Below are 288,358 nucleotides of genomic sequence, written 5' to 3'. Positions count from 1 at the left end.
CAGCAAAAAGAGTATGAAAAAAAAAGAGTAAAAACGTGCAAACGGCCGTGACACGAGTGACCACAACTGGACTGCCAAACTGTATACGGGTCCCTTTCTTACAGAGAGAGGGCAGAAACAAACAAACGCGAGAACGCAACATTTCCTTCCTCCCCGTGTCGTCCACGCGTCGACACCGCATCTGGTCACCTCAGCGCCACGGTTGTCAACGCTAATTTGGAGTTGCCGTTTCGATGCATTCGGATATCGCTTACTTCTTGGCGCCATACTCTGCAATAAATGGCCGTCGCATTGGCCCTCCAATTCTTTATAGTGTACTAAATTCTCCCAAAATCTGCACCTTCCGTGACTTTTGCCTTTGCGAGAGTATTATTTCTGCTGGAACGACACGCAACGGCCCCTGCAAGATCTCTCTTTTGACAATACATGGGCATTGTCGTCCATACCTCGACTCACCCTCCTCGTTTCGCGCGCCTACACCTACCGGGGATCAATGATCTCACCCAAGCGGCATCGCATTAATGCGATGGTCTTTCCTAGCACATTACCCCTGTTTGCATGAATGCGATGCGATAGGAACCGGGTACGATGCGACGCGATGCGATGCGCTAGCCATCGCATTCATGTAAACACGGCTAGACCGGTTGTGCTTCGCCTCTCGATACCAAGCTTTTCGACGTGCACCTACCTCACCCACTAGGGACAGTAGCCGTGTTTACATGAATGCGACAACTACCGCATCGCATCGTACCCGGTTCCTAGCTCATCGCATTTATGTAAACAGGGGTAATGCGCTAGGAAAGCGCATCGCATTAATGCGCCAGGCAGGGCTGGATTAAGAGGGGTAAGTCGACTATCCCAGTGCATGTAAACCCGGTCGCATCGCATTAGGAATTATGGGAAGAGAGTTTTCCCGGGCGTCCGTCTGGTGGCGCGCTCGCAGAGCTTCGAGACAGAAGGTATCGGTTATGAGATAATAGAGTTCCTGCAGGAAATATACCGGGATAACAAAGTAGAAATTACGTGGGAAGGGATAAGAAGTACGGAGCATGTCAAAGTATGCAAAGGATTAAGAAAAGGCTGTCCTCTATCACCGGTGCTGTTCATGCTTTATATGATAAACCTGGAACGGAAGATACAAGACAGTAACCTAGGTTTTAACCTGTCATATAGATTAGGTGGAAAGGCGGTAGAGCAGCGCCTCCCCGGTTTGATGTATGCAGACGATATTGTGCTGCTAGCTGAGAGTCTGGAAGAATTGCAAACTCTAGTTAAGTATTTCGGAGACGAAGGGGACGCTCTAGGTTTCAGTTTCAGCGCAGTTAAGTCGGGTCTGATGATTTTCAACGGCTCAACTGATCAGGGTCTTAAAATACAAGGCCATGAAATACCTAGAGTAGCAGAATATAAATATCTGGGGGTATGGGTAAACGAAGGTTGGCATACATTGGAAAGCATGAGCAATCACTTAAGGCCAAAGGGCGAAGGAATGCCGGGATAATGAAGCATAAGGCATTGTGGGGATACAATAGGTATGAGGTTTTGAGGGGTATTTGGAAATGAATTATGGTGCCCGGACTTACTTTCGGAAATGCGGTTTTGTGCCTAAAATCAGAGGTACAGTCGACATTAGAAATATATCAGAGATCCGTTGGACGATTAGCACTAGGTGCCCACGGCAAAACTACAAATGAGGCGGTACAGGGAGATATGGGCTGGGCATCTTTCGAAGTACGGGAAGCTCAGAGTAAAATATTATATGAGGAACGCCTGAGGAAATTGGACAGTAACAGATGGGCAGCTAAAGTATTTAAATACCTGTACTTAAAAAGCGTTGACTCACAATGGAGGAAAAGAACGAGGAAACTAACTAGTAAGTATGCTAGTCACAAAGACGGAGAAATAAAAAGCTTTAAGCAACAGGTGAAGAACACAGAAGGTAAAAATTGGATAAATTCGATGGAAAAGAAACAGAGTGTGGAATTATACCGAAAGTGGAAAACGCAGATGAGGAAGGAAGATTTCTTTGATAACTCAAGAGGCAGTGCCCTACTTTTTGAAGATCAGGGTGCCTTAGAACACGCAGCTACAAAAAGAAATTTAACAATGGAGATGACGCATGTGCTGTATGTGGAAACTCCAGTGAAACAATTGACCATATTATACTCGAATGTAATGGTATCCATCCGGTAGTTGATGCAGGCGCAATCACTGTTCCTGAAGCTCTGGGGTTTAGAGATAACAGTGGCCGGGTGAATAAACCGGCGGTGGAAACTAGCAAAAAAACGACTGGAAGATTGGTGGCTTAAAAGCAGAGAAGTGACATAATGTTAGTAATGTAGGAACAAAAATTTAATAAATAGAATGATGGTTTAGTTAACCAATCTAAATCAATAATTAAGATATAGGGAGCTACTGCTACCACCCCGTTTCAAATTGGACGCTCCTATATTCCATCCATCCATCTGAGACAAAACGGCGACAATGGCAACGCGGTTGCCGCCGCGATGCCCGCTCAGCGAGTATATTTTTCGCCAGAGGAAACTAGCGGATTTCTGGCTATTATTAGTGAAATGAGGAGTAGTGAAATGCTTGACTCTCGTCGTCAGCGGAACCAATTGTTCACTTCGTGCGGGTACAAGAAGAAATGAATCGCCTCGGATACGCATGGACATGGCAGCAGCTACGCACCCACTGGAAAATTTTGAAAGGCAAATACAACAATGTATGTCAAGAATTTTATTTCTACTTTACTCAATCATTCGAACTCGAAAACTATTATGCACGCTCCAAACTCGTGATTATACTGTTATTTTGTGTTATACTAGGAAAGAGAGCTGCAGAAGCTCAGTGGCGCGGCGCCGTCAAAGTGGACGGCAATTTTGGCCCATCGGCCTGTGGTGGAAGCACAAGACTACGGCTCGGACAGCGACACAGCTGTCGGAGCTGACTACAGCCGCACAGGAAAGAGCTGTTTTGTTCGCGTTGACTGTGGTGCTTTTCAGTGAAATGTAACCATTTTTGTTTTCGATCAACGCAGCGCCTATCTCCGTCCTCACACCGTCAATGAGAGCACCCGATCATATAGGGACTATAGCTACGCTTTTGGTAGGCCTTTTGCGAACTGCCTTTCTTTATAAACAGTTGCAGTGCTGGCTTGTTGTGCTCTACCAAAGTGAAAAAAGCGCACGTGGTCTCCGTCCCGCCTTGCTTCATCTCAGCTGCGAAACGTACGGTGAGAGGTTGTCGCGCACAATAGGCGTGCGTGCGAAGAGCATCTGCCTGGAAAACCATCTCCAGTACACTTTTTTTCTGATTCACAGACGCCTCAAGTAATGTTCATTGTTCAGGGAAGCTGATGTGCGGTCGTGGTTTGCAGAACGACACCGGCTCCAAAGGCCGGTGCAATAAATAACTTTGTTTTTTATTTATTGCAGCTACATAATTCTGCCCATCATATGATTTGCTAAGGTAGACTTCACTGCATGCAAACAGCGTGTGTCATTGTCTTGCTAACACAAATTTATGGTATTTTATGCGGAACGAAGTGATGATGAAGACGGGTAGCGTGATTCCAGAGACAGGACCGAGTCAGTGGACGACAGCGCGGAGCTGCCGGAATGCAGCTCAGACAAGGCAGCTCAACTTGTAAGCGGCATGTCATTCTTTTGGCTTACATGTTGCACAGTTGTTTTTGGTGTCGTGAATATTGTTTCTTATATAATTTAGTTGTTGCCCATCCTGCATGGAGCAGATGAGGTCTGCAGTATAATGTAAATAAAAAAAATCATAACTTAAAATTTACATGCAACGTCGGGCATCGACAGCCGCAACCAATCCATTGGTTGAAAACAAAGTTAAATTTCTTGTGTTTGCCTTCTTTTCTTTATTTTGTTATTGCTACTGGCGAATATATGCAGAACCGTTTTCTTCCGAAGCATTTCTTATTGGTGTGAAGAGCTGTGTCATACTGAAGAGCTCTGTACTTTTTTTTTTTTTTTTTTTTTCTAAGCAGCAAGCAGTGCCGCTGGTTCTGCGCCGCCAGCAAAGCGGCCGAGACGAGGCAAGTTCGCCGATCTTGCCGAGCTGAATGAGGGACAACATAGGAGGAATACTAAGATGCCGGGGAACCACTCCAAATTAATTCTCGAGCAGCAAAAATAGCTGATATTCATCTTTTAAAGAAATTATGAATGGCATCACTGCGTCGTTTCGGCAAGGAACACAGGCAATGATATCGCAGTTAATGAGCCAGACCCCCCAGAATTTCGGCCTTCACCATACGTATTCCCATCTTTCGTGGATATTTGACAAGCAAGCAACGACTATATGTGATAAAGCATTCGTTTTATTTGTTTCATTGAAAAAAAAAAATTGCTTGGATACGCACTGATGAGCATAATACGAATGCTCACTATGTTGAAAAACGTTGTGCTAAATAATCGCACAAGAAATCTCGCACCCCGCAACCAGGTCTTGTGTTAACAGGTCTCATTGGTGGCTGTTTAAGTAAATCTTGCTCTCAGTCTCTAACATCTGCCATCCACATATCAGTTACTGTTTCGCCACTCTTTTCTCAAAAGTTGTGCAGTATGCAAGCAGCAAGAATCACTTTCGGCATAAATTTATAGTTGGTGTCGGCTTGCTTGAAGATAATACGCTGTCGGCCTTTTAAACGTCCGAAAGCATGCTCCACAACATGTCTTCCACTGCTGTGGTATACATTAAACAACTCTTGCTCCCTAGAGAGTTTACCCTGCAAGAGTTTGCCAAGTCAAGGCAAGATATGCCGGATCTCTCAGCAACATGAACAGAATCGCTCGGCCAAGGAATATTTTTTCTTCCTGAGGCAGGAGTTGACCGCTTCTCTGGTGCACAGAGGACAGCCTAAGTACAGTGGCGTCAGCCGCACTTCCGGGGACGTTTCATGTTACACTGCGAAATCTGGGAAATAGAATTTCATTAAATGAGATTTTTATTGTGCTTCTAGACATTCTAAACCTTTGAAAACAGTCTTGGGGCCAGTTTTACATTCATTTTATCTGCACTGCTACAAAGCAAGACGTCCGCAAGACGTACCCAAAGAGATTTATATATTATGAGATTAGAAGGTCTCAAAGCCTTTGAAGTCCTGCTAAATGTTTCTTACCGGCCTCGATCGTCCACTATGGCTTTGCATGTTGTACGAGGTCCACATCTTTCTGTTCACGAAGTCGCGATATCCCTTCTTAGGTGCAAAGTTGTCGCTGATTTTGCAACGTTTCCACGTGAAAGCATTAGCTACTGCACTGAACGCTCACTCAGTGTGAGTGCTAGAGGAAGGACAGTGTTATACCGTACAGACGTGGCCAACCCGCTCTATATACAGTTGCGCAATGCTTTGATGCCAGTTTCTACGTTTCTACGAAGCGCCGCCCTTCGTTGTTGGCTCTGTGAAAAGGCCCTGCAGGTATAGGCCATTTAAAAAGCTTGGAAACACTTCCGTAGGTGTTTTCTTGGAAACATCACGGGCGGCTTCTGGTGTGATAAGGTCGGTTCACTTCTTGGATAGTGAAGGTGACTTTTACCTTCTACAGTTGGATGCGGCTCAAGGAAAAATCGCCGGTCGCCCGATTTTCATGCCGCTGCGGATAAGCCACGGTGAACACTTTTTCATCCACCGCAACCTACGTTGTGCCGCTAGCAGGTGTATGGGGTTTCCCACAAAGTCGTGAGAATCGGTGAATGTCACTGGCATGCACGGGGATTCTCTGAGATTCAAAAGCCGATTTTTTTTTAGTTGTATTATATCTGACTATAACAAGGCCACCTACATCACTGTCATTCCAGCGGGCATTCGTGAGGAAATTCTACAGGTTTCGCACAATGAACCAACCAGTGGCCCCCTCGGTTTTTATACTTACACCGCCGCATTGAGACGAATATTACTTACCCCGCCTCTGCGCTGACGTCGCCTACGTTAAGAGTTGTCGTGACTTCTAACGCCACAAAATGCCACAAACTTAAACTGCAGGGTCGTAGACAATTCGACCACAAAGAGACCTTTTCAATACATCATCATCGACTTGCTTTTCTCCTTCCACACGTCGGCATCCGGCAACATGTGGGTATTAGCGGCGGCGACGACTTGACCTGCTACGCCACAACAAGAGCCCCGCCAAGTGGTACTGTTGTGACTGGGGCTCCGGCCGAAGTTTGGAGCAGATTCTCCAGCATCTGAAGACAGAGACGGGTCTAGCGGACGCCTGCGTGTGACCGCTGCCGAATGCGTTGAAGCGGCGGCGACGGCAGGGGAGTGACCCTTTCTCTACTGCGGCGGCGGCCAATCCTCCCCGGCTCCCTCCCTTCGGGACAGAGACGGGCTGCCTTTCGGGCCTTAATACCCCTTGGCGTCCACGTCGGCGACAGCAGGGAACCTGTCCTTGTGTTGAATGGACCAGAGGCGCGTCACCGGGCAGCATTGACCCTGCTCGCCGAATTCTCGAAGTAGGCGGGTGATCTTGGAATTATGCGGGGGAAAATGACGACCGCGAGCGGGCAACTTCGCAAGCTGTTTCGCCTTGGGGCAGGATCTGCATCACCAGCGCAAGATCGTCATCGACTTTGGAGAAGTTTGCCCTCGCCACCGAAAGATGTGAGAGGAGGTTCGAGCACCACCCTCGGCAGTGGGCGGCATACCGAGTGATCTCTTGTGGCCCACTGACTGGACTGCACAAATTTAACTTTGTTTCTCCAGCTAGGGAAGTGGGGATAACCAACAGTATTTAAGCGGTGAAAATTGTCTCCACGGAGAGCTCCGATTTCTTCCTCCTACTTGAAAATATCTATCATGTAAAAAGTTGTATAAAACGCTTTTCTTTGCGTCTCCTCCCTGGCTGCTTCTGCTTCGTCATCCCAACTCCTTATGGTTCGACTGCGGTGAAGCCTAAGGCCCGAACCCCAACCACTTCAGTACATATTTAGGGCTATCCGGGTTTTGCCGGGGCCGCTCCTCTGTCAACAATCTGGCTGACCTCATAACGTCTGTGCAACATCAAAATGGTTTGAAAAGATTGGCAGTCGCATTGTTTTGGTCATCAAGGGCGCCTATGACAACGTAACCCATCAGGCTATTTTGGACGTCCTGGTAGCTGCTGAGATCGGAAGCCGCTTGCTCAGCTGGATATGCCGCTAACTGTTCCACGGAGTGCAATCTTCTAAAATCTCCATCTATGCAGATGATATTTGCATTTGGGCATCCACTGTGACTTGTCCCCAAATTCGTGCGAGGCTTCAAAAGTCGTCAACAATATTGACGTCGTACCTTCGTCTGCAGGGCCTAAATATTTAGACAGAGAAGTGTTCCTTTGTGGCATTCACACGTAAAACAATGTCGCGTTACCCCATATGCATCAATGGCAAATTCCTTCCCTATGGGAAAGCCATCGCTTCCTTGGAGTTGTCATTGACAGAAATCTTTCGTGGAGTTTCCATCTCAGAGGAATGAGAAGCAGACTTGTAGCGATCGTCCAAGTTCTCTCCTTCCTCGGGAAAAAACCCTGAGGCGCACCGGTGCACTCGATGTTCTAACTGTACCGGTCACTGTTTCTGTGCTACATGCGATACAGCTACCTCGTATTTAGTAACATTAGAAAAACGACCCTCAGGACCCTTCAAAGCCTGCAAGCTCAAGCTCTTCGTATATGCCTTGGACGCCCTAAATGCGCCTCAACAGCGGCGACTGTACTTGTCACCCGGGCACATCCTGTTACAACACATATTGCCGCTGACACAGTGAGAACACAGATTCGGCACCTAACAAGGGTCTCTAGTCATCATCTAGCAACCCTTCCGGTAATTAGGCTTAGTATTGCATTCACCCATATTATAGAAGCTCATCGTATCTATATCCCTTCTCAGTTCACTCCTGCCGTAAGACCATTCTCCCCCATATGGAGTCTACATGAACCTCGGACACAGATTTATATTCCTGGAATTACGAAGAAAGCCGGAATGTCATCACTTGCTCTAAAACAAACGACGTTGGATTATCTGCATTTCAAACATCAAGTTAGGTTAACATCAACCGCCAAGTTAATTTTGATAAAAGTTAAGACGTAATATCTTACTTCTACTGATGCTTAACTAGCTGCCATACGCGCTGCAATTGAATTCATTTTCCAAGAACATCCACGTGACTGGACTGTGTTCACAGATTCAAAAGCACAAGGCCTGCAAGCTCCACTACGCTGCGGGACACCTGCCAACTAACGCCTATTAAAGCCACGCCTGTGATTTTTCGCCCATAACGCCGACGCTGAAAAAGCGCAATGACAAATTTTCTGCATAAAGCGGCGTTTAACGCTATGGCGTCAGAGGAGTATAGGCAGGTAATTTTTGCCTGCGAGTTTTATCTTATATATATATATATATATATATATATATATATATATATATATATATATATATATATATATATATATATATATATATATATATATATTGCCGCGAAAGTTTCAAAACTGTATTTGTTGTTTTTTAGCAGCCGCCGGCATGCGGCCTTATCACTGTGATTCTGGCACACATATCAATTCTGTATTCCTTGTTAATGATCGATGTCACGAGACGCACATTTATCAGTTTCTTTGTCGCGCAAGATGCGCCGAGATCTGTCTCGAAGATTACGGCCACTCGCGTATGTTTCTGCAATGTTCCAGGTTGGGCTAGTAAGAGTTTGCGACATTATCTAGATGGTTCTGAGCCGCCTTTAAATTGAGCGTTGACGTGTGCTACAGGCATTCTTTGTTCGACGATCGACGAGCACGTTTGTTGCTATCGCCGCCGCCGAGTGGCTTAGTTCTTTTGCGGGCGCAAGTCAGCCCAATAAACAGTTAATTTCAGTAATATCAAGCCTGTGTCTTCTTTTGGTATCTGCGGCCTTGTCACCACTACGTGACATCTGGCGAAGGTGCTAAATCTCGACACCGTGGCGGACCCCAAAGATGACATCCGTCGAGCAGAAAGCTTTCTTGGTTTTCTTCCAAACCCGTGAGCCCCCCATGCTTCCAAGGACGACCGGACTAGGATGCGGAAGACTGGCTCGACCTGTTCGAACGCGTGGCAACGTTCAACACCTGGAACGACGAAGCGAAACTGAGGCAAGTATATTTTGCTCTACATGGTTTGGTTTGAAAATCACCATGCAGTTTTGAAAGGTTGGGACATTTTCAAGACTGAATTTTGGACGGCCTTTGCAAGTGTCATCCGTAGAAACGAGCCCATGCCCTACTTCATTCAAGACTTCAACTCCTAAATGAGCATGTCCTAGTTTACGTTGAAGAGATGAAGTGCCTCTTTCGCCGCGCCGACCCTAACGTGACCGAAAGTGAGAGTGAAAATTTTAATGTGAGGGGTAAAAGAATCTCTTTTTGCAGGGCTTGTCAGGAATCCGCCAAAAACCATGGCGGAGTTTGAAATCGAAGCGTCAACCATCGAGAAGACGTTGGACACCCGGATGCGCCACTACGAACGACCACTCGAACCGGTCTACGCAAGCCCTTACAGCAGCGCTCCTGCGAGCGGACAGAGCCTTCGGGACCTCATCCGGGAGATCGTGCGAGAGGAGCTCCGCCGATTGCTGCCATCATCCCAACAACCCCAGGTGGCGACGCTCGCGGACGTCGTCCGTCAAGCAGGCACCGGGTGTTCCTCATGCAACGGCTCCGACTGCTCTAGTGCAAGAAGCAGCAACCATGAACTATGCTGCTGCGTTACGTCTTCCTGCACCCCGACGTGACCTTCAGACCCTCTACGGTACCGTCCTGTTCCTAAGCCGCTCCTTGGCCCCCACCCGCCAAGCCGACCAACGACCTCCAAGCCCCAGAAAGTGCGCAGCCTAGAGTACTGCGAACAACCGCCCATTATGCTTCCACTGCGGTGAGGCCGGCCACATTCTGCGCCACTGCCCGTACCGACGAATCGGTCTCCGCGGATTTGCAGTCGACGCTGCACGACCGCGCCCAGGTGAATTACAGCAAGAAACCGACAACTATCTGCGTAGCGGTCAGATGGCGCCCCCAAGCCGTCGGTTCCGGTCCCCATCGCCGTACAGGGCCCGCTTTGCGTCGCCAGGCCGTAACTACGATGACAGTGTGCGTGGAAGGTCCCCAAGCGCTCGCAGGGGAAACTAAATAGAGCAGCCTTTGGAGGTGAGGTTGCTTCACGGAGAAAACACGAATATCCCCGCCGCCGACGACGGGTGACGACGACGGAGCCAATAAATCGCGGCTCCACAAGACGACAACGTCGAGGAAATCACGACCAGACTTCAAGTTGACATTGCCGCCGAGCGAAGTGACTACGGTGTGCCCCGGCCGCGACCTCAGCACGAGACAAAGCAGAAATCGAACACCGAAGTCAACGTGCAATTAGAGGACACGAACAAGCCACCTTGAGGTTGCTGTCGACGGTCGCACAGTCACTAGACACCGGAGCTGACTATATTCAGTCATCAATGGACCGTTTGCCTCCTAGCTCAGAAAAGTAACAACCGCTTGGGATGGCCCGCTAATCCGCACCGCTGGTGGTAATCTTATTACGCCGTCCCGCAAGAGTGACAGTGAATGGACGCATTTACCCTACGAGCTTTGTGGTCTTGCAACAGGGCTCCCATTTGGATATGGACTTTCTGAGTGAGCATCAATCAGGCGATCATCGACCTCCGCTCAAATCTCATCAAGCTCTCCACGGACAAAGCAATACCTTCCACGACGCTACGACGCAACACTTCGCTCTAAACGTCCTCGACGAAGTATTAAGTATACCGCCCCGATCAAGCATCGTCGTCTCCGTGGTTACCAGCACTTTCGAAACTGCTGAAGGTGTCGCCGAAGGAAACACTCAGTTGCTTTTGGAGCGCGGACTAGGAGTCGCAAGAGGCGTCGCCCGTTTCCGTCATGGACAAGCTCAAGTGCTCGTCACGAACTTCGCCGAAGAATACCGGCACCTGAATAAGGGTATGACGATTGCTTTGCTTGACGAGCTAGCGGACGCCCGAGGAGTCTTCCTCCTCCCAGCCAACTTGAAGACGATGCAGCCAACCGAGCCAAGCAGCCCAATTTCGACATCAGCCCAGCGCTCCCCCGAGGCAGACAAGACCGGATTCGCACTCTTCTTGAAAGCTACAGCGAGTGCTTTTCTTCGGCGTCGAAAGTGCGGCAAACCCCGTTGGCAAAGCATCGCATCATCACGGACGAACACGCTCGACCGCTACGTCAAAGCCCTTACCGTGTATCGCAGCGAAAGCGCCAGGCCATACGCGATCAAGTTGAGGAAATGCTGCGCGATGACGTGATCCAGTCATCCAACAGCCCCTGGGCGGCACCAGTTGCTTTGGTGAAGACGGAACACTTCGATTCTGCGTTGATTACCGCCGCTTGAATAGCATAACGAAGGATGTCATCCCGCTTCCCCGCATAGAAGACACACTGGACCGGCGCTAAGTATTCTCGTCGATGGGCTTGAAGAGCGGGTACTGGCAAATTGAGGTCCACGAAAGAGACCGCGAGAAGACGGCGTTTATAACACCAGACGACTGCTTCGAGTTCAAGGTAATGTCATATGGCTTGTGCTCCGCACCAGCTACGTTTCAACGGGTAATGGACACTGTCCTCAGGTTTAACGTTGAAAGCCGAAAAGTGTCACTTCGCCTACGAAGAGATGTTGTTTCTGGGTCATATCTTCAGCAAGGAAGGAGTTCGCTCCGACCCACAGAAAACAGCTGCGATTACACAGTTTCCACAGCCCGGTGACAAAAAGCTGTGCGCCGATTCTCGCACTGTGCGCGTATTACCGACGATTCAAGAACTTTTCGCGCCTCGCCGAACATTTGACGCAGCTTGCAAAGGCAGACGTGCCATTTCAATGGGAAGCACCGCAAGCAGAAGCCTTCGAGGAACTTAAACGACGCCTACAGTTCCCTCCTGTACTAGGCCACTTCGATGAGAACGTCGAGACCGAGATACATATATACTGACGCGAGCAGTCTGGGCCTAGGCGCCGTTCTCATTCCGAAGAATTTCGGACAGGAGAAAGTAATCGCCTACGCTAGCAGTTCTCTCTCGAAAGCCGAAGCCAATTACACGACGACCGAGACGGAGTGCCTTGCGATCATCTGGGCCACTTCAAAGTTCCGTCCGTACCTATGCGGCCGACCATTCAAGGTGGTAAACGATCACCACGCGCTCTGTTCGCTGGCAAATTTGAAAGAACCCCCCGGTCGCCTTGCCCGATGGAGCCTACGTCTTCAAGAATTCAACATCACAGCCGTCTACAAGTCAGGCCGCAAGCACTCTGTTAAGTTGCTGGGCTGTTGTGGAGGAGGGGAACAAGGCCAGCCGGCTCACTTCTTCTGTTTGTCTTTTATTTCTGATTGTTAACTTTGTTATCAGGGGTTTTTTATGAGTCCGCGTCCGGGCGCCCGTTGAACTTGAAATACGCGAGGAAAGGTTATTTGACTGGGAGTTCGGGGCTGAGACCTTGGAAGGTTTTGGTCGGACCGTGAGACAGAATAGGCATCTCGGCGCCAAACGCGAGAATTATGACCGTCGAGGAAAACAACCTGCGCCGCATCTGCCGCTCGTACCACTTAAGGGGCCTGCAAATGTGCACGCTACAGTGACCTTTGGCCTGTGCGACCGGAAGAGTGTGCTGGTTGCTGTTGCAGCCGCGTGGGAAACCCAGGGTCGTCTTACGAGTAGCACACGTTGTTTCAGTTTCAAAAACAGATCCGTACAAGTCAGGCGTGCCGGCGACGCGGAGTCTGCGGAGAGCGAACCGCGTCGTCGTTTAACCTGTCAGCTCAGACCAATAACGGGCGAAGGTTTATGACTTCCCTTCTCAGCGCATTACCGATGGGACGGCACCGACGCAACCGTAAGCGGTCAAAACACAACACGAAAAAGGACGGTCGCTCGGGAGGCGCGCCGTTTACACACAAGCGGTCTCGTGTTTCTGGCTGCGCGGCGCGAGCCGGGGGTGCCGTTTCCAATGGCTTCGTAGAATTCGAGCGGAAAGGCGCGCACCGCGCCGTCGAACTGTCAACTCTCGCGTGAACATAAATATCCCCGCGGCGCTCTCGCCCAGCCGGCCAAGACGCGGGAGAGCAGGAGGGCACATCCGGTGCTGTCGGTTGACGGAACATCGCCGCAGCAAACGGCGCCCGTGTTGATGAGGTGGTAGCAATAAATTCTCTTCTTTTTCCCGCTCTTCTTACGGTCAGCTGCTGCCCTGTGTGTCCTTGCACGTGTATGCATGGCTGGTGAAAGTGAAAGTGGCGTTCACGTGTCTTTGCTAATTTGTTTTGCCTCGCCCCTGATTTTGAGAATCAGTGTATCGTCTCCACAGGGGGAAAGGGCGAAGCCCTGTGTGCCCTCTCACGTGTATGCATTGCTGGTGAAAGTGAAAGTGGACGCGTCTTTGCTAATTTGTTTGGTCCCGCCCCTGATTTTGAGAGTATCTGTGCATCGTCTCCACAGGGGGAAAGGGCGAAAGATTGGTGGGAGGCACGCGGGGCTCGCGAAGGGCCAATCTCGGAGGTGCCGATGTTGCATTGGCTATTTAAAATGTAGCTTTGTCATTCTGATTGGCTCGAAGAAGCTCTTTTCCTCCGATTGGCCACGAAGTCGGTAACCAGGATGTTGAAAATGTATATTTAATACGGGTGTTTGGGGAGAAAAGAAAAATACGGAGACAGACGGGGAGACAGACTGACTGCCGACTTACAACTGGTGGCAGGAGGTCGCGAACTGTGTTCGCAAAATCAAAATGTGTTTTTGACCCGTTCAATAAAGTGCCCGTAGCGCTCGAAAAGTTGTCCCGTCCGTTTCCTGCAACGTGTCCCCGGATCAACGGACCATCTGCCACACCACATCATCTATACATATATATATAAGAGAAAGTTAACTCACTCCTATGCAGACTGCTTGTCACGAGCCCCCATTGATGCACCGGCGAAAGAAGACGACGAAGACGCCTTTTTGGGACCAGCAAGCGCCAACAGTTTCGCAGAACAATCGCGATCAGACCCTGAGCTGAAAGCGCTAGCCGATTACTTAGAAGGAAGGACCGCTTCCCCTCCTGGTGTGTTCAGGCGACATTTATCATCGTTCTCGTTAAGCAATGGCCTCCTCGTGAAGAAATTCGCACCAAACAGGACCGCGCAACTTCTTGTAGTGCCTGAAAACCTCATGCAGGAAATTCTGCAGGCGTTGCATGATGAGCCCACAGCAGACCATCTCGGGTTTGCGCGCACATTGCGGCAAATCCAGGATAAGTACTGCTGGCCGCGACTGCCTGCCAAAGTTGTCCACTACGTGAAGACGTGTCGTGAGTGCCAACGACGCAAGACGCCGTCGATCAGACCAGCGGGACTACTGAACCCGATTCCGTACCCAACCCTTCCTTTCAACAAATTGGGATGGATCTCCTCGGCCCCATTCCATCTTCATCTATGGGTAACAAGTAGATCATCATGGCAACTAACTACCTTACCCGGTAAGCCGAAGCAAAAGCACTACCCAGTGGTACCGCAACAGAAGTCGCCAAATTTTGTGTCGAACAAATTCTGTTGTGACACGGCGCCGCAGGAGGGCTCATCACGAACAGGGGAACGGCGTAGCTATCCTGGAATAGTCATACAAGCCATCGACGAACTTCGTACCATCCCCAGACCAATGGACTTACGGAGCGACTGAACAAAATGATCGCGGACATGATCGCCATGTACGTCGACGCTGAACACAAGACCTGGGACGCCATCCTTCGAACGTGATCTTCGCGTACAACACGGCAGTCCAGGAGACGACCAGAGCGACCCCGTTCAAGCTTGTGTACGGCAGGGAGCCCACGACGACGCTCGACGCAATGCTGCCGCACGTAACAAACGAGGACAACTTTGATGTCGCCAGTTACCTGCAGCGTGCACAGGAAACCCGACTACTCGCACGGCTGCGTACTAAAAACCAACAGCGCACCGACACCCGACGATACAACTTACGACGACGCCACGCAGAGTACAATCCAGGAGACCACGTGTGAGTTTGGACTCCAATTCGCCGCCGCGGACTAAGTGAAAAGTTACTGCGTCGATACTTTAAGCCATAAAAAATCCTTCGCCGCGTCAGAGAACTCGACTACGAAGTCATTGCCGACGGTACGACAGCATCACAACGGCAACGCGCGCACTCAGAAATCGTTCATGTTGTTCATCTGAAACCTTATTACGCCTGTGGTAATGTGTATGTTAAGTTGCTTTGTTTATTTTGGAACATCGAAGCGATGTTTTTAAAGGGGGGGGGGGGGGTAATGCCGCGAAACCTTCAAAACAGTATTTGTTTTTTTTTTTTTAACAGCCACCGGCATGCGGCCTTATCACTGTGATTCTGGCACGCATATCAATTCTGTATTCTTTGTTTGTCAATGCTCGATGTCGCGAGACGCACATTTATCAGTTTCTTTGTCGCGCAAGATGCGCCGAGATCTTTCTCGAAGATTACTGCCACTCGCGTATGTTTCTACAATGTTCCAGGTTGTGCTAGTTACAGTTTGCGACGTTATTTAGAGGTTTCTGAGCCGCCTTTAAATTGAGCGTTGTGTTCGACAGGCATTTTTAGTTCGACGATAGACGAGCACGCTTGTTCCTTCTGCTGTCGCTATGGGGCTACCGCCTGCCCGTCAGCCAGCTTGCCCTGGTCCCGTGCCGTTCGCCGTCGGGTGTCGGGAGCGGCCAGCGATGGGCACTCGAACCCCCCCCCCCCCCCCCCCCCCCCCCACCGATGCCTCACAATGCGCACTTTTTCTTCATAGTGGCTCCGGAAGGAGCTTCGAGTCACGACGTCGTCATTGACGCCGTCGAGGAAGTAACTGGTGCTGACGGCATGCTGTATCTGCAGCACCTCGGCGCCTTCAGGTGCCTTGTGTGCGTGCGGTCCTCAGCGCACGCCACGAAGCTGTCTGCGTCTGGAGCTGTACACCTCGAGAATAAACGTGTGCCGGTAGAACCTGTGGGCCCACTGGCTGTCTTCGTCACAGTCTATCGACTGCACCCTTACGTGTCCGACGATGTCCTGCTTGCAGCTCTTGCACCGTGCGGAAAACCCCGTGGTGTTCAACATATGCATTTTAAGGACAACCCAAGCAAGTTCACGGGCACAAGGGTGGTCCGGTTGGAAATGCTCACTCCGGTACCGAACTTCATCCCTATCCAAGGCCACAAAGTTATGCTCGAGTACCGTGGTATGAAGCGGGTTTGTGTGATGTGCAACTTGGCTGGCCACATGGCGACGGCTTGCAAGACAACGTGGACAGCGCTATTCCAACGATGCGGTGGGCGATATGCTACCGTCGACTGCACCCGACGCAAGACATATTTAGCGGCGGTACAAGAACTCCGAGCGGTTCGTGACGAACGCACCATTATAAATGAGCCCAGCAGCGTTTAGCAAGCTGACGCAACCTTGGTACTGCAGAGAGCCGAAACACCCAGTATCACTTGCTACAACCCACGAGTGGTTCCAGAAATCAACGAACCGACTGAGGAATCATTCCCAGAAGAGCTGGCGGCAGCGGCAGTCCCCGAGCACGCATCAGAAGCCGAAGCAAAAGATCAGCGACAAGAAAAGTCATTGGAAGTGTTGCCGGCGCGAATGGGCGAGGGAAGCACCAATAAAACATCGCAACTATCCGCTGCAACGATCCAATAAAGGGTGAAATAACTGATAACGTTTCACACTCTTCAGATGTCATGGTTGCTCCGCTGGCTGAGTCTGCAGCTGTGGAAAACGGGGCAGCGAGTCCTGCGAGCATACCGACTCCGCGAAGGTGGGAGGATCAGGTGGACAGCGAAGACTCTTGTCCAAACTCACCAAGCAGCGCGTCCTACGACACAGCACAGGGTCTCCCGAGACGGTCAGTTCATCCTCCTCTGTGTTCACGGACAGCCAGCCTACTTATTGCCAATGCCAGCGGCTACACCACTCATCAGCAAGCGATAATTATGCGTCTGTGACATTTCGGACTCCAAAAAAGCTCGAGTAAACTCGCTCGAGCGGGTCACTGCGGAGGGTAAGTTCTCCGACGAGATGTATGTTTAAATTTCCGAGGGGCAAGATGGCTACTACGCTCATCCTCCTTCAATTCACGTTACTAAACATCCTCACGCTGAACGTTCAAGGTTTCCGGAATCCGGACAAGCAGCGTGAGGGTGTTCACTTTGCACGGTCCCAGAAGATTGACTTACTTTTGGAGTGTAATTTGCATAACCAGAGTGAAGTGCACAAGTTTAATGACCGATGTTTTGTTAAGTGTTTCCTTTCATTTAGTTATTCCCAATGTCATGGTGTGGGGTGGTCATTTTTAGACGCAGTCTACTGCATGGTAGTCATTGTGTCTTCGATACAGAGGGCAGAGTCTTCGCGTTTCATTTTTTCTACTTCCAGCGGAAGATTCGTGCCATTAACCTGTACGCACTTACAGACCACTAACAGTCAAACGACTTCTATGTATCTCTTTCACCTTTTCTTCTGGAGAGTCACCCATTCTTGCTTATCGGAGATTTTGTGTTCTGAACCTGGACAGAGACATACACTCACTAAGAAAAGTCCGACAGACTGTGACGCACACTGTAGAGTTGCAGCGCATTTTATCGCAGTTTGACTTGCATGACGCGTGGGGACATTTACATGGAGATTGTTTTGGCTTTACTCGGAGAGGCAGGCTAAGTTGCAGCAGACTTGATCGGGTCTATGTTCCTGGCGAGCTTTTGACTACAGTGGTCCAATGTCGCGTACTAGACATTCCAGCAGATCCGGTTACGTTTCAGATCCCCGCCCAGTTTCTATGGCGCTTTGTGGAGAACGTAGCAATTACTACTCATTACTCAATGCTTTAATCATTCTAATCAATTGTATTCTTTGCAACTTGTCATTAGACAAATGGTTCATTGCAAGTCATTATTAATGCGTAAGCATTGTATGGCTATGTAGGCGGGTTTTGAATGGGCGTGACCTTGTTGGAGCTGTAAAACAGAAAATAGTTTGTATGTCGGAAAGAAAATGGTGCCATCAAATTGGGAATCAAGCAAAGGTGTCCAAGTTGCAAAATGATTGATGTGGTTGAGCTCCATAAAACCTCGGCCCTCAGTCACCAGCGGCCGCGGAACAACTGACCACGGCGACTGTCTGACCTGTGACGCAGCGGGGGGGGGGGGGGGGGGGGGCTAAGAATTTCTGGCTCCGCTGGACAGGCCGCCATTGAAAACTGACCCTGGCAACGTTTAACGCTAGAACAATAACTAGTGAAGCTAGTTTAGCAGTGCTGTTAGAGGAACCAGAGGGTATGAATTGGGATGTCATAGGGCTTAGTGAGGTTAGGAGGACGAATGGGGCATATACTGTACTGAAGGATGGGCATGTATACTGTGTTATCGAGGTTTACCGGAGAGACGAGAACAAGGACTAGGTTTCCTTGTCAATAAGTATATAGCGGGTAATATAGATGAATTCTATAGTATTAATGAGAGGGTGGCAGGTATCGTTCAGTTCAGTTCAGTCGTGTCCGACTCTTCGTGACCCTATGGACCATATCAAACCACGCTTTCCGGTCTCTCACTATCTTCCTAACATCACAGCGCCTCGAGGATGCCATCTAACCATCGCGTTCGCTGCCTACCCCTTCTCCGGTGACTCTCAACCTTTCCCAATATCAAATCTTTCTCCAGCGATTCCTCTCTTCTCATCAGATGACCAAAGTAGCTGAGCTTTAACTTAAGAATTTGACCCTCCAATGAGCAGTCAGGGTTTATGGTCGACAATATCGACTGATTTGATCTTCTGGCCGTCCAAGGAACTCTCAATAGTCTCCGCCAGCACCACAATTTAAACGCGTCAATTCTTCAGCGGTCAGCCTTCTTCACAGTCCAACTCTCGCATCCATACATCACAACTGGAAAGACCATAGCACCAGTTATACGGATCTTGGTTGGCAGTGTAATGTTTCTGCTCTTTACTAGGCGGTCAAGGCTAGCCATGGCTCTCTTTCCCAGAAGCAGGCGTCTCCTAATTTCATGGCTGCAGTCTCCTTCCGGGGTAATCTTGGAGCCTAAGAAGAGAAAATTTGTCACAGCTTCCACTTCTTGTCCCTTGATGCTCCAGGACTTGATAGGGCAAGACGCCATGATCTTTGTCTTTTTAATGTTCTGTTTAAGCCCAAACTTCTCACTCTCTTCTTGTACACGCATCAGAAGTCTCTTGAGTTCCACTCCACTTTCTGCCAATAAAGTGGTATCATCCGCATATCTAAGGTTGTTGATACGTTTCCCAGCAATTTTCACTCCAGCTGAAGACTCGTCCAGACTGGCCTTCCTCATGATGCACTCGGCATATAGGTTAAATAGGCAGGGCGACAGTATGCAGCATTGTCTCCCTCCTTTCTCAATCGGAAACCAATCAGTAAGATCATGCCTAGTTCTGACTGTGACCTCTTGCCCTTCATACAGGTTCCTGAGGAGACAGACGAGGTGAATTGAAACTCCCATCTCTTGGAGAGCTTGCCACAATCTGCTGTGATCTACGGAGTCAAACGCTTTTGCATAATCAATAAAGTAGAAGTAGATGGGTTTCTGGAACTCTCTTGCTTTTTCCATGATCCAGCGAAGGTTGGCAATCTGGTCTCTAGTTCCTCTGCTCTTGTGAAACCCAGCTTGCACATCCGGAAGCTCGCGATCCACATACTGCTGCAGCCTACCTTGGAGGATTTTCAACATCAATCAACTTGCTGGCATGCGAAATATGCGCGATCGTGCGGTAGTTGGAACAATTTTTGGCACTGCCTCTTTTTGGAATGGGGATGTAAACTGACCTCCTCCAATCCTGTGGCCACTGCAGGGTTGTCCAAATTTGCTGACATAATGTATACAGAACGTTAACAGCGTCGTCATGGTTGAGGTTTTGAAGCAACTCAGCTGGAATGCCATCAATTCCGCCAGCTTTGTTCTTAGCAAGGCTGGCTAAGGCCCATTCAACTTCACTCTTCAGGATTCCCGGCTCGAGATCAGTAATCACAACCGTCTTATGTTGGGTTTGCACATCCGCGTCCTTCTTGTACAGTTTTGTGTATTCCTGCCACCTCTTCTTTATCTCTTAGGCTTCAGTGAGGTCCCTGCCTTGTTTGTCCTTTATTACGCCTATAGCTTAGCACATAAGCTTTCTTTGATATCTTTAATTGTCTTATACAGAGCTCTTGTGTTCCTCAATTGGCTGTTGTCCTCAACTGCTTGGCACTGTATGTTCAGGAAGGCATTCTTATCTCTTCTTGCTATTTTCTGAAAATAGCAAGGAAAGCATTGGGGATTGTAATTTGTCTTCTTTTTTCATTTTTTACTTCGATAATCACATAAATTAGTAATGTAATCTGTTCAGGGGAAAGATATATGAACGCAAAGTAGAAGAAAAAACCACGTGCCGATGGTGGGAACCGAACCCACGATCCCAATGTTTTCCTTGACCTCGCCGACTGTTGGATTCTTTCTTTCGTGTATTATAACGAGCACCCTCATTTCCCCTTCATTTATCCTCTTGTAGCTTTCGGGAGTCTCGGTTCTGGCAGTCTTGAAGCCATAGGTAGCGTAAGAGGGTTCCAGTATGTGGGATTTTGAGGGGGACGGTCTTCCGCCCCGCTCCTACTCCGCAGGTGCTGCGTCCTCGCTAGCGACCCGCGGAGGAAACAAAGGAGACAAAGGACGAGGACGACACATCGTTAATACTCCAATGCTATTTATTGCACTTGAAAATAATACAGAGCGTGCCGGCTAGCTATACATCAACAAGGTTTTCCTTGGAAGGGCAAGGCTACGTAAGAAGGGCTTTTGACTCACCGGCTGGGGAATGGGGGTGCGATTTCGCGGCGGACATTTGCACGCGCCGTGAATATGGCGGCCGGGATCTCCCGTACGTGCCGCATTCTTCGGACAAAGCCATACCCCGGCGTTTGCCGCGGGAGGCGGCGAGAGCGTGCGGTATTGACCGGTCGCTTCGCCGTTAGGAACCAGAAGATGGGCGGTCGTGCACGACGGGTCCTCCCGTGTGTGCTGCGTACTCCGTGCCCGCTATTCCCCGGCATTTGCCGGGAGAGGCGGCGGGAGACGACCGCTCTCGTTGCCGGCTGGATCCAGAAGCTCTATCTCTTCATCTCGCGGGAACCCGCGTAGACGTCTTGGTGGCGCATCCATCGTTGATTCTCCTTCCCCCAAGAGGAGGTATTTACCTCCTCTCCCAGCCGGCGCTGCCACGACGCTCGGCAGAGTGGTGGTGCCGGTCGCGGCGAAGGGGGAGGAAACTGGTTTTCCACAAGCACAGCTTTCGCCCTCGCTTTTGATCCCGTTCTACGTGACGCTGGCGGTAACATAGGACGTTCCACATCCGCCGCTTTGGTTGAGGGTGGCGCTGGTGAACACTCTCAAGGTTCGTATACATACAGCATTAATACCCAAGAAACTAGCAGGGGGGGGGGGGGGACAGCGGCCGATGTAGCTCAGTTGGAAGAGCACCGGACGCGATATTCGGAGGTCGTGGGTTCGGTTCCCACCATCGGCACGTTGTTTTTTCTTCTACTTTGCGTTTAATTATCTTTCCCCTGAACAGATTACGTTACTAATTTATGTGATTATCGAAGTAAAAAATAAAAAAAAAAGACAAAATACAATCCCCAATGCTTTCCTTGGCCTCGCCGACTGTTCGCTTCTTTCCTTCATGTATTATAACGAGCACGCTCATTTCCCCTATACATACATACACACACACACATATATATATATATATATATATATATATATATATATATATATATATATATATATATATATATATATTGTACGGTAACGCGAAGGTCGGACTTGGGGGATCAGGCTTTATTGCAGACCTGAAGCCTTGGTCGCACACTGCAGCCAAACACACTCCGCGATGACAATGGGTATCTACAAGAGGGAGCAGGATGAAGATGAAGCAGCACGTTCAGCCGTGTGGAAGATGAAGCGCCACACAGTGCTCACACTATTTCGCCCGCGCAGTTGAAGCGGCCAGCCTGGCCGCAGCTAGTTCGCAGGATTGCGCCGAATAAAAGGTTTCATACGTGAAACGTGGACAACTTCAGTGCCACGGTAACGACTGTCCGGAGGAGGGGAGACGCGATAGTTGACCGGGGAGGTTTTTGCAAGAACTGTATAAGGACCAATGTAACGGTGCTGTAACTTGTCACAAAGGCCAGGAGTGCGTAATGGGGTCCAAAGTAACACCTTGTCGCCGGGACGGAACGAAACTTGGCGATGGGTTGCATCATAGCGGCACTTGCGTTCTTCCTGGCTGGCTTCCGTGTTGACGCGAGCAAGCCGGCGAGATTTGGCCACTCGGGAAAGGAACTGGTCAGGAAGAGAGGATGAGGAACTGGCATGTGTAGAAAGGAAAGAGGCGTCAAGAAAGGTAGCGGGAGAACGGCCGTAAACGAGGAAAAACGGGGTGTAACCTGTGGTCCGCTGTACAGCCGTATTGTAGGCGAACGTAACAAAAGGAAGTATTACGTCCCAGTTTCGGTAGTCCTGGTCGACGTACATAGACAACATGTCAGAAAGCGTGCGGTGGAACCGCTCAGTCAACCCATTGGTCTGCGGATGATAGCTGGAGGTCAATTTGTGATGTGTGGTTGAGGCCTCAATAACTTCGGCTACAATCGTCGACAGAAATGTCCGACCACGATTGCTGAGAAGCACTTGAGGGGCCCCATGGCGCAGTACGAGCGATTCCAAAAAGAAGGTCGCGACCTCATGTGCTGAGCCATTAGGCAGGGCAGCGGTCTCAGCGTAGCGTGTTAGGTGGTCGACGGCGGTGACGATCCAGCGATTACCTCGTGCGGACAATGGAAGTGGCCCGTATAAGTCTATGCCAACAACGGCAAAAGGAGTAGCAGGGCAAGGTAGCGGCTGTAGTAGGCCAGCAGGAGGAGAAGTGGGCCGTTTGCTGCGCTGACATGGCAGACAAGAGGCGACGTATTTTGCCACACTTGAGGCGAGGCCTGGCCAGAAGAAACGGGTTTTCACGCGGTGGCAAGTTTTATGAAAGCCCAAGTGACCGGCTGTAGCATCATCGTGGAAAGCCGCCAGGATATGGGTGCGAAGCGCTCTCGGAATAACGGGGACCCAACGGGTGCCTTCAGAGCAATAAATATAACGGGAGAGCACGCCGTTGTCAAGTTTAAACTTTTGGAGTTGCCTGCGCATCCTAGCGGTAGGAGGGTGAGAAGCACCGGTGAGAAGGTTGATTAGGGAAAGACAGTAGGGATCGGCTCGCTGGTGTGACATAATGGCGTAGCGATCTGGAACAGCGGCAGGAGTAGCATAAGTGATGTTTGGAGCTATGGACGACATTGGGACGCCAAGGGTGCACGCAGGAAGGCGCGAAGAAGCACTAGGTGGTGATTCTGGGAGCGGGCAGCGGGAAAGAGCATCGGCATCTCGATGTTTGCGACCCGACTTGAATATGACATCAAAGTGGTATTCCTGCAAACGCAGAATCCAACGGCCCAGGCGTCCAGTCAAATTTTTGAGGGTTGATAACCAGCACAGAGCGTGGTGATCGGTAACGATCGTGAAATGGCTGCCGTAGAGGTAGGGGCGGAATTTCTGAACTGCTCAAACGACGGCGAGGCACTCTTGCTCAGTGATGGTGTAGTTGCGTTCCGCTGGTGTTAGAGTTCGACTGGCAAACGCAATTACCTTTTCCCGAGAAGCGGTATCACGTCGCAGAAGTACGGCGCCTATACCGAGGCTGCTGGCATCGGTGTGGAGAATGGTGGCAGCAGTGTCGTCGAAGTGAGCGAGAACGGGGTCCGAAGTGAGGAAATTCTTTATGGTTTGGAAAGCTTTTTCGCATTATTCGGGCCAATTGAAAGTAGTACGGTCGGTAAGGAGGCGGTGGAGCGGTGCAGCAATGGTAGCGAAATTGCGAATGAAACGGCGAAAGTACGAAGACAGACCAAGGAAACTGCGTAGTTCCTTAGTCCGCTGAGGGCGTGCAAAGTTCAAAACTGCAGCAAACTTGTCAGGGTCGGGTCGAATGCCATCGCGGCTGACGACGTGGCCCAGGATCTTGATTTCTTTCTTGGCGAAATTACACTTCTTTGTGTTCAGCTGGAGACCAGCGGATGCCAGGCACGTTAATACTTGATCAAGGCGGCATAAATGATCAGAAAAAGTCGCAGAGAAGATAACTATGTCGTCCAGGTAGCACAAGCATGTTTTCCACTTAAGTCCTCTAAGAACAGTGTCAATCATGCGCTCAAACGTAGCGGGGGGATTACAAAGTCCAAAAGGCATGACATTGAATTCGTAAAGCCCATCGGGAGTAGCGAATGCGGTTTTTTCCTTGTCGGCTTCGTGCATCGGTATCTGCCAGTAACCGGAACGCAAATCCAAAGTGGAGAAATATTCGGCGCCCTGAAGACAGTCGAGGGAGTCGTCAATTCGTGGCATAGGGTAAGCATCTTTGCGAGTGACTTTGTTAAGTGCGCGGTAATCAACGCAAAGACGCACGGACCCATCCTTTTTTTTACCAAGACAACCAAAGATGACCAGGGGCTAGCTGAGGGCCGAATAATGTCTCGTCGGAGCATATCATTCACATTATCTTCTATGATTTTACGTTCTATAAGGAAACACAGTAAGGGCGGCGGCTAACAATAGAAGTACCTTCTGTAATAATGCGGTGCTGTGCAGAAGACGTTCGGCCCAAGGTCGGAGAAGTGACATCAAAGGAGGCTTGGTGTTTTCGAAGTAATTCCTGCAAAGCTTGGCGGTGAGTCGCAGGAAGGTCAGGATTGATGGTGCAAAGAGAACACAGAGAGAAGCATCGGAAGAAGCTGCTGGTGAGGAAGAGGGGGCGGTAAGGGTGGTGAGGGATACCGGGTGAATGTCCAGGGCACAATGAAAACATGTCCCTTTAGTCAGCACAATGGGCTCTGGAGAACTGTTCGAAGCAGCGACAAGCGCTGTGCCATGCTCAAACCGAACAAGACTTGGTGGTAGCGCGATTCCACGGGTCAGATGGCGATCAGAAGGCACGATTAGCACATCTCCGTTATCAATGTCAGTAGAAGTAAGCGCGATAAGTTGTTCGCATCCAGGGGGCAACACTGAGTTAGTAGCGGCAAGCAGGCGATGACGGGGCAAGGGAGGTTCAGAAGACGGATCGCTCTCGTTCATGTAAATGACCCTGTCGCGACACGAAATGCTGGCTGATGCGGCAGACAGAAAATCCCAGCCTAAAATAATTAGGTGAGCGCACGGTGACATCACGGCAAATTGTACATGGTGGCGGACACCATCAACAAAAACTCGCACAGTACACTTAGCAAAAGGCCGAATTATTGCACCATTAGCTCCACGGAGTTTAGGTCCATCATAAGGCGTTTTCACTTTTCGCAAGCGGGAGCACAAGACAGTGTGTATCACAGAAACAGCGGCGCCCGTGTCAACCAAAGCCTCAACAGATAAACCTTCAACCCACACTAAAATAATATTCCAGGGACGTTCCGGGGGATTTTTGGGATGGCCGAAGAGTGCAGTTTTCCCTCCTAAAACTGCAGTGGTCAGTTTTCCGATAGGCGGGGGGTCGTCAGAGAAGCTTGACGGAGAGGCGAGGTTGAGCGGCGAAAAGGCGAAGGAGAACGGCGTCTTGAAGGCCTGTAACCAGCAGGCGGAGCGGGGCTTTCTGGCGGGGGTGATGAACGTCGGGGATAATCAGGGAATGAACGGTGGTTAGAGCCGGAAAAGCGAGGAGGGTAGTCTGCTTCAAATGAGTCGTAGCCGCGGCGTTCATTCTGGAGCCTGCGACGGCAGAAGCGGGAAATATGGCCTCGGTACCCGCAGTAACAACAAGCAGGGCGGGCTGGGCGCCAGTTGGGGTAGTATGTCGGCGCCGCGGCAGATGGTGCCATGCAGCGACATGAGCAGTGGTAGGCGCCGGTGGCGTAGGCGCTCTAACTGCAGGCGGCAAGGACGTGACCTGGGTGTACGTTGACACCTGACAGATGGTAGGAGCGCCCCGACCGATTTTGGGGGGGAATAGGTCATTGAGGCCAGCTCTTCTTTGACAATGCTACGCAGGCCGGCACTTGAAGAATGTGGCTCAGATGCAGGGCGGCACAAATTACCTTGAGCCGAGAGCTCTTCACGAATTAATTCGCGAATAAGCGCACGGAGGTCAGCGTCGGCAGTGAAACCAAATGAAGTGGGATCAGGCTGCAGGCGTATTGACTAGTTCGTCAAGGCGTTGACAAGTCGATATGATGGCGTCGATTGTGGTAGGGTTCTGCACGGCCAGGGCGTTGTAGGCCAGTGGCCCAAATACCTTTAAGGACGTTCCGAACCCGCTCGGCCTCTGACATGGTGTCATTTATGCGCCGACAGAGTGCAAGTACATCTTCTATATAAGAGGTATAGGTCTCATTGGACCGCTGAAGTTGGGCTTCTAGCTTCTTCTTGGCGGACTCCGTCCGAACAGTAGGAGCGCAGAAAATCTGCTGTAACTTTTGTTTAAAGGTAGCCCAGTCCGGAATCGTAGATTCATGATTTAGGAACCACGTTTTGGACACATCCGTCAAATAAAAGGACGCATTAATTAGTTTAAGAGAATCGTCCCAACGGTTTCAAAGCACTGACCCGGTCGTAGCTGTCGAGCCAGTCATCAGCGTCGTCGCCGCGGAGACCGGCGAACATCTGCGGGTCGCGCTGACGGCTGCTGACAGTCCAAGTGGCAAGGGGAGCTGGATTCGAGTTGGTAGAAGCCCAAGTAGCGGAGTGGCCCTCTTGAGTCATGACGATGGTGGTCGGGGTCAAACGGCGGCCAGAACGAAGCTCCAGGTGGATGCAGGTGACGAAGCAGCGGGGAAATCAAGGCGCACCTCCACCACGTGCAAGGTAACGCGAAGGTCGGACTTGGGGGATCAGGCTTTATTGCAGACCTGAAGCCTTGGTCGCACACTGCAGCCAAACACACTCCGCGATGACGATGGGTATCTACAAGAGGGAGCAGGATGAAGATGAAGCAGCACGTTCAGCCGTGTGGAAGATGAAGCGCCACACAGTGCTCACAATATATATATATATATATATATATATATATATATATATATATATGAAAAATTAAAAAAAAAAAACAAAAGCAAAGTACAATCCCCAATGCTTTCCTTGGCCTCGCCGACTGTTGGCTATATATATATATATATATATATACCATACGTCCTTTACAAATAGCTCTCAGCACCTGATACCGGTCGTATCCCCACAATGCCCTATGCTTCATTAACCCGGCATCTATTTGCCCTTTTGCTTTAAGTGATTGCTCATGCTTTCAATGTATGCCAATTTTTCGTTTACCCATACCACAAAGTATTTATATTCTGCCACATCTGGATATTTAATGGCCTTGTATTTTAAGATCCTGATCAGTTTAACCGTTGAAAATCATCATACCTGACTTAACTGCGCTAAAACCGAAGCCTACAGCGTTCCCTTCGTCTCCGCAATACTTAACTAGAGTTTGCAAGTCTTCCTGGCTATCTGCTAACAGCACAATATCGTCTGCATACATTATATATATATATATATATATATATATATATATATATATATATATATATATATATATATATATATATATATATTGTCGCGTAGTGGTGACAAGGCCACAGACACCAAAAGAAGACGTGGGCTTGATGGTACTGAAATGAACTCTTTATTGGGCTGACTTGCGCCCCGCAAAAAAAAAGACTAAGCAACTCGGCGGTGGTGAAAGCAACAAAAGAAAAAATTATATATACACATATATTTTGAGCTTGAAGACCAAGCTTTAATGGCACTACCAACAATGGGGTCGAGGAACGAACTCGCAGCACATTGATGATGATGATTCACAAAAGAGGATGAAGTTCCATGACACGAAGGGTGATGATGAGTAATCACAGATGAGAATGAAGTTCACGATAAGTGCTCACACTCCTCCTCCCCCACCCCCTCGACGAAAGCGGCCTCGACGAAAGCGGCCATCCTACGCAGGAATTAAAGGGAAGAAGGACAACGGGCGAATGTCGAGATACATGCACAATCTCCGTTCCACAACAGCGACGGTCATTAACAGGAGACGCGGGGGCTACGCGATAGTTCACTGGTGAAATTTTGCTGCTATAGCTACACTACGCCAGCCACTTCGCCTCTTCGCCGTGTTCGCACTTTCGTCGTGGTCGCACCTTGGCAGGGGTCGCACTGACCTTGAGCCGTTTCCTAGGAACCGCCACAGATGGCTGCGCCCTAAGGCCGGTCTCCTCATCAAAAAAGTCTCCACCATGAATGGAACCTCCAACACACTGATCCCCAACCGAGAGCTTTACCAACTGCGCCACGGCCAGGATCGTGGATACCGCATCTTAATTCTCCTTCTCTAGCGTGAGGATGATAGCAGCTGGCTGCGCCGCAGTACTAACTAATGACTAACTAGTACTAATTAGTCATTAGTAATGACTAAATAGTCATCAATGATTGGTTATGACATCATCACATGGTGATGTAATCGACTGTGACTTCATGACCAGATTTGACGTCATCGTGAGGTCTGGTCATATCTAATAGCCAGAAGTGACAGTATAATGACGTCACATTCGGTCATGACGTCACGACTGGTGATGACATCACCAGAAGAAGTTCACCGGTTTACCCCGCCGGGCGTTCGATCCAGGCGTCCGAGCGGCGCCATTCATTTGGCGCTTCCACGAATGCCGCACCACACAGCATATAGAAGCAGACTCAGTGCAGCAGATATCAGTGGCTTTTAAAGTTGCTTTACAGGAAAGAAAAGGCGAAGTATCTGTCACAGGGGCTTTATCTGTAACAAAATTCTCCGCGGACGCCATAATCGAGTCGTAAGAAAAAGGAAGAAAGTAGGAATAAAAATAGAGAGAAAGAGGTGCCGGGGAGGGTTTAAGACCACCGCGCCACAGACGCTTTCGCCTTATCGCACTTTAGTGGTCAAAAGTTCCCTCTATGGCACCTGACCTGACCGAAGACCCGACATTTTTTCAAGCCACAGAAGAGCGATTTCAACTGGAGTTGAGCACTCTAACCGACTACCATCACGCAATGGGGAAACAGTCTAGACTTAATGCTTCAGCGAAACTGCTGATTCAAACCATGCTATCGACAAAATGGAAACAAAGTCTCACTATTTTACTGACCACCGGAACGTCTTCATTGGTATTATGAGGTCCCACTACGCATAGCGGTCGGGGAAAGCGAGCTCCCGTGCCAGTTACACGCAGGCATTGCTCGTACGCGACACGTGTCCCTAACCCGTAGCGCAGAGTCACGGCCACGGAAGATCCGAACGAAATAGGAAACGACTGAGCACGCTAGGTAACAGTTTATTTACTCTAACGTAAGGCAAAACACACACTACGGAAGAGTTTGGGTGGCTCACCGGGTCGTCGTAGTCGTCGGTCGGCAGGGAAGATCAAGGTGGTGCGTCGAGAGTCTCCGGATGCAGGCGAGGCAAGAGAGACCTTCCCGTCGCGAGCTCCCCGATTTTATTTATGGTGGTGAAACCTTTGAGCCCTAAAGCAGGGGACTAGTCAAAGGACCGGTTGCGCTGGCTTAGAGGAGGTCGGTGGGGATCCCTTGGGATGTCGCGGCCTCCACCGCGCTCTGGATAAGCCGGCGTTGGTCTGCTGGCTCGGAGGTACGCATGAGGGACTCCCACGTCTCTGGGGTGTTTGAGTTGTCTGTGATGTAGTGTGTACAACTCCACGCCATGCGTATGAGAGTGGCCGGAGTTCAACAGTGTTTGCACATGGGGGCTATCCGTTCCGGAAAGACCCTGGTGTATAAGAGGGGGTGCGGGGGTGCCAGTTTGTAGTTTGCGCCATTGGATGGCCTCGCGTCTTGTTAGATCGCGGTGTGCAGGAGGATATGAGCATCTTTCGAGTCGGCAGTGCTGGAGTATGTCTGTGTAAGTAGTGAGTAGACAAGCGCGTATATTAGTCTCAGGGCAAGCGGGGTGGCTGATCATACTCTCGACTCGGCAGCTGAGATCTCGAGCGAGAGTGTGCGCCTGGGCGTTTCCGCTAAGCGACTCGTGGACTGGAGCCCAAAGAAGTAAGCGAGATGTGGAAGAGGATGCAGTCGAAATTAGAATGTGTAACGCCTGGCAAGATATACGGCCAGCATCGTAGTTGCGGATAGCCTGTTGAGAATCACTAATTACAATTTTGGTATTAGGGTCGGCTAGCGCTAGCGCAATGGCTACCTTCTCAGCTGCGGTGACTGTTTCTGCATTGCGAATGCTGCAGGCTGTGTACCAGCTGGGTGAGGGGCGAGAGCTACCGCCACCATCGCTGGCCTCGATGGATGGTAAGAGGCGTCCTTATACGTGACGTCCGAACGTCCGCTGAAGCGTTTCTCGAATTGACGAGCCCGGTCGGCCCGCCTCTCGGCGTGGCGTTTCGGGTGCATCCGTTTGGGAATGGGAGGGATGCGAAGATTTAGGCGATATTCCAGTGTAAGTTCAACATAACTTGGGGCCGCTCTCGGCGGGGAGATCCAAACTTGTTGCAATACCGCTCGGCCAGCGTATGTGAGTCAGAGCCGCTCATACTGGGCGGTGAGGGTTGGTTCGATCAGTTCGCTCACGGTATTGGAGATTCCGAGAGCCATGAGCTTATGGGTAGCTGTGAACATGGAAAGACCCAGGGCCGTCTTGTACGCTTTTCGAAGTGACGCCTCTAGCCGTTTGCTTTCGGCACGAGTGAGACGTAGGTAGGGTGCAGAGTAGGGGATGCGGAAGCAGATGAAGGCTTGAACGAGGTGCAGGCGGTTGGACTCTCGCATGCCATGATGCTTTTTGGAGACTCGCTTAAGGAGGTGTCCGATCTTTACCACCAACTGGTCGATGTGTTGGAGCGTGGTGTCGTTGCTGCCGTTGGCCTATAGATATAAACCCAAGATCCTGATGGGATCTGTACGAGGAATCGGGTTGCCTTGCACCTGGAGATTGATGTCAGGAAGTATCATTGGAGAGCGTTGTCCTGGGGACGGGATGATATACGCTGACTTTGCCGCCGAGCAGGTGAGGTCAACTGTACTGGGATAATCTCCGATCCATTCGATGGTGGTCTGGAGAGTCTCTTCAATCTGGACGTCACTGCTGCGCATGATCCAAATTGTGAGGCCGTCAGCATAAATACTGGTATGGAGGGGGGGGGATGTCGGCGAGTAGCTTGGGCAGGCCTATGAGTGCCAACGTTAAAAAGCATCGGCAAAAGTACGGAGACTTGTGGTGGTGCCACAGTTTCCCGGAGAGATGGTGGAAGGATCTCCCATGCCGGCTTTAAGTTGTACTCGGTGATCGGTGAGGAAGTCTCGGATGTATGCATACGTGCGATGTCCGACACCGAGCCTGAAGTTATTGAAGAATCGCTTCATGGAGGGCATTGTCAAATGCCTTGGCAACATCGAGGCCAACGATGACTTTCATGTCTAGTGTGCGTCTCATGACTGCCTGATGATGGAGACGAAGCCGCATGTCCGGGGCTCCGGGGCTGCTAAATGAGGGTGGAAGCCGAACATTGTGTCCGGTAGAAGATGGTTGTCTTCGAGGTATCATAAGAGTGGTCTGAACCATCAGCTTCCTAACATAGGCGTGAGAGAGATGGGACTGAGGTTTGCCAAGGTTGGTGGTTTGCCCGGCTTGGGGATGAGAACTAGATTGTAGCATTTCCACTCCTGAGGGATGGTACTGCTGGCCCAACATTCTTGAAAATAGTCGGTAAGAGCGTGAATGAATGCATCGTCTAGATTCCTAAGCATTTTATTTTAAATGCGGTCGGGGCCGGCCGCCGAAGTCGTCTTGAGGCAATTGATTCCTGCTCGGACCTCCACAAAGTGATTGGAGCGTCTAGGCCGGGATTGTCCGCGCCCTGTAGAAAGGGAGGTTGGTTGCTGGTTCGGGGCGGATGTAAGTATTTATAATCTCTTGTTTGAGCTCGTCTGACGTGCCAGAATACTGGTGGAAGATTCGCTCGAGCTGTTAGCGTGTTTGGAGTTTGCCTCCAACTGTGTCGAGCAAATGTCGAAGGAGGCTCCACGTGTTACGAGCGTTTGGAGTCCTGTTTATCTGGTCAAAGATGTTGTGCCAGCTCTGTCGAGTGAGTTCGATTGCATAGTTCTTGATATTCGTATGTGCGCGCGCCAGTCTACGTCGGATATCGCGGTCCCATTTCCGAGTGGCGAGTAGAGCTTCGAGCGACTTCTTGCGCTCCCACAGACGGGCGTAGCAGCGGTCGCAGTGTGGGACACTGTCCTCTAACTCGACGGTTTGTGTGGCGTCGGCCACTTGTCTGACAATTTCGGTTGTCGACGCCTTGATGTCAATAATTAGCGGGAGGTTTGTCATGCTGTTTCCTGTGCGTCCGGAAGGAGTCCCAATCAATCACTTGAGCCAGCCGCGTACATTGCCTGGTGGGCTCGTGTATCACGATTTCGAGCACGAACTGATCACTCCCAAAGTTTTCGTGAGTGTGAGACCAAGTCGCTTTAACTCCAGAGGTCATAAAGGCAAGCTCCGGCGTTGTATCACGGTGTAGGTCTGTACTGTGTCTAGTGGTGTAGGACGTACATACACGTCCGTGATAACGATCAGCTGGTGCGTATGCCAGTCATTCCAAAGGCGTCGGCCTTTAGCATAGTCGTAGTGGTAGCCCCAAGCGCGGTGATACGCATTGAAGTCACCGAAGATGAGGAGGGGTTGCCCCTGCGCTAGCTGCTGGTCTTTGAGGAAAAGCGGACCGAAAATATCCTTATGGGCTCGGGGAGGGCTGTAGACATTAATTATAAACAGACTAGTGCGACGTTCACGCGAGGGTCGAGGTAATATTTCTGAGAAGATGTGTTCGGGGAAAATTGGATATAAATTGCGTTGGAGGACAGTGAGATTACGTTTGAAGAGAGTGGCTATTCGAGGTTTTACTCGTTCCGATAGGTATGTACTCTAACCGGCAAGTTGCGCGTTCTTGTCGCATTCCTGGGGAGCTATTCGGGGCGATCACTCGCGGTGAGGAACTGCTGGAGGACCGGACGCTTACGCGCGAACCCACGACAGTTCCACTGCCAGATAGTGGTGTTACCCGAGCTGCTCGCCATGATTAGGCTGGGGAAATTGTGGGGTTGGAACGGGTGTCGGCGCAGGGGCCGCGGGTACCACGGCAGCGAAGAGTTTGCCCTGTGCTTTTAAGCTTTGCTCAGAATCTTAAATTGTTGTGACTTGTGAGCTGATTGTGTGGAGTGATCGTTCGATGTGTGCGCTTCTAAAGCCTTGGTGCGAGTTCGACTGAAGCTGCAGCTTTCCTCAACTTTAGCAAAACGCGCCGGCCAACCCTCCGCGGGTGAGTCGGTGTCGGACGTTGCTTTACGTTTTTGTGCGGATCGGTTGGGAGGAGCGATATCCGTAGGTACTGACTCAAGTGATCCCTGCGGATACGGGGGAGACGGAGTGAGTGTGGCCGTTGGCTTTTCTAGAGCCTCTACTCTGAGTATCAGTTGTTGGAAGATTGCTGTCTGTTCCATAATCGATTTGTGTGAGTCTAGAGTAGTGGGAGTCCCTTCATGCGTACTCACCGGTTCTTGAAGTTCTCGTAGATCGGGTACAGATGGTGGTGGTCCAGGTGGCTGCTGCAGAGGATGAGGAGAGGCCCGTGTCTGCTGGACGACTGCAGGTGGCCCGGGTCTGGTCCGGGGGGTCTCCTGAGACCCCATCCGTGGAGCGGGAGACTTGAGCGGTGGAAAAGAGCTCGAGCGGTCTCGGGGCTGCCGCTGCTGGCTATCGGAGCGTTGCCGGTCCCATCGGCTGGTGCGCTGGAACATAATCCGCTTGGCGGTCTCTTGGGTCTTGAGTTTATCTCCCGCAGTATTTCGAATTTTCTCGTCATCGGTTGCTTCTCGAGGCCAGACAATCAGAAGCAAGTAGTTCCTCCTCGCGTTTGGAATGCGCCCTTCCCTAAGTGATCAGCGCGATGCTGTGACGTCGCAGCATATTATGGAGAGTGAGGGAAGCGCTAAGTGCCTTCTCTGACATCCTCTCCTGGCGAGCGCGCGTCGTCTCGTGACTCAGCCGCGCTCGTCGCTGGTTAGAAAGGAGAGTGGAATATGCGTTTATCTCCACAGTAATAACAATAACGTTCAAGCCGTTGCGTAAACCGTGTGTCTTACTTTCAAGCGAAACCTAAGCATAGTCAGGGTATCTAGCTCTCGCTACTAAAAGCTAAACCACGGCGATTTTTTTTTTCGAGCACCATGTATGGGCCGATGAAGCGGCTTAGAAGTTTGTCAGGCAAGCCTGGTGTGCGTGTAGGCGTCGAGAGCAAGACTTCGTCCCCGGGACTGAATGACAATTCACGGTGAGAAGAGTCGCAGCTGCTTTTCCGCGCAGTTTGGGCGGCTTCTGTGTTGAGTCTGGCAAGTTGACGACAGTGGGCAATGCGTGAAGTGCACTTTTCATAAGAGGGTGTGTTAGAGAGAGGAGGTGCAGAGAAGAAAGATGCTTCCCAGCAGAATTGATAGGAACCGACCATAGACCACGAAAAATGGAGAGTAGCGGGTCGTGCACTGAACGGCAGTGTTGTATGTGAAGGTGACAAAAGGAAGCTAGGAATCCCAGTTACTGTGATGAGTGTCGATGTATGTGGATAACATATCCGACAGAGTGTGATGGAAGCGTGAGACTCTTCGTTTGCGAGTAGTAGGCGGATGTCGTTTTGTGAACAATGTTTGCAGCATGAAGAACTTCGGCCATGATTGTACTAAGGAAAGACTTGCCGCAGTCGAACAGGAGAGCACGAGGAGCTCCGTGTCACATTATAAAGTATCACAGGAAAAGGCTTGCTATTTCCGCAGCGGAACCAAACGGTATAGCTGCAGTTTCGGCATATCGAGTGAGGTGATCCACAGCTGTTACGATCCAACAATTTCCCGCCACGGACGGTCAACGGTAGAGGGCCGTATAGGTCAATGCCTAAAACTTCGAAAAGATGTGAAAGGGCAGGGAAGGGGTTGAAGTAGGCCTGCTGGGGGTGACGTCGACGATTTACGGCGCTAACATGACACTCAAGAGGCAACGTACTTGGCAGCACTCGTTGAGAGAGTGGGACAGAACAGAAAAGGCGGCTCTTGATTCTAAGAGCCATTAAGATCCAAGGTAACCAGCGGTGGGATCGCCATGGAAGGCGTGCAAGACCTGACGGCGAAGATAACTGGGAACAAGGGTCACCCACGGTTTGCCGAAAGGGTTGTGATTATGCCAGTAAAGCAGCCCACCCTGCATCTTAAAGTTGGCAAGTTGATGGCGCAGCCGAGAATTCGGGGATAGCAAAGTACCATTGAGCCGATCGATTATAGCGTGCCAGATGTATGGGAGACAAGGAGGCAACGTGAGAGGGCTTCGGCATCAAAGAGCTTCTTGCCAGATTTGTAAGTTATTTTTAACTGAAATTCTCGAAATCGGAGAATCCAGCGCTCTAGCTGCCCTGTTAAATTTTTCAGAGATGAGAGCCAGCACAAAGCGTGGTGGTCAGTGACTACCATGAAATGCCGACCGTAAAGGCAAGGATGAAATTTTTTAACAACCCATGCAACTGAAAGACACTCTTGTTCGGTGATAGGGTAGTTCTACACAGCCAGAGTTAGGGAGCGGCTGGCCTAAGAGACAACATTTTCGATGATAATACTAAAAACAGACCATAGCTGAACCACTGAAACTGGAATTCCTGCTGATGGTTGAATTTCATGCATCGATACCATTTCTTCATTCATATCTGAACGTCGTCGGCAGAGCTCGGAAAGATCCCAAGTTTTCCCTAACTTGAGGCAGTCTGCATATCTTTACCGCCCTCGTTGTTATCGCCCGCTGAAGGATGGCCGGCCGACCAGCCAGCGCATGCATGCGCGAGCCTGCACGTGCTCACGTGCCATCCACGTGCCTCCGATCGATGCTGGCCGTGATATTTATTCACGATTTTTTGTGTAAAATGCTACGAACGCCGGCTACGGCGAGACCACTCTATCGGGAGTAAAACCAGCGCTGTAAAACCACAGCACGTCACCAGTGGGGCAGGAAGCGTGCACACGCGGTGCGCATCAAGGACATACACACATAAATACAGTGAGAGGTGTTTATTGAGACAACGCGACCGCTCACCATCCAGAAAAAAAGGGGCTCCGCACCTTCACGCTTGCATACATTTCCCAGAACTATCGAAGGGGACGGTCATCTTCACCCGTGTTGGATTCACTCGGATTTGCGAGCCCTGTTCTGACGTCTCGGAGTGGTACGTCGTAACCTTCATCAGAGTTCGACGCCACCCATTCATTTGAGGTCTTTTCCAAAACACCACCGGGCAATCCCTCATCAGCACGTGCGCTGGCGTTGACGTGGACGCTGGCTGCCATCGATGAGATGGCGGCCGTTGACATCGCCCTACTGGTCGAAACTCCGTTTGGGATCTCATGGCCACCGGCTGTGCTTTCCACTTGAAGGCCAACGGCTTCCTCTGCTGCTGCGGCAGAATGCCTGGTGATGTTGGAGGTGTAAACTGGCGAGGTGTAGGAAGGAACACGTCGTCTCCATGGAACCGACCAGTCCTGGATGGCCTGCGCCGAATGTCCTTGCGGCGACGTCGCCGGGGGCATCGCATACAGGCTCACGATGCTGGGAGTGGCCGCCTGGCATTCGGTTGGCCTGCATCCTGAGCTTTTGGATGAGAGTGTTGTCGAACGTGAGCCTCGGAGATTCCTCACTCTGGGGCAAGCCGCTGTGCGAATGAGCCTGGGTCCGCGCTGTGCGTGGTAGGGCGCCCGAGAGCAAAGGCGCGTGGGAGCTACTGGAGCGTCGCCGAAAGCCGGCAAAGAATTCAAGCCACCTGCCTCGGCGAGCAACATACCTACGAGAAACAAGCTCGACGTTCGAGATCTCTGGCTAGGAAGCCATCCCTATTGAAAAATCTGAAACAGTTATACTTAAACTGGCACGAAAAACTGTACCTGATGCAGCTAGCCCATATGGCTTGGCTCCGTATTACTTGCCTGGGAAATGAAAACAAAGAAGTCGGAAAGTTCAGAGCTATAAAATAACACGGATGCAAAAAGCAATTAAGACGCTTGAGCTTCGTCCGAAGAGTAGACCTCAAACACCGCCTTTTCATTCCGCGTTTTTTCCTCGTTCGTTCGGTTCCTGGAGAAATTAAGGCGCAGTATCTGTCTCACTTCTCGGTGGGCACCTATACTTACAATTAACAGCACAAAATTGGAGGTACGTATGCTGTCAATTCGAATCCCTATTGCAAAGTAGGCTCCAACTTGAGATGCAGACGTCGCCTAAATCGGAAGCGAAATGGAATACCACTCTGAACGCAGCACGAAAAGTGGTTGCTTCTCAAGTTTCTTGCGAAATCACGTGCGTATTTTTCTGACCCTTTTTTTTTTTTTTTGTCATTCTGGGTTAAGGCGGCGGCGACGCCTTTCGACCGAAAAAACTGTGTAGGATTCGCGTAAACGTCTGCGTACACTTAATCTGCGAATTTCTGGTGTGGCGTGACAACATTAATGGCTCCTGCCTTTCGGCTCCCCTTGTGGGTCCTCGTACGCGTGCTTTGGTACTCGACTAATCAATAATCCTTTAGTTATTGCCTCTAATATTGGTTGGTTTGTAGGGTTTAATGTCCCAAAGCAACTCTCGGGCTATGAGAGACGCCGTAGTGGAGGACTCTGGAAATTTCTACCACCGGAATTCTTTAACGTGCACTGACATCGCACAGCACACGGGCGCCTTTCTTTTCGCCTCCATCGAAAAGCAGCCGCTGAGGCCGGGATTCGATCCCGCATCTTTGGAAACAATAGTCGAGCGCCATAACCACTGCGCCACCCCGGCGGATCTATTGCCTCTAATATCTGGTGCATTGAATTAGCATACAGTCGCAAGCTACCACATTACACAAAACACCACCTTAGCTAGATATAACGCCTCTCTTTATTAACCGTCCCGTGCAACAGGCCTGCATGGTTTGTTTGTTTGTGTATGCTGACTTTCATTAAAACAATAAACTACGGCAACTGGTCCGGTGGAATTTTTTTCTAAATATCCTTGGTAACTAGTAAGATAACGAATGTTTTTTTTTCATAACATTTATTCAACGCGTCGGGGAAAGGCGTCCAGCCAACGTTCCTTCATTTTTGCAACGGTCATGCGGTGTCTACAGCCGTCGCAGCAAACACTGTGCCATGATCGAGGCATACGCAACGACGGGCGAGCGGCCAGTGACAATGAACGCGTTGGCGCGAGAGACAACGTGGCCATGTCAGGAAGTAGAAAACCTGTATCGTGAGAACTTGTAGCAAACGGACATGACGTCAAAAACATTCTCAGACGATCAATGAGATTCATGCGGCATTTACGAGTGAGCGCTGCTTTTCTATTGCATGCTACGCGACTATGTTATCGGTTATGTAAGTAAATGAGAAAGACAATAATTCTTATTTGTAAATCATTTATTCCACTGTAACAATTTCCTTCGGGTGACTTATGCCACATGGGAAATTCCAGCCTGCACTTGCTCACGCCATGCAAGACAGCTGGCCACCTAAAGCGCGTTCCTCCTATCGTAGCTGCCAGTGATCTTTGTTGGCTACTCTCTTTTTCGATGCCACGTTCTGCGGACGCCGGCTATGTTCTCGGGAGTGGAAGCGTTAACAAACTGGCGCTTTAAAATCACAGTACGCCACAAGCGGGACAGAAGCATCACATACAAAGGCAGTAAGAGGTGTTTATTGATATAGTCCGACCGTTCACCATTCAGAAACAAGGGGCCTTGTGCGTGCACGCTTGCTTCTGAGAATTTCCCTAACTGCCGACGGAGTTGGTCGTGCTCTTCATCCGTGTCTGAATCACTTGGACTTGCTAGCACTCTTTTGAGGTCTCGGAGGACTGCGTCGTACTCTTTATCGGAATACCGCACTCAATTTCCTTTAAAGGGACAGAACACTGGAATTTAGGCCTCGATTTTTTTTTCGCCGCAGGGGAAAGATTGATGTCTAAAAAGTTGGGTTCCATAACGGTTTTGTTAGAAACGCTGTAGAAAAGTTTTACCGGGAATTTTTCGATCAATGCGTGCGCCCGTTTTTTATGTAGTCCGATGCTGGAAACCATGAGCAGCGACCGCGATGACGACTAGTGGTCGACAAAAAAGACGTATCGAAAACAAATATAATTTTCACTCGCCAGACAGTCATTAGACATTTTTTGTGTAGAGTAACTTCATTTTCACTTTCACACTCAATGCTGTTACGGCACAATAACGCACGCCCTCGTCGACGAAAGTTTTAGCGGGCACTGTCATTGCTTCATTCACGAAATCGCAAACACTGTGGCGCCATCTAGTGGCGAAACCTAAAAGCATACCTCTCGCGGCGCGAAAGCTGGGGTGGTTTTTATTTAAGGACGCACTGGAGAGAGCGCAAAATATAATAAATTATGGCAAGCACTCCTAGACGAAAAATGAACAATATGCAGTTACGAAAATCAGCGATATTTTGCTGACAAGTAGTCACGTGGGGGGCTACACTGAAAGTTCTAGGGTTTCTCCGCTAGATAGCGCCTCTGTTGTTTCTATGCGATTTTCAATGGCAAATTAAAATTGTAAAGCCTCTTTTCGTTGATATTGTAGTGCTCGATCTGTACTATATGAGGCAAGATCTTTTCATCTCCACCATAATCTCATGACATATTTTGGCCAGTGTTCTGTCCCGTTAGAAGTCTCTGACATAGCACCACCAGGCATTTCCTCCTCGGCTCTTGTTATAGCGTTGTTCTGGGCATTGTCAGCCGTCGATGCAGAGGCGGCCAAGGAAGGTGCCCCGTCGCTCGAAGTTCCGCTACGGATACCACGGCCACTGGCTGTGCGTTTCACTCGGCGACCGAAAGTTTCCTCCGTTGTGGCGGCCAAATTCCTGGTAACGTTGGTAGTATAAATTATAGAGGTGGAGGCTCACTATCCGGGCACTGCCCGTCTCGAATTCGGTTGGCCTGCATCCGAGAGCTTTTGGAAACGTTTTCGAGCTCGAACCTTGGATATTATGCACTCTGGAGGAAAACGTCGCAGTTGTGTTCGAATGCGTGTTTTCTTGTCCACGTCCCTTGGTGGAAGCCGCGTGGGAGCTACCGCCGAAAGCCCACGAAGAAAGCAGTTACGCTTCTCGGTGAGGAACACGCCTACGAGAAACAAGCTCGACACTCTAAGTTTTCGGCCATAAAGTCTTCCCTATTATATACACGATTTTAGTTTCGATACCTGGGCGCCGCCATGTTGTCATAGCTTTGCCTGCTTTAGCGCCGCCTAGCGTCGGCGCCATCTTGGACTGATAAAGTTGCCTTCTGAGACATACCTGAAAGCTGCTTGCGGTGTTTTCTGTGGTTTCGCGTTGCGGCTTCCCATTCCTGTCTTGTTCCGAGGTGGAAACATTTAATATCGGGATCCGCTCTGCTTATATCTGCGTGTATGCATGGCGTTAGGGGCCACAAGCACCCGCTGCAATCGACCGGGAGAAGGCGAGCAGCAGGCATCGACGGAGCCTACGATCAACATCGGTGAGTGGTTTCCATAAATAAAGATCACGATGCGTTGAAAATAAAAAACGGCAGTCGTTCTTCTAGATATCCCCCCCCCCCTTTCTTTTTTTTTTGCATTCGTTCCAGTCGCTGTAATATGCACGTTTAAACTGATTGGCTGAGTTCGATCACTTGTGCAGCGCGCGTCGGGCTACAAGTGCGAATACGAGCCAATTTATTGATAGCTGTTTGCCTTCGAATCTGCTTAGCTGGCATTAACACCACTCATTTCGCACATGCTGAAGTTCTTGAGTAATACCCACCGAGAGATTGGTTCCACAGGGGAGCGTTATTCCGTTTACGAAAGCACCTGTTGTCTGTTGCGCGTTCGTATCTGTTGTGCAAATGCGCTCGTATCATCGGTTCCTTTGACATGCGCGACTGCAACACAGTGCTGTTTTTTTTAATATGAAATACTTTTAGCTTTCGTTGTCGAAGCGATATGGTGGCCCTGAACCAGAATGAGAAAACTGTGACGAGCCGACGGGAAAACGCGGAGGCCAACCTAAACAAGCTTTGACGAACCTAGCGTCTCCAGAATGGGCAGCACAGCCAGCCGCTGCGTCGGGTTGGCAAATTACGTTCGCCTAAGCGATTACTGAAGCAATCTATACCTCCCATCCGCTGCAACAACAGCGAAAATTGACTGGTTAGCTGCGTGCAGTAACCATGTTCTGACCGAGTGCTTACTGCAAGAAGATACTCTACCCCGCTGTCACCGTCATCCAGTTCCTGGGTGGTACAGCAGCAGGGAGCTTGCCTATGCATTTTCCCTCTACAGTAAGGAACTAAACAACACTGTTTGTAATTGAAAAAGACAAAGCACTGCATGTAATCTTTGCTTTTTTGCATGCAGCGCCCTATCTTTGGCAGTTTAGAAATGTAAAACGAACTAGTCCAGAAACATAGGTTGCTAAACAACAAGCCCGTTGCAGAGCACTGGCTCTAATCATGTACGTAGTAAAGAGCAACATGAAAGCAGAGAAATGCAAAGGCACCGTACACTTAGTGCCAGTCAGCTACCAGTTGTTATTGTGGTTTGCTTATCATTCATTAGTTCATAGTGTTCAGAGAAAAATTTGAGAGAAAGGGTAATAAGGGGGACTCTCACTTCTCGGTGGTCACCTCAGCTGTGCAGTGAGAAAAGATATGTGCCAAAGCAGAAATGAGATGCTCTTGAAATTGGTAGGCCTTCCCTTTAATCCATTTTATGCTTACACCTACTCTCAGCGAGGAGGTCAACTTTTTTTTTTTTTAGTTGCCTCTGATCGGCCTTCAGCCAAAGCAAGGTTGCAGTGATTGACATAATTTTTCGTTTTGACCATGTCTGACGTCATTTTGGTACTGATGCCACATGTTTCCTTCATTTTCATCTAAGCCAAATGTTCATGGTGCCAGTTCCATTCATGTAGTACTGTGTTTTTGCCTCCTCTTCTGTTTTCTGCATTCTGCTTTTTTTTTAGGTGGCTGAACCTACACCCACCCAAGCCTTGAAGACAAATGGTATGATGACACGAAGTTATGGCCAAATCTGACTAGTGGGCACATTGTTACCTCATCAAAACTAAAGCCTGCCTGTGACCTCAGGGAGGCTAAAGCATTCCAGAGCCTTGACCTTGACTTATAATTACATGCAGAGTGGCAAGTGCTCTGCTACCAAATGAGCGAAGACATTGTGTGCCTCAAGGCAGAAGTGCGGCCATCCCAGGCGATTAACAAAAAGCCATGGCTATCCTTGGCCTGCGTCACAACAGAGGGGCAGGTCTTGACTGGCTGTCGGCTGCAATTGCATGGCAGGGAAGGCATGTGTGTTCAACCATATTGGTTCGCTGTTATGAAAAGTTGACATACTTTGCAACATGGCATCACTGGACACACATGCACAGATGTCGCAGCAGCATGGAACCGAGGCACAAAAAGAAATGTCGAACCAGCTTTGGTTAATGTTAGACATGCATCTGGTGTATTTATAAAGAATTACATGAACAAAATTCATGTTTGTTGTCAGAAAGCTCTGCAACCTAATAATAACAAAATTGTCAATGCTACAGTTGTAGAAAAAATTCACCGATCAGATGCCTTCACTTTGTTGCCTTACGAAATGCTTTTTACGTTTGTATGCTCAGGTTACCTGCCTCATTCTAAGAGACTGGCTGCAAAATAATTGTTAGTCTACATGGCTGAAAAAAATTTGTAGAACCGTACTTTGTTACACTGCTGTGGTCACTGACTGCACTTCGACATAAAAATTCAAAACATAACATCGGACAGTCTTCTGAAACCTTCGGGCTGCAGCTGCCTCTTGGCAAGTCGTGCTTTTCACGGAACGCAGAAGAAACTTCAATAATTCAGTTACAAGCAGGCTCAGTCTTTGTCCCTTTCTCGTTTTTTGGCGCAATTAAAATGGACCATTTATTTTCTAGTCACAGAAAAGGGGTTATTCACAAGTTTTCTTTTTCTTGTTTAGGTGGCCACAAAAGCAGCTGGTGCCAGGAATAATGCAGAACAGGTAGCTGGATTCGAGATAATGCTGGACAGGCCCCCTTGCCATCTCAACCTGGGCAGTGTGATTGCAGCTGGCCAAGAAAGTCAGCACAATGTGCTACAACAGCTGAGAATTAGTTGCGCATCCATGGATACCGAAGCAGGAACAAAAGAACAAAGACAGTGTAATGCATGGTTTCTCCATTTGCATGTGGGCAAAGGAGGTATGTTGCTTTGTGTGCAGAAAGAGGATGGATTTATGGACACACATGTAGACTCTAGAGAGCCTTTTTGAAAAAGTAGTGCTTCCCAGACTGTAACAGCAGCTTGATCAGTGATGCAGCAGTCATTTTAATAAGCTGAGTTCCTTGTGCCAGTTTGCAAATTAACATCACTGTACAGTGTCTTATAAATGTGTTCCATATTAGTATGTTATGTATATGTTTGGCTTCAAATGTGACTCTGACTACTGGGATACGGGTGTGCACGTCTGTTTTATTCATTTTTTTTAATTAAGCGACCCTTCATGTTGCAGAGCCCGGCGCACACAAAAACAATTCTGTTTATATGCTTCCTGGACTTAATTGCGAGAGCATGCTTGAAGATTCGATAAGTTTTTATCCTATTTATCGCTCTTTCCACGTGTATTCGCACTGATGCGATCCTCCTTGTGCTTGTTACTTCCTCTTCGGAAAGTTGGGTCTTTCCTGAAAGTAAAGATAAAACCCCTTTGAGTTTGGGAAAAAAGAAAGTAATGTGTTCTTTTGTAAACTTGAAACACTCACCTCTAGTGAAGGCTGGTGTGTTCATGTTGATGCCTTGTGCTGCAAGGTGAGGCTCGAGCTTAAAGCCTCTGTCGGCCATAATGTGGTCCCCTGGAAGGAGGTAATCTTCGACGCCGCATGTTCTGACAATATGCTTGTCCGAGGCTCTTCCGCCGTACACATCTGACACAAACATAATAAGGCCATTGGGTGCTATAACAGTAAGAAATTTCACTGTGTTGGAGCCTTTGTACGAGCTATAGCTCTGCGCTCTAGCGAGCAACTTCCTGGGCCTTTGGAGCAGCACCTCTGTACAATCAAAGATGGAAGTGGTACGACTATAACCACTTTTAATGAAGCTCTGCGGCATGCTGTCATAAATAGCTGCTCTTGGAAGCCAAACCACTACATCTTCCATTATCTAATTCTCCAAGTGGTGCAGCATATTTGCAAACATTTTTGACACACTTGCCACAGAAACCTCAAATCTTCTTGCGAGGTCTGCACAGAGCAGACCAAGCCTAAGCCTCATGAGTGTCAGGAGCAGCTGCTCTTTGAGACTTAATGTCTTCGAAACTTTAGCGTCCATCGCTTGCAGTTTCACAGCAAGTTTGTCAAATACTGCTATTGAAACTCCTGTGTAGAAGAGTATGTCCTGTGGTGTCAGGTATTGGGAACGAATACCTTTAATGGCAAAGGAAATGCTTAAACAGTGATTCGTTGATGCATATGTGTGGTCAGTTGATGTTGTCTCCCATTGTGTCGAGTTTTCTTTTGTTTCGACCTGCAATGAAAAATTTAGTCTAGTCACATTTGAGTTATTTTTGAGGCCACATTTGAAGTTAAGAAAACAGGAGTACCTTTCTTGTTTGTTTATCTGGCACGTTTCTTTGGTTGGCCGCCACCTGTTAACACACAAAATACACCCATTTAGCATCTGCTGCATGTCGAGATGATGTATGAAAAGACCTGCATGCCCACTCACGTCTTCGTCATTCGAAAGCAGCATACCAGCTGACACAGCATCCACCTTTCAGAAAAGGGAACCAATAGTGATTTTTGTCTCATTTGCAGCCAGGTTGAGAAACTTGGAAATCACGTGAGCTTACATTTAGTTCACTGCTGCATGAACTGCTTGAAATAGTCTGATGAACAGGACCACCATCCTGAGGAAAAATATATTAGTGAATATGTGCCTAGAATCCTCCGCATGCTTCTAGGCTCAGTGCCTGCGCGCATACTTACAGTTACTGTATTTCTGATGGGCAGGCCGTGCCAGGTATAGTCAGTGGCAAATGGCAGAACCTATTAACACATTCATACAACGTTAATGAGTTTGGTTTAAGCCTTTCATCAGTACATACTTACATTTCGGTGATTGTTCGTTGAAATGGTAACCTGTCAACACACGAAAAAGGAACTGGGAGCTTTTTGTTCGCACTGTACTATCATGAGCAATATGAGCAAGAACACACGAGCGCGAGGCAGATAGCCTCGAAACCCACTTGGGGCGATACGGTGCGGCCACTGTGGGAAACGAAAGGGAAAGGGCGCAGTTAACGGAACCACGGCTCCATTTCCACTTTGTTTCCCACAGCGGCCGCACCGTATCGCCCCAAGTGGGTTTCGAGGCTATCTGCCACGCGCTCGTGTGTTCTTGCTCATATTGCTTATGATAGTACTGTTTCAAGCCTATGCAGCTACGTGAATTTTCTTACATTGTTCTCCGAGGTTGGAAGCAGATCTGCAGTGTCCTCAGTGTTGGAAGACACCTGTAGAGAGCAGTGCAAAAATGAGTTGGTATGATATGATAAATGTATGTAAACACAGAAACCACACCACCACATTTATATTCCAACTGTTCGAGATGCAGTAGAAGCTACAGCCCGGAAATAAAAACAAGGCACACTAATTGTGCCTGTGGGGCAATTCAGTTCACATTCGCAACTGCATGCATGTTTACATTACTCTCGAAGGTTGGGAGAAGATCTGCAGCGTCCTCAGTGTCGGAAAGCACCTGTAGAGAGGAGAGTGCAAGAATGAGTTGTTACAATATGGTAAATGTTCTATGTGAACACAGAAACCACACCATCACATTTACATTCCAACTGTTCGAGATGCAGTAGAAGCTACAGCCCGGAAATAAAAACAAGGCACACTAATTGTGCCTGTGGGGCAATTCAGTTCACATTCGCAACTGCATGCATGCTTACATTACTCTCGAAGGTTGGGAGAAGATCTGCAGCGTCCTCAGTGTCGGAAGGCACCTGTAGAGAGGAGAGTGCAAGAATGAGTTGTTACAATATGATAAATGTTCTATCTGTTCTATGTGAACACAGAAACCACACCACTCCATTTGCATTCCTACTAGAAGCTAAGTCGGCTGTTCCAGATGCAGTACAAGCAGTGGCCTAAAAATACGAATAATAAGGCATGCTAATTGTGCCTGTGCGACAGAGTTAATGTGTGCAGCTGCATGCATGCGTGCATTGTTGTTTGGGAGCTGATGTGTCGCCATGTATTCACTGTTAGGAGGCAGCTGTCAAGACAGCAAATAATCCATGCACAAGTAATTCATTTCCTAATAAGGGTTATACAATGCAAAGAGCAGTCTGAAGGTGAAAATTTGTTACTCAGTTGGCAACTGAATGGCTCTAAGTGGTTGAAAAGTGAGTGCAAGGTGGAAAGCAGCAGATGCTAATGTTTCAAATGTAAGAACAGGCAGCTTACAACATTCATAATTTTGGCAAATCTAGCTGCGGGCACATACACATGCAGAACTGCACTAATCAGTGCTCATGAGCAAAAAAAAAAAAAGTGGCCATGCATTTGCAAGCTGAGCTTGTCCATTAGGTAGCTAAGCCCTGGTAGTGCTAAGCTACCTTGTTTCACAAGGAACATGAATAGTGAAATGTTTTATGCTACGATATTTAGATCATTCCTAGCTTTTTTTTTTTTAAGGTGCTCTTTTTACTGTTTCTGGCAGAAGAAAAGAAATAGAGGTTCTTACATTTTGTGTAGGCACTTGTGTGTCGCATGTTTCAACTAGTGCATTACTGTCCTTGTCTTGTTTCTGAAATGAAAATAAAATTTACTTGTGTCACAAAACCTTTATGCTTACACTTTATATGCTCACCTTTCGTTTCGCTGCCGGCGGGATGCAGTCGTCGCGCATCAGGCGCCTGCGGCCGTGGATCACCTGAACGCAAAGAAATGTCACTCGTAATCGACCCATAAAGGCACCACTTCTGTCAGCAAGCGTCGGTAGAGTCGTGCAGTCACGGGTGTCCATCATCTACTGACCCTTAGTTACAAAAATAAAAATAAAGACTGATTAGCGAAAAAAACTTCTAAAACGGCTGATGGTGTGAGATGAGCAGTTCCTTAGGACGGGTTTTCGCTCAGACTTGCTGCGTGCTGTTTAAAGTGGGTTGAACCGTCATTTTCACAGTACACGAGCTAATATTCTGACTGTGCATCAGCTTTAACGCCAACGACTTTGATCATAGCGCGGAAGAAAATCGCCAGTCGGTGACATACGTATGTACTTACCTTTCGTTCGTATCCCAGATCCAGCATCGGCAATGGGTTAATTTCCGTGCGCTTTCCATCCACGAAGTGCAGTGAACATACACGTGAGCTCTGTGATGGTACGAAGTTTTTCCTATTAATCAACGCCACCCACTGTCGATTCAACTCCGGATTGGCAGGAAAACGATGCAACAAAAACATGTCGCAGCCGCACTCCGACTTCCGAGTACCATGGCGTGCGCACGAACTAGCGGCAATATTTTTCCGCTTTCGCTGGGTACTGCCGCATCCCACGACCACGCAGTGCTGTCCAGATGACGTTGGAATTGCGTACAGCATTGCACCATTCATTACACCAAGGCAAATATGTACTTAACACGGGCTACTGTAGCGAACGCACGTGCGCACATCACTCCGTGTGCCGGGTTATCAGTCCAAAGAGAGATGGCAACCACGGAAAGGCGGAAACGGAAGTGGGGTCGCTCGTAGTGCATGGTGTTAGAGAGTATCTTGCTTTTTTTTCGGAAAATGGTGTATAGAAGATCCTGTTAGAAAAGTTGTAGAAGCAGCTTACTTAATCTGGTACGAAAAAATTGTTCGGATTTAACCATGGCTTGAACCTAAGGGTACGAGCGAAATCTGTGACAGTAGCCGCGATATGCCCATGAATATACCGCCTGACAATCCGCGTTTTTTTATATATTTTATAAATGCAGGAATGGAAAGCCGCACTGTCACACTTCTTCTGTGGGCACCTTAATCGCGCTGTAAGAGAAGGGAGGAAGGTGGGAGTGAAAGTGGAGAAAGAGAAAGAGGTGCCATAATGGAGGACTGAGTAATTTTGACCACCTGGGAATATTTAACGTGCACTGACATCGCACAGTACACGAATGCTTCTCCGTTGCGCTTTCATCGAAACGCAGCCACCAACTGTCGAGTTCGAGCCTGGGTACTTCGGAACACCACTCCGGAACTACTGCGCCACCGCGGCGAGCCAACACCACCTGACTGGCGAGCCACATATTTTTTTTTTCTTTAAGCTAGGTTTTGGGAAAAGGAATGCGCTGTATAATTTTGGTTGGACACTTACACTTCACCAGGTGAAAGTCACACCACCTTTCTGAAGGTCAAGCGGCCGGAGGATTTGGAAAAAAGAGGGGCCAGTTATTTATAGCCATACTGTGTGCCACTGGCGTCAATGTGCAATATAGTTGAAGAAGACTCATCAAAATGATGTATACCTGGATCTGATGTCAGAAGTTGCTTCAGCTTCTCAAAGACAGTCTCGCTGTTGGGAGTCCAATCGAAAAGTACGCCGGTTTGAAGCAGGCGATGTAGAGGGGATGCAACTGAAGCAAAATTACGGATAAACCGGCGAAAATAAGACGCTAGTCCGAGGAAGCTAGATTTTTTATGCAGGCCGGAGGGTCGTGAAAAACGCACCAGCAGCAACTTTTTCTGGATCAAGCCTAATGTCATCCTTGCTGATAATATGCCCAAGGATTTCGGTAGATTTTGAGGCAAACCGACATTTCTTCGTATTGAGGTGAAGGCCGATGCCAGAGATCGCAATTAAAACTTTTTCGAGACGTTTTAGGTGTTCTGAAAACGTTCGAGAAAATATCACTATGTCGTCCAGGTAGCATAGATATGTCTTCCATTTAAGGTCTCGCAAAACTGTGTCGATCATACGCTCGAACATTGCCGGAGCATTGCATAGGCCAAAGGGCATCACGTCAAACTCGTTGCCCATCAGGCGGTCTTTTCTTTGTCTTCCTCGTGCATAGGTACAGTCGTTTTCAAAAATACACGGCCCACGGCTTCAGTCCGCGGAGCGGCTGTCGGGCCGCACCGCGGCGCTTCTATCTCTACCCGGCGCTCGGTACGAGGGTGCCCTATGTGACGACAGCTTTTTCACTCCCTCTCGAGCTGTTAAGTAACACGCCTTCGGAACTGTATGTGCGGCATTCGTCCGTTTCGCCTTTCTTCCTCATGGTTTCGCCGCTGCCGCTCGCTACGAAAGAGGGCGTCTGGACTCTGGATATTTGCATCACCGGTCTCGGCGCGCGTTTGCAAATACTGGCGGCCTGCTACCATCCTCCAACATACGTTCATCGCCGTACGTGCATCGAGACGCGAAAAACGAGTGTCGTGCCTCTCTCTCGCCGCGCTGTTATCGGACCTATGTCCACGGAGCGTTCAGTTGCCGCGCTCTGCAGTGGCGAGACCTTGCTACTCAGTCCGCTTCTCTTGTGCAGTTGTGGCGAAACTCAGTATGACGTTTTTAGAAAAGTCTGCTCTCCTCAATGCAAACTCTTCGAAAGAAGAAATACCAAGTTTAATGGGAACAAATGTTCTACCATGGGCCATTTTGTCTAGTATAGTTGCACTTGACAAATCGGAGACCTTAAACGTCTACTGTGGATTATGTCAGTGGGAATAAATTTGAACATTATGCTGCATTTAATGATATATCACTGGGTAGCTTGTCATGTATGATAACACTGTACTAATTGTGGGTATTAATGAGCTGTCAACTAATTTTTAATTTGCGAATAAATATATCGCTATACCTTCAAGTCATAAATTGTAGGATAGCTATGCATAGTATAATTGCGCTGGACTAGCTAACTGTACTTTTCAATTATTCATAGCTCTTTTGTTAATTGCAACTAAGTATGAAATATGCTACACCATGAAGTCATGCATGGTTGGAAAACTTGTATGAAATATTATAGCAAATAATGATTGGTAGGCGCTAAACTATTATCGCTAATTTGTTAATTGCGAATAAATATATATATGTTGCACTACTAACTGAAGTTACGTATCATTAAATAGCTTATATCGAGTATTATTGCACAGAACTAATAATAGGCGTTAATTATTTAGTGCTAATTTGGTAATTGCGAATAAATATATATGTTACACTAAAACCTCAAAATACGTATCATTGGGTAGCTTACGTCGTGTATTATTGCACAGAACTAATAATATGGGTTTATTATTTATCACTAATTTGTTAATTGCGATTAAATATATAATACACTACAGCCTCAGCTTATATATAACTTGATAGCATATGTTGAGTATCGTTGCACAGATCTACTAGTAGGTGCTAATTAATTATTGCTTATTTGTTAATTGCGATTAAATATATATGTTACGCTCCAACCTGAATTTATATATAATTGGATAGCTTATGCCAAGTATTATTGCACAAAACTGATAATGGTTGTTACTTAATTATCCCCAAATTGTTAATTGCAATTAAACACTGAGTACCATGCTAAATGTTCAAGTTATATATATTTGAATAGCCTATGTTGTGTATAATTGCACCCCACTTTCAAGAAACATCAGTAAGGATTACAGTATCTTGCTCTGAATTAGGCTAAATCTGGTGTATTGTGGCGAACTATGTCTATGGCGATAACAAATTAGCGATAAATAATCAACCCATATTATTATTTGTGTGCAATAAACTCGACATAAGCTATCCAATGATATGTAACTTGAGGTTGTAGTGTAATATATATGTATTTATTCGCAATTACCAAATTAGTAATAATTAGTTAACACCTCCTATTATTTACATGATATAATACTTTATACAAGTTTTCCAACCATGCATATTGCATATTTAGTTACAATTAAAAAGAGGGCGATAATTATTTCAAAAGTACTATTAGCTAGTCCAGCGCAATTACTATCCAACAATTTATGACTTGAAGGTGTAGCAAAATATTTATTCGCAATTTACAAACTAGTGACAACTCATTAGTACCAACAGTTAGTACAGTGTAATCGTACTTGACGTAAGCTATCTAGTGATATATCGTTAAATGTAGCATATTGTTCAAATGTATTCACACTGAGATAATTCACAGTAGATGTTTAAGATCTACGATTTGTCCAGTGCAAGTATACTAAGGGTAGAACACTTGTTCCCATTAAACTTGGTATTTCTTCTTTCGAAGAGATTGCACTGAGGAGAGCAATCTTTTCTAGAAAAGTCATACTGAGTTTCGCCACAACTGCACAAGAGAAGCGGACTGAAAAGCAAGATCTCGCCACTGCAGAGCACAGCATCTCAGCGTTTCGTGGACATAGGTCCGCATAACGGCGCGGCGAGAGAGCCACGGAACTCGTTTTTCGCGTCTCGATGCACGCCCCCCTATGAACGCATGTTGGAGCAAAGTAGCAGGGCGCCAGTATTTGCAAACGCGCGCCAATCGCCCACATGGTGAGCGCCGAGACCGGCGACGCTAACATCCCCAGTGAGTGAGTGAGTGAAAAACTTTATTGAGTAGAGATAAGGGAGGGGGATGTGTAGGGGGGGGGGTCCCTAGTCCAGGACTTAAGCGGCTGCCGCTGCTATCCGCGCCCGCGTCACAAGGGCTCGTTGGGCCTCTAGTCCAAAGCTGGATAGGGCAGCCTCCCACCCCTCAATTGTTGGCACTGTATTTGTGTCATCTGGAGGCCCCAAATGCAAATATTGCGGGGAGGAGACAGACCTGCCCCATATGGTGTGGGCCTGCCCACACAATCCTCCAGATGACCCGAACATCCTACGAACATCCAGTGTCCATGACGCCCTCTTTCGTAGCGAGCGGCAGCGGCGAAACAGACGAACGCCGCACTAAGTGTTCAGAAGGCGTTTTACTTGACAGCGCGAGAGGGAGGGAGATAGCTATCGTCACATATGGCACCCTCGCGCCGAGCAAAGATAGCAGCGCCGTGGTGCGGCCCGGCAGCCGCTCCGCGTACCGAAGCCGTGGGCCGTGTATTTTTGAAAACCACTGTACCTGCCCCTCCGCGGTGGTGCAGTGGGTGCAGTGGTTATGATGCCCGACTACATTCGGATACAGGTCAACAAAAAGCGGCATCCAGCTATCTAAGGACCTCCCTCCAACTAATAGCTGAAGGTGCATCCACACGACGGACCACGGACTGGGCCGCGGACCGGTCACGTGGGTTGGACCGCGGATGATCTGATCCGCGACGACATCCACACGGCGGGCCCAGAGAGCAGACGACAGCGCGGACCTGGAGGGGTACTCTCCACCCCGCGTCTCGCCGATCTCCTTGTAGCGCACTGCTTTTGAGAGTACTCGTCAAAATGGAGGCCGAGTGGAATCGGCAGCTGGCTGCGTTCGCTCTAGCGATAGCTATTGACGACGAAGACGACTTGCGTGCTTGCAAACGGCGATGCTGGCAGAAAGACTGGATATACCGAAAGAATCTCGGTGTTCAGAACCAGCTCTACAAAGAGCTGCTGTTTTCAGACCCAGGCGAGTACCGGCGACTTCTCCGCGTCACTCCGGAGCAGTTTACGCAGCTGTTGTCGCGCGTCGGACCCAGGATTGCGCGACAGGAGACTGTGATGCGCTCACCGATTTCACCGACGACAAGACTGCAAGTCACTCTTCGCTACCTTGCGTCTGGTTAGTAACGTTTACTCTGAATTATTATTCCATGGCTGTGCCGCTAGGTCTGCAAAGCTTCGCATCCTATGGCACACACGCAGGAAGCTTAACGCTAATATATTTGTAACGCTAAAAACAAACTTGTCATCTCCATGCGCTTACACTAGTTACACCTGCAGCCAGCTATAAAGTACACTTAGAATGTAATTCAGCAGAATGGAAAGTTGGGTAGTTGAAGGCTGTTCATGATAAATAAGTGGGCGCGAACGGAACGTAGGCACAAAAGGAGGCAACAATCTTCTAGACTCTGTAAAGTCCTCGGAGTGGTTTTCGGGATATCTGACTTGGAACGACGCCATTGAATATCTTGTTTCAGCACATACTCACACACAGTCATTGCTAACAGGAAATTAAAAAAAAAAAAAGGTGAGAACAATCCAGTGACAACTAGGAGCAGTCTTGTTTCTTTGTTTTTTTTTTAGCTGAGTGTTATACGTAACTTTAGATTGAGGTTCCACATTTTCTAACAAATGCCTGTTCATTTTCTAGGAGAGAGCCACTACTCGCTGAGCCGACAGTTCCGGTTGGGACATTCAACAGTTAACGAGATTGTCCCAGAAACCTGTGACGCAATTTACCAAGAGCTCAAAGGAGACTACCTGAAGACCCCCAAAACAGAAGGAGCCTGGCAAGAGGTGATGAAAGGGTTCAGGGAGAAGTGGCAATTTCCAAACTGCCTAGGTGCCATGGATGGGAAGCATGTTGTTATTCAGAAGCCACCACGATCGGGGTCCATATATTTCAACTACAAAAAATCATTCAGTATAGTTCTGTTTGCTGTGGTGGACGCAGCGTACAAATTTATATATCTTGACGTGGGAGCTCCAGGGTCGCAAGGCGATGCTGGTGTTTGGCAGACAACACCACTCCAACAAGCTATGAAGGACAAGAGGGCCAATTTGCCTGAATTGGTCAAAATGGCAGCTACACCAGATATATGTCTGCCACCTGTCTTCGTAGGTGATGATGCCTTTCCTATAGGAAAGAACCTCATGAAGCCATATGGAGGCATCCTCTTGTCAGCTGACCAGAGAGTCTTCAATTACAGGTAAGCTCCGAGGTACATGCTATGAATTTTTGAGAGTGCCAGTGTATTCCAAGCTGGAGACTAAAATAGCTAAAGCATAAACCTTGGCATTTTCGCAGTGCCACAAATTGTCAAAATACCTGGCAAACAGGACTCTCAGACACAATCTTGACAGCCACAATCAATCAGTAGGTACTGTACATAATGCACACACTAACGAAATAAACATACCACTTAATAGATTACCGTGTGTTTCACTGTGAAACCATTAATGTAAGGGTGAAAATATTTATTGCATTGTGCTTCTTGTGTCAAAGAAGGTGTAGTAGCATGCATGAGTGCCCGAAAGGACACCTCTCTCGCCTTTAACCATTTACTATGAAAAGCTGAATGCTGTCATGTATTTCATCATTTGCATTTTGATTTATAGAGTAAAAGGGTACGTTCTTGGCCAGAGTAATATGCAGCACTCTGATTCTAACTCGAGCATTACATAGGATAGGAATGCTTCTTCCATGTTCATGGTATACCAGCAGTCATCGTCATATATGTATGTAATACCCCCTGCAGAGGGTTTCAAGGAAATGAAACGACTGAAATGCCATTGAATTTTCTCTAATGCGAGACAGCTATGACTGCCTGTGCATGCCGTGGATTACAATGGTTGTGATTACTCTTCCTGTGGTGTCGTTTCCATTTCTTTCACTTACCCTGCCCTAGCCGGGTAGTCCAGTCTTTTATCAAAATGAACCAAATAGCCCACAAGGCTGTTCTACGACGAGTGCATGACCTTTCTTTTTTAAGTTGTCAACCTTCATTTTGATTTATGGCATAATTTGTGTTTTACAGGCTGTCCAGAGCTCGGAGGGTCGCCGAAAACGCCTTTGGGATTTTGGCAAATCGCTTTCGGTGCCTGCACACAGTAATTGAAGCAAGACCGGACAGAGTTGTACCTGTCGTCTTTGCAGCTTGCGCCCTGCACAATTTTCTCAGCCATGAGATGCAAGCTCCACTGAAACAGTGTGTGGAAGATGCTAATGGCCACGACCACACATTTTTTGGCTTGCAACAGGCAACACGTGGACGACCCAATGCATTTGGGGCTGCTGTGCGTGAGCAGCTGTGCTCATACTTTAAGGACAGAGGTGCAGTGCCGTGGCAGCAAGACTCTGCTCACCTCAACAGCCACCTCACAGATAGAGTCTGCTGAAAAAAAAAAAAATCCAGCCGGATGACATTTTTTAATCAGCAACATCAAGGCGTGCAGTGCCATGGTAGTAAGGCCACTGATATTGGCCGCTGCAGCACATAGTGTTTTAAATAAATAAATAAACATTCAGCATCTTCATTCACCTGCATTCAAGTGCCTCTCGATGACTTCTAGAATTTCCCTTTGACATTTCACTTGTCTGGTGGTGCTCATTTGCTTCATTAGTGCACCAGCATAATTAGCAAAATGTGTTGTTGCATCAGGGACAGGTGGCTTTTGTAATGCATTGGCCAGGGTCTCGAGAGCCGTCTGCCTTCTACTAAAAATTGCATTTGATGCAGCATTTCCTCTACCATGCCTCGATTGTTTTGCTGGTGGAGTGGGTGCTCTATGTCCACTGTGCTGTGGTATAGCTGCATCTGTGCCGCTTGAACCTGGCTGTAACTGCAGAGGCTCCATGTCATTTTCTGCATCACGCTCGTCTGGCATCTGGCATGCGGCAGGGCTTGATGTTGCCAGAAGATACTCTTCAGGCTATAATACAAGCACATAGCATCAAGGTTACTTGCCAAACAGCCGTGAATACAAAAATAGATCATTTCTATGCAGGAAAACTTTGCGGCTTTCGGAATGGTAACTTGCTAAATGAAAAAGAAGCATTGCGCACATAAAAAAAAAAAAAAAAAGTGAACGCATGCATGAGCAGAAGCTCTAAATCCTCAATACAAACCAAGTGATAAAGGGTTGGGGGTAAGCGTCAGGGCTCAAGTTAATAACAAAAAGCAGTTTTTCTCTGATAAAAAATGTAAAATGCTGAGCCGTTTTAATGAATGAATAGCTGGTAGACTGCACAGAAACGTTTGAGAACTTTTCACGCTATTATAAAAAAAAAAAAAAAAATGTGCAGTAAGTCTTGTTTGAACATGTGCAGAACATGTAAATTTCAGCAAGTGTTTTCTGCACAGTAATTTAGTGTCGGTGCTATAATATTAGGAAATGTACTTGCCATTTCTGCCGCTTCTGAAAATGCTTCAGTGGCATACCGGTGTCCTGGGCGTGGCACAGCATCAAGAAATTTTAAGCAACGAAAGAATTTCCATTTCACGCTATAACTGTCCCCTCGTGCTTGGCCACTTTCCTTTTCATCAACTTTATTCTTTTCTTTACGGTATGTCCGCCGCTTGTTCGCGAAGACTGTTTTTAGCCCTTCTGTAATGAAAAAAAAAGTATATATATATAGTTGCACTCCGTGAATAGGATTTTTCGTCGATGTGGCACGTAAACACAATAAGCGAGGCGATCTGTGCACGGTATGCGGAAACTGGACACAATTCACGAGCTAAGCTTGCTCTACGTATTTATGACGCTGTATTTATAGAGCTGTAGTCGCGTAAGAAGAAATATTTTCAGCGCACTAAACAACACGCGTGAAAAACAACGAAAATGGTCATACTTGCACCAACTAACACCATCCGTCATCCTTCTGAGCAAGAAGCCTAACCGTACACAAAGAGGTACAAAACACGTTTTACTTACCCACACTGTATGGCCCGTACGCAGGGTATTCAGATGACATCTGCTTGCAAATGTTTATCCACAAGAGTTCTTTCTTCGGACAGCTCATGAAGTCGTCGCGGCTGCTGTCCCACAAAGTAGGAAATTGTTGCACGAGCGCCAAAAAGTAAAATGTGGCGTCATCCGACCAGGATGCCATGGTTGCAGCAGCACGTGAAAAACAGCTGATCGCCCGCGCTATACCCGCGCCTGCTTCGAATGAGGCGATGCTAGCGATGGCGATTCAGCTACCGAGCGAGAGAGGCCAGCGCTGTACCGTTGCCAGACCCAATGAGTGCAAATCCTCCAAAAAGTCCGAGGGCCGCCGCTAGAAAAAATGCTGCCGGATTTATCGCCCGCTCCGGTCCGCGGACCTGACGCGGACTTGTCAGACCGGAAGTGGTACGTCACAACGGACCAAGTCCGCGGGCCAAAACAGGTCCGTGGTCCGTCGTGTGGATGCACCTTAGTAACGCTTGGAACGCGGTTTCTTCGAGTGAGTCTGTGCTGGTAAATAGTTCCTAAATGCTGCGCGAGTTTCATCAAAAATACATCTGCAGCACTGCGAAAGGCGGAGGAGCCCTTGCAATTGTGTTCCTCTCACCCCTGCGCACTATAATAGAGAATTGTAGTCCTACTGTCACTCCCGCCAATTTTTTTTTTTTTTGGGGGGGGGGAGGGGGGGAGGCGCGTAGCAGCCCAATTGCCTATTATTGCAGTGCGCGTGATCCTGATTGGAGCGGAGTGCCTCTGCCTTTCGCAGTGCTACAAACATATTGTGAGACCAAGTATAATCGTTTTCTCATCATGCAGAATACAAGGGGTAAAACGACGAATTGGGATGGTGAATTTCAGCACTGTCGAGTTTTCACGAAACCGCTTCGTTGTTCTGCGCTTCACTGCATCTCTTTTCCGCCTTGGAGCTATACGTACGAGGTGACAGGTGACACCGCTGGCATAAGGGAGCTTTAGAATAAGGGGACCCAACCGGTTAGGGAAATAAGGTAATAGTGCGGGCGACAATGCGTACGTACGCGCTTATACGGCGGCGATGAATAGGTGAGGGTTGCGGTTACTCTGGGCATGCGCGCTAGCAACCCGCAATTACCCTGTCTATTCATCGCAGCCCTCCTTGCGTGCGCGTTGTCGACATGCTATTACCCTATTCCCCTAACCGGTTCGGTTCCCTTATTCTAAAGCTTGCGAGACCGTGAACGCGGAAGAACACGTTTTCCTGTTTGTTTTGAAGCGAGAAGCTTCACTAGGCTAGTCAACTCCGAGTCTCGCGTGTGCTCCGTCGTTAGAAACTCATATAAAGTCCCCCTTTAACCAAGCCGTATGAACGTAACGTAAATGCAAGGGTCCTGGCAGGCTGAGTCTGACATAACCGTCCCATCTGAAACGAGAGACTCAAGTTGGCAGCTGGTGGTGGTAGTGGTTGATTTTTTTTTTTTTAATAATCAAAAAGAAGGAAAAGAGTATTGCCGGCCGCGGCAACTGCTATCTAAAAAACTGAAGCACTTGAGCTGCGGCCGGCGGGAAGGAAAAGGGGATAGGGAGAGGATAGCGAGGGGAAGTAGAGAGGGGAGCGATAAGAAGAAAGGACAGGGGGAGCTTTGTACATTATTTACAAAGTAAAGACGGTCAACGAGTTCGCATCGCTCGCGCGCAAGTGTCCGAGCACTGTCCACAAATGCCTGCGCGCGAGCGGCCCCTGCAATTGTTTACAAAATATATACACATATATATGTAATACCATTAATGTATATACATAGTCGCGCGCACGTAGCGTCCTGTCGCAGACAGATCGCGCGCGCGACACAATGCACCAGCTGCCGGGGTGGGGCGCCCGGCAGCATACGTCCAAGGTAGCACACACGGAGCGTTCAGGTCACGCACGCACTACCTGGCGAAGAGCAAGCGAGGCTTCAAGCCCGCCCGCTCGATGAACGCACAGAGGCTCACCATTACCCTGTCACGGGTGCGCGCACTGCCTCGCGGCCACAGGAGCGTCTCGATGCTGTCCGGGATGATTCCGAGCGCCCTATAAGCCGCGAGCATCTCGCGACGTGGCTCTGCGGATGCGGTACAGCGAAGCAGCATGTGCTCCAATGTCTCCACTGCACCGCAATCACCACACACGTCGCTCGACGATAGTCCGTGGCGCACCCGTCTTACCCCGGGCCACACGCAGCCGACGCGCACTCGGATGAGGATTGCACGCTGTAGGCGCGACAATGAGCGCGCGCCGACAGCAGGGATGCGCTCTCCTCGCGCGATGCGTGGGGGTCCGGGTGTTGCTGACGGAGGTGGTCATAGATTACCGCGCGCACGTCCTCCAAAGCGAGAAGTTCGTCGATGGGAGGGAGTTGATGTGCGGCGGTGGCGAGTTCATCGGCTTGCTCATTGCCGTGTATGCCGCAGTGGCCGGGCACCCACTGCGCGCGAATGCTGCACTTTCGCTCTGCGAGGTGCTCGAGGCGCTCGCGTATCGCGCACAGCAGCGGTGTGCCACGGCCGGGAGTCTGCAGGCGGCTGAGGGCGGCGCGGGAGTCACACAGCAGTGCACACCTGGGTGGTGGCGGAGCAATGGTGAGCAATAGGTCCAGGCCCAGGCGAAGGCCCAGTAGTTCCGCCGTGGTCGAAGAGCCCAGGTGTGTCACTCTTTGCTGCCGGTGCAACTGCAGGGCAGGGATGGTGGCCGCTGCGGCGAGCGAGCAGCTTTCGCCACGGAGCCGTCAGTGAAAAGAAGCAGGTGTTCGCTTAGTTGCTCGTGTATGACGGCTCTGGCTAGCTGTTGCACCGCACAGAGTGGTGAGCTGCGTTTTCCCGCGATGCCGATGATCTCGCGCTGTACCTCCGTCGTGAGGGGCAAGGGGGAGCAGAGGCCGTAAGGGGGCGTGGCACGCGTCAGCTGGTCATACTCCTGCAGCGCCGCACCCATTCTAGAGCGTGGGAAATTCCGAAGGCGCTGCAGGAGTTCGCCGCCGTCTGGTGCGCGGTGAAGGCGGTCGATGTGGTGCAGCGCTCGCTGTGTGGCCTGTAGCTGCAGTGGCCACGCGCCTGCCTCAGCGAGTGTCGCTTCGCATTGAGAGTTACTCGGCAGGCCAAGGCAGGTTCGCAGCGCTTTGCGATGCTGCACCTCCAGTGCTCTCCACGATGGTTTGCGCACCGTCACGAGTGGCAGTGCGTAGAGAATCGCCCCCACGGCTGCTGCGTTGTAGAGGCGCAGCGCAGCCTTCTGGGAAATCCCCTGGCCCCGGGCGGTGAGCTTGTGCACGGCGGCGGTGGTCCTCTTCATCTGCTGGCATGCCCTGGTCGCCGCGGGACGGAAGGAAAGGCGCTGGTCGATATCTAGGCCCAGGTACCGCACGGAACTTTTCCACGGCAGCGGCATCCCAGCCAACGTTAGCGGTGAAAGGCGGGCGCCCCTGCGAGCACCGCAGGCCACGGCCGCGGACTTGCCCGGGCAGAGCGCCAGACCGAGATCCCGCAACCGGGCGTCTATCGCGCAAAGGGCCCCCTGAAGGCACTCTCTGACGCGGGGAGCCTCGCCCGGCGGCCCCAGGCACCACAGTGCGATGTCGTCCGCGTACATGGAGATGTACACACGGTGCCGGTTGACTGCGGGCAGACAGCCCGGCACCGCCGACATCGCCACATTGAATAGAAATGGCGACAACACCGATCCTTGCGGAACGCCTAGATCCACCGGACGGGGTCGCGAGAGAGCCTCTCCTACACGCACGCGAATAGTGCGCGCGTTGAGGAAGCGTGTAGGAGAGCCCCTCCTACACGCACATAGCGCAACAAGCGCCCGTTCACGCCTGCCTCTTCCAGCCTCGCGAGGATCACCGCACGGCGGACGTTGTCAAACGCACTCGACACGTCGAGCAGCAACAGCAGTGCGACCTGCCGCGCCGCTACGGCGTGCTCGAGCGCAGAAACCACGTCTGCGATTGAGTCCGCCGTGCAGCGCATCCCTCGAAAGCCTGTCTGAAACTCATCGAACAAGTCCGCCTCCGTGGCCCGCGTGTGTAACCGCTGAAGCGCCATATGCTCCATCACCTTACAGACCGCCGACGTCAGCACCACAGGGCGCTATCCGCTGAGCTCCGTGGGTGAGCGACCTGGCTTCGGTAGCGGGCAGACGACCGCTGTGTGCCACTCCTCCGGTAGCTCCCCGCGTTCCCACACCAGGTTCAGTTGCCGCAGAAGGACTTGACGTGGCTCCGCGTCCAGGTTGCGCAGCATCTGGTAGGTCACCCCGTCGGGCCCGGGCGCTGAGCGGCGGGTGCAGCGGCGCAGGGCGTCATTCAGTTCCACCGCTGTGAAGAGCGCGTTGCACGGGCCGTCGTCCGGGGCGGAGGAAAGGACATTGGCATCGGGGCTCGGGCTCGGTGTATTCGCTGCGATGGCAGCGGTGCTCGCGGGGCGTTGCGGCGCAAACCGGTCAGCGAACCGCTCAGCTAGTTGTTGGGTTGTTTGGCCGCTTGAGATGGCGAGAGCGGCGAGGGGCTGAGGGTTCGCCTGAGGTGTACTGATGCGCCGCAGGGTGGTGAAGAGCCGCCGGGAGCTGCGATCCTTCTCCATCGTATTGCACAGAGAAGCCCACTGCCGGCGGTAGAGCTTGTTAGCGTGCCGCCTTGCTGCCGCGTCCAGCCGATTGTAAACCGTCCAGTCTTCCGGTCTGTCCGTCCGTAGCGCCCTGCGTTCTGCCATGTCTTTCTTGTCACGCAGATCGAACAGCTTCTTGTCGGGTGTTGGCTGACCAGCTCGCACTTCTGCGTGACGCGTGGCTGCAAGAGCGCTCCGGACGAGACTGGTGAAGAAATCGGCACCGGATGCAGCGGCGGCGTCTACCTCACGGCGAAAGTGGCCCCAATCTACTATTGAGTAGGTACGCATGGGACGCGCTTCTTTAGCAGTGGGCTCTATGGTGATGGAGAAGTGGTCCGAGCCCCAGAGAGATGGTGCACGATGCCAGGTCGCCTCGATGCCGCTGGACGCGAACGCTATGTCGATGCAGGAGCCGGGCGAACCGCGTCGTCGGAAGGTGGGCTGGCCAGTGTTGAGGGCGGCGAGTCCCAGCTGTGTTGCCGTGTTGTGCAAGTCGTCACCGCGCCGATCATTGCGCGCACTTCCCCACGCACAATGATGAGCATTGAAGTCCCCAACGATTAGTCGGCGTGGGGCACAACACGATGATACTGCACGGAAACACAACACGTTCCAGGCTACAGCTGGGCGCACATAAACACTTGCCACTGATGTGTCAACACCTCCGACGCGCACTGTCACTGCCACGCACTCCTGGGCGTTGCTCGTCGCCACCGCCGTGTCGACGAGAGCATGCTGAACGTCGCGCTGCACATACATAGAGGCCCGAGATTTCCCAGGTCGGTGGTTCGGGTCGCCGCAGGGGATTGCCATACATGACACCTCCTCACAATTTGTTGGTGAATGGTAGCCAACGTATCCGGGCAGCCGCATTTGGGGCTCCCCTTCCCAGAGGCGGACGTACGTCTCCTGTAGCGCGATTACCTCTGGTTGCTCTGATGAGCTCGGGATATCGCGCCGCGAGGGAACGCACGTTCCACTGCAGGACTGAGGGAATGCGAGGGGCTGCCCGGCGACTAGCCATGGTGTTGGCTGTTTAGTGTAGGAGGGCCTGTCGCTTCATCGCAGATGCGGCGACCCTCAGAGACCTCCGGTAGCAGCACGCTGAGTGCGCGCAGCGCGGCCTGTAGGCGCGCAATTAGGGCATCACGCGCATCCGGAGGGCCGCCAACGGAGGTGGTGGAAGCGGGCCTTGCGTGGGTAAGGGGCTGCTGCTGTTGCTGCTGCTGCGGCTGCTGCTGCGGCTGCCGGGACTGTCGCCTCTAGGACTGCTGCTGTTGGGACTGCTGCTACTGGGACTGCTGCTGGGGCCGCCGTCGCTGCTGCTGCTGCAGCTGCTGGTGCTGGAGCTGCCGCGGTTGCGGCTGTTTGCTGAGGCTCGCAACATGCGCGTAGCTGCGCTTGCTTCCTTGTTGTTGCAGGGATGGCGAGACCGTTTCTTCCAGAACAACAGCGCGCACGGCCCGCCGCGAGAGAGGCACTTTTGACGTAGCCAATATAGTAGCGACATGCCTCTCTCGCTGCCAGTGAGGACATGCCGGGTCTGTGGCCGCATGCCGGCCGCCGCAGTTTGAGCAGCGTGGTTTCCTACTAGTGCACGCGTCGATGTCGTGTGGTCCACCGCAGCGGGTACAGAGCGCGGCAGCTCTGCAGGCCTCGGTGGCATGTCCCAGGCTGGAGCAGCGGCAACACTGCAGTGGCCGCGGGCGGCAGGACCGGACGGGGAGACGCCGCCTGTATATTGATACATGTGACGGCGGCGTCGGCGCCGCAAACCGGAGAAGCAGCATGCTTCCCGACAGCGACGCCGACGTCACAGCCACTGCCGACTCCGTAGCGGCAAGCAGCTGATCTGCCGAGCGACGCGCGTCAACGCCGAATACGAGTCCGGTGGACTGATTACGAGGGGCTGGTTCCTTAGCGCGCACTGCCAGGCCACGGATCACAGTTGTGGCGAGCAGCGAGCCGAAGGTGATCTCACACGCAACGTCCACCGCTACCACGCTCCGGCGTGTGTTAACGCGAACCGCCAGCACACCCGGGCGTGGGCTCAGCTCCTCAGCAATCTCCCATCCCTGTTCCTTTGTAATGGCAGCGCCGCGGTCTTCCGGCCGGAACAGAACTGTCCAGTGCAGCCCCTCGTGAGATGGCACAGTAGCAGCAGCTTTCTGGAGTCGCAGCCCTGCGTCTCCGTTGGACTCGGGTTGAGACCTGGCTCCAGGGAATCAGGCCGGTGGCCTCCTGTGAGCACGCGGGTGCCATGGGGGGTGGCTCTCTTCACTGTCAAGCGGGCGTACGAACGGACGGCCGTTGGTCTGGTCCCGCGTCGGGCTCAGGCTGGCTGCAGCATGCTCACGGGTGGTGTCCGTTGGCGCCTGCTGCTCCTCCTCAGCCTGCGTCCTCGCCAACAGCTGATCATCCGTAGTGCTGGTTCCCCTTCCTTCGAGAGCGGAGGGAAGACGGCCGGCAGATGTGAGAGGGGAGGCAGAAGGGGTGACGCATAGCGCTTCGCGCTTAGCAGCAGATTCCTCCCCACTGCTGCCATTGTCCTCCTCTATCTCCCCTGAGTTGGTGGAACGACGCCTCTTGCGATGGGTCGTCTCATCCATGGCATTGTCCGCATTGTTGAGGGCCTCCTGAACAATAGCTGCCCCTGCTGCAGGAATGTGGTCCCCGCCGGCTGGTGGCTGCAGGCGCTGCGCTGAGCTGGCAATGGCGGCTTCCTCGTGCTCACCCGCTTGCGCCGCCATCTCTGCAACACGTGGTGGAAGGGCCATGGTTCGCAGCGTCTCCTTCGCCGTCTCCGGGGTTAGGGCAGCGCGCTGAGCTGCACGCTGCACGCACTCAATCCATCTCCCCAAAAGCGGTGATGCATCGAAAGACCCGTCGCGGCGGGCGCTGTGCGAGCGAAATCCACCTTGGTGTATTTTCGCCTGCTTTCGCAGCCCGCGGCGGCGGGTTTCTTGGGAGGGCTCCATGGCCGGGGCCCCCGGGAGGTGATTATCCCAGGTCCAGGCCAGGGGCGTGCGAGACGATCGGGCGCGAGGTGGAGGCCCAACACGAGGTGCCGAAGCGCGCGACCAGTCCAGTCCGAAGTCGAGGGAGCATGAAAAACACGTCCTGCTCCGTCGGAGGTCGGCGAGAGAGTCCAAGTTGGCAGCTCCTGCCAGGGGACCACGGTCATGGACACGGCACACAGCGACGAGCTGTTAGACCTGGCGTAGTATCTGCAGTATCTGCAGGAAGGAAGGCACGGTATCTGTCAAGGTTACTTGAAGGTCAAACTGAGGCTTGCGCGATGACTGCTTTACATAACGCAGAAAAGCTTTCCCTTCTATGTTTTTCTAACTTGCGTGCATTCGAACGAGGCTTCCGGCCAATGTGTCTTCCCTGCTGCGGTCAAGTTTCGCTAGTCTGGAGCACCCGTCGCGGACGCTCGGCTACTGATTCGGAGTACCCGTGTGCGAACCTGACCGCGACGGCCGCGTTTCGGTGGGAACGAAACGCAAAGGCGTCCGCGTACTGTGCGATGTCAGTGCAAGATCCCCACATGGACGAAATTATTTCAGAGCCTTCCACTACAGCCCGTCTTTCTCTTCTTTCACTCCTACCTTCCTCCTTGCCCTTGCGGCACGGTTCAGGTGCCTACGGAGAAGTGTTGCATTACTGCGCCTTTCATACAAACTAATTCACATTTTTGTACCACTTAGAACACTTTGGACTGCTTCGAATCTTCACCTCGAGACAGCCATGCAGCCATGCCGATGAAAACGATGAGACTAGTCGGCTCGGGCTTGGCTATAGTGCTTTAGAATATTCTAGATATAGTACAGCGTTCTTGAAGGCAACGGGCAATCGCTAGGAGCCGCCGCGATCGCCTAGCCAGACAGCGCCACCCTGCGAGCAACGGGGATAGTATTGCAGGATCACTTCGGCGCAGCCGGCATAGGTTAGGCATAGGAGGTTGGGTCGTTGGGTACGTAGCGAGAAACCGAAGGCATCGCAAATGAAAGCGGGCGGCGAAATTTCTATTCCGGCGACTATTTATGGCTTAGATGTTTTAATTATCACTTCTTTAATTTTGCAGACGCAATTTAAATGTCAGGCACACTGTTCCGAAGCCGAACGCTTATAAAATGCGAATGAGGTGATGTTTGGCTCCTCTGGAAATTAACAGCAAACTGCACGCTTCCAAGGATCAGCGCGCTGCCACACTTTCTCTTAAAAACACCTGTATTAAATGGGCTCACAGTTCTGGGTGTTTTTAAAGTTTTCGCATGGCAAGTACGGCCGGCGCCTTAACGCGTACGTTAGTTGCTATCGTTTGGCATAATTTCGATGTCTCAACGGTGCGGTACCCGAACTTCCTATATGTCACCTGTAAACATTTTAAGCACTGATTTCGATAAAAAATTATACGAATGAAACTTAAACTGTGTCTCTGCTAAATCGTAAACTCTGGGATCGTTCCAGTGAGAAAACGAAATAATGCTGCGCAGCGTACTTGGCCGCAAAAGCCATCATGCCATAGTTTTTAGAATATTTATAGCACGAGAATTCTGTGATTTGTGAGGACACCACAGTACTCCCAACATCCTGAGGCTGTGTGCAGGACAGCACAACAAAATGTTGCGATTTTAACGTAGGTAAACTGATTTCGTGGCACGAGAGAAAGCTTTTCGGCATAGATGTAAGTTGATGTCGACGACGACGTGCAATGAACAGCGCGAGAGTATGTTGCACTCTGCATGCGGGGGGGGGGGGGGGGTCGGCTGCGGTACGGGACTTCGTATCAGCCAAGTATCAGCTTCCCACGAGAAATTATTACTGGGTTCGAATCCACTAATTTCCGACAGCTTTTTCTCTGTGTTCTCTGTGCCGCTAATTCCAGCCGACCTCTAGGTTCTTTGCACCGTACCGATGTCAGTTCACAACGAATTAAAAAAACTCGGCGCACGGAATCGAGAGTTATTCGGTTTATAAAGTTCTAAATACAAGAAAAAAAGAACAGCGCGTCTGAGCATGGTGTGAGAGGGAGCCCCTCTCCTATTTCGCTCGCCCAGTGCCCGACTTGGGCGGAACCTACGAGAAACGCAGCTTTCTACTGACATGTCGGAAGCTATCCACCATGGTTGCCTGTCCAACTCAACCTGTAGCCGCGCTTTTTTGCATGACTGCTGAGGTGTCGGGTCTCGCATTCCAGCCCTTGTTTACGCTGACGATTTCGCCATTATGGCGGAACTCGCCGGAACGCCGTTTTGGCGTTCCTCCGGCGTTTATCGCTGGTGCTGCGATGGATGGATGGATGGATGGATGGATGGATGGATGGATGGATGGATGGATGGATGGATGGATGGATGGATGGATGGATGGATGGATGGATGGATGGATGGATGGATGGATGGATGGATGGATGGATGGATGGATGGATGGATGGATGGATGGATGGATGGATGGATGGATGGATGGATGGATGGATGGATGGATGGATGGATGGATGGATGGATGGATGGATGGATGGATGGATGGAATATAGGAGCGTCCCCTTTGAAACGGGGTGGTAGCAGTAGCTATCATGCTCATTTTTCTCCCTATATCTTAATTATTGATTTAGAATTGTTAACTAAACCATCATTCTATTTATTAAATTTTTGTTCCTACATTACTAACATTATGTCACTTCTCTGCTTTTGAGCCACCAATCTTCCAGTCGTTTTTTGCTAGTTTCCACCGCCGGTTTATTCACCCGGCCACTGTTATCTCTAAACCCCAGAGCTTCAGGAACAGTGATTGCACCTGCATTTCCGGATGGATACCATTACATTCGAGTATAATATGGTCAATTGTTTCACTGGAGTTTCCACATACAGCACATGCGTCATCTCCATTGTTAAATTTCTTTTTGTAGCTGCGTGTTCTAAGGCACCCTGATCTTCAAAAAGTAGGGCTTTGCCTCTTGAGTTATCGAAGAAATCTTCCTTCCTGATCTGCGTTTTCCACTTTCGGTATAATTCCACACTCTGTTTCTTTTCCATCAAATTTATCCAATTTTTACCTTCTGTGTTTTTCACCGGTTGCTTAATGCTCTTTATTTCTCCGTCCTTGTGACTAGCATCTGCGAAACTGCCGTGGATCACTCGAGCGCTACCTATGTGACAGTTCGAGAACGAGCGAAGGCGGAGATGGAGGAGTGGCGTACAGGAGCTAAGGCGAAGCCTATCACGTACCGTCTTTGCCAAAAGTAACCAGGCTGCGGGTTTCGCTTCTCAGTCGTGTAGTAGAAAATTCGTACCTCTTCTGAAGCTGTAAATAGTATGTGCAAAGTAAAGGCGAGATCCTGTTCGCACTTATTAACAAGTTGTGATCCTTTGGAATGTCATGCCGGCTTTAGAATACAAGCGAGAAGCGAAACATGCAGCCTGGTTACTTTTGGCAAAAGTAACCAGGCTGCAGGGCCAGTACAGGGCCAGCAACGAGGTCATCTGCCGGGAACGACTATATGACAACTTTCTGGGCAGTGGGCTGCTGGCGGAGGCCCGCTGTGTAGTGCTGCGGACTCGGCTGTGGCGAGCGCGCTTCACGAGCGATCTCGATACAACTTGCGCCATCTGTGGAGCGTCGGCAGAAACGATCAGCCACGTGATTTTCGACTGTCCAGCGATTTTGCCTACCTCCGAGATCCGAACGTTGCCCGCTGCCTTGGGATTTGAGAAGCTCGCGGGAGTGAAGCTATCTTTACAAGCACTTCAAGAACATACGCGGAACTAAAACACCTTTTATTTATTTTCTACACAGTAAATTGAAGAACACTCGATTGTAAAATCTAATGTGCGTGCTCGACCAATCAGTGAAGCAGCGCCCGAGCGGCCCAAGCGAAAAGGAAACGTCATTAACGAACTTCGCCGTCGTGTGTCGCTTACATCGGTGCCAAAACACTGATTATAAAACCGGATTAAAATATTACGCGCCATGATTTCGCCGTTATGATTAGGCTTTGGGGCATCGGGAAGGTGTAAAGAACCTATACGTCAGCTGGAATTTAGCCGTCTGGCGAATGTCACGGCCCCCTTTAAGTCTAGTCTAGTGCACTAAAATATGTGAACATGGTGCAGCTGTTGCGCTACTTATTCCAGACACGAAATTTCGATCACGAACCAGCCAAGTCTGGCGTGTTTACGCAGGTAAAGAAAATGTTCATCGCAGGGATTGTTCGACATATAATGAGAATAGCTTGCAAATGAAAAAAAAAATCAGCTGCTAATTCAAACCTGGCTAAGTTGAAATAAAATATTCCAAGTTGGTACACAGCTGATTCCAGCTGAACTAAGACTGTAATAACTTTACTTCACACATTTCCACCACTGAAGATATTTACACCTTGGAGGAGACGGGTGATAATCCTTTGGGACGACCTAAACAAGGAATAAGCATGGAAAAACTTCGTAAACGATTTTTTTTTCGCATTTGTCCCGGACTAGGGATCCGATCAGCCTTTCCTTAATCTAAGCCAATGTGGCTTTTGTTACGACCGTGCATCCGCATTTGCGCGCTCTATTGTTCGCCTGTGGGCATGAATAAGTGCTGTGGATATGTGGTGATGGTCCAATGGCTCTAAGTGAGCCTGTTTCCAGGAATCCTGTTTTGTAAGCCTGTTTTGCTTTGTGGACACCCTGCAAATGCCAAATTGACCCTGTCAAGAGAACGTCTGGAAAAACACAAAGAAACGTCCCCCTGCGGGAAATGCAGGAAGTGCTTTCTTTCTTTTGTTCACCCTTCCAGTCGAGAAGCCCTATCGTCCAGTGAGGAATGCCTACTTTCCAAAGGAGACGACAGAGTGACATGTCCGCTGACGTGCAGGACAAGAAAGGAGCATGACGCATACAGCCATTAAGTGATTTCCCAGGAATGCAGGAAAGATTTGCAATTGTCGAAAACGGACAATGCTGGGAGCGTATGCGGCGCCCACGTGCACTTGGGTTTCTGAGAAGTAAACCCACTTGTCAGAACCAGCCTGTGGTTTCTTTGCTGAAGAATAGAAATGTACCTCCTCTCCTCGCCGTTCCCAAGCTTTTCCCGCCAACAAGTGATCACGCCCAACGAATTAATGCCGGACCAGTCAGTGCTTCAGACCATCAGTGCAGTGATGTGTTCGATTGGATGCCGATATCTGAGGGGCGTGCCCTGGATTTGGTTGGTCAGCATCTTCAGAGAGGGGCTGGACATAGGGGGTTTTAAGGACGCTGCAGAGCACGAAATGTCGCTCTGAGCCCTGGGTAAACGGCTCATCCAGTCGCTTCTCGCTATGAACTCTTAACACTTGCCATTTTGCTGATGTACCCTTCTTTTTCGTGTAAATAATCTTGTAAATAAGCTTCTCAAAGTGCCATTAAACCTGCTTGTACATATTTCACCAACTTCGAAGATTCAATCCTTCTTCAACCCGGAGTCTCTGCACGCTACCAAGTGAAGGCCGGGTCGACGTAGCCCCAGCGTCACGACAACTGGTGACCAGCGTTGGGATCTGAATCTACAAGCCACAACATCTGATGACTGGAGGTGGGATCTGAATCTACAAGCCACAACATCTGATGACTGGAGGTGGGATCTGGATCTACAAGCTACATCTGGTGATTCGAGGTGGATCAGAATCTACAAGCCACAACATCTGGTGATCGGAGGTGGCATCTCAAGCAACAAGCAGGCGCAACAATCGGCCAACAAGAGAGCAGCTCGGAACATCGATCGCATGTGTGGGTGAGTGCTTGGCTTTTCTTCTGATGTGGACCAGGTTCTAGAACAGGGTTAGATTTTAGAACTGGTAAAAAGTGTTGAAACGCCTTTAGGTTTGGTAGTTTGCACTGTTGTTTTGGAAGTAGCCGACACTCGGAGCGATCATGGACCTACAAAAGCTGCAGAAACCGGAACTGTTGCAATTGTGTGAGGAATTGGGAATTGATACAAGTGGTTTGGCACGAAAACCTTTGATTATAAAGGCAATCACAGATTTGGGAGCCGATGATGAGGAGCTCAGTGAAGCATGGAACCTCATCGGTCAAAAAAAAGGAACAGCTCAGACAGCAGAAAGAGCGGGAAAAAGAGGAAAAGGAGCGGGAAAAAGAGGAAAAGAAGCGTGAAATTGAAAGAGAAGCAAAAAAGCTGGACCAAGAAATTGAGCTCCGGAAATTAGAACTAGAGTTGAGCAAGAGGTCGGGCAATTGTCCCCAGCTAGCGGTACCTCTTCTCAACAAGGAGGCAGATTTCAAGATGTCAAAGTACATGCAGCCATATGTGATATCAGGGGATATCGGTCTGTATCTGGCTAACTTTGAGCGAACCTGCGAAAAACTGTCCTTCCAGCGAGACACTTGGTCTCAGAGATTATTGACGGTTCTGCCCTGCGAGGCAGCGGAGGTTGTCGCGCGGCTAAGCAAGGAGGACGCGGACAACTACGAGAAGGTCAAAGCTTGCCTTCTGAAAAAGTATAGGCTTAGCGCCGAGGCGTTCAGACAACGTTTTCGGAAAGCTAGTAAGACCAGGGACGAGAGTTACCCTGAATTCCTGTACAATTTAAGAGTCAATTTGGGCGAGTGGCTAAAGAGCACTGATTCCTACAGTGATAGGGACGCTGTAGTCGAGCGAATTCTTTTGGAGCAGTTTTATAGCTGCCTCCCAGAAAAAGAAAGAAATTGGTTACAGGACCGAGGCGACATTAAGTCGGCAACTGAAGCTGCCGAACTTATTGAGGAGTATGCTTCGCGCCGACAATTCAGCAACCCAGCAGTGGATAGGCCCCGCAATCCCAAGTTCAGTGTGAAAAACCGTCAGGAAAGGCACTTTGCTAGAGTTGGAAACGAAGAAATGAAGGTTTCTTCAGGCAAATTCCCTAGAAAGGACGGCAGTGAGAAAAGTGGGGAAGTGACCAACGTGCAGAACACAAAGAATAAGCTTGAGGCTAGGAAGCCGCTCACATGCTTTAGGTGTAATGAGCAGGGTCACATTGCCGTCAACTGCCGGAAAGAAAAGATTGCTTTCTCGTATGTCAGGGACTGCGATGAAAATATGCAGCTTTTAGAACCCTACCTGCATGACCTAGTAGTCAACGGGAAGCCTTGCAAGGTACTGCGCGATTCGGCCGCAACGATGGATGTTGTCCATCCGGTGTATGTGTCGCCTTCCGACTATACAGGACAGTGTGCGTGGATCCGCCAGGTAGTGGAGGAACAGAGTGTGTGCTTGCCAATCGCGAACGTGGTCATCGAGGGCCCTTTCGGCAAGTTGACAACCGAGGCTGCCGTTTCAGGAAAGCTTCCTAAGTGCTATCCGTATTTGTTCTCCAACAAATCGGACATGCTACTGCGAAAGAGGGGCATCCTTTTCGGAGACAGAGTTGTGCCAGCCTTAACACGTTCAAAGGCGCGAGAACTAGCTACACTGCTAATTCCAGAAAAATCCACCGCGGAGGAAACGACAGCTAAAACAGTGGTCGATGCGGAAGACAGTGGGTCAGAAAACTTTGAGAGCAAGGCATCTCAAATAAGTCAACTTGAAAGTGAGCTTGATGAGACGCGGAATGAGGACGTCCTTTGGTGTAACCTCTTGCCGCCAGCGTCTAGTAATCTAACGAGACTTTTAAGTGAAAACCGAGAGGACTTAGCTATGGAGCAAACCGTGGTAAATCTAACGTTAAACCTTACCGAGGAGATGGGGGACAACTTGATTTGCCTCAGCGGAAAAGGAAGCAACGCTCAGGAGCTTCTCAGAAAGACGGAGCAGAGAGGAGAACTAAAGAAATCCCAGCTGTCCGATCTGGGCGAAATAATAACAGAGTTTGAGGCCTGTTTCGTGGACAGGCCAGGCAGGACTGATTTGACTGAGCACGATATTGAGCTGACTTCAGACGTGCCAGTGCGATCAAGGTGCTACCGATTCTCTCCAAGGCAAAGAGAAATTCTGGATAGGGAAGTAACTCGCATGCTGGAATTGGGAGTAATAAAACCCTCGGAAAGCGATTATGCTTCGCCTATGATCTTAGTAGAAGCTCCAGGTAAAGACGCTAGGCCTGTGGTAGACTACCGAAAGCTAAATTCTCTCACCAGGGATCAAGTGTATCCTATTCCGAATATTGAGGAGAGAGTAGAACAGGTCAGTAGAGCGGCATATGTGACTACGCTGGACCTTACTCGAGGATACTGGCAAGTACCGCTCACTGAACGCGCCAGCAGATACGCGGCTTTCGTCACTCCGACGGGCAGCTACCAGCCAACAATGATGAGTTTCGGGCTCAAAAATGCTCCATTTTGTTTTTCCCGACTCATGGATAGGGTTTTAAAGGGGTGTGAAACATTCGCGGTGCCTTATTTAGACGACATTGCGGTTTTTTCCGACTCATGGGCGGACCATATGGTACATCTAAGAGCTGTACTGAGCCTTTTGAGTCAAGCTGGACTAACCGTAAAGGCCGAGAAATGTTGCCTGGCAAGGGCGACCGTGGACTACTTGGGTCACAATGTAGGTCAAGGTTTCAGGAAACCCAGCGAGATTAAGATTTCTGCGGTAGCAGACTATCCGCGGCCGAGCACGAAGACGGAAATTCGAGCATTCCTGGGTCTGACGGGATACTACAATCACTACATCCCTAACTATTCAGCTTTGGCTAGCCCTCTGACCGACGCTCTCCGCAAGACAGAACCGACAAATGTAGTCTGGGACGAACAAAAGGAAGCCTCCTTCGTAAACCTGAAGGCTGTGCTGATTAGCCGACCGGTATTGCGAGCTCCAGACTATGCCCGAGAATTCACGGTCCAGTGTGATGCCAGTGATCGAGGGTTAGGTGCTGTTCTCTGCCAGAGAGATGACGACGGTAATGAGCACCCCGTGCTCTACCTGAGCAGAAAACTGAGTTCTAGAGAGAGGGCTTATTGCGCGTCAGAGAAAGAGTGCGCTTGCATTGTATGGGCCATTCAAAAATTGCAGTGCTATCTTGGAGGGGCCAAATTCACCGTAGAGACGGACCATTGTCCCCTGGCTTGGCTGCAAACTGCGACATCGAAGAACAGTCGCCTTCTTAGGTGGAGCTTGATTTTACAGCAGTACAATTTTGAAATAAGATACAAAAAGGGGAAGTTAAATGGGAATGCGGACGCGCTTAGCCGCTCTTTCTAAGCGGTACGAGATGTTCCTCACCATGTATCCAAATTGATAATCAGGTTTTTTTTTTTCGTGCGCTTGTATATGTGTGGCTATGTAAAGCAGCACGTTTGGTTTTCTAGGAATACGTGGGTCCTGAACGTCTTGAGAGTGGGCTTTTCTCGAACAACAATGGCAGTTTTCTTTTGACCTGGTCTCTTCAGACGGGAGCCGAGTGCTTGTTTAGACATGTGGTTGAGTTTCAGACAGCTCGAGCAATTTGGCCTACAACAATCAAGACAACGCGACAAGCAACAGCGAGCTTCAAGCGTTCACGTGCAGGCCATTAAGTCGTCTCTTCATGCAGCAGCTGCGACTGCTGCCCTCCGAGACTCTTCTGGCGGGCGAGGAGGCTGTTACGACCGTGCATCCGCATTTGCGCGCTCTATTGTTCGCCTGTGGGCATGAATAAGTGCTGTGGATATGTGGTGATGGTCCAATGGCTCTAAGTGAGCCTGTTTCCAGGAATCCTGTTTTGTAAGCCTGTTTTGCTTTGTGGACACCCTGCAAATGCCAAATTGACCCTGTCAAGAGAACGTCTGGAAAAACACAAAGAAACGTCCCCCTGCGGGAAATGCAGGAAGTGCTTTCTTTCTTTTGTTCACCCTTCCAGTCGAGAAGCCCTATCGTCCAGTGAGGAATGCCTACTTTCCAAAGGAGACGACAGAGTGACATGTCCGCTGACGTGCAGGACAAGAAAGGAGCATGACGCATACAGCCATTAAGTGATTTCCCAGGAATGCAGGAAAGATTTGCAATTGTCGAAAACGGACAATGCTGGGAGCGTATGCGGCGCCCACGTGCACTTGGGTTTCTGAGAAGTAAACCCACTTGTCAGAACCAGCCTGTGGTTTCTTTGCTGAAGAATAGAAATGTACCTCCTCTCCTCGCCGTTCCCAAGCTTTTCCCGCCAACAAGTGATCACGCCCAACGAATTAATGCCGGACCAGTCAGTGCTTCAGACCATCAGTGCAGTGATGTGTTCGATTGGATGCCGATATCTGAGGGGCGTGCCCTGGATTTGGTTGGTCAGCATCTTCAGAGAGGGGCTGGACATAGGGGGTTTTAAGGACGCTGCAGAGCACGAAATGTCGCTCTGAGCCCTGGGTAAACGGCTCATCCAGTCGCTTCTCGCTATGAACTCTTAACACTTGCCATTTTGCTGATGTACCCTTCTTTTTCGTGTAAATAATCTTGTAAATAAGCTTCTCAAAGTGCCATTAAACCTGCTTGTACATATTTCACCAACTTCGAAGATTCAATCCTTCTTCAACCCGGAGTCTCTGCACGCTACCAAGTGAAGGCCGGGTCGACGTAGCCCCAGCGTCACGACACTTTCAATAAACGTTTTCATAATCATCATCATCATCATCCCGGCGTACCCTAAAAGACGGGCTCAGCAGCATGCTTCATGGTAAAATCTGGTTCTGCCGCAGTCTGTCCCGCGTTAATTGTTTCCGAAATCGGCATATATTTGCAATCGAATGGGGACGAACTGCGGCAGGTACAACAAACGTATTTGTAATGGTAGGCGTAAACGAGGCAGAAATTATGAACGATTTTTTTCTACAAAGTTTTTAATAATATAGCGATCATCTTCGCCTAGCAATTGGTCTGAGTGTCGCTTTTATAATGCGTAGGATGGACCTGTTCATTTGCCTTTGAAACGAGAATAAAATTCTTGCTCCCTATTCTCTGCTGACGTTTGAGGAGGAAATTTGGATCGATGTTGCGTAAACTGCGTTCATAATCATCATCCCCTAACCGAAAAGTGCTGTATCCAGCCTGATCGAATAACGAACGTTTGCTGCAAGATCAGCCTCAATCAAATCACTAGTGCAAGCTGTCAAACAGGGTTCATGAAGAAATATTATACATTAGTGCCTGCGGAATCGACAGCACAACGGTTTATGTTCAAAATTGCTGTCTTTGCTAACTGAGAATGCAGCAGCATACTCGCAGCAATCGGATTGCAGCCGTTTCTCACGTGCGGCCGGCGAGCGTATTTACAGTCGGTCTAGAGCACGTCTCGAGGGAGAGCGCTAGGGTGCCTCGATGCGCTGACATCGAGGCACCCTAGGAGAGCGCGCTTCTCGCGCGCACTCTCTCTCGAGACCGGCCGTGCAGCAAGTGCGCTCCTCGGCCGCGAGCGGACGTTCTATTGCGGCTGCCAGACCGGTTTAAAGAGACCATTCTGAGGCTGGAAGATGAATGGGCTGTTATGATTCAGGAGCTCGGGAGGGAACTGAAGGTTGAGAGGGAAAAAAGGATTGCCCTGGAGGCACAGGCAGTAGAGCTGGTTAGGATGGTAGAGACAAAGACTGACCAGCTAGAGGAGATAGGGCTTCAGCTCAGGGAAGAACAAAAAAAAAACTGATAGCATCATCGATCACCGCGCACCGGGTGCGCCCCAAAACTGGCGCGGTGCACTGTGCACCGCGGCGGTGGCACCCTGAGAAGGATCAACATCGAGGACAAAATGCACCCCGCGGGTGCATGCATGCAGCGACACCTTTCTTCTGGAGCGCGAATTTGATTGTCTGTTGCAATCTCACCAAACTCTGTGCTCCACACATACCGTTGTAGAAAGCTACAACATCAACGCTACGAGGTATCATTCGGCAATGTCTGTAAGAGAACTGAATGATGTCATGGAAGCGGCTACACGGTCAATTATGACATAGAGTGTACTTTCTGACATGCTAAATATTACGGTGTCTGCTTTTTCGCTACTTTTGTTTCCCGCATACCATAAGTGAGTTAAATCCAGTCATTACGCACGCTGTCGTGACTACTTAAAAACAAGAAATGAAAGGACGTGTTCTTTAGCCGTCTTCTGTGGGTAAGGGCTCTGCTGAACTTAAAAGCACTTCTCATAGCCGTGTCGATCACATTGTAGCAGACGATCCTGCTTACCCAGAAATGCTTTCGGAACTGCATATCAATAACATAATTCACGTCTCAAAGGCACATGTCGTACGCTACAAGCTTGACGTATCAAAGGCTCTGCCCACTGCGATGTTAAGCAGGGAATCGTAAACAGCCGCTCCCTATCGTTGAGGCGCTAGATGATCGGCCCGACGAGAAAACTGGTCGACTTTCAAGCATTCACCGTGTTTACGCTGTGTGAGGTCGATTGTCATACCGTCTTCGTAACCAGATATGATCTTGACAGCAGTTTATCGATTGCGGCAATCATCCGTACTATTTTTCTCCATCGCGTCAGTCAGCGTGCAGACGCGAGCACATCGAGCAGGGCAAAGCGGCTGGCTTCTCTGCAGCGCGCGTCCCGCAGTGCTTGCCGGGATTGCACCCATGCGAACCACCGATACAGTGAACTCCACCGATTTTCTGGGTGCGTGACGGGTATTCTAGTTCACTATAGTGACGGGGCTACAGTGAACTAGAATATTTTCCAGTGGCGCGACCGCGCCTCTCAGCCTGACGCATGCCGTGTCCCCTGCAGCGGCGGCGCTGCGATCGACCACTCTTGAACGCTCGGCTCGCCTTCGCAGCGTGCGACGCCAGCACACGAGACTGGAAAGCGCGCTTCGTTATGTAGCCGCGCTCTTAATGTAGTTCTGTTTCGCGCTTGCTATTTATCTTTAATATTTGAAGATATTTGACATGCGCGGATGTTTACTGAATTGAGTGTACAGTGTCGATCCCGCCATAGCAAGCAATAACAGACGAAGGCTATTGAGCGCACTGTAAACGTTTTTTTTTATTTAAGTATTACAAACTGTCGCAGCTCCGACATGTTTCGAGACACTAAATATCGCAAAGTAAGAGTTATTCGTGGGCCCATTTCTCACGGGATATACGCGATTAATATATATATATATATATATATATATATATATATATATATATATATATATATATATATATATATATATATATATATATATATATATCCATTTATTTCCATCAAAGATGGGGGAGGCGAGGCAAAACGCTGCGATAGCAGCTTGACAAGTCCTCGTCCCCTACAAAGCAGCAACAGTACACGCCGACAACCCGGCACATACATATTACTTAGATAAAAGGTATGTACACTGAAAGCATTTCCTTCGCTTTCCAAAACAAACGTACGGCTTGTACACAACAAATTATACACTTATAATTGATACAGAGATGTGTACACTGAAAGCATTTCCTTCAAAAAAAAAAGTAAATACAAGTGTCGAAGTCAGAGGAAGATTGGGTACTAATAACAGACAAGGAAGCATTGAACGCTGCAAATGCACTGCAAAGAACAATGTTGTAATAAAAAGGAGCACATATACAGCGACATAAACTTTGGTTTTGGTTGACAGTTCATTTTTAAGAAGGCATTCACAAAAGTATGTATTCATGAAAAGTGAATTAGGTACATCGTATTCAGATATGTGGCGCAAATAAACACAAACACAGGAGAAGATACACAGCACACGCGCATCTTCTCCTGTGTTTGTGTTTATTTGCGCCACATATCTGAATACGATGATGCACCAACTTGCCCCTCAAGCCGTTATTTTGAATTAGGTACAGCTTGCGTATGAGCAAAGAATATTCATAACATACAAAGGTGGCAAAAATGACAAGTCGCTACATTACAGGAACACAGATTTCAGTTCATTTGGGTTTTTGGGTTAAGATATATATATATACCGTTTTCATTATCAACCAAGACACAAATTCACAGAATATTAGGTGTGTAAAACTAATGATTCCATGCTGATACGAGAATGCACTTCAGTCAACAGATATGGTATACACCATAAAAGCGATTGACGCAAAAAACTGTCGAAAAACTGCTTCATGCGATTTTAATGCAGGTATTGCCACTGGTGCTCCCGCTACCTGCTTGCCCACCAGGAACGTCTTTGTATGCAAGGCACCAGCACTGTCTGCAATAAAGAACACGGCCTTTTCCACGGTCACCTCACCTGACAGCGAGTCGAGAGCACATAATGTAAAACATACTCCATCTGCGTCTTGAAGTTCATGCTGCGTCCATCGCTTCCCTGGGACTTCCATTCTCCTCACCGCGGGGTCAGTTGCGGCCGCGCATACTTCGTTGCTGGCCACAGGTTCGACAGGTTCATCTTCGATCACCTCTGTAACCTGCCTTCGTGCCTTTTTTCGCGGTGTGACATCGTCCTCACCACTCCTTTTTCTCTCATTCCTCTTGGGAGTGGGGAGCTTGCTCAAGTAAGCTGGCAGATTGGGTAAAATTGTGGGGACTGCATCTGCGGTAAGCATAGGTGTCCCGCATGGAATTCGCACTTCCTCGCCATTTATGCGGTGCACATAATCGCTAACGATGAAGCGTGGCTGAAAATGTAGCTCACATACCACGCAGTCTGCGGTTAGCGGCTTCTCACCTCGATGTAGGTTCCTCTCCCACGTGGATCTGCGCTCAGGATCAGCAGGCACCTTGAATAGCGACAACTTTCGCGCGTTTTTTGTTCTTGCGTATCCTGTGCTGCACCCTGGGGCATAGCAGTGGTTGAGCCGTTGCTTTGCACTCATTGTTAATACACTCGTGCAATGTAACCACACTGAACGAAAAGCCAGCGCACAACTGAAGCGCCGTCGGGCGTGCTCTGACCCGTCGCCGCAGGCCGCCTTCAAGAGTGGTCGACAACAGCGCCGCCGCTTCAGGAGACACACTCGATGACGCGCGTAGTAGAGTCCCTAGAAATATTGCTAGTCTCTCGTCTGACTTCTCTAGCTACCTCCACCTTGACCGTGGGACCCCTATGCTGATTTATTCCAACTTTCGTCAAAATGACTCTTCCTGTCTTCGTGGTGTATACGTCTCTCAATTTGAGAGGTTCGCACCGCTTCCGCCAGTTCTGCCCATGTGTTGTGTACCCCTAGAGCCATCACTCTCTCTGTGGATGTGCATATGGGCAGTCCCAGCGCTCTTTTTACGCATTTTCTCATTAGAGGCTCAATTTTTTTCTTTTTCCACCTCTTTCAAATCTAGATACGGCGTTGCGTACCTCACTCGGCTGAAGATGTAGGCCTGTATCAGTTTCATCAAATTTTTTTCCTTTAACCCTCGGCCTCTGTTGGCCACCCCCCGCCTAATTAGGCTCAGGGTCTGCATCGCGTGATTCTCCAGCCTCTTGATGGTCCCCTGCTGCCAAAAAACATGCACCCGGAATATAACAAAGACAGGAGGAAAAAACGAGCCGAAGCATTAGAAATTAGATTCGGCGAAATTTCGGAACATGAAGTGGCCTATGTAGACGCGGCGGGAGGTGGTGGCAGTTTCACGGTAGCAACGGTCGTCAGCGGCCGGGGCAATCCCGTGACAGCTGCCACTTTGCGCGGGTGGAGCATAGAAATAGCCGAGGAAACTGCGATCGCGTTAGCTTGCATCGGAACGGAAGCGAAGTTTGTCATCAGTGACAGCAAAACTGCCATACAAAATTTTAGCATGGGCAGGATCTCGCCCTTAGCAGCCAGAATCCTAGGCCAGAAAAAGTTGGATAGGAAAATTCAAATAATTTGTACTCCTGCGCACGAAGCCGTCCCCGGCAACGAGGCGGCCCACAAGCTGGCTCGAGATTTCTACCGCCGAGCCGCTACAGGGCCACTTGATGACCGAGGAAGCGGAGAGCGCTTGCTAAAATATGGGGAGATCACGCAGCACTACAGATTGGATCGTAGACTGGTACCCCCATCAGACCCGAAATTAAACAGCAGACAAGCAGTGGCGTGGAGGCGACTGCAAACTTATACATATCCGCACCCGGTTATGGCGAACCACACGTTCCCTGAGGCTAGGAAAGACAAGTGCAATCTTTGTGGGGCGAGAGGGACCCTCGACCACATAATATGGGAAGGCCCGTATTCTCCCAGGAGAACGAACAATATAGGCTGTAGAGACACCTGGGAGACCCTGCTGCGCAGCTCGGACCCTGAGCTCCAGCTCCTACTCGTCCAACTGGCTGAAGAGGCTGCTGGGACCCAAGACCTCCCGGCCTGCCTCTGAGGCGGCGGCACCCGCCCCTTGACCTGCGTGTCGGGGGGTGGGTAGATCACCTTATATGTTGGACATTAAAGTTTAGTCCATCCATCCATCCTAGTCTCTCGTCCGCCGGCCTCGGCGGGGGCTACCGCTGAATGATCGCCGCGGTGGCGCTGCGGTGAACCGGAGTGCGCCACTGCTGACGGAGCAGACGACGCGCGCGCCCGTGCGCTTCGAAATGCATTTGCTGCATGCTCATTGTCAGGTGCCTTGTACATGCGATGTCGCTCTTTAGTTTTTTATTTCAGTTTAGCCGTAGTATTGAATTCGCGCCCCAGTTATTGGCATAACCACGGAAACGATTTTTTTTTGTCGGGACCGACGTTTTGCGCGCATGCCCTGGAGCCGATGGAGAAACGAAGCCGTTTTTTATACCCTATTATCCTCACTGAATACTACCGCGGTGCCGTGTTGTAATAACGTCTTCTGAAGATTTTGTATAAGCAATTGCGCTTGCATGAAGGACTATATTAGACGCACATTCTCAGAGGACCATATCTGTGAAAAACAGCGCTGCCGCCGGCGTTATTCGTTCACGCTATAATTTCATCTTAACTTAAGTTATATCACGTAAGTAGAACTGAAACCTTTCGGATGAATAGACAATTAAAGCACGCAATATGGGAACCAGAGCCCTGTAAATCGCATCGCACTTCAGGCAAACTGCTGACATGCATTCTCTGGTGCTTGGAAGCCGAGTAGCCACTCGAATATGCCACCCCTTTTCTTGAATTGCGTTTTGCAGCCTCAAAACATGTTTTAACAGCCAGCTGCTGCTTGAGAGGAAGGCCACTAACCCTTCTTTCAAACTCTGTCCTTTAAAGGTGTTCATTTTTATTTTTCATTTCATAGACCTTTAATTTACCAACTTTGTCACCAATTGTACGTCTCTCATACGACAACCTGCTCGAGACTTGGAAGTCTTTTTATTCTTTACACCCGCCAGACTTGATCATTTTCTCCTTGACAGGGTGTTCTGAGTTAACTTTCGCAAGTATTTGCAGGCTATGTATGCGTGCTGCATCAGAAAGAATGGTACAGTTCGTCGCAAAGTAACGCCCATTGGAGGAGGGAAAGGTCTTTGTCATGCATGGGCTTCAATCCGCAGCCAGGACACGAACTGAGTTTCGCAATGTCCTGAAGATTAATTATCTCTTCAGTTTACTTGACAGCTGCTATCTCCTTCACTTTCTTTGCTCGAATGTACACTGCAGCATTCATAGCAGCTTTATCTGTATACCTGCGATGGAGCAGAACTCGGCGGCTTACGGATTGCTTCCGGAGATCCGTCCTCGCTTGAGTGGCATGTGCGAATTTTACTTGCTCATCATCAGAAAGATAGACATTTGTCCACGCGGTAGTGGTGACTGCAGCTTTCTGCATTCCTGGAGCAGACTCGCGTCACACGTACGATAAACCGTCACTAGCTGTATTCTTCAATCGGCTCACTGGTGCTTTAATTTGGGATCAATGCGCTTCTTTTTCTCTGAAGGTCTCCCTGTTGACTGTTCTTGCTCGCACAATAAGTTGCGCTCATTTCTTTTTTGAGGCAGGGGTTTCGGCAAATATTTTGAAACGTCAGGGAACGCTGTCTGGACGGCATTCTTTGTGAGGTAACATCCCGGGGAATCACAATTTTAACATTTCCCTGAATCACAGTCTTCTCAATTAAACAGCTAGGGTTCGAAGTGTCGCTCACAAATGACACTACCTTCGTCGAGCACTCTGTCGCCGCGCTTGATGGTGCGCTCCCACTCCTGCCTCTTCTCTGCGTCTTTCGGTGTCCTAAGAGAGAGCATTTCACTTTGAACGAGCGCTACCCGCTCTTGCACCCGCGAGCACGAGTTGAGTTGCAAGTCAGTTAATCTTCGTTGGGTCTCTATCTTCTTTGTTGCTGCTTTGCAACGTCAGGTCCTCGGGGTGGAGGAGTGGTCCGTTTGGCGTGCGACGCGTTGCAGATGAGATGACACAGATGACGCAGACTTCTTGGCACGAATGAGTACTGAAGGATTTATTTACACTATATACATATTTACACTACGACCGGTGTGGTCGCTACCATGAGAGGAAAACTAGAACACCAGGCCACGGTGCGCCCGCAACAACACCCTGTCCTGCCTGGCCGACGACTTAACTTGCGTCGCACTACAAGTAGTGGTTCCTCGGAGCACGGTCAGCGCATGGCATGCCCCGGTCCGCACCTCTCACCCTGCTCTCCACCGAGAGCCTCAGATCAACCTCTCCTCTAAGTCTGAGTTCTAAGTCCCCACTGCCCTTTGGCGCCAAAAACACATCCCTAAATCAACTATACACATCATTTCAGTGCCCAATAGGAAGTGCGTTCTACATGGACCAATCAATGAATCATTTCCAGTTCAAAATGGCCAATGGCATGCTGCCACACCACTCACGAGCACAGCATGCCTTTCTCTCTCCCAACAGCAAAAGAAAAAAAAAAGGAAAAAAAAACAAGACAACAAACAAACACGCTAAAACGCAGCGGCCACCAATGGTGCTCACTAAACCTGCGAGAGCCGTCGGCGGAAGGCGACTGAAGAAAAAAAAAGGAAAGGAGCAATTAAGCGTCCCCTTTGGCGCGCCGACTCCTACGCCTTTAGGCCCGTAGCATTCCCCATTCCCCTCCAACCGTCCCAGGCGGCTTCTCCGGAAGAACCAAAACCGGACAATGCACGGGGAGCGCGACACGCAGACCACGTCGCCGAGCGCGCGTCTCCTGCCAAGGTCTTTCCTGCCGGCTTGGTTTCACTTCCGTGCTCGGCGGCCCTCTGCAAGCAGCATTTGCTACAAAGTTTCGCGACGGCCGAACAATTGAGGTGGGGGCGACTCGAGGAGCCATTAAAAAAAACGAGACCTAAAGACGCCGTACAAACACCCTTCTGGTGTGCAGATGTACCTGGCGACACCCAGTCCGACGGTCTGCAAAGGTTTAGAGAGAAAAAAAAAAAACTAGACGCCGACCTAAACACTTTCGGGTGTGCAGGTGTACATGGACCAAGCAGCCCAACGGCCTGTAAACCTAAGTCCTTTATTGAATAGGACGGCTCATGTCTATGGATGGAGGTAACGTGGAGTAGGCAGAATCTTTAGTGTTTCCACAAATCATCACTCAAATCAAATTGCTCTGATCAGGCCACTAAGGGAGCCATACTTGGCAAATATTATTTGTGTGTTAGCGTCAGTTCCTAGAAGGCGGTAGGGTTCGAAACACGTGCTGCACGCTTGTCCCGTTGTGTGGACATGACGCGATCGCACATCCATAAAAAAGGAGCACCAACACGCATGCTTGCTAACTTCCGCGGATTCCGGCTGGCGAACGCAAAGAAGTGACCGTGGTGCACAAGCGTTGCCACGGCACTAGCGGTTCAGTAGGGCGCAGACGCGTAGTACGGCACTACCTACCTTGCAACTACAGTGAACTAGAATATTCTAGTTCACTGTACTTGCAACCTACACCACGCTCCGAAGGCGAGCAGCGCCCCCTGCGCTTTCATCCGAGAAGCGGCTAACCGGTTCCATAGGGAACCCCGCTCGGACGACAGACTAGCAAATACTTCTAGGGACTCTACTCGTAGCAAGGCGCTGCCCCCTCCGCTCGCTTCACTGGAAAATATTCTAGTTCACTGTAACGGGGCAACGAAAAACTGCCCCGGCAAGGGACGCTTCCGGTGATCGAGGACAGCGGTTGCGCACCGGTGCGGTTGATCGAGGATATTTGGTGTGCACTGGTGCGGGCGATCGAGGATGCTATGAGTGAACGTGCGTGAGCACTTCCCCCTTCCTCCCTTCCCTTACGGCGCGGTTCAAGTAGAATCCCTAGAAGTATTTGCTAGTCTGCCGTCCGAGCGGGGTTCCAGTTGGCCGCTTCTCGTATGAAAGCGCAGGGGGCGCTGCTCGCCTTCGGAGCGAGAGGGGCTTTATCGGAGCGTGGTGTAGGTTGTGGCGTACTGCGCGTCTGCGCTCTGCTGAACCGCCGTGGCAACGCTTGTGCTATATTCTAGGCACTATACTTGTGCACCACGTGCACTTCTTTGCGCTCGCGAGCCGGAATCCGCGAAAAGTTAGCAAGCATGTGTGTTGGTGCTCCTTTTTATGGAGTGTGATCGCGTCATGTCCACGCAACGGAAGAAACGTGACAGCACGTGTTTTGAACCCTACCGCTTTCTAGGAACTGACGCTAACACACAAATAATATTTGCCAAGTATGGCTCCCTTAGTGGCCTGATCAGAGCAATTTGATTTGAGTGATGATCTGTGGAAACACTAAAGATTCTGCCTACTCCCGTTACCTCCATCCATAGCCATGAGCCGTTCTATTCAATAAAGGACTTGCAACTCAACTCGTGCTCGCGGGTGCAAGAGCGGGTAGCGCTCGTTCAAAGTGAAATGCTCTGTCTTAGGACACCGAAACACGCAGAGAAAAGGCAAGAGTGGAAGCGCACCATCAAGCGCGGCGACAGAGTGCTCGACGAAGGTATACTGTCGTTTGTGAGCGACACTTCGAACCCTAGCTGTTTAATTGAGAAGACTGTGATTCAGGGAAATGTTAAAATTGTGATTCCCCGGGATGTTACCTCACAAAGAATGCCGTCCAGACAGCGTTCCCTGACGTTTCAAAATATTTGCCGAAACCCCTGCCTCAAAAAAGAAATGAGCGCAACTTATTGTGCGAGCAAGAACAGTCAACAGGGAGACCTTCAGAGAAAAAGAAGCGCATTGATCCCAAATTAAAGCACCAGTGAGCCGATTGAAGAATACAGCTAGTGACGGTTTATCGTACGTGTGACGCGAGTCTGCTCCAGGAATGCAGAAAGCTGCAGTCACCACTACCGCGTGGACAAATGTCTATCTTTCTGATGATGAGCAAGTAAAATTCGCACATGCCACTCAAGCGAGGACGGATCTCCGGAAGCAATCCGTAAGCCGCCGAGTTCTGCTCCATCGCAGGTATACAGATAAAGCTGCTATGAATGCTGCAGTGTACATTCGAGCAAAGAAAGTGAAGGAGATAGCAGCTGTCAAGTAAACTGAAGAGATAATTAATCTTCAGGACATTGCGAAACTCAGTTCGTGTCCTGGCTGCGGATTGAAGCCCATGCATGACAAAGACCTTTCCCTCCTCCAATGGGCGTTACTTTGCGACGAACTGTACCATTCTTTCTGATGCAGCACGCATACATAGCCTGCAAATACTTGCGAAAGTTAACTCAGAACACCCTGTCAAGAAGAAAAAGATCAAGTCTGACGGGTGTAAAGAATAAAAAGACTTCCAAGTCTCGAGCAGGTTTTCGTAAACGAAGTGTCTAAAGGTACGTCCGACGTATCCATTCGATTCTCGTAAAGATACGGCGGACGTCGATATACAGGCTCATGGCTGTATGCACGTCGAGCGCGGCCACATTCCGTGCTACGCGTGAATGGATATCAGCCATATCAGCTATCCGCGACTCTCGATGAGGTGTTACGAAGAGTGCATCCGTTCTAACATAGATCACGGTCTTCACTCAGGATTGTGTACGGCAAGCATCGCTGTCACGCACATAGCTGCAGGCGATGCTACGTACTGCACCAGCTCTACCAGCTGGCATCGAGATACGCACATTCACGAGCAGCTTTCGCTTCGCACTAAACTATCACCTCGATCTGCCCGTAATGCGAGCGAGCTATTCCTAGCATTTACGCTGTCTTAGGTCCTGCATCGACCTCCGAAGGTCTAGCGCCGGCACAACACACACACACCTCGCCGTGCAGAACATTCGGCAGTCCAAAGTATGTATATGAAATGGCATTATGCTCGTTCCTCTTAGCAGACCGAGGGAAAAGGATGTTTCTAGCTAAATTATTCGTTTAAATTCTACCTCAGAGCCGTGGAAGAAGACATGCCGAATCTACTAGAGGCCTGCGCTGCTACTGCGGCGAGCTGCACATCGACTCGTCGAGGCGAAGACCTACTGCACCGCACCGCAAGAGTGCACAACCGGAAAGCCGGAAGCGCGAATGATCCGAATTCCCTGTGAACAGCAATGTTCTTTGGTATTTAGGGGAAGACTAGACTAAAGTGCTTAGCCTGCATCTTTTTCTTGTCGTTGAATTTTGCGTACATGTAGTTTAAACCCCCGCATGCTCGAAGTTAGCCTGACCCGACTGAACGGCCGCGCAGCTGAAACGATCGGGATCGATATGCATGCATCGCCGGACTTAGGTACGCGGTAGAAAATGTGCGCTGCACATTTCGTTGCAGAAGCTGACTCTTGGAATTTTGCAGAGTGGGCCATGCAAGTGATCGTTGCTACAACCACGCATCCATATTCCAAAGGCTGGCCTACCCCGAGGCGCATAAATGTTCAACCGTGGACGTATCAATGATCGAAGAGAGGACAGATTTTCACAATATTGGGCGCGAAATCGATAGCTACCAGTGCTCAGTGTTAGAGAAATTCTGCCTTGATCATGCGCAATTCAGTGTTTCAGGTTTGGTCAGTAGCTATAAGTTTGAACAGTTCGCCTGTCAAGTCAGCGGTGCCAGCGATGGACCGGCGGAGCGATTTTCCACGCTACACCGCTGTCTTGCTAGAAAGCCTACCTAGGCGGCGTTTGACATTCAGCTGCTTTTTGTGGGCCCCGTAAATGAAAGCAACGCCTTCAGAAATGCGTTAAATGCTCAAAAATGTATTCTCTTCAACAGTTTCACTCCAGGCTGTCAAAGCAGGCGGACGTTGATAAAACAGTTGAGCACTCCAGTCTTTAGAAATCTGTAGAATCGCCTTCAGTTTGTAAAAGTATTGGAATAGGTCACTTTCCGATCGCTGGGACATAGACCCTCATGACAGCGCTTTCACGTGAATAAGGACCACACCAGACCAAAAGCTTGTCTCATATAACATAGCTAACTAAGGTATACCTTACAGCATTGTGTTGATTTTTATGGTGCATAAGCGACTAATGCTGCCATGCACCAAGAACAAGGTTTAATGTATTTATTTTGTGTGTAATGACTAAAATGTTTTTTAGGATGTAGCTTGTTTAGGAACATTTTAGGAAACCAAAAATGCAGGAAATTTGCACGTCTCTCCTAGGATCATGCTGGGATGGAAAGGGATCTGTTGCAAAATTGTACAAAATGTTTCCTCTTATTTTCTCGACTCTGGCGCACGTGTAAGATATGGTTTATTGTTAGTTCATCTCCACACTCCTTGCATATTGGTTTGTCCTCTTTCATAAGTATGAAGCTGTGTGTGAGGTGTTGGTATGTGTTTTTTGAAGATGGCCTAAAATGGCCTCCATGTTGTGTTTCTGATTACTGCATGATTTCCATTCCTTAATGACAGGTTTGACAAGTATAGTTTGTAGTTTATTTCAATGTTTCAAAAATCCTGCCATTTCACTTTAACTTTTTTTGTACAAGCTTCTTGGTATCTTCATGCAGCATATTCACCCTCTGTAATTTAGCATTGTGTCAAGGTAACCTGGTTATTTCTTTTCATCACCTTTTAATCCTTGGAAGTCATAGAAATAAATGAGATCCACAATCATGAGCTATCTAGGGTATGCATATGTCCATCGCTCAGTGGAATGGTGTCAGTACGCTCTCAGAACAGGTCTTGTGGTAACAACAACCATTGTCTGAGGTGGTCCTTTAATGGGCATTGAAATGCTAAGTAACTACAGGTACTGATAAAACTCTTGATCATGTTATGTGATGATGCGATCCTTGCATGCATATGGGTATACATTTCAGAATCTGCAGTGCACCACTTGACCATTTGCCACCAGTTTGTGTGAAAATGTATTTTTCATGCATGTTAACCAGTATTTAACAGATGACCCCTGTGCACAAGCCAAAAGTGCCACGAGCCAAATCTCACGAGGCCACACGACATGGCAGGAGCTGTTAAGTCAAGCTTACAAAGTTATATTTGAAATATGTTCTGGGATGTTTCAGCTCCAATTAAGAAAGGTTGAGGCTTACAGAGGTCTATGCCAGGTTGTCTATCACCTTACAAGGCAGCCTACGACCGTATGCTAATGAGTATATCTGAGACAACAGAGACATGAATTAAGGAATTAGTAATTATGTTTGTAGCAAAGGGCATGTAAATTAACGGGAATCCACAGTGGGATCTGCAGACAAAAACCATTAACGCTGGCACACCATACCCTTACAGGTGGAGATTAGGAGTCTCCCTAATTTTTTTTCTGCTCAAAGCTTGTCATTTCCTTCATTCTTCCAGATGAGGAAGATGTGAAAATGATAGCATCGAAAATTCCAGAGACCATCGTTAACAAGGATGCTGATCCCAACAGCGTAAAAAGGAATTTCAGAAAAGATGGGTGACTAGTAATGCTGGCAACAGTTGAAGCTAAGTGGAAAGGCATGAAATTGAAATGCAACATATGCAGACATATGTTGCGAGACGACCAGTCTGTGGTGTGCGACATCTGTCTCCGTTAGTTTCATCAAGTGATTGGCCGAAGCAGATGGGGCTTGTGGTTTTGTGATAAGTGCAGTGTAGTAGCATAGATGCAACCTTGCCCATTAATAGTTGGAGTGGAGTAAGTGCATTGTTTTGTTTTTGTAAGATGTTCATGGTTTCCATGCAAACATTATGAGAATTTTTTTCCTAGAGAATATTTGCTGAAATGTGAATATAATGTGCAATAAAACTAGTGTTTTCTTGCTATTTACTTTTCCTTGTATACATTAGTTCTGTGAAGAAAACCACAGGCTAGAAGGAAATGTAATGGCATGCATTTTGATACTTGGCCCCGTTGTGCTGGCTCAGTAGTTAGAGTGCTTGGCTGCTGAACCCAAAGATGCAGATTTGGTTCCAGCCAGAGCAGGAGCATTTCAATAGAGGCGAAACAATAGGCCGTCATGCACCGTGCGGTGTCAGTGCATGTGAAAGAACCCCAGATGGTCGAAATTATACCGCAGCCCTCAACTATTGTGTTCCTCATAGCCGTAGTTATTTTGGGATGCTAAACCAGATATATATCACATCATACTCTGAGTAAGATGCTATTCATGGTCAGTTAATCATACACTAAATGATCAATTTTTTTCTGCATGGTACAGCAGCTGTTGTACAATTTTACTTTAGCCTTCATGAAGAATATCACACTGGCTCCACATGGCCTTCTGTTGACCCTTGATATGCGTCACAATCACACACCCGAGTATGTATTTGTCTAAAGGCACCTATGCATGCAAGGAGGGGACCGTTACTTTCCACTTGTCAGAACTGAAATGCATGATCCACATCATTTCTGTAATTCAACTGCTTGCTATTTGAACTGTCCAGCATTGATGCAAGTTTCAAAGAACTGCAATTAGCAAATTAATCTAAGCAGCAAACCATGCCAAGAACTGCTTCGGTTTCATCTTTAGCAACTGTTTGGGAACTAAAATTAGCCAAATGTTGCAAAACATAGATGAGAGGTTACAAAATCTAAAAAACAATGCAGCCTACCTGTGGCATGTAGGGTTTCACATCCTAAAGTGACATATGTAGCTATGAAGAATACTGTAGTGGAGAGCTCCAGACTAATTTGACTGCCCGGGCTTTGTACTTTGCATTGACATCTTGCAGAAAACAGAAGCATTTGCATTTCACCTGCACCAAAGTGCGACTGCCATCACTGGTATTAAACATCACGACCTTGGGGCAAGTAGCCTAACGTGCCACTAAGATGTCACAGCGTGTACGTACATGCTATACATGTCAACCTTTCTAGCATTAAAGCTGTCACATGCATGGCAGATATTCATGTTCAGCTTTGGACTGACAAGTTTAAAAGTGTACTATTTGTGTTTGTCTAGCATGAAAAACAAAGGAAACTAAGGAAAAACGAAAAAAAAAATGAAGATAATAAGTTGAAAAAGCACTAGTCATTAACACATAAAGCATATTCGTTCCTTTATTAATGATAAAGTGGCCTTCAACAATAGTACAAAGCCTGAACATTTAAAAAGGTGCTGTGCCAGGCAGCTATTTTACAGAAACCTGAACCATTTCACCTGTAGTAATGCGCATCCCGGCGGTGTGGGCTGGGCACTTATTTTTCGGTCCACTCCAACATGCGAAAACTGCATCATGTGCATTCCCATTTTCCGCGTTTTGAGCTCTGTAGTACAGGCTAACAAATTGTCGATGACTTATTTTCGTCTGATTGTTGCACAGCGCGTGTAAATAAATTACCACTGCACCTAATAAACACTGACATGCACGTGCAACATCGCCGATCATAAACGGACACAATGATGTCCGTCCGGACATCGGCGCACTCATCACAGCACTCTAGTAGGACGTAATCCGTACATCACAGCATCTCATGGTAAGCACAAACCACACCTCCAGTTGTACAACAAACACGAATGACGCGATGCTTGGGCTAGAGACACGCCGGCGGTGCCCAGCATTTTCAGCGCCGCTTGTACTACGTGGAACTTGCAGCACCAAACCTCAATGCGAGCAGAAAGCGATGCGTTACGTGACGCATCTCATCACAGATGGAAGTGAGGAAACTTTGAAGAATCAAAACTACATAATTACATAACGACCATCGTAGACGTTAATCCACATAATAACGAGGACCAAATGAGCGGGCGTGCGGGCCGCGGGCTGGCCGTCAACACCGCGATTACATGCGCTTGCGCTCTGGTCCTGCTTGCCACCCTGCCGCGGTCCAACTCACGTAAACCTATCATCATGCCATCACGTAGTATATCACCCATTCTAGGCACTATTCTTGCCACTGTACTATTCTTTGTAATTTCACATTTCACGCATGCAGTATGTAGTACATACTTCTTGCACCTCGCACGTACACCTCATACCAACTTCGATTTGGCTACATATGGCTACCATGTTGTTGCTACAACCCACCTACAACCACATCTGGGGATCTCGGATCCGTCCGGCTTTCCCGACGGATCCCAAGGCCCATATCGGAGAAAAATGCGTTGGGTCCGTCGGAAGAACCCTACCGATCGGGTCCGTCCGCCGTACCTCTGAAAAATATTTCCCGGATCCGTCGGACGGATCCCGAAGAAAAACGCACAGGATCCGTCGGACGTACCTTTAAGACCATTGATCGGGTCCGTCCGACGTACCTTTAGCCACAGCCTTTCGTAAAAAACGTACAATTGGTAACAAAGTTGGTAAAAGGTCTATGAAATGAAAAATGAACACCTTTAAAGGACAGAGTTTGAAAGAAGGGTTAGTGGCCTTCCTCTCAAGCATCAGCTGGCTGCTAAAACATGTTTTGAGGCTGCAAAACGCAATTCAAGAAAAGGGGTAGCATATATCTACTCGGCTTCCTAAGCAACAAAGAATGCATATCAGCAGTTAGCCTGAAGCGCGGTGCGTGGCAGGGCTCGGGTTTCCATCTTGCGTGTTTTAATTGTGCATCCGAAAGGTTCCAGTTCTACTTACGTGTTATAACTTAACAAGAAGTTGAGATGAAATTATAGCGTGAACGAAAACGCCGGTGACAGCGCTCTGTTTCTCGCACATATGGTCCTCTGAGCCTAGAATATGCGTCTAATATAGTCCTTCCTGCAAGCGCAATTGTTTATACAATTCGTCAGAAGACGTTTTTACAATACGGCACCGCGGTAGTATTCAGCGAGGATAATAGGGTATAAAAGGTGGCTTCGTTTCTCCATCGGCTCCGGGGCATGCGCGCAAAACTTCGGTCACGACAAAAAAAAATCGTTTCAGTGGTTATCCCAATAACTGGGGCACGAATTCAATACTACGACCAAACTGAAATAAAAAACTAAAGAGCGGCATCGCACGTACAAGACACTAGGGAGTGCGCAGCGAATGCATTTCGAAGCGCACGGGCGCGCGCGTCGTCTGCTCCGTGAGCAGTGGCGCACTCCGGGAGGGGCTTTACAGCTTTACACTCCGGTTCACCGCAGCGCCACCGTGGCGATCATTCAGCGGCAGCCCCCGCCGCGGCCGGCGGACGAGAGACTAGTAATTATAGTGAACTAGAATGTTCACTATACTAGTAATATTTCTAGCATGGCCTCCGAGATCACCCTCGCGCGCGCGAAGGTGATCTCGGAGGCCACGTTTCTAGGGACCCTAGGTAAGTGTCGACGCAGCTGCGGCTCAAGGTCAAACATGGCGTTGCGAGGCCGAGGCAGCGGTATAGTGCCTAGAATATACTGGCTAGTGTGACGAGCGCCAGCGCTTCCCTATGGGCGAGGATGGCGCTATTTGCAATGAAAGCCAATCGTTAGCGGCAGAGGGCGCTGCTTGTCGGGAGGGTGCCACCTGAGCAGACGACGCAGTTTTCTCTCTTCAGAATACGGCAATCTGTTGGTGTTGTGCGTGCGTGTTAAACCTGCTTCTGCGCGTCTTTCGCTTTCACGAAGGTGCAATAGTTTATTTACGGTGTAGGTGTTTGCTCATGCGCGAGTCGTTCCGCACTTCTACCTGCTCGGCGACGATTGCATCGGTTTTTTTTTTTCTCTCGTTTTGTGCGCGCATTCTGCGCTCGCCTGTATCCCTTCTTTTTTTACTGTGTCGCCAGTGGTGAAGCGCGGTTCCCGATTGTTGTTTCCCCAGTGCCTCTCACTAGACTGCAGAGAAAAATGCCAAAGAGAAAGCGGTGGTGCACAGAGAAGACTTGCTTTTTTGGCAAACGGGGCTACCGCTAGAACAAGGAGCGTACGTATTACTGCGCTATCTGATGCTACGTAAGTACGCATTCTGTACAATGGGAACGAAGCATCGATAGAAATGACGGAAGGTAAACGGCAACTGCTTTTGTTGGCGAGAAACATTTTTAGAGCATGCAGTTATATTCACAAGGATGCAAACCTGGGCGAGTCCTTTTGCGCTACACATATGTCATATGCATGCAGTTATATATTAGGCGCATGTTTCACCGTAAGCGCGGCATTACCAAGAGTTTCATCGCGATTAACCGGCCGCGTCTCGTGCATATTGTGTATCTGAGAAAAAAAAAAAACTTCGCCAGCTTCTTCATTCAAAAGATGGTGACTTCGGCAAAACCTTGTGCAATCGCAGGCCGCGATGTACCTTAATTAGCCGCTGTAAGTAAAGGTTCCTGTTTGTGTTCTGCTGTTTTTTTTATTTATTTTTTTTTTATTCAAATACCTCACGGGCTCCGATTGGAGTATTATGTGAGGGGGGTTACATAACTGGGGTGCGAAACAGAAGCATATGTAGAAGATGGTTATTTTAACATCGTTATTTTTAAAACGTTAACATTATACCCTCCACACCTTGTGCCCAAGACGGCACCAAAAAGGAAGGAAAGAAACATATGCGAGCAGCAACCAGCTCGTAAACGCCATAAGCGGGACGCAGGGACTGGACCCGGCGATTCGGGCTCGGAAATCAACGAGGGCTCCTGTTTTCTCGAAGCTGGCTTTCAAGACTGCAACGACTCCTCCGGCTCCAGTGAAGCGGGCATTGTGGGTGAACAGAGTGGCAGCCAGGCTACACTGCAGACACCTAACCACCACGGAGGCAGTCATCCGTTTGAGGACATTCTCATTCCGGTTACATGGATGCGGAAAGCTTCCGTGGATGACAGCCTAGCTTATGCTTAAGACCCAATAACTTTGAAAAGATGAAGGTTGACATTGCATTCCAACTTTTTGGAGATGAGGTTATTAAAGGACTTTTTTTGCACCGGCGGCATGTGGAGACTATATACACTCGGGTGCAACCAACAGAAGACTTCGTCAAGCTAATCAATCGCCTGATACGAGTAATGACCTCCAGGATAACCAAGCGTGCACTTAAGCCGGGTAGCCCAGACATGCGTTTCTTGGAAGACTTTTTCGGATATCTGGACAAGTGGGAAGAACATGCCAGCATTGCCTTCCACTCGCATTGTCACCTTTGATTAAACATGCTGCTTTCGTTCTATTAAACCGAATCTGTGTTTCGTGACTTGTATTTTTTGAGTTTGAATTCCTCCAAACGCGAAAGCTCTCATGTGCGTTTACCGGGTTAGCGTGTGGCTCACGTACCGATTGAGCTTTCAAGTTCGAGCAATCTGCACAAAGCAATTCGATATTAACATTAGCATGTTAAAACGTTATATCAACCCTAAGCTCCTGAAAGAGCTCTAAAACAAAGTATTAAACGTGAGCCAAAGCAACGCGCAGCTCCCTTTCCAACTCTCAGCAGCGCGGCGCAATGTGCGCGAGAAACCGGCTCGCACCCTCTCGCACCACAGCGCCGCTATGCGGCTGCCGGCGGCTTTCATTGCTATCCGAGCCATCCCAGCCGGCGCGCTCGACACACTAGTCAGTATATTCTAGGCACTATGGCAGCGGTGCCGCTGCAGCGCGGTGCACCGACGGTCCCGCCATCTGGCGGAGCTCGGCTGAAGCGGTTGCTGTTCAAGGTCAAACACGGCGTCGGCCGGGGATACGCGATGGCACGAAACCTGGCGCAGTATTGCTATTGCAATAAAAAAGCGAGCCAAGCTGGGCCCGAATTACGGACTCCGCTCACAAGTTGTGAGCGTGACGTCAAAATTACGGAGTTGTGACGCAGCCTTGAGACGTCAATCAAGGTCAATGTACAACTGGTCGCGCAACTTGGAAGAAAGCGCGTGCAGCTGCCTACTGCCAGCGGCATCAACTCGATGATGAGGGCTCCTGCGAACTGTGAGGCAAATTACTAGCGCACAGAAAATAAGATCTGCCAGAACTCCAAAGAACTAGAAAGTAAACATAATATTCGCGCTCAGGAATGAATGCAGTTTTTGTTTCTTGCGTAAGAAAAAACGTGTCACCTTTTTAATAATATTTTAACTTGTTTCTAACGGCCTCTCTCGGCCACTTATTATCCGCTGCGTAGTTGCCCAAAGCACCCAAAGCTCAGATATGGCTCAGACCAAAGCGTTTTTCATTCGCGGAATGGGTGCGTCGTCGGCCCCGGTTCAACGTTCATCGTTGCGTGCTGCGTACAGAGTGGGTTATCTGTAACAAACAGTCAGTATTTCATTCTGCTGGTTGTGGTAGAGCTTTACAGCAAGGCGAAGACTGTCTGTGCTCGATGAGAAACTGATTGCCGCTGCATGTGCGCACTTCCGGACGATGGGACAATGCTGCGTCACAGCTCGGCGGCTCGGCTCGGCCTCCCAGGCACGTCGCAAAAGTGGTGGCTTGTTTTACGGATACACGTCTGCATGAGCGGCGTATCGCTGCATGTTTTAATTGAGCGGTGAAGGTGAGATTTTATTGCCCCCAAGACGCGTGTCGCATTGCTCAGAGCCTTCCGTTCCGCTCCCATTGCTGCGTGTTTTGCTTACTGCGTCGTATTACCGCACCAACGTTCGCTGAACGTGCTTTAGCTGTTATTACAGTGATGTTCCTATTGTCAATGGGATGCTTAACATGTTAAATGCTTAAGTTGTAAATTTGTAATCTCACATTGACTCCTTTTAGTGGCAAATGAAGCGCGAGTAAAATATAGGAATCATGAACAGGGCGAGATTTATTGGAGTGAAGCTACATCTAGATATTTTCACTTCTCAGACGCATTAACTTCTAAATACTAGCAATCCCAATTTGAATTGCTTACCTAAGCTCTTACAGGTTGGCGTTCTAGTGCTAGCGTTAGTTATTCTGTTCGTTTGTTTTTGTTCCCTTACAAAAATGCATGTAGGGTTTCTATAGAAATTCGAAAGCGTTGTGTCAATACACGCTGTTGAAAGTCTGTCGATAATCGGCAACATCTTGGATGATGCAGTGTTGACCTCTTGTTGAGCGCTTATGAAATAGTGGCCCATGTGTTTCTTAAGAGCGCTTTTGGAATTCGCGCAACTGAAATTCTGTTGATTTCAGGCTCAAATGCTTCAGAAACTCTGCAAGTGATGCTTTTTGATTTTCTGCTACCTTTCCACTCCTGAACAACAGAAAATAGTACACGACCATCGGTTTGCCAGGAGCAGACACGAGGTGATTTTCATTAATGCAAAAGTAGTACAGTACATCTCCTAGCTGCGATAAGTCGCCACATTCTATGTTCTGCCCGACCAATCAACAATCCTGTCTGATCAGTGCTGGTTAATGATAAGCATAGTGAGGCATAAAAGAACAAAACAGATCTTGATCTTTTAAGCCCCATTATACTTACTCACTCATTAACCTACACTAAACTGACTAAATTGTTGATTGGTCGAGCAGAACATAGAATGTGTTGACTGACCGCAGCAAGGATATGTGCTGTGCTACTTTTGCATTAATGTAAACCACCTCGTGCCTGCTCCTGGCTAACCGTTGATCACGCAGCATTTTCTGTTAATCCGCAGCGGAAAGGAAACACAAAATAAAAAATGCGCGTTAATGAGAAAGAAAAAATATGCATCTTTGGTGAACCCATAACATGAGCTGGGTTGTTTATTTGCTTTATTTCAATTCATGTGCAAGGTATGACGCCAGGCTGTTCTTTGCGTAAAACGCTGATACGTCCGGGAACTCCTCGCATGTGATGCTGAAATAAACAATATAAATCATAATTAAGCTGCGGTATATACTAACCTAAAAATAGAGCAAAGGCATTTGTGCGCTGCTCCACATCATAGCTCAAGAAATTTCTTGTCTAAAATGAGTTGTCACTGTCTTTCACTGCTTAGACGGCATCGACCGCCGCCTCCACAACTCGGCAGCACTACCACATCGTTCATTTCTCCCTGATGAACAATATATGCTGCCGTCAAAGATCCCATTGTGAATATAAATAGCAAAGCGCAGGTCACAAGCATTACTACCCAGAAAACTTGAAGCAAAATTACCAACTATAGGCACTAAAATGAGTGGAAACAAAAACAAACACTGCAAAAATGGCGGAGCTGCACAGATTCAATAATCCACAATGTGTGACAGAGGCATATTATGATCTCGATAATGTGTCCGTCTCAGCGCGAGTAGCGTATCGAAAGAGTACAGCACTGTGCCGAACAATCCGTCAAAAACGGTCACCGGTTAAAAAAAAAGAAAGAAAATGTCGCCATTCCAGCTGGCGTTCCATCGGCCCCAGCGTCCGCGTAGAGACAAGCCTCGTTCTCTCTCTCTCCCCCTCCTTTTTTTTTCCGACGAGGCTGGTTTGTCTGCTAGAAATATTTACATGCGGGCTTCACCTTGCAACACACACTGTACAAGACTGGCACAAACACGAACAGGAAAAACTAAAACACTCACCAAAGTGCAGACGCTCCCTCCGCCCGCGCCGGCTTTTCGCTTAGAATCCAAAATGCCTGCGACTGAACTTCTTAAACACGTCCTCCTTGCGCAGAAGCTGCCGCCCAAGAGCGGAGTCCTCCGAAGACTTAAATTCGTACGTTCGCGCTCCAATTTGAACAAAACGATCTTCGTGATAATCACCAGCGAAAAACCTACATACGGTGCTTCGTTCACAGTGCAAGATGCGACCACGGTGGCGGGAAAACGCCAACTGAACTGGCACATCGCCGCACTCAGCGTACCCGCGTCTGCGTGCAAAGAAAACGGGGCGCAGAAGAACAGCTTCGGTGAAAAGCCGCCACCCCCACTGCGCGACTGCTGAAGCCAAGGTCATCTCCGTGAAAACAAACCACGGAGAAGGCACAGAGCGGTGACCAAGCGGGAGCAACACCTCCTCCCTCCCCCCTTTTTCCCCCCAGCCGACAGGAAGCGACCCTCGACCTCTCCGGACATGCTGGCGCCGTTCGCGGGGCACGGGGGAAGTGGGATGCGGACAGAAGCAAGGCGGCGGCCGAATGCGTCCTTGAAAAGAAGAGTCGCCGTTAGAAGACGCATGCAATCTTGTTTTTTTCTTCTTTTTTTTTTCATACGCGAATGTTTTTGCTATGCGTGTTAACTCTATAGTATCCGTGGGATCAATCGGTGATTATTAGAACCCCTCAATGTTTAAAGTGACTTAATTTTAGCATGGTGTCCACTTTAAGAAAGGAAAGAAAAGAAAAAATTACAGTAAAACTCTCCAAAGACATAGAGCGGTGGAGGATTCCAATACAGACTGCACCTCATTTTGCGGCAATAAGCTACGGGCAAAAATACCTATGCTTGGGCAGAATGTCAGACCCTGAAGCACATATATAGTGAACTTTGGAACTGGTTTAAAAAAGCTCTGTCCTGCCCTACATGGTAGGTTCAATCTAGGATCCTGTTTGTTAGTATGATGACTCACTGAACTTGTTTTATGATAAATATAAAATATGTCCTACCACTAAAGTTACCTTCTGCGACATACAGAAGCTGATCCATTACGAATTCTGATTGACATTCAACGATGTATTTGCATTATTAGTGGAGGCTTTGCCATCATGAAGTTTTTAGGGCATATTTTCACTGTGTTGCGAAGCTTGAGCTAAGTGTGCACCGTTAATATGTACTTTTATATAACATGAACGAGCACGCAACTGCATGCTGCTATTATATTTCCCTTTGCAGAATGTGGCCAATAGTTGATTACAAGTGAGACCAAAAATTCATAACGAAATTGTCACATCATGCTCTTATCATTTGTACCTAAAACTACTTAAAAACATGGGTCAGCATGAACAGTACACGCTAATTGTTCGTGAACGTTGAAAACTGACAACAAAAAGCACATAGAAAAAATTGCACAAAAAGTCTATTGGGTAGAACACAATGAAAATTATGTTGCACCTGTAAAGATTGCATTCAGCTGGGGTTGAATGTCTATCGAAATTCAATAAATTCAAAAGGCGGTCAATAGTCCAACAATAGAGTTTCAAAACTCATTTTTGTAAGGGTTGTTCTTTGACGCTGATATGTACTTTGTTTGTTAGCAAGATCTTTCGCCCTTTTATAATCTCACCGCGTCTCGTTTGGAGACCTACGCTCAGGAAATTTTGTTATCGCGAGGATTTCATGAAGACCGTGACGAATGAGCGGTGGTCGCTCTCCTACACTTAAATATTTCATTGTCGTGAAGCGTCTATGTAAGTAATCGTGAATTAATAAAGCCTGGCTTTCTATGCTGCACAGCTTCACTCATTTATGCCCTTAGTGAAATGCCTCAAGCCATGTGGTTCTATCCATGTGCTTGCCGAATTCACTTGAAGGCCCTTGTTCACAAACGTGCCCGAATAAATAAGCCCCAGAATGCGTTTACATGACGCGCGACGAAAGACTAGGCTAACGACGACGGAGGCAGAACGATGCTATGATAAGGTGGTTAAAGATGCCGTAACATTTCAGTTAACGCAAAACTTGACAGTAGAAATCCATGTCAAGTAAAGTTGGCTGAACAGTTATGGTGTCCATTTTTCTGCCTTATCCGAGCATCGTTCTGCCTCCGTCGTTGTTGGCCTTGTTTTTCGTTCAAAAGTAAAAAGACAATCAAATTCCCCGCCAAAAGTACGTTACTGTGACGTCACAAGCAACGTCACGTGTTTGTTGTGCCTCACAGTTCGCAGGGGGCACTGGGAAACTAAAGCCTCGCTCAGAGTCGACACGCAGGCTTCTATGGGAGTTACGCTACCATTTGTTCTTCTACCATGCGTCAATCATGACGAGTATACGAAATCGTCCAATTACCAGTGACTTTTAGCGTGGCTCCGCCCCGGTAGTTCTGAATCCTCGGCAAACGCTGTTGCCACAGTGTGGCACAAAACTGTGCAGGGACCGTCTCTTAGCGTTTTGTAACACGACGCAATTAATACGCAATAAATAAAACAGACAAAGGTTTATTTTGGCAATGTACTATTTTTAATATTGAATAACATGAAGCTCAAGTAGAAGCGTTCTTAGTTTTGTAATTATACTTGCTATTAGGTAAGTTTGGTTTGTTGGCGCGAGGGTGCGCCGGCGGCATGGTAGAAGAACAAATGGTAGCGTAACTCCCATAGAAGCCTGCGTGTCGACTCTGAGCGAGGCTTTAGTTTCCCAGTGCCCCCTGCGAACTGTGAGGCACAACAAATACGTGACGTTGCTTGTGACGTCACAGTAACGTACTTTTGGCGGGGAATTTGATTGTCTTTTTACTTATGAACGAAAAACAAGGCCAACAACGACAGAGGCAGAACGATGCTCGGATAAGGCAGAAAAATGGACACCGTAACTGTTCAGCCAACTTTACTTGACATGGATTTCTACTGTCAAGTTTTACGTTAACTAAATGTTACGGCATCTTTAACCACCTTATCATAGCATCGTTCTGCCTCCGTCGTCGTTAGCCTAGTCTTTCGTCGCGCGTCATGTAAACGCATTCTGGGGCTTATTTCTTCGGGCACGTTTGTGAACAAGGGCCTTCAAGTGAATTCGGCAAGCACATGGATAGAACCACATGGCTTGAGGCATTTCACTAAGCGCATAAAAGAGTGAAGCTGTGCTGCATAGAAAGCCAGGCTTTATTAATTCACGATTACTTACATAGACGCTTCACGACAATGAAATCTTTAAGTGTGAGAGCGACCACCGCTCATTCGTCACGGTCTTCATGAAATCCTCGTGATAACAAAATTTCCTGAGCGTAGGTCTCCAAACGAGACGCGGTGAGATTAAAAAAGGGTGAAAGATCTTGCTAACAAACAAAGTACATATCAGCAGAACAACAAAAACTAACGAACGGAATAACTAACGCTAGCGCTAGAACGCCAACCTGTAAGAGCTTAGGTAAGCAATTCAAATTGGGATTGCTAGTATTTAGAAGTTAATGCGTCTGAGAAGTGAAAATATCTAGATATAGCTTCGCTCCAATAAATCTCGCCCTGTTCATGATTCCCATATTTTACTCGCGCTTCATTTGCCACTAAAAGGAGTCAATGTGAGGTTACAAATTTACAACTTAAGCATTTAACATGCTAAGCATCCCATTGACAATAGGAACATCACTGTAATAACAGCTAAAGCACGTTCAGCGAGCGTTGGTGCGGTAATACGACGCAGTAAGCAAAACACGAAGCAAAGGGAGCGGAACGGAAGGCTTAGATCAATGCGGCACGCGTCTTGGGGGCAATAAAATCTCACCTTCACCGTTCAATTAAAACATGCAGCGATACGCCACTCATTCAGACGTGTATCCGTAAAACAAGCCACCACTTTTGCGACGTGCCTGGGAGGCCGAGCCGAGCCGCCGAGCTGTGACGCAGCATTGTCCCATCGTCCGGAAATGCGCACATGCAGCGGCAACCAGTTTCTCATCGAGCACAGACAGTCTTCGCCTTGCTGTAAAGCTCTACCACAACCAGCAGAATGAAATACTGACTGTTTGTTACAGATAACCCGCTCTGTACGCAGCACGCAACGATGAACGTTGAACCGGGGCCGACGACGCACCCATTCCGCGGATGAAAAACGCTTTGGTCTGAGCCATATCTGAGCTTTGGGCAACTACGCAGCGGATAATAAGTGGCCGAGAGAGGCCGTTAGAAACAAGTTAAAATATTATTAAAAATGTGACACGTTTTTTCTTACGCAAGAAACAAAAACTGCATTCATTCTTGAGCGCGAATATTTTGTTTACTTTCTAGTTCTTTGGAGTTCTGGCAGATCTTATTTTCTGTAAGCTAGTAATTTGCCTCACAGTTCGCAGGAGCCCTCATCATCGAGTTGATGCCGCTGGCAGTAGGCAGCTGCACGCGTTTTCTTCCAAGTTGCGCGACCAGTTGTACATTGACCTTGCCGGCGGCGTCATGGCGTGCACATGGCGGCCTGCATTAGCAAACGGCTGATTGCCCGAGAAGGTGCTGCTTTTTTAAGCGTCGTCTGAAATCGAAGTACCGTACAGGTGCCGTGAGCATGCAGAAAATCTAATAGAATGCAGTCGGAGTTCAGAGCCTGCAGCGATAAAATTTCATAGAGCGCTTGACACAGAAATAGACAAAGAAAACTTGCGGAAGGGTTTTCGGTCGGCGCCTACTAGTATCGATGAGAAAAGTGCTGAAAGTGTAACGTGCAAGCTGTGTGGTTCTATTTATTTCTCTTTAGGAAATGCAAGACGACTGTGAAGCATGTAGTGTAGGCCAAAATGAAGCTCCGTGGTTGCATGATCATCTGTTTGTATGTAGCTGGATTGTTTAGAAAAGAACATGATCATGGGAATGCTCCCACACCTGCCGGGACTGAACCAGAAGCCTTCATTCACTGCAGTGCCACCGTGACAGGGCTTTCGATGTAGTGTTCCTTGTAGTGTGCTCTGTATTTTTTTTCTTTGTTCTCCATGACTAAGTTGCTGTTGAGCGATACCTTCTGGCCACACACCATTTGCTTGATGCATATGTGACATTTTTGCACCAGTTTGTATACCTATGGGATTTTCTACTTGTGCTACAATCACTGTGAGCACTAAAACTCGCAATATTATGCATTCAATTTGCCAGCTTTACACTGTTTAGCATTAAGCAAATGCGTTCTATGCATCCTAACAGTATATGCAGGCCTGTAGTCCTGAAAGGCTCACTAATGGAGACTGCCCTATGCAGACATTGTACATAGCACTACTTGTGGCATGTTTCTGCGCTGCCAAGTGCCGTACTTTTTTTCCTGCTTCTGAAATGTGCCAAACCTATGACAACTACTATGCAAGCCTATAATCATTAAGCAACTAATCTTTTGTGTATTGCCTCTGTGTCGCAGTTTTATGCACAATACTTTTATTTCTTGCTTCTGAAGTATGTCAGACCTGCGATGAGTACTGTGCCAGCTTACAGGCTCTAAAAATTATTCTTGTGTGTCCTCTCTGTGCAGCACGTCATTGTGCAGCACGTCAAATAACTGCCGATGCTATTGCAGGCAGTTGGTTTCGCTGCTGCATGTTGAAGCGCGTGAAATGCTGCAGGAAAATAAAGGTGCACAGTGGATACACGTGCTTCTAAAAAAACTTCTGTGAGGCTTTCCCATTCCGATAGGCATCACAATTGCTGCCTCGTTGTGAAACACTTTAATTATGTACTCAAACACATGCACACACACAAACACCAACATACACGGTTGCAAGCAACAGTGAAGGGGGGTGTACGAAGACAAATTTGACTTGGCAGATGAGGTGTTTTAATGCATGGTTCGAGAAGATGCATCTTTATCACAACAGGTTTCTGGCACAGACATGAAACAAGAAGACGCTGCACTTGGCTGCCTGTGATGAGTTGGTCAGCTACGTGTGGTATATCACGGCCGATTGCTGTGCTGGGATTGACGCCAAAGCGGTTGCCGCACCATGGGCAGCTGTGCCAGCCTCTGGTGGTAGGTTCTGTGGAACAGGCTCACAATATGATTCTGTATGGCTTTTCACTAGAGGTATGCATGGCAATAGTGATCCCATTTCCAAGTAGCCAGTGCACAGATGTGACCCTTTCTTGTCCAAGCCAGCAGCACCCTCCTCGTCTGCAGGCAGGCAGGAAGACATCCAAAGAAGTTATGCAACAAGGCACATGCTACACGTTCTGGCTGGTAGATGAACGTCTAGTATTTTTGCAAGCACCGGAAGCGGGTCTTCAGCACGCCGATGCAGTTATCCACCATTAACCTTGTGGAGGTGTATGCCTTGTTCTATAACAGTTATGGTGAGTCCGGACGGGGATTCCATGCCACTGGCAGCCATATGTCTCCAACAGGCGCCCCTCTCACCAGCATAACCGAAAATGGCACGCTGTTAAGCACATTCTTCGTCACGTCGTTGTCGACCTCAACAGCCTCATAAACTAACAGCCTTACTGACACAATGGAAGAGTCGCATCAAGTAGCTCATTGCCAGGTTTTGCAGACAATGAATGATTGAACGTTTCAGCAACACTGCATGCTGTAAGGACAGCCTTGCTCTTCATATCGGAATAAATGATGTCCCATTCCTACTCAATACAGGCATCAAACACACGCCTTCCCATCTTCGTTTCTTACGTAGGCGTTTCAACAATGTACTAGTGCCTTATGTTTCTGCTTTTATAAAAGCCCAAGAACGGTAATACATGTGAGGCATGTGGAGCCTACCGTAACTTATCTTGCAAAGAGCAGCGCGGCTCAGTGTCGTGAATTCGATGTCTCGCAGCAGGCCGGCCTCGACCTGTGTCATGCCTGTGTGCAGCCGAGAGTGTCGCCAGAAGAAAGCATCATGCCAAGATCCCAGGTAGGGAGGTTCATGGCCAAAATCATGTTGGCATCTCATATCTGAAACAGAGACATCGCAAGGCTACTCGTAGACGACCGATGTGCCGTCGACAAACCCGACGACGCCGGGTATGCTGCCGTGACGAAGGAGGCCTTTCTTCTCCGCCACCCTAGCTGCACGCCGCCGCAAACGCTTTCGAACTGTCGGCTGCGCGAGGCCGATGTTCGCCTCGTTGCCAGTAGCGGCTTGGAAGCCAGCAGTTCGGAAAAAGCGCAGTGCACACATTATCTGCCGCCGCACAGACAGCGCACTCGGCCGCACACACCTATCTCAGTTCATTGCGTCGCACAGTCACTGTACTATATCCTTCTCGAGTAGCAACATGCGTCGAAACATCTCGCCGGGCACGTCAAACAGTCTTCGTACACCGTCCTTCGCCGATGATCGCGTCGGGGCGCCGCCGCTACCGCCTCACGAGAACGCCGGCCGCCGCATAGATCGCCGCCATTTTCCCTTTGTGAGCGCTCACAAACAAGTTGTGAGCGGCTCGCGTCGCTCACATATATTATGTTGAGGCATGAAAAGGAAAGAAAAATAAAGAGCCTCTGCCCGTGCCACTTAGTATAACTGGCCCGTAGCCAACGTCATCACTTCAAGTGTCTTCATGACGTAAACAGCAGACGTCGATGATGTAAAGGACGGCCACTCCCGCCGTGTTGCCGCTGGCCAATAAGAAGATTGTGAGTGTGATTGTGAGTGTGAGCCGTCTGTAATTCGGCCCCTGGAAGGTCAGGTGGAGGCGCTTATGACGCGGGCAGCTAGAGACCCCGAGTCGCAGCAGTCAGGTGGGGGACGAGAGCAGCGTGAAGTCCCCCCTAGATAGAAAGTAGGCAGACAGGGAAAATCACCAAGTGGCGGTGGAGTCGCAAGAGGCGAAGGCAAACAGTAACACGGCGGCGGCTACACGATGCTACAGCGAGGTAGCAAAACAGTCTCCACGAGGGCTAACGACAAGCCCGGAATCACGCGAGAAGGGTGAAACACCGCTACGACAGGAGGGCCAATGTTACGACCATGCATCCGCATTTGCGCGCTCTATTGTTCGCCTGTGGGCATGGATAAGTGCTGTGGATATGTGGTGATGGTCCAATGGCTCTAAGTGAGCCTGTTTCCATAAATCCTTTTTGTAAGCCTGTTTTGCTTTGTGGACACCCTGCAAATGCCAAATTGACCCTGTCAAGAGAACGTCTGGAAAAACACAAAGAAACGTCCCCCTGCGGGAAATAGCAGGAAGTGCTTTCTTTCTTTTGTTCACCCTTCCAGTCGAGAAGTGCTATCCTCCAGTGATGAATGCCTCCTATCCAAAGGAGACGACAGAGTGACATGTCCGCTGACGTGCAGGACAAGAAAGGAGCATGACGCATACGGCCATTAAATGATTTCCCGGGAATGCAGGAAAGATTTGCAATTGTCGAAAACGGACAATGCTGGGAGCGTATGCGGCGCCCACGTGCACTTGGGTTTCTGAGAAGTAAATCCACTTGCCGGAACCAGCTGCCTATCGATTCTTGGCTGAAGAATAGAAATGTACCTCCTCGCCGTTCCCAAGCTTTTCCCGCCAACAAGTGACCAGGCTCAACGAAACAATGCCGGGCCAGTCAGTGCTTCAGACCATCAGTGCAGTGATGTGTTCGATTGGATGCCGATATCTGAGGGGCGTGCCCTGGATTTGGTTGGTCAGCATCTTCAGAGAGGGGCTGGACATAGGGGGTTTTAAGGACGCTGCAGAGCACGAAATGTCGCTCTGGGCCCTGGGTAAACGGCTCATCCAGTCGCTTCTCGCTATGAACTCTTAACGCTTCCCATTTTGCTGATGTACCCTTCTTTTTCGTGTAAATAATCTTGTAAATAAGTTTCTCAAAGTGCCATTAAACCTGCTTGTACATATTTCACCAACTTCGAAGATTCAGTCCTTCTTCAACCCGGAGTCTCCGCACGCTACCAAGTGAAGGCCGGGTCGACATAGCCCCAGCGTCACGACAGCCAACGAGAGCGAACCGGGCGGCAGTTGGCGCAAGCTGGAGATGAAAGGCTATAATGTAGAAGGGTTCTGGTGGTGGTGGACTCCGATGTAGCGAGGTTTTAAGAGGCTTTCCTAGCAACAGGGAAGGGTGACAGGCGTTTGAAGGTGGCGGCCCAATCGGGGAAATGTATGGTAGAATCGATGGCCAAAGCCCAGGAGTTAGTAGCGAACAACAAGGATGTAGAAATCCTGGTCATCATCCATGCTGGACTCAATGATGTCTTGAAGGGGACGAGCGGATTCTCGGGAGGAAGTTAGAAGTAGGTGTAAATAACATAAAGGAGGCATCTGAGAAAGTGCATGTGACTATATGCATAATCCCGGAAGTCGAAGGGCAGTCCAGCAGAACAGAGGGAAGAGTAGTTGAGGCCAACCGGGTCATTAGGAGCCTAAGCCGACGACTCGAGTACAACACAATAGAAATTAATATGGATGTGTACTAGGCCGGCCTCCACCCGTTTGCACGAGAAGGCATCCACTGCAGCCGGGACACCGGTAAGAGGGTAGGAGGTAGGATAGGCCGCCAAGCAATAGCTTTTTAGGAGGACCCGGGGCCCTGAAGCCACCAGTGTAAACAAAGGCGACCAGGAGAATGAACCTAGATCAGGGCAACATAAAAGCCATAGGAGAAGCAACAGGCATAAGCGCAAGAGCCAAATTAATTCAGGCATAAGGTATATGAACATGAAAGGCGGCAGGAATAGGCTAAAATGATAGGAAATAGAAGAGCAGCTAAGGCAGGATAAGTTAATGGTTTATGGATTTGTAGAGACGCATCTTCGGGACATGGAGCAACCACCCTGTAACCCTGATTATGCATGGGAATACTGCAAGAGAACAGAGGGCAACAGAAAGGGAGGGGGAATTGGCGCATTCATCCATAAAAGTACAAATTGGCAAAGAGTCAAACAGGAATGCAAGAAACGTTTATGGCTAAAAGGAAAAATGGCAGGGGAGCAAACACTCCTTGGCTTTGCATACCTGTGGACAGGAGCAACCGCCAAAGAGGAAAACAAAAAGAAATGGTAGAGTGTATAGCAGGTGACATTAATGAGCTAGGAAAAGGATGCGGCATAATTATAGTAGGGGACATGAATTCTCATATAGAAGATATGGATGGATACACAGACTCAACAGGTACCATGCTGCTGGATATGTGTGAAAGACACGGCTTAGTTGTCTGTAACAGTACTGAGAAGTGTGACGGGATCATAACGTGGGATTCGACATTTGATTATGCGATAATGTCGCACAGGATGTATGATAGGCTAGGGGTCATGAACATAGATGAACATGGCGTCAGGAGTCTAGGTAGTGATCACAAACGTATCAACGGAGTTTTGGAATAAAAATTAATGCAGGAATGAAGCATGATGACCAGCGAGATGGGATCTTTTACTCGGAGCAGCAAATGGAAACAGCAAGCAACCAAATTGAAGCAGTAATCTCTCAGCATAATAAAGCAGAGTGGACATACACAAAGTTAATGGGACTGTTTGAGCTAGAGCTGGCTAAGGTGTGAGTTAGGAAAAAAAGGACAAGACGAAAACCAGAGCTGGTGGGATGGGGAGGTTAAGAAGGCCATAGAGACCCAGGTAGCACAGAGACCCATGTAGGTCCGATGCAGGCAAGTGGAGCTGGGGCAACCATCATAAAACCTGCATCGGTCCCCGATGGGGCAAAAGTGGGCAAGCCCCATTTGGGCTTGCCCCTTTTCCTCCTGCATGGGCCCCAAAGCGGCGTTGCTCGAGCTAATGCAGAGCACATTCCTGCATCGAGACCACAGGGGTACCTTGTCGGATATTTGACAGCAATCCAACCTAAATGTGGGCTCTTTACGGGAAAGCCCTCATAGATCCGAAATGAGGCCGCCCCCATTAAATCTCTGTGGGACCAACATTGGCCATAGTGGGGCAAACAAACGGACATACCCACATGTTGCCCCAACCGGCCTCTTGTAGATTACTTGAGGACAGGTGAAACATGAATATTCAAGAGCTCAATTTGGGCGAGCCCTCGTGAAGCCCAAATGAGGCAGCCTTAGCTAAACCGCTTTAGGTCCCACATAGGCTGTAATGGGGCTGGAAGGCGGGCATGCCCGCATGGTACCAAAATCGGTCCCTTGTGGGGACTTTGAAGGCACGTGCTACAGCAGGTGGGCTCTAGGTTCAAAAACAACACCCAGCACCATTGGGGCTGCCCACACAAAACTAACTGCTTTATATCCCACATGGGCCGTAATGGGGCTGGAAGGCGGGAGGGTCCGCATGATACCAAAATCTGCCCTTGTGGGGAATCTGAAGGCACGTGCAACAGCAAGTTGACTTTAGGTTCAAAAACAACATCCAGCCCAAACGGGGCTGCCCACAAAAAACCGCTGTAGGCCCCACATCGGCCGTAATTGGGCTAGAAGGCGTGCGTGCAATTGTGTAATCATTCTTTCCAACCTTTATTTGTATTATATGTTGCCATAAATTACTATTATAGATTATTTGTATAACAGTTGTTGCCATGTTTAGTCGGTTAGAAATATTGCATGGCTTTAGTTTTCGCGCTCATGCAAATTGCGCTAAAAATACTAAAACATACTGATTGCTAACTGTTGCTTCTTATGTGGTTGCTGTTGACAGCCTGCAACTCTCAGCACAATATTACTGTTCAGAACACACATCTCCATAGCCTGAATAAGATGTACATAAAGTCATATAGGCTAGATTAATATTTTGAATTATTGTAAAATTTAATATTGTGGCTGTTTAGAAAGTGCAGACATGTATAAAATAATTACTTAATTATGTGCATGAATATTGATTGGCAAAACTTGGACTAGGGCTTCCCATCAATTTCCTGCGTCGGATCCCTATGAGAATAATGTGGACAAGCCCAAGTGCGGCTTGCGCTATTGAACCCGCATCGGTCCTATGTGGGGTTAACCGAAATAAAAAATTTTCATCCAGAGCGGCTGTCCGAATCTGTCCAATGGTCCTGGGAATTGGCGGGATGTGCCCTTTTGGCAATGCGGGAAAAATGTGGGCAGCCCCGCAAGGGCTGCCTGCATCGGTCCCTAGTGGGGCCCATCGGGGCTTTGTCGACAGCCCCCTTCAGGCCTACGTCAGTCCCTTTCGCAGCACCCACATTGAGCCCACCGGGGCTGTCCTGCATTGCCTACATCGGAACCACCGGAGCCCACCCTTCATAGCTCACTTTGTGCTACCTGGGGAAATATCAGGAAGCCTCCAGGGAACACAGATATTCTAAGCATAGGGGAGAACAGGAGCAGACGTTGAGAGAAAGTGGGATAAATACATAAAATGTAGAAGGGGGGCATCCTACTTAATCAACGAGAAAATTAGACGACTGGGGTCCCAGTTGTCAAAAGTAAACAGAAAGGATAAAAATGCAACTAAGAAATTCTGGCAACATATAAATTCCCTTAGTAAGCCCGGTCAACTACGCGCAGCCGCCGTCCCATCTCCGTGCGTCCCCTCAGCCCTCGTCCAACTTTGACCACTTCTCGCGTGACAAAACCGCTCAACCTCTCCGCGCCGTCGCTCTCCGTCGCCGATGCGTCGCCGTTCTACCTCGCCAATGCCGGAAAACCACTAGACGCAGTTCCGCAGGCAAGAACTGCGCTTCCGTCGACCAGTGAAAGTCCTGCTTCGCCACCGAACAATTTAATTGAACTAACCATTGAAAATATTTGTACTCTTGCGCTTGTAGATACTGGTGCTGCTGTGTCGGTTATTGACGTTAGACTGTGCCGCTTGTTACGAAAAGTTCTTCTGCCATATTCTGGGGTTTCTTTGCACACCGCCACTGCCCAGCACAACGAGCCGCTCGGTACCTGCACGGCTCGAGTCACCATTCAGAACGTTCTCTAAGGCATCAGTTTTATCGTTCTCCGTGACTGCTCTCATGACATTATTTTAGGATGGGACTTCTTGTGTCGCTATCGCGCCGTAATTCATTGCGCTCGTGCCGAAGCCGTTCTCCGCTGTGCACCGCACCGACTGCCGCTAACGTCCTTGGGGAAGCCAAATGCCACGTTGCGGATGCTACTGATATCCCGCCTTCATCTGCTGCCATTGTGCCTATAAACTGTCCCTCTCTTCAAGACTGTACAGTGCTCTTCACCCCATCTTCCCTTTTCGTCTCGCGACGCTGTCTTCCCCTGCCCTGCGCCGTCCTTAGTGTACGAAGCGGACGCACCGAACTAGCCATTGCTAACGATTCGTTCTAACCACTCACGTTGCAACGTGGCGAGTGCGTTGGGCATGCCCAGCCTGTTCGATCAGAAAATTTTGTGACCGTCCCACCGGTTTTTTCTCCCTGTGCCGACACAATCTCCGACAATGTCAGTCGGAGATTGTGTCGGCACAGGCAAAGCAAATGGGCCGGTTGTCAGATGTGCGCCAAGGGCGTAGAATAGGTGGCGCATGGCGCTGGGTGAAAAATGCCCGCTGAGGTGAACTGTAGGATGGAAAAGGCGTAGGGGGTGGTGGTCTTGCGGCAACCTCAGCATAGGACAGTGGAGTGTGTGCGGGCGTCGGGACAGCGTCGGCATGAATGAACGGAGCTGTCAGTGGAGCGGCATGAAGACTTGGTTGTCGAGGGGGCGGAAGTGAGTCGGCAACATGTTCCTGAATAACCTGGCGTATGGTCGGAGCCAGGTGTGAACTGGAATGCGGAACGTTAGGAATTAGCGATAATTGCCGTGCAACTTCTTCCCGTACGAATTCTTTGATTTCTTGAATTAGTGTGGAGCTGACAGGGGCGTCAGACATAGCCGCGATCGTGGCTTCAAGTGGTCGAGGGACGATGCGTTGCCGACGAAAGTCGTCGTAGCTTTGACACAATGTGACCACCTCAATTACAGTACGGGGCTCTTTTGCCATCAGAATGTTGAATATGCCTTCGTGGATGCCCATCATGATGTGGCGAATCTTCTCGGCTTCAGTCATCGATGCGTTTACACGATGGCACAAATCTAAAACATCTTCGATATAGCTAGTGAAGGTTTCTCCTGCCTGCTGCACCCGCTCGCGCAAACGGTGTAGCTTACGGACCGCAGGGCGACCGAAGACATCCACAAAGCGAGATTTGAACGAGGCCCAAGTTGGAATGTCAGCCTCGTGATTGGTGAACCACAACTTTACCACTTGTGTAAGGTAGAAGATAACGTTGTTAAGTTTCAAGACGTCATCCCCCTTATTTTGGGTGCTTACGCGCTCATACGACGAAAGCCAGTCCTCCACGTCCTGATCGTCGGTACCGCTGAAGAATGGCGGGTCCCGGTGTCGAAGCACCCCGGAGCATGGAATTGAAGAGGCCGAAGAGGCCGAGGTAGCGGGGCCGGTGGTGTTGGTGCTGGAGTCAGTCATTGAGGTCGGAATTCGGCGGCTGCGGAGCTCCAGGGCGAGGAAATAGAAGAAAAATCCCGCGACCTTCACCAAGTGTTAAGCGGGGATCCAGGCACTGGTAGTGGGCACTGGTAGCGAGCAAGACCGGAGCGGTGGTGGCTCAGCTTGTCCGCAAAAGGCACTTCCTCTTTCTCGGCGATCTGTCCGCCTGATTGGAACTGCTTTTTTACAAGTAATAGGACTAGCCTAGAGCAGAGGTCTATATTGTTACAGATCAAGGTATCCGGCTAGAAGGGGAAAAGGCAATAGAACATATACGATTAATGATGTCAGAAAAGTTTAAAGAACAAAGAAATGTCGTAGGGGCCTTAGTAGAGGAGGATAGATTAGTTAGTGCAATTGTTTCAATTGGACAAAGAGAGTGGGAAAGGGCCGAGAAGAGAGTACCAAGTAGCACATCAGCAGGCCCAGATGGTATTCCTATTATGTTATTAAAGACATTGGGTCCAAAGTCTAAGAAAATGTTAAGAGAGGTGGTGAGCAAAATGTTAATGGATGACAACGTTCCTGATGAATGGAGACTAAGTAGGATGAGCATGATATTGTTACAGACTAAATGGATGAAGAAGAGGAGCTGAGAGTGTAGGAGGACGAAGAAGAAATGTGTGGTAGCGGAGTTGCTGTCTGGCTCGGGTGTACTGTTGTTTGGTCGCAGTAGCGTTTCCTCACATCGTGACATCAAGAGCACTACATTTTGATGGAGAGTGGGGTTTCGATTCCCCGGCATCGCCCCGCCATTGACGCGCCCCTGGAGCCTCGTCGTAGTTGCCGCATTGCTAGACTTCCGCCACTGTTCATTACCATGCCGCCGCCAACTGCGTCTACCTCTGTGCTTCTTACCACTTCAAGTCAAGCGGCTTCCGCCCTTTATCCACCACGCCGGGAGCCCTGCTCTTTCGATAACGCAGCGGGAGAGGATGTTGGCGACTGGCTCCGCCATTACCAACGGGTGAGCCGCTACAACCGTTGGGACGCCGCCACTCAGCTCGACAACGTCGTATTTTATTGCGAAAACAATACTACTCGCACTTTCAAGCCTTGGCGTGACCCGGCCGCAGTTACGTCTTACCCACGTGACGCTGTGACGCCACACCCCACGTGACATACGGGCTGGCAAGAGCTGCCAACTTGGGTATCTCGTTTCACACGGGACGGTTATGTCAGAATCAGCCTGCTAGGGCCCTGGCATTCACGTTACCCCTATAGGCCACTAAGGCATGTTCATATCGATTGGTTAAAACGGGGCTTTATATATGGGCTGAGGAAGAAGAAAAATAGAAGGAGAAGAACGCTCGGGCACCCGCAGCTAATGCTTTCGCTCAATATTTGGTTCAGCAGCGTTGAACCCTTGTAATTTTTTTCCTTACCGACACCGCCCTTCTTTGGTTTGAAAACCACGATGACACGCTGACGACATAGGAGTGCTTTGTCGCTGAACTGAAACAGTGCTTCGACGACTCGTCAGCGCGCAGGAAACGGGCCGAGCAGACCCTCGCCCATCGTGCCCAACTACCCGGAGAGACCCGCACTACCTATACCGAAGAGGTCTTCAAGTTGTGCAAGACGATAGACTCCCACATGGATGAGGACAAATTCGGGCATCTTCTGAAGGGCATCGCATATGATGTCTATAGCTTTTTCATCGCTAAATATGATCTATCGACTCTCTCCGCTGTCCTTCGCCACATCCGCACATTTGAAGCACTGAAGACTCGTCGAATAACGCCTAAGTTTGGAAGACTGGCCAATGTGACAAACGTCGCCAGTGTTGACGAGCAGGTTTCGGCGGACCTCACATCGACTATCCGATAAGAGCTGCTTCGGCTCGATTCTCATGGCCGGCACACCTCACCAGTGTCCTCCCACCCATCTTTTCTGTGCGCACCCGCCTACACGCTGCAGTCACAGCCTGAGTGCCCTTCTGTTCACACAGCACAGTCTGCCTCTACCAACGAATGGCCGCAACAACATTTCGCAAGTCCTTTTTCTTTGATGCATCCTAATCAGCGTAACGACCTTCGCCCACGAAGACCTAGGCGACCATCCAGGTTTGCAGATCAGCGCGACCCTGGCTCTTATCGACACCCTGACATCGAGTACTTTCAGGACCAACCTTCTCTCCGCCCTACTCCCATCTGTTACCGGTGCGGCATCCCGGGCCATATCTCAAGACAATGCCGTCGTCATCCGCCAACACGGTATGACCGACCAACGTACTCAGGCAACACCAGTGATCACAGTGATCACCCAATTGACTCCCATCGATACTGGCCGCCTCCTTCGCATGGCCAGTTTCAGCTCGGTGGCGTGCGCAACCACTCCCCAGCTTCCGACCGGAGTCTAACTCCACCGCCTGCATTTCGTGCTCGCCGTTCGCCGTCTCCACGGCGTCGCTCCCAGTCACCACCTCCAGGAAACTAGGCGCTGCGGCCGATGGAGGTGAGGCCACCGGAGAACGATCGCTACTCACAAAAATGCCTCCTTCCGTGACTATACTAAAAAATAAGATCCGTGTGTCAGTTGACGGTATTTTCACAATGACGTTAGTGGACACGGGTGCAACCATTTCGATTATGAGCTTATCATTTAAAAACTTGCTGGGACCCAAAGTAACGTTTTCTTGGAACGGAAATGCTAACTTCCATAGCGTTAGTGGCGATTTGTTTTACCCTGCTGGAGTGTGTAGTACCAAGGTGTGTCTTGGTGGCACCGTGTTTCCAGCGGGATTCGTCGTGCTGCCCCACTCTTCACATGATGTAATCCTTAGTATCGATTTTCTGCGTATCTATGGCGCAACTGTAGACTGCCGCAAGGGCGAAATCAGTGTTGAAGGCTGCCTTCCACCTGAGTTCTTCGACGAGCCTCTTGTTTGTGATGACGTGCTTTGCGTGTACGACGATACCGTTGTGCCCCCTATGTATGTGCAGTGCGTTCCGGTTTCGTGTTCTCGTCGTGCGACCAAAGTATTTGATGCGACCGTGACGCCTAATTATTCGAACTGCGCGAAGACATCTCTTCTGGTTCCTCATTGTTTGGTGTCGATAACTCAGGGCCGCACGCGATTGTGGACCATTAACTGCTCCACGCAGCCAGCTCTTTTAGCAGCTGGCATGAAGCTGGCGTCTTGTAGTGAAGACGTGCCCATATATCAGTGGCCTTGGTTACGGATCTACCAGTGCGGCATGTCTCAGCATCCCCAGTGAATGCTGAGCTGCGTGGTATGATTAGTCATTTCATTAATGCCACAGAGCGTGATGTTCTAGATCTTTTATCAAAGTATTAATCAGTTTTTGATTTCGCGAAAACCACGAGCTCACGCTCCTTACCCGGGTCACGCACCAATCATAGCATTGACACTGGATATGCGCATCTTATTCGCCAAAAAGCGTACCGTGTGGCGCCATCCGAGCGCAAGGTGATCACTGAGAAAGTTCGTGAAATGTTGAAGCAGGGCGTCATTCAAGAGTCGTGCAGTCCATGGGCTGCTCCAGTAATTCTTGTGAGAAAGAAAGATGGCACATGACGATTTTGTGTAGATTGCCGCCGCCTGAATTCAGCAAATAAAAAGGACGTCTATCCACTCCCCCATATATGACGTTATTGACTGCTAGTACTCTGCGACATATTTTTCATCTGTAGACCTGAGGTCTGGATACTGGCAGATTCCTATGTACCCAGCAGATAAGAAGAATACCGCCTTCATCACTCCCGATGGACTGTTTGAATTTAATGTAATGCCCTTCGGTTTGTGCAATGCGCCTGCGACATTTGAAAAATTCATGGATTCTGTACTACGTGGGCTGAAATGGGAGGTCTGTATGTGCTATCTGGACGACGTAGTCATCTTTGGCCGAACATTCCAAGAGCACAACGACCGCCTGGTGCTCGTTCTGGACTGCTTACGCCAAACTAAATTCAAAGAAGTGCCGTTTTGGTGAGTGACAAGCGTTGTGCTTGGTCACCTCGTCGAAGGTGAGGGCGTCCGGCCTGATCCTCAGAAGACCGTAGCCGTTGCTGCATTTCAGCAGCCTCGAAATGTGAAGGAGATCCGCAGTTTTCTGGGGCTTTGCTCCTATTTCGGACGCTTTATTCCTCATTTTGCAGATGTCGCCTACCCTCTCACGTGCCTGCTACATAAAGACATTCCGTTCCAGTGGAGATCTGAGTGCGCCTCGTCTTTCCGACAACTGAAGTTCCTATTAACATCACACCCTATTTTACGGCACTTCAACCCTTCTGCTCCAACGGAAGTGCATACTGACGCAAGTGAAATAGGCATCGGTGCTGTCCTCGTTCAGCGCTATGATGACCGCGAACATGTGATTGCTTACGCCAGTCAGACTCTAAGCAAGACTGAGCGCAACTACACCATCACCGAGCAGGAGTGTCTGGCAGTTTTCGCCGTGCAGCGCTTTCGCTGCTACCTATATAGACGGCCTTTCATAGTAGTAACAGACCATCATTCCCTATGTTGGTTGCTCAATCTGCGAGATCCGTCTGGTCGCCTATTCCGCTGGGCTCTTCGATTACAAGTATACGACTATACTATTTCATACAAGAGTAGCCGACGGCACGAAGATGCGGACTGCCTCTCGCGGTTACCATTTGCCACGACAGAATGTGACGCGGACAACTTCCGAGCATTACATCGCTGCTTTATCTACGAGTTTTCCCGATATTCGCACCTTCCGAACAGTGCAACATAGCGACCAGCACCTAAAGCCGTTCTTGAAGGCTGCTCAGGACCCAACCTCGAACAGCCAGTTTTGTGTACGCGATGGCCTGCTGTACAAGAAGGTTTACTCAGACACTGGCCGTCGGTTCCAGCTGATAGTACCTAAAAGCCTTCGTCTGTCTGTTTTACGCGCCATGCATGACAATCCAGCTTCCGGACACCTGAGATCGGCGAGAACTTTGCCTCGCACTCAGGAGCGATTCTACTGGCTCCAGATGCGCCACAATATATAAGGGGAAGAGGGACAAAGCTGACATAAGCAACTACCGTCCCGTAACAGTAACATCAGTGGTCTACAGGGTGGTGATGCAGATTATAAAATACAGACTGCAGGCATGCGTAGAGAGCAAGGGGGTGCTAGGAGAGCCGCAGAATGGTTTCCGGAAACGAAGGAGGTTAGACGACAATCGTTTCTCATTGACACTGTGTATTGAGGTAGCAGAAAAGGAACACAGACCCATATGGCTAGCTTTTCTGGATATCAAAGGAGCCTATGACAGTGTACCTCAAGAAGACGTATGGAGTATTCTGGATGTGTTAGGTGTGGAAAGTGGAGTAGCCAATCTTTGAAAAGATCTTTATAAGGATAACCAGGTGCAAATAAAATGGGAAAGAAAGGTGTCGAAGCCTGTAGAGGTAAAGATCGGGGGGCTTAGACAAGGATGTCCCCTGTCACCTTTGTTGTTCATGCTGTACCTGCAAGGATTAGAGGCTAAACTAGAGGAGAGTGAACTCGGCTTCAACCTTTCCTTATTCAAGCAAGGAGAATTTATCCAACAGTCATTACCAGAACTAATGTATGCAGATGATATAGTACTGATGGCTGAAAACAGGGTAGATTTGCAGCAGTTGATAGATATCTGCGGTACAGAGGGAGATAAGTAGGTCTGCAGTTTAGAAAGAAAAAATCGGCAGTCATAATTTTTAATGATAATGAGTCCGGCGAACATAGGATACAGGAGAACATGCTGGAAGTAGTGAATAAGTACAAGTATCTTGGGGTGTGGATAAATAATGGAGCTGAATATCTAACGGAGCATGAAAAATATATGTGGCAGCTAATGGAAGCAGAAACGCAGCCGTCATGAAAAACAATGCACTGTGGAATTACAATAGGTATGAAGTGATGCGAGGGATTTGGAAAGTGGTGATGGTTCCTAATCTGGCTTTTGCCAATGCAGTCCTGTGTATTAGATCAGAGGTCCGAGCACGGTTGGAAATTAAGCAACGCGGGGTAGGTAGGCTTGCTTTGGGAGCTCATGGGAATACGCCAAATCATGGTGTGCAGGGTGACCTGGGATGGTCTTCGTTTGAGACACGGAGTAAGATAGGTGCGCCGACTCCGCTTTTGGGAAGGGCGAAATTTTGCTGCATCGGAGAAAGCTTGGGGGCGGATCCGATAGATGGCGATAGGATTTGTCACCGACTAAATCACCGACACTGTTGAAGCATGCCGCCGCCGAACCCGAACCACCGCTCTGCTGCCGCTGCGTCTGTCGTCTGCTTCCTATCGCTGCACTTGCGTATCGCCTCCATCGCCGTGGGAATATATCCCTTGAAATCGCGTTGTCTGCATTTAAAGCTGCACTGAGGTGTCGTCTGTTGCCTGCTTCATCGCTGGCATATATCTCTTTCAGTCGCGTTGCACTCGGTGCTTCTTAAAGTTCACCTGCCGCGTTCCGCTGACTCCCAATGCAGACAGCGCGTTTCACGTTTCTGTTCTCTCTGGCGTTCTGTGGATGGAAGCGTTGTGAGTATTACGATACGAAAAACGGTACGTGATGTCATGTTCACATAGTTCACAAAGTGTGTTCACATATAGGGGAACAGTAGACGAAGTGGATGACTCTGGATCAATTTCGGCCGCCCAGAAGGCTCTTGAATGTGCGGTGAGATCGCACAGCGCGCGCATAATCTGCGTGTTTATTAAATTCCCGCACCTCAACGTTATAGATGCACCATCGGTGGCAGAAGGATAGTTCACCGCGGTGCGAACAACTAATTGGTATCAAAGAATCAAAATTTATTCAACGCAATGACTGAATACAAAGATATTGGTAAATACAGGAGGGGTCCCAAAGCCAATGGCTGCACAGGGGGCCTCCGATTACAAGCATGCAAAACAAAAATGATTACGTACAAACAACAGCGGGTGAAAACTGCAACTGTTATGTAACATAAATGTAGAACACACAGAAATACAGGATGTCGTAAATATAAACAGAACATAAATTGGGCACATGTTACAGAGGAAAACAATTGAATGTGGGATAAGTATTTTTTATCAATGAAAAAAAAATATATATATATATATATATATATATATATATATATATATATATATATATATATATATATATATATATATCTAGCGCGATAGCAGAAAAGTACGAAAACTACGCTTAAAAGCATGAATGTTCGATGATTGCTTTATTCTGAATGGTAATGAATTCCACAAAAATGAGGCAGAGAAATTAACTGTGAATTTGCCGTAATTAGTTCTGGGTTTTGGTAGCAAAAAAATTTTTGGCATGAAAACCAAGTGAGACTACGTCACGGGAACTTGGTACTGTTAATTATTGAAATGGGGAGTGATCCATTTATGAACTTGATTATGAGGATGCCAATAGAATAATGAAATATGGATGGGACTCCAAGGATGTTACGAGCTTGCAGTAAGGGCGCAGCACTGCACAAATGGCTATTAGAAGTAATGATGCTAATGGCTTGATTTTGCATGTGTTGCAGCGGTGCTATATGTGTTCTGTGTGTGTTACCCCAATAAGAAATATAATAGGTATGTAAGGAAGAAGATGATACAGCGCCGACACTAACGACGATGAAGACGCCGATCAGCTGGCGCGCGCACTGAGAGCTCGGACTGTCTTGTTCGGACGAGATTGTGCTTCGCTCTACGATCGCCTTGTGTCATCGGTTGCCGTCTCCAGTCCTTCGAATAACCCCCAATAAACCCCTCTTCATTTGGTGGAACGTGCCGAGGTACAACCCTTAAACGATCACCGTGGAGCTCCGCAGCCGTACGATACGGCGACAAACGAGGTAGGCCAACAGCAAGTGGCAGCCCCTTCGCAGTCCATCTCATGCTCTCCGGTACCATTCGGCAGCGAGATCCCGCAGTTTTCAGCGGGCAGGGCGACCAGGACGTTGAAGATTGGTTGGCCTCCTACGAGCGGGTGAGTCGTCATAACAACTGGGATGACCGTATGAAAATCAACAACGTCATCTACCTGAGTGACGTTGCTATAGCAACGTCACTCAGGTAGATGATTGAAATCATGAGGCCGACATGCCAACTTGGGCCGACTTCAAGGCAAAGCTGCGTACGCGTTCAGCATGAAGGGGAAAGCTTCACAAGCTACATTCAAGACGTCGTTAATTTATGCAAGCGTGTCGACCCGTCTATGGATGAGGCTGCCAAGATAAAATACATAATGAAGGGCATTGATGCCGATGCATTTCACATGCTGTGGGCAAAGAGCCCAACCACGGTGGCATCAGTATACAACCTTTGCCAAAGTTTTGACGAAATGCTCAAACAACGCCTCTGCACTCGTCGCTCTCCCGCACCTGCTGCGTCCACATCTGGCCTGGCTGTGAGCAGCGACCTTTTGGCTGACATCAAAGACTTCGTTCGGGATGAGGTCTCCCGACAGCTTGGGCTTTTGTCTGGCCCACGCCCATGATCTACAGCCCAGCTGCTTAACCCCTCTCTCTATCCGACACACCATCAGGCAGGAGGTTGCTGATGCCATTCCCAGTTTTGGCCATCCAGCGCCTGTCCCACCTCATGCCGACCCTGTGTCATTGCAGCCCACACCTCTTGCTGCACCATTAAGTTACAACCCCCCTGTTGTCGTGCCGCCTCTACCTGTGCAAGTACAGATGCCTCCCACGTATACACAAGTTACCGCCCGCCCACCGCCGCCGCAGTCATTTGCGTACGTGCCGAATATGGCGCCACCATCTGTCGCCCCACGGTTCCGATCTACGACGCCTCCCTACAATCCTTGGCGCACGAATGACAACCGGTCTATTTGCTATGCTGCGGTATTCCCGGCCACGTCACCCGCCTGTGCCGTCGCACTCTGCGCTCTGCCCCTGCATGCACAATGGATGGCTGCAATTATCAATACGACACCTTGCGCCCACCTTCGGTTACATCTCCAGGGCAGCCGCACAACTCGTCGGGCCGCCAGCACATTCCACTGCACCGCTCGCCGTCCCCTCGCCGTCAGTCCGTGTCTCCAATGCGGCGTCGCAGCGTGACACAAGACTCGGAAAACTAGCGGCCGCAGTTCCTGGGGCACGAACTGTGCACATATCGCCTACCACAAGTCCTCGTCTGTCTCCGCCGAACATACTCGAAGTTTTTGTTGATGGTGTTCGTACCCTTGCACTCGTCGATACAGGGGCCACTCTCTCCGTCATTAGCGAAAGTTTTTGTCGCTCGCTGCATAAAGTCACCACCCCGCCTTCTGGACTTTCTCTTCGCACCGCCAGCGCCGATTCCGTTCGTCCGTCTGCTGCTTGCACAGCGCGTGTCGTTATCGCGGACGTCTTATACATCGTCGAGTTTTTAGTGCTTGCGTTATGCTCGCATGACTTAATTCTTGGCTGAGATTTCCTGTCCCGCCACAATGCTGTTATTGACTGCGCCCGCGCCCACGTTGCCTTCTCTGCGCTCTGTGATGCGGTTCTTGACGATGCGCCATCTTTTTCTGGCGTCAAACTTGTCGCCGACGACACCGACATTCCGTCCAATTGTGCTGTGATTGTTCCCGTGTGTGTACCCTTTTCCTTAAATGCGACTGTTCTTTTTGCGCCTTCTCCCATGTTCGCTTCTCGCCGTAAACTATCATAACCGCGGCGCTGCTGACATTGTTGTTGCGAATGCCTCAACCGCTGTGGTTCCGCTACTTCGTGACAAATGCCTTGGCCATATTGAAGTTGCTGACCTCATCTCGCCGTTTGATGTTGACGGGTATTTACCACAGAGTGCCCACGTAGCCTCCCTAACGACGATTACTGCGTCTTCCGATATACCGAGTTGGGACCTTTTTCAATCATCTGTGGCCAGTGACCTCGACCCGACTTACCGTGAGCAACTGTTTGTTCTCCTCAACCAGTTCCGGTCTTCGTTTGACGTGCAGACGACTTCCTTGGGCCGTGCGACCGACACCACATCGACACCGGCAGTCATGCCCCTCTTCGCCAGCGCCCTTGCCGTGTTTCGCCTACGGAGCGCCGTGTTATTGCTGAGCAGGTCGACGACATGCTACAACGTGGTGTAATTCAGCCTTCATCTAGTCCGTGGTCGTCTCCAGTGGTACTGGTGAAAAAGAAGGATGGCTCCATAATATTTTGCGTTGACTACCGCCGTCTTAACAAAATTACACGTAAAGACGTATACCCATTACCCCGCATTGACGACGCCATCGATTGTTTACAAGGAGCCGAGTTCTTTTCGTCCCTGGACCTACGCTCTGGTTATTGGCAAGTCCCTATGGCTGAGTCTGACCGCCCCAAGACAGTCTTTGTTACCCCTGATGGACTATATGAGTTCACTGTGATGCCGTTTGGTCTTTGCAACGCTCCTGCTACGTTTGAGCGAATGATGGACAACATCTTACGCGGCCTCAAGTGGAACATTTGCCTTTGTTATTTGGATGACATCGTCGTTTTCTCTCCCGATCTTCCGACGCACCTCGTGCGCTTGCACCAAATTCTCAGCTGTCTCACTGGCGCCGGTCTTCAACTTAACCTGAAGAAGTGTCGTTTTGGCTCCCGCAAGCTGACAATACTGGGTGATGTTGTGTCCAAAGATGGTGTCCAGCCCGATCCGGACAAACTACGTGCGGTCACTGAATTTCCAAAGCCCACTTCTGTTAAAGAGCTGCGCAGCTTCGTCGGCCTATGCTCATATTTTCGCCGTTTTGTCCGCAATTTCGCTACCATCATTGCACCGCTTACAAAGTTGCTAAATGGTCCCGCCGACTTGTCTACATGGACCCCACTCTGCGATGATGCTTTCACTACGCTCCGACGTCTACTAACTTCGCCGCCCATTCTCCGCCATTACGACCCATCCGCTCCTACAGAGGTGCACACTGACGCCAGCGGCATCGGTCTCGGTGCTGTCCTCGCTCAACGCAAACCCGGCTTTTCTGAATATGTAGTTGCTTACGCTAGCCGAGCGCTAACGAAAGCTGAATCTAACTACACCGTCACGGAAAAGGACTGTCTTGCAATCGTGTGGGCCTTAACAAAGTTTCGCCCCTACTTATATGGCCGCCGCTTCAACGTTATCACCGACCACCATGCCCTCTGCTGGTTGGCTTCTCTGAAAGACCCTTCAGGACGCCTCGGCCGCTGGGCTCTTCGCCTTCAAGATTTTGACTTTGACGTGATATATCGATCGGGACGCAAACACTCCGACGCTGACGCCTTGTCGCGCTCGCCGCTGCCTTTTCCGGCACCCTCGGACTCGATATCCGAATCCTCCTTTGCAGCCCTTACTTCCGACGATCTTCCTTTTGAAAAACGCCGGAATCCCTGGATATCTTCACTCCTAGACGTCCTCACCGCGTCCTCAACACTTTCATTCTCGCGAGCCCTTCGTCGCCAAGCTTCCCATTTTATGATCCGGGGTGGTCTGCTGTATCGCAAAAGCTATCGCCCGGATGGTCGCGAATGGCTCTTGGTCATTCCTCGCCATCTTCGCACAGAAATTTGCGCCCATCACCATGCCGACCCGCAAAGCGCTCATGCTGGCTTGTTGAAGACATACGACCGTCTCCGCCAGCGGTACTACTGGCGGGGGATGTACAACTTTGTCCGCCGCTATATTCGCTCCTGTACTGCTTGCCAGCAGCGGAAGTCTACTCCGCGTCCCTCCGCCGGCCCATTTCAGCCATTGCCTTGTCCAGCGCGACCCTTCGATCGTGTCGGAATCGACCTATATGGCCCTCTTCCATCTTCGACATCAGGCAACCGATGGATAATAGTCGCCGTGGATCACCTCACTCGCTACGCGGAGACTGCAGCCCTGCCTACGGCTAGTGCTCGTGACGTCGCCTCCTTTATCATACGTCACTTCGTTCTACGTCACGGGGTTCCTCGTGAACTTCTCAGTGACCGCGGCCGCGTCTTCCTATCACAAGTGGTCCACGAGCTGTTGGAAGCTTGCAAAATAATACATCGAACCACCACAGCTTACCATTCTCAAACCAATGGCCTCACAGAAAGGTTTAACCGAACTCTTGGTGACATGCTGGCCATGTACGCTTCTTCTGACGCGTCTAATTGGGATCAGGTGCTTCCGTACGTCACCTATGCCTATAACACAGCGTCTCAGGCAACGACTGGATTTTCCCCATTCTTTCTCTTCTACGGTCGTGAGCCTTCATGTCTACTGGACACCAACTTCCTTACCACCCCGACAGTTCAGAGTACACTTCTCATTCTGCTGTGGCCCGTAATGCTGAGCAGTGCCGTCAGCTGGCTCTTTCATTCACGTCGGACATTCAAGATCTTCGCCGACATGAGAGCGATCACGGCAAGCCCGCTGCTGACTTTCCTATCAACACCCTCGTTTGGCTCTGCGTTCTGGCTGATTCCAAATTCTCTGCGAAGTATAATGGTCCTCATCGTGTATTAGAGCTGTAAAGAAGTAGTTCCGAGTAAGCGGACAGATAGCCGAGAAGGAAGAAGAGGAAGTGCTTTTGCGGACCAGCTGACTAAAAGTTAAGCCACGACCACTCCGGTTCTTCTCGCTACCAGTGCCCGCTACCAGTGTCTGGATCCCCGCTTAACACTTCGTGGAGGTCGCGGGATTTATCTTCTATTTCCTCGCCTTGGAGCTCCGCAGCCGTCGAATTCCGTCCTCAATGACTGAGTCCAGCACAAACACCACCGACCCTGCTCCCTCGGCCCCTTCTATTCCATGCACCGGGGTGCTTCGACAGCGGGACCCGCCGATCTTCAGCGGTACCGGCGATCAGGACGTCGAGGACTGGCTTTCTTCGTATGAACGCGTAAGCACCCACAATAAGTGGGATGACATCCCAGACGGCCATAGACGTCCGACGGTCGACCGACGGACGTCCGTTTTCGGACCTTCGGACATCCGACGGAAGTCCGGTTATGTTCGATATACGTACAGCGGACGTCCGTCGGACTATCGTTCGTGGATCCGGATCGCGTCCCACGGACGGCCGACGGACAGCCGGAAGCGGACATTCGGACGTTTCCCGGAACTTGCTTGCAGGGCCCGCTATTGGTGTAAAAATTTGCCAATAACATTTGTGTAAAGCTCAGCAAGCATGTGCCATGGAAATTTCAGTCACATACTAATGCTCAATGCCTTTGTCGTGAGAGTAAAGCAGACAATATGCAACAGGTTCAAGTATCCTGTTGTCTGCTTTACTTTCACACACAAAGCACTGAACAGCAGTGTGCAATTAAAACTTCCATCAAAGAGGCACATATGCTAGCTGAGCTTTACACAAATGCATCATTCCTGAAAACATGCGAAGTGCATACCAGCATACGGGGTTGTAAAAAAAGCATTTTTTTTGGCTTTATTGCAAAAACTGCATGCATAAATAGTCTACACTAAAAAAATATCAATGTTAATGGCATGGTAAAATGCAGGCTAACTGGAGTATTAAGAATCTACTTGAATCATTTTTTTTAATTATCCTGGGCCGTGACAGCTCTTCTCTTGGGGAGGTGGTGGAGGAAAGGGTATTTATTGAAACCTAATATTTCGGAATTAGCGAGGAGATGATCGAGTTCTCTGTGGGCGGCCTCCGCAGGCCGGGATTCCAGGAGCAGTTACTATCCTGTGCATTTGCTCGATCAGCTGTTGCTGGTCTTTCAGGCCTAAGATGGAAAGAGCAGGTTGGGCTCCTCCTGCAATAGAAGGGAAAATGAAATTCACGTTATCTGTGCTGAACTTTGATTACACATCTCCAAGGGCAACTGCCAGTTTCTCTCAATTGCTTTTTCCAGATGGCACTGTATGCATGCATCTCCATTCAGAACTGTCACATACTATATAGAAAGGTCATATAACTCCAGCAAAACCCATACAGACTAACAAGATACAAACGTAGTTTGACCAGAACCTGGCATTCAGTATTTTAATGTTTTTATGTCGTCTCTTTGAACATGCCACTCTGACCAAACATGGCATGTTATGCTTGCTGCTATGCGCCCTCAGCAATGCCCAAGACATGGAGTGCACATGCAAAGAAACTAAGCATAAAGGATGCTGTATATGAATATAAAGCAGGCCGCGGAAACTCAGGGGCACTTCCGTCCCGTCTAATTCTCCCAAGCGGGGGCGAAAGGAGGAAAGAAAAAGCTGGGAGGAGGACTTCTCCCTCGCGCCTAAATTTTCCCCTCGCACTGACGGCGCCGCCGACTGCGCTGCGTGGCTTCGTCCTCGCGTGAACCGCTGCAACCGTTACTACTCCGCTCGTTTTGAATTAGAACCGTCGTCTGCGTAGCCTGGCGCTGTGAATTCTCTGTGTGTTGGCCAAAGTCGCGATTTTTCGTCGCGGTTCTTTTACTCTGTGCATCTCATTCCTGCTGGCTCTTCGCCCCTTCGTGAGACGAGAGACTTATCGGCGTGCACCTCCAGTTGCGTGGACCCATCTCGTCTGCTGATTGTGCTGGCCATTACAGTCGGCGATATCTGCTGTGTTTCGTGTTGTTGAACTTGTTACCTTCATGTACTGTGGAGAGACGTGCGTTTCGAAGAAGACGGTTCTTCCAGGAAGGGTAGTGTAAATTTTTAATCATGCATTTTGGTTATGTATAGCACAGTGACATGTGATTACTTGCATCAAATACCAACCACTAGGTAACTAGAAAGCAGCTATTTGCTCATGTTTCTACATTGCTTTGATGGTATGGAATGCGTAGAATGAATATGTTGCATCATTTATTTAATTTCATATCAACTGTACACATGCTGACAGAAACAGTGCCGGCAAACCGGGTTCTTTTGTAGTGATAAAGCAAGCATGCAAGATTACAATGTTAGCGCAGAACACATAACACTACTGTAAACTGTTAGCTATGTAAAGTGCGTGTGTGTGAGGGATACCTTGTCGCATCTTTTCATTTTCTGTTTCACGTGCAGTTAATAAAAAAGAGAAACAATATCTGCTGTTCTAAGTGCTATTTCTTGCTGCGGTCGGGTACGCTTGCTCGCGAGCGCCTGTGCCCTCGAGAGCGCTATGCTTGTGGTTTTTCTTTCCATCACACTGTTCCTGCCGCGAGCCGGTCGCGCCGAGGCAGAACGATGATGCGGTAGAAAATCCACGGGCAGAGCGTTTTCCCGGGAGCGGGCGCACGCGAGCGCGCGATCCGCGCTGCTTGAAGCAACCTACCGACACCCCCTTCAGCGCACCGTTTTTTTGGACCAGTCCGCTATACGGCCTCCCCCGTCATGTCCATTTTTTACGCGCCCCCTCCCGCTATAATCCTATAATGGGGAGTTTGGCGCTAGCGTCTGTAATTCGTGGCCGCTGGGAGGTATAGGGAGTTTCACACCCCTGTATAAAGCACAGCCAGAGCATTGCAGTATTACACAGGTACGCATTGGCGGCAGAAACCTGCATTTTGAGCGGTTTAACAGGCAGATTTCTAAAGTCATTGTTCCTGCTCTGAAAAGAAGTGATCAACAATAACATCATTTAAAATTGTTACCTTTTTGTTCTGTAAGCTGCACATTTCGCTGGTTTCCATGTACCCTCTACCGAAGACATTCCCTGGGCGTGTCAGGGGTATATCGACATCAACATCTAGGCTACAAGCGTCTAGAAAGCGTCTCCTTAGAGCAGCTGCGACGAAGTAACTTATCTGATAACATGCAAGCTGCTGCAGCAGAATAAAGATAGACATTTGACATGTGGCTAAAGCCCAATGTGGAAGCATAGCCCGCCGCAGTGATTGCGCAGTGTTCATGCTTCTACAAGAGTTAAAAGTAAAGTTATTTGTTTACCCACAGCGCGATATGTGACATTACAATAGCAAGGCTTATAGTTACACAAAACACAAAAAGCTGACAACCACAAGCTCCTGATGTATTACCGGCAGCATGCAGCATGGATGTTAGTTACTGAAATATGGTTGCATAATTCTGGCAACCAGCTGTGCATGTATGTCATGGATTTCTCAACTACGCATTAACCCCGGGTAGACGCTTGGCCAGCGTCACGACGCTTTGACCCGTCGTTTGCCGGCTCCCTGATAAAGTTATACATACATACATACAACAAATTACAAAAAAAATAATGGTCTTTATAAATGCAGCCAGCTGTTTACAAGAAACACTGTAGCTTTTTTATGGGGAAGGTAACGAAACTGCCCCTGTAAAGGCGCCTAATTTGCCCCTATGTAATATCGGGGACAAAAGTGCGTGGACTACACAAACTGCAATCAAAGCACATAACTTTCACATCGACCAGGAAACTCTGACCATACTTGTCTATGTGAAAGTTGAACGTTAGTTCTTTCATGTGTGCAAGAGAAATAAGGTCACAATTCGTTTACATTGCGATTCTAGTCCAAAATCTCCAGACATACTGTCCAGAGACTTACGCCCTCGCAGTATAAGCCACCATTTGGGTAAGAGATTAGTAAAAGAAGTGTATAAAAGACATTAGTGCTGCTGGACAGCCATAGCTATAAAAATGGTATTGACATTGGAGTACTGCCTTAAGGCGGGACCTAGGGCATTACAAAAGCAAGAGTTAGTGTCCGCTGGTCCTCATTTGAACGAACAAAAAGGGGGGGGGGGGGGGGAAGAAATCTACCTCAACTACATGCTTTGAGTGACACCAAGCCACAGTTAGCATTAAAGATATCACACAGTTTTGTGGAAGATTTGGGAGCGCTTTGCTGCTTTCTTATAGGATTGGACAAAAGAGCTCACCATCTTCAGAAAGGCATGTTATATAGAAATGAAAATAGTGAATTTACTGCATCTGGCCACAACAACTTGCACACGGAGAGTTCTCCAGGCCGCGGGGCTGTTTCATTAACTTCAGGACTCCGCCCACATTTCTTATCCCCAATGACAACGAACTCACACATGACTGGCTAACAAACATTTTGGCATGTCTTTCCACTTTCATAAGGTTCTTCACTCTCTCCCTAATACAAGCAATGCAAAAGGGACAACAAATTCGTTTCACAACAAACGGAATTTAGAGAATGGACCTCGAAATGATTGGCTCACTAGGTCACATGCCAAACTCTCTCCCCTAGGAAATAAAAAAAGAAAAAACAATTAGAACCCATCAAAACGGTGTCCCACGTGCGCAACCATTGCCCAAAGCTTGCACCCTTGGCGGCTCCTTTTACAGGGCAATTATTGCAATTATTGGCGTCCGAGTCAGCACCATTGCGGACCACATCAGAAGAGCCAACCCACATCCTCCCGCTCCGCATCATACCGTCACTGTTACACACTTGCCCTTTTTCAACGCCGCCATCTCCCACCATTGTTGACATCCAGGGTTGGAATCCTCAACGAGACCCCACTCAGCGCGCCTACACTGAATAATTGTCACTTTTATGGGCTCCCCAACAAGGAAGAGGGCCTTTACACCCTTCAACCTGACAGTGTTTTTTCTTTGAACAATAAGCAGTTCTTCCAAAAGAGGTACTCGTTTCAAAGCTGTGCTGCCTGCGGGTGATGGGTCTAGTCAGCGTACTAAGGGCCCCTTAGTACGCTTAGTACAAGGACCCCTTAGTTGTATACTGTTTGTAAAGCTCCTTAAATAAACATGAGCCCCCTACATGACACAGCAACGAGAACAAACTGCCTGTCCCCGCGTCTTCGAGTGCGACAGCAAAGTCCTCGGAAGAGGGGACTTCTTTCCCTCTCTGCCTACGTTTCCGTTAAGCACTGTAGCTGCTGTAGCTGCCTCTCTGTGCGCGTCTCTCCGCCTCCTGTCCGAGGGCAAGTGGGAGACGGCCGCAGCTGGGCATTGAACAGGTGACCCAAAAAGAGCAGACTAATAATGGTGCCTAGCATACCCACCGATCCCTTACAGAAATCATTAAAGAAATGAAAGCAACACATCAGATAACGCTACAATGTTTCTAAGTGCAAAGTCGACAACTCCAAGTCATATAAATATATGTACATCTCCGCACATTAACTAGACAGAAACAGTGCAGAGTAAACTAATAATTCAGTGTCTAGCAACACTATTAAAAGGGGATAAAGGCCACGGGGGGCTACGATTATTAGTACCGTTTTGCCTTTAAACTACAATAACATACTTGTTGCAAGCTTAAAATCACAGATTCACACCTGTCCCACCCACAGCAATGGAACACACATCTGACTCAAGTCTGCAGAGAAAGAGCAAGCTAGACTATTACAGACGCACCCTTGGTTGTTTTTCTGGCATTTCTGAGGGTGAAGAATCTGACTTGTCAGTAGCATGTATATGAATAAGAATCCTATGACAGTAAATGCATCAGATTTTCTGGAGTGGCTTTTCTTTGCTGACCACATATGAGGTGAGCTATAATTTATCCAACTTGGCCTAGGTTTATTCTATGAATAACAAAGCTATAGCAGGTACACAGTCGTCCACTCAGGCTGAACATGCGAGTGCGTGGCATGCACTTTTTGAGATGCCACTGCATCCATCGCAGCCGCACACCGTAGCGAAGAGGCAGACAGCGTGAAGTACCAGCCTCTAGTCCCTCTACCACCCCTGGGGTCCCAAACTAGGGACCCCTTGTTTTTGTCAGGACAGGCCCCCTCAGGGTCAGCTAGTGAGTAACCTCCTGTATTTGTATCTGATGGAAATGTTTTCCACCACCACCCACATTACGCAGCTGCGCATCATAGCAGATGTGAAGCAACAGCTCCTGGTCCTTCTACGCATAAGCCACTTTGCCTTGATGCATGCCTGCGCACCATAGTAAAGAGGCAGACGACATGACGCAGCAGCTCATGGTACTTTACACATGAGCCCCCCATTGTACTTCGATACGCACCATAGCAAATATACACACTACGCCACACAGCTGCTCCTGGTCCCTCTATGCATAAGCCATTTTGCCTCAATACGCACTTACGTACCTGAGCGAAGAGGCAGACGTGAGGCTGCAGCTCCTGGGCCCTCCATGCACAAGCCACTTAGCATCAATGCACGGCTGTGCACTGTAGTAAAGAGGCGAAGGACGTTAAGCAGCAGCTCCTGGTCCCTCTACACATCAGCCTTGCCTCGATGCGCATCTGCACACCGTAACAAACAGCCAGATGTGACAAAGAAGCTCCTGGTTTCTCTACACATAAACCACTTTGCCTCAATGCACGTCTGCACACCAAAGCAAAGAGGCGGATGACGTGAAGCTGGAGCGGCTGGTCCCTCTACGCACAAGCCACTTAGCCTTGATGCATGGCTGTGACGGATGCATTGCTATTTTGCAAACTGCATGCCACACATTCCCATTCAAGCTAAGAGTGGACGACTGTGTAAACGTAAAATACTGGTTATTTACTTCAATGGACAATGACAAAAAGTAACATGGTGGACAATGTAAAAAGAATTTGCTGCATAAAGTTTGTTGAAACCAGTTCTACATCCTACATGTAAACAAGCTAAAACCTTAATGTCGAAGGGATGTCCTGCGTGTTTAAAATCATCACGCTCAAACAACTTCAACACTGACAATCATGATTCAATATTAATAATATAGATAATGATACAATACTCACTTTTAGCCATACCAAAGAAATGAGAATGCAAAAAGATGTTGCTGTTTTTTCCCCGTGGATGACAGTTTTCCATGCTCAAAGTGCTGCTTCCTGTTGGCCTACGAAATCGGCTACAGCAAATGGCATCTGAAAAATTTTTGGAAGCCTCATGCTAGTCTTCAACGAGAAAAGCATTGCCATACAGAAGCAGAACACAAATACTTTTACAACACACTAAAAGCACCAACTGCGGTGTTGTTTTTAGGATGACTAGGTACAGGTTTTGCTGTAGCAAGCCAAATGTTAGCCTTGAATAAGGAAAGCATTCCCATACAGAAACAGAACACAAAAACTTTTACAACACATTAAAAGCATCAATTGCACAAATGCTTGTAAGATGACCAGGTACAGGTTTCTGCTATAGCCCACATCATGTGACCAGTGGTTATCAGAAGCCTTGTATGTGAGCATGATGCCCTAGATTCAATTTATGGCTATCACTGTATTAACAAGCATGGGTTTAAAGCTACTTTAATATGATAATCTAAGAACATGGTAAGAGCTTTCAGTGCGAGACAAGCTCAGTATCATGCACTATAAGGTGCTGCATGGCTCTAGTGTAGCTTTGGCATTATCTCGCTGTCAATAATGCAGTGAAGTTCTGAGGAGCCTTTGAATATCTGTAAGGACAAGGCAACAACAATTTTGTTTTCATCTCACTTTTGCTCATCTCGGGTTTTTTTTTTCTATTTTTTTTTTTAATAGAGCCCGCGGCTTGCATGGCCTCCCAGTATGCCTGTTTTGCATAAAAGAAGGCGTTGCAGGCACCAGAGCTCACAGCCCAACTGTATCGCGGCGGCGGTATGTCAAATTCATGCCAGAACAGCGCAGAACAAAGGGGCAAGAAAAAGACAAGTGCTGACTTTTTTTTTTTCTCTCATCTCCTTGTCCGGTTGTTCTGCGCGGTTCGGTCCCACATGCATAACCAACATGCGCAAGGTGCTGTCCTGGTTTGTCAAAGCTGAAGGAGAGTACTAATCCTTTAGTTTAGCAGCTACAGCCGTTCCCTCTAGAAACTGTAGTTGCCGTAAAACTCAAGAGAGAAAGATCAGCGACTGTCCAAAAAAAAAAAAAAAAAAAAGAAAAAAAAAAAGCTCGCGACGTTTTCACAAGTGTAGGCATGTCGCACGATAGGCTCGAGTGCAAAAGTTTTCTCGTATAGTTTTTACAACTCAGCACGTAGCGCATGGTTAACAAAGTAACTCCTTTAAAGCTCAGGCAGGCACTCCTTTATCAGAGACACGAGAAGTTGCGCGGCTTACTGGCGCAGCGTCCAGTAATGCCGAGAAAGATGGCCCTCAGACTTGAGGCTGCACTTTAGTTAGTCGGCGCGGAGCCATCCTGTCAGTCTCGCCTAAAACACTCGACCGTTCGGCTGCTGTACAGAGCTGTTTCCTTACCCAAAAGCTCAGCACCATCGGTGCATCGAAAAGTTCCACTAAAGAAACAAAAGTTCGGTGAAATACTTACTTTGGAATCGGCGGGTGAACAAAGTGTGCCAGCCGCACCAAGCCACAGCAAAAACAATGCTAGCAGTGCATTACAGCCGTAGGTATTTGTAACTGCGCAGAAAATGCAGAACACGGAAACGTGAAGCGATCTTCCATGACTAAACTTCAACTTGTCAGGTGGATTGGATTGGCTCATTTCAGATATTTTTGAGGATAGGTTCGGTTTCGTTCTTTTTGAGCTTGCTGCTTGCTGCGTCTATTCAGCCACTGATTAAAATTTCACCGAAGCATCATGATAGAAAAATGTTTAATGGTCATTTAACGTTTATTAAAAAAGTTTTGATGGAAGAATTCAACGATGAAACATGCGGAAAATAAAAAACAACTGTTTAATGGAAACGCTTTCTATCGCATCTATTCGCTCTGGCATCATATAATGCAGACTTGACGGCATTACTGATTTATATGCAGTTCAGACGAGCACGACGACTACAAACTATATCATAGCTGTGTAAAACCAAATCCAGTGGCGGACGAACGGCGGCTGTCCGCTGGGCGAACGGATTCGACCATCCGCTTTCGTACGTACGCCGGAATTCCGGCGGACGTCCGAAATCGGCCGCCGAGTTGCGGCCGAGTTCGGTTGTCCGTCGGACGTCAGTGGCCGTCTGGGATCCTGGAACTTAACAACGTAATCTTTTACCTGACCCAAGTAGCAAAGCTGTGGTCCACAAATCACGAGGCTGACATTCCAATTTGGGCCTCGTTCAAATCCCGATTTGTGGATGTCTTCGGTCGACCTGCAGTCCGCAAACTTCGCGCCGAACACCGTTTGCGCGAGCGGGTGCAGCAGACATATATGTTATGTTGAGGCAGAAAAGGAAAAAAAAAATAAAGAGCCCGAAACCTTCACTAGCTACATCGAAGACATTTTAGATTTGTGCCACCGTGTAAATGCATCGATGAGTGAAGCCGAGAAGATTCGCCATATTATGATAGGCATCCACGAAGGCGTATTCAACATTCTGATGGCAAAAGAGCCCCGCACTGTAAGTGTCAGAGTTACGACTACCTTCGTCGCCAACGCATCGTCCCTCGACAACCTGAACCTACGATCTCGGCTATGTCAGGTGCCACTGTAAGCACCACACTTATTCAAGAAATCAAAGACTTCGTACGGGAGGAAATTGCACGGCAATTATCGCTAATTCCACACGTTGCGCATTCCAGCTCGGGCCTGGCTCCGACCATACGCCAGGTTATTCAGGAACAAGTTGCCGACGCACTTCCGCCCCCTCGACAACCAAGTCTACATGCCGCTCCACTGACAGCTCCGCTCATTCATGCCGACGCTGCTCCGACGTCCGGACCCACTCCACTGTCTTACACTGAGGTTGCTGCAAGACCACCCTCTCCTACGCCTTTGCCATCGTATGGTCCGCCTTAGCGCGCATTTTTCACTCAGCGCCGTGCGCCACCTATTCATCGCCCTTGGCGCACATCTGACAACCGGCCCATTTGCTTTGCATGTGGTCTCCCTGATCATGTTGCACGCCTGTGCCGCCGACGCCCGACCCCGTACCCTTTCGATCAGAGCCCGGTTGCCTACGCACAGCCGCCGTCCCCACCCCGTGCGCCACCTCAGCCCTCGTCCAACTTTGACCACTTCTCGCACGAACACCGCTCAACCTCTCCGCGTCGTCGCTCTACCTCACCAATGCAGGAAAACCACTAGACGCAGTTCCGCAGGCAAGAACTGCGCTTTTGTCGACAAGTGAAAGTCCTGCTTCGCCACTGAACAATTTAATCGAACTTACCATTGAAAATGTTTGTACTCTTGCATTTGTAGATACTGGTGCTGCTGTGTCGGTTATTAACGTTAGACTGTGCCGCTTGTTACGAAAAGTTGTTCTGCCGTATTCTGGGATTTCTTTGCGCACCGCCACTGCTCAACACATCGAACCACTCGGTACCTGCACGGCTCGAGTCACCATTCAGGACGTTCTCTATGTCATCAGTTTTATCGTTCTCCATTACTGCTCCCATGACATTATTTTAGGATGGGACTTCTTGTGTCGCAATCGCGCCGTAATTCATTGCGCTCGTGCCGAAGTAGAGCTTTCACCGTTGTGCACCGCACCGACCGCCGATAACATTCTTGGGGAAGCCAAATGCCACGTTGCGGATGCTACTGATATCCCGCCATCATCTGCTGCGATTGTGCCTATAAACTGTTCCTCTCTACAAGACTGTACAGTGCTCTTCACCCCATCTTCCTTTTTCGTCTCGCGACGCTGCCTTCCCTTCCCCTGCGCCGTCCTTAGCGTACGAAGCGGCCGCACCGAACTCGCCATTAGTAATGATTCGTTCTATACACCTACGTTGCAACGTAGCGAGTGTGTTAGGCATGCCGAGCCTGTTCGATCAGAAATTTTTGTGACCGTCCCGCCGCTTCTCTCCACCTGCGCCTACACAATCTCCGACAGCGTCAGTGCCCTTAGCCCACCTCATTCTTCGTCTCCTTCGTCACCTCTGGCTGCCTTCGACAAAGCCATCGACAGTGTTCTCGCTCCAGATCAACGCGCCAAGCTCCTCGACTTGCTAAACCGATTCCGAGCTTCCTTTGACATCAAGCAGCTATCCTTGGGTTGTACATCAACTGTTGCCCACCACATCTATACCGGTACGCACGCCCCATTAAGACAACGTCCTTATTGTGTATCAGCCTCAGAGCGGCGCATTATTGATGTGCAAGTCGACGAGATGCTCAGTAAGGGTGTCATTCAGCCTTCCAGTAGCCCTTGGGCGTCCCCGGTCGTTTTAGTCAAGAAGAAAGACCGGTCTATTCGATTCTGTGTGGACTACCTCCGCCTTATGCGATCACGCGAGAAGACGTCTATCCGCTACCACGCATAGACGATGCGCTGGATACTTTGCATGGAGCAGAATTTTCTCTTCAATCGATTTACGTTCTGGCTACTGGCAAGTTCCAATGGCTGAGCACGATCGCCCGAAGACAGCTTTTGTCACCCCCGACGGGCTCTATGAGTTCAACGCCATGCCGTTTGGCCTGTGTAACGCGCCCGCCACCTTTGAACGCATGATGGACAATATTCTCCGCGGTTTGAAGTGGCACACATGTCTCTGCTACTTGGATGATATCGTCGTATTTTCATCACGGACTTCGCGACCCACCTAACTCGCCTTGAAACTGTCTTGCAATGTCTTAGCGATGCCGGTCTGCAGCTCAATCTGAAAAGTGCCATTTCGCCACTCGTCATCTCACTATTTTAGGGCATTCAGTGTCCAAGGATGGCATCCTCCCGGATCCGTCTAAACTCCGCGCTGTTTCTGAGTTCCCGAAGCCGACATCTATCAAGCAATTACACAGCTTTGCGATGTCAGTGCACGTTAAAGAACCCCAGGTGGTCGAAATTTCCCGAGTCCTCCACTACGGCGTCTCTCATAGCCTGAGTCGCTTTGGGACGTTAAACCCCACAAACCAAACCAAACCACACAGCTTTATAGGCTTATGCTCCTATTTTAGGCGTTTCGTTCGGAACTTTGCGACCATCATTGCCCCTCTGACGCGACTTCTCAGCGCTCACGAAGATCTTTCTGCCTGGTCGCCGGCTTGCGATACTGCTTTCACAAAATTGCGCACGATACTTACCTCACCCCATTTTGACCCGGCTGCTCCTACCGAAGTGCACACCGATGCCAGCGACGCCGGCCTCGGCGCTGTTCTTGCCCAACGAAAACCCGGTATTGATGAATACGTTGTGGCGTACGCAAGTCGAACGTTGACCAAGGCCGAGACCAACTACTCGGTGACAGAAAAGGAATGCTTGGCTATTGTTTGGGCGCTTCAGAAATTTCGGCCTTACTTGTATGCGCGCCCTTTCGATGTTGTTACAGACCACCACGCTTTGTGCTGGTTGTCTTCATTAAAAGACCCCACCGGCCGTCTCGCCCGCTGGTCGCTTAGACTGCAAGAGTATGATATACGAGTTATCCATCGTACAGGGCGCAAGCACTCCGACGCAGATGCTTTATCTCGCTCGCCGGTGCCTCATGACGCTCCGTTGTCCTCTGCCTCCAGCTCCACCTTGTCTTCCCTGTCCATCGACGACATGCCATCAGTACAGCGCAAGGATCCGTGGCTAACATCACTAATCGACCTTCTAACGAACTCGTCAATTTCACCGGCTCCTCGCGCCCTTCGTCGTCAAGCGCAGCATTTCGCCCTTCGTGACCGTCTCCTCTATCGACGCAATTATATGCCAGATGGCCATAAGTGGCTGCTAGTTGTACCTCACCACCTCTGTAGTGATATCTGCGCATCTTATAACGATCCACAGTGTGGCCATATGGGTGTATTTAAGACTTATGAACGATTGCGACAGCGCTTCTACTGGCGTGGTATGTATACCTTCGTCAGTAAGTATGTGCGTTCGTGCATCGATTGCCAGCGTCGCAAGCCGCCTCCTCTCCATCAACCGGCTCCACTACAGCATCTTCCGTGCCCATACTGACCACTCGATCGTGTTGGCATCGATTTGTATGGACCTCTGTCATATACACCTGCAGGGAATCGTCGGATCATCGTGGCCGTCGATCCCAGCTTACTCGGTATGCGGAGACAGCAGCACTTCAGGATGCCACCGGACGCAATATTGCGTCCTTTCTTCATCATTTCATTCTGCGGCACGGGGCACCTCGTGAACTTCTAAGTGATCGAGGCAAATCTTTTCTATCCGAGGTTGTCGAAGCGCTCCTACGTGAATGTCAGACCATCCACCGGACAGCCAGCGCGTACCACCCTCAAACTAACGGCCTCACAGAGCGCTTCAACCGCACACTCGGTGACATGATGTCCAAGTACATCGCCTCCGACCACTCCGATTGGGACAAGATTCTCGCATTTATAACCTATGCGTACAACACCGCCGTTCAAGCAACTACCGGATTCTCACCATTTTTTTCTGCTGTACGGGCGTGAACCTTCGTCTCCACTCGACACCATCCTCCCCTACCGTCCTGATATCTCAGAGTATACATCACTTTCAGCAGCTGCTAGGCACGCTGAAGAATGTCGCAAGCTGGCTCGCTCGCTTACTTCGGACGAGCAAGCCCAGAAGAAAGTGCACGGTGACAGCAGCCACTCTGTCCTCCAATTCTCTCCCGGTTCTCACGTATGGCTCTGGGTCCCATCCACACCACCCGGTCTGACCAGCAAGTTTACTTCCAAGTACCACGGACCCTATCTACTGCTCCAACAGACTTCTCCCGTCAATTACCTAGTTGAACCGCTAGCCGCTTCTACTGACCTTCGCCGCCGTGGGCGTGAGATTGTTCACGTCGACCGCTTAAAACCGTATTACGATCCTGCTATCATTTCGTCTCCTTGAGTCGCCAGGATGGCTCCTCTTTTCTGTAGGGGCCATTGTAAAGAAGTAGTTCGGAGTAAGCGGACAGATAGCCGAGAAGGAAGAAGAGGAAGTGCTTTTGCAGACCAGCTGACTAAAAGTTAAGCCACGACCACTCCGGTGCTTATCGCTACCAGTGCCTGCTACCAGTACTTAACAGAGCGTACATCACCAGTTAACTACGTCGTGGAGCCGGCAACGCCTTCTTCGGACCACTGTCGCCGCGGCCGAGAAGTTGTTCACGTCAGTCGACTTAAGCCATTCTACGATCCCCTTGTCATACCCTGGCCTTAAGTCGCCAGGATGGCTCCCTCTTTCCGCCGGGGCAATTGTAAGGAAGAAGATGATACAGCGCCGACACTAACGACGATGAAGACGCCGATCAGCTGGCGCGCGCACTCAGAGCTCGGACTGTCTTGTTCGGACGAGATTGTGCTTCGCTCTACGATCGCCTAGTGTCATCGGTCGCTCTCTCCAGTCCTTCGAATAACCCCCAATAAACCCCTCTTCAGGTAATACTGTCACAACTTCCCACTCCCACTCCAGTTTCCGACTCAAAATCGAAAAGTCTGCTCCGGTATCCACTAAAGCGCTGACGTGATGACCATCGATGCACACAGGGATGTCCAGCGATAGCCGGTCTCGTGAACCAAATGCTGTCGTTTCTGCTCCAAAATCCATATCTGTTCTCATTGGGGGACTTCTTTGTGCTGACATTTAGCGGCCACGCCCCCGGAAGTCGCTCTACTCAGTTTTCCCGGTGGGGGCTTGGCGAGCGACCAGGCGGTGCTCGCGGGAAATCACCAGTTTTTGAAGGGGATGGCCGACGTGGGGATGGAGACCTGGATTGTCGGCGCGCCATCCGGAGGCTCTCTTGTGCGAGGTTATCTCTAATGTCACGAGGTAGTTGACCGAGCGTGCGTCTAGGTGCGTTGGTGTAAAAACCCTCCGGTCCGAGTTCCCGATAAGGGCACCACCGGAAAATGTGACCAGGTCCCCCCAGTGGTAGCAAAGGCGGCGGCTCCGAGGGGCCCGACAGACGTCCGTTCGTCGAATGTGTGACCGCCGTGGCTGCACGTACCGCGTTGGTTGCTGTACAGGAATGTATGGCGTTGGCTGCTGGACGGGCATGCACTGGGTTGGTGGTAACATAGACAACGGAGCTTGGACGGGAACTGGGCGTCGGAGAATGTCAGCGTAAGTCGGACGAGGATAATCAGGAACAGGGGTACTTTGAGCTTCAGCAACATGCAGAGATGGCTGCGTGACTTGCTGAATCTTTGGATTATATGTGCGAGAGAATCACCCCTGGGTTGGAACGTGCCACAAACAATCTGCAGTTCCTCGCGTACAATTGCACGAATAAGAACTCGGAGGTGATCAGTATTTCTTACGGCAGCTGTAAGAGGCTCGGCAGCAGTCGTAGCGAGCATTGGGCTGTCGTAGACAGCCGAGCGCTGGTGTAGAATATTTTCCATGGTGACCGCTTCTGTCAAAAATGAGGTAACTGTAGTTGGCGGGCTACGTACAAGACCAGCAAAAAACTGTTCTTTAACCCCACGCATCAGGTGGCTCAGCTTTCTGTCTTCAGATATGTTGGGATCCGCACGTCAAAATAGTTTCGTCATGTCCTCAACATACATCATGACGGATTCGTTTGGCATCTGTTTCCGAGATTGTAGAGCACGTTCTCCTCGTTCGCGCCTATCCAAGCTGACATACGCCTCTATGAAAAGACGGCGGAACTGAGGCCATGATGTTAATGTGCCTTCTCGGTTCTCATACCATGTCAAAGCATGGTCTTCCAAGCAGAAAATGGCGTTCCGTAGCTTTAAGTTGTCGTCCCACTGATTAAAAGATGCGACTCGTTCGAACTGAGCTAGCCAGTCCTCAACGTCTTCATGCGCAGTGCCATGGAACGATTTCGGCACTCGGGGGTTTTGAAGGTAAACAGGAGTACCTTGCATGACCGACGTAGTGATTTGCGTGGCTGGCCGCAGGCTCGTTGTTGAAGTGAATTCTAAGGGCCAGTGTTCGGGAGGAAGGCCCAGGTTCCTCCGGCTGACGCGATGAACTGGCGTGTCCACAGGCAAAAGCTCGGTGTCGTTGGTTCGCGGAGGGATGTGCGACATTGAGAGGACAACTACCCACTCGGCTTCACCATAACTGTCACAAAGACAGGGATTTATGGGAATCGGCAACAGAGGCAGAGACACACAGTCAAGACAGGGGTTCACGGGAAACGGTAACGCAGAGACACAGGCTCAAGAGTCCACAGTCTTCTTTTTCTTCTTCTTCTCCCTCGTTGTAATGGCACATACCCACAGTGGGGGATTGGCCAGAATTCGTTGTAGGTGACATAATATTTTTGATAATGTCGATTTGACTATATGATACAGATAACCTAATACTTAGGAGCTAGTGTCCACAGTCCTAGCTATCCGAAGCGCGCGAGAGTCTACAACTTCTTCATCTTTCAAGCGCTACCTCAAACCGTCAGGTGGCAATATGACTATGGATGAAAACATAGTAGAGTGAAATGCGCGCGTGTAAATTGAAGTAATTTCGCACCTTGATGAGCACCCTTATGCCGTATGCTGCTTTTTTTAAAGGATATATGTCTGTTAAATTTTAAGTGACAATCAAGATCTATGCCAAGAAACATCGCATGATCAGTGGCAAAGAGTATGTGAGAGTTAAGGGAAATATGTAGAGATGCTGGAATAGTCTTGTGAGGAGATGAAAAGATGACAAAGCTAGATTTAGATGTATTAATTATCAGCATGTTATTTCGACACCAGGTTGCTAGGTTTGCTGCATCGGTATTCAATTTACGTGTTAAAGAATCTATGCAGGTGTCAGATGCTAGTATAGGAGGTATTCGCCGACGAGCTGTGCGCAGTGCATTGTGGGTAATTGAGACGCAGTCGGCCATTTTTGTGTCCTCGGAACGAACAGGGCGAACGTACGTATCAAGTGCTGTCGTGGTGTTCTACAAGCAGTGGCATCCGCAGCTATATGTTGTTTATTGAGCTATCGTAGACTGTAATATAGACGCGGGCACAGTGTAAACAACGGAAGCTGAAGAGCTGCGCGAACGACCTCAACATTTTAAGGTTCCGGAAGTACACACGAACAACTTCACTCGAACGAGACTCCTCACCGAGATGCGACGGCTGGCACGGCTCAACCACACAAGTATCATGGAATATGAGGCTGAGGCTGATAGAACTTTATTCACAATAAGTAGGAGGAATAGGGGAAGTCAGCTAGCGTGCCGCAGGCCGTGGAGACTTTTGGCAACGCCGGCCCATTCGACGGCCTTGAACTGAATGTCAGGGTCATCGCTGGACCTTAGCTTATCCTAAGCTTCTTTAGAGGGATCAGGCAAGAGTTCTGAGGGAGGCTTATGGGCTTTGCACGCCCAGATCATATGCTCGAAGTTGTCTTTCTCCCCGCAAAACCGGCAAAAAGGATTCATATCCTTATTTATGAATTTTGATATGTAGTTTGGATTGGGGAGGGTCCCCGTCTGTAGCTGTCTCCATATTACTTGTTGTCTGGTCAGTGTTTTATGGGGTGGTGGGAGGTTCTTCTCATTGCTTTGTAATGTGCAGTGAGTTCGGAATATGAGAAATGTATGTCAAAATGAACTGGACTGGAATCTTCCGGATGTGCCCTAGCAGCCAGCTCTTATCACTATCCGTGCACAACTGTTCTTCACGCACTCGGAAGACACATTCCCGGTAAAAGAGCAGCGCCGCGATGTATCGCTTCCAGTCATGCGCATGCATGCAGCGCGCCGCCAACACCTCCTAGTCGTGTTTTGTTGCAATAAAATCCTTCAAAGAAGGCTCGCTAAACTTTGTGTTTGCGTACTTGCCTCATTCGATCAGAAGAAGTCGGATGTTCGCATCGTCTGTGTCGGCTGCTAGTCAAAGCAGACCGCATGCAGATTCAGCGAAAGAACGTAGGCAGGGAGAGTTGTTTTGCAGAAGGTTTGAAGAACTTTATAAACTTATTTATCTCTAATAAGAAATCAAGTTTAGCCTGGCCAAAACTGCGCTGTATTTCAAGAGTTTTGTTGCAAAAAGTTATTTCGAGCCCGCAAGACAACGAGGTGGCGCCACCGGTGTCATCGCTGTGGCCTGTGGCAGCGTTTTCTTACGCAATCCTCAAGAACCTCGGAGATCTAAACATTGGTGCAAGAACCTTCGCTTACGTAAGCAGCTTTCTCTCAGAGAGAAGACTCAAGCTACAATTCCTAGAGACAGAATCCCCAATCATCAGGACAACAGGCAGAGGCACACCACAAGGCTCGGTGCTCTCGCCATTGCTCTTCAACATAGCAATGATTAACCTCCCCTCCCTGCTAAAAACAATACCAGAAATCAAGTTTAGCCTCTAACACAGGCTCGGACGCAAAAATACAGGAGAAACTCCAGCGCGCGGCTAGAATGGTCACAGAGTACGCGGAAAATACAGGCCTCAAGTGTTCACCGCAAAAGTCAGAGCTACTAATCTACACGAACAAAAAGCAGAAGCCAACCTTCGAAATCACAGTGGATGGTCAAAAAGTGCCCGAGGTTAATCAGATTAGGATCCTCGGACTCATAATCCAGGCAGACGGCAGAAACGGGCCCCTGATAGCCAAACTACAGAACTACGCTGCACAAGTAATGGGTCTCACCAGAAGGGTCTCTCTCAAAAACAGGGGACTCAAAAAAAAAGAGCCTGCTAAGACTAGTACAGGCTTATATAATCAGTAGGGTAAGATATGCAACACCCTACCTAAACCTGGCAGTAAGGGAAAAGGAGCAAATAGACGTCGTAATAAGGAAGAGCATCAATGCGCACTCAGCCTTCCCAGCTGCACCTCCATGACCAGACTGCTGGGAATGGGGGTACACAACACATGGGAGGAAATAATGGAAGCCACAAGAATAGCGCAAATGGAGAGACTCAGTCAATCTGAGACGGGAAGGCAACTTCTAGAATGGGTTGGGCTCCAGCACGACAGGGGGATGGACCCCAAGAACAACCTCAGCCAAAACTGCAGAACCAACCTGCACGTCCCACCCATGCCAAGAAACATGAGCCCCATTCACAACAGAGAGAATACAGAGCCAAAGCCATCGAAAAGGAGATGAGCAAGCTTGACCCGAACTCCGTGGCGTACACTGACGCAGCCACCGGGAAATCGGGAGCTGCAATCGCAGCAGTGGTGGACGGAGCCGGAGCCCCTCTAATCACGGCGTCTATAAAAACAAGAAATGTAGTCATCGCTGAAGAGGTAGCAATTGCGCTAGCCTGCGTTGGCACATATATATTTCTATGCAGAATATCAGCTACAAAAACTCAGCGGTTTAGTTGGTATAAACGTTGGACGGCACGCACGTAATTTCACAAAGAGCGAGTTCGTCTGCTTCAGCCGCGGCTCTTAACCCAGCCGCTTGTAACTTAGTTTCGCTCTTCGAGTGGTCAGTACGCTTGCGATTGGTTTCTTGTGATGAAGCTCTTCCGTAGGACAAGGAATTCATGAATGTCGCACATATTTATGCGTAGGCACAGGCCATTATTTTACCATTTTATTCGTCCCCTCGAACTGCGAAAAAAAAAACATAAAAAAAAAATTGAGGGGGAGCCCGGACCAGCAAAAGTTTTGCCAGGCTTAAACCAATTAAAAATAAATAAAACCGAGCAGCAGCTCGAGATTAAAAAAAAAAAAACACTTTTTAAAAGCGATAGAAGGTATTAAAAAAAAAACAAAAAAAAAAAACAAACGAGGTCCATGTCGAAAGGTGGTCCGCGCTGGTTTAAGAAGAATAAAAGGAAAACCCCAGAAGGTAGCATCCAGACCTGCAAGTGAAACAAAACACGAACCAGAACCAGAAAAGAAGAGAACAGCAGCAAAACCACCGTCACACAAAATGACAAATAACAATACGGGGAGAGAGGCAGACGTACGAAACTCAAAGCATAAAAAAAAAGATAGACTGGGGTAGAAAAGTAAACAGGACAGTCCCCAACAAAGAAATAAAAATCGGGTGAACAATAGAGAATTGCTGTCTCCTACGGCATTGTAATCGTTGGTCCACAAATTAAAGAGAGAAAATACTGATTTTAGGAATAGAAGAATCAAGCAAAAGAAAAAATTAACTGCCGACACCACAGACAAGAGCTAGGGGATGAGAAAGAATGGCAAAACCTAGACAAAACATTAAGAGAGAAAAAAAAAACTATTAAATCTAGTCTGATGCGAAAAGACGTCCGTCACTATGCCAGATTATATTAACCGCAAAATGCACGGGTAAGAGAGACGATGGAGGAAGATTCATATAAAAAAAAAAAAACTACTGCACCACTATACCGGACTCGTGTGACAACCGCAGCAGAAAAGGCAAAATAAGTAAAATGTCACATATCACAGAGGAATAAGAAAACAAAAAATAACTCTACTCATTTCATAGCAGTATGCATGCTGCCCATACGGACCTGGCTCTGTAGGCAAGAGTGCCTGCAGTCACGGGCACATCCAGGAAAACTGAAAGGCATGCCTTAAGCACTCTGCTCAACACAGGAGCACGGAGCCCTCCCCTGTGCAGAGCGTGGTAGGGGGTCTTCAGGACCCTCCGACGAAACCCTCGCCCCCACCACCATCAGGCTCAAGCACAGGATCAGCAGGTCGTCCGCTGGTGCTTGTAAAAACCAAGATGGAGAGTTGGCGGCATCGAAGGGCACGCCACGACGAAATACCATTGGACACGTAGAAACGTGATCCAGTAGGCATAAGTGACCTGCGCACTACAGCCATAGGCGCCTCCATGCAGGCACGTGGGCGTGTCCGTATCAGACAGGCTGAAAGGAAGAGCAATCTTCCTCCTCTGTACTGAGCGTGGTTGGGGGTCGGCAGGACACTCCGAGGAGTCCCTCATCCCCAGTCTCAAGTACAGTACGGATCTAACTGAAATCCACTGGTGCTTGTAGAGCCAGGGATGGACTGTTGGCAGTAGCAGCGTGCACGCCACAACAGGAAACAGGTCAAAATTGCACCCAAGTAATAAGGCAGCCAGAAAAAAAAAAATAGAGAAATAAAGGGTACCTGAGAAGAAAAACAAAGAATTCAAGGAAAATATTAGAGAGAAAAGAAAAGGAAATCAACTCTAAATGATTACGTACATAATTGGAACGCATGTTTCGAAAAGAATATATATATATATATATATATATATATATATATATATATATATATATATATATATATATAATTTATTAGGACAGAAATAAAGAGAAAAAGAAAAGGCATAGGTAACCTTTCAGAGGAGATACGTAGAAAAATAAACCCTGCGGCATATAATTTAAAGAATGCGAAATAACAAGCAAATAGTTTACTTAACAGAATGATGTCAGCGACAATAGTCAGGTATAGTGCTGCTTATGTGTTTAACCATTTGAATTAAAATTGCACAAGCGACAGGATTCCGAAGCAACGTCGGGTATTGAGACGTTGTTATATCTGATGAGCAAAAAGACTTCAGGCGAGAAACAAAAGGAGCAGTAAGACAGCAGTCTTGGAAGTAGTGACGGACGTCATTACACATCTTGCCACAGGAACAAAGTAAAGAGGAGGATAGACGTACTTTTTTAAAATAAAAAGGAAATTTGCCATGCCCTGTAATTAGAGTTGTAATCGCATTACGGGGCGGACAAATGCGTGGTATATTGAGGGTATCGGGTATCCAATTAAATAATTCTGTGCCGCCATTATTTTGGCGCCAATATGTGCTCCACAAAACAAGGGAAGAGCGATGTAAGCGTGAACGGACATAACGTTTTGAAAGAGTAGAAGGATGTAAACAGCCGTACTGGCCTGCGCTACCAGCTGCTTGGTCGGCCAACTCATTGCCATAAATGCCGGAGTGGCCCCGGATATGGAATAACATGAATTGAGCGAGAGACGATAAGCGCGACAGGTTCTTTTTAATGGTAAGAATTGTGGGGTTAAACGAATTTACTGAAGAGATGGCAGAGAGCAGAGACAGAGAATCTGTATAGAAATGAATAGGCGTAGTGGGAGGGTTGTTAAGAGCATATTCCACCGCAGAATTAAAGGCTACAGGTTCCGCTTCATACGCACTGGAAGGTGGCTGCAAAGAAAGGCGATGAACAAATAGTATGTTTTGGGTTAAGTTAAGTACTACAACAGCTGCGCCCGCGGAGTGAAGTGTGAAGGACCCATCAGTATAGATATGCAGTGCGCGTTGGGAAGAACAAAACATGGCTTCCTGGTAGGTGAGTTTAATAAAATGAAATTTAAACTTGATTGAGGGATGATCAGCCCAAGGATTGAACAATGGCTGTATTTCAGAAGGGTTGTATGTAACGTTGCCATAAACTATAGGTTGCCGGAGTGTAAAAAGCTTGAACTCGGCACATAACTGGTCTAGATGAATAGGCAACGGAACAACATTTGCAAGCACGCAAAGTGCGGCTGTTCGCGTGGTAGCGTAGGCGCCAGTAAGAGCGAGGAGTGGTATTCGCTGTAGTGATAGGACGCGATCTCTTAGTCTAGAAAGAGGACAGTGATACCACCATGCAGGGGCAGCATATGTAATCGAGGGGAGAATGACTTGGTGATAAATTTGACGCAAATGAGAAGGTGAAACGCGAAAGTGTAAATTAAACCAATTAAGGAGCTTAATGGTAGAGGCCAAAGTTTTAGTTTGCAAGTGATTTACATGGGGAATAAAGGTAAGGTACGAATCAAAAACGACCCCTAATAATTTGATAGTTGGCTCGCACTTAAGGCTGTGAGATCCAAGACGGATGGTGGGTTTACGCTTATGTAATGCTGGTACTCCATTATGAAATAAAACATAAGAGCATTTTTGTGCGTTTAACTGAACACGATTTTCGGTGCACCATTGCTGGACTAAAGTCAGAACGCTGGTTGCCCTTGTAGATAACTCGCGACTTGTCTTACCAGGTACAAGGATAAGGGTGTCGTCGGCATATGCCTGAATGTGAATTGGGGAAGGGAGAGATATATTTAGGAGGTCATAAAGGACAATGTTCCAAAGTAATGGGGAAATAGGTGAACCTTGCGGACTACCAAGAGTAGGAGGAGCCGAAATAGAACAAGAAGGAGATTGATATGTTAAATGCTGGTCATCTAAGAAGGAAGCTAAAAGGGAATATATATTTTTTGGACATCGATGCTGCCTTAGAAAACGCAAGATTAAAGGGTGCCAAACACTATCAAATGCACCTTTAAAGTCCAGAGAAATTAAAACCACAGGGTGCTTCTGTTGTTTGTAATCCTGTAATAATTCACGTAATTTATAAATGGCCTGGACAGAATTCCGGCCGTGAGTGAAACCATACTGATTCCTGTGAAGCAAGTTATTTTTTGATAAAAAGTAGTACAGTCGACCATAAAGTAAGCGCTCGATTACTTTACCAAACGAAGAATTAATACAAATCGGGCGGTATGAGCTCGGAAGGTCCGGTGGTCTGTTGGGTTTGGGAATAAAAATAACTCTGCCTATTTTCCATGGTTGAGGGAAGTGGCCCAAAAACAGAGAAGAATTGAAAATTGAGGAAAAGAAGAAGGGATGAGCATTAAACAAGGAAACGAAAAAACGAGGAGAGATAAGATCGGGGCCAGCAGAAGACGTTAAATCCATTGAAGTTATAACAGCCTCAATTTCTTCGAGAGTGAACGGTGGATCCTGGATTGAGTTATTATAAGGCTGCTTAATATCATCCCTAACGTGAGTATGTAAAGGTAGATCTAAAGAAGAATCGTCCGCAGCGATATGCGTATTCATCAGAAGCTTTATAGTGTCTTGAAACGTCTCTGTATAGGTACCGTCAGGGTATCTCAGCATAGGAATTATTGAAGGAGTCCTGAGCTTTCCAAAAGCATACTTGTATGGCTTGCCAAAAAGGAATTTCCTTGTAGCATTTGAGCAAAGTTCCTTTACATAATTGTCATGTGTGCGCCTGATGTTAGCTCTATAGACAGCAAGAGCTTTATAATAAATTGAGCGGTGGTAAATTCTCTGTGTAGGATCGGAAATACGTTGAAAACGACGTCGAAGAGCCCGAACACGTGAGCGCTCCATGCGCAAATCAACCTACCACCAAACAGATCCCTCAGGAAATGTAGATTTAACAGAACGTAAGTTTTCGTTGTAGAGTTTGATAAATATCTGATTAAATTTTGAAAGGACGCTATCAAGGGCAGGCGCTGAATAGATCTGATGATTGTAAAAATTCTGAAACCAATTCAGAGACGCTAACTGGGAAATTAAGCGACATGAGCTGGCTCTAGTAAGCCTCTTAAACTGTGATGAAGGTTGAGAAATGAAAGAAAAAGAAATAAATCTGTGCTCTGAAAGGAATGAATCTGGCAAAACGTCCCAAAAATAAGCCTCGCTTAGTAAGTTTGGGGAAGCCAATGTGATGTCAATCCAACTTGAAGCGTACGGAGTTTCATATGTTGGCAAGGAATTTGGATTATTAATAACAACCAAGTTATTGGATGCAGCAAATGCTTGAACGTGAGTCCCTCTCAGGTCCGTAACACTTCCGCCCCAAAGGATGTTTTTTGCGTTAAAGTCACCACAAATGATAATATTATCTGTAGGTGAAGTCTGTACACAAGTTGCCAGTAAAGCAAGAAAGCTTTCGATATCTGCGCGAGGTGGTATATATACTGCTATGAAAAGAAATTGATAAGTCGATGTCGAACACAAAATGGCAACAAGCTCAGGTGAAATTAAAGTAGGAAAAACATCAAAATTGGGATTGTGGAGCAATACAACGCAGCGGGGATTTTCAGTACAGTAAATTTTATGAAATGAAGGGGGAATTCCTGCAAATTCTATTTTAGGGGTAATGTATGGATCGCAGACAGCAGTTACTGTGATGTCATTATCTTGAATGCATTTAACCATGGGGGCAGTCGCGCAGCGTGTGTGATCCAAATTTACTTGTAAGAAATTAACATTAAGGTTGGGACGAGGGGTTGCCGTGGTCCTAAAAGCCATAGTTGGTTCTTGCCCGTATTCGAGCCACTCGATCCTGCAAGATAGTGCAGGTGACGTCACCAGCAGGATGGGCACAAGGGCGGCCTGCCGTTGCGCATGGGGCGCATTTTACGTTTGGGTCCTTAATCGATCTGGGACACTGTGCAAGGGGGTGCGAACCGGAGCATCGAGTACAACACGCCTTATCCGGGGAAGTTTTTTGTGCACAAGCTCGAAGGGCATGACCGTACTGTGCACAAAAGGTACACAAAGGCACATGTAGATCCTCCTGGACTTCTACTGAAGTCCAACCGATCGTGACCCTACGTGCGGCGCGAAGTCGGGAGAAGGCGGGAGGGTCGACCTCAATGATGTGCACTCGCTGCCCAGATCGCTGAGTAAAAGAAAGTCTGACCTTGCATGTTTCTGGATCGAGGCATAATCCGGAGTTCCTGCGGTTGGCGACCGCCACCAAATCATCCGGGAGGACGTCCGGGTCAACACCTGATAGCCGAACGTGCGGGTTCCTCCTCGAGGGAACCCGGACCTTAATTGAGGCATTGGTGGCCTCAATGCGGGTGATGGCTGCCCTCAAACGCTCAATATCTCCTGGGTCCTTGGAAGTTACTACCAAGGCACGACGCGTGGGCCGGAGGGTGAGAGCGCCAATCCCCTCGGATTCTGGGTCTATTGATGCCTTGAGCAGAGTTGCAACTTCCTGTCCCACATGATTTGTAGCCACATGATTTGTAGCGGCCGCAGACGTTAAGACCATCTGGTGAGGTTCGACAGTATGATGCTCGTGAGGCCTTATAAAGTCCTGAATACCATCCGTGGATCTGCGAATTGCTTCGCGAGGTGCCACGGAATCTGGAGCGGCCCGCAAAGTTGCTGCGAAGGTCCGAGAAGCATTCGTCCAGTCCTCAGCGGATTAACTTCGCAAGCAGATGTCCTACAAGAAAGCTCCGCGTTGTGGGCCTTAAGAGCTTCTATTTCCCGGTCGCGAGAACAGATTTGGTCATGTAAAGAACGGATACGCTCCCGTTCTTTACATGCCGTACGTTTACCGTGCAGTTGCGCATATCGACTGCACACGGGTCGGTACCAAAGTTTTGTTTCGTACAGGTCTCTGTCCGCATCGCGCACACTTTGCCGATAAATCGAACTGTCATCATGATACCGATTGAGTTTTCATAACAACAGTGCTGGCATGAGGCAGAGTGACAGAGCAAACGAGCGCGCACGAACAGGTAAGCTATCCGCCGCTCCGTACTAGTACTAGTCAGAACAGGATGCAAAGATGGCGACGGCTGCATACTGACGTCATCTGTGACGTCACATGAATACCCCCTATAGTAGTATCATCGGCGTATAATATACATTCAGAAGATTTAAGGCACGAGGGCAGATCATTAATGTATATTAGAAAAAGAAGTGGTCCAAGGATGGAACCCTGGGAAACGCCCGCCAACATTAGTAGTCTTCGGTGTAGAGTAAGTATCAGATATGCAAACTGCTTGGATTCGGTTAAGGAGGTAGCTGCGGATAAATGTTAGTGCAGGACCAAATACTCCAAAGGCATTTAATTTATCAAAAAGCATGTTGTGATTAATTGAATCAAATGCCTTCGACAGATCAATGAATAATGCGCCAGATAATTGACCACAATCAGTGATAGTATCTTTAATCTTATCTCTTAAAGAAACTAAGGCTAATTCAGTTGAAAAACCAGACCTGAAGACGAACTGATTAGAAGATATGAGCTGCGTTCGATTCAGCCGTGGTTCTCTGCACCGCCGGAACCGGTTCACGATGCGCTGCACCAAAGCGCTCGATTCACATCATTCTCTGGCACCACCGTCCGCGATTGATTTTGGTGCAGTCGTGGTGCCGCTCTGGTACAGGGAATCGCGACACCCTCTGAGGAGGAGGTGCAGAAAAGTGCATGGTGCACCTGTTGACGGCGCCAGCAGACGACGCGCGCAGCCGACGAGCTGCTTGTAAACAGCGATGGCCCACAGTAGGGGCATTTTCTTCCAGTCGTCGACCGATCCGGCGTCATTCTCCATGAAAATGGCGAGTTTCTCTAAGATCTCTTGAGACAATCTGAATTGCCCCATGAGTTCAAAGCTGAAATATTTAGCAACAGCACTTCAGTTGTACGGGAACTTTGTTAATTGGGGTCTGTCCGAACCAGTCGATCGGCCTCGGTCTAAACCACGATGTAATAACTGTGCTGCTGCGAAGGAAAGCACGGCGTCGGGTTCCTTGGAGGACTCCAGAAATTCCTTAAAAATGACTTTGACAAAGTTGTCGTCGGTGGCCTCGCGAGGCACGAAAATAGCCTCACCGCGAGAACTAACACAGCTCGCGGCCAACGGGAACAAGCAAGCAGACGACAAGGCTCGATTGAAAATGCCGCACCAGAATATGTGGCGCTGCCGCGCGGTGACAGCTGCACCTGAACCACAGAACTGGAACTGCCCCTCACCGGCATCACCGGCACCTGACTGGCACCAGCGGAACTATTACAGAATTGGTGCCGAGAACCAATTCTGAATCGAACAGACCTATGATGTTGAATTTTGTGGGGTAATTTGCCAGACGAACGACGAACAGCTTTTCAATGACTTTGCTAAAAAAGGAAAGAATAGCAATGGGACGATAGTTATTTGTTAGGCGCCTGGCCCCTTTTTTGAAGACGGGAATTAGTTTGGCTTTTTTTAGTGCGCTAGGGAAGATGCCCGTCTTGAAGATTAAGTTGATGATGTAAGAGAACACATTGCAAATCAGAGAAGATATTAGCTTGATATGAAAAGAATGGAAGTTGTCAAGGCCTGGGCTTGCATCTTTCTGATTGATAATGACGGTGAGCACCTCATTAGGAAAAACCGCGGGAAAAGAAAGAAACTATGAGGTAGACGGGGATACACGTGAATGGGGTGAAACGTGAGGCTGATCGATGACAAATGAATCAATGAAAGCATTCGCAATGTCACGAGAATCACGACAAATATGCGTGTCTGTTTGGACTTCCTTTATTGAAGACGTAGTAAGAATTCTATTTAAGAATGAATTGATCACTTTTCATTGGTTTTTAGAATCACTACCAGCTTGGTTTATTTCAGATTCATAATATTTTTGCTTAGCAGTTTTGAGTAGCCTGCCGAGTACACTGCTACAAGTTTTATATCGTGTCAGTAAATTATTAAATAGCTGCTTCTTAGTCTTTTTATACAGGTTATCTTTTTTCGTAGACATTTCAAGAGACCGGCAGTTAACCATGGGTTGTAAGGGTTTTAATACCTTTTTCTGCAATATGTCACTGTTGTAGATGATGTATCAAGAGCTTTAGCAAGTGTAGCAATGAATGCTGCATAAGCAATTTCAGGGTCATCTATTAAAGTAATTGGTAGCCAATCTGCGTTGGCAATTGTTTTATGAAATAGTGAGGAATTCAAGCGTCTCTTAGTAACCTGCACGCGACCATCAACGGGGATAGATGTTATTCACACAAAAATAGGGTGTGATCAGTTATTTCAATTTCGACTACACCAGCATCGGGGGAAGTAATTAGGTTAGACAGCGCATGATCAATAAGTGAACTGTTTCCGTTATTAGGGCATCTTGTAGGTACGTTTAAAAGGCATTCGAAGCCATGTCCATTAATGCAGTTATTGTATCCATAATATGAAGGCGTTGAAGCATCTAGAAGGTTTATGTTAATGTCACTCATAATAATGGCATGGCTGTAAATGTCTGAAGGTAAGTCTTGCAGCATGAGAGAGCAGTTTTTCGGCCATGTAACACGCACACCGGGGCAAAAGTACTTTAATGAAGATCCATCGCTGAAAGCTATATATACTGTGAATATTTTAGAGGTTTATCCCAAAAAGAGAAAAAGAAACCGGCCACTGCAGCGTGTACTGACCTTCCCCTATCATACAAGAACAGCGAGTAGCTAGGACACTCTAAGTCCAGCCCACTTATAACGAACTTGATCGTCACGCGGCATTTGTTCGTTGTATCCAAAGTTCGTAGTAAGTGGACCACCTATAAATACGGGCAAAAAGAGAAAGCGAGACGAAAGTTAACTTGATTTTTGAAAAAATTCCGTGATGCATGTCTGCTTCTTCAAAGCTGATCGCATCACTGCCATTTCTAATTTTTCCAGCACGGTAATATGTTCATCGCCAAGGCCTTTGCTGCACACGAGTTCCTTAAGCGACGCGATGTAACCGATCGCGGTTGAAGCGTTCACAGCAACCGGCGGTAGAGCAGCATCCTCGTCATCGTCGGTCTCTGCAGGCAGTCAGGAAGGGCTCGCATTCACGCACGATAGCTTCGTCAGTGCATGGCTCCGCAATGTCGGCGTCGTCATCAGCAGAAACGAAATCGTCCCAGGTAACGTCAAGTCCGGCCAGCTGCGTGTCAACGACGCGTTGCCACAAGTCCTCGTGCGACCGGCCTTCCGGTGGGTGATCTATGGCGTCCTCGATGCTTGGGCCCATAAAACCCGCCTTGCGGAAGCAATTTGCTATGCACTCCGCGGTGAGTTCCATCCACGCCGCTTTCAACATCTCCACGACGGCAAGCAAGCTGATGCGAACTGGCATGGCAGCATCAATCGCGATCAGCAAGCGTTGGATGACGCGCCGCCGGTAGCACACCTTGAACGCATTAATGATGCCCATATCCAGCGGCTGAATTTTGCAGGTTGCATTGGGAAGCAAGAAGAGCACTGTCACCGCACTCAAGGAAGGCTGCACATGCTGCGCCGCACAGTTATCCAGCACGAGCAGGACCTTCCTGTTTTTTCATGCCATGTCGCGGTCGAACTCGACAAGCCACTCGGCAAATAAGTCACGACTCATCCAGGCTTTTGTATTGTTCCTGTAGCGCACGGGCACGTAGCTTCCAAAGCATCGCGGCTTGGCATGACTTGCCAATGACAAAAGGCAGCCGCCGGTCACTGCCGTCCATATTGACACACAGAAGAACAGTTATGCGCAACTTGCTGTTCTTCCCTCCCGCGTACTTGTCGCCTTTCAAGGCATGCGTTTTAGATGGCAACATCTGATAAAACAACGCAGTCTCGTCGGCATTATAAACGTCCCGTGGAGCATAGCTCGTGATTGTTGGGAGGTTGTCGAAAAGCCACGCATCGACGTCCTCGTTGTTCACAGACGCGGCCTCGCCGACGACCGCCTTGAAAACAATTCCGTGGCGAGCCTTAAACAGGTGGAGTCATCCATTGCCTGGGCTGAAATCCGGAAAGTCCAAAAGAAAGGCGAAGTCTTAAGCCTTGGAGAGAATCAGCGGTCCACTGACCAGAACGTTGTGAGACCGGGCGTCAGCGAACCACTACAGCAGTGCGTCCTCAACGTCTGCGTAGGTCGCCTTCCGAAGGCGCTTTCTAGTCGTCGGGTCGGCATTCACGGTAGCACCAAGAATCTTTTCCTTGCCCTTAGCAATGGTTGAAATGGTCGATTTGGACAGTCCGTACTTCTTGACCAGTTCGCAGTTTTTTGCACCTTGAGCAAGTTCATTAACAATGGCCATCTTCGTTGCGATGTCGACAGCTTTCCTTTTAGCACCTGAAGAGGTCGGCGTACAGTCCTCCATCTCACCAGGCGCAAGTCAAGCCCTTGGGCTCGCGCGTTGAGGCAGCCTTCAACTCCCCGATCTGGGAAAGGCACGGATGCGGCAACGATGTCAACGCAGTGCCATCGCACAGAAAGAATCGACGGCGCAATGCCCACAGCGCGGGGTGGCAGCGGAGCAACAAATGGAGAACCGGTTTGAGCCGGTAGAGCAGGCGCCTGACTTTCCGGATTGGCCGACGCAGATCACGTGGATGCATCACAGCGACGCGGACGGCGCCACTTTCGTCACCGCGCGCGCGCGCTTTTTCGTTTTCATTTTTCAACGCGCGCTTTTTCTTTTTTTACTTTATTTTACCCGCAAAGGAGCGCCGGGGGACGCTTTGTGCGCTCTGTGTTCGCGTCGTGTCAGGGGAAAACAAAGTGCGCGAAATTCGCCTGCCGCGGGTTCGCAGTCGAGCGAAACCGCGCCAAACACCGCCGGCTCGGTCAACTACGGGGGCCCGACAGCTTCTTCACGTTCGCTCTAACCGAGTGTTGAGGCCACAACAGTTCGTTCTATGTGAGACACTCTGCCATTGCCCCAATATATATTTTGATGGTAGCACCGCCCTCGTTCGTACTAAGCGAGCGTTCGTTATATCTGCGGCTGTCATAAGTGGGCTGGACTATAGACTAATATTGCTTTTTGCACTACAAACGTCATTTCATGTTTTCCCGTGCAGCTTTGGGTTCTTGATTTTGGTGAAATACGGTGGGAATTGCGCCCTTGACTAGGTGAGGCCCGTATTTCTTCATCAAGTAATACATTTCCTTTATAGCTGTTATAGGGAAAGAAATTCATCCTTGCAATGCCGCGCACACACCCTGTGCTTTTCATTTAATTCTCGGCCAGTCTGGGGAATGTTCCGCTTCCACAGCTCGAAAAGCTTGGAATCAAAGTGGGACCAAAGCCGCGTCGGCGATGAAAGGGGGGCGGAGGAAGAGAGTACAGTCCGAAGCTGAGCGCCGGACGCGGGCTCGGCGTTCGTGTCAATTGCAGTTCTCCCCTGCTGCGCGGTTGTCTCAACCATCGTGGCGTCCTGCTGACATCAGCAGTCCTCGGTGTACCTCGCAGAGGCGCAGTACAAGCTCCGCCTGGACCTACCCTGGAGCGCTGCTGCACCGGAGGCTCCACGCCGCCCAGCCGATGTTCTCCAAGCTGTTTGCTTGGTGCTGGCCATACAAACTACCCCCCCCCCCCCCAACATCCCATCTCTCCATCCCCCGGACGCCAAGAGTGCCGCCACGACATAGGCCGGCATAACCCGCGTCCTGTATCCCCTCCCCAAGAATACATCAAAGTACTCAGTAGTAGTATAATAGTAGCAAAATCGGCCTACGCTTCAGCTACCTTAGATGAGGAATGTTGACACAAGATGGAGATGGCGGACAAGAAAATTGGCAAGCAAATATTTGGACAGCAGTAGGGGGACCAGCCAGGTATTATCAGTTAAGAAAAAGGTTAAAGAAACAGAGAGGGGGTCTTTGGAAAACAGGGATGGAAACCGAATCAGCATTGGAAATGTGCAGAACTTTCAAGCAAGAAAAGGCCTAAGAAAACAGACGTACCGAATCAAGCACCAAGAGATAGGCACGCTGCGCAGTGTGTGTGGGGAAGATGAGGAAACGGCTGAACACTTAATTTCCTGTAAAGGGCTCCGTCCTGTAGCCTGTAGTTCAAGGCAATGTGGCAGATTTAGCCAAAGCATTGGGGTTTAAGGATAATGGAGGAAAAATGAACTTTAAAAGGGTAGAAATAACCAAACAAAGGTTAGCGGATTGGTGGCTGAAATCAAGGCAAGACTATAGGTACAAACTATAATACTATTCACGGCTAGGCAGCCTGTGGCGCCGCCGCCCCTTATCCATGCCACGGCCGGTCTCGAGGGAGTGCGCGCGCGAAGCGCGTTCTGCCTCGAGACTGTCGAGACCAGCCGTGTCCATGCATCCATCCAGTCAAGATGGCAGCATCTAGAATGGCAACTTCCATTGAGAGCATCTTGTCTGGCTTGCTCGTACCCGATAATGTTATCATTGCTCAGGTATGGCAGTACTTTGTATAACAGGCGTGTGCGCAGAATGCAGTTTAATGTATTTGCAGTGCTTGTAGGACACGCCACTTGCGCAGAGCCGCCCGAGCGGTGCTGTTAGCTCTAGTTAACGAACGTCATTGCTTAACACGTGTGTGAAAGAGCTGAGTGTACCTTTCAATATCATTCATCTGTTGCATGAACTGTGTGTGCTACGAAGCGTTTCGTGTGCTATTTCCGTGCAACAGGGAGCAGTCGCTGGTTATGGTTTTAAAATGCTGTCTATTTATTTGCAAGAAACTGTAGTCGTTTATTTGAAATGAAAAATTAGCTTCACGCCCTTTGCAATGTCTGTTCAGTCTGTGTTGCTAGCAGACCGGAAAATTATTTAGCTAAAATTCTCCCGTCATTTGCCTCTGATTGGCTGGCACGAAGGAAAAACGTTCGAATGATTGGTTACTTTATAAAATGTGTTTGTTCTCGCGGTCGCTAATGCCTCGTCACGAGCGGCGGCACCATAATATTTTACCAACAATTAAGGTAGAACACGCGTAAGATAAAGTTTAGTATTTAATTTATGTTTTTTATCAAAATATAAAACACTTTATGCAAAATAGACATTTTTAATTTTTTTCGTTTTGTACGCAACTACGTAGAACAGTCACATCAGGCTGAATTCCATATGCTGGCGCCCGTCTCGTTCGCAACGATCGCCGCGACTGGAGCGGCGTGCGACCAACATGTTGGAAGTCTGTCGCAGCCGCTCTGCGACGGGAGCGGCATGCCCTTCTGTCGCTGTGCGGCTGAAATCGCACACTGCTGCGGCGAGAATCGCATCATGTGAAACGGCCTTTAAGGGGTTGACCTAGGGCTTGCCACTTGAAGCACCAGCTGTATGATCTGCAAGATCGTCAGTGAGAGTAACTCAAAAAACAGGGACAGAAGAGGGGGACACAGACGACAGGACTGGCGCTGACGTTTGTGTGTTCTTCTGTCCCTGTTTTTGGCGCTGCTTCCACTTGACTTATGATGAACCACCGACTTGCTCACACCAAGGTTTTGACTGAGAGTAATTCCTTCGCTATTTGTGGCCCATATCGGCTCCTGCGCTATGGAGAGGCACTCCATTAGTTTCGATGTACAGGTGTTATAATTTCGCCGCATTCGTCCCGCTTATTCTGCGTGCGGTTCAGTGCAGTCTGGGAGCTAGCCGAGTGTTTGGACCCCTTTATTTTCATTTCCATAAGTGCACGTCAAGAGGGCTGGGTCCTGTATTGCTGCGTAGTATTTATTTGGCCCTCTCTTTCATAAAGACTAACTTCCCTAGATATTCTCTTGCTTCTGAACATACTTAAAATTGCGGTTGTCATGACGAAATTAATCTTTTTTTTTTTTTCTGCGTGTGTAGGTGATGAAAAGCAGCTTTCGAGAGAATTTAAAGGCCAGTTCTCCCAGGTGCTAGCTGAACAGACTACCAATATATACAGAGATACTGTCGCTTTTATGTGGAACAAGCTTCGGGAGGCATTTCTGTGTGTGTGTGCTCACTAATTTGCTGCTGTTGATGTTCCAAATTGCACGGCCCTGCTGCAATGTTCTCTTCTGAAGTTGAGGGCATTGAACAAGCTGTCATGCCAAATATGAAATTATTGAATGCTGACTGGGACATGCATGAGCAGTTCGATTTGGTCATCAAGCTAACTGCAGTCTTCATTCTTGTGCACGAGGAGTATGCATGCATGTCAGTTGCAAATTTAATGCATACCCGATAGAAGTTTATTTAAGGCAATATTAGTCCAAGCATGCAATTTTATTGCCATTTTCTTCTGCATCCTTGAATGACGTGCACCGTAATTATGGTTGCATGAACAGCACTGTGAACCTATAAATCTTAAGTAGTACAGTTTGGATTCAAAAATTAATTTCTTTGGCAGGGCCACCTTCCCTAAACTTGTGACAGAAAGTGTGTAGCCACAGATAAATTGTCAGTGAGCTTCAGGATACTATAAACTGGTTATTTATTGCAAATGAGCTGCGATTTGCAGAGCGTTAGCCCCACAAATTATTTGCACCATCAACTGAGTGAAATCAAGACATAAGAATGGTACCTACATTTTTTTTTTTTTTTTTATTAGCTGGTGCATTAGGGCGATGTAACAAGTGCTCAAAAGCTTCTGCTGGCTCTTTGCTTTACACATCTGAGTATTAGTATATTCAGCCACGTAATGGGGTGGAACAACTTTGCCTAAAGTGATATGTTTACACTGATCACCATATTAGCATTAAATCACGCATGTTTCTAACTCCAAAAGGTTAATTTGTTGCCGTTCTCTTATTCTACTGGCTTGAAAATCCGCCATTGTCGTGAGTTTTCTCATTTGTGTTGTGTGTTTAGCACTGCCTCATTTTATACAACCATGCACTTATTAAACACATTTTCAAACATGCTTTAGACTGTCGTTGCAAAAGATATTGTTGCGTATATGCCACCGAAGAGGACGACGATAGAATCATCTCCTTACTTGCTATCAACAAGATGTTAGCATTGGCAAAACAGGCCAGTGGGAAGATAATATCACTCTTTATATGACAGTATATGTGAGCATATTAATACACTGTTTGTTCCCACAGCAAATTTATTCAAGAAGTGCATTTTGCACTGCATGAAAGCACACAAAAACTCCAAGGTCTTAGTTCATTTGTTATGAATCTGGCTCCTGTGGCAGGCTAGTAGAGGTGTCAAAGTGAACTGAAACGTGAAAGTAGTTATTTGTTATTGTTCTCAAGCTTCTGATACTCTTACATGTTCTCAAACCCACTTATGACGTGACTGCCACTGTTCACCAAACATGAATGAGGTTACTTTAGAGCAGGTGGAGGTCCATTTGAACCATGAACAGTCATTAGCAATATGAGCTGTTACAAAGTTTGAGCATTCATTTAATTATTACTCTATAATTTTGTTTGACAAGAACAGGATGCATAATATCCGTAGGTCGGCATGAAATTTCATAGACAAATACCGAGAATGTTCGCAACTTTGTGCAAAATGTTTGTTCTTGCTCATATTGCTTATGACTGTACCTGTTTGACTTTCTTGGCAATTAAAAAGGGGGTTTAGCATGGTTTTTCCATGTCAAATTCCTTGCTTGAGGGAGGGAAGTTGCTACTCGGACCATTCCCCCCACCCCCTGCAGGGGGCACCTGTTAAAGCAGGTGTTTGTGTGTTTTGTGCGACACCACGGACCCCGAGCACCCACGCTTAGCCGTGCGTGGCATCATCGTGTCTGGGGAAAAAGGGATCCTGGTGGTTGAGCCGATGCCGAGTGTTTGGCCCTTTAAGGCCCCTTGGCGGAGGCAACACACCACTTTGGCCCACACTTCCCATAGACGGCACCTCCGGCCTGACCCGACCGGGGGAAATCGGCAGTTGCCTTTTCCTGTCCTCCCCTCCATCTTTTGCTTTCCTGTCCTCTTTCTTACAACTGTCCTGTCTCCTCCTCTTTTCTTGGATTTTTCATTTTCCAGGTGGCAAGGGTTAAGGCCGTTTCACATGATGCGATTCTCGCCGCAGCAGAGTGCGATTTCAGCCGCACAGCGACAGAAGGGCACGCCACTTCCGTCGCAGAGCGGCTGCGGCAGACTTCCAACATGTTGGTCGCACGCCGCTCCCGTCGCAGCGATCGTTGCGAATGAGACGGCCGCCAGCCTATGGAATTCTACGTAGTTGCGTACAAAACGAAAAAGTTAAAAATATCTATTTTGCATAAAGTGTTTTATATTTTGATAAAAAACATAAATTAAATACTACATTTAATTTTACGCGTGTTCTACCTTTATTGTTCGTAAAATATGATGGTGCCGCCGCTCGTGCCGCATCGACAGAAATCGCTGGTGCCGCAAGCATGTGAAAGGGCTGTTGCGATTTGCGCCGCAACGACACTGCGACTGGACCGAAATTTTTCGCGCGCGTCACACCATGTGAAACGGCCTTTAACCTTGTGTGGCTAACCACCCTGTGTTATGCCATATTTGGTTATAGTCAGGGTGTAAGGCTGGCGTGGGCTGGACTTTCTCGGAAGCTCCTGTCCCGTCCCCATGTTGGGCTCGGTGGTGGGTGGCCGCCACCCTGGCCGAACATCAACATTATTTTTATGGCTCACATGATCGATCCCGAAAAAGGGGTCGCACCGACGAAACCTCCAAATTCTTCCTGAAAAACCCAAACAGGTTCCCACGATTTCATGTAGTGCACAGTGACAACGCTGAGAAAACAGCTAGACAAATCTCACCTTTCATAGTGACCAATACACTGACAGAAGTAATAATAGGTCAGGGTTACAACGCGAAGAAACTTCCGAACGGACACCTTCTATTGGAAATCTTTTATAATCATCAGCATGAAAAACTGTCACACATTGAAGTCTTTTGGTGAAATCCCAGTGACCATCAGTCCGCACCGTTTTCTCTGAACACTGTCCGCGGAGTTATCTCTGACGACGACCTCAGATCCCTGACCGAAGAGGAACTTCTAGAAGACCTCAAAGACCAAAATGTAGCAGATGTCTATAGGATAAAAATGAGGTGTGATAACAAAGAAATTCCGACCAAGCACCTAGTCCTGACATTTGCACAAAGCATCCTCCCCGAATCAGCCGAAATAGGCTATGTGAAACTTCAACTCGGGAAATATATTCCAAATCCTTGCCGCTGCTTCAAGTGCCAATGCTATGGTCACGGCTCCCAGACATGCCGTGGCCAGCAAAGATGTGCAAAATGTGCTTCCCGTGAACACGATTCCCAGAAATGTGAGGTTCAGCCACATTTGTGTGCCAACTGTAAGGGTAGTCATCCTGCCTATTCACGCACATGCCCAATATGGAAACAGGAAAAGGAAATCATTACCATCAAGGTCAAAGAAAACTTAACTTTCCGGGAAGCACGAAATTGCATTCTCGCAGGCACAACAGGGCACTGAGCCACAACAGACTCTGGCACCTGCCCAGGTTTCACACAGTGAACCGGGAGCAGGGCCATCCGTGCCCTTGGTGGCTGTGGCCAGCGCTGCGCCACCACCAGAAAAGCAGGCTGCGCAGACCCCCAGGTCAGCCGGCTGCAAGGCCTCTCACCACGCGGTGAGGGGAAACACAAACGTACCTGTGCGGTCCGCACGGGCATCCAGCGTGTCAGAAGACGCAATGGACACAAGCCAAGGCAGTCCTGTGCCGTCGACGTCAGACGGACGGCGCTGCTCCTTGGATCAACAAAAAAAGAGATAAGCCCCGAATCAGAGGGCCCGAAAACAAAACTTAGCCTTCTCTACTCATTTATACAAAATGGCTTTTATACAATGGAACTGCAGAGGACTTTTAACTGATATGAATGACATAAGATACTTATTGGCCACTCACTCACCACTAGCCTTGTGTTTCAAGAAACAAATTTAGGTACCAAACATAAGAACATACTCAAAAACTATGCAGTCATTCGTCGTGACCGAGAGCAGGCTCTCAGGTGGCGTTGCCATCATAGTAAAAAGTGGAGTAGCAGTTCGAGAACACAAACTTAAAACTAAGTTTGAAGCTATAGCGATGACCTTACAGGCCTTTAGAACAATAACTGTGTGCTGCATATACTTAGAGCCACACCTTAAATTGAATATTCATGAATTGGAAGATCTTTTAAAGCAGCTTCCAGAGCCATTTTTAATAGTAGGAGATTTTAATGCACATTCCATCCTTTGGGGCAGTAGAAAAACAGATACGAGAGGCAAAATCATAAAGGATTGCATACTATGTAATAATATCTGTCGCCTTAACACCGGGAAACCAACCTACTGTTCATCTAGTTTAGGAAAAATGAGCTGTATTGATTTATCCCTCAGCTCATCCTCTATATTTACAGATTTTAAATGGGACGTTTTAGATAATCCATACGGAAGTGATCACTTACCTGTACTAATCAGTTTAATATCTTCATCACAAATCATCCCATCCAAGCCGCGACGCTGGAAGCTGCATTTAGCCGATTGGGCACTGTTCCGAGAGAAGGCCAGCCTAGAAAAAATTACTTCAGATTAAATATAATATAGATGAACTGAATGATGCTTACACAAATTGTATCCTTACTGCAGCACACATAGCAATTCCTCAGTCCTCTGGAGTGGTGAAACAAAATCACAAAGTCTGGTATTCAAAAGAATGTAAACAAGCAAAAAAGGAACGAAATAAAGCATGGGGAATTTTTCGCAGGTACCCAACACAGGACAATTTCGTAAAGTTTAAAAAAGCAAGAGCCAAAGCCCGCTACATCTGCCGCCGCGCTGAAGAAGCCTCCTGGCCGAATTATGTAACATCAATAAACAGCTCAAAAACATCAGAATAAATGTGGGAACAGGTTAGAAAGCTGAATGGCAGCTACTCTCCATTTACTATTTCCCTTCTAACAGCCCCTGGAGTATAGACAACTATACAAGAACAGGCCGACATTTTAGGTGAATACTTTTCTGTTTTCCAGTCCATCACACTACACTCAAACATTCTTAAAATACAAAAACACTGCAGAGAAACAAAAACTCCCTACAAGTAGTGGTACAAAAGAACCATATAATAGCTTAATTACACTACAAGAAATAAAAAATGTCCTAGCTGCCGGTAAACAAACTGCACCTGGTCCTGACCAAATTCACTATGAAATGCTCGCCCACCTATCCGAACCTGCTATAGAGGCGCTATTAAAATTTTTTAACAAAATATGGGTCCTAGGAAAATTGCCAGAGGCGTAGAAAAAAGCTGTTGTCGTACCATTTTTGAAACCCGGAAAGGAGCCGACATCTCCTGGTAGTTATAGACCCATTGCTCTCACCAGCTGTTTAGCAAAATCCTTTGAAAGTGTTTTAAACATCAGACTGACTTTTGTTTTAGAATCTCATGAACTTTTAAATATTCATCAGTGTGGTTTTAAAAAAGAATGCTCAACAACTGACCATCTCGTGCGTCTCGAAAACACTATCAGAGAGGCTTTTATACACCGACAGCATTGCCTTGCCGTTTTCTTTGACCTTGAGAAGGCATATGATACAACTTGGAGGTTTGGGATATTGCGTGGCCTGGCAGATTTAGGCATATGTGGCAGAATTCTAAAGGTTTTAAGTGACTTTCTGTCACATCGTTCGTTTCAAGTACGTCTTGGGACCACTTTGTCAAGAACCTTTCTGCAGGAGAATGGTGTGCCCCAAGAGTGTATTTTAAGCACTACACTTTTCGTTGTAAAAATGATTACGATTAGTAAAGTAATACCAAATTCCATAATGTATTCACTCTGTGTGGACGACCTTCAAATAGCCTACACATCATGCAACATGTCCACATGTGAGAGACAGATTCAATTAACAATAAATAAGCTAACAAAATGGGCCAGTGAAAATGGGTTTAAATTTTCTCCGCAGAAGACAGTGGCAATTATGTTCTTGCTCAAACGAGGCATACAGCCCAATCCTACCTTACACCTAAATGAAATCAAATTGCCCGTAAACAATAACCATAAATTCTTGGGCATTACTTTTAACAAAAAACTCACTTTTCTCCCCCACATACAAGCACTAAACAAGAAAGCCTCCAATTCCCTAAATATCCTAAAAGTCCTTTCACGCAAACATTGGGGATCTGATAGGGCATGCCTTTTGCATATATATTGCTCTGTTGTGCGCTCCTCCTTGGACTATGGAAGCATAGTTTATGGACCAGCTAAGCAATCATATTTAAAGAAATTAGACCCAGTGCATAACTTAAACCTCCGCCTTGCTTGTGGTGCATACAGAACGTCTCCTGTGCATAGCCTCTATGTGGAAACTAACGAGCCTTCACTGAAAGATAGACGAGCTTTACTTACATGCGCATATGTCCTCAGAATAAAGTCGCAAAAAAAAAAAAACACCTGTGCTATTCAATAGTCACAACTTGCCCCTCCAGAGTAATTTTCACTAATAGGCCTCAGTCAACGAGGCCATTGAAAATGCGGTTTGAAGAGATATGTTGCAAACTCTATATTCTGGACACATTACCGGATATTGCTCAAGACAACAGCCCTCTACCGCCATGGTACAATATTCCCACAATCTGTGATCTCACTCTCACACAGTTTCCAAAGACTAAAACTCCACAGGAGCACATTATTCAGGAATTCCTTAAACTTCAGGAAGAATACAGAAGCTTCACAGAGTACTATACCAATGGATCGAAAACAGCTGCTTACACAGGAAGTGCAGCCGTGCGAGGAGATTCCGAAGAAATAATAAGACTTCCACTCTGCGCATCTATTTTCACTGCTGAATCCCACGCCATTTCTGTTGCCATAGAGAAAATAAATATAGAAAATGTTACAAACAGCATTATTTACACAGACTCCCTAGCCGTCCTCACAGCTCTAAATCCAAGAAATGCAGCCGCTCCTTTACTTGGAGACATAATACACACTATAACAACAGCTATTGCTCGAGGATATAACATAAGATTTTGTTGAGTCCCGAGTCACATGGGCATTAAAGGCAACGAGAGAGCAGACACATGTGCTGCTAAAGCCCGTGACAAGCCAATAAAGAGTGTAAACATACCCTACAAAGACTGTATGAAACTTGTACATCACAAACTAAAAGAAAAATGGCAGTCTTCCTGGAATAGTAAAGTGGATAACAAACTACACTTAGTAAAGCCCATTTTGGGAGAATGGATGTCGTGCCAGCATCAGGAACATTTCATAGAAGTAATACCATGCCGCCTCCGCATTGGACACACACACCTGACACACAATTTTCTGCTGACAAAAAGAGACAAACGTCAATGCGAAAAATGTGGAGAACAACGAACTGTTAACCACGTCTTACTATCATGCACAGGTCTCGAAACACTAAGAAAAAAATATTTTACCCCATTTTATAAACAACACATTCCTTTTCACCCAAAACTGATTTTAGGCGAAGATGGACTTGTAGATTTGTCTTGTGTTCTCAGTTTTCTAAAAGAAGCAAATGTCTTATGCAAACTGTAGAATAAATCAAGTGTGCATCAGTAAACAAATTAAAACCTTAAGCTTTCCACATCATTGCATTAGCAGCTTATGCGCCATAAAAACCAGCACAACCCATTTCGTAAAAGGAGACTTTCTAAACAAACTCTAGTTTGAACACACACGTTTTCCCCCTTTTTTCACACATAAAAAATAACCTTGCTCTTGGCGCATGATAGCCTTAGTTGCTTACGTGCCAAAAAATCCAACACAACACAACATTCCCCCCACCCTACCGTATGAGTCCTCCCCTTGTGCTTTGTTGGTGAAGCCGAATTACATGGGAGAAGGAAATTCGATCATGACCTATTGCTGTGCATGGTTAAATTCATCAAAGTGATTCATGTTGTTCCATGGTGTCTCCACTCATATTGCATCCTTACACTACTCTAAGTGCTACCAATATTTGGTGTCTTCATTCATTTAACTGCACTCTTTGCTTCAATTATAAATGTTATGCTTGAAAAAATGAAAGACTGATTACATCCAAAGTTGTATGCTGTGCTGTGTTGTAGTTGATTAACACTAGGAAAACTCATACATGTGGCTGTAGTGTCAGTTCTTGGGATGTGAACAGGACTGACTAGTGTTACCCTTGACATGTTGGCAGAGTGATTTAGCTCAGTCTACTGGCTCTAGCTCCAGGTGCTACTACTATATTTAAAATACTTTTTGTGCAGTCTGTACTTGCTTTAGACAGTGTTATTTTCTGTTGTCCACAATGACAGAGTCACTTCTGCAAAGGATATCTGAATAACAGTTTTGTTACTGGAAATGTCTGACTGGGTGGGTTGCTTCAGGGGAGGTAATGTTGAAATTGGGGTCCAGCATGTGCATTGGAAGTATGAGACAGTGAATGAAAAATGTCAGCAATCTTAACAAGTTCGTTATAGATTTTTTTAGTATGAATTGATGACTTGCTTTGTTTGCATGGACCTGAGTGAACAAATATTGTGCCTACTGCATAGGGACAGCATGCTATGCTGGAAAGTGCTTGGAAAGTGCACCTGCGATTAGACAAATTTCAAATAACTAGACTGCCCACTGTGTGGTGCAAGTTATGAAATCATTTATGTGTTCTGGTTGGGCTTTAACTTTATGGTTTATTTATAATATATACACGCTGGTGGCTGAATAAGGTTAGTATTCTGGGAAAGAGTTATAGGTGAACTGATGAAAGCTTTTTTTATACAAAGAAGAAAGGTCATGGTTATAAGAATGAGACATCACTTACACTATATCAAGTATCTTTCTAGATACAATCTCTAAGGCATCCCTTTGTTGCTTGTCAAAGGTTGAAGCGACAAAGCACCTCACCTTAAGTCTCCTTTTTTTTTTTTTTTGTGCAATGGAAAGGTTCCTGTCTGGAGGGGTCGATTCCGTGGCAGTTTTTTCAGAAGCACTGTAAAAAAAATTCACTCACAGTTTTTCGATCAGAGCATGCACCCGTTTTTATGTAGTCCGATGCTGCAAAACATCAGTACCGACCGCAATGGTGATTGTGCCTCGACAGAAGTGATATATCGAAAACAAATATAAATCTCACTCACCAAACAGTAATTAGGCATTTTTAGTACAGGGTAGCATCTATTTTAGTTTCTGCACCTAAAGCAGTTACGGCACAGGAACGTACGCCTCATCGACGGAAGTTTTAGTGGGCTATGGTCACTGCCTCATCCAAGGAATTCAAAACACTGTGGTGCCATTTAGTGACAAACACTCAAATCACATCACAGGTGATGCAAAATAAGGGTGGTTATTGCTTATGGGTGCACCGGGGAGAGTGCAAAATATAATGAAACAAGACGAGCACTCTTTAACAATAGAGAACACTGTGCACTTACCAAAACCAGTGATATTTCTTGAGATGTAGTCTCGTGGGTTACTGCAGTGATAATTACAGCATTTCACCGCAAGAGGCCACATCAGTCATTCTTATGCGGTTTTCAGTGACGAACTAAAATATAAATTCTCGTTTCTTGGATATTGTAGGGCTCGATATGTACTGTACGAGGCAAAATCTTTTCATTTCCTCCGTAATCTCACTACATATATTCGTCAGTGTTCTGTCCCTTTAAGTCCATGTCTTCGAATTGCACTCATCCTGTGTCTTGCCTTGTGTTCATGTGTTTCGTGCAACGTTTCCATGCCTCAAAGTACACACCAGTATTTTGTGAGCTTCCATATGTTGAACTGAGAATTGCTACTCTGCTATTGCACTCTTTGTCAGCAGGTTTGCTGCATATGTGATTAAATATATGTTATAGTTGAATCAACATTTCATATCTTGCTTGCTTGCTTTATAATGTAAATAAGATTATTTCTGTTGTGTACAGTAACATAATAGGAGCTCATTATCTAAAATTCATGTCGGACTCAACATTTTTTGTTGCACAGGCCACACAGGAGCTTAGAAAACTCTTCAAAGATCCAAATATTATTGAGCACCTCCTTGAGGTACTTTGTGTGTCACAGAATATTCAGGTAAGTTTGTTTTGAAAATTTTTTATTAGTAGCATGGTATTAAAACTGTGTTTCTGTATCACATATTGTGAGAGCAGTTTTTTTTTACATTTGTTGCAAACCTGCATTTTTGCCCCCTTATTCATGATGTCCGCTGGAAGTGCATGTGTAACCACTGAAGTCTTTTCTTCATATTTTTTTTTTTTCTTATACCAATATTTTTTCTTGCACACAGTTTCAGCACAGTGCATCGAGCTTTTTTTTTTAAAAGAGTTTGCACTTCTTATCCATTGGATGCGCACATTGTCACGCTGCAGCTAATGTATTGCCCTCAGGTGGGCGTGATGCTTTGCTAGTACCAGTTTGGTGTTCATTAGAGGTGTAGTATTTAATAACAGCCAAGGAAGGTGTTCGGCCTTTATACAGTAAATTGTTAGTACTATTAACATAGCAGGGCTGACATGGTTCTAGACATAACTGCGTAGTGTCGGTGGTGCATGCATTGGGCTTGCAGTTGATAGTTGTAGCGCATTAATATCTGGAGGTCTTACTTTATTTACTTAAGATCCTGTACATATTTTTGTGTGGTGCCTGGTTTTACCACCGATTACTCCGCAACATATGTACACATATGTATGTTTTTATGCAATATCAAGTTGGTTGGACTTCAGTATTATTTAAAGCACTTGCGCTTATTGTGCTGGCACTCACATTGAATTGGTTGGTATTCTTATTATTTATGCAGGCATTTGAAATCCTGCAATAGTGCTAGGATTGTTTTGTATATTGTGGTGCTGTGTATATAATTCACCTGGTGCTTGGATTAGAATAGGTAGAGGTTTCTAGACTTTGGTGCCCATTGCTAGTTTAGGCAAAGAGTGATAACCTCGTAATTTAATATCTTGCAACAAACGCACCTTTATTTGTTGACAGTTAACTTATAATGGCTGGAATTCCAGAATGGTACCTGTAGCACCAGATGCACCAGATTGAAAAAATGTTTTGGATTTTGCCTTTTGAATTTTGAAGTCTAAAATTAAAGGTCTCTGTATGCTCGGCTGTTGTATTAATACCAGCAAAGAAAAATATGTTTTGCTAGCGTTTTCAAATCTTTTGACATTTTTGGAATCTTCTGTGGTTTTGGTAATGGCTGTTTTCTTGTATTAAACTGGCAGACACATTGGTATACTGTATAAATAAGTGTAACTTTTGGGACCTATGACCATTTCATGGCCTAAGTTTTAAGCGAAGTAACTCGCACCTTCTCTTAAGAGGGTCATAGATTAAGACTGCTTGCAGTAAATATTTCGCAAACAACTGTCGTGTATATCATGCTTGAGGGATCTGAATCAGACCTACATTATTTTAACGTTTTTTAATCATCAAGTTATTAAATGTTAAAGTGAACTTGTTATTGGCATACAGGTCCGGCAATACTCGGCCATACTTCTGCGGAAAAAGATTTTCCGCTTGAAAGCATGGAGGAAACTTCCAGAAGACAAGCGAAATGAGTAAGGTTTAACGCTGGAATATAACTCTCGTTGTCATGACTTCTGTGTGATTAATTTCACATGCCACCATTTGGCATGTAACCAGACTTGTTGACAGAGCCAGAGGATGTATTACTTAGGCAGGGTGGCCAGACAGGCATAAGCAAAGAGCCATAAAAAAGTGACCTTTTTAACCAAGAGACAGTAAAAAGGAGGTGTGTCAATTTTTTTTTTTTTCGTCCAACAAATGCCATTACGCAATATGACACCAGTTCGCCGTATTTGCTTGTGTTGCGTACCTCTTCTAGAACATGTCTTTAGAAGCGGAACTATGGATAAGTCGGGTATGAATGCCAGAGAGCCGCGAGCCGCACGTGGGCTTGTGAGGAGCTGCAGTTCGACCTACCCTGTACTGTGGCATTCAGTATTTAGTCCGGTTATTTTTAATTTTACTTCGCAAAGTTCTGCTGATTCAAGCAGTTTTGGGTGCAATGTATTTAGCACTCTCTTAATGACGAACCATGTAAAACCGAATGGTGAGGAGGATTTTCTTAGCTTCCCAGAAATGCAGTGCTGTAGGTACAATGCCAGAGAGAGAAAAATGACTTAGTATGATGCGTCTGGCTTATGTGGATTTGTTTATGCAAACCTTTCGTGCCACTCTGTCCGGCATTCTACTGTATCAGGCTATTGATTGTCATATGTCACCATGTTTATTAATGCGTCCCGCCGGGGTGGTGCAGTGGTTACGGCGCTCGACTACTGTGCCCAAGGACGCGGGATCGAATCCCGGCCTTGGCGGCCGCTTTTCGATGGAGGCAAAAAGCAAGGTGCCCGTGTGCTGTGCGATGCCAGTGCACGTAAAGAACCCCAGGTGGTCGAAATTTCCGGAGTCCTCCACTACGGCGTCTCTCATAGCCTGAGTCGCTTTGGGATGTTAAACCCCACAAACCAAACCAAACCATGTTTATTAATGCGAGGAAAGGAGAGTGCAACGAGATCACGCAGGCTTGAATGTTGATGCACGTGTAAGAAGAAGAATGGTGCTATAACTTGCCTTTCCGCTTCCCCAAGACCATTGTTTATGTTGGTACCATGATTGTTGCTGTTGATTGTTTTGGGCATGCTGTTAGTATTGGGGAAATATCAGTGTGTGCAAATCTAAGAGTTCCTAGTTTTACTAGCAGTTATGCATTTTTCAGAGATCTACTTTTGTAATAATTAAAAACGGTTTGATGTGTTGGATCTGAGGGCATTGTTTGCTTGCACTATAATTTGTCTGATTTCTGTCTTTGTTTCAGGTTAAAACGTGTCCTCCTTCTAAGAATCACTTGCGAACAAGAGTAAGGCCACCTCTATCACTCTGCAGCATTTAGCAGTGGTAACATGTTATATTAAATGGAAGCACATGAAGTCATAGCAGTAGGGAAACTCTGCTCCAAAAAATGACCAGTCCGAGGGTCCCTTTTGTGGTGGCTTACAATTAAGGATACCATCTGGAAGCAGGCAGTGAAAGCTGTTGCGCAATGTGTTGCCATTAGCTTCTCAAGAGCATTTTTGCTTGCTTTTGCTCTTGATTGGTCATTCTGTCTGTTTTATCTATCTGGAAGTTTGTAGCTTGAACGTAGTTGACAATGGGGGTCACAACAGTCTGTAACACCCAAATTATGGCCCTGTTGGACCACCATGTCTTGGTATATGGACTCTATGGGAAGTTTTGCAACTGGTGAGATCAAAGAGCTCTGTCTTAAAGGAGCACTAAAAGCAGCTCCACAAACTTTTGTTCTCTGTAAAAATTTACTATCTCTTTCACCTTATGTTTGCTTTTATATGACAGCAAAATACATATTAATAGCCAAGGGAACTACATTTCAAAGTGTTCCTGCTACTTGGTTTCAAACTCAGGACGTCAGTACATAAAAGGACATCATGATCACCATTTGGAAGTAAAAGGTGGTAGCCTAGCATAGGAGATCTACACAAGAAACCGTCTTTGACACATTACGGTTTGCTTATGAAAACAGCTGAAGGGGACAGCACCTTTATTTAATATTTTTACCTTACTAGCTTCTTAAAGCTTCATTTTTAGTGCAAGAAATTATGCGGGTTTAAGTATGGCTTGGACCTAGGGATATGAGTGAAAGCGGTGTTAAGCTTTGTTTTGCATAGGTTAATAAGGCTGTATATATATGGTTTGACGGTTCTATTTGGGGGAGCAGTATCTGTCTCACTTTTTGGTGGACACCTACACTTAATTAGGTCAAGGCCATTTGGACCTAGTGAAGTGCAATACGAAATTGAACCTCAATTAGTAGAGCTTATACTCTAAAGCATTGCCATCTTCAATATGTCCTCTTTGTCCCTTTAAATGTATTAGTTAGGAAGTTGCGTCTTTTTTTTTTCCTTTCGGCAGTTAAGGTTCGGTACCTAAATGATTAAATGAATATTTTCTAATTATGCCATAAAACATTGTAAGGTTGCACAGGTCATAGTGAAAGTAAATTAGTACCATTTCTTTTTTTTTTTTTAGAAAGTCTGAATCATTTGTATTTAATTGGGTCTTTTTTTGTGCCATGCAGGAAAGCAGTTGTCCTGGCAGTTGGTCAGCTGGTGGCTGTCGTAGCCAAGCATGAATGCCAGACTGGCCGCTGGACAGAGTTGCAGGATTTTTTGAATCTGCTCATGAACAGCAAGAATGTTGAAGAATGCAGGGTTAGCAGAATGGATTTCTGAATCTGTTGCTGCATTATTTTTTTGTATATATGTTTCTGACAGACATGCTTCTTCTTTGTGCCTGTGTAATGGATGTACAACTAAGGTTAAACTGAAAAGCAATTGATGCAATTTACTCTCAGATTTGGGCAGCGTGACTGCCCTACACCCCTGAAAGCTCAAACTTAAAGCGTTTCAGGAAGTTTGTCCAGATATAGGTAATACCCTGTTTTGCAAAAGGTATGAATTCCAAGGGCACTGACAGAGTGCGTCCTCTCTGCAGTACATTTGGGGTGGACATCATTATTGGATTTGCTGGTTTTCTGCCTTGGCATGTTGCACTTTATAAAATTGTGCATTGTTAGGCCCCTAGTCTTGTTGTGATTTCTCAAAGAAATCTTAGATTCTTGAAAGTGTGTGTTAAAAGCCGTATTTTCTTTTCTTTTTCATGATAATAATGCTCTGTGGTCATCGGTAAGAACGAGGTGAATGTGAGCTATCTAGTAACAAGCAAAGCTTTGCTGATACCATAACATGCTTGCACCCCTACCTCTTAAATGCTAGCTTATCAAGTGCTAGGATCTGGAAGCAATGTGCCTGTACTTTCCTGTGACATGAGTCACGATTCTGGTGCCTGTTGAAAGCTATATTACCATATTTGATCAAATATAAAGCAAGCTTTTTTCTTTGATTAATCTTCTTCAGGAAGCACCTCATGCTATATTAATAGAGTGCAATTTTTTTTGCAATTCTTTGAGATACCCACAGTGAGCTGATATACTTTGCGTGAAATGTGAGAAAAGCCAACTTCTGGATCACGCTGCCAAGGTGAAGTGCATGGCATGCACTTGCAGGAAAGGGTTGCTACAAATGTGGAAATATGGCAGCGCAGGCCATTAGGAAAGAGCAAAGTAGTGAAAGAGCCGTGAGAAGAGAAAAAAAGGGTGAACAGATATAGAACTGAGCGGTACAAAAAGAAAAAAAAAAAAAAAGCAGAGAGGCAAGATGTTGAGGCATAGTGACCACTGCTGTGCAAAGAGCTGCCGGTGTTAACGCACAGGAGGCTTCCCATGGAATACTGATTACTGCAGAATCTTCACTGTCAGTTTTCAGACTATAAAATTATCCACTGCAAAAAATGAGGGCCTTGTTCATCATATTGCATTGAGGTTTTGTCTAAACAAAAAAAAAACTTTCAGTGATTCACATTAGTGACAGTTTTGTTTGATATTTTCTACATTTTAAATCCACTTGCATGAGCATTGAGTCTTCGGCCTAGATCAGCTGCCAACCAAGCAGTTAATTTAGTTATAAATCATCTGTAACATTTACGTTTACTCATTTCTGCTTCACAGTTGGGCTTCTACATTGTTAGTGTTGTTTCTTCTGAGGCATCGGAAATATTCCTGGGTCATGGGAAGCAACTTTTCAACTTGTTTGGAAGCTGTTTGCAAAGCTTTGCTGATGAGCATCTCTGCTTTTATGTGATCAAGTAAGTGATTTCTTTAGGGATTTTTTAATGTGCCTGCTTATTTTTGACCACTGAGTTTGATTTTGCACACTTCTTACCGCAGGTCAATGACTGCCTTAGTGAGCTCCCTTGACAGTGACGACGCAGTAAGTTTACTTTTAACATTTGAGCCTCACACATTTACTTTTGCATTTGTTACTAGTTCTCTGGTTTATTTTTGATGAGCTGGGTCACTTCAGAATTACATTATTCACTTAGTGGAAATCAAGCATAGGCATTCTGTCTTTAAGTTGCTTGAAAAGCTCACCATGCTGTGTAGCTCGGTGAGAGCACATCTGTCATTTTCAGAAAGAGCAAGTACAACTAGCACATTACAGCCTTTATTAAATTTGTTTTTTTATGGAAAGGCATTAAGGAACAACTCTTTTAATTGAAGATAGCACACACTCTTTCGAAAACTGGGTTGTTGAGCAGGATACCTATAGTTAATGTCGCCAAGAGGTTTGTTCTTACGAGTGCTTCCTTTACAAAGTAAAACCTCGTTGATACGTGGTTTTAAGAGGAAGGAAAAAACACATTGTTGTGGTGGTAGCTAGCTACCACCACAAAGAGGCACTAGCATTTTTAAAGTTCCATCAGTGTGTATGGGGAAGGCCATTTGAAATGGTCACCGACCACAAGCCATTGTTGGGACTGTTTGGACATGAGAACCGAATTCCACTTCAAAGTTCACCGAGAGTGTTGCGTTGGGCCCTGACGCTGAGTGGATATAACTACCGATTGTGCTTCAGACCATGGGCGAGCTTGGAAAATGCTGATGCTTTGAGTCGCCTGCCACTCGCTAAGGCGCCACCAGAGGAGCCCAGGATCCAGGACGTCTTCATGTTGGAAGGTGCATACCCACATATCCCCTCAGCCTCGGCGGTGGAGGCAGCAACTGATCATGACCCCGTGTTGACCCCCCTGCGTAGTGTGTTGTGGTCGGGAGGGCACTTGCCACCTGGACAGGATTTTCGGCCATTTGCAAATCGAATGGAGGAGTTCTCTGTGATGGAAGGCTGTGTGCTACAGGGAAATCTGGTGGTAGTACCTAAGTCGCTACGGGCAGCTGTGCTGGATCTGCTGCATGAGTGCCATCCGGGTGTTGAATAAATGAAGTTAATGGCCCACAGTCACGTGTGGTAGCCAGGGATTGATGCAGACATCACTATGGGTGCATTGTAAAGCTCCCGAGGCAATGCAACTGGCACCATGGCCATTCCCGGAGCGGGCGTGGTCCCGGTTACACATAGATTTTGGGGGACCTTTTCAAGGCGTGGACTTCTTGGTACAATTGTGGACGCATACTCGAAGTGAGTAGAGGTGGTTCGGGTACCGTCGCCATTGGCGGAGGCCACAATTGCATGCCTACGCACTATCTTTGCCAGCCATGGATTGCCTGATGCCGTGGTGAGCGACAAAGGTCTAGCATTCGCAAGTGCACAGTACAAGGCATTCTTAGCTAGCAATGGTGTCTGGCCTATCCTGATTCGACCATACCATCCTGCGTCAAATGTGGCTGCAGAGCAGGTTGTGCAAACCATAAAGGACAAGCTTAAGAAGGTGCAGCGAGGGGATTCTGAGTGCCGAGTGGTAATGATCTTGCTGACATACCGAATGACACCTCATGCCCTCACTGGTCGTTCCCCTGCTGAAATCCTCATGGGTCGGCGTTTGAAGACTGCAATAGATCTGCTGAAGCCAGACTTGCGCACCAGAGTGGGCCTGCGGCATCTACAGCAAAAAGTGCATAGCGATGCTGAAGCCAGGAGGGAGCCAGTGCCCGTGGCTGTGGACACACTTTGGGCCAGGAATTTTAGACCGGGGCCCCAATGGGTACCAGCAATTTCCAAAGCATCGACCAGTTCGTCATCAGCCGAGGTAGTACTGGAGGATGACACTGTGTGGCACCGTCATGGAGACCACTTGTGGCGCCGGCTCGGAGGCCCAGAAGAGGGGTCAGACGTGAACCACGGGAACGAGCAAATTATGCAAGGGCCAGAAAGGACTGCTGTGCCAAGCACCCCAACGCCAGTCTCCACATCGCAGTCTCTGGGAAGTGACGCACAGCAGCGTGTTCCGGCCGCAGTGGAACCAAACGTCATGAGTCCCTCACCTGCTAGTGATCCCACCGCTTTACAAACACCAATGCGTCGACAGTCATCCGGAGTTCGCCGCCGAGGTGTTGTGCTGGTAACCAGCGGCACGGAGTGGACATCTAGGTGGCGTGCAGAACGCAGACTGGACGGGGGCGTTGACTGGACTGGACGCTGTGTCTCTGTGTCTCATGCTGTGTCTGGTGATCCGTGTGCTTGGGTTAGGGCTAGGGCTGGTTGGACAACCACCATGCTGACCGCATGCAGTTGGGGATAATAAAAATGCAGTAACACCTGTAACACACATTATCCGGAAAAATGTGTTATCCAAACTGCCCGATTTTGAAAAAATTTTACTGTTGTATGAGGTACAAAGGCATTACAATTTAGACATTCACTGCATAAAATTGTCGATTACCATTTATAGACATAAAGTATGAACAGCTCCTTTGTTTTCGTTCTCGCTGAATTCCACCTGTATTTGCATTATCCTAAGCATGGAAGAGAGTTAGTGACGAATCCGGTTTGTAGAGGCAATGATGAGCTGGGGGGGGGGGGGGGGGGGGGTCGATTCCTTGGTTGTCTCCAGATGCTTCGCCCCCTTACACCAGTGACATGTGGAGAAGACGTCATGATTGCTTGCAGTCGCTGAGTTTTTTTTCATGCTGCGTTCCCCAGGCCCAGCCCGCTCGTATATAAGTGCATAGTTGTTTATCAAATGGTCCATTCCTATGGCCATTAGGCACTGCAAAGAAGCCACCACATTTCTCTTCATAAAGTCATGTTTCCGTGGGAACAGGCACCTCGTATCTTGGCTTGTTGGCTTTCTTAGGTGTTTCGCCCCTTTGAACATAGGCATCTCAGGGGAGCAATAATGGCGGGTGAGCGCTACTGTTCAGTTTTTCTTGTTGCGGGCATTCGTTGGCACATGTCTGTTTAATCGCAAAACATATTGATACGACCACAATTTGTTAAAATTTGAAACATTGTAACCGAGAAATCGTGTTATCTGGGAACGCATTAACCAGTAGAAAAATAGTGTAACTCTATGGGAGATATGAGAGATTTTCTAACTGCCCACGATTTTGAGTGTATGAAATGGCAAATCGTATGAATCAGGAATATATCAACAAAGTTCTACTGTGCTTAAATAAAGGTAATTTAGTTCAATACGAAGTTTTCACGTATGACGTGAGAAACTGAAGATAACGATGTCGACAGTGGCACGAAGCAAAATGCTTGCATTAGAACTACCAGTCAATAACCCTATCATCACCATCTGTCATGTCATGTTATTCCTCAGCTTGTGCATGTCATCTGATGGAGGTGCTGGCACCAATCATCATCACAGGCTTCAGCACCTTGTCCTCGCCTTGGTTATGTGCTGATCATTTGTCATCCATGCTGCCTGCCACTGCCTCAGCCTACTATACCTGGCCTCGCAGCTCATCCACCACCTTATCCCCAGCCCAGACCACAGAATATGAAAGCCTGGTGACAGTGGTCCCATTGTCCTGAGAAGCCACACACACATGGGAAGTCAACACTCTCACCTCAACCATTTGGTGCACCCGTGGGCCTAGCCAGTTGGCTCCTGGTGTGCGGTGGCAGTGAAGCTTCATGGGCTTGCGCTCGTCAGATCATCTACTCATCAACAGAGGCGGCAAGGCCTTCACTTTCTTCTCTCCTTTTTCCAACTGTCATATCATGCCCATTGTCATGTCACACATTGGGTTATTCTTGCTTTACCAATCGGGGCGATCTTTTAGCGTCTCAGAATGATTCTGTGGGAACATAAGCAGTGACGCAAAGTGAAGCACTCACACTAGACCCGCCACTAAAATCACGTCATCACCACCTGTCATGCCATATCGGCTTGTCAAGAAGTATAACACACAAAAAAAATGCAAAGATGCAGCGCCGAAACTGCATGGTGCCTGCATGCGTGAGAAGTGCAGCAGGTGCAGGACCAATTGCACAGGCGAAGCACACCACATGACCATCTTGGCCAGTGAGGCGTACCACGTGACAAGTTTTCGCTTCTTAAATTGCTGCCACTGGTTGCCGCCGACTATGCGCAGTAGTCTGTCCATATCACACCCACCCGGCTTCTTACAATGCTTCGCACAGCCCATGGCACAGCTGCCATGCACTGACTGACCTTGAAGTCTGCGGCGCACCCTTAGCCCATGGGTAACTGAGTATTCAGCTCTTTTCATTTATTACTTTTTTTGGGCCCTTATCGAGGTGTGGCACGGGTTCCGGGATGCACTCTTTGGTCTTCGCGCTGGCGTGAAGCGCGGGTTTCTTGATTGTGATGGAGAGTACACGGCGCCTTGCTTGCTAAACTGGGTTGTGCAGCCATAATTGTTATTTTAATCTTGACTAGTACTCATAGTGTCACACAGGGCAACTCTGTAGCATTAATGGGTGTGGCTGAGCTATAAAACTTCAAAAGAGGCACCCTGTGGCCTATTTTAGAAAGGTGTTATTCTAACATTCTTAGCTTTCATTTCTTGCGTTGATGTCATAATACAAACTGGAAGAGGTGCCAAATTTTATTGGAGGGACGTAGGGGAAGTCACTGTGACACAGCATATTTAACTGTACAGTACTGCACAAAAGTAGAGAGACCACACGATTTGACAACTTTGTACGCCGGCATTTCCTGATGGGGCAGCATCTGTTTTCACGATTTCCATATGGTAACCCCCATGATGTGCTTGCCCGCTTAGCCAAGTACTTTGTCAGGTGCGTATTCTTATGTAGAAAATCAGCAATCGCTGCAGATAGCGTGGTCTCTCCATTTTTGCGCAGCACTGTACATTTGACAGAGGCTAGTAACACCACAATAATAGGACAAATGTTTTACAGACCATGTTTGGACTTTGTGTGTTTTCTTTGTGGTCCAGAAAATTTTTTTGATCCTGAGTTTCTTTTATGTGACCATGCAGATTTGTTTCCAAGCTCTAATTCCATATGTTTTGGAAGTCATCCGGCGCTTGGTGAAGGTCAGTGAGGTAAGCGTTCCACCTTCATGGTCTTGCCACTGTGACGCTGTTCAAAATATCTAAATGAGAAGTGCATAGGCTTTGCTGTAAGTTGTCTCGATCCTCTGTAATTTTTTTCTTTTTTTTTTGCATTCATTATATTTTTGAACTTTAGTGGCATCAGTGTCGTTTTGAATAGCAGTGCTACTAGTTGCAGTCCTATCTGTATTTGTATTCAGTTTGAAAATTTTAATGCTTTAAGTAGACCCAAATAATAAGGGGTCTGTCGTTATGCTCTTTTTCTATGAGTGTGAGCTAAACATTCTGCTGGTGTGTATTTTGTGAATAGGAGAAGGCAACAGAAGCACTGGAGATTTTTGACGAATTGATTGACGCGAAGATTTCAATCCTCCTGCCTCATATTAAGCCACTGGTTACAATGTGCCTTAAGGTATGTTTTCTGTTTTTGGTAACATTTGCTGTAAAAATTGTCTTTTTGCCTTGTAAAATTTGCCTTCATCTGGTTGCTATTCTGAATGTGTATTCAGGAAGCGTGTGCATCGGAAAGCATATGCAGCGGTCTTCCATGGTCATGGTTTCAAAAGTTTTGCTTTATAATAAATAAGCCTACCATTTTGATATAGTCACCTTAAAATACATAGCAAACAAGAGAGCAGCATAGAGAGAGACCAATGTCTCATAGAACAAGTGTTAGATTGTGTAATGATAGTAGTTCTTGGTTGTGAGTTGCGAGCTTCATAGTTTCATTAGTCAGTCTTTGAGTGGTTATGGGTTTATTTGTTAGACTGCAATATTAGAAGCTGCGTTTGTAAATTATGGTCACAGCCAAATGAGTCTTTCTCAAAAGTTATCGTTGCAGCGCAGGTCTATTGATGATGCTTGGCTGTGTGTATTGTCCACAGGGACAGTTTTCTACATACAGTTGGCCGTTTGCAAAACATTTGTTCACAATACTTAGGTTGTTAATGGTGTCCCCGGCCACTAGCAATCCTTTTTATATTTCATGTGCAAAGTGAGGAAAAACAGAAGAGAAGGGAATAAATTTGTGCTCTAGCTTTTTGAATTGCAACAGTTTTGCAGTGTTTCTTCGTGGTACTCCTGGTGTGTGAGGGCACAATTTTTGCACTTAATTGCTTGACATGTGTCAAACCAGTTGACCTTTTTCCCCAAGTTTGAAGCATCCTTTGGGCATGTACAGGATGGAGAACTTAGGTCTTCAGTGGAAAGCTATAAACCCTTTTTATAATTCAAGTCGGAATCCTCACATTGAACTATGCCCAAATAATGTCTTTACTCGCAGTCTGTAAGAAAGATACAAGCACTTGACAAGTGCATGTGGTATTGTCATTGGAAGGACATTGTTATGTTCCACATTATAAAGCACAATTTATAGCTTTAATATAGCTATAAATTGGAATGGAATTTGTATTTTGTATCACCAAGGTTCTACTATATGTAGAACCTTGGTGATACGAAATACAAATTCCACAGGGACACAAAAAAATTTGTGTCATTTGAAAATTTGTGTCATCAAAACAAACAAAAATCAGTATGCAGAACTATGGGAAAGGCATTCAAGCAGATATGTGTGTAGCTGCAGCTTGCCATACGCAGTGCATACAGCTTACACTGATACAGCGTGATAGATGATCGTGACGTTGGCAATTGTGGCTCCGTATGCTTACAGTGCAATTAGCGATTGCAAAGTCAGCGATATGTGCAGGCCATGAGCTCCGCCGCCAACGTCTGGCAATACATAGCGTGATTGGCGATCTCGAAGTCGACCATTTTTGGGACACGAACCGCCGCAAACTGCTTTCTGTACGTACAGCGGGACTAGCAATCGTAGATTCAGCAATGCGCGCAGGCCGTGAGCGCCCACCATATGCACTGCCACCAACGGCTCGGTGTGCAAAGCACGACTAGTGATAGGGACATCGTTTATTTGCAGAACGCGTGCCGCCACAAACTTCTTGCTTTCTGTCGAGCACTACAGGTGATTGTGACAGCGATGATGTGCGGGCCACGCGCCGCTACGAACTGCTCGCAGTGCATACAGCATGGCTGGCAATCACGGAGACAATTTTTGGGCCGTGCCTAGTGCTCAAGGCAGCAATCGCAGTTAATGTGTTCGTATCAACCATAAGGGTGCGGGAAAGCATTTGGAACATACAAAATTTTGAACAATGTGCGCAATGCACTCTGGCTGGGGAAGTTTACGAATTCATATCCCGATATTCATATGAACCGGGTTCGTATCACCGAGATTCCACTTATCTGTTTCCAAATTTTCCGTCACCATTATATTGCCACACATCATGGCGGTAAAGCTGCCTTAACAATCACTACAGTTCTCTAGTGTACTATCGCACTCAGTATGAGCTACACCACACGAGCGCATGGCCGAGCGCTCTTCAAGGTAGTACAGTAGCGCTGATTGTGCCGTGTTCTTGAGTTATCGGGAGAGGGTGCAGCCGTTCCAGCAAGCGCGCTGGAACCCCTCATTTCCTTTTATCTGAAAGACACGTCATTTGTTTCTTACTCATGTTGTTGTTGCTAAAGCAGGAACTGCAAGATCATGCAGCGTGTTTGCCTCCGACGAGACATGACATACGAAAGTTATCAAAGACAGCACTTTCTTTGCCCAAGTAGAGCTGTGCGTTTAGCATGATTTCAGCACTGATTGAGCACGTTGGCACCCAGCAGTAACCTGATGAAGCGCAAAGTGGCATACCAGATAACACCGAGGGTGCATAAAGTTTAGGCAAGATCATTTTCGAAACTGATATTAAAACAAGACTCGAGGGTGAAGGTGGAGTGATGTGAGCAGGCAAGTGGAGTGATGTGAGCTTGCTGGAACAGCTACACCCTTTCCAGATAGCTCGAAAACAAGGCACAATCAGCGCCTTTGTAGTTTATTATGCTTGAAGTCAGTGCCACAATATAGTGACAGTGCGTACATCTGAATTTGGCTCCTCTGTTTTACATATCTGGTTTTCTACTTATACTTGCACCGATGTGGAAGTGTCTGCTGTTGTGTACTCTTGCTCTGTTGTGTGAAACAAGCTGGTTTGACAATTGTGACTGAGACTTTGCAGTGTGATGGCAAAAAATGCAGATGTAGTGCTTACAAAAGCATTTTTTATTGCTTGTGCATAGGGGGCTAGAGCAGAAGCAAGCTGCAGTTTTATATTGGGAGGCAATGGCTGTGGAACAGTTCTGAAGCACGTTGAAATTTTTTATTAATTTTGTCATCTTTTGTCTTCACTTTCCTTGACTTCATCTTTGAAGGGTTAGAAAAAACAGGCATTATCTGGATGAAGCTGAGTAATTTCAGTGCACGATAGCAGTGGTGCTTTCTTAATTTGTTTTCTAGTATGTATGCTATGCATTCAGTATTCATTGTCACTTTTGATATGCATGTTTGGATGACAGTAGGCTGGCTATGATTTGTTGCTAGTGAAGTGACCATGTTAGAAAAGCAATCACTTGTAGGAATTTGAAGGACACTGATTACAATCATCTACCTTTTGCTTTTCGTAAAAATATATTCTGCGATTCTTTCTGAGTATGTGTACGTTTTTCCAGCAGCAAAAGACACATTTTTTGCACTTAAAGGATTATAGACACCAAATTTTGGTGGCATTTTTCTTCTTGTTAATGATGTGTAAAACATTCCTGTATACGGATCACCACGTGATTTCTGCCTGCGGCCACTAAATAATTTTTAACTGAATTTTCTTTTCTCCCTAGTTTCAGTTTCGGTTTCAGCAGCCGAGAGATGGCTGTGACATCGCAATCAAGTCGAGGTCACGCACGGCATGAAAAAAAAAATAGCAATATAATTGCTGACTTTTCATTTGTTGTAATTCCTGTTCTTGAGACAGGCTGGCTTTAGCATTGCAGCAAATTCAAACGACACAGGAACGATTATATTGCTCTTTTTTTTTTTACCCATCATGTGACCTAGACTTGACTTTGACATCACAGCCATTGCTTGGCTGTTGAAGCCAAAACCAAAACAGGTGAGAAAAGAAATTTGATAACATATTTAACAGTCATAGGCAGATATCATGTGGTGATGTGTGTGCAGTAATACCTTATGCATCATTACAAAGGATAAAACACGAACCCAGGAATTAGACGTCTGCATTCCTTTTAAGAATTTTCTCACCACTCGATTCAAACTCGTGAAGTCCGCACCAAGAAATTACCTATACCATGGTCACCATTTTGAAGTGAATTGCGTTGTATGCTAGCCTCTGAGATTTGCACTAGAAAAAAAGAACTGTGTTGATAGGTCACAGTTTGTTTGCTGATACAGCTAGTGACATTGACACCTGTTTTCAATTCAGTTCAGTTCAGTTTTTATTCCTTAAAGCACCCATTTCAGGGGGTGTTACATAAAGGGTGGGAATTCACTTGAAACACTAAAAAAATCAGCAGTGGTTATTTAACATTTCAGGTGATCGGTTACACGTTCTTGAAAAGCAAATGATGATGCGATGGCTACGATGTGCCGTTCCAGTCTGTAGCTGCTTAAAAAAAGAATGAAGAAGAAAAAGTGGTAGTGTGTGATTGCGGGCGCGCAACTTGAAGTGGATGACTTGTGCGATGAGATATGCGCGCTGAGACTTTGATATACGGTGCTTGGTTCAGGGTGCTTTTTTTTTTTTAACCTTTTCTCTTATCTAAAAGCTCCGTTGTCAATGAAAATGGCATCTTTATCATTGGAATACAGTATTCTGTTGATTCTTTTAAGAAGAAATTAGCGTTAATACTTGGACGGGGACAGAAGAAAATGCACACGACGATTGACAAGCGCTACTACCATCTGTTTATTGGAGTGTGGACACAATGAGTATAAAGGAAAATATGAGCATGTGCAGACAGTATAGGCACACACGTCACGCACCTGCAATTTATTATGCAAAAAAGAGTTGAGAAAGGCACATTCAGTGTCATAAACTTGCAAACACGCATCATTTGCACAGTGATCAGATGATTTTTTAACTCTAGCACAAGCTGAGCTTTTACATTGGCGCTCCTACCTAGAATCTTTGTATTCTTAAATCGTGCCCTACATGAGCTGACGCAGAAAGAAACATGCCGCACAAAGTTGGAAGTTCTGTCGTTATTCTCGATATTAGGAGTTAGGAGTTAAAAGTTTATTTCTTTCTTTTACAAGAAGGGGAAAGCCAAGGCAAAAGGCGACAAGTCTGACTGGGCCTTGGCTCCCAAAACAGATAACAACAGACAACAGCACACATCTCTAGTGTATATAAAATATTAAAAAGAAAAAAAAAGTTATGCAACACTTACATACAATATGTAAAAGGTATCAATACATGCAGTATTCGTTGAATATACAAATCAACAGACCACACACTCAATAACATAAATTTCATAGCAAAAATATTTACACAAAAAATATTGCATATGAGAAAAATACAATTACTACCACCATTGAAATTATAGGGGATATTCATTTAAATATTGTTTTACGTTCTTTTTAAATACCCTAGGTGCCAATGAAAATTCCACATTTGGTGTGTTGTTGATAAGGGATGGCACCTGAAAAGTTAATTTCTGTTTTCCATAGTTGGTTCGAGTAATAGGTACAAGTTTTTTCCGTGTTCGCAGATCATATGTTACTGTAGATCTATCAGGTAGAGTAGTATACAGCCTATTATGGTGAATGTACTGCAGAAGACGAAAGTAGTAAATCTGATTAGCAGCTAATATGGCATATTTTTTAAATAAGGGTTCTGTACGCAAGTCGCGTGGTATACCGTAATAACCTTCAATAGCTCGAAGGGCTTTTTTTTTGGAGAACAAGCAACTTATTAATATTTGTAGAAGTTGTGGTTCCCCATATGAAAATACAGTATGTTAGTTTGGAATAAAAAAGAGCATAATAAATTGAAATTTTTAACTAAACGGGTACCAAATTACAAATTCTGTAAAGACATCCTACAGTTCTGCTGAAGTATTTTACTAAATTTAAAATGTGCGTATTCCATGAAAGGTTTTCATTGAACCAAACGCCTAGAAACTTGGGATTCATAACTTGCTTTATAACGTTGCTGTTATATTTAATTACTATACTACATTGAAGAGTGGTGTTGATTGGCCTAAATATGATGTAGGTAGTCTTATTGAGATTCAAACTGAGTTTATTTGCCGTCAGCCAAATCTCTAAATTGTTTAAATATTCATTGACCGTAATTTCTAATCTAGACAAGGCACAGTCGGTAAAAAAAATATTCGTATCATCTGCGTACATGATCAAATCAGGTGAGTTAGGAATATTTGTGATATCATTAATATACACTATAAATAACAATGGTCCCAAAATTGATCCTTGGGCCGTATAACCATGTTAGTAGAGCAGCAGTTATTAACTCGTACAAACTGTAGCCTGTTCCACAGATAACTTCTTAATAAATCTAGTGGCACACCACGGACTTCATAATCAGCCAATTTACTTAACAAAATATCATGTTGTACACAATCAAATGCAATCAAATTATTAGCATGCTCCCTTAGCCGGTCATTAATACAGCGGCAAGTTCGGCCTACATATGAAAACCCACATGAAAGGGGTATACTATATACCACTCCTGTGGCGCAGTTGACATGGGAGATGCCATGTCTCTTTTTACAGCCCCCTCGCCAAACACCAGAAATGCGATTGCAAAGCTTTGACAGCTTGATGCTGAATGTACCTTTCTCAACTCTATTTTGCCATAATCGATTGCAGTTGCGTGACGTGTGTGCCTGTACTGTCTGTGCATGCTCATATTTTTCTTTATATTCCTTGTGTTCACACTCCAATAAACAGTTTATAGTAGTGCTTGTAAATCATCGTATGTGTTTTCTTCTGTCCCCGTCCAAGTATTGGCGCTAATTTCTTCTTAAATATGCAGAACCAATAAGCCTGACAACACGCTCTCCTGAACAGTATTCTGTTGGTTCAGGTGCACTACAGTTTATTCTTAATGTCCCTTTTATTAAATATGCATGATTGCTTTCTGTACAATTATCCACTGTACTGTTCTTCTAGTCTGTCTAATTGTCACTAGAATCTGCTTATATTACATCAAGGCTATGCATGGGCTAAGCAGCGAAAAGTAGTAACTGTGTTGTTTCAGATTGCCAGCGACTCCAAAAATGGTGATATGCTGCGTGTGCGAGCCATGTCTGTCCTGAGCTGGATGATCAGCGTCAAGAAAAAGGTTTCTTTTTTTTTTAATTTGGTTGCTGTTTCAGTTGCTGAGTGAAGATGGCAGTTAAAGGTTATTGCCATTGTGCAGACCCTGGTAAATCTTTCAGTAACTTGTTTTCATCGTGTAAACGTCCCTGCTGTGTCAGCTGTGTTTCAAAAGAAATAAAGCACTAAAGTTTCCTGTGTGCTGTGCAATGTCAGGGTACATTTAAGAACCCCAGCTGGTCCAAATTAATCCGGAGCCTTTTACTGCAGCGTCCCTTGTAGCCCATACATTGCTTCAGGACGTTAAACGCCGCAGTTATCAATTCCGCAATTTTCAGTTCTACCTGTGCTGAGAAATTATTTTGTAAACTTAATCATATTGCTGGCAAAAGCTATTAAGGCATTACTGTGCTGTTTGCAAGAAAGTTCCCTTCATGGCCAACTGAACTGAATGGTGTTGATCGAATAACACCGTTCCCACTTCTAGTTATTGATCATTTCGTTCTCGTCCTGCCATCCGATCTGCTGACTGTGCAGGTGCTTTGGTGGATCCCAATGAGTAAATAATAATAATAATAATTGGTTCACAGGAAGGGACAGGCACAGTATCTGTCACACTTGTTTCCGTGGAAACCTGAACCGCTTCGTAAGGCAAGGGAAGAAGGTGGGAGTGAAAGTGGAAAGAGAGAAAGAGGAGCCATAGTGGAGGGATATGGAATAATTTTCACCACCTGGGGATCTTTAACGTGCGCTGACATTGCACAGTACACGGATACCCCTTTGTTTCGCCCCTTATTACAAATCTAGTCCACCTTGGATGATTCCCCTAAATATTTGACCAACGCCATTCCCACTTCGAGTTAATGATCATTTCATTCTCGTTCTCCCATCTGATCTGTTGACTGTTCTGGTTAGCTCAGTTGTTAGAGCGACTGCTCCAGAAAGGTGGTGGTCCCTGGTTCTATCCCCGGAGCAAGGCAAATTTTTCTTTAACTACAAAGTTTCTGAAAAACTGTACAGCTTTCCTTTGTAGCTGTAGGGCTGTGCTTAGGTGAATGCCAATGAGTAATTACTCCATTATTACAAATCTACTCCACATCGGAGGATTTCCCTAATTATTCGATGAAACAAAATTTATGGAAATGTTTTATTGCTTTTTTATTTTTTCTCGTAAATGAAACTTCATAAGTTTGGTACTGGGACTTCATATTGTGTCCAGTCTAAAGTTGACCAGTTTTAATCTTTCTTTTTTCTTTTGCTAGCCTTATGCCGGGCATAGTGTAAGCATTGTCACTTTGTGTAATAAAAGTCCTCACGCCTTATTGCTTTTGTGCAGACCATTGTCAAGCACAAGCTTATACCCGAGATTCTGGAGGCGCTTTTCCCCATCATGGCAGATGTGTCGCATGGTGAACTTGACAGTGAGATTGAAGATGAGGATGATGAAATGCATTGCCAATCACCGTCTGCCTGTGCAGCCCAGGTAACTTGGCATTTCAGAGTAGGGGAGAGAGGCATGAACACGCCGTATCATTTGCTGTTTTTAGAGCGCAGCTCTTTGGCGCCCGTTCCTGGGTTTCGTGTCTGCGTCGGCCTCGTAACCAGCTCCGCCCCCCTTTCATCCCCCCAGTTCGAGCCTGCACTTCAGCAACTGGAGCCTCGCAGGAAGAGGGGGGAAGGGGGGGGGGGGGTACACTCAGCGGCAAACGATGGGGGCACGAGCGCGCAGCAACCGGAGAACACGAGGAAAGAACTGGTGCCGCTGCCGCTGCTAGCGAGTCAAGACAACGTGACTGCGTAGAACACCGTTGCCGCCATGCAGAAAGAGGAGGTGGTCCCCCCCCCCTCTTCCTGCATGGCGGCGAGGGTGCTCTCCGGTTGCTGAAATGCCAGTTCGCTATCAGCGGATCGTGGTGCGTGCATCCCGTTCTCACTCGCTAGCGGCGTCAGTGGCATCAGTCAGTTGCTGCTATCTGTTCACCGCGCAACGTTCTTATGGGCCTATGCGCTGCTTCCCGCAACCTACCGATAACTCAATTGCTCTCTTCATTTCTCCGACCATAAAACTTCTTTCATAACAGCCAAGAGCTGTTAGTGGAGTGTTTCTTGAAGGAATACGTGAGAAAAATTTAAAAAAGTTGTCTGTAATTGTACATACATGTCTTGCTCGAAATCTTCGCATCAATCTATTCAAAAGGTGAAACAGGTGATGAGCTGTGCTCAAATTTCGCATTAGGAAGTAACATAATCGTATCCATCCTCCTCATTCAGACTAGCAAGAAAGGTAGGATGCCTCTCACCTTGGCAGTGCTCAGCCCCTCAGAGCCTGAGCAGTATGACAACTGCAAAACACACTGTTCTTAGCCTGGTACACTATAAAGAGCATTTTCAATTAAGGGAATCTAAGAACACAGTTTATCAGGCAGTATGGTGGGATTCTACAGCCAATGCTTGTGCTTCAGGCTTCCAGAGGTAACAGTAGCTTCGCTGGGCTGCATAACTTTCTCTCACGCTGACGTGCTCCATGCATACTTGAGTCATTCCTACAGCTGGACAACCTGTGGTAACCTTAATTGGTACTTGGCCATTTCGAGCGCTACCAATATGCAAATCCGTAAGCAGTGAGTGAACATGGATCCAATGGCAGTGAGTGGCATGGATTCTCGGAAGTGGCTCTTGGCAAAACATTTTTATTTGGCAACTTGTCCTTGTCCAGGGACAGGCTCGAGGGCAGTTACATAGTTTTCAAACTCTCAGATTGTTTTAACTGTCACTTCAGTCTAATCAACACGACACCACATTTTTTTAAAAATGCTCCTTGTAAATTATGTTTTTTGGATAGTTTGAATGATTGTCCATTCCTCATTGAATTTGAATTATCGAGAGCCTACTGCTCTTTCTAAAGGCCTGATGTTTTATTACTTTTCGATTACCAGAAAGTGTTTTGCTTTTTATGAAATTCAGCTTTGCCATTAATCATCCAGTGCTTACTAAGTAGCGGATCAAATATGCCATATCTGTGTTTAGTACCTCAGCATTTGACTTCACAGGCATTTTACATAGTTGAAGAAATAAAGAGGGTGGATATGACAGTAATGGAACGTGCTCATCACTGGGGATGATGGTACTAGATTTACATTTTATGTTAATTTTGAGAAGGAAACTGTCAGTATACAAAATGAAAAAAATTTTCTCACTAATCTCTTGTGAAAACGTGTGGGTTGCAGCAGAATTGTGATCACTTGCCCATTTTTTGAAATACTGTTGTACATTCTTGCAGCTTATTGATGCCATGGCCCTCCACCTTCCTCCCGAAAAGCTTCTGCCACCTCTTGTGAGTATTGTATGCATGTTAACTGTAATTGTAGCAGCTTCATCTTAAAGTTGTAGAGTCGGGGTAAACAGAAGTTGGAAGCTTTGAATATTGACACACACTTTTTATGCTGAGATGTGTCACTTTGGTTGGAAATTGTAGCATTGAAACATTGGGGATCAGTGGATCCTCATTTTTTTACGGATGCACAGGATGCTAGAAACACACACAATACACACAGTTGTGCAGAGTGCTTATGTGTGCATGCATTTTTCCTGTTTTTTGTTGTTCTTTTTTGTCAGGCTGCATGCACTCAAGACTGTGCTTTTTCTTAATCCTTGTTCACTTCAAAGCAGTTAAAAAAACAAAAAACACATGTTCATGGCGCAATTATGTTGTATCTCAATTGTTCTTGACAGTTTATTTTTTTTTATTTATTTATTTTTTTTTTTTTTTTTGTGGAGTTCACTTTTGTTTTACTTTCGCCGCCATTCCCTACATGTAAAGACGTGCAGTTGTCTGTGTAGCCCACAGGACACAGCAGAACTACCGTAAGGAGCTTTTGCCAGCATTCCGTAATTTAGGCCCCTTTGTGCTGCTCTCTCTACTCCATGCAATTTCAGCACTGACAAGCAATTGAGGAGCATTAACAGCGGATAATGGAGTGACCTAAGGAAAGGATAGAGGCTGTGCCTTGGGACGATTGTGACTGGGCAGACTGAGAGGGAGGACATATGAGCAAAGGCAGGAGTTTCTGACCCCCCCCCCCCCACTCATAAGTAGCAGCATCATGCAACTTGTAGTGAGGATGGTGGCTGCTGCAGCTGTTGTGTCACCAACTCAGTCATGTGCTCTCCTTTGTTGGTCATGTTCTTTATTCAATTGTGTTGCAACATGAGCCTTTATTTAGTGTGATCTAAGCACTCAGTAGGGAGGAAGGAAATTGTGTCTAGTGACAAATGCTCATTTCAAAAATTTTTGTGGAGTTTGGACAGAGCTAGGCAGACATACAGAACACTCTTATGTGCCACTGCTGTAGTTCTCTAGATAAAATTGAATTGTACAACCGCATGGCTGTGTTGTGTTTGTGGTGGGGGTTACATTCTAGTGCAGTACTTGTACCATACAACTTACTTTAATTGCTTTTTTTTTTTTTTCTGCATGCAGTCTCAACTTACTGAAAAATACCTTGCTAGCGACAGCCCAGTGCAAAAACGGGCCGCATTCCTAGCTATCGCCTTCATTGCTGAAGGGTGCTCTGAGGCCATTCGTCAGAAGTGAGTACATGCTTATTTTATTATGGATAGCATAGCAACTTACTTTTGCCTCGCAATCTTCTATTCTCTACATCGTTTTTAATTATTGAATTGTTAAATCTGGAAATTGAAAGACAAGGTATGTTTATCTTTATTTAATGATGAACTTTTTTAATGGGTAAGTCATCTTCGTATGTGAGGTTCCCAATAACTCAAATAAAAAGATTTAGCAAAATTTTGTTTTTCTTATCGTGTGGAACATTGTAGAGTGACTGTGACAGTCTTGTAGTATACTGCACTTCTTGGTACACTGGGCAAGAATTGTGTATTTCCCTCATTTAGACATTGTTACACTAATACTTTTAAGCGTAAATGTGCCTTCTGCCTTTTTTTTTTAATGTCGTAAACCTTCAAGATGCTGCAATACTTTGTTAACATACATCAGGCATGGTTAACTTCTCTCTCTCTATCTCTCTTTCTCTCCTGAGACAAAATTTGTTGAATTGTGATGTTTGCTGTTTAACTTCAAAGATTAATAGAGCGCCAAGAAAGAAAAGATGGAGCATGCAGCACCTGGAAATGTGGAGGCTTTCATATTGTTGCATCTTTGACTATTAATCCATTGAACAACTTGTACTCAAAAGCCTTTGTGTTGTTGTATACAAATTGGTCAAATAATAGCATCAGCGTAAACAGTTGCAAAATGTTGACTCAAATCACTTGATTTAAAAAAATGTAACCTTTGAATGGAGTGAAAGGCACATATTCACAATTCACTTCATTCAAATACCACTTAGCATTTTCTTTCTTCTTTCTTTTTTTCTAAAGGTCTGTTCAGCCCTTTTTCTAGTGCTTGTAAAATTCAGTTCACATGTGTGCTGCCTTAAAAGCAGAAGGAACTTCATAACACATCTAGTCTTTGTGGCATGGAAAAAGTAGTTGAAATTGCTTCCTCACAATTTTTTTATGCTTCACTTGCTTGCGGAGAAGGTGCCGCAGCAGCATCTGACTGTCGCAGCGTTCTCGTTTTTCATGCTGCGTTCCCGAGACAGTCTGCTTTTATATATGGTCATCACTGTGTGAAGAAGGCACTGCTTGTGTGTAGTGTCCTGGCAGGAACGACCTGCTCATATGGTGTAAGTCAAACCTGTATATATCGAATTATTGCTTATATCGAATTGCCTAAATATCCCCTTGGAAATTCAATACAAGAGTATAGCAGTGTTATTAACGTTTGTTCAACTTTCACTAATGGAACATTCACTATATCGAACCGTCGCATAGCTCTGTATACGGGAACAGCTCCTAATGGTGCAGTCGAACCTCGCTATAACGAACACGGATATAGCGAATTATCAGATAAAACGAAGTAAAATCAAAGTTTGGTTGGTCTGGTTTATTTCTGTGGGAGTTCTTTCTGTATAACGAAACAAAATTTTAAATTTGACTCTAGATTGCCGTAACGAAGCAGTTATTTTGCATTAAAACGGCAGAAAATGCATAAAAGACCTGGAAAAAACATCAAGAAACAAAATTTTTCAATCGAATTGGCCGCCGCAGAAGTGTGTTTAAATTGTCTGCATGTTAAGGTTCACGGTGGAGATAACCTTGCCATCGCCGCCATATTGAAGCACACGGGATCCGGTGCGCTAGCAGACGTAACGACGCCATTCTTGATTTCGGCACTTCAGAGTGCTTTGACTTGAATTGTCTTTTTCATCAGTATCGCAATGCGAGTAATTTCACTCTTAATAGCCATTTTAACATCCAATTGTCAAATACGTAATTTTACGACTTACTTTTACGGCCTCAAGTGGCCCAGCTTGTGCAGCTGTGGGATTGGAAAATGTGTTAGTATTTAACAGATCCTTTCGACGGCATGTTCTGCTGCCCTTTGCGGGTAGAAGAAATTGTCTTATTGTTTTTCACATGACCCTTTCTTTTTTTTTTTTTTTTTTAGTCTGTTGCTTATTTGACAGCCATGCGTCAGCCATGCGTCAGCCATGCGTCAGTTGCTCGTGCCCTGCAGTTGGATTCGCTTTCGTCGCGCGGGCTGTTTCTCGTTTTTTGTGCTCGCAGAACCTGATGTTGGTCTACTTTCTAATCTTTCAAAGTGGAAATGCGAGTTGTTCAGCCGTGTATTGCTTACAAGGAGCAATTACATGTTTGCAGGCAGTTGCTGGTATATACTAATGATGCGTGAACTTTAGTATACGAATGTAGCTACAGCGCCTTTATTTTTTTTCTTAGCGCCCGCGAAAACCGATTTCTCTAGTTGTTAATAGCATAAATGATTACACAAGTTTTTCACTCATTTCGTTTTTCTCATGGGCTTTCATTCGCCAGGAGTCCGTGCATTCGCTCGCATGCAAAATTCACTTGCACCACAGGCATGCGCACGAGTTGCTCGACTGCGATTCCTCTGTTACATTTTATTCAAGGTGATCTTTACTGATCAATAAATTGTGCATGTAAACCTACACAAAAGGTGAATTTGAGGTCATCATAAACTATAGATGTTGTTTTCTGAAAACTTTAAATTCGAAACAAGAGTAATCGACTTTAAAAAATTCATTTATTGCAAAAAAAAAAAAAGCAACCATAAAACGTTTAGTTGAAGAAAACTATTATTAGGACTATGCCAGAATTACATTTTCTGCCGACTGGATTGGGTGTTGAACAGACAGGCTGTTGCAAAAAAAAAATGCTAGACACCTAAAGTTGAGCTTTGTTGCTGCTGCAGACAAGTATGTAAGGAAGTTTGTCAACCTCACCCTAGCGGACAGTAAAAACAGCAAAACTGAGGACAATGTGAATTTGAAAAAGCGTAGCTTGTTGATCCAGTTGCTGCATGGTACATGAAAAAAAAAAAGCCAGGCAAAACGACGCATTCATAACGAAAAGAAGTACACCGGATAATGCTGGAAACACCACTGAAATTTTCTTTTTCTTGAAATTTTATTTCGTGTTTCCAGCGTTGCCCCTGTACTTCTCTTATGAACGCGTTGTTTCCACTAGATGTTCAGTGTAGTCAAACACAGAAAAAAGTGCAAACTGTAATATGATTTACTGAGCCAGAAGGACATATGTATATATCGTGTATGTACAGTCAGTTGTAACCCTTATAGATAAGATATGGAAGCAACGCTTGAAAAGAGATGCAAAGCACGAATTATGTGACCAACTTAAAGACCTCTTTTTAGTGATTAATGCTACTCTTTGGCTAGGCTTATCAATTTATCAATATATGAACGTATTATGGTTTGTAAACTTAACCGCTTTGCATGTGCCAGCTCGTTTCACCACATGTTTATATTTTTTGTTTCCCTCGTGGGCTTTTTTTCTGCGTGTGTATATTGTGTGGTTTGTGGATTACCAAAATAATGTTGCAGCTCAGCACCCGTTTGTCCCACTTGTTCCTCCATGCTTTGTCCTCATCCCACTAAATACCGATGGAAAGCCAACTAGCCTGACAGCCTATCCTCTTACAGTACTTTGCTTCGCTGACATTGTAATCTTGCATGCCTGCTTTATCCATGCAAAAGAACCCAGTTGAAGTATGTATTCCTCAATTTCCTTCGAGTTCGATATATCAAGGTTTGACTGTAACACGTTGCTTTTCCTTTTTTGTTGCGTGTGTGCAGCTTTAGATGAGACACAGGCAGCAGGCATACAATACCACTGTGTATACTGCTGCATGGATAGCATTATTCGTCTGTGAACTTTGTTTTCTAATGCTTAACCACTAGGTTGTCCATTACTGTAAAATGTTTCCGACATTGTCATGCAGAGCTTCAGTTGGCATGAGGCAAAGTAGAGAGAGGGAAATCCCTCAAGGGGCAAGCGAAACGCTGCAATCGCTACTCAGATTCAAGGAGTGAGCAGCAGTATGGAGAGATTGTACCGGGATTGGGTTGGGAAGGGGGAGGGAGCGGGGACACATGTCACCTGGCGATTGATGGACTGGATTACTCAACCCCTTCCCATGGTCTAAATTTGATAGTGGACTGCTTCATGCACAAGGAAGGCTAATGCTTATGCATACTCTGCTAAATGAATTGCATTTATCATTTGTGATTTTTTTTTTTTTCAGTGTGTGTGTGATTTGCTATTTTGCCTTAGGCACTACGGAGAAGCTACCACAGCAGGTTGTTGCTGCTGCATTTTAGCTCTTCATGTTGTGTGCCCCCACGTTCAGCCCATTTAATTGTGTGTTTGTACCTGCGCAGTTGGTCAATGAACATTTTGTACAACTAGAATTCTCAAAATGTGAAATGTAGTAGCCAAGATATGTGTTATTTGGAGGTGCGTTAAAAGGTAGAATTCTAGTGACTTTTAATGCGCACCATTTTGAGCGCATGTACCAGAAACTCATCAGTGAGGTTTTACTGTAGTAATAATATGTAAGACCTCAGTATCCATCATGGTTGATCTTGAAGTATATTCACCTATGCCCAGTGGATATTTTGTAAGTGAATTTCTTATGCCATGTTGGTTTTGTTTCAATAGCAAAAGTATAATTAGGGCATCCAAGAGAGCTGAAGTTGCATGAAGCATACAGAAAGTGAATTTCTTATGCCATGTTGGTTTTGTTTCAACAGCAAAACTATAATTAAGGCATCCAAGAGAGCTGAAGTTGCATGAAGCGTACAGAAACTGCATTGTAATAGCTGTTTGTTATTATTGGTATTAAATTCATTCCGACTTTTGTGAAGCTTGGGTTAAGTGTTGGGACTGAATTGATCTCAACTCTTCTTGTACATGTCACTGAAGAAACTGCAACAAGAGAATTAATTCATTTATAAATTAATTGCTATGCATGGGCACATTGTAGTGGTGATCCTTGTTTACTGATGTCTTGCACACCATTACCAAAAAAGTGCAGGCAACCAACATTTGGTGTCTGGACACATTTATAGACCTATGCAGTGGCATTGTGCAAATTTTGGCAAATAAAGTTAAGCCCACTTGTAGTGAACACATTGTTACTGCATGTGAAGGCAGCACAAATAATATATCATTTTCATGGAAGCAATCTCAAGATGTCTGGTAGTATCAACTGCCATATTGACCCATGGCTTTGTTAAAATAGACACACAAACTTTCTACACTTCAGCAAGGCTGTTTCTTGGGCTAGTTGGTCCAAAATTAGAAAATTCCTACACTTGCTTGCAATAGTAGCACTTCCATTTCCAATTGCCTGTTCTTCTCCCTCGGTTTCTAATTTCCTTGCAACTTCATCAGCACTGTTGCACGTAGTATGCTGAGCGTGCTCTTGTAGTTCCGAAAAATCCAGTCTCGATGAATGCTTGAGCATAAATACTTCCTGCATAATGGTCATTTTCATTACGTATGGGCTCAGTTGTACTTCCAAGCTTACTATAGTATATAGTCTCTGGGTTTAATCATTTCATGCATTTATTGAGCGAGAAAAGGGATCTGAATCTTTTCTTTTTGTTCCTTGCTGTGTTGAAGCTTGCTAATCATAGTTGGTGCAACTGTTTTGTCCAGGCATCTACCAATGTTTGTTCATATCATCTGTCGGGGTGTTGTTTATGAGGAAGTTTTCGTGCGGAATGCTGCTCTCTTTGCACTGGGCCAGTTTGCTGACTTTTTACAGGTAAGTCAAGCTTATCCATAAATGAAGCTATTCACCATATGGTCACGATTCTTTTTTTTTATTATGATTGATCACTCCGCCACGGTGGTGCAGTGGTTAGTCCATTCGACTTCTGTGCCCAAGGATGTGGGATCGAATCCCGGCTGCAGCGGCTGCTTTTCGATGGAGGCGAAAACCAAGGCACCCATATGCTGTGCGATGTCAGTGCGTGTTAAAGAACCCCAGGTGGTCGAAATTTCCGGAGCCCTCCACTATGGCGTCACTTTGCCCAGAAACCAAACCAAACCTATTGTGATTGATCACTATTGATTCAAAGAATTTCGGAGGACATTTGCCTACAAGCATAGTGCAGCCTCTGAACCTCATCATGCTGAAAATCATCATCATCAACCTGACTATACCCACTGTAAAGCAGAAAACTTTCCCGTGCCCTTTTAATTAACTCGGCCGTGTGCCAACTGAATCCATTTGATCCCGGCAAACTTCCTAATCTCATCCGCCTGCCTAACTTTCTGCCGCCCCCTAATAGGCTTGCATTCCCTTGGAATCCAGTCATCACCCTTTGTGACCATCAGTTATCTTGCTTTCACGAACATGTCCCGCCTGGGCTCATTTTTTCTTGATTTTGACTAGAATGTCATTAAAACTGTTCTTCAAAAAGAAATTCTTTTTGTTTTGTGGGCTTAGTTATGGCTACAGGAGGCAAGCAACATCAGGAACTGAGCCAAATTGAAGTGCATATTGAAATGCATATAATTTAAACTTTTTTATAGACTGGTACTGTGTGGAGTATGTGAAAGTTTTGAGGACATGCATGTTTAGCTAAATGGCATGCCTATTGCACAGAAATGTCTAAACACCTCCTCTCAGGACTGCTGAAAACTGCTTTCGCTGCAGCTTTGACCATGCTAGCGCCAAGCGCAAAAAACAGTCCAGCAAGCAATATGGCGAAGCCCAGTGCCCACTTATTGGAAAGGTGTATAGAGACTGATAGAAATCAAAAGCGGGAGGTGAGGTGGGACTGTTAAGCTTCGCCTTTAGCCAATATGCTTCCGTTATTTTGTCTGCGCTGCCCACACAGCATTCAGTGCTATCTTTCTATGCACCCATTAAGACTTGGGTCACTCGGAACAATCCGCTGTATATCTCGCTACCAACGTCACAAAGGGACAAGTTTGCTTTAATCGGCTGCCAGCACATGCATGCACTGGTGACAACTAGGCATTCTTTCTATTGTCGAAATTCCTAAAGCATTCAGGCACGAGAAGTTAGATGTTGCAATCTTTATAGTACTCCCAATGGCTCTCGCTTCTTTCATCCTAAGCTTTGCAGACAGTTAATCCCCGTGATGGGTTCTGTTTGATGGAGTTGGGACGTATATGTGCCAAGAAAAATGAGATCGTTCACAGTGCCTGTCTCTCCTTCCTTATGTGTTGCGCTAAAAAGGATTCTAAGTTGAAAATTACAGAACTGTTAAGAACATCAGTGATGGATCTGCATCTGGGTCTGTATATAGAGTTTGCGTCGTTTTCAGAAGTGTCTATCTCTCTGTCCACCTCCGTCTGGTTGGTGGAAACACTGGAACAGGAAGTCGAACTGACATCCGGTTCTGGTATTTCCACAAATTAGATGACCTGAGGTCAGGAAGAAAACAACACTTCTGAAAGCTATGCAAACTCTGAATATGGCCCGTGATTTACTTCTGCGCATGTACTCTGCACCAATCTATTCAACTTGGTCAACCTTCCAGTCCATGTAGGGGAGTTTTTTAGTCGCTTTTTTTGTATGCATGTAGCCGTTACAAACCGCAAAATCCCCGAGCTTGTGTAGCCTTTGGTGTGCTTCTGCATAATCAGAACCGAAACCAGATGTAGAACTTCATGATCAAGGCCCCTCCCCCCCCATACCTTTGTCGTAGCAAATCACCACCAAACTGTCGTCACTATCACCATCACTGCTTTGCAAGCCACCTGTAAATTGTAGATCATCGCAATCCTAATCACTTTCACTCACAAACAGAAGTTCGCCAATCCAATGCCCGTGAAACTCCTGCCTCTCGTTGACGTCACGGCATGAAATATTTTTTACTCCCTGTAGATATCTGTAGATTTTCACGAACCTAGTGGACAACTATTGCCATCTGCCATAAAAACTATGACCTACAACTACTGGGAATATTGTGTATCACCGTTTATTGTCATCTGCTGACAGCATTTCTTTCTTTTTTTTTCTTCTGTGGGATCGTTTTAGGTTATCATTTTTTTTTTAATTTGGTCCTTTCGCCAGTGGACGGTGAATCACTGGCTTTGAAAGTGAATGAGTTTAAGGTGAACAGCTTTAACAGTTCCCTTTGCGTATCCTCATTCGATTACATGCACTTTGCTGCTTGCTTAATCACTAATCCCTTAATTTGTGCTTCTATTATCTTAAAAATGCTAACAGTGTTAATGCTAAAAAGTAATGCTAAAAGTTAACAGCATGATAACATCTTTCTGTAGGGTACTGGAACCTTTTGAAAGCAAGTAATTAGGAAACAGTGTTTTTAGTTTGAAATAAGGCCTAGCATCTGTTACTGGGACCTATTTTTGGGGCAGTATTGGGCTGAATGAGTGTTGTCATCAAGCAGGTGCCAAACTTTTGAAGGGTTGCACTGCACTCATGGATACTGTCGCAACAGCAGGTGCAGGATTGTGCACCAGATCAACATTGGAGAGATCATTCAAGCATTGTGCGAATATTATATCAAACAGGCACCATTCTTCAAGTGAATAATACCAAGTGCTGCATTACACCTTTTGTTTTAAATAAGGTTCCGTTGAAGTATTCAAGGTGTGTTTAAAAAAAGATTATTTTGTCTCATGAAATATAAAGAATTCTTTGTCCTGTTGTTTGCAAAATTGGAAATTTTCTGCCATGGAAAGATAGTGGCTCTATTCATGTATGGGGGTTCATTTTCTTTCGTTCTATACTAGTTTGTTTTGCAACAAAGTAAAAACAATGGCTAACATACTCCTTGTCTTGAATTAAACTAAAGCAACTTCTATGGAAATATGTGCAGGTTCAGTAGGTTGAACCAAAGATGCAAACTAATCTGACCAGCCCCTCCCCCCCCCCCCCCCCACCCACACACACTCATTGTTTTTAAGTAAAGCATTTAAACGCAGTCTGTACACCTTCACTTGGCTACACGCACTATGAAGCTTTGAGACAGGCTGGAGCGGGTAAACAGAAAATGATATGCCGGCATCTAGTATGTCGGTTCACAATGCACCTTCTGTGAAACTTCGCGGTTCCCAAACAGAAGCGTGTGTGCTACATAGCATCGTGTTTCTGCTGTGATTTCATTTCTTAAGCAGGTTCACAAAGAGAATATAATGGATGCAGTCTGACGAAGAGCATGGCACTGGCTAATGACCCCAAGTATTCATCTAGTCACACTTTTGAGTAAATATAAGCATCATCTGTGCCATCTTTATCACTGTGGTCAGTTAGCACAGGCACATGCTTGCAGTGACAGACATCACCGCAATAGCATAGTACATCCTTGACAAATTATGACAGCCTCTGCAGTCATAGCTTTGTGGTCTTCACCGTTTTGAAATGTGTGGTATTATATATTTGTTATTTGCCATTTTATTTTCTTTCAGCCAGAAATTTTGAAGTATGCAAGTGAAATTGTGCCTATCCTGCTGAACCACCTGGGCCAAACAGCAGAGCAGATGGCCCATACAGGAAGGGACCCGCCTAATCTCACCAAGACGTTCTATGCCTTGGAGACGTTCTGCGAAAACTTAGGTCTGGTTGTCAACGAGTCTGTCTTCTAGGCCTCCGGGGTCTTTTTGCGGTAGCAACAGCGGACATAAATTGGTACTGTAGCTGTCTTTTGCACTCACTGACTCCAGGATATTATCTTAAATCAGATTAGTATATGCTGGTAAGCTTGGAGTTGTGACTTGTTTCTATGAGGACTAAGACAGGGTCGAATTTAGCCTTGCACTGCGACGCTTGTCCAGAAGCTACACGCGACAAGCCATACCTACCTTTGCTAAAGAAAACAAACATTTTAAAGAGAAGCAGAGACCAGGTTGCACGTAAACTTGCCGAGGCGTTTTTCGTCGGTTAGCGTGGGGATGATTGTGTAAGTGACCGTTTAGTCAACCTTTATAAAAAAGAAGACAGATTTCTGAACTGCGCATGGGTCTAGGTATGACGCTTGAAGGCATATAAGATGTGTTTCCTTCCATATGAATTCAGTGTGATAGAGCGAAGTGCAAGGGTGTGCCCATTCTTTCCTTCCTCCATGGGTGTATGGGAGGATGGAGGAAGAGAAATTTCTGCTGAGCCTTCTCTCTCCCCTTCTCACTTTTCCTGTCTTCTTTGTAGCAGCCGCACTGCACATGGGGGTAAAGAATGTCGTAAAAGCCAGGTCAGCAGTGGCAGACAACACTGGTGCTTTCTCCGTTGGGCATTGTGCCCGCCCCTATTGTGACGTGATAAACCGAAAATTGTGAAAACCAGGCTTGCGCGACTTAACCCTTGTGGCAACAGAGGGGAGGCGGGGGGGGGGGGGGGTGAACTGGCAGAGTGCTACCACCTTTGACAGGAGTTCCTGTGGTGGCTTGTGCAACTGGTTCAGTAAAAAAAAAAAAGCAACTTCTACTGCTGAAGCGGAGGAAGCCATGAGTACTCCTGTCAAGGCCGATGGCACTCTGTAAGACCTCCTCCCTGCCCCCCCCTGCCCCCCCCCCCCCTTTTACCCAGGAGCTAAAATGGCTAAAACACACTAGGGTGTTAAAATCGTGCAGCATCTTGGCGTGCTGCCAAGAAATTGGCTGTGAGCTGTGACAACGATAGCGCGAAACAAAAAGATGGGCTAATGACCTTTTTTTTTCAATTTTCAGCAGAAAAAAATGAGGTGTGGGTTCATTATGACTGTGGATTCGCTACATGAGTGTGTAGGTATCAATTGTCGCAGTCACGAGGTATCAAGCCAATTTCTGTATGTTGAATTATCTATATATCAAACTATTTCGCAATCTCCTTCGAGTTCGATATATCTGGGTTCGACTGTATCTCGATGTATGCACCACAGGGATGTGTGCAGAGTTGCAACAGCTGCGCCAAGCGCGCCATTTTGATACAGCTGCATATTAAGGCGGAAGACTTTAATAGCTCATTGTCGAGGTCATATGCTGTTAGCAGAAACTGTCACAGCTTTCCGACTTTTGATTGGTCTCCTCCGTGTCGTGACGTCACTGTCGCTAGACACAGGTGTGCGCCTCCTGATTAGCGTACGCGCATGACGTCACTGTCGTTGGGCGCGGGTGTTGGAGTGGTTTGGCGCTGCGTGAGATGACTCATTGCATCGGCACGCACAGCAGCAGTCTGCTCGACGGCGCGTCCTGATGTCATTGTCGTCAGGCGCTTGAAGTGGCCTCCCGATTGTGCGCTGTGTGGCCTGACGTCATTGTCGCGAGGCGCATGTGGCGGTCGTCTGCTTGGGTGCGGTGTGGCAGCAGCAGTCGTGGCATTTCCGACGCAACAAATCGCCATTGGCAGTGGCGTCAGGCTTCCGCCGTTTCACACTTTAGTCTGGACAAAGTGTCTTTCGTAATTTTTTCTGCACCAAGCTGCACCATAATTATGAAATTTGTTAAATTTGCGCCCTTTCGCTTTTTATCGCTGTTTTTCTTTTCTTTTTGTCTTTTTTGTGTGTGCTTTTGAATCTTTTTTTACTGCGCTCGCTTTTTGGCACAGGCTGATCGCAGTCATGGTTTCGAATTGGGCTCTTCTGGAGTTTCCCTTGCACGACGCAAGCTGTGGATTCCGCAGACAGAAAAGACAGGCTTCTATGAGTCTTACGAGCAAGATAGATCCTGTGATTGAGATTGTCAAACCTTGCTAGATGAAAGAAAAATAAAAATAAATGCACATTCTCTAGCAATTTCCATTTTTATTCGGTCCCCGAAGTTTGAAAAATTGACCTCCTCAGTTTTATGGCGCACTTCCTTCATTTTAGTGTAGCATGCCTTGCAGTACAAAACGCTTATTTACAAAAATAGGTGCATGCAATGCCTGTAATAAGTGGCCCTTGCTAGATTTCCTTTGGATCACATTCATACTAATATTCACATCTCTTCATTTTTTGTGCCGAAAGTAAGGTTTCATACCTGTTTAATAGCTTCAAAATTTGAATGCATGCTGCAAAGTGCAGTTTTTTCTTTTGTTTTTACCCTGAGCTGCTCCAACTATGGACTTTACTGCTCTAAAAGTAAGATTTTGCTGCTCCAAAAATTGCTACAGATCTATTTGAGCTGTTGCACCCCTTAGTGTGTTGCTTAAACTTAAGATGACCTTGATTGCTACAGTAAACTTTCATTACTTTGGCCTTCAAGGGAGCAGAAAAAATTTCTAATTAATCGAAAATTTGAGTTATTGAATAGGCCTTAAAATACTGCTGAAAACCGCTTGCGTCACAGTCATTTTAGCTGGTGAACATCTACAAAGTGAGAGCGATGGTTTTTCCTGGTTTCCTCAAACACTTTGTTTTGCGCAAACTGTCAGGAACGTTAAAGAATTGCTCCAAAGTTGTAAAGGCATCTGCTCCTCTTTTAGTGGTGTGATGCAGTAGTCATTGTGCCTCTTTGCAATGGCCTCATCACATTTTGAATATCTGTGCAGTGAAACTGCAAATAGCATGTGAGTGCTTGCAAAGGCTATTATACGTAGGTGTTAAAACAGCATGGTGCTGTCCGGAAATAAAAATAAATGAGCATTTACATGCCACAACAGTTTGACTGGCCGATGCGCGCTTCCGACTGCAGCCTCAAGATGGTATGAAGTTAAAGAAGATGAAACTATGCGACTGAACTTTATTTCAGAAATGGCAAACTTCCTGTCAATTTGCATAGCCTCCAGGTACAGTAAAGTGTCATTAATTCGAACTAGGAATGCGGTCTCAGCCGACGCTCATGTATGTCTATGGAGTCGGATGCTCGTTAATTTAGACATGGGCGAGCTCGCATTGGTTAACTTGGACGGGGGATTGCATCGAGGTATGACCCACGCAGCCAGCAATCACCGGAGCAGACCTGAAAACTGAATTGTATGAGCAGTGGTGCAGGCACAATGATGACTGGAAGTTTGCCATTTCTGAAATAAAGTTCAGTCTGCACCACTGCTCATACAATTCAGTTCTCAGAAGGTCTGCTCCGGTGACTGCTGGCTGTGTGGGTCATACCTCGATGCAATCCTCCGTCCAAATTAACCAATGCGAACTCGCCCATGTCTAAATTAACGAGCATCTGACTCCATAGACTTACATGAGCGTCGGCTGAGACCGCATTCCTAGTTCGAGTTAATGACACTTTACTGTACCTGGAGGCTATGCAAATTGCCACACTTCACTGTTCATGTTCTGAGAGGCAAAGTTCAAGCTCACTAAGTTTGAGTTTATGACTTTCTGCTAGAGACCACTTTCATTAAAAACCGAACGCTTATCAGCTAGAAAAGGTCTAAAACATGAATAGGCGTAGCCACCACCAGCTGGCTTTGCAAGCAAAGTGCAGCAACATTTATGACTTTCTGCTAGAGACCACTTTCATTAAAAACCGAACGCTTATCAGCTAGAAAAGGTCTAAAACATGAACAGGCGTAGCCACCACCAGCTAGCTTTGCAAGCAAAGTGCAGCAACATTGAGACCCCCCCCCCCCCAACACACACACACATATACCTGAGGCTCGGCTACATTACCATCACTTTGAACCAGTGATCACGGACTCTTGAAGCCCCAATTTTGAGGGAGGATTCTAATGTTAAATTTAATTTCTCGACAGTAAGTGCACCTTCTGCTTCGGAAAAACGTCAGCATAGCCAGATAGAATCAATTTTTTGGATAGGGTCATTCTCAATTTCCCTTTAATGATTTTTATTTTTTATGCACAAGTGGAATTTGGTGGTGCTGAACACATTTTTAGTGGTGTACATTGTTTGCAATGCCTTGCAAGCTCGACAACAATTCCATGGATGTGCTGTGCAGAGGGAGAACTGGTGACCTACTTGCCCGCAGTCATGGAACGAGTCCTTGTTTTCCTGACAGCGCCAACTTGTCGGGCTAGGGAGCTAGCAATCAGTGCTATTGGCTCTATTGGTGAGTACTAATCTAACGGGTCAATAGTTATGGTCATATTTCAGATGTGGTAGCATTTATAGATGAACCATCTTGTAGCACTTGCTCATGGCCGAGCAGCAGAGTAGGACAGTTGGCAGATCATGCAACTAGGACAGTGAATGTTTGAGTCATGCGCATCAGAGATGCAGAAATGACTTTGCAGCGTGGAATTCGGATTTGACAAGAAGTATTTGGACAATTGCTTACCATGCCAGTCATACTTGTATAAGGACTCCGTTTGGGAGCCCATTCAAACAACTGGTGGGAGACCCTTAGATTCTAAATTATTGAGCATAGAATGCCATAGGTTTATAGGGGCATTGGCCGGAACTGCACCAGCACTTCGAGTGATTCGGATGTTCAAATTAAGAGAGTTCAACTATATAAGCTATTGCTGCATATCTACATTTTGTTTTAGATTTGTTTTTAATATGAACATTGGTGACACCTTTTGGAACATTCAGATGATTTCTCACTTCTTACTAGAAAGGAAATGCTTTACTGTCACAAAATGCCTGTTTTATTAAAATTCGAGTGATTATAAATTGTTACATGCTGCTTGGTCTATGTCTTGCTTGTGAACAGCTTGTGCCACCGAAGAAGCAATGCTGCCATACTTCCCACACATCATTGGCAACCTCAAGCAGTACCTGACTGAACACCAGTCGGGGCATAATGCCACCCTTCGAGCACAAGCCGTTGGTGAGAGCACACCAAAGCAACCAGTGCTCAGGAGCTTTTTAGTAACTCTTTGACTTGCTTGCAGACACTTTGGGCTGTTTGGCTAGGACTATGGGAGCTACCAATTTCTTACCCAAGGCTGAAGATTGCGTGCAGCTCGGGTTGCGCCTGATCGATGCTGTGGATGATCCTGACTTGCGTAGAAGCACGTGAGTGTCCTGCTTGAGTGTTTGCGTTGTTTCAGTTTTAGAGCTCCAAAATGCAGGTAGTGTTGAGTATTCAAGACGTGTGTGTATTGTTGGAGTTTTCAAGCAACTTACCTTCTTCCTGCGGTGTACTAAACTTTACCATTTACTGTATTTACATGCACATACACAAATGCGCTCACTGTTCAGCTTTGCGGCCAGGAAAGATTGGAGTGATAAAGTTCTTGTGGGAGCAGAAAGTTTTGTGCTCTCGGGAGACGTGTAGCCATCCATAAGATTGAGTGCATATTTCTTAGCAGCAAAAAATAGATTATCAATAGGGAATTGGTAGCCTTTATCCTCCTGCTTCACCAAGAAAAGCACACTTTTTACACTGTAGATCTTTTTGCGGTACAGGAAGGATCACTGTGTATGCTTTTTATGGCGGACAGTTTTTTTCATGCTATCTAATTTGGCCAGAACGGTGTACTACTCGATGATATGGGCACTTCACATGGGATTTCATATATTTTAGTAATGGAGAGTTTTATCCTCTAAATTGTTCCTAGGAGTGTTGTGCTGTGTGAGAAACCCAATATTTTCGCATTAGAGTGCGTGCATACCTCGAGAAGGAGTAGTACTAAGAAAAATTAGAACTTGCAAAAATAGAAGACAATATAGTTCTGTTTGTGGGTTGCTTGTTTCCAATGTACAAAGCTGTTGGGATGATGGCACTGCGATTGATTTCCATAAAACTGTTGAACATCTCCACAGCCACCACATGAACTATGAAGAATGTTTCTCTCTTGCATTCAATTAGTTTTGGTATACATCAAAGGCCCACAACTCAACTGCAAGTTAAAAGTGCCTTCGTAACTCAAGTATTCATTGAATTTCTCATAACACAGCTTCTAAGTGCGTGGTTTGGTGCTGCTGAAACACTTGGCTCACATTAGTTTCAACTTGGACCATTTGTAGGGGTGTGCAAGTATTGAAACATTCAACGATGAATATGAAGAAAAATTGACTTCATATATCTATGGAGTATGAAAAAAAAACTTGCAGAAAAATATCAATTAACAAGTGTTGTTGCACTTGACTTTTAGAGCGCAGCTCTTTGGCACCCGTTCCTAGGTTTCGCGTCGGCCTCGTAACCAGCTCCGCCCCCTTTCAGCCCCACAGTTCGAGCTGGCGCTTCGGCAGCCGGAGCCCCTCAGGAAGAGGGGAGGGGTCGCCGGAGGCAGCACGTGGGCCCATAGAAAGGTTGCGCGGTGAAGATATAGCATCGACTGACTGATGCCGCTGACACCACTAGCGAGTCAAGACAACGTGACTGCATAGAACACCGTCGCCGCCATGCAGAAAGAGAAGGAGGGGGTCCCCCCTCTTCCTGCGTGGTGGCGAGGGTGCTCTCCGGTTGCTGAAATGCCGGCTCGCTATCAGCGGATCACGGTGCATCCCGTTCTCACTCGCCAGCGGCATCAATCAGTCGCTGCTATCTGTTCGTCGCGCAACGTTCCTATGGGCCCACGTGCTGCCTCCCGCAACCTCCCGATAACTCAATTGCTCTCTTCATTTCTCCGACCACAAAGCTTTTTTCATGGCAGCCAAGAACTGTTAGTGGAGTGTTTTTTGAAGGAATACGTGTAAAAAATTAAAAAAAGTTGCCTGTAATTGTACATGCTTGTCTTACTCGAAATCTTTGCCTCAATCTATCGAAAAGGTGAAACAGCTGATGAGCGCACTCACTCACTTAGTGCAACTGAAATAGAGAAAACTGGACTGACTGACATCGTACCAAAGACAAAAACGCAGAAAGGTATACTTCTTGATTAGACAGGATAGCAGTAATGTAACCTTTAATGTTGCATAATGACTGGCAACTAAAGATAATGGGATGAGTATTAAATTAATACCTTATTTATTTGGACCTAAGGAACTGGAAGAAATGTCAGAATTGTATCGAAAGGTTAGATGATAAAATTGAAGGAAATGATCACGCACACGCTTCGGCCCGAGCTTAAATTTTCTTCCCCGGAATCCTTCTACGTCCCTCCTTGCTGATTTAGGCTCCCCCTCTCCGTTAACAACATATTCAGAGATATTACAGCATTTGTGCCTTGAAAGGCAGACATTCCCGAAGCTCGCTAAGGGTCTTAGTATACCAGCAGAGTGTCACCTTCGAAGGTTACAAACTATATCATTTAATAATCCAGCAACACTTCACGTCATTGAGCCCGAATCCTTTTCGGCGCAGTGCAAATTTTATGGCCAGAAGGCAAACTTATACCATATGGTATGGGCTTGTCAACAAAATACCAGTATTGACATAATAAATCAGCCAACGTGGGAAGGCTGGGAGGTGGCCCTGTCCAGCTCGGACCTTGAGGAACAATGAGCCCTCGTCAAAAGAGCACGGGCAGCGGCTTTTACCAACGGTGTCCCGGACCAGGGACCCGACCAGCCTTCCCTTAATCTAAGCCAATGTCAATAAATGTTTTCATCATCATCATCATCATCCCTAAAAAAAACGAAAAAGAAAAAAAAACTGTCATGCCTTGTAAGATGGCTCCATCTAACAAACATCAAAAAGGTTTTGATTATAGTGAACTAGATTAAGTGTAGTAGGTCAAGGGAAGGCCTATGCCAGTGGAGCGCATGAAGCAGGGAGCACCGAAATCTCGAGCTTCCACGCGATGGCACTGCTGCACCTTTCACTTGGCGCTGGAAAGTCCTCGACTGTGTCGCTACGGCTCGACTGCACTCTGCCTTGGAGTGAATGCTCTGTCAAGGATGTTCTTTAACTAAAGGATAAGGCAGCTGTTCAGTAAAAAGGATGCACATTATCTGAGGGAATGTTGACCCATCAGGTCCCCTATTCCCCCCCCCCCCCCCCTTTTTTTTTTTTTTGTAGCCACATGGTTATGGCGGCAGCGCAGAACTTGTCAAGCACACACCGCCGCCGCACTCGTAGAGTCTCTTCGACGCCACAGACAAAAACAGCGCTTGGACAGCGCCGGGAAAAGAGAGCAAGTCAGAGTGGCCAGGAACGCATTGGCTCGAAGGGTCTTGTGTAACACAGAGAGCCAGTCATTCGATGCGCGAGCGCCATAGAGCTGTCTAGACGAAGCTAGGGGTTGGAAAGTGTTGCAACTTTGGAGGATAAAAAAAGGAATGCAATCGCTGACAATGTTTTACTGATTGTATATACGAAATTTTCCCACTTAGCATGTCGATGCAGCACGTTTTGCAATAAGATCACCTCGGCACATTTCCTCGTTGATTTCTCGGCAATGTGTTCTTGATTTCACTTCTGTTGTACTCTGCAACCCACAAATAACGAAATGAGCAAACCTCAATGAAGGAACTAATGCTTTGCTCCTGGCTGTAGTACCAGGTACTGCAGCTGGTGGATCCGTGATCAGGATACTCTTAAGTTGCCGTTATATTTGGGATTCCTAAAGCAGTTGGTACTACGCGTGCGAAATTAAGAGAGAGCTCGCTACATTGTAAATGCGCACTTCCTGGCCGTTGATGATATGCACTTACTACGTAGTCTTTCAATGTTTATTTCTCTACAAAATGCAGCTCGCAAACGGCGTCTGTCATTTCCAGCAGCTTATGGTGCAATTTAGACTTTTATATGTATCCTCCTTCCATATACGTTGCACGTATATGTACTCCGACTGATCAGACACTGGGAATTGATTAAGCACGCAGTGATTTGAGAACAGACCCTGTGGAGCACTTGCTTGGAATCATCTGGCACCGGCAGTCCAGTGTATATTTGCATATCCTTCCCCAGAGCAGTCCCTCATCACTACACGCATATGCGACTGCCTATCATCTTAATTTGCTTGGAGTATTAAATATATTGCCGGCGCCAGTCGCCCCTTCACAAGCAATAAATGCACTCCTCAGTGTGAGTGACAAGGGCCAAACTATGACCTCGAAACGTGAGCTTCAGTTGTTCAAGGTATTATAAATTAGATGCAGCTGAAACATTCTCTCATTATGTAGAACCAACAAGCACCCAGTACTGTACGTGTTTATAGTAGTCGAAAAGGGATAAAAATTATTGATTATATGGCAGGGACGGGGCCAGAAAGTGCATTTTGATACTTAGCTGTGCCCCTTTCAAAGACATTCTCCTTGTGGATCCAGATTAGGCAGCAGCGCACCGGCCATTTCCAATCCGAATACACAATAAACTGCAGCTGGGGCAGGCTTTTTCAAAAGATCTGTATTCTGCATCATTGCTGCGCTAGAAAACTTATTCCTAGAATGTTTCAGCGTTGGAGAACTATATGCCAGTAGTAGCTGCAGCATGATAATGCTTGTGAAGCAAAAATGAATTGATTCCGATGCTGTTCGGTGTAGTCTACAGAAAAAAAGAGGACGTCATGAATTCTCCTTTTACGTGCTTAAACGCCTGCCCTTTCTTGTCAAAGGACACAACAGCGAAAATAGCGCAGAACTAAAGAGAGCGAAACTTGTGCTTAGGACTGTGTAAAGTCCATGGGAGGCTGTCTAAGCAAGACATTTAACGTACCTATGTGAGGTGCAGCGTGTTCAAATGCCAGCTACCAGCTACATCCCACGTGAAACTTTTTGGCTTGACAAGAGAACCGAAGCTGTCTGCCTTTCTTCCATAAATATTTGCCATAAGGCTATATATATATATCCCCTTCATGAATCACTGCCTTGTCGTGGTGGAGGGGCTTGCGAAACTCGATGAAGTCGTGAGCTCTGCTGTGTAGGGCCACCCAAGATAGACAGGTCACGGCAGAGAGTTCTGACAAAATGTGATTCACTGGAGAAGGTAATGGCAACCCACTCCAGTATTTCCTGCCAAGAAAACCCTATGGTCATAATAGCATTAATGATATGGCGCCGGAAGATGAGCCCCCCAGGTTGGAAGGCGTCCCATATGTTACTGGGGATGAACAAAGAGCGATTCCTAGTAGCTCCAGGACGAATGAAGCGGCTGGGCTAAAGCCAAAAGGACGCTCAGTTGTGGATGTGTCGGGATGCGGATTATCTGAAGAGGCTTTGCAAATAGCTGAGGAAAGGAGGATGGCAAAAGTTATGGGGGAAAGAGAAAGATACAAGGTTCTCAATGCGGATTTTCAGAAAATAGCAAGGAGAGATAAGAATGCCTTCCTGAACATACAGTGCCAAGCAGTTGAGGACAGCAGCCAATTAAGGAACACAAGAGCTCTGTATAAGACAATCAAAGATATCAAAGGAAGCTTCTGTGCTAAGCTGGGCGTGATAAAGGACAAACGAGGCAAGGACCTCACTGAAGCCTCAGAGATAAAGAAGAGGTGGCAGGAATACACAGAAGAACTGTACAAGAAGGACCCAGATGTGCAAACCCAACATAAGACAGTTGTGATTACTGATCTCGAGCCGGGCATCCTGAAGAGTGAAGTTGAATGGGCCTTAGCCAGCCTTGCTAAGAACAAAGCTAGCGGAATTGATGGCATTCCAGCTGAGTTGCTTCAAAACCTCAACCATGACGCTGTTAACATTCTGCATACATTATGTCAGAAGATTTGGACAACCCTGCAGTGGCCACAGGATTGGAGGAGGTCAGTTTACATCCCCATTCCAAAGAAAGGCAGTGCGAAAGATTGTTCCAACTACCACACGATCGCGCTTATTTCGCATGCTAGCAAGGTGATGCTGAAAATCCTCCAAGGTAGGCTGCAGCAGTATGTGGATCGGGAGCTTCCGGACGTGCAAGCTGGGTTTCGCAAGGGCAGAGGAACTAGAGACCAGATTGAAAACCTTCGCTGCATCATGGAAAAAGCAAGAGAGTTCCAGAAACCCATCTACTTCTGCTTTATTGATTATGCGAAAGCGTTTGACTGCGTAGATCACAGCAGATTATGGCAAGCTCTCCAAGAGATGGAAGTTTCAATTCACCTCACCTGTCTCCTCATGAACCTGTATGATGGGCAAGAGGCCACAGTCAGAACTGGGCATGGTCTTACTGATTGGTTTCCGATTGAGAAAGGAGTGAGACAAGGCTGCATACTGTTGCCCTGCCTATTTAATCTATATGCAGAGTGCATCATGAGGAAGGCCGGCCTGGACGAGTCTTAAGCTGGAGTGAAGATTGCTGGAAAACGTATCAGCAACCTTAGATATGCAGATGATACCACTTTAATGGCAGAAAGTGAAGTGGAACTCAAGAGTCTTCCGATGCGCGTACAAGAAGAGAGTGAGAAGTTTGGGCTTAAACTGAACATTAAAAAGACAAAGATCATGGCGTCTTGCCCTATCAAGTCCTTGAGGATCAAGGGACAAGAAGTGGAAGCTGTGACAAATTTTCTCTTCTTGGGCTTCAAGATTACCCAGGAAGGAGACTGCAGCCATGAAATTAGGAGACGTCTGCTTCTGGGAAAGAGAGCCATGGCTAGCCTTGACCGCCTAGTAAAGAGCAGAGACATTAGATTGCCAACCAAGATCCGTATAACTCGTGCTATGGTCTTTCCAGTTGTGATGTATGGATGCGAGAGTTGGACTGTGAAAAAGGCTGACCGCCGAAGAATTGCCGCGTTTGAATTGTGGTGCTGGCGAAGACTCTTGAGAGTTCCTTGGACTGCCAGAAGATCAAATCAGTCGATATTGTCGACCATAAACCCTGACTGCTCATTGGAGGGTCAAATTCTAAAGTTATAGCTCAGCTACTTTGGTCATCTGATGAGAAGAGAGGAGTTGCTAGAGAAAGATTTGATGTTGGGAAAGGTTGAGGGTCGCCGGAGAAGGGGTAGGCAGCGAATGCGATGGTTAGATGGCATCCTCGAGGCGCTGCAGATGAAGTTATGTGATGTTAGGAAGATAGTGAGAGACCGGAAAGCGTGGCGTGACATGGTCCATAGGGTCACGAAGAGTCGGACACGACTGAACGACTGAATTGAACTGATATATATATATATATATATATATATATATATATATATATATATCAGGGAGACCAAATAACTTCAAAAACATACCTGCCACATCCAACTATACTCATTTAGATGCTACGAGCGAGCGTGCGAGTGCCAGATGAAGGCTACAGCATTGCCATCTGCTGGCATCAGCGCAAACGGCCTCAGTGTGCCACCTTCCCTTGACTCACTACTCCTAATCTAGTTCACTATAGTTGTGATCACGCAGTTTCAACGTGCTGGGAGAACAATACAGATGCAAGTGATGGGAACATATATGACATCAGTGGCTTCTAAAAGGAGAAAGAAATGACCAACAGTAAAACAATAAATTTCTGAAAGTGGCATACAGCTAGGTTCTTGTGGCTAGCAAATGCATAGCTGATAGACACCATCTGTACAATCTAGTGGTGAAGCTCAGAAACCGAACTTACCAGCCAGGTTATTTATTTGTGGCCTCAGGGGCTCTCTGATCATTGTTAAAGTGAAAGCTCATTAGTTCGAATTTAAGGATAATTCGAACTACACTACTTGGTCCCGCCAAGGTCCATAGAGACTTGTGTACAAAAAGCCCGTTAATTCGAACGCGAGTCGGTTCCTCTACGTATAATTAGAACTATGTGTCGCTGCGTCTGGGTGGCTTGGCTCACAGCACGTGGCCAAAAAAAAGAGCCTTCGCGAAAGACTGGCATAGTTAGAGGCTGTGCACGTCCAAAACGGGGCAGAAGATGAAACCATGTGAAACCATGGCACAGTGGGTAAAGCCTAATTGGTGCCATGACCGGCGCGGCTGATGACGGCGCTTCACGAGCGATCTCGACACAACTTGTGCCATCTGTGGAGCGTCGGCAGAAACGATCAGCCACGTGATTTTGGACTGTCCAGCCAGCACGTTCAGCGATTTTGCCGACCTCCGAGATTCGAACGTTGTCAGCTGCATTGGCTTTGTATTAACTCTATGTGCCTTGGAATTTGAGGAGCCTGTAGGAGTGGAGACCACAAAGCGGCGTCTCGAATTCTAGTGGCAACGGGGAGCCCTGCGACCTCGGCAGCGGTACACCACTGTAGCGGCGGTTGGCGACAGCTGTGTGACCTTTGTGCTTGTGACTGTAGAGCCTGGGCAGCAAATTGGCGTACTTGTATATTTTTTTTTTCTCCGCCGGGTCACAAAAGCAGCAACGACCCGCTACAAAGGGCAAAGCCACCATCAACATCATCACAGCAAGCAGACGCTCTTCCACGGTTGTTGACAACCAGTTTTTTTTAAAACCTCCTTGCTGGCAACACCGCATTTACCTGAGTTTACACTCCCCATCTTTATGAGCACTTCAAGAACCCACGTGAAACTAAAACACCTTTTATTTGTTTTCTGCATAGTAAATTGAAGATAATTCGACTGTAAAATTTAAAGTACGTGCTCAGCCAATCGGCAAAGCAGCACCCAAGCGAGAAGGAAACGTCATATCCGTTAACGAATTTCGTCATCGTGTGTAGCTCACATCGGTGCCAAAACACTGATTATTGAAGCGGATTAAAATATTAGGCGCTACGATTTTGCCATTATGATTGGGCTTTGGGGCATCGGGAAGGTGTAAAGAACATAGAGGCCGGTTAGAATTAGTGGTCTGGAGAACGTCCCGGCGCCCCTTTAAAATGGCAGAGCTTTCAGCCTACCTTGCTATGGAGTTGCTACAGTGCCAGAAAAAGCATGCCCTTAGTGCAAGCAACTCTGGAGACTACTTCTGAATCAGACATCCTACAGAAGAGTAAAAATGGGGTCTACTTGCTTTCATACAGACTGACGCTGCGAACAGCACAAGCAAAAAGCAGGCCGAGTCTCCTTCGAGTTTAATTGTGCATAAAGCAGTTAAAGTGAAAGAGTATGCAGACTGATTCTGCAGTATCTGAGGAAGTGATCAAGACCTACCTGTGAAGCAACAGTAGCAGGTCAAGGCATGCTTTGCAGCGTCTAAGAGGAAATGCATGAAACGAGTGAAGTATGAAAGTGAGTAGGCACTGGAGTGATTGATTTTGTACAGTCATGAGCAAAATTGACAAGACCACACGTCTTGAGAAAACTTCCCGTCAGCTTTTTCTGACAGAGAAATGGTTAATTCTGAAATATGCATGAGGTACCCTCCTATATATATATCTTGTCCAAGCACTTTTATCTGGCACATTTTTTGGTACAGAACAAAAGCAAACAGCGGTTTGCCTGGTGTCTCCACTTTTGCCTTAGGGTGTATGTGAAGAGCCCCTAGCTCTATGAGCACACATACGCAGAAACAAGCTTCTCAAACGCCCTTATGTCAATGTTTAAAGTGTTGCAATAAGGGGTTCAACCTAAGCGAGAAGGTGTTTGATGCTGTGGCAGAAAAACCAAAATCGGAGGACTCATTTTGGCACCATGGTAGACTCTTAAACTCTTAATTGATGGGATTAAGCTATCCGAAAAATTGAGATTATCATCTAATGGCACATCGATGGTTTTGTGGACCTTGAAAAGTTCGCACCTGAAAGTGAGCACTTCATTACATATGACAGTGGGCCCATTGTATTATTTATGCATTTTACTGGAAAGTGGCACCATATTATTGATGTGTTTGCATCCCAATGCAATGTGAAGTCAGGCAAGTTAGGAAAAGTAGGCAGAATAACCTTCAAAGCAGTGGTCATGTGCGAAAATGCTGAGCTGCACATAGACGTCATCATCACGGATAGATATGCATGGAACAGGAGTTTGTGGCACTCGTTCAGTATAGACAGCAGAAAAGAAAACTTGGTCTGTAGACGGCAGCACTTTATAGACCCAGATCGCTTTCTGTGCCTCATATCTCACTTCCCACACCTTGTGAAATCTGAGGGGAATACTTTTGTTCGAACTTTATAGACCCAGATCGCTTTCTGTGCCTCATATCTCACTTCCCACACCTTGTGAAATCTGAGGGGAATACTTTTGTTCGAACTGGCATGGAACTGCTTGAAGCTTGATGAACAGCATAACACAACCTGCAAAACTATGCCTCATATTAAGAGATCCGTCATGCTGCTGAATAGTCGAGAAAAGGAGGGTCATTCAGACTATTTAATGATGAAACACGCAAGAGGCCTTACTGTTCTTGTGCAATGAAAACATCGAAGAAAGTATGGGAGCACGGCTGTGACAGTCGTATCTGCGGAAAAAAATGAGAAGTCTAATTAAGGCAGTGACATCAAGGTGCAGCTAAGGTGCACTCAAGCCTAGAGGAACATATGAAAAGTCCATTGAAAGCCTTTTGGCTTACTTGCGCTCATGGGAGACAGCTGCTGGCTCTGAAGACATTTTTAGCTGCAGCACAGCCGAGGGTCTATATGTTACCTTGTCAGGTAACTTGAGCTTGCTCCGCTACCTGACTACGAAGTTGAACTTTTTCTATGTGATGACATGCAGTCTTTGTCATCCAGGCATTTGTCATGTGACAAATGTCGGATGCAATGATCGCCTCCTTGGTTAAGGCTTTAATATTCCATAATTTGGCAAAATTACCGACAGGAAAACAGTGTGTCCTCAGGACCGTTAAGGAGCCTGCAGGGAGCTTACAACGAAAAGGACGTGACCTCTCAGAGGAGATTGGATGAGAGTCTTGATACAAGGAGCCTTGCCGAAACACATGAAGTGCTCAATGAATGTGGCCATGGTAGCCAACATGCTGACATATCGGGCCAACCAGCGATTCCAGACTCATATATGACATGGCTGGTTATGTGGCGAGAAAGAGCGTCGCAAGCACCAAATGTGCAGAGTGCAGTCAGCAGCTTCTGCAAGGCAAGAACGAATTGGCTCCAGCTGCAGCGTCCTACACTGCTGCTGTTGACCGAGGAGGCCTGCTGTGCCCATCAGCCATGCTTTGTGCACTCGTGCAAAGCGGGAAAGAATTACAATGTTAATACTTGGGTGGGGTATGTGCTCCAGGTTGCATACTCTAACTTCAAGCTCAAATGTCTTCATTTGTTTATTCAGTGGAAAGTGATATCCTTGCCTCCCCATTTCTTAGTGTTGAGCGATGCACTGTTGGTGTGCAGTGTTTTCATATTTGTCTTTTTAATTAGAAGCATGTGTATATATATGATATCTTTCATATATTTTGAATTGATATCTTTCATTTATTTTGAATTGCCCTGAATTCTGTGATGTGCAATAAATTTTTACTATGCTTTATTTTGTTTATTCAGAACCCCGGTAACATTTTTTTTTTTTTCTGAGGAGTAAGCTGATGCCTCATACTCCTGAAACTGCAAGGATCCACGAATAAAGGTTCCGAGATTGCACATAGCAGAAATATTAAGAGCGGCAACTAGTCGCCTTTAATGGTTAAAATTGCATTCTGTCACTCATCCGTAGTCATGCGCGACTAGCATTTAATAAGATAAAACCATTACTTGCAACAGCATCACTGAAAAGCCCATGTGTTGCATGTGCGAAAAGTCTAAGGCCAGCTGCACATACCGAACATCACATTACGGCTAACAACACCATCTACTGTCGGCTTCAAATGTAGGAGGGGCTGCCACCTCCAGTTGGCGTCGCTTCCCTCTTCTAGCCACCATACCCACAGTTCCCCTTACATTCTTGCTAGGGAAGCATAAATTGTCTTGTGTTGACCCAGCAGTTGCTTTTCCTTTTTTGAAGCATGAGAATGTTATGGAATGAATAGACATGTTTCATAGGTTGGTCACCAATACTGTCTGGCAGTTCCTGAAGGTCATAAGGGGTCTACCTAAACAAAAAAGCTGAAAGGAAAATTAAAACTTCTCATATGCAGGAGTTTTGTATTATAGTGCCAAAGATGATGTGCTGATTATCCATAGCCTTACAGCCTTCTACATGTTGTGCAGGTTTGGAATGTTTGCGGCTGTATCTTCAGTCCTGAGAGCTGACATGACCAAGTACTTGGAGCCCATCCTGGATCACATGTTTACTTCTTTACGGTCCACTGAAGGCGTTGTGGTATGTTTTGGTTTTTCTCCTTATTATGTATCATACTTAAGCTCTGCTAATTTAGGGATGGGGTTGGCTTGATTTCAGCAGTTGAAATAAGGAATGCAGAATGAAATAAGGCACTTTGCCTGAACAATAGTTTTTTTTTATTTTTTATTAGCTTGATGGCAAAAATAACAGCATGCAAAGAAATGAGCCTATATACAGCATAGTTTATCCATTCTTTATGCTTGTAATGTGTTTTTGTGCATTTATCCTACTTCTACATATGTCATTTTAACATGCACAGATAGCCTCATAGCCAGTGTTACAATTTATTTTAGAGCACAACCTGTATGGAGGACCTTCTCAGGGGTAAAGAGCATTAGGGTGTTGCGTGTCAGAAGCAAAAACTCTCACATTCACCTGTTGATCAAATAGAATGCTATCAAGGTTTGCCTTGGCCATAAGCGCGCTTCTGCATTGTTAATATGATAGCTACATCAAATCAGCACAGACTTTGTTTACTGGAACCTAGAAAGTAAGTTTTTAACCTGCCGGCGACAAGGCAAGTGCAGATGACAGGAACATGCTTCAGAACCAACTTGTGCATGCATCATACAGCGCTGCCCATGTGGCATTAGCTTAGTTTATTTTCGCACCTTAAGACATTCATGCCTGCACCTTGGCGGCGATGGAAGTGCGCAGAGAGTCGAAAAAAGAATTTTGCCATGTGTAACCACACTTGGCATCGGTGTAGGTGCAATGGACAGAAAGCCACTGGACTTGATGGCAGCCAAGCACTGATTGAGTTGAGAGTCCTTTGGCCAGTCTGCCATTGCTGTACTGCACACTCTATTTTGCCGCGAACCCTTATTTTAAACAGCTGCCAGCATGCGGCCTTATCACTATGATTGTAGTGAACGGGCTGATCTTGCGTTCTCTGTTCATGCTCGGTATAAAGAAACGTGCCTTTATCACTTTCTTTGTAGCGCAGGATGCGCCGGAATTTGTCTGGAATGATCGAAGGCGAGCACAACTGTTTTTGTATTATTTCGGACTTTTCCAGTATCCCTTGGCTGGTTTATCTAGATGTTTCTGTGCCTGCTTCGAATTGAGCAGTGCCGAATGCAACAGGCATTCATTGTTCGACGACCCGCGAGCACGCTTGTTTTTATCAGCAAAGTTGCTTAGTTATTTTGTGGGCGCAGGTTAGCCCAATAAAAATTGAAGAGCACTCCAGAGTCTACATTGGAGTAATGCGAAAGCACGGATGCTGCTGTTGGTTGCTTCTGGTTGCTTCTAGTAGCTTAATTCACTTCTTGTTTGCCCATTTTAGTCTTTGGTACTTTCAAATTGCGCGCCAATCCCTTCCTATGCCCTTTTTTGGCTCTACTTCCGGTTGCGTGACCTCACATCTTCTATCTCACATTAATTCACTTCTTGTTTACCCCTTTTAGTCTTTGGTACTTTCAAATTGCGCGCCAATCCCTTCCTATGCCCTTATTTCTGCTTTACTTCCAGTTGCGTGACATCACATCTTTGATGTCATATCCACAACGGCACCCGTTTCTCTCTTTCCGCTTTCACTCCCCCCTTCCTCCATTTCCTTACGGCCATTACGACGTGGTTCAGGTATCCACAGAACAATTCTGTGAACCAGTTATTCTAGTTAATTACCTAATTAACTTATTGGCCTAATTATTTTTCAGCAGCAACATTACGTCAGCCTCTATCGATTGACACTACTCATTAACCTCTACCACTTCTCAATTACCCGCAACTGCTGCGGACACGATTTTGCGGGCACTGTCTGCGGGCAGAAATCAGCGAGCATAGCGAAGTAACGCTTTTGCGTTAATAAAGAGTTTCTTTCATTGCAATGCTAGTTTCTTCGTTCGTGCTTGGCATTGTCACTACCACGTGACAATATAGAGGCTGTCAAAGCCCTAGCATGGAATAAAACACTAGTATTGTGAAGTAACATGTGCAAAGTAGCATGCATGACAGTTGTTGCATTGTGATTAACAGCACAGTCCACTTCAGGGGTTTCAGTGGTACGTTGGCTCAGACTCATGAACATGTAGCACCCGGGAAAGTGCTTGAGCATAATAGCAGGGCTCTACTTACTTAGCAGAATGTCACAGTTATAGATGCTCTGCGTTCCTTCTTTTCTTCAGGGCCAAGAAAAGCTGTTGCCGAGTGTGGTCACGGCACTCTGTCGCATCGTTCTGCCAAAATTTAAACTAAAAAAAAATGCAGAATGCTGGGTGTGGTCGGCATGACGCACGTTTTACCAACCATGTCAAGACACAAATTTAGGCCACTGGGGCTTGCATGCCCACGATGATGCTTGCCAACAACAGAGAACGACCTGCTAATTGTGCATGCCTGATTTGTTTGTTTTTTGTTCCTTTAACTGCCACTGACACTGCATCATACCCCCAAGCCACCATGATGCTGCCTTCCAAACTCCTTTGCTCCTGTGTTTATAGCACTATTTGATTGATTTTGATAGAGGTTGTGGCATGTGCCTCACATGCTTGATGCTGCTTGCTATGGCTAGTGTGCTTCGAATTTGTGAAAGAGCTTGCAATGTTCTTGAAACAACCACGTCAAATACAATTTTTTGTCATGGAGTTCCACTGTATGAGCTGAATTGAATGCCCAAACTATTATACAAACTTTCTTTTTTTCAGCAAGTTTTCCCTGGCTGTTGAGCTCAACCAGTGGCTTAACAGAATATCTCGAGAAGCAGTTAACCAATAACGGAAACAGCCGTGAAGCATGAGGCTTGCACAAGGGTTGCATAGTGGCATAATTTGAAGGCATAGGCTGAAAGCAGAGCACCAGGCAAGGCAGTGACTTGTACCTGTTTGAAAAAATCAGTGGGTACCTGTATTACCAGATTGCCAGAGCGATGGCCTAGTGGTCAGAACATTCACCTCATATTTAAGAGGTGCTGGTTTAAGTTGCCAGTACCGCCAAGTTCCCACCAGTCTTCTATTGGGCACAGGGTTTCCCCCAGCGTGGTGCTCGGCTCTGCTAGGGTGAAATGAAAGGTGGACTGAGGTCCAAATTACTGGACTAAATATACAAGTGGAGGCTGGAGTTAGAGCTGATATATGATGGGCACCCTTGCACACTTGACTGACTTGGGCAACGAAGAACGGTGATTGAATAGAGCAGAGCTTATAGTATGTTGATCAGACCAGCTGCTCTGGGATTAGGGGGTATGGTGTGAAAAAATATTTGAGGGAGTGTAGTTTGGTGACCAAGTGCTTATAGGCAGGACACATTTGTGTACTCTCAGGCTACATAAATGGGTACAGTTCTGGGCTCTAAGGGATTGAATACACAACAGCTGTAAACGTCACGAGGTAGAGACAGATTGCTGTTGTCAGGTATAAGTAGATTTGCTGCAATTGAGGTGTGGGGAATGGGGAGGAGCAAGTTGGAGTGCCATTGATCACAGAGTCTGAATTTTGAGCTTGTGGTGTGTGGCTCACTCTTTCTTGGGGTATAGTGGGCTGCAGGATGTGGGCTGTACTGCATAATGAGGGTTTTTCATATAGAATTTGTGCACATCAAACTGTGCACATAGCCCACACCTCTGTCCTAGAATAATCTTTTTACTTCCTGCTCCTGGCAATGCATGAAAATTTGTATTGTATAGGAGTGTATTTTACATTTTAGATGTAGCAGCGTCTGCATACCAGAAAAATGGACAGGTGCATATACTTATTTCTGGCTCAGACACAACCTGTGAATGCTGTTGGCCATGGCCTTGAACTTTTTGAGGGACTTGAGGAGAGCGAGGATGAGGCTGCTGAAATCGACATTAGTGGTGAAGGAGATACTTCTGATGATGACGACGATGACAGTGAGCAGGGGTGAGTTATTGACCATTCTTTTTAGCTCATTCAGCATGCTTTGCTCTAACTCGTGATTAAAATACCAGGGTATTAGTACTTTCCGGTATTTGCTGGCACCAGTGGCTGCTGTGGGTTTCCCACTCTGCTTGTCTATTTTTTATGGTAGTTACCTACATTATCAATGACCTTCCATCACTCATATCACTGCAGCTAGAGCTGTGTATAAAGGAAAACAGTATAGGCACCAGATTTCTGGTCGTGTGTTCTTTTTTTCTTTGTAATGATATGTAAGACATTAGATACATGGTTTCTCAATGTAGTATTCCTCGACAATGGCTGAATAGCTTGTAATTGCATATGTTCTCTTATGTTTCTTCAGTTTACACAGCTAAAGGGCGTCTGTGAATAAATGTTTTTATAAATTGCGCGAGGCATGAAAGAACTGCGATTAATCACTGCTTCATTGTTTTAATTCCCACTACTTATCTCTAGGAATAACAACAAATCATAGGCCAGCGGTTGCAGTAAACTCTTGTAATTCAGCCTGCAGTCGAACAGAAAAAAAAAGTTTGAATTAACTGAACATTCGAATTGTCAAATGGGCCTGAAAATACTGCTCAAAACCATTTTTATCGCAGTAATTTTATTCAATGAACACTTGTACGATGCCTGTCTGCATTTTAAATGAGACCCCAAATGACAATGGATGTTTTTCCCGGACACTTCAAGTGCTTTACTTTGCGTACACTGTCAGAATCATTCAAGAAATGTTATAGAATCATAAAGGTCTCTGCTACCCTTTTCGCAGTGCAACACAATAGCAGTGGTGCTGCTTCACGAAACAGGCCGTCACGTTTTGAGGATGCTTCACTGCAGCGTCCTCGCTTTGAAGCATCGCACTGAAGTGGATAGTGGAGTGAAACTGCACTTGTGCGGCCCACAGTTTACACATGCCGGAAATAGCACGTGGATGCTCATGAGGGATATATGCGTAGGTGTTGGAACAGTGCGACACCATTCCAAAATAGGAATAAAAGAACAGTGACGCGCCAAGCAGTATTTGAAACTGCATGACTGGCCGATGAGCATGTCTGAACGCAGCCGCAGGATGGTGTGAAGTTGAGAAAACGAAACTGAAACTATGCAACTGAGCTGTATTTTGGAAATTGGGAACTTCCAGTCATTGTCGCAGCTGTCATGGTGTGTACAAAGGGGCGGGCACCATTGTTCCTTGCAAATCAGGCAGTATATGTTCGGGGAGTTCTAGTCTGGTAATCACTGGATGAGCGGCTCGTGGCTACGCGGCTCGTACCTTGACGTGATCCCCATCCGAATTAGCCAGAGCGAGCCCGCCCATTGTTCAAGTTAATGAGCATTCGATGCCATAGACTTACATGGGTGTCAGCTGAGAGGCGGGCTCCTGGTTCAAATTATCCGTATTTTCGAATTTCTGTATATTGCAGTTTTTATTTTTTTCATAGCTCACATGACCTATACTCAGCTTTGATATCACAGCCATTGTTGAATCGAAACCAAACAGCTTGAGCGAACAAATTCAATTATAAAAGTTATTTGGCTGCAATAGGCTGATGCCAAGTTGTAATCAATGTATATCAATGTGTTACAGTCATCACAAAGAAGAAAATACACACTTAGAATTTGTTATTCATACTCCATCAGAAAGAGGAAATAGAGTTTCTGTGTAAATCAGAAAACAATGGTATTTGTGGGGTCAGTAGCTCATAGCTTCCAAGAGTCTGATGAAACCCTTCTTGTCACAAAGGTGCTCAATGAAATAAGTTACTGTTGACGTCACCCATACCAAACAAAAGGCTCGAGAATGGAGGGACACAGTGACAATAGCCATAGTTCCTTGTTCATTTGAACTGGGGTGCCTGCAGTGTTAATGGACACCTTGAAGGACAGGGCAGAAGGCAGCTACTGTGTCCGAATCATTATCTCCAAAGCTTGGGACCAAGCAATTGCCGCTCTGTCTTCAGAGAACAGCCTCGGAGGCATACTTATCTCCCAGCCTCCGTAGAAAGCATTTGACGTTATTGACCATTGTTGTGTACTCCAGGTCATGGGCCTGGCTTTGGCAGCGAGGTGCACCCAAAAATATACAGTGAAGTACTGAAAAGGTAGAGGAGCACACCTATAAGGTTGCATAGCCTATCTAGACTGGCATGGCCTTTCAAGCCAAATACCTGGTAAGGTGCTGCATAGATACTGATACCCAAGATTATGATCTCTTAAAGCACTGTCTGCCTAGGTAAGTGAAGTTCAGGTCGTTTTCATGGGCCTCTCTGAGGGTAGAATGTGCAGTGCCACTCAGCTGTAATTTGGGAGTCACTGCTCTGCTTTATAGACTAGTAAAGTGAGGGCTCTGAGGATAGAATGTGCAGTGCCACTTAGCTGTAATTTGTGAGTCGCTGTTCTGCTTTAGACTAGTGAAGTGAGGGGTAACTCTCATGTCATACAGACTGGCCCAGAAATACTACAAGCATCGATACACTTTCGTATGAGATCCTTTCAGCTTGGAAAAGCAAGGCTTGTGCATTTAATGTGGCATGGCACTGACCTTGCAACATCGGTAGCATTTTCTGGACTTGCTTCTGAAACTTTTTGCAAGATAGGTCTGCAAATATGCTTCTAGTCCTGGCTTCCTCTCCCCGTTAAACCCAATGTAAAGATTCTCTTCTACTCATATCTTGGCTGTATTCTTTTTTTTTTTTCTTTCTTTTTTTGCAATAGCGTGCCTCGCAGTGTTAAGACGGTTATTTACAAATACAGGTACAGACCAGATTCTCTGAAAAAATCTAGTAACAGGCTTGTGCAAGTATAAGGTTATAATCTTGTATAAGCTGTAAATGAGATTTCTGATAGGTGTGGTACACGGACATCCTCTAAAGTTCAGCCCAAGAGTGGCAAACAGCAACTGCAATTGGTAGTGCATGTGTGTGTTTTTGCAGTTACACTGTTGAGAACGCCTACTTGGAAGAGAAGGAAGACACATGTGTGACTCTAGAAAATTTAGCTGGGAACATAGGGCCAGCCTTTGCTCCCTACCTGGAGAAGTGCTTCACTGAAGTGCTCCCAATGGCCAGTCACCCAGCGAGTAATGTCCGAAAAGCAGCACTGTCTTGTATAGGCCAGCTGACAGTGATGCTGTTCAAGAGTGCTGGTGACAGTGTCACCATTGAAGGTAAGTTCGCTTTCCAGTCTCCTTTCAAGGCTTCACGCCTGTGCTTTGACAATAAATAGATGCTTTCCTCTATGTGGATATACGGTGACATAATTGTCGGGCGTAGACATAGCCTGCAGGTATAGCTGTGTTAGCTTTGGCTGTGTTGCTTTGAAACTCAGTGTACTATAATAAATTTGAAAGCTAGATCATATACTACTAGTATAATTTTAATGGTGGCACCTATTTGAATAGGGATGCTTTATCTGCACTTGTTCTGCAGTAAAATTTTCTTACCCCTGGCACTAAAAAGGGAGAGGCAGGAATTTATAAACTTGTTTACTAAATAGCGTTTTAACTCGGCAACCAGCAAGGTAGGAAACGTAGGCAGCACAGCAGTTGAAGCCCCTTGTGGAGAAGCATCAGATCATGATGTGAAGATGTGGTGGCACTGGCGCTAGCTGGGAATGTTGTAGTTAATGGGCAAGACCGTCTGTGTAAGATCTGCCATGCTGGTGGATTTTTAGTGCCACTTGCAATATGCTGACAAGTTGCGTTGTGGTTTGTAGCACTGAGAGCCACACTAAGAGAAGCGGTCCCATATGTTTATTGCTGACTACCAGGCGGAAACAAGAGACTGTAGCGTGTGATAAATGGCTCCCTTTTGGGGATGCATCAGCTTTGCCGCTAGCATTTAATTTCCGGAACACTGATAAGTTAGTCTGCAATTCTTAACTAGTATGATGCTGTGCTGTAAACAGCAAAAATCTATCCTGCAACTCCTCTGTGTTTCGCTGTGCTCTGTATTAGCTGCGATATTCTGTTTGCGGAAAACGTGATCTTAAGCTTTTGAACACAGCTTCGCACCCAAAATGTGTCCCGAGTACCTTCTCTTAAGAGAAAGAGGCAGGTAAAATAGCTGCTTCCTATCCCCTTCAGCGTGCAGCACAGCAAGAAAGTGAGCTGGATATTGGCTGTATTAAACTGTTTGCACTCTGATGGATTGTTATAGTGCAAAAGTAGCTTTGGAAAAAGGGTGTCATGACATGAGGTATTTTTCTTCGAGCAAGGTGGGGTCACAGACTCATTTCCCAGGTACTATGTCACCCCTGACAAGCCAAGCACCAGGCTAGGGTAAAGCTTATTGCGCCCGTCGTATCCCCGCTGGATGCCCATTGGCAGCACTGGGGATTGAACCCCGCGCCTCGCACATGCGAGGCGGGTGCTCAAACCACTAGGTCATTGCTGCTGTGATTTTGCACTCTTCATTTAGTGGTGTTAAGCTGTGTTTTTCTATGACTGCATTAAAAAGGAGCAACCGCTGCTCAGCACAACTTCTCTTCTTTACGACTAGTGGTTATTTTTTCTTCCATCTCTGTGCCTGTTGAGGCTGTGTAGCGAATGTAGCTGAAGCACATTAAAGCATGTTTCCACTGTGCACAGGTCAGGCCAGTATTAAAGTATTCTAAAACTATCCAAGTATGAGTTTTGGCCAGAGTTCAACCATTGACCTTGACAGTAAAAGGAAATACGATTTGCTTCAGTAAAATCGAAGACGTATCTTCAAAGATGCATGACCCAAGGCCATCAAGGTTTCGAAAATGGACAAAGCATTTACCGACACTCACATTCTATAAAGGTGGATTTTCAGCACGGCTGGGCAAGATACCTCGAAAAAGTATCTTCGATACCGATACTCGATACCTCAAAAAATTGTATTTCCGATGCCGATACAAGATACAGGATCGAAATCGAGTTTCGATACAGATACTCGGTACTGTATTGTCAGTACTTCGATACATCACTCAAATCCTAACATAATAAAAGTGGTACTACAATTAGCGGCATTAAAAAATTTTTCCGTGCTTTCTGGAATCTTTAGAGCATTCTTAGAGCGTAGTTTTTCTGAAAGGGCTTAACGAATACGGCAGCAACGGAGTTATTTTTTGGGCAGCTGTCCTTGTTGGAACTTCGCATTTAATTGAAGCCATGATTACACTGAAGCAATTGCTTCCACAAGCAGCCTAGCGAAATATTTCTTTCAACTAATGCTCTTCATGCAAACCGACATGCGAGCACTTGGCTATACATACAAATACAATTGTGTAACCTGTGTGCGGTTGAAGAACTGAGCAGTTATATTGCGGCATTTCGATGGAGGTGAAACGAAGGGGGATCCGTGTGCTGTATGATGTCAGTGCACGTTAAAGATCTGGAGTAATTTCGACCACCTGGGCATGTTTAACGTGCACTGACATCGTACAGCACACAGACGCCACTTTGCTTCGCCTCCATCAAAACGAAGTGGCGTCCGTGTGCTGTACAGCGTCACTACATACGACGTCACTACACGTTAATGATCCCCAGGTGGTCGCAATTACTCCAGAGCCCTCCACTACGGTACCCGTTTCTCTTTCCGCTTTCACTCCCACCTTCCTCCCTTCCCTTATTGGGCGGCTCAGGTGTCCACAGAACAAGTGGGACAGATACTGCACCTTTCCTTTCCTGTTAACCAAATATATTATATATTATATTGCCGTTAGTGCGACTTTTGAAGCTCTGCATAATGTTAAAAGCTAGAAGGAAACAAAATAAAATGCCTGAACGTTATTTAATCCAGAAAGAGCGCAATGAGGGCGTGCTAAACATGGCACAAATGAGAAAAGCCTCTCTACATACGCACATGAGCACACCACAGTGTTGAATTCGAGGATGCGTTTTATCAGCTTGTAATGAACCATAGCTGCGTTGACTCGAGCATCCTGGAGGTAGTTGGAAAACTCGAGGTTCACTAGCTTCGCTGTAGAAATACGGCTGGTTGTAAACAAAAGATAGAAGTATCTGTTTTAACAGAAAGTGGCTAATATTGTGTCAATCATTTCGCATATTTCAAAAATTAGTTTTTTTTTTAAAAGAGATATCGTTACAAGTTTCATTGAAGTTTTGCTCAAATGCTTTTCGCAAAATAATTGTTTGACAACGCATAATTTGTTATTCGAACTGTGCTGGAAAATTCATTCAGAGCTTTCACGTCGTGCATTTCATAAAATTTTGGACGTAACGTTTTTTTCCAGAAAAAAGTTTAGTGGAAGCCTGTTTCCTGTGCAGTTATAAAGGATGGATTTGTTTTCCGTCAAACGCCGGCAACTACAAGACCGTGGTTAGCTGACTGCATCGTGGTGGACTGAGGTTTTAGAAGCTTTTGTTCTTGCCACCAAGCAGAGCCGGCACGCGGAGCCCAGGGGTTTTGGACTGTGCATAAGTTACTGCGCCCGACAGCACGCTGGGGGCACTACTTGACGAGAATCAAACGCCGCAGAAACGGGGGGTGGCTGGCAAAGGGTGGGAAGAGCGGGTACAGCATTGTACGAGATCCCTACTGCGTGTTCGCCTTGCGTTTCAGCTTTGTTAGTCTCTCTCTATGTGTCTGTTAAAGGCTTAGCAGCTTCGTGGTACGCACTCGGTGCTCAAAAGTAAAGCATCTCGTGAGCATCTAATTACCATTGCCTCCTTCAGTTTTAAAGAAAGGTAATCTGGAAATGTGGTTGACACTAACGGGCCAGGGCATTTGTAGGGAACTCACGTGGTACTACAAGTCAAGTTGTCTCAAACTTTTACTACCGTCTGAGTGAGCGCCGTCAACCCAGAGTCTCGCAGCGGTTTCAATATTTGAAGTTTTCTTTAGTACCGAGTATCTTCAAAATACATGATATTTTAAAAGTGTATTTTCGATGCCGATAGTCCGATACTTTCATTTTCAGCACACGATACCTAATACCGATACACAAAATGTATCTAAATATAGTATCGAAGATATATCTATCTTCGATACTGGCTTATGACTGATTTTCAGTTTTGTAGTGTTTGCAGACTTCTGTCATATTTTCATATTTGCCTTGTCATTTTGGGAAATAAACTTCACAACTTATTCTGTCCAGTGACGACAGGGGTTAATCTAGCTGGAATCTCTTCATTGTTGCTGGTGTCATTTTCAGATGCTTTTCCCTACCTCATGTATGCACTGCGAAAAAGCCACAGCAGACTGCCACTGCCCTTCTCAAAGTGATATGCACCCCTAAGTTAGGGGCAGGTTTACGGGTATCTCTTGGAGGTGGTGATTGGTGTCCTTTGGGGGAAACTTGCTGCGTTTATGTCATGTCACTCAGGCAGCACCTGATAGTGGGAGAGGAAAGATGCAGTAAAAATGAGCGCCCAGATGAAAGCTTCAAATCACCTCCACGTCATTATGGAGGTTGCACCATTTCTGCTACAGTTTATGTAAAGTTAGAAATCTGAAGATCATAGCTGAAGTTAAAGGTGCAGGTGTTACAGCAGTAGCTAAGTTTTCCTACATCACTTATGCGATAACAGTAGCACAGTATTTTCACGTTATACCAAGGGATACAGTTCAGTGCTTCCTTGTTCTGCTTTGAGCAGTCTTTCGCAAGTACTGAACAGCTGTTCTTGAGTGTGCCATTTTTTGAGATGACACAATTCGCCTGCAGCTCATAAAGTAGGCACCATATATGGGCTTTTCATTTTTCCTGCTTACTAGTTCTTTGCTTAGAGCTTTGGCAACATCTGCGTGCTCACTGGCAGCAATCAATTGCAGTTGATATAGGCTGCGATCAGGCGTTGTCCTGACCTGGGGGGGGAATTCAATGCTGGCATCAGTCTTCCTAAAACAAGCCAGTGGCCTGTTTGAGGCACTCTCCTTGTAGTTTTGAAAAGATGTCTTCTGCTCTGTGTACAATTTTCATGGTGTGAAATTTTAGTGAGACAGTAAGTAGGTCTGAAAGCTGTATACCTTGTTTCATTTCTCAGCCTTTAGCTCTGTACAATGACATCATATGGAGCATATACCTTTCATGCTAGCACAATGCCTAAGGCATATGTACCAGCATATCTTTAAACTACAGGCCCACTTTGCAGCTGTAGTACCTTCATTCTAGTAAGGAATAAATGGTCGGTGGAGACCATCATGATGCCAGTTTCTAAAGAAGTTTTGTGTAAGCTGCAGTTATACGCAAGTAGGACTATATGCTACAGGTCATTGCATGCATTAGGCAAAAAATGGAAAGGTGCTAGTGTCATTCACGTTTTTTACATGGGTGTTGATATATCAGTCTTCGATATGTGTGATAACATGCAAGATAAAAATTAGAATTTAAGTTTATTGCATTTTCTAACTGCAACCATTTCATTTCAGATGTGTCTGAAGCAGCTGGAATACTTATTCCTAAGCTGGTGGAAATTGGCCATACTGATCCAGACCGGGACGTTGTTCTTACAACCTTGGAAACATTGGCTCTTCTAATCAATGAACTTAAAGGTGCTGCATTTGAGAGTCCATCGCATGTTAATGACATTGTCAACTTAGTTAAGGATGCCTTCAATGACAAGGTACGTTGTTTTGTTCCTTCTTTTTTTTTCTTTTCTCCTAGGGTGTTCTTGTATTTAGAGAAATCTGTGTTACATAATATAGCGTGTTACACAATTAGAGGCGCGATGTAGAATGCTTCTCCAGCTAAACCGCGGAATCCTCGCAGTTCAAATTTTGCACAGGAAGGGCATTTTGTCGCTAGAATTGTTTAATACGAAATTTGTTTGGTGTACTTGCCTGATTCGATCAAAAGAAGTCGGATGTTCTCATCTTATGCGGCGGCGACGACGCCAGACGAGCCGCTGACCCAGCGATGGTACTGGTGGCGCCATCTCATGCTGCTTACAACAACTCAAACCTTCTGCCAGAAACTTTCGCCCCCTTTTTTCCTGCTACAGAGTTGTTGTAGCAGCATGAGGTGGCGCCACCAGTACCATCGCTGGGGCAGCGACTCGTCCGGCGTCATCGCCGCCGCATAAGATGGGAACATTTGACTTCTTTTGATCAAATCAGGCAAGTACCCCAAACAAATTTCGTATTAAAAAAATACTAGCGACAAAATGCCCTTCCTGTGCAAAATTTTAACTGCGAGGATTCCACGGTTTAGCTGGGAGAAGCATTCTACATCGCGCCTCTAATTGTGCAACGCGCTGTATAGTAGATTTTAAAACTTTTTGTTTTCTGTTATGATTAGGTGTGTGCGAATGTTGAAACTTTCGAATGCGAATGCGGGGAAAAAAATGCCTTCAAATACCAATTCAAATATGTACTATCGAATATCTGATCAGTGAAAAAAAGTACAACAGAAAATTAAAAAATAGCAAACAATGTTCATCTTATCTATTCTAGAAGTCACTCGGTATTTGCAAATAAAGTTAAACTAAAAATGCACAAAGGTGTATACCCTACTGAAAAATCCAGTTTACATTATATACTGTATACATTATATACTGGATTCCATTTATCTTTTTATTTTTAAAAAAAAAAAGGAAAAGCCTGCATGGAATCAGGTGGAGTTGTCATATCGCTCCAGAAGACTGTAAACTCTCGTTAATTCGGCCTTCAAAAGACCAGAAGAAACTGTCTGAATTAAATGCAAGCTCGAATTATTGAATGTGCCTGAAAAAACTGCGAAAATGCTTTGAATTACAAAAATTTTATCTGTTGAACACCTGCACAATGGTTGTCTGCATTTAAGATGAACCCAATTTGAGACCGATGTTTTTTTCCTAGTTTTGTCAAGTGCTTCATTTTGCACCCACTGTCGGGAAAGCCCTCTTTGCAAGAGGAAGGGTCTCTTTTCACAAAACACCTATGTTGCACACAGTCAACATGATCAAGCATTGCGATGAAGCGTGCAGTGTGTTAAATTTGAACATTTTTGGTGTATTCGATAATTTTTTAATGTTAGGAGAATTCTGAATGTCAATTTTTTCATTGGAAATATGAATTGAACAACCAACACATCCCATTCATATTCGAAATTTCAATTGCACACCCCTGGTTAATATTCTTCTATGGGGGATATTCATACAATTTATGCTTATGCATATAGAAATGTCAGCATTAATCTGTTCTTTTTTTTTCCCCTGAAAGAGAGAGAAGTATTCCGTTGCTCGTTTTTACCAATGTGCATTTTATTTTTAGCTGCATAGCCTCTGTCATAGTGTGTATCAAATTTTGCTTTGCCACTGGTTATGTTTGCATTCTTGTCATTGCTTTTCTTCCCCCTTCTCAGCTTGCATCCCAGGATGCTGACAGTGATGGAGAGGATGCTGAGGAGCAAGATGAAGCTGAGTATGATGGCTTGCTTGTCCAGATGGCTGGACAGCTTGTTCCAGCTCTGGCCAAGGCACTTCCAGCAGAAACATTTGCTCCATACTTGGCAGGACTGTTGCCTCTCTTTTTGGGCAAATTGGTGAGCGTGCATGTTAGTGAAAAGAGTAGTAGAACCTTGTTGATACTTTCCCGGTTCATATGATTTCCCGTTTTATACGTTCAAAATCGCGCACAGTAAAACAGCTCCCTTAGAGTTACGTTATTTTTCTTCCGGTTAATGCGTTCCCGAAAAACACAATTTTCCGTTTACTATGTTGGAAATTTCGACAAACTATGGTCGTATAATATGTTTGCGACGAACTGGACATAGCCTAACGAGTGCTCGCGACGTGAAAAACTGATCAGCGGCGCTCCGCCCCCCCCAAAAGTTGCTTTCAGGTGCAACGGGGAAAAGCATCAAAGGAAGCCAAAGAGCCAACAAACATAAGGCACCCGTTCCCGCAGAAACTTGACTCCATGGGGAAAAACGCGGTTTCTTCTTTTTCGGTGCCTTAAGGGCATAGGGATGAACCATTTGATAACTAAAACTACAGTGAAAGCTCGTTAATTTGAAATGGCGCTATGACCGGTGCGGTGGCCGGCAGCGCCAGAGTGTAGTGGTTGGCGGCCGCGACGGCGGCTGTCTGCTCTTCTCTTCAGCCCAACCTCCGAAACTTGCAGCTAAATACTCATTAATTCGACCCCCATTATTTCAGAAATATGGACAAGTATTTCTGTCAGCGCGGTCCTAGCTAACGCCCATGAAAGGCTATGATGTCGAACGGGCGCTGCTACGGATTGCCAAGTAAAAAAAATAATTACGCAAGAAAGTTTTTTTCTCTTTTTTTTTTTCCAACTGTCGTCCATTTTTACACCCATAAGTCGTCAGCGAAAGCACGCGGTCAGTCGCAAGCATGACCTGGCTCTTTTAGCATCGTTCACTTCGCATCAAAAGGCATTTGCAATATCCCCCTCCCTCCTCCTTTTTCCCACTACAGCTAACGTGAAAAGGTAAACACACCGCAACATCTTGGCGCGGTGCTAAGAAGTTTGCGGTGAATGCCACGGTGACGGCGCGAAACGTAGGGACGTGCTAACGCTTTTTCTTTTGCAAATTCTCGCTGGCAAAAAAGGAAGGGGGGGGGGGGGGGGGGGCATGAGCAAAAACGCGGCCTAGTGTAAGGAGGCGAAGCATCCGGAAAAAACCAAGGAGGCAGTCCTGGCTCGTCATTCCTTCTACGAATCGGATCTGTTGTTAAATCTGTTCAGTGCTTAGGAAAACGCAAATACGGACTGAATTCTGCGAGAGCTAAAAAAGGAGCTGTGCATACTTCAAGACTATAAATGCTAATCTACACCTTTATGCAGTGAAAATCTCAATTCTACTCTGTCTTTGTACCTCATTCAGCAGTTAATTTTTTTTAATATTAGGCAGTTCGGATCATACGTCCCCCCCCTCCCCCCCTTGCAGCATTCTTTTTTAAACTTATTAACGAGGTTTTACTGTAGCATACTGAATGTGAAGTACTATTATGTGGGCTGGATGAAAAGTGTTCGGCTTGCTTGGAAACAGGCTGTGATACACAAGTTAATTTTTTTTTCTTCCAGAAAGACAGCTCTTTCACACAATGCTTTACAGGTTTTATCCAGCAGTGAGGCTTTGTTCATAGTGGGCAGATACAAATCGTCAATCTAGGAGTCATTATCAAATATCATACAAATCATCATCAAAATTGGTTATCAATCTAGCTACCTGTAATGTGTAGCCATGTTAAACATTTAGTTCCTATGCGCTCTTTCGGCGGTTGAGCCACATCGCCGTTTGTGCCGTTGCCGGTGTAATCGAGAAAAAGAGAGTCACGAGCCAGAGGAAATTTCTCGGAAGAGAAAAAAGACCCACGAGCTGTGCGCCGCTCACTCATGGTTCTAGTACTTTCTCTTTGTGAGAAATACGTTTTGGCTCTCAAAAAGAGTGCGCTTTAACTGCGCATACTGTCCTCCTCAATATGACTTGCAACCCCATGTAGTGTGGCCGGAGTGATTCTGGCAAGCATGATGGTCTCTTTAAAATGAAAGGGAAAGGACTTTGCTGATCCAGCACTCAACCTTCTCGCCATGCCGTCTGGTATTGGCAGTGGCAGCATTATCGCATTGCTGGCTCTTGCATGCTGAACGCTAGGCTCATATCGCACTTCATTTTGCTTCGTTCATTTTGTTAGCTTGCTGTAGAGCAGATACCGTATTCGCTCGAATATAAGCCAGCCGCGATTGCAAACCGACCCCCCAAAACTCACGAACCCGAAAAAAACAAAGAAAAAAACAAATGCAAGCCTACAGAAAAAGGCCGCCCTGAACAAGAAAGACATTTATTCAAATTAAAGCTGGCTGTGCTCTTCACAAAGCTGACTAATCACTCGTCGTCGTCTTCCTCACTGGAGGCTTCCTTGTCACTGTCTTCATCCCACAGCGCGCTGTCCTCGGTACCATCCAGCGCGTTTGAGATGCAGCATTTACGAAATGACCGCATATCATCTCCGCTGGAATATTTTCCCACGCTGCTGCAACCCATTTGGCCACTTGACTGAGCGATGCACGTTTATTGCGACCTGTCGGAGTGAGCTCGTGATCTTGTTCAGTCAGCCAATCAGTGTAATACTTGCGCACTCTAGATTTAAAGGGCTTGATGATGGCGACATCGAGTGGCTGAAGCTGACTGGTCATGCTGCCAGGTATTATAGCCACATCTGTCCCACCTCGTGAGAGTGCAGCCTTCACGCGTCCGTCAACTGTTTGCTGTATAAGTCTAAGACCAGGAGGGAGTCCCAGCACAACAGTGCACCTGGTCGACATTGCCAGACGAGCCTAATCCATTCTTCGACCATTGCCACTGTCATCCATCCGTTTTCGTGTGCATGAATGATGACGTTTTTCAGAAACACTTCTTTCGCAGTAAGTCTTCCGCTTGAAGGTGATATACGGTGGCATCTTCCGTCCATCGGCAGTACAGCAGAGCATTAAAGTCGAACGTTCCTTCTCGTAGCCCGCAGTACGCACTTTTACTTCTTTTGACCTCTTCTTGGCCACTGTGTATGCCATGGACATTTCGAACTAAACTGGGGTCTGGTCGGCATTTCCAATTTGCCCAAGTCCATACCCTTTCTCAAGCCTCTTCTTTATCACATACCATTGAAAAGAAATTAATTTCTTTTCAAAATCTCCGGGCAGCTTCTGGCACACTGACATTCATCGCCGCAGGCTGAAACCAAACTGCTTCATAAACCTTTGAAGCCAGCCTCTGCTTGCCTTGAACGTGGTGCGCGGGATGCCTCGTGCTTTCGCGACCTCCCTTGCCTTCGCCTGAATAACTTCTGTCGTAACAGGAAGTGCTTCGGCCCTCTGCGTCCTAACAAACTTAGTGACTTCTTCCACTGCATGGTGGTGGCCTCTGCGGGGTCCGGAAAATGCCATTCTGTATGCAGCAAAGTTGAACTACTGGTCCCGTTGTTTTCGCCAGCGACGGATATTTGTTTCGTCCACGCCGTACTCGCGCTGTGCTTGAAGGTTGGATGAGCTTTCCGCCACAAGCACAACTTTCCGCCTGAAAGCAGCGGTATAATGACGCCGCTTATTTGTTAGCGTCATCGCATCGTGAAACGAAGTGCACGGAGAATCCACGGACGCGTTAGCAATGCTGTAGGCCTGTAGCAATGCTAGCCACAGGTCAACGCTAGCCACATGCTCAATACCGCGATGGCGATTGTGCAGCCACATCCTCGAATGTAAGCCGACACCTCAGTTTAGTATTCGGAATTTTAGTAAAAACCATAGGCTTAGGTTTGAATAAATACGTTAATCAAAGGGGAAATCAAAAACAGCATCATCTACACTGATTCTTTGAGCATGCTCACAGCCCTACAACAAATGCTCAAGAACCTTTATTAGGAATCATCATACTTAACATAGTTAAGATCACAGCTCAAAAATACAACAAAGTTCTGCTGGCTTTCTAGCCAAGTTGGGATAGAGGTCAATGAGAAAGCAGATGCATGCGCTGCACAAGCCCGATTTGGTCAAACTAGACAAGTGAGCACGCCACACAGGGATTGTTTAAAGTTAGTGTACACTAAATTGAGAAATAAATGGCAACTACATAGAATGAACAAGTAAACAACTAATTATGTTCTGTAAAACCCTTTTTAGGAGAGTGGAAATCCTGTAGACATCAGGAACATTTTAAAGAAGCAATTTTATGTCTCTTACACACTGGACACACACATCTCACTCACAATTTCTTGCTGACAAAACAAGACAAACCCCTCTGCAAAAGGTGTGGTAGTGTACTGATAGTAAATCATGTCTCAATTTCATGTGCAGGGCTTTAAGAACTAAGAAAAAAAATATTTTACAACGAACATATCCCATTACACCCCATGCTGCTTTTAGGTGAACAAACACTCCTTGATTCTTCACAAATCTTGAAGTTCCTGAAAGAAGCTAGCATTCTACACAAACTATTAGTATCAAACTATTTTACCCAGACCGTCATTTCTCAACCTTGTGATTGGCGCATCATAGCCTTAGTTGCTTCTGTGCCGTCAATTTTAATATATTTAACTAACTCATTTTGTTAGCATGCGATTTCCCCGATGAAACCGTCTGGCCTAGGATGAAACCCCTCTTCTGCGAAGCTAAACGCGCCGGCTCCTGTGATAAATAACGAGCTGGATGCACCTGGCTGCAGGAACAGCAGAATCCTTTCCACTTAGTTTTCGGTCACTGCTTGTCGGTCCCACCATGCTTCCAGAAATTGCTGCGGCCACACGCTGATTGCAAGTCATATTGAGCGCAGTAGTGCAGCTTCTCTCAATTTCTTTGCCTTATTATAACACAGAAGCTTTTCAATAGCTGCACTCAAATTTTGCATTAAGGAGTATCGTAGTCATCCTTAGAATTTTTTTTTTTTCTTTCTTTATGCATTTTTTTTTAAGTAAATTTAAGATACATTACCTAGTAGAGTAGCATTAGGTGTGGCAATATACACAGTACACTGTAGCTTGGCTTAATTAATTATCAGATAAGATCAACAATGAGAGATAATTTGGTTGGTTTCTCATAGGACTCACAAAGAAAATCCTCTTGAAGACTATGTTTCGCAGTCACTTCGGTTAAGGTAACTTTTGCAATGATTGCAAGCCCGACTTCACCTCATAGTGCTCATGGGGCATTTGCGCAACACAATGAAAAGAAAGAAAAGTATAAAATGTTTCCAAGAAAGCACTCTTCCACATATGGCTGCGCACCTTCGCACAAAACTGCAGTGAAGCTGTCTTGCAGATGTGTGTGTTCATGCCGATACCTGTAATGTCTAATATTCTGCAGGAAACATCAAATTCATGGAATAATTATAAAGCATTATCCTTGAAACATCTCTTGCATGCTGTCATTAAAATTCAGGTTGCATGAGGTAGTGGCTGATAATTCATTCAAAGGATTGCACCTGTTTGATACTCAGTGCTTCTACAGCAGTTAAAATGGTCTCTGTGATAAGGTTCAATGCCCAGTCTCATCCCATAGTGCAATGACTGTGCCTGCTTCTTGATGGGCCAAGGTAGTAGAGAAGTAGGCTTTTTCTCACAGCTCAAGAGCCATATGGGTGAAAGTATCCCAAAGGGAAGCAAAGAAATAATGCATTGTTCTCATAGCTTGGCTTTGATTATAACATGAGATGTGTTCTGAGGCAGATTAGTATGTAAGGGCAAAAAACTTGTGTTTTATTCTTGCATTGTGGTAATATTGGTGTCGATGGTGCCATTATCATGGCTCTTCTCATAGAAACGAGTGGAAGGGGGAGCAAGTTTTTCAAGCCATCACCAAAACATTTTGCTCAAAATTCTGACTTTCAGGAGAATTTCGGTGATTAAATTGAACGCATTTCCACTCTTCTGTCATTCCTACTGATGCCCAAAGCAACATCATGATAAAAAAATGTTACTGCTAACTCACAGTTCTACGAAAACTGTTCAAATTTGCAAATTTTTGCAGGATCACAGAAAATTAGGGGCCTTAACAATGCCGCAACCCTCTGTTCATGCCACAGCAGACACTGTTTATGAGGAAGCTAGGATGTAAAGGAGTTGCTTAGAAGTAGTTACTGTAGGAACTGAGACTCTCATCCCACTGCTTGGGGATACTATTGATACAGTCGTAGCAAAGGGACAAAGGTGATCCCAAAATTTAATGGCCATTGTGAAATATTATTGTTGTCATTAGTTTATTCGGTTATAAACCTTTGCACCGGGTGAGGAGGTTGTCGAAATGCCTCCTCACTGGGCTGTTGCAAACCAATTCCACTGCCGCTTCCACCGTGCTTATGTCAGGCGCCCAGCGAGCTCATGGGGCCTTCGTTGAGAAAGTCTATAGAGTTGGCTCTTAAAGTCTTTAATGGTCCAAAAGGTGCATAAAATGGAGGTGGGGGACATGTTAACACCAAAATACCAGTTTAACCCTTTCGCTCTCAGGCGTTCCTGGCCGTGATGCACCCCCAGTGTCGGCTTGGTTTCAGGGAACAAGCATAGCGATTTATTTTTGATTGCGATTGCTATACAAATAACATAGTCAACGAAATATGCACATTTCAGTGTTCTGCAAGTGTTGTTAATTAACATCATCATCATTATCTGCCTGATTATAAATTAGGTAAATGAGGGTTATATAGGGAAAAAAACTGCTCGATACTTCTTGAGAGACCGAATCCAAGCTCGACTCGTATTTGTAATCAAAAGAGCCATCACTGCAGCCCGCAGTCGAAGGTCCCGCGCTGTCAGCCATCTGAAAGTAACCGCGCATACGGAGGGCGCACTTTCGATGGCCTGCACAACGGAGATAAAAGGCACGTTGAGAAATCAAGATGACAGAGGGAGATGGAAAGGGGCTAAAACAACCTCCTTTGCTGCTGCTAGCCGCAAGCAAGGACGCGGCAAGAGAGAGCGAAAGCAGTGATCGAGTCATGTGTCGACCTATTGGAGAGACAATGGCGCAAACCCCTGAATGAGATGCATCGTAACAGACATGCCAACAGAATAAAAATAATAACCTGCAAACCTGCGGCAGATGATAGAACAACCCTTGAACTTGTGACCGCACGCATGCGCCGCGAAACGCATGCGGCCCATGATCGCTTAGCACGATAGAGTAGCGCGCGCGGAGCGACCGCGCCCCCCAGAAAAGAAGATGGCGGGGGTGGGCACATTCGCTCCATAGTCTTCAGTACATACGTACCAACACAACATGGGGCGAAAATACGAACTTGTAGAAAGATTTGACAGATGGCGCAGCCTGTCCAAATGCGCCAGCATCGCGTTCAGGTGCGAAGTTTTGAATGCACGATAGAGAACGTACCGGTACGTCTGTGACAGTGTGGGGGGGGAAGCGCGAAAACATACAGGTACGTTCGTGACAGCGAAAGGGTTAATGTCATCCAGACTGAATGGGATTAGCATGCAGTGTGATAATAATTGACTGCTACATGAGTTTGTCATTGTGTGACCAAATTAGCCTCAATACAGTCAAGCGGGGAACATTCATTTGCAGTGATGGGTATCACGGCTTATTGCTCTGTCTTGGACAAATTTAAGACCATATTGGCCATGTTAGCAGCGCTATCGGCACAAGTTGTGCATTTAAGGATATAAGAAAAAAAAATGCTAGCTCACTTGCTTTTCTTTTACATTTGCATTACATTACATTGCATTGCATATTACAGTTTCTTCAGAGTCAGCGACTTTCGTGTGCATAGTCATTAAAAGGACTGACCACTGAATTTCAAATGCTCAATTTTTTTCTACGGAACTGAAACCTTGCTATCTAAGATGTTTCATTCTACGGTGGTTTAGTCAGAAATGCTGTAGATTTTTACCAAGAATTTTTATATCATTGCATACACCCACTTTTATTCCCTATGCTGGAAATCATAACAATAAGCATGATGGCGACTGAATGTCAAAAAAAGTGATGTACTGAAAACTAATGTAAGTCTTACTTGCCAGACAGTAATTAGACGTCATGTATAGTACAGAGTAGTGCATATTTCAATTTCTACACTGCTAGCTGTCGTGGCACTTGAATCCGAAACACTGTGCTGCCGTCTAGTGCTAAAAGTTAAAAAGCACATTATCAGTGATGCAAAGAAAGTGTTGCTTTTCATCAAAGAGTGGACTAGAGCTAATAACTGATAAAACATGGCTGATGCTTAAAGAAATTAAACACTGCCCTTTTGCAGTGGTATAGTGGGTAAGGTACACAACTGCTGAGCCTAAGGACGCAGGTTGATCGCGGCTACAGAGACCACGTTTCCGGGGGGGGTGAAACACAAAGCACCTTTGTACTGTATGTTGTCAGTGCACATTAAAGGCCTGCAGGTGGTCAAAATTACCGGGGCCTTCCTCATAGGTAATGTTGGCTTAGGAAGATTAGCCCCATATGCCAGAATGAACTAATAAACACTATGTACTTAAAACAAATCAGCGATGTTTTACTGGCGAGTGGTCACGTGGTGGGATACACTGGTAGTGGCAGGATTTCACTGCAAAATGGCACTTAAGCTTTCTTCATGCAATTTTCAGTACTAAATTAAAATTACAGATTCCTGTTAATGATATGGGAGAGCTCACTCCTTACAATATGAGGCGAGAGGTTTTCATTTCCACCATAGCCTTATGGCGCAGTTTGGTCAGCGGTCTGTCCCTTTAAAGGTGATTTTGGCAGTGGGAATGTGAAGGCAGCTCTAGTTGTCAATGCGGTGGTATGAATGTGGTAGCCACACGGCTACCACATTCATCATCTCTAGGAGCACAAGAAAGTGTTTGGAACAGCCGAAATTTGTGCCTTATATACGTTACAGTCATACCAAATTTCATACCAGCTGTGATTATATCACTGTAATTCTGCTGTATTTTGTGGGAAAAAATTTTACTTCCTTTCATGATAATGTTGCTGTATGACTACACGGATTTCATTGGTAGGCTGGTAGTAATTTAAGGAGTAGGCAAACTCGCAAACTTATTTTACCTTATTTTGACACCATTTTTAAATAAGTCTGTGGTGCCTTCGGTCAAGTCTGTATATTTGGAACAGAATATATTCATGGGCTTTCCGTAATCGAGTGAGTGCATTAGTCTTATGTTTGAGCTTTTGTGGGTGTTTGTCCCATGAGTCACTGAATTCGTCATTTATTTGTTTCACAGAAAAAGCAGAACAGCCCGTCGGACAGGTCATATGCTGTGGGCACTCTAGCCGAAGTGGCTGAAGGCTTGGGTAAAGAAGGTATTGGCCCGTTCTGCAAGCCACTTCTGCCAGTTTTTCTTGCTAGCATGCAGGACCAAGACAGTGAAGTGCGCAGCAATGCTGTGTTTGGCCTTGGCATCCTCATTCAGAATGCACCCGACATTCTAGCGCCGTATCCTTTCTGGGTTTTGTGGTGGAAATGTAGTAATGCATTCTTGGCCTCCACGTTGCTCATTCCAAGTTAGGTAAAAAGACTTCGGATTGTCATTCACCCATTAGTTCATTGCTGCATGTGTCCTGTGCCATGTGTCGAGCAGTGCCAAAATTTTGCAGTTAAGCATATGCTCAGCAGGTGGCGGCACTTTTATCTTATATGATTTTGTACGCAGTATGCTGCATTAGCATCAATTTTAGTCATAGAAGGCACAGATATGTTTGATGAAGGCGCTTCATTAGCTACTAACCCTTCACATTTGTAGGCAGCTATGGACTACGTGTTCTTTGATGGCATTTAGTAGTAATGAGTTTGTGCAGCAAAGATAGCTATTTAAGAAATGTTTTAGAGCTGTGGAAGAAATAAAGGACAGAGCTGGGAGAACAAAAGGAGTACACAAGCAGATAGCCAGATAATGTTGCATCAAACAAGATTCGGAAGCAGGAAACGTAATGAAAGATGTCATTTTTCCAAACTGCATTTTTTTCGTTGGTAGACTAAAGGAAAGTGAAGACCTGCTGAATTTTTTTCCTATTGGTAGCACATTGCTTTTCTGTGCAGCACACATGGACTGTATATGCTACTACTATATCACCAGCTGGCACCGTTTGGCAAATTTTTGTTTTAAAAGCTAAGAAAATGGACAGCACTATCGAATCATTTTATGGATGCAGCACCTAACGATCAACTTAATTTCTAGAAAACCTGGTCACGAGTTTCACCATGCTGCCATTGCTGCAGAATAATGCCTGTAGTTGTCTCTGATGGGCATCGAGTGTTATTAAAACTGGTGTCACAGATACAAAAGGCTAATGGCTTACATACTTTCATTTCAAATTTTTTGCGTAGAGGAATTTGTATGAGGGCCTTTTACCTTATTTATTGCAGTAATGGGGAACTGTCCATTTGTACTTTCAGTCACATTCTGTCAGTGTGTGCCACAGTGTGTATATCATGAACACGGTCCTTCATAGCTTGCTGGGTGATACCACACCATGACTAGGCTCGCTGTTAACCACCGCTAGTTGCAAAATAGAGATGATGGTGCAAGGACTGCCATCATCTGGCACCTGGTGAAACAGTGAGCAATCCTGTTAGCATGATGAGATTTGTTCTGCTGTTGCTGTGAGTTGAAGGATAATTGTGGATGTACATAAGAAAGTATTCTACCTGTGCGTAATATATATGTAAACATGTTTTGCACTCCTTACATTGCAACAGTACCCTTATCTCTCTCCCTTTGGTTTGCCAGTAAGCACACACAAGCCTCAATAAACCCTTTGAAGGATACAAAAAGCTCCCTGAGCCCCCGCATGATTAGCTCTGGTATAGATATAGCACTGTAGGTATAGATATAGATATAGCACTGTTTCTGATATGTTTTCTTGCAAATGTGTTCCCTTTTGGAGTGCTTTTGTCTCCGTTCTGCTGCAACATGTCCTGAACATGAGAACTAGGGAGTATCCATCACTGCTGGGAGCCCTGCATTCGATGCTTTCACAAGAGGACAATAGGCATGCTAAAGACAACATTTGTGGAGCCGTTGCAAGGCTCATCCTGGTCGGTGCTAACTCTATACCCATGGGCATGGTGAGTTGTGGTGACACTATTCCTTGTACCAGAAAATTACTCTTAGGACAACAGTATTTCACGAGGGCGAAGCTGAGGTGATAGGCCCCTTCACACTCTTTGCACAAATTATTTGCAAGACCAGTTTGTTGGAAGGTCTCTGTGATCTATGAAAATGCAAGAATTAAGTTTTTGTGGTGTTTAAAAGGTACACAACCAAAGTGTGCACAGACTTTAACTGTTACCTTTGATGTCTGCTCATGATTTACAGGTGTTTCCAGTGCTACTTCAGCAGCTTCCCCTGGAAGAAGATTTTGAAGAGAATGTGAGCGTTTTTCAGTGCATCTGCTACCTGTATGGATGCAAGCGTCAAGAGGTGAAGAAGATATTTTTTATGTTAAAAACAATCTGGTAGTGTGTCTAAAGTGCTGCACACCTCAGTTATCTTGCATCAGATGAGCTAGAAACATCTTGTCGTATCATCAGTCCCTGATTTGTGTAAAATAGGGTTTGGATTTTTAGTTACAACAGAAAAACAACTGGTAAAGTATACCAGATTCGTTCCTTGGAAATTGGTTTTAAATGGAAAACTTCAGCATTTCTGGCACGTGGCACTGCTAACTGGCTGGCTTTTCAGTTCCAGTGACAGTATGCAAAAGATAAAGTTAAGAATGCAGTGAGACAGTGTCTTAAGGTTAATATCTTCATTCTGAGTTGTTACGAGACGTGGAATCTGTGACCTCAGACACACTATTGCACTATGGAAGGCTCCACATGTTAACTATGCTGTGTTGGATAGCATGGTGCACTCTGCTCATTCTTCCCATTGGCCTTGAGCCGTCACTGGTTTAGCTAAGGTTTCCAGTGCACGTACTGAAAATTTTTGGAATCGTAACCATGCATGAGTGGCGCAACACTGCCGATATTCTGGCTCTCACAATCACTGCCTTAGCATATGAATCATATGATGCACGTTTTTTTTTTTTTTTTTTTTTTTCGTTTTGCACAGATTGCAACCAGAACATGACAACAAAGTTTTTATAACTGAACTTACTCATGTTTGTTTTCCTACGCATTTCCCTTTGACATTTTTACTTTTGTTTTACCTGTGTGACTTCCTTCTGTAAGGATCTCTTTGTGAACTGCTCGTTATTTGCTGTTGTTGTTAAGAACTTTATTTTCCCACCGATTTAGGAGGTCCCGTACTCCCCGCCCCCGGCACGCAGGCCTATGGGATGGAGGCCGGGGCCTCCGCAACTAAAGACAGGCGAAGTGACAGTGTTTCTTCGCGGCTTCAGCCGCGAGGTGGATAGCTTGCTGCTGATTGGCGGGGGACTCACTCCGCTGTAGCAGTTCCCAGGCTTCTCTACTATTTATGCTTTCCTTGGCGCCAGGGGAATCAAGGCATTGTCAGATTATATAATCCAGAGTACCCCTTTCTCTGCAGTTTTCACATTTGTCTTCCGCCTTTTCCTCCACTTGCGTGTGGAAAAGCCAAACGAGACTTGGAAAATTCCCAGCTCGCAGGCGCCGCCAAGTTACAGCCTCCTTGTTATTTAGTGTTCGGTCCGGTGGTGGCAGGGACCCTCTGCTCAGTCTGTAGTGTTCTAAGATTTCCTTATACGTTTGCAGCCTCTCATCCATCACATCGCAATCAGGCGGCTCGTGATTCGAATCCTTCTTTCAACTTTTTCTTTCTCTATAATTTTGGCTGCCTCCTTCGAGACCCTCCCTTTTCCAATGTTCCAGACAGCTGTTTTACTGTCACTAATAACTATGCTTGCTTCCGTTCCAACGCAAGCGAGTGCTATTGCAACTTCTTCAGCCATGTCTACATTTCGGCTTCTAATGGACGCGGCGGCGGCGGGTACGCCGTGGCCGTTGACGACCGCAGCCACCGCCGCCCCCGACTTCCCGCTAGCCGCGTCCACGTAGGCGACCTCCCCCGGCTTCATTTTCCCCACTTTCTTTGCGAGCGTCTCGGTCCTGTTTTGTCTCCTCTCCTTGTTGTATGTAGGGTGCATGATATATTCCCGACACTTTCATGGAATGTCCACTTTTTCACTTGTTCCTCTATCTGACTGCAGTCCCACCCAGCCGGGGATGGCTCTGCCCATGGTGGTTCTGCTCAATCTTTCTAGTTGCACCATGCACACAGCCTCCGCTAGTTCCGTCCAATTGTTGTTCACCCCCATTTCGAGGAGGCATTCAGTCGGTTATTTTAAGGGATCGTAAAACGATTTCACAGATTAGCATGTTGTAATGCAAAGAAATTACAGCACTAAAAAAAAAGGAGTAGTGTAAAGATGCAAAATTATTTATCGTCGCATATTACATGATCAATTTCTACCCTCATATTGCAGGAGAAAAGTTCGCACCGTTCAACAGTATCCTTGTGGGCACATCTTTTGTAGCCGCGATGCGAAACTATAACCGATGGAACAGTTTCCTGATACTGAACATCTTTCCAGTATATTTGCATAGCTACCTGCATTGACTATTGCAATATGTCAGCAGCATCACTGCTCATGAACGAGGTTTGCGCAAAACTTAACCAGCTTAAGGCAACTCAGTTTGCGCATCAGCAGATTTCATTTCTTGGTATACATCGATGACTGTGTATCAAATGGCACGTGAATGTGTAACCGCACTGTAAAGTATTAGGACACGCAACTGATGTTTGCACAAACAAATCTCGCCCACAGATAAAACATATCGAGGGCTGTCTCTAGAGAGAGTCTTCGCATCCCGTCTGATGAGTGCGTCTATACTCTGGTTTTCGTTTGATCTGATGTTTAGGAATGGTGTGGCTTAACATACAGTCGACGACCGATTTTTCGGACTCTCAACGGACCACTAAAATGTCCGAAAAAACAAATGTGCACCAAAAAAGCTCAATTTATTGCCTATTATTTACTTTGAGGCCGGAAACAGTCATGCTTTTCTGCGCCACGCTTCGCTTCCGTGCTAACAGGTCCGCCTGAATTTCGCTTGCATCAGATCAGCTTGCGTCGGCTGCTCTGCTGCAGGTGAGTCATCGTCGTCGTCGCTCTTAGACTCCACAAGCACTTGGCGAATAATTTCTACATCTGTGAGCACAGCGCACAGTTCCAACTCGTGGTCCACGTCTGTGAACTCTGAAAACAAGACGGCCGATGGAATTTCGACACCAGCAGTGCTAAAGTTGTGAATGAGCTGCTCACTGCCTGACAGCTGCTCGACGACGCTCTCCTTGTCCAAGGCAGCCGACTCGTCATTCAGCACAAATCCCGCGTGGCGGAAGCAATTGCGTAGCGCTATAGGTACTACAGACTTCCACGCATCGGCGAGCGTACTAAGTGCTCCAAGCAAAGCGACAGAGCACGTTTTCCCACTGTCGAGGCACACCACACACTACATTTACTCACTATGCTCGGCAATGCACGTGAAACGCACGGCAAACACACAGAGGAACAGGCAGTCGAAGCGATCACGCTTCGACGGCAGCGACTTTGTCCCGGAAACAGAAGCTGCTAGGCAAATAATATAGCCTCGGTTCAGCATCGGTTTAGCTGCTGAGGAGCGGCACGCAAGGCAGGCACCGGTTTCGAGGCTATCGAAGGAAAAAGTAAACAAACAAGATGGCGGCGACACCGCTCAAAATGTGTGGCAGTTCGTCTGGCTGACACTTGGAATGTCCGAAAAATCGAATAGCCCTCCTTTGAGTGTCCGAAATTTTGAGCAGCGTAATACATTGACTTTATAAGGTATGTCCTGGGGCCGGGAAAAAGTCCGAATAATCAAGCATGTTCGAAAAATTGGGTGTCTGAAAAATCGGTCATCGACTGTATGCGGCTAGTGATGTAAGCCTGCATTAGTTTCGGGAGGCTTTGTTCCTTAAGGCTCCGACCCTTGAGTGCGATTCTCCTGAACATACCCGTGGCTTGCGTGGCGTACATGTTCAGTTTCTTTACCGTTGTATCGTTGTACCCATCTGCTTGTAGAAACAGCCCCAGAATCCTAATTTGTTCGACTTTCGGCACTCTTTGGCCGTCTACTGTTATTTTGATGTTTGTCTGGCTTTTGCACCCGAGCGCCTTTGGGTTGTAGATAAACAGTTTCAATTTTTGCGGAGAGCACGAGAGGCCCCTTTCGGCCGCATAGGACACCACGATGTCCGCCGCTGCTTGCAAGCACTCCTCGATGCTCGCGTCATTCCCCTGGGTGGCCCACAGGTTGACATCATCCGCGTATATGCTGAATCTCAAGTTTTTCACCTTCCTCAGTTCTGCCGGGAGGTTTCATATGGCCACATTAACCCTTTCGCTGTCGGGCATTTCTGGCCATGACGCACCCCCAGTGTCGGCTTGGTCTCAGGGAACGAGCATAGCTATTTATTTTTGATTATGATTGTTATACAAATAACATAGTCAACGGAATGTGCACATTTCAGTGTTCTGCAGGTGTTGTTAACATCATCATCATCATCAGCCTGATTATAAACTAGATAAATGAGGATAATATAAGAAAAATCTGCTCGATACTTCTTGAGAGACCGAATCCAAGCTCGACTCGTATTTATAATCAAAAGAGCCATCGCTCCAGTCCACAGTCGAAGGTCCTGCACGGTCAGCCATCCAAAAGTAACCGCGTGCACAGAGGGCGCACTTTCGGTGGCCCGCACAATGGAGATAAATGGCACGTTGTGAAATTAAAATGAAAGAGGGAGATGGAAAGAGGCTAAAACAACCTTGTTTGCTGCTGCTAGCTGCAAGCAAGGGCACGGCAAGAGCGAGCGAAAGCAGCGATGGAGTCATGTGTCGACCTATTGGAGAGGCAACGGCACGAGCCCCTGAATGTGACACGTCATAGCAAACACACCAACCGAATAAAAATAAAAACCTGCAAACCTGCGGCAGATGGCAGAACAACCCTTGAACTCGTAACCGCATGCGTGCGCCGCGAAACGCGCGCGCCGCATTATCGCTTAGCGCGATTGCGCCCCCCAGCAAAGAAGGAGGCGGGGGTGGGCACGGTCGCTCCATACTCTAGTATATACGTACTAACACAACGTGGGGCGAAAATACGAACTTGTAGAAAGATTTGACAGATGGCACAGCCTGTCCAAGTGCGCCAGCTTCGCGCTCAGGCGCGAAGTTTTGAATGCATGATAGAGAACATACCGGTACGTCGGTGACATGGGTGGGAGCGCGAAAACGTACCGGTACGTTCGTGACAGTGAAAGGGTTAAAGAGGAACGAAGACAGCACCAAACCTTGCGGTGTACCCCTGCTTCCTAATTTGACAGTAAAGGATTGAATGTCCTGAAACTTTATCTTTATCGTTCTACCCGACAGGAAGTCTTTTACGTAGTCGTATGTCTTCTTTGCGACCCCCAATTTTTGGAGACCAGAGAGAATCGCCGTGTTTTTTACGTTATCGAAGTTCTTTGTCAGGTCTAGACCTAGTAGTACTCTCGCGTCCCTGGTTTCGCTTTCTATGATGTCGTGTCTTAAGCGGAGCATTATGTCCTGTGTGAACAGTCCGGGCCGGAACCCAACCATTTCGTGCGGCCACAGGTCATTAAGCTCCATGAAATGCGTTATTTGCGTTTGGACTACACGCTCCATCAATTTCCCTATATGTGATGTTAGAGAGATTGGTCGTAAGTTCTCTAGTTTCGAAGGTTTGCCTGGCTTTGATATCAAAATTACGTTTGCAGTCTTCCACTGTTGTGGGAGGCGGCCTCTGTCCCATACGACGCGCATGTATTTCATGAGCGTGCGGATGGAGTTATTGTCCAAATTTCGGAGAACCTTGTTTGTGATTCTGTCGGGGCCGGGAGCCGATTTTGTTCTTAAGCCTAATTTTCGGCGTGAACTTCCGCCTTTGTGATCGGCGCATCTAGGACCTCATTTGAGAGCCCTTCATAATCCTGCAGGGGGAAGGTTTGCGTGTCGCCTACGTACGTGTTAATTAGTTTCACCATGAGTTCCTCGTCCGTGCCCTCGAACGCGTGTCTGGCTTTCGTCAGTCTTACGCCCGATTAGGGTTTCCGAATTGTCAAGATCAAGTAAGTGTCTGAGTAGGCTCCACGTATTGGCAAGGCTCATGTTCCCGTCCATCTCATCGCACCTACTACACCAATTTTGTTCCCAAAGTTTTACTGCGTAATCTTCAATCTCTTTGTTATATCTTGCTATCCTTCGCCTAAGGTTCCTGTTCCATCTTTGCGACCGGAGACACCTCTCCATGCCACATTTCGCTTTCCACATATGAAGGAGTTTGCTGTCAAGCATCACCGGCGCATCGTCCTCTTGTAGGGTAGTGGTTGCCTTCTCGACTTGTTCCTTAAGTGTCTCCGCCCATTTGTCTATGTTTTGGATTTGGTCTCCCGATTCGCTGTTTTCCCTGATTTGCCTAAACCTGCCCAATCGGTGATTTTAGGCTTTTTGAAGCAACGCGTTTTGACGCCCTTGCTTAGGGTGAGAGCCAGAACAAAGTGGTCGCTGCTTAAATTTTGAGCTGTGTTTTTCCAGATGTTAGGTTTGGGTCGCGAGTGCCGGGGTAGCGTACCGCTGCGGCGCGCGGCCTCTCGGTAGCGTTGGCCTGGCGGCTCCGTGGACGGCGGACGGCATCAAAGGTTCCAGCAAAGACGAGGCGTCTTTTAACTAAACAACCTTTACTGCAACATCATGAAGAAACGGGCAGTGAAGCTGACCCGGAGAGATTACAGACACTCTCACACAGCTGGTGTCTAGCGTCGTGCCAACGGCGCGTCAAAGTAGTCTCTGTCCCAGCGGAGTCGGCCGCTGCTTTTTATAGGTTTTCCCGTTCACAGGGAAAGGGTAAACCCTCACAGGAAAGGGAGAGCCAAACATGTTGGTTCACGACGAATGACTCAATCGCAGGTGTTCCGACCTCATCTCCTCCACCTCCTGCAGACAGGAGAGGGCGACGCACTTTCCCTCGAGCTCCAGGCTTGGCCAGCTTTTGCACACACACGCACGCACACACATTTGGCGCGTGGCAGGAACACGCTGAGACTTGTCGGCGGGAGGAAGCGTTGCGCGGCCGATGAACGGCGTCGAAATGGCCGATCCGCTCGCGGTTCTGCCTGTTGCTATGCGGTGGCCGCGTCAGCTGTCCCACTTCTCGGGGGAGAAACGTAACAGACTGCCCCGCCGGGGGAGGGAGATCCCGAAGGGCAGGGGACTGCATCCGCTGTCCGGAGGGATCGGGATGTTGCTGCTAACCAGGGTCGTCCGACTCTGTTTCTCTTGAGCCAGTCAGCCTGAAGAAGTCCTTGGCAAGTCCGGGTTTCCAAGGCACTCTGCAACTTGTCTTCAGGAGAGATTTCTGACAACCTACAGCATCACAACCACGCTAAAAACTCAACCGGTCAGCCAGCAAGCACGGCACAATCTTCACAAAGTTTTGCCAGACTATTTCCCTCTTATGCCCCCATCAATATTAAAGGGCAGCTCAGCAGCACTTGGAACGCGTCCACAAATTTGAAAATCGCGCTTTCAAAAACGTCATTCTCAAACAAAAATAATACAATGCAATATGTTCAAAATCCTATATCAGGAAGAAAAACACCAAGTGAAAATTGAGGCTTCTCATGTTAGGGGCTCGGACTTAAGCCATCGGCGTTACCGTTGAGATCACCTTTTTCACTAAAGCTTCGGCTGTCCGTTTCACGGAACAACCGTACCTTCCTGTTTCTGTGCAAAGAAACGCATGAGCATAAGTCGCTCACTTTTCTGAACAATCTATCCCTCTCCTTACGAGTTGCGCACCAGTCACGCGATTTCTCGGCACGGGCGCATGTGTGCCTTCGGGATAGTCGCTTTCGCGATAGCTTCAACTTGTTCCATTCTTTCTCGCGCCTGCCTTTCCGTTTTTTTCTACGGCAGCACTGAAACACAGGCTTTCTGCTTTCGTTTTGCAATCTTTGGAGTTTGCTCCCCTTACGATGGCAGCATTTTTTCTCGCGCCTGCCCTTTCGCGTTTTTCGTCGGCAGCGCTGGAATACTAGCCTTCGGCTTTCTTTTTGCAACCGTTCGAGCTTGCTCTCCTTACGACGGCAGCAATCTTTCTCGTGCCTGCCCTTCCGCGTTTTTCGGTGGCAGCGCTTGAATACTCTAGTCCTACTTTCTTTCGGCTCGAGCTCTGGCAAGCTAGCGGTAACCGGAGCTAGTAGGACACCGGTGTCGTCAAAGTAGTCAAAGTGCGGCGCCGCGTCTGATTCGCGGCCAGCAGTGCATGACTCACTTTCTGTCAAGTTCGAACAACAACCGCTAATGCCAGCCTCCAAGCTAGGCATTTCCTCTGGCTTGCCACTCACGTTACACGGGTCCTCCGATGAGCCGCATCGCTCAGCGTTAACCGGCGCACGATCAAGCTCCTTCGACAGCTGGGGCGCTTCGGATTGCGTGAGGGTCATGTATGCCACGTCCGCGTTCGCACTGGGGTTGCTTTCGCGAATACAACCTAGCGTGGTATTGGGGCTCGAACGATTCTGACTCTGCTCTGGTCGCTCGCTGTCGCCTTCGCATGTCTTGCTCTCTACAGCGTACGCGCACTCCTCGTCGGTCAGCCCTGGCTGATCACAACTCGCGGGCTGCGCAGTTTCCCTGATCGGCACTTCGTTTTCTTGCGTGCCCTGCTCTACGACGAAGTTGATTTCGGAAACCGAAATTCTGTCATTTCCTAGCTGGTTTCCTTCTCCGCCACGCTCTACACAAGCTTCTGCATTGAGAGGCGGTTCAGTTATTACCAGTTCCCCACTCTCATTTGATGGAACTGTATCTCCTACAGCTACTTGGGTCGGCGTGCAGTTCACCTCGCTTAACGGCGTCACTTCGGACTTCTCACCGATTAAGCCTGCGCTAACCGTCTCAGCTAGTGTCTCGACCAAGGTAACACGATGCTCTTCTGTTCGAGAATCGGTCGGCTTACTACTGCGGTCACATTGCTCGGCCGCTTCCCCAAGCTGTTTCTCACACTCCGGTGCAAGTTCCATTTGCTCCGAAACTCCCGCACTGTCTAGCCATTCGCTTACAGCGGCTTTCAACTGATAGGCCAAATCAAAGTATGCCTCGTTACAATGTTTCTCGCTCTCATATCTCTTCCGAAGATCCTGAGGCGTTATCTGATATCGTATCAGCAATGACTCTTTTAGTTCATCGTAATTTTTCAAGCGGTCGCCAACCAATCGCTTGGTTTCTTCCGACGCTTCAGCGGAGAGAAGAGCTACCAGCATCTGCGCCCAACTATCTCGCTCGAAACGTTTACTTCTGCAGGCATTCTCGAAGTCTGCCAAATACTCGGCCACATCCTCGGCAATGAGGAACGGTGGCGGACCATCTCGCGGTATTTAACCGTTACACTGAATGACATTGCAAGCTTTAATCCTTTCCACGCTCATTCTATGTGCTGATATCTCCAGCTGCATCAGTTTCCTTACGCGGGCGTCCTCTTTCTCGAAACGTTCCCTACGTTCACGCATCTCTTTCTCGTGACGTTCTCTACGTTCACGTTCCTCTTTCTCGTGACGTTCACGTTCATCTTTCTCGTGACGTTTTCTACGTACACGTTCCTCTTGACGTTCGTCAATGATCTCAAGGCATTCCAAAAGCTCGTCATCTTCAGCTTCCAACTCAAGAATAGCCTTTAACACTTCTAGTTTTCTGAGTTTGTCTGACAAATTCAGACCCAACTCCTCCGCAAGCTCCAGCAATTTCGGTTTGCGCAACGACTTCAAATCCAAACCCATGGCTGTTCCGAGCGCTGCCTTCTCTACTGCCCACTATTGCCTTGCTGCACTTAACCCAGCAACAACGACAACACAATTACCAGCTCTGTTCTCTACTTAACAAAAGCCTGGCAAAACTCAGTAGAAGAAAGTCCCGCACTCACCAACCTCGCAGCCAAGAATCCAACGCAGTCGTTCCGCTGCAGGCAACCAGTCATCACACAGGGCTCGTTGCACTGCTCCCGCTTTTCCGCTGAGCTGCTTTGATTCACGGGTCACGCCTGTGACATCTCCGCTCTTCCCACCAGATGTTGCACCTCGGTCAGGCCTGGCTCGTTTCACCGACCACGGTCACCGCTTGTCGTCCTCGTCTCTCCGCTGTTCACCAGTTGTTGGACGACGGTATCGCCTGGCTCGTCCCTCCAACCACGGTTACGGCTTGGTCGTCCCACCGATGCCTACCAGTTGTTACGTTTGAGGGTCGCGCGCCCCTCGGTGGCGTTGGCCTTGCGGCTCCGTGGACGGCGGACGGCATCAAAGGTTCCAGCAAAGACGAGGCGTCTTTTAACTAAACAACCTTTACTGCAACATCATGAAGAAACGGGCAGTGAAGCTGACCCGGAGAGATTACAGACACTCTCACACAGCTGGTGTCTAGCGTCGTGCCAACGGCGCGTCAAAGTAGTCTCTGTCCCAGCGGAGTCGGCCGCTGCTTTTTATAGGTTTTCCCGTTCACAGGGAAAGGGTAAACCCTCACAGGAAAGGGAGAGCCAAACATGTTGGTTCACGACGAATGACTCAATCGCAGGTGTTCCGACCTCATCTCCTCCACCTCCTGCAGACAGGAGAGGGCGACGCACTTTCCCTCGAGCTCCAGGCTTGGCCAGCTTTTGCACACACACGCACGCACACACATTTGGCGCGTGGCAGGAACACGCTGAGACTTGTCGGCGGGAGGAAGCGTTGCGCGGCCGATGAACGGCGTCGAAATGGCCGATCCGCTCGCGGTTCTGCCTGTTGCTATGCGGTGGCCGCGTCAGCTGTCCCACTTCTCGGGGGAGAAACGTAACACAGACCATGTCTCCCGTGTTTTTCCCAAGGGTAAGGTCTGGGGTGGTGTCTGCACAGATGCTGTTTCCCATCCTGGACGGACAGCTAGGGTCCGTCAGAAGGGTGAGACCGAGCTCATGTATGTCCTCCCATAGTTGCCTAATCTTGGGGTTGTGTCTATTGTAGTCCCATTCTTGGTGGGCAGCATTGAAGTCTCCTACTATTATAAGAGGATTGTTTCCTGCCGTTTTGATCACTTTGCGGAAGAGGGCGCGGAAACGTACCTTTCTCTGCTGGGGGGTGCTGTACACGTTTAAGATGAAGAGACTAGACTCTTCCTTGCGACCAGTGATAATGTCATGCGAGTTGACCTCATGCTCTACTGCCGCTATGTTCCTTTTAACTAGCGTGGAGACGCGGGTTTTTCTCCCCGGTCACTGTGGAACGCCTGACATCCCGATAATTTGGGTAGACCTTTTCCTGTTTCCTGAAGGGCTATAGCTAAAGGTTTTTCTTTGCTCTGCTCTAAGTGCTGTTGCAAGAGCGCTCACTTTCTTTGGAAGCCGCGGCAGTTCCACTGCCACACCAGAGAGTCTTCCTTTTTACGGTGCCTGTCCATTTTGTTGCATTTGGGTCACCGTCTTTTCTAATGTACAGTAGTTTAGCCTCTCGGCGAAGGCGTTCTGCATCGCGGTGAATTGCGTCTGCATTTGATTTACCTTACCGATTAATTGGGTGAGGAGGGTCTCGAATCTTTAAAATCTCGCTTCGTATTTAGCGTCCAGTCTCCTTTCTAATGCCACCTGTGAGTCCGTCTCGTCCCCTTTACATTTTTGCGGGGGTGGCCTGATTGTTTCAGTAATCATTTTCGCCTCATTATCCCTCGGCTCAGGACACGCGACTACGACCTTTGTAGGTGGGGGAGGGGGTGTCTGTTTCTGTACGTGTTTTGGGGGGTACCAGTTGGTTCCTCGGTGGACGAGAAAGGGTATTCTTTTCCTGAATCCCTGTGGTGAGCACGCTGACCATGCTCTTGAGCTCTCTTTTTCTATTTTTATTACTCTCTCGTCTGCCTTCCTATTTCCCTGGGAACTGCTAACGGTGAAGCTTACCGTTTTTCGATCTCCGCTCGGACTGTGTGTTCAAGTGGGCCCCACGTTGTCCTGGGGTCCCATGTAAAGTACCCGGAGCTGTTGGCCGTGGAGGAGTCGCCCCTCCATCCCCCCCCCCCCCCCCTACCAGAATTAGCAGGTCACATTACAGCTCGTTTTGATCTGTAATGTGACCTGCTAATTCTTGAGGGAAGGGGGGGGTGGGGGGGCAGTAAATTCAACATCTCTTTAGACTTCACAAGGACCTAATATTCCCCCCCAAAGAAAAAATGAAAATTTGTACATAGAAAATATTATTTACCGAAAAACAAAAGTTGCATTCTGACATAAATTTCGATAAAGTCTGCAAAGTTTTCAAAAATAAAAATTGATAAGTCTAACACCTTTGTATAAATTACTGATAGCTTAAAATGGTCTCACCTGCTGTTGTACTGAAATTCAGGTATTCAGGTAATGTTTATTACTGCTGTACCTTTCACAGTAGTGGTAGAATCTAACTACCATATACTGCCCCATATAAGTCAACACTGATTATAAGTTGACTTCCCTAAAAATCATCTACTGCAAAAGTTGCAAATGCTTGTCCAGATGAGCAATGCCAATGCAAGCAAGCCACTTAAATAGCACACAGAGATTTCTCTTGCAGGACAAGTTTGCTTACAAATTGTTTTTTTTTTTTTTTTTTACACAGCGGTTTTTGCATCTTAGCAGGAATGGGCACTGGCAACAGGGTTGCATACTACCTCAAGCTTAGCCGAGCTTAGCTTAGACTCTGCAAATAAGTCGGCTACATGCATGAGTTGACTCCCTACCCCCCTTTTTTTTCCCCATTTTGATTTGTCATTTTTATTAAAAACAAGAGCACCTTACGCGCCACAGTATAGTTTTGAAACCTGTATATATCTTTATAGTTGCCATTAAAAGAAGTATTCACAAATCATGCCACAGAAACAAAACAGTGGTACTTGTATCAGTGGTTGCTAAAAATTTACGCTGAAACTTATTTTCTTGTTCTATTTGTTGCAGCTCATTCAAAACCTACCTTCCATTCTAAGGCTAATCCTGCGGGTCATTGGCACCGACCAAGTCAATGCAGGTTTGTTCATGTTCAATGTTTACCTCAAGCTCACATCAAGAATATTATAAGTATTTTATAATCTGCCACAATACTTGCCAGGAGTTTTGATTAATGTGTGGCAAAGGGACTAATGACTAGTCAGAACAGTTTGAGATTATAATGGGAATGAAAAGATTGTATCTAACACTGTAAGAATTTAGCACTGTAATATTGAAAAAATGAGAATTTATCCTCTTAGTTTGGCATTGAACAAAGTGATGCAACGTTGTGATAAAACCTTGCCATTATTGGTGCATCCCACCACGTGACGGAATCGCAGGGAATTATTACATACAATTTATGAAGCACATTGTGTGTGTGTGTGTGTGTGTGTGTGTGTGTGTGTGTGTGTGTGTGTGTGTGTGTGTGTGTGTGTGTGTGTGTGTGTGTGTGTGTGTGTGTGTGTGTGTGTGTGTGTGTGTGTGTGTGTGTGTGTGTGTGTGTGTGTGTGTGTGTGTGTGTTTTCGTTCTTATGTGTTGTCATATTTTATAGTTTATATTGTCTTGAACGTGCCCGTCAGCAAAAAAGCAATGCTCCCTTCATATTACTGATAAAGTACTTTCAGCTTTCGTCACTAAATGGTGCCACTGGGTTATGAATTTCTTCATTAAAACAGTCCACAAAAAAAATTAGTTATGGTTTAGGTCTTGTTAACCCTAGTTGAATTGCGAAAGCAACGGTGGAAGCTTCTTTTGCCTGTTACATTATTCCCCTATCACGCCCTATCATTGCAAGGTGCTACATTATTGGGGACACTTAAGCTCATCTTTTAAGGGTATGACGCGAGAGTGTAAGCTACCAGCCCACATATAAAGTCGCCCCCGCTGGGGCACTTTGTGTAAACTGGGTTTTGGTGCTTGGCGCCACCACGGACCCTGAGCCCCCATACTGAAGCTGTCATCCGTACCATAGCGAAAGGTTGAGAAGTGGAGGGAAGCATGAACGATGGTGGTCGAAGCCGTGGTCAAGTCTCGGCCAATGGGCTCTGGGACCTTCCTCTGCGTATAAGGATGAACCAGAGGCGACATGTATTTAGGACCCCTTAGACTATCCATACTGCATGGAAAAACTATCTTCAAAAAAATCCTGATCGACCTCCTAAAAGGAGTTGCACCGAAGTGACACTACAAATCATGGCACCAACTGAGAACTTCCCAAATTTTCTTGTCCTGCGCTCTATAACAGAGTCAAAACCTGTAAACGAACTGTCAGTTTTTCTGATTGCCAACTCGCTGAAGGCCATCATTGGGGCAAACTATAAAGCCAAAAAACTAAGATCTGGTGACCTACTATTAAAGGTATCAGACAAAAGCCAGTCAGACAAGCTCCTCATAACAAAGATATTTGCTCACAAGCTCCTCATAACAAAGACATTTGCTCACCTTGACGTTCAGGTATCGCATCACCGCAGCTGCCAGAGAGTGATTTCTGAGCAAGACCTAAATGAAACAGAATTAGACCTCCTTGAAGGCCTCCAGAGCCAAGTGTAACTGCGGTTCAAAGAATAACAATCAGGCAAAAGAATGAAGAAACAAGAACGAAACATATTGTTCTCGCTTTCAACCAGAGCACACTTCCTGAGTTCATCAATGTGGAATTCATCCGATGCAAAGTAAGCCGCTACTTACCAAACCCCCGCAGGTGCTTCAAGTGTCAGCGGTATGGGCATGGTAGCCAGGCATGTCGAGGACACCTTACCTGTGCAAAGTGCAGCACACACGACCATGCAACCGATAACTGCAGTGCAAATGACTTCAAATGTGTGAACTGTGAGGGCACACACCCTGCATACTCACGGTCCTGTGGGGCCTTTCAGGCAGAAAAGGAAATGATAAATTTGAAGGTAGCTGAGAATATATCATACGAACAGGCGTGGAAGAAACATAGGATGCTTTCTTCCGCTCCCTATGCTGACGCAGCCTGCAGAGGGGCCAGGCCGCGTCTAGTAATGGTGGGCACGCAGTGCAATGCTGCTGACGTACTCCCACCATGCCTCCTCACTAAGTAGCCACCGGCTGCACCGATCTTTGCAATCCCGGAGGTCACTTTCTCCCAGATGTCCGGGACACCAAAGACATCTGAGAGGGACTTCCTCTTGAAAAATCTCCTGCCTCCATGCCTTCACCAGGGGTGATGGAGGTGAGCGTGGACTCCGTAGCGTCAGTGGTGCCTAGGGAGTTTGCCAATGAGAGGCGGGGCCTGCTGGACCGCTTCAAATCAAAAAACCATACGTCAGTTAAGCCACCTGATAAAGACGGCGAGTCTTAAACCTACCTACTCTTCCGCATTCCACACTTACAAAAATGGCTACTGAGAGCATCATTTAGTGGAACTGTCTGGGACCAACCAAACATACTTTGTCTGCAAGAAATCTACTTAAAACCAGCACACAAGTTTTCTCAAGCAGTATCTTGTATTAAGGAAAGATAGGCAAGGCAGCACTCGCTCCTCTGGCAGCGTTGCCATTGTAACTCAAAAATCAATCCCATGTCGAAACATCTCGCTTAATACAGACTTGGAGGCAGTGGCAATACGAACCTTATTTTCGGTAAAATAACAACAGTGTGTTCTCTGTATATTCCTCCAGATTATAGGCTATCTAGCGAAAGTTTTGAAAAGCTGATTGATCAATTTCCAGAACCATGGCTGCTGGTCGGAGACTATAATGCTTACCACCCACTATGGGGATGTACAAGAACGGACTCCCAAGGTGTGCTAATTGAAAAATTCTTTTTGTCCCCTGGATCATGCTTACTTCACACAAAAGAGCCAACATACTACAACATAGTACATAACACATACACAACCATAGATTTAGCTATTGGCTCCCCAATGCTCTTGGCAGCTACAGAGTGTGTTGTTATTAACAATCTATATGGAAGGGACTATTTTCCGATCTCTAAAGTATGCAGGCAATAAAAATGAAAATGTATCTAATCCTAGAAAGTTTAAAGAATATGCAGCCAACTGGGAGATGTTCAGGGAACACTCATCATTGCCTTGTTCATCAGTTACTGACTCAGGCGTTGATGAAATTCAGCAGTTGATCACGCTGCACATTAGAGGCAGCAGAAAAATACATTCCACAAACATCAGGTAAGCCACAAAATAAACGAAGACCCTGGTGGAACGCAGAATGTAAGACTGCTCGTGAAACTCGAAACAGGGCTTGGTTGAAGCTACGCTGATACCCCACAGCCGAAAACCTAATAGCCTTTAAGCGTGCAAAGGCAAATGGCAGGCGTATTTGACGCATCTCTAAGCGAGAAAGCTGGGCATCGTTCCTTTCCTCTGTGAACTCTTATTCTGACGCATACAAAGTTTACAACACAATAAGAGCACTCAAAGGATATAGCACTCTCCCAACACCCTTTGTCAGCACCAATGGTGACTCCCTTGAACATCAAGCAGACACTCTAGGGAAACACTTTGAATACATATTCAGCTCGGCACACTATACAGATTCCTTTTTGCAGCACAAGGTAACTGGAGAGAGGAAGCCTATACACAATAAAAGACCATGCACAGGAGGGTACAATAGCCCATTCACCTTGCAGGGGGGGTGAAGATTGCCCTAGGCACATGTAAGCACTCAGCAGCAGGCCCTGACAGAATCTCATGCGAAATGTCTGATGCATTTCGCATGTGGTGTGAGTGTCAGGCATGTGGACACTCTTCAAACCTTACTCTGCCTGTATAATAAAATACGGGCCACCGGACGCTTTCCTAAAGCATGGAAGAAAGCAATTATTGTTCCAATATTAAAATCCGAAAAAGAGCCCACACTTGCTGCTAGTTATTGGCCTATTGCTCTAACCAGCTGCCTATGCAAGCTTTTTGAAAAAATTGTTAATCGTCGCCTTCTTTATTTCCTTGAATACAACAATCTTCTTGACGAAAACTAAGCTGGTTTTAGGGCTGGGAGCTCATCAGTGGATCAGCTCATATCATTTGAATCTTATGCAAGGGATACTTTTGTATACAAGCAACATTGTTTATCTGTCTTTCGATCTTGAAAAAGCGCTATGGTATCATCCGTGACCTCTTCCTTCTCAGCATCACAAGGAACATGTTGAATACAATACGAAGTTACTTGTCTGAACAGATCTTCAAAGTTTGTGTTGGCAATACATACTCAAAGCTGTACATACAGGAAAATGGTGTCCCTCAAGGTGGTGTCCTCAGCTACACACTTTTTGTAGTCAAAATGAACTCTCTAAAAAGCAGCTGCCAAGAACTATTTCTTGCTCTGTATATGTTGATGACGTCCAGATAAACTTCAAATCTTGCAACTTGGCCATCTGTGAACATCAGATTCAGCTAAGTGTTAACAAACTGTCTAAATGGGCTGATGGCAATGGGTTTAAGTTTAACACTGGAAAGAGTGTTTGCATACTTTTCTCCAAGCAGCATGGCATCAGTCCTGACCCCAACATAACACTGAATGGTCAGAGCCTTGTTGTTTAAAAAGAAGATAAATTTCTTGTCGTAGTTGTCGACAAAAAGCATTCCTTCATTGCACACATAAAACAGTTGCGACTGAAAGTCTCAAGGCAATGGATCTACTAAAAATTTTGTTTCATCAATCATGGGGCACAGACTGTGACTGCCTCCTGAGCCTTCTGAATAACGTAGTTCTATCGCGCATTGACTATGGCTCAGTAGTCTATGGGTCAACATCATCCTCTGCTTTAAAATTTTTCGACCCGTTGCACTACCTTGGCCTTCGCCTCGCCACAGGTGCTTTTCGAACTAGCCCAGTTGCTAGCCTCTATGTCGAGGCGAACTGGTGGTCACTGCAAAGGAGAAGACAATTTACTGGTGTAACTTATGGTACAAAGGTACTATGCCAAGTGGATCATCCATGTCGACTGCTCCTGCTTGACACAACTAGTACAGAACTTTTTTCATGAAAACCATTACTAACACCACCCTACCCAATCAGACTAGCCACTGATATTGAACATCTGGACATTACGGTCGCCAGTCTTCATATAACTTCCATAAAAGACCTAATTGCTCCTTGGGAAATGCACGCTGTTAATTGTGACCTGTCGTTCCTTAAAGTGGGGAAACATCCATCCCCTATTGCCATATTGCAAATGTACTGCGGCGCCATCTGGCGGAGCTCGGCTAATCGGTTGTTAGGCGCGGCTGTTCAAGGTCATTTGTGACTGCGGCCTTGGCATACGCGATAAGCTGAAACCTAGCGTAATGTTGCTTTCGCAACAAAATTCTCATTGATGAGGATTACGTCTCTGCATCGTAACAGCATTTGTGGTGGATGCTCAGGTCGACACTTTGCTGTACTGTGTCTGATTACTGTGTAGCGGCAGTGGCTGTGTCATTTTTTAATTTACCACATTTGCCAGCATGCAATCACTGTTGCACTTGCTGATAACGGTTTCCTGTATCATGATATATAAAAAACAGTGCACCCAGTTAAACATTCTCGATAAGAACGTTCTGTGCCATTTATAACAAAATTGTAGCTAAATCAGGCACCGTGGACACTGAGCTTTTTGTTGTTTCAAAAAACATTTACTAAGTTGTTGGTCCTTTAAATGCCTTCCAAACATTTTCAGACCTTGGCAATTTGTTAATCAAATTGTGATGTAGCGTGCTCTTTTTAAACATTCACTCATGCAAACATTTCATTAAAGGGCAACTCTGGGGATTTGAATTTCAGACATTTTGAGTTACATCATATTCCTTATGCTTCCTCTCTGTGTCACCACAAACCATTTTTCAGTATACGTAAGGCAGTGAAGACAGCAACCGTAACTGAAACATTTAGCAGCTATAGACCATTTTACGACCCTTGAAGAAACCGGTTTGACTGGGCTGTTAAGGTGGGGAGTCGTCAACACTTTCCTGTGCTACGAGAGCAGCCCAGCGCCCCAATATGACAGCACCCTTCACCCCTTTGTAAAATTGTGAACCAGCTATAAACAAAGCTTCATGTAACACAGCGCTGACATCAAAAACATTACTAGAAAAATACTCATAGAAGTATGAATGGCTGAAATATACTTGCTGAAAACTGTGAGCCCATTCATCAAATGTTTGAGCTGACTTAGCACGGTCCTCAGAGTGTCATTAGTGACGTGTGGAGTGGGACTAACATGTGGGAAATGTTCGTGACATTGAATATTTTGTGTCCATAAATATCATCTAAACTTAAACCGCGAAAAGGGCAAGCTTTAAAAGAGTTATACACCAGAATGAAATGTCACATCCTGCCAAACTTAGTGAAGGTACTCAGGAGTAAGGGAAAAATCTATAGTAAAAGTTTCTTTAATATCATCAGCAGCAGCAGCCAGATAATACCCCTTGCAGGGCTAAGGCCTCTCCCATATTCCTTCAATAACCCCCGGTCCTGTGCTAGCTGCATTCACTTGACCCCTGCGAACTTCTTAAACTCATCTGCCCACCTAACTTTCTGTCGCCCCCTGCTACGCTTTCCTTCCCTTGGAATCCAGTTTGTTACCCTAAGCGACCATCGGTTATCCTCTCTTCGCACTACATGTCCTGCCCATGCCCATTTCTTCTTCTTAATTTCCACTAGAATGTTGGTAACTTGAGTTATTTCTCTGACCCACTCTGCACGCTTCCTATCTCTTAATGTTACCCCTACCATTTTTTGGTCCATAGCCCTCTGCGTTGTCCTCAACTTAAGTAGAACCCTTTTCGTTAGCCTCCACGTTTCAGCCCCAGTGGTGAGTATGTAAAATGCAACTGTTACGTATATTCTTTCCTACCGGTAAGCTGCTAGTCATAATATGCAAGTACTTGCCAAATGGGCTCCGTCCCAATCTTGTTCTCTTGGTTATTGCCCTATGAATACTCCAACCTCATTAGATATAGTAGCCTCAAAAAATTAAACCCTTAATTTTCTTTTAAGGCCAACTGAAGTTTATCAAAGTGGTATTCCACTGCATTTAAGACACATTTTCACGCTCTGCAGCCAGTATTCATACCTGTTTGTTGTGTTACTATGCCTCACAAATGCAGTGAATTCTCATTAATTCAAACTTCCAATTTATTTGAATTGACATTCCAGTCCCATCATTATTGTATACTAGGGCCTAATCAGATGCCCCTGATTCAAACGATGCAGAGTTTGAATAGACTTTTCAAACTTTTCTGTAATACATTAGTGATGTAAATCAGGAGTTCAAATCAGTGCCCAAGAGCATTTAATGTAATTGTAGTTCTTCTGACTGCATTGAATAGAGGCATAAAAGGTAAATTTACTTCTTTTAATGTGATTATAATGAATATATGCCATAAAATCTAACTGTGGAAAATTAACTACATTTTTCCTTCTAGCAAACAGTGCTTTGGATCTAAAATTGATTTCATTTGTTCTCATGGCAGACACAAGACTAAGCCTGGTTCATCTTCTCAAGTCAATGAGTTCAGACTTTCCAAATGAAGTACAGCAGATCCTGCAAGCATGCACGCCCCAGGAGAGGGAAACATTTAATGCTGTGTTAACAAGTTCTTAATTTAAAGTGTGTGATGTCATAGGTGAAGAGAAAATAAATTTATTTGTAATCTTCTAGAATTTTTTGTATGTACCTTTTTCTTTGTGTGGCACATTGCTACTAGTGCGTATAAGGCACTCTAGAAGCAGAATAAAAATTACCACAAGGCTGTGCCGGGTTTTGCTGGCACTGTCTTTATTAGAATTACTTGCCTGATATGTGACTGTCTGGTGCTAGATGTCAAGCAGTAAAGTGCAATTTAAAGTTTGCATTGAAGTTCTACAAGACATTCAGTCTGGATTTGGTGATATGGCATTGTTTAGCATACCATATACTGCCATGTGAGGGTTTCCTATACACCTTAATTATGACAAGGTGCAGCCCCTTCACAAAAGCAGTATTTTTGCAGCCTGTTTTTCCAACTGCACTGGGACACAAGCTTTGTGTAACTCATTTGTTAGATGATACCTAATTCAAGAACATTTAGCATGAGCCAAAGGCCTATTTAGGGTGACGATGAATTTTGGATGTTACAAACCAGCAGGGACCACTATACTTCATCTCACAAGATGTTGCAGCACTGCGAGAGGCAGAGGCACCCCGGTCCAATCAAATTACGCGCACTACAATAGGCAATTGTGGTCCACGCACCTCTCACCCCCCCAAATTGGTAAGGGTGACAGTAGGAGCACAATTTTCTATTATAGTGCGCAGGGGCGAGAAGCACTTTGGAGCACAATTCCAAAGGCTCCCCTGCCTTTTGCAGTGCTGCAGATATCTTGTGAGACGAAGTATAGGCTGTAGGTCACTTTATTGCCAAACATGACATCAGCCCATGTTATGCCATACAAGAATTCAAGCAAAGGTAAGAGCGTTATAGCGATAGCATTTAGTACTTGCCCATTAGACAGCTTGGTTGAAGGTTTGTAACCGTGCTTCACATGACAGGCCTACAGCTGTTGATGTTAGGCTGGCCACACCTCTTTTTTTTTTTTCGTCTGAGGCATTGCCGATATTAATTATACCTGCATATTGTTATAAGTCTAGATTATGTTTTCATAGTTCTGTAGACGACTGTGCATAAAGAAGTTTTTGATGATGATCAGTTACAGTAAAGTGTGTGTGGCCACAGCAACTGAGTTGCCACAAAATGACGTCGCTACATGTGCACTACCTAGGATAGCGACTCGTGAGGAAAATTTTTATTTAAAAAAAAAAAACATTTTTTTTTTTTAAATAGCTTTACTACTAGGCTTAGCAGCAATGAGGAGAAGCGAACTCTACTTAGGCCTTTGAACCCTGAGGGAAAGCATACTTCGTGTATGCAAAATAAAAAAAAATGAAGCTGGCTTCAAACGTGGAAAGAAGGCTTCAAACATGGATAGTGGAAAGAAGGCAGCACGGTCCTTTAAGAAAGTAAAAGTGCAGAGAAAAGTAAGGAATGGAAAAGAACTGCAGAACATTCGCAGCACCGTGCAGAGCACGCGCACAAGGCAGCGGCAACAAGCGGAGGCGCGGCGTGTGCAGATTTGCCGTGCTTGACTGTCGCATGCATTCCTAATCTATTGCACAAAAGATGATAAGAGAGGGATGGAAGGTGAGGTTTCTCATTGCTGACATTTTTTCTGCAAATTTTCAAATGTCAAGATGGGGGAGCAGCCCTTTAAATACCACGGCTCATACTCATGTATATGGTATTTCATATTGTGCATTAAAAATAACATGGCGGCAGGACGCGTACATAGTAATAATTTCGCCAAACTTTCAGTATGCAATGCATGTTGATGTATGCCAAGCGTCCCACAGTAAAATAAGAATGCAAATTGTGACAGTAAATTACTACTTATTCAGGCATGAAATCAACGATCCTACTAATAACACATTTTCAAAGTGTGCCCGCCGTGGTGATGCAGTAGTTAAGGCGCTCAACTACTGTGCCCAAGGATGAGGGATCGAATCCCGGCCGGTGGCAGCTGCTTTTCAATAGAGGTGAAAAGTAAGGCGCCTGTATGCTGTGCAATGTCAGTGTACATTAAAGAACTTCAGGTGGCCGAAATTTCTGGAGCCCTCCCGTTGCAGTGTCTCTCATAGCCTGAGTCACTTGGGACATTAAACCAAATAAACCAAACCGACATTTTCAAAATGTGGAAAATCTGGACCTCTTTCAGATAATGTTCTAGACGTCTTGTTTACACATATTTATTGCCACCACTGCTTCTTATAATTCCTTTTGAAAGACTTGCACCCACACTTTGTGCAATGTACAGAGAGATCCAATGTATAATGCTAATACAATCCACAAACCTTTTTTTCCATTTTTTTTTGTTTGCTTTAAGAATACGTTTGGGTTAGTATTTTTACTCAAGCTAACAAACTTTTGTAAAGATGGAAAAAAAAGGACCAAATGTAGTATAGTATGCAGTGTATTTTACTTAGCTTTAGTGATATGCAATGAACGTACGAAGTAACAACTATTCTCTTAATACTCTTGCTCGATCACTGTATGGTGGCAACCAGATGTGGTGCAAAGGCAACGAAGGGATGTTGCAGTGGGTGGCTGGTGAATTTTGTCTACTTAGAATTTTGCATTCTTCATTTCGTCTCTATGAAAGTGTGATTTACATTGTCATGCAACATTTGGCTCAGCAGCGGAGTGCCAGAGCCGCTAAATCATCATGGTGGGATTTTTAGTCACTGGACTTTCATTTAATAATTCATTGCGTTACCTGAAAACAGGCATTAAGTAGCTTATACAAGGACATTTCCCCGATGGCTTTCTGCAAGACATGAGGCTCGTTGTTTCATGCTGTCCTTCATAGCATGCAGACAAGGCAACAGGGCTTTTCCTAGAGTACTGCTGGAACACGGTTTCATCATATATCCTTTTTATATACCTTTTCACCTGTGTATTTGTAGCTTGAAAGCATAAATTCTTAGGCTTGGCGAAGTAGGGGCGCGACACCTAGCTGTTCTGATTAGTTGCCGATTGCCTGAAAACTTGTATGCATAAACAAATTTAAAAAGTGCGCTGGCAGCTGCGTTTTTACGGAGGCAAAACGAAGAGGCGTTCGTGTGCTGTGTGATGTCAGTGCACATTAAAGATCCCCATATGGTTGAAATTACTCCGGAGCCCTCCACTATGGCACCCCTTTCTCATGCTTTCACTCCCACCTTCCTCCCTTCCTTTATAGCGTGACTCAGATGTCCATAAATCAAGTGTGAGAGAGAGAGAGAGATAGCAGAGAGGGTAGTCATTAGTGTAAACAAATTGTTCCAAATTAAGGGGATTACCTCAGGAAACTGATATTAACCACTGCATCTCTGGCATATTGATGTCTTAATGACAGCCTGCAACTGATCTGGCCTTGAAGTTGTGCTGAAGTATAGACTTCTGTTTGGTGGTCAAACAAAGCAGACATCATTAAGCAAAACTTTTAAGTCTAATTGGATTTTAGCAACGTGTGTTCTGAAGAGCAGAAGAGTTGGCAGATTTAATGTTATATAGTGTCCTTCAACTGCATGCAGTGCATTTTTTTTTTAAATCAACTGGAGTTTTTTAATGTTACCACTTGTCATGGTTCCTCACTAGCATACAGTAATAAGGCCCAGAATAAAAACAGAATTTAATCTATATAGCTAACTTAAGCCAGACATGAATTAACAGTAATACTCTTATGTAACACCCCTAGCAAAAAGGGGATCTTTAAGGTAACAAAACAACTGAATGGTGAAATACCTTAAAGAATCATCCAACAGTTACTTAAATCTGTGGTATGCTTGGAGAGATTAACATTCCAAGAAAGGTTTTTCTAAACCAGACTCAAAGAATGTTTCTATTAGTAACCCAACTTATTCTTATATTCGCATCTTGTTCCTGCCGGGGTGGCGCAGTGGTTACGGCGCTCGACTACTGTTCCCAAGGATGCGGGATCGAATCCCGGCCTCGGCGGCTGCTTTTCGGTGGAGGCAAAAAGCATGGCGCCCGTGTGCTGTGCGATGTCAGCGCACATTAAAGAACCCCAGGTGGTCGAAATTTCCGGAGTCCTCCACTACGGCGTCTCTCATAGCCCGAGTCGCTTTGGGACGTTAAACTGGTTAAACCCCACAAACCAGCCATATTCTGATCTTGTATATTAACATTGGGGTAGAGGTCGCTGTCCGAGGATAATATTTTTACAGGAAGAGCTCTATTAACAGGCATATGCTCTATGAACACAAAGACTGATAGCTTGAGAGCACAAGTCTATCTTCAAGTGCACCCCTACAGTGTCATCGCTGTTGTTGTAATGCTCAGTCACTTTGTCTTCCTGTAGAAATGCACGCAACAATGTAGTTGGATTCTTGCCAGGTTTAAACTTGCATTATTATTTTGTAGCCTCATGTGACATTACTTTAAACGAGTTTACACTTGTCCGTGATGCAAGCAGTAAATATTTGTGTTGTTCACATGCACATACATGATTAAACGAGGAGATCCTAGTGTTTTGAAGATGTTAATTATAGTGATAAACAGTGGCTTTTGCTTTTCCTTGGAGTACTGCTTGTCTCATAGCACTTTGACTAAAGGATATGTATGTTATTTACATGTACATATACATACTGAGTTCTGTTACTTAAGTAATCATTCATACGATCTTGTTTCGGCAGCTCTACCTTTTGCTGCCATTGCATGCCTGTGTCACCCACATTGAATGAATAAGGTATTTTTTTATTTTTTTATTTTTTTTTTCAGTCGAGTTACTTATTATTTGTAATCACGTGTAACACATTAGTATACATGGATCACCAATGGTATTCAGTGGTCATTTGCAACCGCTACATAAGTTATTATTGCCCCATTATTTTTATTATTGATTTTTTTTTTCTCTCAGTTGTTTTGGTTTCGACAGCCAAGCAATGGCTATACCATCAAAGTTCCATATAGGTTGCGTGAGGGATGAAAAACTGATACAATCACTGCTTCTTTGCTCCTTGAAATTCCAGCTCTTGAGGCAGGTTGGGACGACAACACTTTCCTTCACCCCTTTGTAAAATCGTGTATATTTGAATCTAGATTGGAAACATGAGTAATGTTAAGGAACAAGTGGAGAGAAACAGATGCAAGGACATGTGGTGCGTACAAATTCTGCTTGTAAATAAATTTGGCGTTGTGATGAATAAATCTATGTTGTTATAATTGTTAAATTATTATTACTCCGGTGCAGTATATGGCCATCTTAACCACTGTATGGTGGCTAGAACCATAACCACTGCGCTATGGTAGCCTAATGGTAACCACCGCGGTGGGATGTCTAGTGTGTCTAGTTTTTGCCAAAAAGCATGGACATGCATGGATGCCAAAATGCTCTGGTTTTTGCAATACATACTAAGAATTGTTTTTTTTAATATAAGATAGCCTCGCCGCATACCGCAAGCCAACATAGCTGACAGATTTATCTTTGAACAGTAGTAGTGGCCATGGTAGTGGTCTAGAAGATACCATCGATACTACTGTCAGTAAACTTAAATTGAACAGCTTAAATTCTTAAAAAGAAGCCATTATTTGTTTGCACGAAAACAGCAAAAACAGCACTTCGCTTCAAGCGACGGTGTGGAATCAATTTCAATTCCTGTTTGTGGCTCCCTCTGTGTCAGCGTCCCAAAAACCAACCGAACCGGCGGCCCGGCGCGCCGGCAGCATTTCCGGCAGTATTGCTGCAACTTGCAAGTTGTTGCTCGTCGCTCACCCTTGGCTCACCTGGCTCACCTCGCTGGCTGGTTGCAATCTTCCTTCATCGGCGTATTCATGAAGTGGTAAGACGAATTTTTTTGCCCCGCCGTTAATAGAAGAGTGTATTCTTTCGATTCGGTTTATTTTTCTGTGCAGATTTATTTCGATTCTCTTTTATTCTGTGCGGTAGGCGCACATGTGGTGATGATATAACACAGACCTGTTCCTAATTGTTTTGAAGGAATGTTATCTCTGATTCTCGTGAGCCGCAATGCGTTTGTTTCATGAAATGTGGTTTTACTGATGTCTCCAAAATTTCTTTCAGTGCATTGGCTGCTCTGCATGGCGGAGACCAGCGACCACATGCGTACGTATGCTGACTGAGATCGCTAGACGTCTAATGAATGAGTGCACATGATGCTAGCTTGTTATCCCTGTCCTACTCTACGCGAGGAACACGATTTACTGATGCTAGTGTTGCAAGTGAAAAGACTTGCGGTTTGGGAATGTCTCACCAATTTTTTTTTTTTCCCCTTCAGACCCACGTGCCGGTTCCTCACGAGAATGTTGTATAGTGAGTATACTCTCCCGTGCATACTTTTTCTTCGTTTCTGATGAAATATCCTAGCTCACACTGAATTAGGTGACGATATGAACGATTCTGAGCTCATGCCTAGTGGGGCGTTTCAAGTTTTTGAGTTCAGTACTAATTGCTTTTTTTTGTTCGTTCCAGGCTGGACTGACCATGCTGGTGTAGGCTGAATTCTGCAACGGTATGTGTTGGCTTCTAGCTAAGGTGCTGTCGACTGCGTTATTAGCGTAGGCCTCATATTGAGATGGATGTCTCCAGGACGCGATCTCCGTCTAAAATAAGCATTTCTGCCCACGTGGTGACTTCGAGGATGAGTCGAGTGTCGTTTCCAACCGAAAGATCTCATTCCCAGATGCCACTAGCATTTCTTTGAAGAAACGAACAAAGGCAAATTTCCCTTTCTAAGTAAACTCTGGAATATCTCCAGTTCATGGCAATTAGAGATACCTCAGGGAGAGGTGTGACAAAGTTGCAACGTTGATGCCACCTCATTATAGGAGAAAAAGAGGAGGAAGGGGGTGGAGTTCGCCCAGTGCCTTTCTCCTCGGACGTGACTGGTTTCAGCCCATTTGTCAGGCACCTTCCTGTACTACTTTCGTGAATTGCAAGCGTGACTGCATAGAGGCGCCCACCTGTTTTCGTGATGTGCTGGCAATAATGGGTAGTTGGTGCTTGTGATTGATGACCTAGGCAGGAAAAGTAGAAAGGTAGGCTTGAAAATCAATAGGCAGAAGACTAAGGTAATGTTCAACAGCCTCGGGAAGGAACAGCAGTTTACCTTCCAGTAGCGAAGTACTGGAAGTAGTAGGCGAATGTCTACTTAGGACAGGTAGTAACCGCAGATCCAGACCATGAAAAGGAAATAAGAATAAGATTGGGATGGAGCGCATTTGGCAAGCACTCGCAGATTATGACTAGCAGCTTACCGGTATCGCTCAAGAGGAAAGTATACAACAGTTGCATGATAGGAAGCGTGCAGAGTGGGTCAGAGAAATAACTCAAGTTACCAACATTCTAGTGGAAATTAAGAAGAAATGGGCATGGGCAGGACATGTAGTGCGAAGAGAGGATAACCGATGGTCGCTTAGGGTAACAAACTGGATTCCAGGGGAAGGAAAGCTGTAGCAGGGGGCGACAGAAAGTTGGGTGGGCGGATGAGGTTAAGAAGTTCGCAGGGGTCAAGTGGATGCAGCTAGCACAGAACCAGGTTAAGTGGTGAAATATGGGAAAGGCCTTCGCCCTGCAGTGGGTATGGTCAGGCTGATGATGATGTTTGTAGCACCATATTGGTTAGGAAATTTTATGGTCTGGGACATTGTAGTTATTCTGAAGTGTTTCGTGGTGCTCAGAGTATTGTTGCTATAGCACTCTTTGTTGTTCAGTTCTGCTGATTGGAAGGCTGCTGCTCAATGCAATTTGTTTAAATTGGCAGTGTCTGGTAGCTAAGTGAGAGGTGTTGTACCTGAATGCATTCATATTGCACTTCATTATTTCAACTAGCTGCAAATAAATTAATAACGTTAGTTGCGTGTAGCTTTCTGTGCTGGTAACTGAGGCTATTGTGGTTGACAGTATATATTGACTTGTGATGATACAATGACAAGCATATGTCCGAACATTTTTGAGGACACTCGAATGTACTGAATGTTCTGATCAGTTTATCCGTTTTCTTCATTCTACTTTTACTAATATTTGGGGGGGGGGTTTTGCAGATGTTCATTTTACAAAATTCATCTTGTTTCTCCACGGGTATGTCATGTTGCATATTCACATTTCTATTTTTACGTGATGAATTTTTGTCTCGTTCGTATGAGAAAGATGATTCAGTCTTAATCGGAATTTGCTGATTTGAGTTTAATCTGTAACATTGTGGATTTTGGGACTCCTTTTACAAAAGGTCTTTTATTTCAGGTGTGGCGATCTGGGTGTCTACCAACCTGGAATAAGGGGAATTTTCATTAGTCGAAGGGAATGACAGTGGCACTCATTAGTGCTTTGCATAGCCCGTATAGGGAACCTGCGCTGAAGTTTGCCATGCCATGACACGCGTAATTCCGTCTCCTCAACGGTAGGGTCTCTGAATGCAACCTAAAGGTAACATACACTCACTGGAGGAAATTATTATGGTGAAAGTAATTGAATAGTGTTGCCATTGTCAGGCCGTTACCTCATGGCTGTATTTGCAGCTATTGAGAATGAAAAACATCACATAATGCAACCTAAAGGGGAACACACCTCGGGAAAGATATAGGGTAGCTTATTCTAACGTTGTGATTGTAAAAAAATCTCGCAAAAAATATGCACTCTCGCGATTCAAACAGATCTTTCATTCGCTCAGTGCTCAGCTAATTAGTGTCTATCCATTGTGCCACTGAAGCAGTGAGTGCGGCAGGCTTCAATTGCGCTCTCGTTCATTTTTAAAATATTTCCGCTATCTGTTGCCAGGTGACTGTTTAGAGGACCCACCGTTGAGAGAACGTAATCATGCGCCATAACACATAGCCTAGCGATAGGAGCAGGCAGTTAAAGTGCATGTTCTCCTAAAGAACATGCACATTTCTATTTTTCACATTTTGACTTCCTCTAGAAAGCTTATTTTTCATATCGACAGTTATCTGGACATTTTACAGGGCTGTAGAGGGAAACGTTGAATTTTAAAAAATTGACTTGGTAGGCACCTTGGACTGAGTCTGCTGTGTCTTGCACCTTCCATGTCGTTTCAGGTTTGTCCTTTTACTGTTTTGGAATTCTTTGCAGTGAATGATGATTAGTATCACTTACCTTTTCCATGGTGATAGTTTTACTTGCCCTCTCTGATATGAGATTTCAGATAGGGGATACTTCCTGTTCAGAGCTGCTGTTAATTTTTTTTTTTTTTTTTTTTCTTTGCAGTGCAGCTCATCTGATTGCAGCAATGGTTCGTGTCAGTTTTTTTTTTTTTTTTTTTTTTTTTTTCATGATGATCATATACCGCCCCAGTCCTACTTGTTATGCGGATTGGTTGTTCTGATCTCTCTAGTTGTTTTGGCTTTCGCTAATTTTTAGTACACTGTAATGCAGTGTTGTTGCTGTTCCAGATTTCACGTGATGGTTTCACATGATGGACCTGTTCATGGTTGGTATTTCAATTTTCTGCGATTTCTTAAGCTTTGATTATCGGTCAATTAATGGATTTGTGCTTACCTCATTGTGCAGTATAGTTTTGGTGATGATCACATACCGCCCCAGACCTATTAGTTGTGCGGATTGGTTATTCTGATTTCTTTTTTTTTTTTTTTTTTTTTTTTTTTTTTTTTTTTTTTTTTTTTACGGTTAACTGTTAAATAAATAGTGCTATTGCTCTTCTAGGTTTCAAGTTTGTCCTCCTGCTCTTGCAATCAGTGGTACATGGTCAGTGTCTGTTCTTGTGCTATGAGGTGACCCAGTTTGTTTTTTTATGGACTGGCTGAAACCAGTTTCTTGACTTGTGCCTACCTCCTTTTGCAGTGCTGCCTCATGAGGCTTTTGTTGTAACCACTTCTGTGGATCATTAATGAGCTTTGCCAATGCTATTATAGGCTGCACTGGAGTGGTTACCATTGTTCAATTTGTACCAGCTGTCTAGCCGCTAATTCTAGTCACTTGGATTACATGGTGATGCAGGACATGCAATTCATTTGTTTCTTTGTGGAGAATAGCACTGTACTTGTGCTATTGTTCATGCAGCATAGTGCTCGAGTGCTGCTGTTAAGTACACGTAGCATCCAATGGCAAGTCTCCTAGAAATTTCAGTACTAAATCTCTTATCCACTGTTTTGCAGGTGTTTGGATTCTGCCAGTGTTTGTCTGCACTACAGAACTTCGCCACATAGAGAGTGCCGCAAGATTTCTCTAAAATAAAGTTGTCCAAAAAACATTTTCAGAGTTTGTACTCTGTCCAAAAAAGTCAGTGCTGTGGCAGCACTGTGTCTAGCATAACTCGCGAGTGCCCTTGATGACAGTGAAAGAATTTGAATATCAAGGAACAGTGAAAAACAAGGTAGATATTTGAGCTTGTTGGTTAGACATGAGTGCAGCACATAGGACCAGATGAGACCGCTCTCATCCCAGTCGTATGCGCTGCACTTTATACTCTCTCAGATGGGAGGAGGGTAACTGTTCTTGGCTAATGAGGACTGGCATAATGCTGCGAGAAAATGAAGCCGTCCCTGGGGCTAGGTCGGGACTGCCTGCCTGGCAGTCTTGGGCCACACTGGTATGACTAAACACAACTCACCACCTAATGTTGACTATTAACTGCGACCTTCCGCTAGCTGGTGGATGCTTTCGGGTACGGGTAGGTTGCTATACAGTCACTCTTTGGTGCATGTGACTGAGGCGGATGACTCCAGCGCTGCTTCGAACGTCTAAACTGCATATGGCGGCTGCGGCGCAGGTTTGGGGAAACTTCATGGTGACTCTATTGTCGGTTATCAAATTCATTTGCACCTTAGCTGTAGAGTTGTTGAGCCCCCGCATATACAACACAGTGTAAACTGACCATTAGTAGAGCGATTAAGTCGCCGGCGATGCAATCATCCAGCAGCAGCGTAGACGTACGCATGCCCCAGCGACGCCTGCTTTCGCCGTCTGCTTGGTGTGTTTATGTTAATATAATACAAAAAGCCTGTTTTACTGTAAGAAAATAAGACTGCAAAGCATGAACAAACATGCACATCATTTGTAACATACAGAAGTACTATTTGCTGTGCAGTTCTCCCTGGTGGTAGCAATCTTAGCGTACATTTTGCCACGTAATCATTTCTGGCTGCAACATACAGCTGCGGTGTTGCATATGGGATGCATTTGTATGCAGAAAATGAGTTTCATGACAGTAACAAACCTTCAAAATGCATGGAATCATTTGCTTGGTACCCATGCCATAGCAAATGATTTAAACAGTGCATGTTCAAATTATCTCTAAAATTCAATGTGTTTACTTCTTCAAAGACATTTAAAATAGCTGCTCAACTAGTTTATTTGTATTCAGTTTGGTTTTCAGCACTATTCATAATCAGTTCGGTTGGCAAAACTAGTTTGCATGCCCCCCAGTACGTAATACGAGTTTTTCCATCTCTAAGCTCAGTGCTCCTTATATTAATGAGTGCCATGTCAAGTGCAGCATAAACTTCCTTTTCTTGACCTATGCCATTTGATCTTTCTAGGTTTCATGTGTGTGCACTGCTTCTGTCATTTCAGACACTGAAAGTAGCCAATGAAATCTGGCGATTGAGTGTTAACATGCAACACAGCTCAAGCTACTCAGCTGCGGCATGTACTGAAAAGAATTGTTACCAATTGAGACAGCCTCTACCAGCCAAATTTCATGTGGAATATTTATAGTTAGTGTAGAGCACAAATAACCAAGAATTATGGCACAACTGTGCTGCTGCTGAGGAAGAGTCCATAAAGTTTTCGAAACATTGCATGATATGCAATGACTATTCAAAGTACAAATATGTATATATTGGATGTTTTGTGTGGAATGAGTGTTTTATTCTTCTGTTGTAGTTTTATTTCAGTGTTTCTCATACTTAAAAACTATCCAGCTAAGAGTAAGCACTGAAAAGTTACGACACTACACGACAGAAAACTGTCTAGGGGCTAATTGTAAAACAGTGACCAAGTATAATGGCATGTCACTTAGTTGCCAGACCAGCATGCAGACTGGATGAAATTTTAACTTCACTGTGAACATGAAAGACTATACTTCGATGACTTTTGTGCTTACCTACCCGCGTCCTTTGCTTTGTTTACATAACTATACTGCAAGCCCATACATGAAGTTCATCGTGGAGTGAATACACAGATCCTCAATACAATTCAAAGAACAGAAACCAGTTCTGGCATGTAAACAGAGCAGTTCTCCAAAAGATTCATGACAAAACTGCACCTTGTGATATCAAATAAAATATCTGCTCTGAGAATTCAACACTCCTCTGAGAGAGAAAACTGCTTGGAACTCTGAACTGTCAAATAAAAGAAAAATGGAAGAAAGTGAGTGTGTGTGGATGTTAGGAGTCCTTGCCACGGGAGGCTAAATGCCTTGCAAACCCAGATGTTTTGTACTCGGTTGCTCGTGTAAAAAGTAACGAACGCTGAGACACGGAAGCAAACAAAGCAGCACTGAACTGCAAAAGGTTTACTAGGTCAATATTATAATTGCATATAATGAGAAAGCTGCTGGATAATCTTGTCAATCCAAGAAAAATGCTTTTGTTGACTGTTTACAATCACCTGGCCTTTTTGAAACGTTAAAAAAATGCTCGCGATGCCCACCATCAAACCGCTTGAAATTAATTACGATTGCATTTTGTACTTGCACTTATTCCCTTAATCAACTGAAACAGACAGTGCTTTTTTTCCTCAATGCCACCTATGCTTAAAAACCCATCTAATGTAGCTTTGTGTTTTGGATTGCTCATCACAATGAATTTTGTGTATTTACAGGCTTCTGGGTCATTTTACAATATCACCAAGCTGCAAGTGTATCATAAAGAACACATTTCATGCTTTGGCCAACCGCTGCAGTATCTCAAATACCTAGCATCTCCCTTGCAATGGAAATATGCCACTAGGATGCTACACGTGCTGACCATCTTATGCTTGCAGAAGTACTTGCTGTAGGGCTAGTTGGTTCACACTGAGAAATGGAACGGCGCATGGACATGACCACAAGAAAAAGAAGAGCGCCTTTCAATCCCTCTTTTTTTCCTGTGATCGTGTTCTTGTGCCGTTTTATTGATCATCTTATGCTGCCACTGGAAGGTTCTTGTCTGTGCCTGGTTGAACAGCCCTGGGTTTAGGTCGCCCCACCAGATTCTGCTCGACTGTAGAGCTCACGCTGCATGGTATGTCATTCTGTCACGTGTTAGATGCGTGTAGGTTTCTATATGCATTCCTGATTGCATCCTTTTTTTTTTTCTTTAGCCTGTGTTTCAATGTTACTTTTTAGATGCTTCCAGGATCATGCACAAATTCCTGTGAAGCTTTGTGGGTGCATTCCTACCTGCGCTGTAGTGTTCATTTCCTTCCCTTGCCACCATTGTCATTTTTGTACTTGTCATTTCCCTTCATTCACTCTCCAGGCCTTTGGGCTGCATCAAATAACATTGGCCAGCGCTACTGCTTCTTGTGCGCTTTATTTTGGTGCTTTTCATTTCCACTTTATTCCCCTTAAAACTGGATAGAAACTAGTCCATGCAGTTTCACACTTGGGAGAACTCGTCTGCTTTACTGCATAGTCCCCAAGTAGACAAGGGGGGGTACTGATGCAGCAGTGATACACAGCGATATGCACAACATATAATAGTGATGGCCGCACCTTGTAAACTAGCAGACAATGCCGTTTCCCCTTTGAGCAGTGTGGATGACTATATTTCTGGGTTCTTTTCTATCACAAATTGAATAAATTGATAAGTTGGCAAAGCACTACTCTTGCTCATTCATTGCAATTGTTTTCTTCACAAATGCAGCCTTGTACTGTAGTCTCACTTCTTCACACTTGTGCATGTTGCATGTGTAGACAGGCTCTGTGGAATTTTCCATACAAACAGTGTATACAGTGACAGCTTCATTTAGGGGGACATTATAAATATAGGCCAGTGAGCTCAACAGGAAAAGAGAAGTACATTGCTCTGAGAGGACACATAACATGCTGTAAGGTGCTGTGTTCCGGAGTCGTGAAGCGCATTAAGCTTTCGATCAGTCCGAGATTGCCAATTAGGTGCATGCTGACGCAACTGCATGAATTGTCACTTGACAACCATATCTGTGGAGTACTTCGCACTCCAGTGACTTTAGGCATGCGTAACATGGCTTTCCTCATATTTCAGGCTGTTTGTGTTGCCTGATAGTAATGCTGCACTGCTCTGGTTAAAGCCAGGAAATTCAAGGCAAAGGATATTTTGTCCACATTTCTGCATGCTATACCATGAACAAAAAATGAATGTTGCCTGTCTGTAGCAGCAAGCTTAAGCTCTTATAAATGCATCTCCCCAGTTATAGCATCTTGCATCTGTGCTACCAGTCTAGTGGTTTTTGAAGCCAGAAAATAAATGTTTATCCTCCCTATTTTGGTTGTCCTCAACATTTGGTTCTTGCCAAGAAATTTCATTTTTTTGCTACACTAAACAGCAGCATTTAACATTTTCAAGAAGTGTCTGTTCATGCAGCTCAAAGCAATGAAAGGTAATGTGGTTGTACGACAGGATCTCGCCCGAATCATCACGCTCATCATGCTGTAGAGGGTTGACACTATCGAACCTTCACGGTTTAGTCTCAAGTAAACTTGCTTGAAAATTCACCTTGCTCAGTTGCAACTCGTTATTTGAATTCGTCTTCCCCTCAGTGTGATCAAGGGCCCTGCCCTGATAAAAGTGTGCAAGTACCTGTCTATAGTTGTATTATTGCAACTGGGAGAATGTTTAGCCAAGTTGAAAATTCCTTTCAGATTGTATTTTTTTTTTCATTCTGCACCATAATATTGCCCAATTCATTTCAGTCTTATAATGGGCCTTACCATCTTTTGCAGCCATTCATTTGGTGGCATCTTGCGCTGTTGGGCCAAGGGTAGAACGATAGAGAAAAGTGGATTACACGACATGTGCTCTATTGGGACACAAATCTCTCCTCTTGTTTTTGGCTCAGCACCAAACCCTTGGTACCCATCATAGATGTGTACCCTTTTCAGAGAGACAAGAAAAATAACAGTGCTGTCGTCACACTATCATGATGCTAGCACCCACAACATAACGATTAATCAGAACAAGTTGTGGCACAGACAAGCCAAGCTTGCTATAATCTAGCTATAATTGCAAGAATTATACTTCATGAAGAATCAAGCCACTGAGTGGTGCCGATGCTTCTGCAGTCACATCAGAAAGCAGATGGTGGAGATCATTTCATTAATGCAAAATAGTTTCCAGAAAGGTCCCATCGCACCCAAGGCTGTTTTCAAGCACACAGTAGACACGAGCCATGATCAATATTGATAATGGACATGTCGCAGCGACAAGGCCGTGCATGCATAGTCACTACACGGAGAGGAACAAACACAACTACCTGCACAGATCGAACTTGATTTCAGCATTCAGAAAGCAAGATATGTGTAGTGAGCTTTTCAAATTAATCAAATACTTGTAGGCAATTTCAACAATGAAAACAATCAAGAAGTAAAAATACAAAAAAGATAAATGCATCAATGAGAACATGACATCTGCAGTAAATCATGGGTGCATGTTATTGCCATTATGATAAGCATTATTTTTTTTTTTTTCCTGTTCATAAGACAAATTTATGTTGCACGACAATATATGCAGCCAAATTTTACGCGACGCCTGAAGTGCTTACATGTGCAAACCACCCGTATTAAGAGCCCAAAAGCTTGCTAGATGCTATTTTCTGCACATACCTTTAGTTTTTCATTCTAATGCACTTGAAAGAGCTATGCTGGAACCAGGTGCAAGGATATTGTGGAATTGAGTGGAATGCAGGAGCCCATTTCTTAGCAAACTGAGGTCACCTGCTCCATCTTATACGTCTGTGACGCGAACACTTGTGATCCTCATTGAACATGACCTGCACTGAGGTTTTCAAGAAAGATATAAGCATCCGGTGCTGATGGCCATTTTGAATGAACACTGAGAAGTTTCCTTCATGTGTGGCCCCGCCGGGGTGGCGCAGTGGTTACGGCGCTCGACTACTGTTCCCAAGGACGCGGGATCAAATCCCGGCCTCGGCGGCAGCTTTTCGATGGAGGCGAAAAGCAAGGCGCCCGTGTGCTGTGCGATGTCAGTGCACGTTAAAGAACCCCAGATGGTCGAAATTTCCGGAGTCCTCCACTACGGCGTCTCTCATAGCCTGAGTTGCTTTGGGACGTTAAACCCCACAAACCAACCAACCTTCATGTGTGTTAGGTGACACCAAGGGTGGTGACGCCCGCACTCGAATGTGCTTGAAAACTCGACAGCGCTTTAGGAACAGCTTCGATCCAAGCATGCTCGGGCTCGATTGCACGAGTTAAATGCAGATTGAGTTCAATGAGGATCGAAAGTGTTCGTGTGACAGAAGTATTACATACTTAATAACCTTCTGCTCACGAATTCCTGCTATAAGTACCAGTAAAATCTTTGCTCCTTGAGTCATGCTTGAGAGTACCAGCATTCATGTTTCTCATGAAGATGTAAACATTTGTCTTGTGCCATGCATTTGCACCCCAAGGTTCACACTATCCTCTGTGAGCCGCATGATAAAGCTGAATCCATGGAGCCTATACACTTTCGTGCAGGTGGTTTGCTACTGAGATCTTGCTTGCAGATACTCTTTATTATTATTGCTCACAGTGTTTTTTTTTTTTTTTTTTTTTTGAAGAGAATATCGTGGAGGACTGCCCTGCAGAAAGTGCAGAAAACTTCCATCCTTCTACCTTTATACTGCTTCAATAGGGAAGCTGAATAACACATAAGATGGCATTTCATTTCAAATTGTGTCTGTACTTTTTTTCTGTACCATATAACACTGCCCAATCTATTACACTTTCCCTAAAAAATCTTACAGACCTTCTTAGCTTTCTCAGCCATTTCTACGGTAATCGTTCCATTCACAGAACAAGAATGTGTTGTTTTTTGTCTCGGCACTAAAACTTGGTTACGAGCCCGCCGTGGTTGTGTGCCCACAACTCAAACCTATATGTATATAAAGAGGCCAAGAACACTAACAACAATGCCGTCCGCGTACGGTTGTAATGAGAGCATTCGGAGTACAACGATTAATCCCAATAAACGCATCAGTCAAGGCATCACACGAAGCAACGATAAGCAACCATCGCAAACATACTTCACAAAGCATCAAGCAGCAGATTGGTGCCGACTACAAGACGCTTCTCCGTACAGCCAAAATCGTTTCGCGCACGTAAAACACAGTTTTCAGAAAGGTCACTTCACACTCACGGCAGTTTTGAAGCACAGCACACACTCGAAACACGATTGATATCGGTGATCGGCACGTAACACGACATCGTATGCTCGCGATCGCTGCACGCAGACGAATGAATGTGACTAGCAAAGCTCAAAATTCATGTCAACATTCGGAAAACAAAGCGTGCGCAGTGAGCTTTTCACTCGTAACAGATATACTTGCAGGCGATTTCACCAACTTGGCAGAACAGCAGTCGTTCCATAAACGTATCACTTTCACTACTCTCCCACTAATCGTCGCTGCTATGAAACTGTCTACGCGCACAGGGAATTAATTCACTGCGGGGAGCTGCTTCTTGATGCTGTCCGTGAAAATCCTGCAGCAATCACAAACAGCTCCATATAAACACGTCGAGGCACCGCAACTGTGTAGCAGCAGTACCAGTAGTAGTACATCTTCCGTAGGTTTGTCGGTCACTCGCCAACTCGGTGCAGGCCAACTCAACTGGGGGAACTGCCACTCGATGCTTGTGCACGTGGCAAGGCAAACTTCCAAGTCGCTTTGAATAATCGTAATAAACGAGCAATAGCGCCATGAAGTATATCTTTCATCGACAGGCACCGTCCGCCTAGGCCTTGTTTTGCCTAAACTTGGTCGACGGCCATCTTTGCAGAAGTAGGAGGAGCTTGCGATGCGGCCGATGCGTTCACAGGAAGGGAAAGGCGCAGTATTTGTCACACTTCATCTGGACATAAGTCTGGACTTAGCTCGGACTTTATCGTGCAAATATTCCTATGAGTCCCTCTAATAACGAGTCGATTTTACCTCTACGATAATGCAAATAAACTTGCTCCAACACAACCGTGCGGTGAAAATATTTTTGGCAATATTCTCTAGCGCCCGAAGGCTAGCTAAACGTGGGTAAGGCGCGGCCGCGGCGATACTGCGACCCCGCAGTCACCAAGGAAGCGCCCGCGCGGCGGCGCGCCAATCGGAAGAAAATGACCGCGCCCGGGAGTAGCTAAAAAATTAGTCTATACAACTGGTTTCTCTGACCTACCTCAAATGTTTTATTTTTTTAACCCTTGGCTAAATTTAGCTTGACACCCTGTATAAGTTTCACGCGCGGCGCCGCGAGTGCAGGCTCCCAACATAGGCAGGCTGTCTACTGTTCCCTGCGTCTCATGCTGGATGTGTCGAAAGCTCTACCCACTGCAAAAGCCAAGTTTCATGTCGGTGCGGCAATTTGACCCTGAGTCAACCTCAAGACCAATCCTTCAAAAGTCAAACTACAGTAACATCAGTGTTGACCCATGACCTTTATATTTGACCCTGACATTAAGAACGTCATATAGACAAGCACTATATGTTAGGATATCGCGTGATTCCGTTGTATAAGGAGGCTGCCGAGCCTGTCTCGTCAGCCTTGGATCAGGAGCCGAGCACTTCGGACCGTGAAGCTCGCAATGTCACCGTAGCGACACGTACACCATAACCGCGAAGAGCTATCACTCGACCTTCGATTTAATCTATATTACACTGCTACATTTTTTTTATCAACGACCCCTTCCCTCTAATGGCTGCCCTCCGCTCATTCCGACAGTCCGTTGCTGCCAATGGGCGCCCAAAGATCACTCGTCAAACGAAGTTTCGGGAGATTTTTTTTTTTTTAAAGCACCAGCAGGTCAATCGACGCGCCTCCAGCTCGCCAGCTGTATGGTCGCAACATTACCGTTCTGGGTTCACGCCAAATCTTTGTGCGTCATGCGGTGATTTTGGGATTCTCCGAGCTGCGAGGGCTTGTCGGTTTGGGGATTAGAATAATGCTTGCCGTTTTCCACTGCTGCGGACGTTGCCCCCCTCTCCCAGCATTTTTCGATGCACTTCGCTAGGGGACCTATCGACGCATCATCCAAATTCCTAAGCAATTTAGTGGTTACCCCGTCTGGCCCCGGGCCGGAATCCGCACGTATAGTCTAAACAACTCGGCCCTCACTTCCGACTCTGTGATGGGGGCATCCAGCGCCCGGTTAGGAGCTCCATCGCAGTGTAGCAGTGGGATCGGTTGGTTTTTCCCTATATAATTTTTGGATGAATTCCTCGTAATCACCCACGAAAGTGTGCCTAATTTCGTACAGCCGAAGTCCCGAGTGAGTTTCGGTCTGGTAAATTATGGGGGAGGAGGGGAGGGGGGGGGGGGTGTTCTCGTAAGAATGCGCCACGGGGGAGGGGGGGCTAGATGCTACAGTCGCCTTCTAGCCCCGACGTGCAGCCCTAACAGACAGCTGTGACCCCCAACCCGTGGTGCAAGAAGTCGCCACTGCGGCGGGTTTGAGCCAGAGGGCATAAAGCCCCTTGATACTTTGACTTCAGAGCGCACAAATACCGAGTTACGTACTCGATCAGTTTATTGTGCTCGAGTACACGGCAAAAGAATAGCACTCTAGAACAACCGCCGTAGCGAGCGGGAGCTCGCGAACAGGAGTGAAATCAACCACGAATGGGGAAGCACGTGCAAGGAGGTGAGAGGAAGTCTGCTCACCTGGCGCGGCTTCGCGCTCACAGCCCGTTGCGGTAGGTGCGTACGGTGACGGGGCGATTCTCGGTGACGGCGGTGGTCTCCTCGGCGGAAATCATGAACAGCGCGCGTGCGCGCTCAACTGCCGAAAAGCCCCAAGCGAGTTGCGACCGACGCTCTCCTCGGGAAAGGTGGTGTCCCGGCTAGGCCGGAAGGAAAGAGGGAAACCCGCGCGGTGTCGCCGCGGGACACTGGGAGGTACTGGGAGGTTTTGATGGGTGGCCAGTGTGCCCTCTCCTCGCGGTCCTCCCTAACAGCGCGCGTAATCACGCGTGTTAATTACGCGCGATCGTTATAATGGGGGCAGGGGATTGTGAATCCCCACAAAGTGCTTGAGGATACCCCAAGTCTTGGCAAAGTTCATACTTCCCTCCATTTGGTCGCACTTGGTGCCCCAGTTTTTCTCGCTCAATTTGAAGAAATATTCCAAAATTCAAGCCTGAATTTCGCCAGCCAAGTATCTGACATTTTTTGGAAGGGTCTGGTCTGGTGTCGTGTCTCCACTAAAGCTATTACCACTTTCGTGGGGACACCATGCAGGGTCCGTGTTTAGCGACAGCTAGGTCCAAGTCCTAGCTGTATGTCCTCCCACAATTGTCTACCTTTCGGGCACTGAACTGGATGACCCCAGGCCTAATGATGTGCGTTGAAATCCCCCACTGCTGAGAGCCGCCGGTTTCCACTTATATTTAGCACCTTGCGAAACAAAGCACAGAGCCTCATCTTTTTCTGTTTTGGCAAGCTATTGAGCGTGAATACAGTGGGGTTGTGTCTTAGTATCCGTGGTAATTTTTATAAAGACATTTTCAATGTCTTGCGACACTAATTCATGTTCTACCATGGCTATGTTTCGCTTAACGAAAGTCGTAATCGTCGATTTCTCACCTCGAGATCTTCTGAAGGATTGGTAATCCGACAGTTTACGGGGCCTCCCGTTTTCCGAAGGGCTATCGTTAGATTCGTTACTGGCATATTTTCAAGCGTCGGAAGAAACTGCCGTAAAACTGGCCGCTTACGACGGAAGCCGCGACAGCTCGTCCTCAACGCGGCTAGTCATTTTTCTGAGTTGATGGCAACCAATTCATTTCTTGATCTCTGCGATTCCTTGGCTTGATTTTGGACCGCGCCTAGTATAGCTTAAAGTTGGGTGTTCGTGTGATTCATAAATTCAGCAAGTTTAGTTTCCAAACTTTTCTCTCTCTCGTTCATGGTCTTGTTTTACGGAAGGGCCGTCTCGAACAATAACAGGCGGGAGGGGGGGAGGGGGGGTAGATTCGGTTAGAATCTTTCCATGCACTGCGGCGGCGCCGCGTGGCGAGGCTGAGGGGCGACCGGTGGGGGTTCCAGCTGCCTCTGTGGTTTCTTAAGACTTTGAATATCGGTATTTAACGATTCTACGACCCCGTTTAGCTTCTTGATCATTTTCTTAATTTGAGAGTTTTCCTCACTAAGTTTAGCAATTTCATCTGCCCTGGCCAATAGCTCAGGAGACTGTGGATGTGTCATTACTTCAGGGGCAATAACAGCAGCTTCGCATCGGGTAAGGGCGAAAAATAGGAATTTTTTCTTCAGGTGGTGTCATCTTTCCTGCGAAAGAAAAAAAATGCGTGTGGAAGTTGTTATGGGGGCGGAGTAACTGGGGATGGACACCATAAGCACAGCACCTAAATCGCACCATAAAGAATGAACAATTGAAAGAGAGGAGAGGGAAATGAGTCCGACTCGCAGAGGAAGACTGAGACTGAAGAAAACAGGTTTATTCGCTGGCTCCAGCCATATATGGATGTCGGCATGCTTCGCACTGCCTGGTGGAAGGCTCATACTAGCCTGCATTAAATCTTCATCTTTTTCGTCCTCCGTGCACATGCCTCAGAGCTGGAGAGAAAAAAGACGCGCTTTTACGGCTCGAGACCGAGGCGCGCGAGGGCGAGCGCACCCAGGCTTGCGCCAGAGCTCGAGAGAGCGTTCGCAGGGCTGCCAGCTTGTTCTACCGCAGCCATGACTGAGGAAAGGAGCCCGGAACAGCAACGCCGTCAGACCTCATCGATGGCTTCACCGCCTGTGGCTGTGGGCCGCGCCTGCAGCGACCGGCGGCCGGCGCATACCGAGGAGACCCGCAGCAAGGCGGCTTCCAGCTATGCTCTACCCTGTCCTCCGGACTCTCGTCGTCGTCTGTCCCGCGACGCGCTGTCAAAATCCCTCGGGGACTACCGCTACATGGCAGTGCCGGCCACAGGACGCGCCAGCTGCGTGACGCTTGGCCACTACCCGCAGGCAAGTAACCATGTTGCGGCCTTTCGCAGCCGGTAACCGCGCGCATTCACGAGCGACCGTCTTGCAGGTCGCCAGGGAGGCCGGCCTGGCTCTGAGCCCGGGGAGGGGCTATGGACCGCCGGAGGTCGGAAACTACTACATTCCCGAGCATCCTTACGTTCCAGGCTACGTGGCTTTCCCCGCCATGGGTTCGTACGATTGGAAGCAGGGGCGCCGGCCCCAGGCGGAGCCGACCGCGCTCGGCCCACAGGACAACCAAAACATGGCGCGCCAGGCCATGGTCACACAAGTAGGCATGATGCACCAGGCCGGGGACGTGGCCGGGCCAACCACGGCGCTGGCTGCCGCCAAACAACAGGGCTCGCCTGAATCTCCCGGGGAGAAATCTGCCGAGTCCGACTGGTCGCCAACCAAGGAACTCATGAAGGAGGATGCGCGCTCAGCCATCTACTACGCTGGTATCGTGCCCACCTCAAATAACACGCGTCAACTGCGGGAATTGTTTTGTATCTTTAGCCATAACTCGGCCCGCTCTTCATCAGCGGGAATCATATGCAAGCACCCTATCTTTCAATGCTCAATATAAATGGTAACTTTTCACTTCCGGATCGAGTGCCGAGCTCGCAGTCCTTTCTAACTGTGGCTGCTTGCGCAGGCACTACTGCTTCGGAGGGCTCGAGTGAGCATCGTGACAAGCGTGATGAGAGTAGCGGCAGTTCGATTTCATCTGCCAGCAGCACTGGATCAAGCGATACTTCGGCTGAGTCAGAGCCGCAGAAGATGCTGCCACCAGTAGAGCAGGTAATCGTCAACAGCACGATGCACAGAATTTCTCATACTTTTTCTGTGGCAAGGTTCATCCGCATCGCATGAGCATGCTGATTAGATACACGCTGCTATTCCATGCAGTGGACATGCAAGAGCGTAATCTCTTTGCAGGCTCCGTTATCGCAGCACCTGCTGCACATGCAGCAGATGAAGATGCAGGATATGCATGAGATGCAGCAGCAGATGCAACAAATACAGCAGAAGATGCACCAGCTGCAGCAGATGCGACAGCACATGCATCAGCAGCAGTTCCAACAGCATATGCATCAGCTGCAGCAGCCACTGTCTGAGCATGATGACATGCAGAAGCTAGCTCCACAGCAGGCTCCACGCCTCAAGGATCCCCGTGCTGAATCAACAGGTGGGTGGGTGGAAGCGAGGCTCCGTGTGGTTCACAGCTGAGCCGCCCACATAAGAGGCTGTTTGAAGAAAAATTGGTGAGTTTGTGCTGTAACAGGGTTGGCGGGCGCTTGCGATGGCGTAGGGCGCATCACGACCTCTGTGGCGCCGGTGGGACCTCCACCCGGCTACTTTGCTCGGCCGGCCCGCGAGACGGGCTCCCACACTAAACAAACTGAGAGCCGCAGCCAGTTCTCGGTGGTGAGCCTGGCCGCCCCTCTTCTGCCAGCCTCGGCCGCTTCCCTGGCCAACCGCAGCGCCATGGAGCAGGCCTGCATTCTGGTCAACGTCGTGCTGCTGAGCGTCCTGACTGGCATCGTGGCAGCTTTCCTGGTCCGCCAGCTGACCTGAATCCCACACCCCACCTCGCCGAGCAGTCGGCTCGAGCATCTTCGCGTCCTTTTTTCGTGGGATTAATAAAGGTCAAGCCTCGAGTGTGCCCATCACTGACTGTTTTCTTGCTAGTACGAATGCGATGTCAGTCATCAATACCAACTGCCCACGCAGCAGGTAAGCACCACTTATGGAGTGCATCGCCGCACGTATGGGCGACGCAGTGATTCACAAATGCATTAACTGCCTGAGTTGTCGCAATTGCATCCTAAGAGTATTTGATAAGGTTATGTTTAAATACTCAAGATGAACACGACACAATGTTGACTTCTTGCTTCCAAAAGACTTTGAGACAATGACGGCCATTCGAGACCTTTGTAGCCCAAAGGCGGAACTGTTTAGAGCATTGCATGTATGCAGCAGGAAATAACCGTGATTACTTGCTGCGCTAATTTAAGGCCTCGGTTGTCTAAACTTGATTAGAAAAAAGCGCACGCACAGTGTGCCCAAGGGTAACATAACACATGCTGTTTTCAAATGTTCTCCAGGCACCAACTAGCTGAACTGAATATTGTGTGATACTGCGGCCAGTACAAAACAACGCTGGTAACATACAGTCCTCACTCTGCGGATGACAGAATATGCGCAGTTGTAATATGCCTCGCCAATCTTAAATGATTACTTTCGCTAGCATCTGGACTGCAGTATAGTGCTCTAAATGTTTGGGATCTTCTAGAGCACTGCAGTGAAGAGGAAGCTTTTTCCTCGGAAGTTACACTACCGTCGT

At 46.7% G+C, this 288,358-nt stretch overlaps 3 protein-coding genes, 2 long non-coding RNA genes and 1 pseudogene across 10 annotated transcripts; 3 read left to right on the top strand and 3 right to left on the bottom strand.

Annotated features, from left to right (window-relative positions):
- Positions 1–29,722: 29,722 nt before the first annotated feature.
- Positions 29,723–33,985, bottom strand: LOC146201829 (uncharacterized; annotated as a pseudogene).
- A 9,769-nt stretch (positions 33,986–43,754) lies between these two features.
- Positions 43,755–47,955, bottom strand: LOC146201828 (uncharacterized). The gene is made up of 14 exons (XM_084599399.1): positions 47,576–47,955; positions 47,160–47,222; positions 47,034–47,096; positions 46,237–46,290; positions 45,987–46,040; positions 45,742–45,795; positions 45,392–45,421; positions 45,269–45,328; positions 45,133–45,189; positions 45,009–45,053; positions 44,884–44,928; positions 44,708–44,807; positions 44,045–44,206; positions 43,755–43,966 (listed from the first exon to the last, which is right to left on the bottom strand). Exons 1-14 carry the CDS (start codon positions 47,903–47,905, stop codon positions 43,755–43,757), a joined length of 1,329 nt encoding a protein of 442 aa, XP_084455525.1. The 5' UTR covers positions 47,906–47,955.
- Positions 47,956–125,550: 77,595 nt separating this feature from the next.
- On the bottom strand, positions 125,551–133,439 carry LOC146201827 (uncharacterized). Of its 2 annotated transcripts, XR_014703592.1 has the most exons (4): positions 133,286–133,439; positions 131,777–131,902; positions 131,138–131,293; positions 125,551–125,931 (listed from the first exon to the last, which is right to left on the bottom strand). It is a non-coding gene; the product is annotated as an uncharacterized LOC146201827 (long non-coding RNA). The 2 variants fall into 2 exon arrangements; XR_014703593.1 differs by lacking the exon at positions 131,138–131,293 and having other exon boundaries at positions 125,554–125,931.
- Positions 133,440–157,240: 23,801 nt separating this feature from the next.
- Positions 157,241–264,002, top strand: LOC146201826 (importin-4-like). The gene is made up of 28 exons (XM_084587788.1): positions 157,241–157,415; positions 168,864–168,950; positions 170,355–170,440; positions 171,721–171,762; positions 172,999–173,131; positions 174,487–174,623; positions 174,706–174,748; positions 179,692–179,757; positions 180,077–180,178; positions 186,903–186,986; positions 188,298–188,444; positions 190,242–190,295; positions 191,442–191,551; positions 197,042–197,150; positions 200,798–200,945; positions 205,190–205,300; positions 205,907–206,023; positions 206,088–206,211; positions 218,007–218,118; positions 221,845–221,981; positions 224,936–225,168; positions 230,357–230,550; positions 232,269–232,448; positions 241,591–241,802; positions 243,302–243,434; positions 243,685–243,789; positions 256,341–256,410; positions 263,813–264,002. Exons 1-28 carry the CDS (start codon positions 157,335–157,337, stop codon positions 263,941–263,943), a joined length of 3,288 nt encoding a protein of 1,095 aa, XP_084443914.1. The 5' UTR covers positions 157,241–157,334; the 3' UTR covers positions 263,944–264,002.
- Positions 264,003–269,582: 5,580 nt separating this feature from the next.
- LOC146201825 (uncharacterized) lies at positions 269,583–274,119 on the top strand. Of its 5 annotated transcripts, XR_014703591.1 has the most exons (11): positions 269,583–269,715; positions 269,958–269,999; positions 270,172–270,206; positions 270,366–270,405; positions 271,937–271,973; positions 272,136–272,318; positions 272,855–272,947; positions 273,117–273,141; positions 273,302–273,339; positions 273,573–273,614; positions 274,025–274,119. It is a non-coding gene; the product is annotated as an uncharacterized LOC146201825 (long non-coding RNA). The 5 variants fall into 5 exon arrangements; XR_014703587.1 differs by having other exon boundaries at positions 272,136–272,947; XR_014703589.1 differs by having other exon boundaries at positions 272,136–272,947; positions 273,285–273,339.
- An 11,616-nt stretch (positions 274,120–285,735) lies between these two features.
- Positions 285,736–287,589, top strand: LOC146201824 (uncharacterized). Its single transcript, XM_084599386.1, has 5 exons — positions 285,736–286,011; positions 286,079–286,469; positions 286,667–286,812; positions 286,951–287,200; positions 287,324–287,589. Exons 1-5 carry the CDS (start codon positions 285,736–285,738, stop codon positions 287,587–287,589), a joined length of 1,329 nt encoding a protein of 442 aa, XP_084455512.1.
- The last annotated feature ends 769 nt before the right edge of the window (positions 287,590–288,358 follow it).

The sequence above is a fragment of the Amblyomma maculatum genome, chromosome 1 (assembly GCF_055883805.1).
Source record: "Amblyomma maculatum isolate TAMU_Amacu chromosome 1, ASM5588380v1, whole genome shotgun sequence".
Lineage (NCBI taxonomy): Eukaryota > Metazoa > Arthropoda > Arachnida > Ixodida > Ixodidae > Amblyomma > Amblyomma maculatum.
The sequence above is the reverse complement of the archived record's forward strand: the minus strand, read 5'-3'. Positions and strand labels throughout refer to the sequence as shown.

Coding starts and splice junctions, on each gene's coding strand:
- LOC146201828 (XM_084599399.1), bottom strand. CDS start 47,905: ATGAATGGTGCAATGCTGTACGCAATTCCAACGTCATCTGGACAGCAC. Junction 46,291..47,033: donor CACAAGTGCCTACACAAAAT/GTAAGAACCTCT, acceptor TCCTCTCTACAG/GTGCCTTCCGACACTGAGGA. Junction 45,422..45,741: donor TTCCAACCTCGGAGAACAAT/GTAAGAAAATTC, acceptor GTGTGTTGACAG/GTTACCATTTCAACGAACAA.
- LOC146201826 (XM_084587788.1), top strand. CDS start 157,335: ATGGCAGCATCTAGAATGGCAACTTCCATTGAGAGCATCTTGTCTGGC. Junction 190,296..191,441: donor AAAAGCTTCTGCCACCTCTT/GTGAGTATTGTA, acceptor TTCTGCATGCAG/TCTCAACTTACTGAAAAATA. Junction 206,212..218,006: donor CCTGACTTGCGTAGAAGCAC/GTGAGTGTCCTG, acceptor CATGTTGTGCAG/GTTTGGAATGTTTGCGGCTG.
- LOC146201824 (XM_084599386.1), top strand. CDS start 285,736: ATGACTGAGGAAAGGAGCCCGGAACAGCAACGCCGTCAGACCTCATCG. Junction 286,012..286,078: donor CGCTTGGCCACTACCCGCAG/GCAAGTAACCAT, acceptor ACCGTCTTGCAG/GTCGCCAGGGAGGCCGGCCT. Junction 286,813..286,950: donor TGCTGCCACCAGTAGAGCAG/GTAATCGTCAAC, acceptor ATCTCTTTGCAG/GCTCCGTTATCGCAGCACCT.